Here is a 254731-nt window from a genome sequence, read left to right as displayed (position 1 = left end):
TTCCACTTCCTGTTTTGGTTTGTTCTGCAGTGACGTTACCTCCGCTTCTGAGTGCTATTCTTCTCACCTGTGCCTGCTTGGCAATCAGCAGGTTTTATCTAAGAGTTTCCACGCTGGTTCACTATCTTATGTTTATGTCTCACGTTGCTGTATTATTGTCTTCTATCTGGTACCTTATCCAATGACCGATCGGGTTTTCCGGTACCGGTCAAGTAGTGACAAGCACCGTGACAAGTTTGGCCTGCACAGGATCTGAATGATGCAACTTCCTGTGGGCCATGTGACTTGTGGAATGTTCCACATTTTCCTAAGGAATAATGTGTTAGGGCAACAGGACTAAGTGAAAACCCTGGGAAACAAGACTAAAGTGTGAATTTGGACTAAATTGCTTTTATTTTTATAGTATGACTATGATAAGGAGTAACACAAATGGGTAAAACATTTCTAAATTATTATAATATTTTAATTAAAACAATTTATATTACTAACTTATGGAACAATTTTCAGAGAAAATACCCCTTCTCAAATATTATGATGACAAAAGTGTATATCGAAGTTGAATTAATCAGGCACTTTTTTTTAGTTATAATATTTAAGGATGTCCTGATTGATGTCAAATATCGGTGTGATATCAGCAAAAAAACAAGCATCCGATTGCATGTAACATGTCCGATGTAATCTCCGACCCAAGCAGTAATTCAGAGTGTGCACTTGTGCAAAGCTGGACAACCAGTTATCATCTAAATGTCCTCCAATAAGCACACACGTTTGGTCTTTTCTTGTAATTTAGTCAAGTCGTTTACAAAAGGTAAACATGGTAGGCTGTAGGCTACTAGGAGCTAGCAGCTACACAACAGCTAAGCACGCAATAGCACACAAGGTGGACATAAATAATAAAGTCCTTAACTGAGCAAGATTGTAGTCCAAAACACAACATTTGTCAATATAGACGAGTAATAAATAATTATAGTTGCATATGAGGAAGTACCCAGTAACAAATGTGTCCGCATCATTCCATTTACTGCATCGTAAGCTTTTGCTCAAATGATGTCAGTTTACAATCGGTATATATTTGCATTACATAATTTTATTTTATTCATTTAAATCTGTGACATTATCTTTTTTTAGTCATGTAATTTTTATTGACATCCAGCATCAGACATTCCTATCCATTACATCATATTTACACACATCATACAGCTGTAAATTTCTCAAAAAAAAAAAAAAAGTGACATTATCAATAAAAATGCCTTCAAAAAGGGCCAACATTTAAAAACAAATTACATGTTTAATAATTTTTGCAAGGACTGAAGTTTATTGAAAAATATTGAGCGAAAAAAAGTAATTAAAAAGAAAAAATCAAAAATGATTTTACGCCCTTCAAAAACGGAAGATATTTTACGTCCTTCTTGGCTTTGAAGATAATTAAAATGTCCCCAGAGGGTTAAGACAGAAAAAATTATGTTTAATTTCGGCGCCTCAGCAAATCCTCGTCATTTAGAGAAGTCATTTGGCCGCTTTGTAATCATTTTTTGTGTGAAAGTGCTCGTGCTTGGCAACATACATTCCTTGGTTCCCCCGCCCATTAGTTGGCTCATTTCAGGTCCAAACCAAGGCCGAGCTGATAAGGACTCTTGGCAGCTCCAGGATTATCATGCTGGGTCAGACTGTACCCCGCTGATCTCCACCAAGGAATGCAAGCAAATCAACAAGTCGCTCCGTCACGCACCAGTCAGTCCATGCCTCACTTTTCTTTTCTTTTTTTTTTTTTCTTTTTACATGTGTTTGACTTCTCCTCACCTAACATTATTTTCTATCTGTGCACTGTTTTCTATGTAAAAGCAACTCTGTGCATCTGTTGACATTCAGTGACAGGATATGCTCTGTTTTGGCTATCAAGATTAATGGATCTGGGAACGGAGTTTGGTATTTTGATACTCAGCTGCCCCCAGAGAGGAGGGGGTCAAATGTTGCACACTCGTATTTGGTGCAGAGATACAGCTGTGAATGGAATCAGTGAAACAAAAAGAGAAGAAAACGACATCAGGGATGTGCTCTCTCTGGGTTACCAAGTTTAAACATATTTAAAAAATGTAGAGAGGACAGGGAAAGTGAAACATATCTGTTTTTTTAACTAATAATGTCTTGTTTTTCATACACTGTCTGGGTTTAAATACAATTAAACAAACATTGGTGACTTAGTCTCTATGCTTTTTGCAAAATAAGACACCATAACCAATCAAAGTTGTAGCATACAGTAATAAATAATAATAATAACCGATCAAATTCAATGAGAGCCTTAGAGTCCAAGTTTCCGAGGTGTCACTGAATGCACCATACTGCTATCTAAGTCTAGTGCAGGGTTCTTTAACAGGGGGTCCGTAACCCTCAGAGGGTTTACAGAGCAACTAAACTTTAAAAAAAAGTTAAAGTACCAATGATAGTCACACACACGCTAGGTGTGGTGAAATTACTCTCTGCATTTGACCCATCCCCTTGTTCACCCCCTGGGAGGTGAGGGGAGCAGTGAGCAGCAGCGGTGGCTGCGCTCGGTAATCATTTTGGTGATTTAACCCCCAATTCCAACCCTTGATGCTGAGCTAAATGAGGGTCGTGAAATTGTTGGTTAATGAGACTATATTCCACATGCAGTATTTCCACAAATGTAATTGTCTTTAAACAAACTTTTATCCAACACACTGCAGTGGCGTTTAAAAGTAGCAGTGGTATGGCCGCACTACTCTTTGTACCTTGCAGGTTCAAAAATTAAATCAAGAATAAATAATTACATTGTTATATTCGTGTTGGCATTTAAGATAGCTAGCAATTAGCTCTCTATTTGCCTGCTAGGGATTAGCGGCACAAGCTGCCAGCTAGCAATTAGCTTTCAAGTTGTCATCTAGCAATAAGCGCACCGGCTGCCTGCTAACGATTACCTGCGCAAGCTGCTACCAAGCATTTAGCACCCGAGTTGTCAGTTAGCAATTAGTGCAAGAGTTGTCAGATAGCAATTAGCGCATCAGTTGTCAGGCAGCATTTTACGCACCAGTTGTCTGCTTACGATTAATGCACCAGTTCTCAGCTAGCCATTATCACACCTGTTGTCGGCTAGCAATTAACGCACGAGTTGTCAAGTAGCGTTTAGCCCACCAGTTTTCAGCTAGCGATTAACGTGCTGGCTATCAGCTAGCTATTAGCAGGTTATGTGTCAGATAGCAATTTGCGGTCTAGTTGCCATGCAGCTAGCTATTACGGCGCTATACCGTATCCTGATGAGAGTGCGGAAATATGACCACATCACCCCAATTCTCAAATCCCTTCACTGGCTTCCTGTTCCACTCAGGATTGAATTCAAAGTCTCCCTGCTAACCCACCAGTGCCTCCATGGAAATGCCCCCCTCTACCTCAAAGAACTACTCACCCCCAAATCCTCCACACGACACCTCCGCTCCGGACAGGCTAACCTCCTCCAACCTCCGAGGACAAAGCTACGAACAATGGGAGACCGGGCTTTCTGCTCCGCCGCTCCCAGTCTGTGGAACGCTCTCCCTGACCACCTGAGGGCACCACAGACTGTGGATGCTTTTAAAAAAGGCTTGAAAGCCCTTCTTTTTAAAAAAGCCTTTTTTTTTTTTTTTTAAGATATGTGCATACTAGCTATAGCTATTTGGCTGTTCTAGTTTTTATTTTTATTTATTTCTTTATTATCTTTTTAAAAAATTATTTATTTTAATTTTAATTTTATTTATTTTTTTAATACACTGTAGCACTTTGAGATTGTTTACTCAATATAAAGTGCTTTTTTACAAATAAAATCTATTATTATTATTATTAAAATATTTTAGTATTGCACAATAACAAGGTACATTTAGGACCAGGTACATTTAAATACAATTTTATTCGGGACGTATAAGTAGGGGTCCCTATTCGATCGCTCCATCAGTTTGGGGGTCCTTGGCCTGGAAAATGTTGCAGACCTGTGTTCTAGCCCAACAATCAAGGATACCATGGGGCTTACCGGCTGCCCGTAGTAGTTTTGTAGAGAGTCCCGTCTTGGACCGTCACCTTGATGGTAGAGATGGACATTGTTCACGCTCAGAGAGCTACAACCGCTGCTTGAGGTCCGTCACTTGAAATGTACCCGCAGTCTTCCTTGAAGATGAGGTCCACCTTGTATTCCCTGTGGATGTAAAGGCAGGAGGGCTGACCAAGCAGTTTGTTAGAAGATATGTCAGGGCGACGTGTTGTGCTGTCTCGTATGCGTGTGATTGTATCATTTGATGTAAACAAAGCACACACAGAGCCCTTGTCCATGTGTTCTTAGATACAACAAGTGCCAGCAGTTTGACAAATAAGGTGAGAAACATTAGTCACAGTTGTCTAGCTAATTGTGTGTGAATTCAAAGGGATACTAAATGTTGATTTATCCAATTTAATTATCATTTATATGTATTTTGCATTGTTTTCTGCATGTAAAACTAAAATCATCTTCTATAAAATGTTTTGTGTTAATATTTTTGCTTCTTATGGTCCTTCCGGGTACTCCGGCTTCCTCCCACCACCAAAGACATGCACCTGGAGATAGGTTGATTGGCAACACTAAATTGGCCCTAGTGTGTGAATGTTAGTGTGAATGTTGTCTGTCTATCTGTGTTGGCCCTGCGATGAGGTGGTGACTTGTCCAGGGTGTACTCCGCCTTCCGCCCGAATGCAGCTGAGATAGGCTCCAGCTCCCCCTGTGACCTCAAAAGGGTCAAGCGGTAGAAAAGGAAGGATGGATGGATGGATGGGAAAAATAGCTTCAGTTTCCATACGATGTGGTGTTCAACAGACCCTTTGGAACGCGTTAATAATAAAAAAACAAAGTACTACTGTCCATCTGTGTTTTTTGGATCCCTGAAAGCCCATTGAGAATAACAATGTGTGTAGTTCCCCTCCTCCCTTTTTATATTTAAGTAACTTTACAGGGAGGAAAATTGAAGAATTTCTCAACGCACGCCCATGTGGAACACAAAACTGCATCCAGGTCTTCCGTTAATATCAAGAACATAGTTATATGGAGACATTACAGTACAAATAGATCCTGATTTACTAAAGGTTAGCGTGTACTAAAACACTTGCAAACTTAATAGCACACGCAAAGCAGATCTGCTGAGCGTGCACAAAGTGAATTGAACGACGCAGTTCCACACACGGCTGTGTGGGAGGAGTGATTGCGCTGCAAAGACACGTGTGTGTCAACATATTTGAACTGTTAGAAATAAAAAATATGAGACATATCGTCTAATCAGCAACATGCACATTGAATATTCTACTTGAAGAAAATGCTGTAATGTTGGACGAGTTAACAAAGTTCAATTTTAATTACATTGTTAGCCTTGTACTCACTCATACATGTCAATGAAAGGCATATTTGGTCAACAGCCATACAAGTCACAGTAAGGGTGGCCATATAAACAACTCCAACACTGTCACAAACATGCGCCACACTGTGAACCCACACCAAACAAGAATGACAAACACATTTTGGGAGAACATCCACACTGCAAAACCACATAAACACAACAGAAGAAATACCCAGAACCCCCTGCAGCCCCAACTCCTCCGGGACGCCACAATACATACATTTTGAATGTTTTTGTGTGTTTTTTTTCTCTACAAAACTTGGTTATAGGATTTCAGCATAAGTAGTTTTTGAAAATTTTGAGCACATTTAAAATGACCGCGATAATAATGGTAACGGTGAACATTTTGGTGACAATAACCGTAATATGTAGGGCTGTGAATCTTTGGGTGTCCCACGATTCGATTCAATATCGATTCTTGGGGTCACGATTCGATTCAAAATCGATTTTTTTTCAATTCAACACGATTCTCGATTAAAAAACGATTTTTTCCCGATTCAAAACGAATCTCTATTCAATCAATACATAGGATTTCAGCAGGATCTACCCCAGTCTGCTGACATGCAAGCAGAGTAGTAGATTTTTGTAAAAAGCTTTTATAATTGTAAATGACAATGTTTTATCAACTGATTGCAATAATGTAAATTTGTTTTAACTATTAAATGAACCAAAAATATGACTTATTTTATCTTTGTGAAAATATTGGACAGTTTGTTGTCAAGCTTATGAGATGCGATGCAAGTGTAAGCCACTGTGACACTATTGTTCTTTCTTTTTTCTTTTTATAAATGTCTAATGATAATGTCAATGAGGGATTTTTAATCACTGTTATGTTGAAATTGTAACTAATATTGATACTGTTGTTGATAATATTCATTTTTGTTTCACTACTTTTGGTTTGTTCTGTGTCGTGTTTGTGTCTCCTCTCAATTGCTCTGTTTATTGCAGTTCTGAGTGTTGCTGGGTCGGGTTTGGTTTTGGAATTGGATTGCGTTGTTATGGTATTGCTGTGTATTGTTTTGTTGGATTGATTAATTAAAAAAATAAAAAAAAATAAATAAAAAATAAAAAATAAAAATAAATAAAAAATCGATTTAAAAAAAAAAGAGAATCGATTCTGAATCGCACAACGTGAGAATTGCGATTCGAATTCGAATCGATTTTTGCCCACACCCCTAGTAATAAGAAATGTTTATACCGTGACATTCCTATCTAAAGGTCGCCAACCCGCCGACCGTGATTTACCAGTCAATCTTTGGGACCCTACCGGTCGAATGCGAAAATATTAGGGAAGAAAAAAAATATTAATATGACATCAGTGTGTGACAACCCCACCCGGAAAATGACCAACAGACCCACAATCAGGCAAGCATTGTAACACCTGAACACGCCCGCACGCCTCACCTCTCTTTCGTTAGCCTCTCATTCCGCGCCCACGACAACTTTCATGCACTTTCTATGAGGCATAACTGCTTTGGTTGTTGATATGGAAAAATACAACATTACGTACACGCAGTCTGCTACCATAAGCCTGTTTTGTTTGTCCGCCTTCTGGAACCGGAAGTGACGTCACCAAATGTAGTACTGTTATATTTGACGTGACCTGTGTACCTTTCCATACTGATAGGTCTACTTTAACTATTTAGCTCCCCATTTAGCTCACATGTCGTATGTCTAAGTTGGTGTGTCGAAGCACATTAACGTGAATTGTGGTTCTCAACAAGTCATGGATACACAACCTGATCCCCCACAGGTGGACATCACTTGTCTCTCTGCACTCTCGCTGTGGAAAAAAGAATAATGTCCCACCTGCCAGAGGAAAGAAATTCCTCAACGCTCACAACCGCTCCTTGAAATTCCCACGTCATTAAAAAGTAGGAATTGGGAAGAGTCTGCGAAAATGTTTTGGTCCAGGTTTGTCCATCTTGTTGACTTTGACACAGCACCTGCATTTGTGATGGATGTTGTCAAGGCCGGAATCAGGAGTGTATGGCGGGAAAAGCCTTGAGGAAGCACACATGGCGTTAAAAAGACGCTGAGGAATAGACTTAATACTCAGCCAAGGAGGTCCCAGCTTGTCTTGTGGGGCAGATCCTGTATTTTACTGACGTGAGGCGACTGGAAACTTCATTTTCTGCTGGGCTTCTTTCCAGAACCTTCATCTAATCACAGTCAGAAGGTTGCACGGTGTGAACAATTGGATTAAAATAGGAAAAGGGACAATTCTATAGAAATTAAAGTTGAATGTGTAGCAGTATTAATGTCCTTTGCTAAAAACTCTACTTCCATCCAGATATTGATCGTTTCTATGGAGCTTACCGGTATTGCATCGTCCTCTTAAAGGCCTACTGAAACCCACTACTACCGACCACGCAGTCTGATGGTTTATATATCAATGATGAAATCTTAACATTGCAACAAATGCCAATACGGCCGGGTTAGATTAGTAAAGTGCAAATTTAAATTTCCCGCTAAACTTCCAGTTGAAAACGTCTATGTATGATGACGTATGCGCGTGACGTCAATCGTTAAACGGAAGTATTCGGACACCATTGAATCCAATACAAAAAGCTCTGTTTTCATCTCAAAATTCCACAGTATTCTGGACATCTGTGTTGGTGAATCTTTTGCAGACTGCAAAGAAGAAAGTTGTAGGTGGGATCGGTGTATTAGCGGCTGGCTGCAGCAACACAACCAGCTTTGACTTGGATAGCAGACGCACTATCTGACGCTAGCCGCCGACCGCACGGATGATCGGGTGAAGTCCTTCGTCGCTCCGTCGATCGCTGGAACGCAGGTGAGCACGGGTGTTATGAGCAGATGAGAGGTGGCTGGCGTAGGTGGATAGCTAATGTTTTTAGCATAGCTCTGTGAGGTCCCGTTGCTAAGTTAGCTTCAATGGCGTCGTTAGCAACAGCATTGTTAAGCTTCGCCAGGCTGGAAAGCATTAACCGTGTATTTACAGGTCCATGGTTTAATAGTATTGTTGATTTTCTGTCTATCCTTCCAGTCAGAGGTTTATTTCTTTTGTTTCTATCTGCAGTTAAGCCCGATGCTATCACGTTAGCTCCGTAGCTAAAGTGCTTCGCCGATGTATTGTCGTGGAGATAAAAGTCACTGTGAATGTCCATTTCGCGTTCTCGACTCTCATTTTCAAGAGGATATAGTATCCGAGGTGGTTTAAAATACAAATCCGTGATCCACAATAGAAAAAGAAGAGAATGTAAAATCCAATGAGCCAGCTTGTACCTAAGTTACGGTCACTGCATCTAGTCCTTCACTCTCACGTTCCTCATCCATGAGTCTTTCATCCTGGCTCAAATTAATGGGGTAATCGTCGCTTTCTCGGTCCGAATCGCTCTCGCTGCTGGTGTAAACAATGGGGAAATGTGAGGAGCTTTTCAACCTGTGACGTCACGCTACTTCCGGTACAGACAAGGCTTTTTTTTATCAGCGACCAAAAGTTGCGAACTTAACGTCGATGTGCTCTACTAAATACTTTCAGCAAAAATATGGCAATATCGCAAAATGATCAAGTATGACACATAGAATGGATCTGCTATCCCCGTTCAAATAAAAAAAAATAATTTCAGTAGGCCTTTAAATAGTAAATGGGTTATACTTGTATAGCGCTTTTCTACCTTCAAGGTACTCAAAACGCTTTGACACTATTTCCACATTCACACACTGATGGCGGGAGCTGCCATGCAAGGCCCTAACCACGACCCATCAGGAGCAAGGGTGAAGTGTCTTGCTCAAGGACACAACGGACGTGACGAGGTTGGTAGAAGGTGGGGATCGAACCAGGAACCCTCAGGTTGCTGGCACAGCCACTCTCCCAACCCCGCCACGCCCTCCCCTTGATAATGTAAGACTGTGAGAAGAGTCACGATAATTAGGTGAATTATATTTATATAGCACTTTTCTCTAGAGACTCAACACGCTTTACAAAGTGAAACCCATTATCTACGTTACATTCAAACCAGTGTGGCTTGCATTGGGAGCAAGGCGGGTAAAGTGTCTTGCCCAAGGACACAACGGAAGTGACTCGGTCGGCGGAAGCGGGGATCAAACTTGAAACCCTCAAGTTGCTGACACGGTTGCTCTACCAACGAAGCCACGACGCCCCAGACAGTGCGATGTGTTGGGCCGTAAAGCCGCCTCGTGCATGCAGCAGTTGATGTACACCAAGTCATGTGAGCACGCCGCTGCGGTCTGTGCGTTTCTCAAATAAGGTGAGAATTATTCAAGACAGAAGTCAAGCCCATTGCTGTGTAAATTATTCAATGAAAGACAGAAGTGATTTTAAATGTATTGTATCCATTTGAATCAATTCTTTTATATGATATTTACAATGTTTTTTGCGTGTAAAACTATATTTTCTATAAAGTGTTTGCATTTGTTGCATGTTTGTATTGGCATTGTTGCTTATGAGAAACTATATATAAACATATACAGTACAGGCCAAAAGTTTGTACACACCTTCTCCTCATTCGATGAGTTTTCTTTATTTTCATGACTATTTACATTGTAGATTGTCATTGAAGGCATCACAACTATGAATGAACACATGTGGAGTTATGTACTTAACAAAACAATTTAAAAATAACTGAAAACATGTTTTATATTCTGGTTTCTTCAAAATAGCCACCCTTTGGTCTGATTATTGTTTTGCACACTCTTGGCATTCTCTCAATGAGCTTCAAGAGGTAGTCACCTGAAATGGTTTTCACTTCACAGGTGCTTGAAGCTCTTCAAGAGAATGCCAAGAGTGTGCAAAGCAGTAATCAGAGCAAAGGGTGGCTATTTTGAAGAAACTACAATATAAAATATGTTTTCAGTTTTTTCACCTTTTTTTGTTAAGTGCATAACTCCACATGTGTTCATTCATAGTTTTGATGCCTTCAGTGACAATCTACAATGTAAATAGTCATGAAAATAAAGAAAACGCATTGAAATGATAATGTGTGTCCAAACTTTTGGCCTGTACTGTATATATATATATATATATATATATATATATATATATATATATATATATATATATATATATATATATATATATATATATATATATATATACACACATTTATGTATATATCTATTAATAAATAAAAACATTAATCCAAATATTGACCACTGATATCAAGAGTAGTATCAGTGTCAGATATAGCTGTACATTAGTGCGACAAGAGCCGTGGGCAAGATCAAGCAATTACATTGGCATGTAATTTGGGTACCTCAATTTAAGAGTGGCCCCAACTTAAGAGTGTTTTGAAATAAGAGCTGTCTCTCCAGTAATTGTCTTGCTTTAGATTGTATTTTAAAAAATTGCATTACAAGCATCTCCCGTCATTAGTTAGTTTAGCAAATGTCACAGTGAACGCCAAAAGGTCCGCCCAAAACATCTGGTCTTACTCGCTAGCATTAGCTTATAGCTAGAGGTCAACATCCATTGTTTTCCAACCATGGGAAGGAAGAAAGTGAGTGTGAAGGAGAATAGGAAGTGGATGATATTTATCGAATGAAATCATTAAAAAAATGACTGGGCAAAACAATTTGGGCGTATCACTGCTAGTGTGCACCATTCTAAAGCAGAATAAGTCCTACGCCAGCCCAGAATATTAAAATAATATCTAAACGGCGGATATTTATCCATGAAAATATGGAAAAGCTGTTGATGGTGTGACTGATGGAGAAGCAGCTGAAAGGAGATACCATAAAAGTTATCTACCCAGGGTAAATACTCAACTTTATTATTACATTACTTTATTAAACTAATTTAGTTGTTAGTAGTACATTTATTGTATTGTTTATTGCTAAATTTCTTATCCAAAATGTTTTAAAAGGCATTGTTGTTTTGAGTTAAGAGCTCCATTACGGAACCAATTAAGCTTGTAAGTTGAGTTAGTACTGTAATTGTTACACTTTTTAAACCAATAAAAACGTTCAACTGGGATTTTATCAAGGTCTATGAAGCGTAATTTAAACAGATTTTTGAAAAACTTCATGAGCCTTGCAGGTGCTAAAAAAAACCCAGTATAGAACTCAAAAGTGGCTTATTTTTTTAATTATTATTATTACTGTTGAGAGGCATAGATTACAGTGCAAACCATTCTTTGGCAAACATACAATACAAATGTCATGATAGGTACTAACTAGTGGAGCCCCGTTGATCACTCGTAAAAGGGACAGTGTTGGTAAGGCATGTTCAGTCTTGCATTCTATTGACACTTTTTAAGAGGGGGAAAAAGGGCAGGTTACTGTAAAACAAACAAACAAAAAGAAACACTCCAAAAAAAACACATTTATCCCAGGTAACAGAAACCTCCCAGAGCTTTTAAACTTAAACTAGCACACATCAGAGGACGTGTTTGTGGTACAAGCAGAGAGAGCAAGCAAATACACAACTGTAAACACAGTTTCATGTAAAAACCCGTCCTGAATGGAACATTCCAGACAGTATTATATTGCTTTAATGACAGATGCTTGCTTTGGACGTCACCGCTTACAGAACACAATGAGGAAGAACGCTAAAAGTGTGTGCATGTTGTGTATGCTCCATACAAGAAGTATCCATCTCATTGCATGCGCAACGTGTTTTGATTGTCACTAAATCCCTTCCCACCTCGCATATGGCTTCCATTACGTGGAATGAGGGTCAGAGGGTTAAAGAAGCCTTGCCCTGCGCAGCGTGCTCGGCTTAATGACGTAACTTTCAACAAAGTTTGGCAAAGAAAACACTAGCGGGGCAATTCTCTACTAAAAAAGGGGGCAATGCGCCCTTTTGAAGTGAACATGATCACACGGTTCATGGCAATTGAACGCATAGACTTTGTGATCCAGCGCTGCAGGCCCAGCAGTAAATCAATGCAGTCCTTCAGTTATGAGTAGTGCGGACTTAAAAACTAAATACTACAGCGGTCGTCCACTGCAGTGGACATGTATAACAGGGCTATTTTTTTTCTGATTAAAGAAATAAACCACAAACAAATGTCTACTGCAGAGGACGTTGGCTCTTACTGGGGACAAAGTTCACAACATGACGACCATCAGAAATCAGTAGACATTTTTCTTTCATTGGAATTTTCCATAGGGCTTCACATTGTTTGTATTAAAAATGCATTGTTATAAAGCACCTTAGAATAAAAGACCTAACTATTTATAAAAAGTCATTGACATTGAATAAAGTGATCTCAATAGTGATAAAAATGGATATATGTTGCTTTTTCATATACAAGACAATACTTTGAAGGTATTAAGTGATTAATTCATTTTAAGGGTAAAATAGCACCGTTTTTTTGTTTGTTTTTTTGGCATATCTAACCTGAGAAACGTTTGTGAACAAACAAAAATGGCTGCCTCCTCTCAATCGACTTCCCTTTCCTGCAGGTTGATGGCGACAGACCAAAAGGGGGTCGGGCAGCCTAAATTGTTGCAAAGGCCTCAGGGAGCGTTCATCCGTCCTCCAGATCAGAGAAGAATCCTTTTAGTCCTGGAGGAGGCAACAAAAACAAAGAAGAACAGAACCATCTCCCCCTGTTCAAAAATGGAAAAAAAATGAGGCTATTGTGTGTTTCCAGGCTACTGGTGGGCTTCGTGAGTCTCCTCCTCTCGGTGGCTGTCTGACTGTTTCAGACACAAGCGTGTGATAGTGGGCAGGTCCTGAGGCTCATTAATGGCTGCGGTCTGCTTTTGGCCCCTTGGCTGCGTTCAGGCACACGGGGCAGCAGGCGCCTTTTAGCCTGACAGGCTGTTTGCACTGGGCTGGCAGACAAGACTCCACAAAGCAGGTGACCCTGGCGTCCTGGGAGGACAAAGAAAGGACATTCCTTATTAGATTAGACCGGATGAAAGAGTCCCTGTGGTCACCACAAAGATTTCTTGCAGAACAATAACCAGTATGAAAAAACTGATGTATCAAAGTAGTGATTACCTAGGAGTGTCCCGATCAGATATCAGAAAAAAACAATTATTATCGGATGATATCGACTTGCACCTAAACTTTTCGACACAAGCAGTCTTGTAGCATGTTTACTTTACAGCCAGTTAACATCTGCATGTCCTCTAATAAACACACAAAGTTGGTTTTATCTTGTATTTTAGTCATGTCATTAACAAAAGGTAAACATGTTGGGTTATAGGCTACGAGGAGCTAGCAGCTACACAACTTCTAAGCACACAATAGCACACAAGCTAGACATATGTGATAAGTGTCCTTAGTTTAACAATATTGCAGTCTAAAACACACAAACAAGTAGCAAATAATTATAGCGTATTTGTAAGTATCCAGTATCCAGTCTGCATCATTCAATTTACTGCATGATGAGCTTTATTTAAAGGATTATTGTGACGACTCGGTGTCGCCAACAATATCTATCTACATCACTATCTATCCATCCATCCATTTTCTTCCGCTTATCCGGAGTCGGGTCGGGAAGCAGCCTAAGTAGAGAAGCGCAGACTTCCTTCTCCTCAGCCACTTCATCCACCTCTTCCCAGGGAATCTGGAGGCGTTCCCAGGCCAGTTGGGAGACATAGTCCCTCCAACGTCTCCTGGGTCTTCCCTGTTGCCTCCTACCGGCCAGACGTGCCTTAAACACTTCCCCAAAGAGCATCCTGACTAGATGCCCTAACCACCTTATCTGGCTCTTCTCGATGTGGAGGAACCGCAACTTTACTGTGAGCTCCTCCCGAATGACAGAGCTTCTCACCCTATCTCTAAGGGAGAGCCCCACCAACTGACGGATGAAACTAATTTTTACGATGTCCTGCCTTCTCCAAAAAACCTCAGCCAGTGGTATGGTGAAGACACCACGTGCCCTCTATGTCCGAGTCCAGCAACACTGAAGCACATCCTGGTGGGCTGCAACACCAGCCTCACCAGAGGCCGTTACACCTGGCGGCACAACCAGGTGCTAAAGTGTCTTGCACGACGGACAAGTGTCAATGCCCTTCCTCCTCCGTCGTCCCGTTGGCAAGCAACAACATTTGTCCGGGAGGGCGAGGGTCAAGCCAACCTCACCCCCACAAGACCAGACACTGGACAGCTAGGCGGGGCACTGGACCGGAAACTGCTGGCAGATCTGGGCCAGAGACTCTGCTTCCCAGTTGAGATTGCGTCCACCAACGTGTGGCCAGATCTTGTTCTGTGGGCAGCTTCGCTCAGGCTCGTGTGCATCATAGAGCTCACGGTGCCCTGGGAGAGTGCAATGGAGGAGGCCTACGAGCGCAAGAAGTTGAGGTACACTGAGCTTGCAGCCGATGCGCAACAACAAGGCTGGAAAGCAAGGGTACGCCCAGTGGAAGTAGGTTGCAGAGGGTTCGTGACCACCTCAACATCCAGGCTCCTCAGGGAAATGGGAGTGCGAGGGAAGGCCCACCGACAGGCAGTGAAAGACCTCTCCAAAGCCGCTGAAAAGGGGAGTCAATGGCTGTGGGTCAAGCGAAGGGACTCCACCTGGGCTTTCAAGTGAGTTGATGGCATCTAGGGAGTGATCCTGGGACGCTGGGACTCACTACTGAACCCTCTGGAGGTGTCGTGGGCCTATCAGCTAAACACTGAGGAAGGGGGGCGCCCACTTGATAACCCAGAGGATGCCTTCACTCACTTGACCATCCCTCAGAGTCGCATAGGTGTCTCAAGTATGCATTAAGGGATTGTAACATCTAGTCCTACACAACAGATTTGCGGCTTGTACCCGTGATCTTGTCCTTTCGGTCATAACCCCAAAGCTCATGTCCATAGATGAGGATGGGAACATAGATCCATCCATGCATCCATCCATTTTGTACCGCTTATCCCTATTGGGGTCGCGGGGAATGCTGCAGCCTATCTCAGCTGCATTCGGGCGGAAAGCGGGGTACACCCTGGCCAATTCGCCACCTCATCGCATGGCCAACACAAATAGACAGACAGTCCAAACTCAGATTCAGGAGGAGTATTGTGGTTTTCGCCCAGGTTTTTAACAGACAACATTCACATTCACACACTAGGGCCAATTTAGTGTCGCCAATCAACCTATCCCCGGGTGCATGTGAGGTGGGAGGAAGCCGGAGTACCCGGAGGGAACCCATGCAGTCACGAACATGCAAACTCTACACAGGAAGATCCCGAGCCCAGGATCGAACCCAGGACACGCACTAACCCTTGTTACTCCATGCTGCCCTGGAACGTAGATCGACCGGTAAATTCAGCGTTTTTTAAATTCCGGCCAAGCTCCTTCTTCACCACGACGGATCAATACAGGCTCCGCATCACTGCAGATGCCACACTGACCCGCTGGTTGATCTCCCGATCCACTCTTCCCTCACTCGTGAACAAGACTGCGAGGTACTTGAGCTTCTTCACTTTCGGCAAGATCTACTCCCCAACTCGGAAATGACATTCCACCCTTTTCCGGGCGAGAACCATGGACTAGGACGTAAAGGTGCTGATTTTCATCCCAGTTGCTTGACACTCGAACCGATCCAGTGAGAGCTGAATATCTAGGCCAGATGAGGCCATCAGGACCACATCATCTGCAAAAAGCAGAGACCCAATCCTGCAGCCACCAAACCGGATCCCCTCAACACCCTGACTGCGCCTAGAAATTCTGTCCATAAAAGTTATGAACAGAACTGGTGATAATAGAAAGCCCTGGCGGAGTCAAACCCTCACTGGAAACGGGTCTGATTTACTGCTGGCAATGCGTACCAAGCTCTGACACTGATCATACAGGGAGTGGACCGCCACTATAAGGCGGTCAGGTACCTCATACTCTCTGAGCACTTCCCACATGAATTCCCGAGGGACACTTCTCCAAGCCCACAAAGCATATGTAGACTGGTTGGGCAAACTCCCATGCACCCTTGAGGACCCGAGAGTATAGAGCGGGTCCACAGTTCTTTGATCAGGACGAAAACCACAATACTCCTCCTGAATCCGAGGTTGGACTATAGCCTCCTCTCCAGAAGGCTAAGGAGTGTGATCCCACAATAGTTGGAGCACACCCTCCGGTTCTCTTTCTTAAAGAGAGATTTGCCAATCCAGAGGCACCGCCCCAAATGTTCACGCAATGCTGCAGAGTCTCATCAACCAAGACAGCTCCATAGCATCTAGAGCCTTAAGGAACTCCGGGCGGGTCTCATCCACCCCCAGGGGCCCTGCTACAGAGGAGCTTTTTAACTATCTCAGCCCCAAAAATGAGAGTGCCCACCACAGATTCCCCAGGCACTGCTTCCTCATAGGAAGATGTGTAGGTGGAGGATTGAGGAGGTCTTTGAAGTGTTACCTCCACTGAGCCACAACACGCCTAGTCGAGGTCAGCAGCACACATCCACACCATACACGGTGTGGATAGTGCACTGCCTCCCCCTCCTGGGGTGGCGGATGGTGGCCCAGAATCGCTTCGAAACCATCCAGAAGTTGTTTTCCATGCATTCCCCAAACTCCTCTTATGTCCGAGTTTTTGCCCCTGCGACGGCCAAAACGGCACGCTGCTTGACCCGTCAGTACCTTTCCGCTGCTGCCAGAGTCCCATGAGCCGGAACTTCTCCACCTCACGCACCAGCTCATTATATATACATCCATCCATTTTCTACCGCTTGTCCCTTTTGGGGTCGCGGGGGGTGCTGGAGTCTAGCTCAGCTGCATTCGGCGGAAGGCGGGGTACACCCTGGACAAGTCGCCACCTCGCAGGGCCAACACAGATAGACAGACAACATTCACACTCACATTCACACACTAGGGCCAATTTATATATACAGATATATATAAATAGGTAGATATAATAATATATATATATACTGTATAACTATATATATGTATTAGGGCTGCAACTAACGATTAATATTAACCACACTTAAGATTTAATATTCGCCGGTGCATTGTTTGTAAACTATTATCACAGAAATCTTGCAAGATTAGAGCGGCCATATTTCGTAGTAGATCTAAAAGCAACCAATTAATGACTTTCCAACCGGGCATACTATATATAGATCGATCCAGCGGCTCGCCAAACGATGTATTTATATCTCTAAAGTTAAAATCGGTTATCGGTTTGTACCGATAATTTTTTACACTCCTAGTATATATATTTTCTATCTAAAAGTTAATATTTAAAAAAAGCATGTTACATTACTCGGTAAAGAATCTGGGTATTATCTTCGACCCAACTCTCTCGTTTGAGTCACACATTAAGAGTGTTACTAAAGCGGCCTTCTTTCATCTCCGTAATATCGCTAAAATTCGTTCCATTTTGTCCACTAGCGACGCTGAGATCATTATTCATGCGTTTGTTACGTCTCGTCTCGATTACTGTAACGTATTATTTTCGGGTCTCCCTATGTCTAGCATTAAAAGATTACAGTTGGTACAAAATGCGGCTGCTAGACTTTTGACAAGAACAAGAAAGTTTGATCATATTACGCCTATACTGGCTCACCTGCACTGGCTTCCTGTGCACTTAAGATGTGACTTTAAGGTTGTACTACTTACATATAAAATACTACACGGTCTAGCTCCAGCCTATCTTGCCGATTGTATTGTACCATATGTCCCGGCAAGAAATCTGTGTTCAAAGAACTCCGGCTTATTAGTGATTCCCAGAGCCCAAAAAAAGTCTGCGGGCTATAGAGCGTTTTCTATTCGGGCTCCAGTACTATGGAATGCCCTCCCGGTAACAGTTAGAGATGCTACCTCAGTAGAAGCATTTAAGTCCCATCTTAAAACTCATTTGTATACTCTAGCCTTTAAATAGACCCCCTTTTTAGACCAGTTGATCTGCCGTTTCTTTTCTTTTCTCCTCTGCCACCCTCTCCCTTGTGGAGGGGGGGACACAGGTCCGGTGGCCATGGATGAAGTGCTGGCTGTCCAGAGTCGGGACCCGGGGTGGACCGCTTGCCTGTGCATCGGTTGGGGACATCTCTGCGCTGCTGACCCGTCTCCGCTCGGGATGGTTCCTGCTGGCCCCACTATGGACTGGACTCTCACTATTATGTTGGATCCACTGTGGACTGGACTTTCGCTGATATGTTGGATCCACTATGGACTGGATCTTCACAATATTATGTCAGACCAACTCGACATCCATTGCTTTCGGTCTCCCCTAGAGGGGGGGGTTACCCACATATGCGGTCCTCTCCAAGGTTTCTCATAGTCATTCACATGACGTCCCACTGGGGTGAGTTTTTCCTTGCCCTTATGTGGGCTCTGTACCGAGGATGTCGTTGTGGCTTGTGCAGCCCTTTGAGACACTTGTGATTTAGGGCTATATAAATAAACATTGATTGATTGATTGATTGACATGTTAAAAATTTGCTGTTTTGGGGGTCCTAGCACCAATTAAATCGATTTTAATAATTAGCTTCATTGTTAGCCACCTCAGACTTACAATGTATTACATAGGAATTGTGAAGTTCCCCTTTCAGGCATTTCTACCTTCTTAAAATATTGTCTCAGGCTAATCAAAGGATAATCTCCTCTTTTCCCACTAATCTTGTAACGACACTGAATCAATGGCCACTCTAGCTTTAATGAACAATAATACTTTATTATGATAGTATTTTATCTTTAATGCCGATAGCGATAGTCAAGAAAAAGGGAGCCTAAATGTGCGGTTCCCGTTTATTTTCCTCTAAGCGTTTTATAATCATTTTCACTTTTATGTCACACTGCTGCATGGGAGAAATACTGAAACGCAGCTAAAACGCGACATTACTGAAATAATAATTTTTTAAAAATTGGGTGGGGAATATAAAAAACAAATGTCAAATTCACGAAGAATGTCATGAGCTGCCTACAGTACTTATACAGCAACCTGCAGACGAAAGAATCAATTTCAGTTAACATAAAGCGTCAAATACACAGCTTGTGTCACTAAGGAATCAAAGTCCATCCAACAGAATGTCCATCTTGTTGCCCATTGAGGTCTGCACCGTACTAAGAGACATTCTAGTTCTATGTGATCATAAAAGTATAATCACAACAACATATGTTCAACCTACCTTGCATTCACATTGTGTGCATGGATCCTCTTTCCACTGCTCTCCAACTGTGCGCACACGCTCATTACTGTCAGTGCAGCCAGTCTTGCTCAGACGGGCTTCCAGTCGTTTAATCTGGAGAATGCGACAGACAGAGAATTATTGTACAAATCTCAACTCCATCTTGTGTTCTCCTCACTGTAATGTGACACTGTAAATACAGTGGAACGTACTAAATCTGACTGATGGCGACATAAGCTGTTGTCGAGCGACGTTGCTTTGTAGACACCATTAAAAGGCAGATTTTCATTGTCATTTCACCAATATTACCATATTTTCTATTCTTATCTAACAGCTGCTGCTGTAATTGACTTCTATATATTAACTAAAATGACAATTAAGCTTTCGTAAATGCACTAATCTTTCTTCCGGTGTCTAGCAATGCAGAAAAAGGGAGTAAGATCCAGGTTAGTACTGACATGCTTTTATTTTGAAGTTTATTTTGCAGTGAACACAAGGTCACTGTGTGGACTTTTTAATTGCTGCGTGTGTGTGACTAGTTGTTATGCTGCTTTGTGGCAATGAGGAAGTTAATACAGTGAACCCTTGTTCATAACAGTTAATTGGTTATGGTTTGGTTCTGGTGTTTGTTTATTTCAAACATGCATACAATTACAATATGGGACATAACATATTTCAAGTTTCTCATTATAGCATGTCCGAAAAGCAATATGAAGAAGCAGAGTTTATTTAATCCTACCTCTTTTCGTATCACACGAAATATGATATTATTATATAGTTATATTAGTATTTAATCCATTACATAATTTAATTCCACATACTGACATGCTATAAAGGTCTTAAAGGGAAACTGCACCTCTTTCGGAATTTTGCCTGTCGTTCACAATCATTATGAAAGACATGATGACGGATGGATATTTTTTTTATGCATTCTAACTTGTAAATAAACCTAAATAAAAGTATGCTCACAGCGCAGCCAATGGGAGTTCCTCTATTTCACCCATAAAATCCATTCAAAAACCGCCAACAATACTCCATTTACATTTCCTGACCAAGTATTAGTGATATTGTTATTATAAGCGCTAACGCAGACAAACTATTTATAGCGGCGTGATCACTTCCCTGTGTCCCTATGTTTACATCATCGAGTGGTCTGCTGCTTCCTCACTCCCCTGCTCCCTGTAAGTTTATTCTAGATCAGGGGTCACCAACCTTTTTGAAAGCAAGAGCTACTTCTTGGGTAGTGATTAATGCGAAGGGCTACCAGTTTGATACACACTTAAATAAATTGCCAGAAATAGCCAATTTGCTCAATTTACCTTTAACTCTATGTTATTATTAATAATTAATGATATTTACACTTAATTGAACGGTTTAAAAGAGGAGAAAACACGAAAAAAATGACAATTACATTTTGAAACATAGTTTATCTTCAATTTCGACTCTTTAAAATTCAAAATTCAACCGAAAAAAAGAAGACACAAACTTAAAAAAAGAATTTATGGAACATCATTAGTAATTTTTCCTGATTAAGATAATTTTAGAATTTTGATTAAATAGGTTAAAATCCAATCTGCACTTTGTTAGAATATATAACAAATTGGACCAAGCTATATTTCTAACAAAGACAAATCATTATTTCTTCTAGATTTTCCAGAACAAAAATTTTAAAAGAAATTCAAAAGACTTTGAAATAAGATTTAATTTGATTCTACAGATTTTCTAGATTTGCCAGAATATTTTTTTTGAATTTTAATCATAATAAGTTTGAAGAAATATTTCACAAATATTCTTTGTCGAAAAAACAGAAGCTAAAATGAAGAATTAAATTAAAATGTATTTATTATTCTTTACAATAAAAACAATACATTTACTTGAACATTGATTTAAATTGTCAGGAAAGAAGAGGAAGGAATTTAAAAGGTAAAAAGGTATATGTGTTTAAAAATCCTAAAATCATTTTTAAGGTTGTATTTTTTCTCTAAAATTGTCTTTCTGAAAGTTATAAGAAGCAAAGTAAAAAAATGAATGAATTTATTTAAACAAGTGAAGACCAAGTCTTTAAAATATTTTCTTGGATTTTCAAATTCTATTTGAGTTTTGTCTCTCTTAGAATTAAAAATGTCGGGCAAAGCGAGACCAGCTTGCTAGTAAATAAATACAATTTAAAAAATAGAGGCAGCTCACTGGTAAGTGCTGCTATTTGAGCTATTTGTAGAACAGGCCGGCGGGCTACTCATCTGGTCCATACGGGCTACCTTGTGCCCGCGGGCACCCCGTTGGTGACCCCTGTTCTAGATCATAAATCATGCATCTCACCTGGACAGAAGACGTCTGAGTAGGTATTATGGGCAAGTTGGTACACTTTGACAGCCATTTAGGACCCGACACTGGCAAAGATGACATGGAAGAGGCTTGGTGCCCCCCCCCCATGTTGAGTCTATTATTACACCCCAACATATGATTTCTTTTACTCTTTCATTGTCGATTCTGTTTATTTGGATTAGTGTTTGACCTTCTCTTCTACTGTTACCGAAAAGCAATATTTTAGTTTTACTGAGATTCAAAGATAATCTGATTTTGTCAAACCATCTCTTTAATTTGTTAATTTCTTCTGTTATTATTTGTATTAGCTTCTGTGTGTTCTCTCCTAAACAAAACAGTAGTGTCATCTGCAAATAGTACTAACTTTTAGTACTTTGTAACTTTACAGATGTAATTTATATAGAGATTGAACATTTTTGGGCCCCAGTATTGATACCTGGGGTACTCCACAAGATATATTTAGCTCTGCAGACGTATTTTCATCAAGCTTCACGTATTGCCTTCTGTTAAGGAAGACCTGGTTCCAGGTTTTTAATAATTTCATAGCTAGAGCATTAAAAAAACTTCAAAATATGTTTTTTAAACATTATGAGAGATCTGTAGACATGAAACAACACTCAAATAATCACCTCTACACTCGTTAAGGCGGGACTGAATGCTTCCTGAAGCTGAGCCAATCAGTTGACACGATACTAAGCAGCGTGCTTTGATTGGTTTGGTCTCCTCTCGTAGTCAATACTACTGTATTTTTAGTTCATTAAGCCATTTTTATGCATGAAAATGCTTAATTTGGGGCACAAATAAATCAATAATAACCTGTGATAGTGAAGCCATGAACTGTTCTACATTTATGTTGACATATTCGGAACCATTTTCATGCACAGTATTGACCCCTGTGGATATCAAATTTTCTACTTAATCGGACACTTTTTAATAATAATTAGTGCTGTCAAATTATTAATATACTTTTTTCTTCAGATTAAACATTTACATTTAGAATAATCATGATTAATTACATGTTTGAATGTGGATTCATCATGATTTATCACAGGTTATTACTCGCTTTTCATAATTTAAAAAAAGACCCCGTTATTTTCACACAAATGCTAATAGTATTTTCTAAAGTTCAATCAGGGTTTTATCTTTAAGTGAAATTTGACAGCGATCACACCAGTCGGAGTTTCTTTACTCATCTTTGCACTGACATTCAGGTAAAGGAGCAAGTGCGCTCAGAATAAAGTGCATGAATAATCTGCGTTTATACTTGACATGGGGTGCTGATATTTTTTGTTATTAATCACGTGCGTTTACCTTTATTTTTGACAGCCCTTGTAATAAAAAAATTAATGGTAGAACAGGACTTGATGAGTTATTCGATATAAGCGGGACAGTACTGACACTGATTGGTGCCATGCCGCATATCAAGATGTAATTGAATCAGCTGTTCTCCTTGTACCAAAGGTTAAACTCATTTGTGTTATTGTAGTATTATGGCATAGTCATGAAAGTATTTCTGTATTCTGACATTTATGTGGTTTGATGCATTTTGCATACTTCTCACAGCGTATTTCAGGCGCAAAGCAGCGGAAAGTAACTAAAACTTTGAAAACATTTCAAACACAGGGCAAAATGACAGAGTGACTGGGATTGATGTAGGGTGCTTGGTTTCCGAACTTTAAAGCTTGACTTCTAACTACAGTGAGCACCTAGCATACAGCATGTGAATGAATACAGACACTTGCCTGTTTTCGTAAACTTGTGATCGTCTTCTGCATGTCAAAGACAAAGTCCTGGAAGTCATTGATTGAAGGTTCAGTGCTTTTCTTGGAAGTCACAGTAACATTGAGAAGGCTTTCTTTGGCTTCTTCCACAGGGCTGCAAAATGTGCAAACAATACCAAACTGAGCTGATGATTAGTAAAATAGCATTTTGTAATACTTTGCCCCGCTGGGTTACCTGTTTTCTTTGCTGCTGTCAATGGCTTTGCTGTCTTTATAGCTGTGCTCTGCTGACCTGCGCCCCCTAAAGTGGTATGACAATGCGTTGAACTGACCCTTCGTTCTGCAATCTGGTGGTGTCAAAAACAACAAAACAATCACAGTTATGTAAGGAACGTTTTATATATTTTGACCTACAGGTGGTCCTCATTTTAAGGACTTCCATGTTTCGTGGTCCTGAAAGCACCCTGTAAATTAATACATATAGCGCCTGATTTACTAAAGATTTGCATGTACTAAAATGCATGCAAACCTGATAAAACACGCAAAGTTGATCTACTATATATGTTCAAAGTGGATTGCGTCCTATCCCAAACTGACAGTTCCACACACGGCTGCAGGATCAGTGCTCATGCTGCACAGACAGACGAGAATCCTCCGTCCTATATACGTGTGTCAATATTTTGGACGGTCAGAAATTTCAACGGATGCGTTTTGGTGTCTTGTAAATGACTTTTGTTTTTTTCATATACAATAAATTAATTAAAGTATTTCTAAAATGAAATCAAAACTTATTTAAGTATGCATCTTTCTGCATCTTGAGCTGAGTAAGTGCAGCCTCATCAAATGAGAGCACATTCTGTGGTTAAAAAAAATAAAATAAAAGTGGTTTCAAGGTAGTTCACTGCAGGTCTAAAATGCCCATAAAAAGTCGTAACGTCTTCTGCATGTTTGCTAACATAGCAACACGCCGCAGGTCAGAACCATGATAACATGAATGTGCAGTAAAAGAAAGTGTCTTTGTTGAGATGCCCCTTATAGTACACACAAAATGTGAAGGTTAATACACCATAATGTAGAAAAAGCTCTTTAACCAAAATTTTACATTTATTGCTAAAAATATAAATTAGTGTTATCCATGGATTTTTTTGAATAAACTATTTATTGAAAAACATCTACTAAGATGTAAAATTATTTGTTATTTACTTGCATTCCGAAAGACAAAAATGTGTTTTAGTGGTTGAAAAGTACACGTGATTAATTTTTACCTTTTAGAGAATATATATATGTATAAATTCAGTTTAAAATCATTATTTCAACATTTTTAGTATCAAACCCATATGTGAAAGTTTTTTTGGTGTTTTTTTTCTATTTCCAGGACAGGTGGCGGTCAAACAAACAACCTGTACAAGTTCCAACATGACTTGCAACTAGTGGCTTTGCTATTATTTTCTTTTTAGAGATGTACAGTATATATATACAGAGGGGAAGGAAAGTATTACCACTTACATTTTTTTCACTCTTTGTTTCATTGCAGCCATTTGCTAAAATCAAAGAAGTTGATTTTATTTTTTATTAAAGGTACACTCAGAATACTTGACAGAAAAAACAAATATAGAAATATTTGCAAATCTATTAAAAACAAAAACTCAAAAATCTCATGTACACAAGAATTCAGACCCTTTCCTCAATAATTTGGTGATGCACCTTTGGCAGCAATTACAGCCTCAAGTCTTTTTGAATGCGATGCCACAAGCTTGACACACCTATCTTTGGGCAGTTTTGCCTATTCCTCTTTGCAGCACCTCTCAAGCTCCATCAGATTGGATGGGAATCCTTGGTTTTTATCCAGGATGTCTCTGTATATTGCTGCATTTATTTTTCCCTCTATACTGATTAATCTCCCAGTTCAAGCTGCTGAAAACCATCTCCACAGCATGATGCTGCCACCATTATGCTTCACTGTAGGGATGGTATTGGTCTGGTGATGAGCGGTGCTTTGTTTCCTCCAAACATGATGCCTGGCATTCACGCCAAAGAGTTCAATCTTTGTCTCATCAGACAGAGAATTTTGTTTGTCATGAACTGAGAATCTTTCAGGTGCATTTTGGCAAGCTTTTTAACGAAGAAATGGCTTCAGTCTGGCCACTATCTAATACAGGCCTGATTGGTGGATTGCTGCAGAGATGGTTGTCCTTCGTGAAGGTTCTCCTCTCTCCACAGAGGAATGATGTAGCTTTGACAGATTGACCATCGGCTTCTTGGTCACCTCCCTGGCTAGACTAAGATGAATGCAGCATTGTACAGAGACATCCTGGATGAAAACCAACGCTTCCCATCTAACCTGATGGGGCTTGAGGGGTGCTGCAAAGAGGAATGGGTGAAACTGCCCAAAGATAGGTGTGCCAAGCTTGTGCTGTCATATTCAAAACAACTTAAGGCTGTAATTGCTGCCAAAAGTACATCAACAAAGTATTGAGCAAAGGGTCTGAATACTTGTGTACATGTGAGTTTTGTTATTTATTGTAATTTTTATTACATTTGAATACATTTTTTCCTGTCAATATGGCATACTGAGTGTACATTATGGGAAATAAAATACACAATAAACAAAGAATGAAAAATTTAAAGGGGTCTGAATACTTTCCCTACTTACTGTAACTGGAACAAATAAGTGCAGACAGTGTACTGTAATTTAAATATGGCTCTACATGAATAAATGTTACTTTTATTTGAAACAAGTGTGATTTGCTACCTTCGCAGCAGTCTTGCCACATGCGCAGGTCAATTTGTGGGACCTCATTGCAGCTGCCATAGCCATGTGGCACCTCAGCCACCCTGAAGACATCGTGCTGGACTCGTGTGATGTTATCTCCGTTGTCGCACATCAACCGCGACAAAGAGGCCTGCTTTAACTGAGTTAGCTGGGCAGGAGTAAACACACCCGGGTTTTCATACCAGAATCTGTACAAAAATAAGGAACATAAAGGGGAACTGTTAGACATAGAAATTCTAACTTAAACACGGTTTTCACCCAGCAGTACAGTTTGAGCTCCCATATGCATCTCATAGCGTACCACCTATTTCTTTTATATTTTTAAAAACAATATTCTGTGTACCTGTCTCCATTTCGTAGGCGCTTGAACTGAGATGCCAGCAGACACATGAGGGTAGGTCCTAGTCTACTGCCAGGGACCAGGTCTTCAGCCATCAGGGCAGGGAACAGGTCGACGTTCAGCGGCGTGCCATACAACCTACCACATGTAGGGGAACATGTTAAACCTGCACATTTCGGGGGTTCCATTAAAAGTCTATAAGGTCTGAAAAAATCACCTTTGCAATTTTTCTCTGACGTTGGGATTCTTAATCTCGTTTCTCAAATCCTCAAAGGTTTGAGCCAATGACAGGTTACAGAAGGTCCTGTAATCATTATATGGCGGTATGCCGTGATCTCTTCCTCGCTGTATGTTCATAGCTGCCAGGTCCAACGCTACAGCGTGGGCCATAGAAAACAATCTCTCGGTCAGCTCTGTATTGAGTAGCTGCGAGGAGACTCGCATTTTACCCGCCACACCAAAGAGCCCGCGGAGCAGTGGGTCAATGCCACCCTCGTTCACGATGCGAAAGGGGGAGAAGAAGGCCCGGTGGAGGGAGATGTGACCCTGGGGGATGGGCTGGAAGTCCCCATCCAACCTGTAGAGTATCGGGTTAATGAGGGTGTGCCCGAAGCGGAACGCCGCAGTGGCGAAAGAATTGAGGATGCCCGCGTTAATATTGGGGTCATAACCTGTGTACGGCCCAATCATCTTCATGCCTGCCTCACCAAGGATCTAAAAGACAGAAATTGGTATCATTAACTGTGCTATTGGTATCAGATACTGCATTCTTGTTTTAACTTCAACTGGGTTAAGCTTAACAACAGCATAAGAAAGGAAGCGTTACCTTTGGCAACCAGTGACTATATGTGATGTGTTGCATTTGCGCTCCCACTATCTTTCTGGCCTCATGGTAAATGGTGTCTCCGTCCCAGTGGGGGTTTAGCCTCAGGAGCTCTGTGGCTATGCGGTTGTGTTCCCTGAACCACACGGTGTGCATGGCGGTCAGACCCAGCTGCTCGTTGGCACGGTGGTCTCCAGCCAAGAAGCACGGAATTGGACTCTCGTTCTCATCCCTCATACACTCGGTGGGTGGTCCAGTGGCAAAAGGGAGTAGTGGCTTCCCTGTGCGCTGGATAATCCCTTGTCGGAGTAAACCCCTTTGACTGGCCAGATCTCGGATCTCCTCAGATTCATGGCGTGAATTACCGTATACGTTTGAGGCGTCGATGTAAGAAGTGAGCTGGTTAATTTGCTCTCTTGGATACACGCTGTTCATGAGGAGGGATGTCATTCCGCTGCCGCACACTGGGCTGGAGCGCACAAAAAACATGCAGCGAGCTCTGCTTTGTAGCTGCCGTGGATCGTTGGGAGGGAACTGGATGGGAAAGCAGGGCGGGTCATTGGTGCACACCTGAGTGCACAGCTGGCCATCTGAGAACCGCGACTGGCTGAGGGCCGCCACAGTGGAGTCCAGGTCATGGTCCAGAAACTGACCCCACTGCATTAGCATGTGGGTGTACTGGTCATCTGGTGTGATGGTCTCTGTTCCAATCATGGTGGTGGACACCAGCCTCGGCAGTGGCAGCCTGTAGCCATTGTGTGCCTGCTCAGTGGCGCCCCTTGGCAGATTAAAACCGTTATCGTAGACAGATTTCAGCAGTCGCTCGAAATGGGTGAGTGAGGCGCCCCACATGGGGTGCTGAAGGTTGTTGCAAGTGCCGTCATGAGTGCGGTACTTCTGGTGGAAGCAAATGTCAGAGCAGTTGTTGAAACGGCGGTGGGCTGTGCAGCCCGACAGATTGGCGATCACGTCAAGAAAGTGTGGGGATACCAAGTCGTTGTATCGAAACTCTGTGGCAACAGAAAAAAACACACAAGGAGATCGAATGACCATTATGTCAATTATTGAAAAATCGTTCCCTTTATAAAGTCTCTGTATGTGTATTAAGTGGTTTTCATAAAAACACAAAATGTTGTTTGTATTATTATCTATGTCAGTGTTTACATGATGTCATTGTCTACTTTGTATAATTGGTAATAATAATTTTTCATGTAATTGTAATCAACGCTGTTGAAGAAAGGAATAACATTGTGGGAGACAATGTGGGGTGAGCAGATAGGTGTTTAGCAGGTAAGCATAAGGCAGGACTCTCCCCGAATTATAATAAACACCTCCCAGTCCCCTACAACTCAACTACTAGTAACATCCCTATGAGCCCGTTGACATTCTAGAAACATAAGCGGCAGCTCAGCTCGCTCGCAGTCCTTAAGGTGAAGGCTAATTAGCTTTTAGCGTAACGTTAGTTCACTGTGCGGTGTGTGTGTGTGTGCGTGTCTGTCTGAGAAAAAGACAAGCATTATTGACCTACAGTTAACAACTAAGTTATTTCCCTTTACCTTTTTCTGTGTTGATTGAGCTGTGTTGAAGCAGTAAAAAACGACATTATGTTAAATGAAGAGTTTCCTAAAGCTGTCTATGATAGTTGATATAATGTAACTGCATCATAAAGCCTACATGAACTCCATGATGTTCAGGGATGAATAGTCTCTCCTATTGCTATTGCCCGCCTTTTTAAAAATTTTTTTTTTTTTTTTGTCCTGTCCAGCTTCTCAGGCAAATCATATAGTTGATGTAGATGCCCATATAGGCTGTTCAGATTTACTTTACAAAAGAGAAGTGTAGGATACTTCTCTTGTTGCCTTATTTGTATTTGACCACTACTGTTTTCTGTTTATTTGTTACTGACTGTGACAGGACACCTCTGCCTCTGTTTCACTTTATGTTGCTGGTAAATAATATGGTTGTAGTAGTAGGCTAAAGTTAAATTATTTAGTATGCACTAATTAAAGGGGCAGAGCTTTAAGAGACATTTTAGCTTTTATATTTTATAAGATATATTTTTTGTAAGAACCACAATTAATAAATATATTTCAGTGAATAACTTTTTGTTCAAATCTGTATATAAATATGTATATAAAGTGTTGTAATTATATTGTAAAATGGATGGATGGACGTTTAAAACAAAACTGTTATTATTAATTAGTAAGTATACATTTTTTGAGCCTATTTAGAGAAAATCATATCATTGTAGTAAATTATGCAAATTACTCGATGATGTCATGGTGACCACGCCCATAGCCACGCCCCCACCGCCCCAGGTATCTTGTCAGTTTATGGGAAACACTGAATCTCCATGTTTATTTCAGTTTTAGTTGTTGCTTGCTTTGCATACCAATCTGCGAGTTTGTTACCCACAACTCCTACATGAGCAGGTACACAGAAACATGTTACCACACTCCAGCTTTATTAATTCTAAAGATTTTTGGAACTATTTCAAAAAAATAAATCCTGTCTTGTTTCTCTGAAGCTATATTTTTTTATGGTCGCGCCTGCTGACGCGTGCATGTTTGTTTCTGTACGGAAAAAACAAGAGCGATGGAAAATATTGTTTAATGATGAAAAAAGTATAATTACTGCAGTTTCTTCAGTTATCAGACTCACCAGTGCCGTTGGTGTCGACCATGAGACCCTGGTTGACGTGGTTCTGGATGAGAAGCAAAGTCTGCTCGAAGATCTCGCCAGCTCGAGCCTGCTCTACCGTATATGGGTCCCGTGGATAGCGAAAAAGAGCAAGCAGCTCTCCTGGGGTACGGGGCTGACTAGAGGGAAAGACATGGGAGAGGATGGAGACAGGAGTCAATGGGAAATAAGAGTGTGGCTAAGCATGACATTACTGTATATATTTGTTGAGCAATGTAGCACACAAAATGCATCTTTTTAATAAGCATGTATTGATATAAATAATCATTCTGTTCTCCTTATCAAGCTCTCAAAATTTAACTTCTCTCAAAGTGCTGTAAGCTGTATTGAATCGTATCTGTATGAGCCAACACAATCTGTATCAGTTAACTGCAGATCTGACTCTCTTAGACTAACCTCCGGAGTCCCTCAGGGGTCAATATTAGGCCCCCTTTTATTTAGCCTCTATATCAGTGGCCCGGTACCGGTCCGTGGATGGAATGTCCAATGTTACAACTTGGTTGCAGGAGTGTTGTATGCAGCTAAACCTTTCGAAAATTGTAAGCATGTATGTAACTGAAACAAAAAAAGTATCATCTGACCCCGACATACATATTAAAGGAGAAAGAATACAAATTGTCAGCCAATATAAATATATTGGGTTAATAACAGATTCAGAGCTTTCCTTTAAAGCACATATTGGCAAATTGTGTAAAATAATCAAGTTTAGTCTCGCAAATTTTCGTGCAATTCGAAATGAAATGTCAACTGAAGCTGCAAAATTGTATTTGCATTCGATGATTTTCGGCCAGGCTCCAGCACCCCGCAATCCCGAAAGGGACGAGCGGTAGAAAATGGATGAATGGATGGATTTTCAGCCACTTCAACTATTGCCTTACCAGCTGGTCTCAGGCTGGTCAGAGTTAAAAATAAAACATTGGAAATCTTGTACAAACAAGCAATTAAAGTTATGGATAAAAAATCTAGGCACTATCATCACTGTGCCATTCTAAAAAAATACAGTATTTTAAACTGGGACAGCCTTCACACATTTGCAGACTTAAAATTTACCTATAAAGTACTGCATGAATTGGCTCCAGATCCCCTGGCAGAGTTCATCAGCCAAAGAAACAGCCGTGAGCGTGTCACTCGAGGCTCTGTCAGAGGTGACTGTTATATTCCTCTGCGCAGGAGCACTTTCAGTAAGTCGGCCTGGTCAGTAAGGAGCGCAAATGTGTGGAACTCAGTACCTGAGGAGGTTAAACTGGTCACAACTTACAAGGCCTTCACAAATTTTTTTAAAATGTGGCTTATCAATGCCTACAGCTGCCAGCACTAAAAGAGAGCCTGTTTTGATGCTAAGATAAATGTTATGTTGTGATGTTGTATTTTATTTTTTATCATATTGTATATGTATTGTGTGCTTTTATTTTTTCTCTCTCTCTTTCTTTTCTATTTCTTTTAAATTGTAATTTTACTGCCTTTTTTACATCATGGCCAGGGGACAACAGATGAAAACTAGCCTTCTGGCTAATTCTGGCTTTTTTAACCATGTGTAGTCATGTGTTTTATGAAATTGCATTGTCCCTTTTGAAATAAACTAATCTAATCTAATATAAAATGAGTGGAATCCAAATCCAACATAACCTCCTTTGACAAGTCAGTTGGGTATGAAACACATGTTTAACAGTCTTGTGAATGTTATAATGTTTATCAGATGCACGGTGATGGATGCAGCAATAACTGTACAGCATATAATTTATCTGGTGATGTTCATAAAACAGGGCTGTGCAGTTGGGAGAGGCTTACTTAAAACAATAAAATGGTTGCAGGTTTCTGCCAGGAAGCAGGTGAGGTCATGATGAGAAAAATAATCCCTTAGCGCTAAGGGCTGAGGGTGCTGAGGACACACGGTCGTTTCTGTCATTATGTCGCCAATATAATGTTTAGTTTGCAGAAACATTTACATCATGACTTTCCACAGCCTGTGTAATATATTTAATGTAAGTGGGATTGTTTAGACAATAAAATACAAATAAATCATACAGAGAAGAGTGCAGTGTCCCTTTCACGCCATTAATGGGTTGGGGTGTACGTGAGCTAGTAGGTACGTATCGCTGCCATCTTTCTACAACAAAGCACATCTACAGTAGGTGGAAACCTAGTGCAAAACAATATCACAAATGAACTGACACAGTTTTACAACTAAAAGAGAATAGAGGACTTTTACAAATAAAGTAAAAAATGCCAGTGCCTCACCAGGTATGAACCTGTCACTGGTTTCTGCCTCTATCAAAACGCCAATCGAGTTTCTGCTTTTCTAAGCACGCTAACATCATTTAGTTTGCATGGCCGACTAAACAAATGTATGGATGTTCTTCATAATTGATGATGATGAATTTCTGTTTGAAATCAGACATTTATCTTTGACAGGCTTTTCGAAAACAGGACAGAAAAATAAGACATGCAAAATAAAAATATAACAAGCAGAGAAGGCCACTGGTTTTCCTCAATTGTTTTCTTGTGACATTATGTTTTTCATTTAAAAGAGCCAGCAGCCTGTTCAACAACTGGAAATCCCCTTGTGTCGTTTTAGCTTAGTGTTTTGTGCTCAATGTGCTTTTCTGTTCCTTGTGTTTACGTGTTTGTCCTTTGCATGGCGTGTGTATGTGTAGGCCGAGTGCAGCACCATATGTGCATGCCAAGATCAACACAACTGCTTACCAAATCTTTCAACAGGATGGAAACACTTATGAACTCCATTGAACCTGCCAACAGTGACGAAGATGGCTTCTTCTTTATCATCCCCACAGTAGATAATGTCGGCCAGATAAGTAAAGCGGTAACCTTGATTGTGATTAAACTGACTGAATCTGTTTGAATTTTGGAAGAAGAGACTATACGCTAAAATGTTACTCTAATTATGACTCAAAATAAGGACATGCAACTCATCTTTAAAATCTATTTTTTAACACGTGACCAGTTAAGAGGAAATACAAAAAATATATATATATTATTATTTATAGGTAAAATATTTTTTTTCCCAAATTACAGCTTTTCTGACCATAAATGTCGCAATTATAATAATACATGTCTCCATTTAAAGTATCATACTGAGGTGTTTCTAATATTCAAACCTTCAATAATCAGTATATAACCAGGATACACAGCAGTTTTAAGCCAAGCAGGCCAACAGGCCACCACCACAATAAAAATAAACATAAATAGCTTTTAAGGCAGGGGTCCCCAAACTTTTTGACTCGGGGACCGCATTGGGTTAAAAAAAATTGCCCGGGGGCCGGGCTGTATATATATATATATATATATATATATATATATATATATATATATATATATATATATATATATATATATATATATATATATATATATTTATATTTATATATATATATATATACATACATATATACATTGTCTTTATATTCCAGCGAGTTAATCCGTTTTGTCATTTAACATCAATTAACGTTGATGTTCATCGACATTTAACATTGTCACGTTATCGATGGGAAAATTTATTTTTAGACAATATGATTTGCCTGAGCGGCTAGGAGACACCGAGAGTAACAAGCGGTATACAATGGATTAGAAAGGAAAGATAAAATAAAATAAATACAAATAAAAATTTAAAAAAATAAATACAATTTTTTAAAATTAAAACACTTTTTTTTTTAACTTAGGACTTCCCGTGGGCCGGATTTTGGATGCTGGGCCGTAGTTTGGGGACCCCTGTTTTAAGGTGTCAATTTGTAAAAGTACATTTTCAGATACAGGCTTTGTACACAGAGTCTTATGAGATGCAGGTGTACTTAAAGTTCTGTCGAGAGAAGCGCACTACATGAGTCTCTCCCATCTTACCCATCAAACAGACGTCTCCTTGTAGACTCGATGGCGCTGTCTACATTACGGATGGCCTGCTCTATGGATGTGCTCACAAAGGTGTCGCCTTCTCTGCTCACTGCTGGAACTGTTGTTGCAAGACAGAAAGAGGCAGTGGAGAGAGGACAAAGCATGATTGGTGTTAATGTGTGCTAGAAACTCACATATTGCAAGCAAATTGACAATCAGAAAAATAAAAAACCCCACAAACAATTAGTGGAGCATCAGGGCCAACAAGGCCTTCTCTATTGGTTTAAACAATCAGAAGCACAGACCTAAATTTACAAATTAAATTATATTATTTGTTACATTAAATTGTATTATTCTATTCCCAACATAAAGAGGTTTAATATGTATTATTATTGAATTAGGTTCTTCTAGTCAGGCAAGAAAAACTAAAAAGGTTTATTATCTTCACTTTGTCGTAAGTTTCTTGTCTGCCTTCTTATGTTTCCGTAGCTGTTTTTATCATATGAGCCCTTGCGGTCCCTGAGGTCCTGCAGCACTGGCCTCCTGACCATTCTCAAAGTCTGGACATACACCCACGGGGAGGCATCGTTCCAGTATTACACCGTCCAATTGTAGAATAGTCTGCTAGAGGGCCTAAGGGCTGCAGAGAATGTTGGAAATGTTAAAAACAAGTTGAATAACTACCTTTTTAACTTGGCGTTTAAATGATATTTTACTTTTTGAATTTGTTTTTGAATTTTTTATTATTTTATCTTTTGTATTCAACATTTATCTGGTGTTTACTAGCTTTAAATCAATACGCATCAATTTAATTACCTTTTTAAATTAACATTTATTTACTATTTCCATCCATCCATCCATCCATTTTCTACCGCTTAATCCCTTCGGGGTCGCGGGGGGCGCGCTGGAGCCTATCTCAGCTACAATCGGGCGGAAGGCGGGGTACACCCTGGACAAGTCACCACCTCATCGCAGGGCCAACACAGATAGACAGACAACATTCACACTCACATTCACACACTAGGGCCAATTTAGTGTTGCCAATCAACCTATTCCCAGGTGCATGTCTTTGGAGGTGGGAGGAAGCCGGTGTACCCGGAGGGAACCCACGCAGTCATGGGGAGAACATGCAAACTCCACACAGAAAGATCCCGAGGCCGGGATTGAACTCACAACTACTCAGGACCTTCGTATTGTGAGGCAGACGCACTAACCCCTCTTCCACCGTGCTGCCCTTAATTAGCAATTTTTAAAATGTTATCATTTTATTTTAATTAATTGGAATCATCCTCGTATTTTAATTGTACTATATTTCAGTTGTAGAGTGATATTTCCAGCGTTTCCCTATCGGGAGCCCTAATCTTGCCTTCCTTCATACTTGATACAAATGAGCCATTTGGAATTTGAGTTGCTTGTGACGTATTTTGCCTTACTTACTTCAGCAGATATATATGGTATATAATATAATTGATAAAAATCAGGACCCTGTTTACTCGAAGAGCTTTGCATGAGTCCACCATTTTAGTCCTGCATTGTAGTCACTAAGTTCCTTCGTTTTTCCTCTACGCTCTTGTTGTGGGGCAGACTGGCTCGTACATGCATATGCATCCTCAGCTGTTGCCATTTGTAATACAAAGTAGCGTATAGTTGTAAATTATATCTGTCAGTAGACTCGATATATAAGTGCTTAAAACTACAACATGGCTGACGGGCTGGAGATGCAGTCAAAGGGGGCTTTGGTTGTAGTAGGGCTTCGAACTGACACGGTCAGAAAGTGGCCTGAAGATGGTATGTAAAACATAATATATGCAAAATTTTTACCAAAAAACAAAATAACATGTTATGTAGACTATAAGGACGTGTTTTAAATAGAGAAACAAAGTTATATGAACCCTTTAAAGAGCACTGCAAACTATACTGCTGGCAATTGGTAGATTTGGTCTGTAAATACATCTCCTGTGAGTATGATGTATTTTATTTCTTTTTGTCATGTTATTAAATAAATATTGATTCTGTCACATTTAGACACATTTTAATTTCACAGGCAGCTCCCTGAAACTTTATTTGAAAGTAAAATGTGTTAACTAAAAGGAAAATTAATTTAAGATGTACAGTTCAGCCGGAAAGTATTCACAGTGCTTCACTTTTTCCACATTTTGTTGTTACAGCCTTTTTCCAAGATGTAATACATTCATTTTTGTCCTCAAGATTCTACAGACAATACAGCATAATGAGAAAATGGATGGATGGATGGACAATGGGAAATTACATTTTTTTAAACTGCAAATTTATTAAATTTGCCACTACCATGCTTCTCTGTAGGGATGGTATTGGCCTGGTGATGAGAGGTGCCTGGTTTCCTTCAAACATGATGTTGGGCATTCACGCCAAGGAGTTCAATATTTGTTCCATCAGGCCAGAGAATTTTGTTTCTCATTGTCTGAGAGTATTTCAGGTGTATTTTGGCACACACACAAATGTGGAAAACGTGAAGCGCTGTCAATACTTTCTGGATGCACTGTATACATTAAAACTCGCACCAGACAAGCCACCATTTCTTCAGTCACAGACAGAAAGTAACTTTGTATGTGTAACTACTAGTCATTTGAATCTGTAATGTCTCATATACTTTAATTATATATTTATTATTTAAAAGTTAAAATATTTTTAAATTATTGCAAGAAAAGTGTGTTCTTAAATCTGGCAGCTTAACATACCGTATTTCCTTGAATTGGCGCCGGGAATATAGTATTCGCCTGCCTAGAATTACAGCCGGGTCAAACTCGTTTCGCAAAATAATTAGCGCATGCTTGGCACTTCCGCCGGGTCAAATATGAGTCATTAAATGACTCCCGCCTCCAGGTGGTAGAGGGCGCTAGTGATCCTTCTTGCGACTACCAGTACTGCAGGAGACAGGTACTGCAGAAGAAGACAACAAGCAGCAAGCATGCAGCAATTGTTTGCTTGCACTTTTAACATGGAGGATTACATATCTAAAATAAAACCGTTTTCTAAACTGGACTTTCAATCGAAGCAGGAGGTAATAATTAAAGGAATATCTCCAGAGACTTTTAAAATTGAAGAAAGATGAGAAAGACTGCCTTTGATCAGAAGCAGCTGCACATGGACCCATCTACAAGTAAAGGTAAGATCATAATAACGTTTTTTTTATTAAATGTGTTTTTAATGATAAGGTATGCGCCGGAGTGAGAAGAGGTTTTAAAATAATTAGAGCATGCTTGCTCATTCCGCATGGTTTTGGTAACCGCAGGAGTGAGAAGAGGTTTTAAATTAATTAACGCCCCTGCGGCTATTCAAGGAAATACGGTAGTCGAACAACGGCGGAGTACATTGAAAATGTGTATGTGCATCAGCAGATGGTCGAGACGTCCTTGCAGAAAGGGAAGAGCTGACAGCAATCTAACATAATTGATTCAGTGTGTGACTAAAAAATTGTCTGACTAGGACATCTTACTCTGTGGACACGATATTACCATGCAAGTAATAAGTACATCTGACAAAAATAACTTCAGTTATAATTACAGTTAAATAAACATATTTAAATGTACAACCCTTGTGTCTACTTTATGACATGATATAAAAAAGTATTACCTGTGACTGTTAGCACCATGCTAGCAACCTGATAGCCAATGGGATTGCGGGCCAGGCACTCGTAGCGGCCCCCATCAGCGGTGCCCACATCCTTCACTTCTAAAAAACCCTCAGGGCTGATGTGGAATTTACCACTCTCTGTCACCTGCACACCATCCTGGGAGGACGAGAGAGTGGAGGTCATCACCTTGTGTGGTAGGGAGCTATGCATGGATACGACCCCTTTGATAATTTCATAAACTTCTCAGAATAAAAGAATACATTATTTTTGGGACAGGAGCTGGTATAAACACAACATTTAAAAAACCTGTTCCAAATTAAAAACAATGATTGGTATATCATGTTGATCATGGGATCATATGCAACATACAGAGAAATAAGGTAAGAGATTACATAGAATAATAAAGTATGATAAAAAATGTATGTATAATACAAACCCTCCTGGAAATGTATTACACAGTTTGATGGCACAGGGAACAAAACACTTTCTCAGTCTGTTGGTTTTGCTCCTGGGTAGGAGCAGCCTGTCACTGAACAGACTTCTCTGCACACTGATGACTACCATGGCCAGCAGTTTGTTCATAATTCTTCTTTCTGCTTCCGTCAGCCGGGAGTACAGCTCCTTGCCAATCACAGAACCAGCCTTACTTACTAACCCGTCCCGCATGAAGGAGTCCTTGAAAGTGTCCCCCTCAGCATACTACGTTTGTACATTGTCAAATATTACACTTGCAACCACTGACTAGTAGAACATCTGCAGGAATTTCCTTAAAGGATCACATCCTCCTCCTCAGGTATGGTAGGTATCACGTTCTGATGGAATTTGACTTCACCTACTTCAGCCATATTGTTCTAGATCAATTTTCAGAATCATCAAAGCATTTGTTTTGACTGTGTCTCTTTTGACAGCTACTTTTGCCATCTTGTTCCCAATTATTAAAATGTTTAGATGTAAAGTAAAAAAAAAAAAAAAGACAAGCAAACGTCTATAACACCAACAAAGGTGTTTGACGATGGCTACTACTATAAATAATTACAGACCAAAAATAACCATGCCTCAGGCCCTGTCCCCGCTTGCACAACCTCATGACCCCTTAATGGCAGCATGTTCATAAAACGGGACTTTTAGCATCTCACCTTGTTCCAGGTGAGGACAGGTTGTGGCTGGCCCTGAGCGCTGCAGGGAATCTGGACGTCCTGGCCAGACTCCACCGTCACGTCCCTTGGAGCATTTGTGAAAACAGGCGTTACTGAATGAGTTAAAACATACACACACATGCGCATGTGTTAATGATTATAGGCCAGTACAGTACAGGTATAGTGCATTTTGCAATCAATCATTGCAGACAAGAGAAAGTATAAAGTCCTGCTTATGCTCACAAAACAATTACATTTTCTGCACTTTCATAGAGGGCAGAAAAACATTCAACACTAACGGTCTGAGTTTAAATATGTATAAGTGTTAACAGGATGACACAACACCTAACATACTGATGAAGATGTGTAGCATAGCCCAGTGTGGCCTTGGTGGAGGTCCACGCTTTAGATTTCCTGAGAATTGGTACAGTACCACAATTTTTGTGTGGTCCTTTTCCCTGAAAAGGGCATCCACAAATAGTTTTATGGGATTATTTACAGAATAAAAAAAACTGGATTTACAGATAATTTCAGAAATGAATGGCCTTGTACGTCAATAGAAACAATACATTGTGGTGAAAATCTGTATATGTGTGTTTGCACAGAAAATTAACTTGATCATTTTGCCCATCTCAGTATGTAGTATTGCCATGTTTGTGTCTCTCGCTATTAAACAGGCTGCAAAAGTGTTCACTCTGTGCATCAGTCTTGGTAGTCAGAGAGGCCTTTGGCATACATTGGCAGCCACCTTTACATCAGTCCACTTTAGGGCATCTGTGGCTACAAATGTAGCATACAACACCCAGTGTTTTGTCTGTCTGTCTTTATTAATGTGTTATTGTGATTACTTTAGTTAATTGATTTAAAAGATTTGTAAAGTATTGTATCAGGACTGGAAATTGGAAGCCAAAAATGTTCTTCGGTACAAACCTACTGTATATAGAACATTTTGTTCTAAATTCCATAATTAAGTGCCCAAATTTGCACCAAATGTACCACTTTATTCCTCAAAAATTTGACATTTTGCCACAAATAACACACAAATACAAGCAACTTGTAACACTTTTTCCTTGGTTGACATTGAAACAATTGTAGGGGCTACCTGTATGTACAAAAGTATTTTAATATTCATTTTCAAACTACTGAAGGTTTGAGCAAAACAGCTATTTTTCATCTGTGTACTGAGAGATGAATATAACATATGCTCGTTACTCATTGACTTAACACACGTTACACATGCGCGCACACATGGTCAACCATAGTACATAGCAGTGGAACACAATGACTCACGGTTTTGTACTGTCTGAGAGCTGAGATGACACTCTAAAAGCTGTTTAGTGAAAGACTGACTATTTCCCCCCACTCACCGCTTTTAAATCCCTCCAGAGTTCTCATGCTGCAGCTGAGAACCACCTGGCCCTTGGAAAATTCTGCTATTCTTTCACATAACGATTCAGATCTTAAATAACAGCTGTTTATAAATCTAAACTGGACTTTGCTAAAACCCACAGTTCACAACAGTTCTAACCCCCACAGAACGCATGCTAAACTATAAGTGTCCACTTCCCTCTATGTTACTGAACGTTACTTTGCAAATACTGTACTATATGTAAACAGACACATCAAGTTTATTCTAGCATTCACTTGGAAAGCCTTGAATTGTAATGCACTGCACATGTTGGTACTAAGCATACCCCAGTCATCACACACTGTCACCATGATTGTGGCCTTGTGTAAAATTTTTACAGTGGAGCCATTACACAACATATACTTTGAACCATGTTAACAGCCATTGCTACATGGAAAAATGTGAGAGTCATCTCATTATTATAGACTACCATGCTTTCTGTTTAATATGACGCCTGTAATTTCAGCACACACACAAACACAAGCGTGTGCACGCACACACGCACAAACAACTATCAGTATTCAAGAAACCTTCAACACACAACACAGAATAAATAAAACCAGAGTGACGCACCTATAATGATACTTATTTCAGCATGTGCACACATAAGTTAATTAACTGTTAATGGAGGGAATGTCTTTTTTGATAATTGAATAGTGAAGCGGTCAACGTCAGTGTTTCTCCTAGATTGCCGTAATACCTGTTGCGGTAGGGGCGTGGCTATGGAGGAGCGTGGTGGGGGCCTGGTCAATATAACGTCATCATATTCTATATGATGCATATTTTTTCCTTAAAAAGGCAAAACAATTAATAGTAAATATACTTAAAACAAATTTGTTATTAATTATAGCATTAACATATATTTTTACTTACATAATATTGTTTTGCTCTATTTTTTCAATTGTACTTTGTTAAGATTTTTTTTCGAGAGATTTCTCCAACCCTTTTAGTCACTCTTTCTTTACTAAAAGAGACTCTTTACTTCTGTCGCTCCATGTCTGCGACGAAAAGGGAGCTGCAGAGACCCGTCACACTTGCTTAGCGGTGCTGGGAACCTTCCTTTCTTTAAAAGCCGCCATTGCCATCTTAAATTTTGAAGATCGCTGTCTGCGGGTATATTTCGGATACATAAAAATATGTCCACAGCACGAACATGCTGCCTCTGCTCCAGACAACTCGTGCGTCATCACAACATCTGGTTTAGGCAGTGCTGTTTCGGTAATCAAAGTAAATTTTTGGTGTATCACTACTTAATAGTGCACAAATAATACACTATATAAATCTATTCATATTGTAACTACCCGATTGTGTTAATGTGTATGTTAGTGTGTTATGATGTTCATTTTTCCCATGGTCTTGAACACACAGAGTTGGCGGAGAATAAAGAAGTGTTGTGTGTCAGCGACTGAAACATGAAGACAGACGTGTGTGCATGGAGGAAATACTTGTTGGAATTTGGCCCAACGTAGTCATAAGATTGACATTAAAAGCTAAAAAGAGCGTCTCACCTTGTGTGTCTTCTTTGAACGCTACAATAAATGATAGTACTTTAGTTGTCACATAAAAACCCTCATCTTTGAGGATTAGCCGTTGATATTTTGCTGTGGCACACCGCCACGATCAAATACAAACCCTCGAAGTGGTTTGAAAAATAGCCATTAGAAAAAATATAATTATGGAAATATATTTATGGAATCACTCAATTTTTTAAAAATAATGTGGAACCATCCTGTAAATGTTCATTTCCAGAGCTAGCACCTGCATCAGATTAAATGTATTCATTAGTCTGCAGTTAAAAAGGAGCGTTTACACTTTGTTGAGCTGTTGCAACAGAAAGATTGACATAAATCATGGCTCCGACACGAGATATGTCAATTGAAACAAAGGAGAGGATGTGTGGTAATCTGAAATTTCCTTGTTCATTTCTATTGTCTGCACCATGTTCACTCTCTCTCTCATCCACAGTATGGAGTGCAGCTGACGCAAGGCAGCAGCACACACCTGAGCTTGATTAGCAGCAGCCTATTTTAACTGGCTGCTGACGGCCGGTGAGCGCCGGAACTTTGCCATTGCTACCAAACGGTTGGTCGTGCAAGAGGACTCACTAAGTCGCGAACCTTTCACCTCAGGTTGGCCCGTATAATCCTAGCCTTGTCTAGCGTTTTATTTTGGTACCTTGTTTTATCACTTCTCTCATGAAGTATATTTTTCCTAGCCTTGTCTAGCGCTTTTAGTTTTGTGTTTTTTTCTCTCAGTAGTTTGTTACATGGTGTGTTGTGTTTTCCACCATCGCCATTGTTTTTTGCTACCTTGTGCTTCCGCCAAATAAAGAGGAAGAACAATTGTAAACCCAAACTCGTCTCTGCATCCTTGGGATCCACATCACCACACCCTAACAGAAAGTTCCGGCCAAACGATGGAACCCGCAGAGACAGACTCCTGGAAGAGAGCATTGCAAGGCCAGGCTCAAAGGATCAACCAGCAGGGGGACCAGCTTGACCACCTGAGCCGAGGTCTACAGGGGATGTCGGAGCGCCAAGACGCCATGTTGGAGCGAATCAACATGCTGTTAGCCACCGTCGTACCCACCTCGACCACCGTGCCTGACCAGGCATCCACCCAGCCTACACAACCCGCTAGTACTAGTAATATACGGCTTTCCCGACCCGAACGTTTTTCCGGGGAAAAGGAAGACGTAAGACAATTCCTGACGCAGTGTGAACTCCATTTTGAGCTAAACGCGTCCGCTTTCACCTCTGAGCGGGCTAAAGTAGCGTTTGTGATCTCTCACCTGTCTGGCCGCGCTGGCACCTGGGCGACTGCCGAATGGAACCGTCAGACCACCTCCAGCTCCACATACGCGAACTTTTCCAAGTCCTTGAAGCAAATATTCCAACGACGACTCCCAGGTAGAGAGGCAGCGAGATCCCTTTTCCGGCTGCAACAGGGTTCACGACGGGTCGCGGATTACGCGATCGAGTTCCGCACCATGGCGGCCGACTGTGACTGGGGTCCCTCGGCGTTGTTGGACGCCTTCTTCCTGGGTCTCGCGGACGAAATTCGTCATATGATGATCCCGCTGTCACTCCCGACGAACCTGGATGATCTAATTGAGCTGGCGGTGCAAATCGACTTCCGCCTACTAGAGGAGAGGAGGGATCGACCCGCCATCTGCAAGACGGAGCAACTCGTCCCCGAAGACACCTCTCCTTCATGGCAGATAGACGAGCCAATGCAACTGGGAGGCCGTCGACTCACCACCGCCGAGAGGGAACGCCGTTTTCGCCTCCAACTCTGCCTATACTGTGGAGGCGCTGATCACCTCATCTCCCGCTGCAAGGAACTGCCGCGCCCCGCCGCACGGCCACGAGCGCGCCCTCACTCGCCAGAGGACACGTCCACCAGAGGTCGCCGTTCTCCTTCGTTGGCCGCAGGCAGAATGCAGCTAAAAGGTACTCTTTCTTGGCCTAACCAACAAATAGACATTTGCGCTCTCATTGACTCGGGAGCAGATGATAACTTTTTGGATTTTGAGTTCATGAGACTCCATAAGATTCCTGTTGTAAAACTGTATGTACCCAAGAGGGTGTATTCTCTAGATGGGCGCCTATTAGCCAGCATAACCCACCAGACACTCCCACTCAACCTGCGCTTGTCTGGAAATCATTGTGAGAAAATAATTTTTTTGATTGTGCCATCACGGTCCGCGCCCATCATTCTTGGGTTAACCTGGTTACAGAAGCATAACCCGAGCATAGACTGGCCTCGTTCGGCCATTATTAATTGGAGTGTTACCTGCCACCTACATTGTCTCCGTTCCGCAGCGGGATCTCACACACCGCCACCTACCACCGTTGTAGAGAACATAGACTTGACAAACGTGCCCACAAACTACCATGACTTAAGAGCGGTGTTTAGCAAAGATAGAGCACTCACTCTCACTTCCCCCCCACCGACCCTACGATTGCGGTATCGATTTGCTAGCCGGAGCGGCTTTACCATCGACCCGTTTGTACAAGGTGTCGAACACCGAACTCAAAGCACTAGAGGAATACATAAACACTTCAATAGCTGCGGGCCTCATTCGCCCCTCGACCGCACCAGTAGCCGCCGGATTTTTTTTTGTCGAAAAGAAGGACAAGTCCCTACGGCCTTGTATAGACTACCGTGCTCTTAATCTGATTACTGTCAAGAATAAGTATCCTCTTCCTCTCCTTGATTCTGCATTTACTCCCTTACAGTCCGCAAGGTTTTTTACTAAACTCGATCTACGTAACGCGTACCATCTAGTTCGCATCCGAGAGGGGGATGAATGGAAGACCGCATTCAACACTCCTCTCGGACATTTTGAGTATCTTGTCATGCCGTTTGGACTTACAAATGCACCTGGCGTTTTTCAGGGCTTCATTAATGATATTTTTCGGGACATGACAGGGCGGTTTCTCTTCGTTTACCTGGACGACATTTTAATTTATTCTTCGACATTTGACGAACATGTGCAGCAGGTTCGGTTAGTCCTTCAACGTTTGCTCGAAAATAAACTGTTCGTCAAGGCAGAAAAATGCGAGTTTCACTCATCTTCCATACCCTTCTTAGGATTTATCATTGAGGAGGGTAGACTCAGACCGGACCCTGCTAAGGTCAAAGCAGTAGTAGACTGGCCCACTCCGGTGTCCAAGAAGCACCTCCAGAGATTCTTGGGCTTCTCTAATTTTTATCGGCGATTTATTCGCAATTTTAGTCGCGTCGCTGAGCCACTTACGAGGCTAACTTCTACTAAGGTTCTGTTTGAATGGACACCCGATGCTAATTCCGCGTTCCTAAGGCTAAAAAGATTGTTTACTTCGGCTCCTGTGCTTTGTTACCCTGACCGTTCTCTCCAATTTTTTGTTGAAGTGGACGCTTCTGATTCAGGTGTAGGGGCCGTACTCTCCCAGCAATCTACCAGCGACCAGAAGTTGCACCCCTGTGCTTTCTTCTCTCGTCGCCTATCCCCTGCCGAGAAGAATTATGACATTGGCAACAGGGAGCTTCTGGCGGTCATCTTGGCCCTTCAGGAGTGGAGACACTGGCTGGAAGGGGCGGAGCTACCATTCATCGTCTACACGGACCACAAGAACCTGTCCTACTTAAGGACCGCACAGAGACTGAACCCTCGCCAGGCCAGGTGGGCACTATTTCTGACCCGTTTTAACTTTATCATCACTTTCCGACCTGGTTCTCAGAATGGGAAGCCCGATGCCCTGTCCCGTGTCTACTCTTCGTCCTTGGAAGATTCCTCACCTGAACCTATTGTTCCCCATACCCACTTCATTGGGGGACTCCAGTGGGACATCGAGCGGCAGGTCTTGGAGGCCCTGAAGTCGGACACATCTCCGCGGGGCTGCCCACCAGGTCGGCTGTTTGTGGTTCCTCGGCTCCGTTCCAGCGTTCTGGATTGGGCACATGGGTCGAAGATCGCTTGCCATCCAGGCATTCGTCGCACCAGTTTTATCCTCTCCCAGCGTTTTTGGTGGCCATCCATTCTGGCAGATACGAAGGCGTTTGTGGCAGCATGTCGGGTCTGCTCCCGGAACAAGGCATCCCACCAGGCCCCAGCAGGACTGCTACACCCATTACCCATCCCCTCCCGCCCGTGGTCACACATAGCTGTGGATTTTGTCACAGGACTGCCCCCCTCTGAGGGAAGCGACACCATTTTGACCATTGTGGACCGGTTCTCGAAGATGGCCCATTTCGTAGCCCTCCCCAAGCTGCCGTCTGCTCTTGAAACAGCCCAATTATTAGTGCTCCACGCTTTCCGGCTGCACGGCATCCCCACTGATGTTGTATCCGACAGAGGGCCACAGTTCTCCTCGGCCGTCTGGAGAGCATTCTGCAAGTCTCTGGGGGCCTCCCCTAGCCTATCCTCCGGCTACCACCCTCAGAGCAATGGACAGACCGAGCGGACCAACCAAGACCTGGAGGCGGCCATCCGGTGCACTTGTCATCAGCAACCCGCAACCTGGTCTGAAAATCTCCCATGGATAGAATACGCTCACAACTCTCTCATTAGCTCCGCCACCGGTCTGTCTCCATTTCACGTCGCCTATGGTTTCCAACCCCCAGTTTTTCCTTCTACCCAACCCAATGCCGACGTACCATCCGTAACGGCACACCTGCGTCGGGCTCACCAGGCTTGGCGCAACACCAGGGCTGCGTTAAAAAGAACATCGGCCAGGAACCAGGTCTTAGCCAACCGACATCGCACACCAGCCCCACACTACCAGTTGGGACAGAAGGTCTGGTTATCGTCTCGGGACCTACCATTGGCCACCGACTCTAGGAAACTGGCTCCCAGGTTCATTGGACCATTCCCCATTGTCAAGATAATCAACCGTGTTGCAGTCAAACTCCGTCTCCCAAGATCTCTTAAATGCCATCCTGTTTTTCACGTGTCCCGCATTAAGCCTGTCTCATCCAGCCCGCTCAGTCCTCCTGAGGTACCGCCTCCTCCACCCAGGCTGGTTGAAGGTCACCCAGCGTTTACAGTAAACACCATCTTGGATGTAAGAAGAAGGGGCAGGGTATTCCAATACCTGGTGGACTGGGAGGGGTACGGCCCGGAGGAGCGGTCATGGATTTCTAGATCGCTTATTATTGACAAAGACTTGATCAAGGAATTTTACGTTCGATTCCCAGACAAGCCAGGTAGGCCGCCAGGAGGCGTCCGTTGAGGGGGGGGTACTGTGGTAATCTGAAATTTCCTTGTTCATTTCTATTGTCTGCACCATGTTCACTCTCTCTCTCATCCACAGTATGGAGTGCAGCTGACGCAAGGCAGCAGCACACACCTGAGCTTGATTAGCAGCAGCCTATTTTAACTGGCTGCTGACGGCCGGTGAGCGCCGGAACTTTGCCATTGCTACCAAACGGTTGGTCGTGCAAGAGGACTCACTAAGTCGCGAACCTTTCACCTCAGGTTGGCCCGTATAATCCTAGCCTTGTCTAGCGTTTTATTTTGGTACCTTGTTTTATCACTTCTCTCATGAAGTATATTTTTCCTAGCCTTGTCTAGCGCTTTTAGTTTTGTGTTTTTTTCTCTCAGTAGTTTGTTACATGGTGTGTTGTGTTTTCCACCATCGCCATTGTTTTTTGCTACCTTGTGCTTCCGCCAAATAAAGAGGAAGAACAATTGTAAACCCAAACTCGTCTCTGCATCCTTGGGATCCACATCACCACACCCTAACAGGATGATCAAACTTCCTCAAAAAGGTAAATCATCACGCAATGTTGCAAAAGATGTTGTTTGTTCACAGTCTGCTGAATCTAAAATCTGGACGAAGTACAAACAACAAAAAATAGATTTAAGATTGTTCCCCTATTTAAAAAAAAAAACACTGAATACAAATGACAGAGATAATTCAAAACAAGCTTATTTGATCAAAAACTCGTAGATTGAAATGACACTGCATACACTGTATCTTATTCAAATTGTAATTTGTATAATGTTCTTTTTAGACCAGATATAAATTGTAGCTTTTATACAATCATTTTCAAAGAACTAAATTAAGAGCTTCCTCTGGGAAGTGATACTTCTGTATTGATTAAATACTTATGTTAACAAAAATGTAGCATTGCACATTGCATGCAAATAAATAATAAGTCCCCAACAATGAGATCAATAGTGCAAACTTAAAATTTCTGTATTGAATAACATACTTCTGCAAATAAAAATATAGTAGTATACATTGTATCCATATAAATAATCACATAAACATTGATAACTCAATTTTCTTTGTGCAGAGCGACTGCTTTAGTGATTGCTCTGTGCATTGTGCTTCTTTCTCATCATACATGGTATCATCACACATACCTTGGGTAAACAATTCCACCATAGTGAGATGCTTTTTAACTCTGTTGCATTTCCCGCAGTCAGCTTGAGGCTTCGGTTTCACATGCTGTAATACGCTTAGTGTGCTGCTGTCTTTTTTAAATAAACTTTGCCGTGTGCAGTCATTTATTCCATGCCTGTGGCCGCAAAACCAAAGTACTGACAACACTTTTCTTTTCTTTGTAACAATTGTCTTGCTCCTGTTAGTATTAGCATAAACTATGTTTTGCTAATGCCACTAAGGAAGTAAGAGGACGGCGGAAGCTATGGTAGCTCCTGAAGGGCAAAAAGCACGCCGGAGTAAGAGGAGAAAAAAAATAAAAATAAAAATAAAACATTTCCAATCGTCTGCAACAAAAAGCTTCAATATATCGATAACATCGATATCGCTCAGGCCTATAGTAGACCAAGGAAAACAGTAACGCATCAAAACAGAAAACATAGAGCAATATGTCTCAAAAACAGAAAACACACAGCAAAACGAATGAAGAACATATAGGCGGAAACTGTGAGAAACTGGCTTAAGAAAATGGGATTTAAATACAGGAAAGTTAATGAAAGCTGTCATTAACATCTAAACAGAAAAAACAAGTTTACAATGGGCTAAGAAATAGCAACCGTGGACTACGGATGACTGGGTGAAAGTCATATTCAGCGATGAAGTATGAATCTGCATTGGGTAAGGTGATAATTCTGGAATTTTGTATGGTGCCGTTCCAGTGGGACTGCCTGAAGAAAACATGGACATTTCCACTGTCATTGATTATATGGGCTTGCATGTCAGGTAATGACAATGGGGAGATGGTTGTCATGTTACATCTTCAATAATTGACACTTTGGACACTTTTCTAATTCCATCAACCGAAAGGATGTTTGGGGATGATGACACCATTTTTCAAGACTATAAAGCATTTTGCCATGAAGTAAAAACTGTAAAAAAGTTTCCTTGAAGAAAGGTACATAAGGTCAATGTCATGGCCTGCAAATAGTCCGGATCTCAATTCAATTGAAAATCTGTGGTGGAAATTAAAGAAAATAGTCAATGGCAAGACTCCAACCTGCAAAGCTGATCTGACAGCAGCAATCCGAGAAAGATGGAGCAAGATTGAAGAAGAGTACTGTTTGTTACTTGTTTAGTCTATTCGTCAGAGACTGCAAGCTTTTATAAAAGCCAGAAGTGGTGCGACAAAGTACTAGTGGTGTGTTGTAGTGTTTTTATGTTTTTCATCATTCTACCTCCAGAAATGAGTGATTCCATATTTGTTTCACTCTGCTTTATCTAACAATGAAACTGTTACTACCAAAAATATGTTTTTTGATTTATTTTAATGTTCCTTGAAGCCAGAAAGTTGCCATTTGAAATGACTATACTTTTGTGTGTTATGTGTCATCCAAAATTAAACAACTGAAAGAACACCCTCCAAGTTTGTGGATTCCATCATTTGTTTCAGGGGTTGTACTATGGCTACTAGAGGCAAAGCCTTCTACTAACATTTTTTTCAAAGCTTCATCCAGTCACTCACCTCTCTGTTGGATGCTGAGCTGCACGGCGGCACGCACAGTCCCTACTGGGCTGACCGCCTGACACTCGTACTGACCCTCGTCGTGGGCCGCCACCCGAGTGATACGCAGAGTACCAGTTGATAGGACAGAGTGTCGGCGGTCCAGCGGTAACGGGCTACCCCCACGAGTCCAGGCGATGACCGGCTGGGGGTAACCTGTTGCCTCGCATGGGAAGTCCACAGTATGTCCTTCAAGGACTGACTCATCCTGTGGTGTGACTGTAAACTGGGGTATTGCTGGGGGTCAATGAGAAATTAACAATGTTATTGCTTATAAAAGACATAAAGGACAAAATGATGCGAAACATGTTTGGCGAGACACTGCTGACCTACCTTGGACGATAATATAAGCTGTGGCATGGATGGTGTCAACATTATTGGAGGCAAAACAGGTGTACTGTCCCCCGTCTGTTTGAATTACATTTTGAAGGTAAAGCCCACCAGAGGGGGTGATATTGATGCGAGCATCGTTTGGAAGTGGCGTCCGGTCTCCTTTGGTCCAGGAGATCCGGGGTTGCGGTTGGCCTGTAGCGCTGCACTCCAAAGTCACACTTTCACCCACCAGCACCTCCGTGTTCTGTGGCTGGATCACAAAACTTGGCCGTACTGAACAAGCAGGGGGAGAAGAGTAGATAACAGTTAATAGTGTTCAAAAACATGTCGTAAATCGCAGCTGATCCAGTACACTAGTTGAAATGTTAGCTGAGATCAACTCAAGATTAGGTGACTTAATGCCAGTCCAGAAAGACCTACGGCCAGCAACCCTTGTGTACAATACAATGCTGTTGTAACACTATTACTTTTTACTTGGACATTTGCTTTGAACTGTAACAAATTGCCCAAAGCTTGTTGGTTTTGCAAGAAGGGTGAATGGGCACAAACGTCTGGCAAGTGAATGATCAATTATCCATCCATCCATTTTCTTCCGCTTATCCGAGGTAGGGTCGCGGGGGCAGCAGCCTAAACAGAGAAGCCCAGACTTCCCTCTCCCCAGCCACTTCGTCCAGCTCCTCCCGGGGGATCCCGAGGCGTTCCCAGGCCAGCCGGGAGACATAGTCTTCCCAACGTGTCCTGGGTCTTCCCCTTGGCCTCCTGCCGGTCGGACATGCCCCAAACACCTCCCTAGAGAGGCGTTCGGGTGGCATCATGACCAGATGCCCGAACCACCTCATCTGGCTCCTCTCGATGTGGAGGAGCAGCGGCTTTACTTTGACTTCCCCCCGGATGATAGAGCTTCTCACCCTATCTCTAAGAGAGAGACCCGCCACCCAACGGAGGAAACTCATTTCTGCCGCTTGTACCGGTGATCTTGTCCTTTCGGTCATAACCCAAAGCTCATGACAATAGGTGAGGATGGGAACGTAGATCGACCGGTAAATTGAGAGCTTTGCCTTCCGGCTCAGCTCCTTCTTCACCAGAACGGATCGATACAGCGTCCGCATAACTGAAGACGCCGCACCGATCCGCCTGTCGATCTCATGATCCACTCTTCCCCCACTCGTGAGCAAGACTCTTAGGTACTTGAACTCCTCCACTTGGGGCAAGAGCTCCTCCCCAACTTGGAGATGGCACTCCACCCTTTTCTGGGCGAGAACCATGGACTCGGACTTGGAGGTGCTGATTCTCATCCCAGTCGCTTTACACTCGGCTGCGTACCGATTCAGTGAGAGCAGAAGATCTTGGCCAGTTGAAGCCATCAGGACCACATCACTGCAAAAAGCAGAGACCTAATCCTGCAGCCACCAAACCGGATCCTAGAAATTCTGTCCATAAAAGTTATGAACAGAATCGGTGACAAAGGGCAGCCTTGGCGGAGTCCAACCCTCACTGGAAACGGGTCCGACTTACTGCTGGAAATGCGGACCAAGCTCTGACACTGATCATACATGGAGTGGACGAATTATCAATTAATTTTTATGTAATAGAATATTATTGTTAAAGCAGCACTAAGTAACTTTTCAACTTTCATAAAATATTTTCATAACTTTTGGGATGATACATGGACTTTACAACTAGTTGAATGACACCTCTGTCATGGCCTGGTCTGTATCGCTTTTACTGGCACTTAGCGACATTGAGGAGAGTGGCAGGAACCCTGCCACACAAAAAACTACAAATGTGCTGGCTTGCTTTAAGGTATAAGTCACTTCCCGTTTCCTCATTCGTTAAAAAGACGGAAGTCGATGCGAACGCCTACATGCCGCGACAAAACAAGAAGAAGAAGAATGCCTACGTGCAGTCACTGCTATTATGGCCGAAGCTCCAAAACAATCAAAAGAAACAAAACGTTTTGTCTGAGGAGACTGAAAAAGAAAAACGGATCTTACCCAAATAAAAAAGGACAGTCAGGATTAACAATACCACAGATTTCACTCGCTGGCGTCAGGTCAAAGATGAGGAATTTCAGACCGTTGCTGCCTTGGCTTTGTTCCTGCTCAACTAGTAAGTGACTTTCGATGCTGAAATCAAAATGATTATGCTAATGTTAGCGATCGGAAATTTGTGTAGTAACAATAAATAGCCACCAGCGTGATAGTTTCACTACTACTTCCTTCGGAAAAAATCTCCTGCCGGTCTTTTGTTGCTTTGGACCTGCATCCGCCCGACACAATCTCTTTATTGATCCACAAGGGAAATTGTTTGGTATCTTGGTAGTAGCATCATGTTTGTAGCGCAATCCAAGATCATTTCTTGATTGTGTCTGTTATTTAACATCAGCATAGCCAAAGACATGCACCTGGGGATAGATTGATTGGCAACACTAAATTGGCCCTAGTGTGTGAATGTGAGTGTGAATGTTGTCTGTCTATCTCTGTTGGCCCTGCGATGAGGTGGCGACTTGTCCAGGGTGTACCCCGCCTTCCGCCCGATTGTAGCTGAGATAGGCTCCAGCGCCCCCCGCGACCCCGAAGGGAATAAGCGGTAGAAAATGGATGGATAGCCATTAAGATATGTAATATTTGTGCCAATATTACAGTGGACATAATTTCAGTATGACACTATATGCACTAGTTATCATGGGAAATGTGGTCTTCTTCTGGCAAAACACTACCACTTTGGTCCACTGGCGCCGCCAAAATCAACCAAAACTGAAAGCTCTTAAGTGGGGCTTTAATAGGGTTGTTGTAAAAAAAGATTCACATCCAAATCACGATTACTATTTGGTTTGATTCTAAATTGGATTATAATTTTCAAAAATCAAAGAAAACATTTTTAAAAATATGTTTTTTAAGGCCATCTCCAGCTTACTCGCTGCACGTACACATCATTCATTAAAAGCAAATAGGAACTTTTGTAACCTGTAACAAAAAGGTTTTATTACCATTTTTATTCCAAATAATGATAATAATGCACATTGAATTTTGCGTTTTCACTCCATTGGAAATTTGTATTTTGGGCTTAAATTAATCATTTTCAAAAGCGGAAATGGCCAAATAAACTAAAAATATCAATACTATAGTATTATTGCCCACTCGATGAGACCAAACCAATGAGAGTGCACTATTCAGTATATAGGCAAAAAAATAGCTCAGCCTTACTATTTTGGATTAAATGAGTATAACGTTTTTTATGTCTTAGATATCAAAATACTTGATTTGTAATTGATAATTCTAACTTTGCAGGAATTAATTTACCACGATCAGGCACGGAATCAGTTAACAGCCATATACGAGGGTTTACTGTATTGTGAGAATCGTGTTGAACTGAGAATCGATTCTTAATCGAATTGTCACCCCAAGAATTGGAATCAATTTGAATCGTAAGGGATTCACATCCCTAAATTGTTTAAGGAGTAAGATGTTCTGGAATGCCAGAGTAAGGAGTTGCCATAATGTGGATGTATCTCATCTTCCCATAGCTGTCGCCATGTTCTGACTCAGACCACAAACTAGGTTGGACTGAATTAACAGCGCTTCTGCCGGTTGGAGACAAGTAGAGCATTTCATTTTGCCTCAATTGCTTTAAGACACATTATCAGTTTATTAACCAAATTCCTTAAAATTACTGATAAATTAGAGCTGGAACAATGATTTTGATTAAAAAAAGCTTTAATTAATCATTTAATGAGTGTAATCAATACAAATTTATAAAATCTGGACAGCATGGAGTACCCGAAACCTTAAATACGGGGACATTTTTTCTCACAGCAACCGCAATATAGTGCACATGAGCGCGGTGGTGTGTCGGTACGGTGATCTGTGTGGCAGCATACAGCGGTTAGTTTTTCTTTTTTTAAATTAATGCACACATGTTAAAACAGCAATTTCAATGTTGATAATGTGCATTTATTAAAACAAAAGAAGGAAATTAGTTGCAAGCCGAAAATGTTTATTTTAACAATTTTATCTAAAATATGCTTTGAAGCTTTAAAGTGTGTGTTATCTAATTACTCGATTAATTGAACGACCTAATTAACAGATAGAACAACTCGATTACTGAAATAATCAATAGCTGCAGCCCTATGTTAAATCTTTTTTTTTCTTCCTTTTAGCACAAGAAAAATACTTTATTATCATACTTTGACCACACAAAAACATTTAGCAATACAACATTAGCCACTCAACAAACTCTGGAAATCCTGAAAATATGCACGAAGATCATCTAATTACGTTTTATCTTTCGTGCCACTGTGTCGATTACAAACACAACTTCTAATCTGTAACACAGATTGCAGTCCATGTCCATATTTGGCCAGTGATTACATTTGTGTCCAAGCAAAAATGTACACAGCAAAGAGCCTGGTGTTTACAATCACCACAGGAAAGGAAACACACAACTTCTGCTCTTAACAAGGGGTCGTCTACCCTGGAGACGAACTTTAGGTCATTATGAGACAACCATGGCGAAAAAATAGTAGCGAAAAAAAAGTAGAATGACTGATAAATGAGTGTGTGTGGACATCAGTCAAAACCTCTAAAAAGAAAGCGGCAGGCGAGACACACTTTTATTTTTCCCATGCTCCACTCAATTTGTGGGTCAGTGGGATATGCAAGTTATTTGACCTGCTGAACTTCGAAGGTGTGCTACCATGGTTCTTGCTCGTCACAAGCGATTACGTCACCATGTGTGTTGCAATTGCAGAACATAACTTTTCTGAGTTAATTTTTCCCACACAAAAGTAATGTGGTAGAGACTTAAAACCAGGGGAGACAGGGCCTTCTCTGTGGTTGGCCCTAAACTCTGGAACACTCTGCCCCTCCATGTTCAAACTGCTCCCACTGTGGAGTGTCTCGTCTTAAGAACCACTTTTATTATTTGGCTTTTAACACTACGTGAGTTGTGTGATCTTCAGTCCTGTGTTTTTTTTGTTTGTTTTTTTTTAAAATAAATTTTGATTTCTATTTACTGTTTTAATTGGTTTTACCCTATAAAATCGTTTTTAATAATAATTATTTTTATATTGGTTTTATATTTATTTATTTTTGTTTTTATTCAGTCATTGGTGGAGCATAATCTTGTTTTTAATATTGTTTTTAACATGGCTGTGCAGCACTTTGGAAACAATCTTGTTGTTTAAATGTGCTATATAAATAAAGTGGATTGGATTGGATTGATTGGTACAATTGTGTAATTAATTTATACATGGATTTTATTTTAAAAAATGAATGAAAAAAAATATATACGGTAAAAACTTTTTTATTATAGTCAAGTTCTTGGGGTGTACTTGTACTTTGTTAGTTACGATTGGCCCCCGGTTGCCAAATTTAGACCTTAACAGCTTGACACTTGGGCTTACAAAATAATCTCATATAGTTTATCCAGTTCTATTTTACGCTGTTTTGATCCTGCACTTTAAATTGAGTGCATATTATGCTTTAATACTATATCACTTACTGGTATGTTTTCAATATGTAGCAAATTTTATTTGCACTACTTAGTGTTTTGGTAGGTGGTGTAGGTGCCTTATTGGTTGTGCAAATGCATTTTTATTTCTGAATTAATCCAATGTTATTATCATTACAATCATCATATGTAAAAGCAGATATTTGGTATTTAATTTATTAAGATGTACTTGGCTGAACATTTTTGTTGTGTTGATTTAAAAAATCCCTTTAAGCATTTTCCATTTGATTGCTGCTGGCAAACCAGGTGAAGTAAATGTGGTTTGTTTGGCTAAAATAAGTGTATATAGTGTGTATCGAGTGGGAACGTGTGTTTCATGTTAGACAATTTGTTGATCGTGTATATGGAACAAGGTACATTGTTTGGAATATTTTATGCAGGATTGCTTGAGACAGTTGAAGGAATAATGTAACTTTTGTCTTTTTGTTGAATACATTGACAGCACTGCAACTGACAACTTGGTCTTTATTGGAACACTCGTCAGCCGCAAACTCTTCTTACACTGAACAAAAATATAAACGCAACACTTTGGTTTTTGCTCCCATTTTTCATGAGTGGAACTCAAAGATCTAAAACGTTTACTATATACACAAAATACCGATTCCTCTCAAATATTGTTTGCAAATCTGTGTTAGTGAGCATTTCTTGGAACGGTATAGCTCGGTTGGTAGAGCGGCCGTGCCAGCAACTTGAGGGTTGCAGGTTCGATCCCCGCTTCCGCCATCATAGTCACTGCCATTGTGTCCTTGGGCAAGACACTTTACCCACCTGCTCCCAGTGCCACCCACACTGGTTTAAATGTAACTTAGATATTGGGTTTCACAATGTAAAGCGCTTTGAGTCACTTGAGAAAAAGCGCTATATAAATGTAATTCACTTCACTTGACTTCTTCTTTGCCAAAATAATCCATCCCATCTCACAGGAGTAGCATATCAAGATGCTAATTAAACAGCATGATTATTGCACAGTTGTGCCTTAGGATGCCCACAATAAAAGGTCACACTGAAATGAGCAGTTTTATCACACAGCACAATGCCACAGATGTTGCAAGTTTTGAGGGACCCGGCAGTTGACATGCTGACTGCAGGAATGTCCACATTCGCAGACCACATCTAACCACACCAGCCCGGGACCTCCACATCCAGCAGGTGCACCTCCATGACCGTCTGAGACCAACTGCTGCAACAATTGGTTTGCATAACCAAATAATTTCTGCACAATCTGTGAGAAACCGTCTCAGGGAAGCTCATCTGCATGCTCGTCCTCCACATCCGGGTCTCGACCTCACTGCAGTTCGTCGTCGTAATCGACTTGATTGGGCCAATGCTCACATTCGATGGCGTCTTGCATGTTGGAGATGTGTTCTCTTCACGGATAAATCCCGGTTTTCACTGTTCAGGGCAGATGGCAGACAGCGTGTGTGACGTAAACGTTGTGAATCGAGCGGCCCATGGTGGTGGTGGGGTTATGGTATGGGCAGGCATATGTTATGGACAACGAATGCAAATGCATTTTATTAATGGCATTTTCAATGCACAGAGACACCATGACGAGATCCTGAGGTCCATTGTTGCGCTATTCACCGAGACCATGACCTCATGTTGCAGCAGGACAATGCACTGCCCCATGTTGCAAGGATATGTACACAATTCCTGGAAGCTGAAAACATCCCATTGCTAGCATACTCACCGGACATGTCACCCATTGAGCATGTTTGGGATGCTGTGGATCGGTGTATACAACAGCGTGTTCCAGTTCCTGCAAATATCCAGCAACTTCGCACAGCCATAGAAGAGGAGTGGACCAACATTCCACAGGCCACAATCGACAACCAGATCAACTCTATGCGAAGCAGATGTGTTGCACTGTGTGAGGCAAATGGTGGTCACACCAGATACTGACTGCTTTTCTGACACCCCCCACACCCACAATAAAGCAAAACTTCACATTTCAGAATGGCCTTTTATTGTGGGCAGCCTTAGGCACACCTGTGCAATATTCATGCTGTTTAATCAGCATCTTGATATGCCACACCTATGAGGTGGGATTAATTATCTTGGCAAAGAAGAAGTGCTCACTACCACAGATTTAGACAGATTTGTGAACAATATTTAAGAGGAATAGGAATTTTTTGTATATAGTAAAAGTTTTAAATCTTTGAGTTCAACTCATGAAAAAAGGGAGCAAAAATGAAAGTGTTGCGTTTATATTTTTGTTCAGTATACAAAAAAGTAGATGTTTTTATCGGAAAAACCCCGCAGGTGGCAATTTACATTTTATACCTGTGCTTCCACTTTCTGGCTTAAAATTGTTCAGCAAAACCAACAGCTTTCCACTAATAAAGTCAGTTTGAATGCCAACTGTCATTGACTCTATAAGAAAAGACACCATCTTCGGCTCAATGAGAACTCAAGTGCTATTACAAACACAAAATGTAACCTTGATCCAAATAAAACTGTGACCTGTGCACACAAAAACAAAACGGGCGGATGTTTTGACCATTAAACTAGTCAAGTTTTCACGGTTTACTATAAATAGTTGACTTGGCCTTGGCTGCAAATTACAATTCCCAACTGCGTTAAGAAACATTAGTGATTCATGAGATTAGAAGATTAAAAGCAGTCACTTACATGGGGCTCCAAAATAGCGCAGTGTGACCTGCGAGGTCTTCACCTCCCCTGCCACATTTTTGGCCATGCACTGGTAGACTCCCTGGTCGGTTTCTCTTGTGTTCTGAATCATTAGCGTGCCGTCCTCAAGCAGATTCAGACGACTGTCATCTCGCATGTTAAGTGCATTGCTGACAAGATGGTACAAAGATAAATAGACAATTATGCATAAGTAAATTGCACTGGTTGTTGTGTGTCACATAGTAACACTTTTTGTAAGCGGTATCATTGAAGACATCACCTTAATATTTTCACAAGCTGATATGAAATACTTACTTGTTCCTGAGCCAGATGATCTGCGGTTTCGGGTTGCCCTCAGCTCTGCAGGTAAAGTAGACCGTGTTTCCTGATGTAACATCCACATCCTGGGGCTCTGAGGTGATCCTGGGTACTTCTGCAACAATTTTAGAAAGGAAGGCAATTATGCAGTGGTATGAATGCTTGTCAATATCGTACTTTCTTATAACTTTGCCCTTATCACTCTGCCCCAGCCTTGGGTTTTTACCATATTTCAGAGATAATAATACCATCACTGAACATTAAACAGTTTGAAAAACAACTTTTTCACATTGTCACTCTTTGTGTTTGGATTTCCAACAATTGTAAGTGGACCTCTTTATTGAATAATGCCCCTTTTAATAAATGTGCACTCTTAATCACACAATTCCACCAATACATACAACTGTCACAAATAATGACTGTGAGTGTTCTAATGGTTAGTTCAGGAGTCAAATTCCTCAATGACATTTTGCCCCCAACCATAGACACAGCTGGTGTTGTATGAAGTGTGAAGCAGCTGGGTGCTTGACTACAAAGAGAGGCTGCACCTGCGCGTGTATGTTTGTGTGCATGAGTAGGCAAAGATGACTTAAAATAGCAGTCTTCTGCAGGGAGAAAGCCTAATTGGGATTTACTGTATATAGTCTGCTTATTGTTTGTATGCATGTCTACATGTTTGTGTCAAGATATCTGAATATTTTACTTTGATGCATGTTTCACCAACCTCATATTAGTTATCATCTTACAATGACCTCACTGACACGTCATTAAGCACACCTGCACAATACAATGAGCTCCAGGAGCTGTACCAAACATCCTGCCTTTTAACAATCACAGACTTCAAACAATGTGTTTATAATTGTGGTTGTAGTGGTGATGTTTTCCTGTACTGCATTACACTGATAGTCCAATAATAAGATGTGAAAAACTGAATCTCTCGTTCTGAATGTGCAAGTAGAAATTCAATGGCATTCCTAGAATAGCATGCGCATTTGTAGTATTTGTCTCCATACCGCAGCTGAGCTCCTCAGCGGTGAGGGTGGCCACTGATCTTCCCTGCAGGCGTGTTGGGTAGTCGCACGTGGCGGCAGCTTGGGCATTTCCTGACTCTGCATACTGCTTCAGCAAGTCCGCCAGCCACAGCAACTCACAGTCACAGTTCAATGCATTGGAATCCAGTCGCCTTAATACACAACGTGCGTGAGGAAGATATGATACAAGCATCATTGAAAAGCCCCCTGATAATTTATTAACTACTACAACACACGTTTAATCCAGACCAAACAGCAGGAATTTCCACTTGGCCTCACGTTAAAGCAACTGATTGGACACATAGGTTGTAGGTTTCCTCCTACAACTGCAATTTTAGGTCACCATTAAAGGCAAAATAGCGATTAATTCTTCACTGAACAGCAAAAATGTTGAAACACCACTAAAATCCAACTTAAACACTATTGAAACTGGAACTACATGGAACTAAAAACATAAGCAGCGTTAAAGAAGCTAAACAAATGATAGGCTGAACATGAAACAAACATTGATCATTGTAATATCTACAGTTGTGCTCATAGGTTTACATACCCTGGGAGAATTTATGATTTCTTGGCCATTCTTCAGAGAATATGAATGATAACACAAAAACCTTTCTTCCACTCATGCTTACTGGTTGTGTGAAGCTATTTATTGACAAACAACTGTGTTTACTCTTTTTAAATCAAAATGAAAAAAGAAAGTGCCCAAATGACCCTGATCAAAAGTTTACATACCCCAGTGACTTTGATCTGATAACATGCACAAAAGTTGAAACGAACAGGTTTGAATGGCTAATAAAGGTTCCAATCCTCACCTGTGACCTGTTTGTTTGTAATTAATGTGTGTGTATAAAAGGTCAGTGAGTTTCTGGGCTTCTGACAGACCATTGCATCTTTCATCCAGTGCTGCACAGATGTTTCTGGATTCTGAGTCATGGGGAAGGCAAAATAATTATCAAAGGATCTGCGAAAAAAGGTAATTGAACTGCATAAAACAGGAAAGGGGTATACAAAGATATCCAAGGAATTGAGAATGCCAATCAGCAGTGTTCAAACGCTGATTAAGAAGTAGAAAATGAGGGATTCAGGTAGACCAGCAAAGATTTCAGCCATAACTGCCAGGAAAATTGTTCGAGATGCAAAGAAAAATCCACAAATAACTTCAGCTGAAATACAGGACTCTCTGAAAAATTGTGGTGTGGCTGTTTCAAGATGCACAATAAGGAGGCACTTGAAGAAAAATGGGCTGCATGGTCGAGTGGCCAAAAAGTTCAATTTTGGTCTCATTACTCCAAATTACTTTGTTCCAGAAGTTTTGAGGCTTGTCTCTGTGCTGTTTGGCGTAATGTAAGCGGGATACTTTGTGACATTTGCGCAGAAATGGCTTTCTTCTGGTGACTCTTCTCTGAAGAATGGCCAAAAAATCATAAATTCTCCCAGGGTATGTAAACTTATGAGCACGACCGTATAAAGCAGCACTGACACAGCATGATGCAGCCAAGCAGGTCTACTAATGTTGAAGTCCACAATATCTGGACAATTTGTGGCTGCCTTGGTAGTATCAACCAAACCATCATTAAAATCCAGTATAGCATGAAGATGGTTTTGAAGGTGTTATTTTCTGTGTAACTTTAATGTCTCAAGCAGGGCTATTCAACAAGGCTTAGGGGGGACACGTTTCCAGAAAGGTAAGGATTGGGGGGAACCAGATGTTTCCGTTCACTATTAGTCTTAATTTGTTTATTCTGGAGAAACAGCGTCTTCTACAGTAGACATTTGATTTTGGTCCTTAAAAACAGCAATCAAAGATCACCTCTATGACAGCACTCTAGTGTTTTTAAGAATCTACTGCAAAAATGTGAGTCACTCACAAGTTTTCTGAACTGAACTTGCAAACCTCCATTTGAATGATGAAAAGAGAGGACCTATATAACTAAAGAAGTTTAACAAATGACTACTGACTGCATCTGAATAAGCAAGCTCCAGCAACACCTGTGGAACTACCAAAAAGTTGAAGACTGAAGTAGTATCTTGAGGAACCCCTCAGTTACAGTATGTAAATCACAAGTTTGGACCCCAGTGTTCTATGTTTGCTAGCAAGATTAAAATGACAATGCAAGAATCTGCCAATGTGTTTACAACAGTCCAAGTTCCTCTATCCAACAGGAGAACCCATATAACCCATTTCGCATTTACATTTCAAGGAAGCTCAGGCATCTTTCATACATTTTTTTCAAATCTTTCTTCTAAGACCCTATCCAACAGATGAATAAAAAGAGTGTGTTGGCCTTGTGAAAGAAATCATGATGTTGGGAGGCTACACGGTACTTAACTGATTAACAGGTCCATCTTTGTACAAGGTGAAATGAATGTAAGGTGGAAAGTATGTTTTAGGGCTTTTCCACTTACAGTCGTTTCATGGCCTGCAGATTAGTGAAGGTTCCTGGGACAAGCTGGGTGATTCTGTTGTTGTGCAAAAACCTGAAGGAGAAACACACGCAAATATTGTTGTTGCATCATACCCGGATACAAAAAAAACCTGACTCTTACTCGTTATCTTTGAAGTTATTAATAAAATATTCCAACACATGAGAACAGACTGTGCAACTTAGAACTCTTTGTCGAAGTATTTGTTTGTTTTGCAGGCAAAAATCAGATCATAAAGAGGGTCAATAAAAGAGGAATTCAATTTGATTTAGAATATCTGGTTAAGCATTTTAAAGGCACCGGTAATTGCGATAACACAAATTAGAGTATGCCCAGTTGTCAGGCACTTCATGATGTTAGTTTTTATATACTGGTACTTCACCAATGACGTGTCCAAACAGCACCAGAAGGTGTATTTCAAAATCCATGTTACTGGACATGCAACATATTAGAAACATCTTAATCATAAAGGACACTATCTGGTTTATGATGTATTGAGAATGTGATTCATGTAAATTGTGCACTTCTACCTCATGAAGATGTTTGTGAATGCATATTTAAGGGGATTTGTCAAAGTCTTGATTTTTCTTAGAACTGAATAAAATATGTTAAATGCTCACATTAAATATGCATATTTATCGCTGCGATGGAACCTACTTGGCTATTGGCAAATGTTCCCCTGCATGTAATCATTAAAGAGGGAAGACTGTCCTTACAATTTTCTTGGCCTTGTGATGATGGAGGCCAGGATGTGTTGTCAGTCCTCGACCTAATCCAGCACTCTCATACTGTAATCTCTTCCTCTTTGACTACTCTCTTTTTTTTCCCAGGCTGATTGTCCCATAATAATATTTTTGGAAGTGGAAAAAAAATGGCTAAGAATACCTCCCAATATTTCCTGATAGCCATTGAACAAATAAACTACTTGAGTGAAAAAACACTTACATTATTCCATGGTTCTGACAAGACAAGTGAAACTCGAGGGGACTAAATGTATGCCAGGTTTCAATTTCTTAAATCTTTTCTTCTCTTATTTAATTAATGTTTGTTTTTGCTAGCTTGAAGAAGAGATAAACCACAGTCGGGACTTCACGGCGGGCTTGCAGAGAGGCACCTGGCTGCACTAATTTATTGTTGCATTCTGTATACCATTCCCGAGTCATTTGTCCATATTTCCAGATCAAATTTAATAATTTGTGTATTGTCATACATTTCTAGTAGGCTACATATGAAAATATTGATACTTGAATGCATGCCGCATTTAATTTACAATTTTACATAATTGGCGACCCTGAGAGGGACAAGCGGTAGAAAATGGATGGATGGCAATGACAAATGACACTGTCAAATAGTAAAACAAAAACATGACAAGCAAAAGAATAACCAATGGGTTAGGTTACTTTATTAGTACCCAAAGGTAAACTTCTTTTGCAGCCAGCTATATCAGACGAGACAAGACAAAGACACTAGATTTTTTTGCCAGTCAGTCTTTTGGAAAAAAAAAATAATTAAAAAAAAAAATAGTCTCTTCTGACCCCCCGCTAAAAATAACAACACATGTTGGCAACACCGATCCCTCCTGCTACGTCTGCTTAATCTCTGGAAGACCAGGTATGTGTGAAGTGTGTTAAGAAGCAGAGTCATGATGCTATCTACTGTACAGCTTTGTAACGACAAGCTACATTTACAGACAGTCCCGTTATAATGTGTTAAGGTACTAGGGCAAACATGTAGCACCAAATTTAATTGTGGTGGGCAGAAGTGCAAAAATGGGGTACACAAACAAAACTACAAATATACGATTATAAACAACTATAATGTATACCAACAAATATAACCTAATTCTTTAATAAACTGTAGCATGTTTACATTTTTATTTGCACAAACACAGAAAGAGAAAAAAGAAAAATATACAATGTCAAGTAAAAATATGGACAGTTTAAAAAGACCCTAAGGTCTTGTAAAGACACTTCCCCCAAAACATCACAATATACACAGCAGCAAAAAAAATAAAATAAGACACGTCACATGCAATACATATCATATACAGCAAACAAACATTCTTATCATAAATCACTTCAGAATAACATGCCCTTCAATTTTTTTTTTCAAAGAATAAAATGTAGTTGTAGACTGAAGAGCTGGTGGCAGGTTATTCCAAAGAGTGGGTCCTCTGTATTTTAGCATATATTTCTTAGTTGACGTTCTACATAATGGTAGATAAAAGCCATGACAGTGACTTGTTGAGCAAGTATGTATATCAGAAGATGTAAAAAAATATGGAAAACTGTTGCTAAATGAACAAACACATGTACATACTTGTACATAAAAATGAATATATAAATGTTCACATTAAATATTGTCAAAATACAGTCTTTTTCGAAAAGCGGAGCAGATGAAGACAGTCTTTTGGAAAAATTAATTATTCTCAAAAATGTATTTTGGATTAATAAGGTTTTATAAAAGGTATGAATGACAAGTAGCACCCCAAATACTATTGCAATACATTATATTTGGATATATTCAAATATAATATAATGTCAATGTGTCACGGCTGGTTACACCAGGCTGTGTCTTTATGTTGGGTTTTGTTAGTGTTCTCCGGTGTTTTGTGTTAGTTCCTGTCATGTGCTTTCATTTTGGCGGCTTTTCCGATTTTGTTGGTGTTTTCCCATGGCTGCTTCACTTTTGTCCCAGAGCGTTTCCCCTCACCTGTTTTCTGTTTGCAGTCAAGGACTATTTAAGTTGATCCTTTTTCTATCTTTGTTGTGGGGACATTGTTGATTTGATCTTTTCTCTATTCGCTGGTGACCATAGACAATCCTTTTGGATACGAAGCGCAAGTACACTTGTACTGTGTGGACGCCGTCAGCTCCACATGCTTAAAATCACAACAACCTCCAGGGGCCTCCCATAACAAACCGCGTGTCAACGCTTGACACATTGTTAACACACAAGAACGATCAATAGAACAACAAAATGTATTCAAAATACCTATGGATTTCTTCATCTTGCTTCAAACAAGTAACATAAAAGAACCGTCACGATTAATCAATGAAGTTATGTATTGATACATTTGTGAACTGTAAAAACATGAGCATCGAGAATGGACAAATTAAATAGTCAGAAAATGCTTTAAATTGGAGTTTAAATTACATATTACCCAGCTTTGTACCTACAACTACAGTAGTTTCATTTTCAAACTCCCTCAAAATAAAAGGCATACATGTTTTTTGGATAAAAACAAAAATCATAACTTGGAGATGCACATCTTTCATTGGACATCAGCAATTCATTGACATCGATGTTATGTTTTAATTGCGATCATGTAATTGAATGTGAATCTTTATGACGATTGTGAGTGTTGCTATGCAATAATGTTATTATTATGTTATTATTGTGCACTTAATCCAAAATTCATGATCATGATGCGAGCAAGCAAAAGTTGGTAGTGGTGCAATTTACGTGCTGAAATGTTAACTGTGGGATACACTACATATTTTCCAGACATTAGGGCTTGATTGAAAAAAATAGAAGAACTTACAGTCGTTCAAGCTTTGGCAGATGACTGAATGATTCTGGTTCCAGTGCGTCAATGTTATTAAAGTGGAGGTACCTGAAAAACAAACACATGAAAGACAAACTAGTACAATATGTAGTACAATACTACAGTCCCTAACAGGATAATTGACAAATTCAAAGACAGTCAGTTGCTCCACTCAACTTTTTGAAAGCTATGTTTAATGAAAGGAAGAATGGAGAGCATCATTTCTTTTTTAGATGAAATGCAGTCCATAGTGCAGAAAAGATAAGCTATTGAAATGCAAAACAATGCTCAAGAACTGCAAAAAACATACAAACAATCCCCTGGATATCTGAAACAAGGAATATTTTCATACATAAATACGATTTTTGAAAATATAATAATGATGTTAAAAATAAAAATAACTTTCAGCTTAATTAAAAAAGGCAAGCGAGACATAGCAGCAGTTGAAGAAAAAGAGAAGAGCTTATGTAAGTAATGCAAAATCACAAAAAATGGCTAATTTATTTACAGAGGTCTTAAACAGGGGTTCCGTGAACCCGAGCGGGTCTGTGACCCTTAAAGGGTCGCAGAGCTACTGCAGGGGGGCTGTGAAATGTTTGGTTGATTAGACTTAAAAAAAAACACACACACACACGCACGCACGCACGCACGCACGCACGCACACATGCACACACAAATATTTATATGTATATAATATATATACAGTCATGATCAAAGGTTTACATACACCTGTAAATAACATAATGTCATGGCTGTCTTGAGTTTCCAATCATTTCTACAACTCTTATTTTTTTGTGATAGAGTGATTGGAGCACATACTTGTAGGTCACAAAAAACATTCATGAAGTTTGGTTCTTGCATGAATTTATTATGGGTCTACTGAAAATGTGACCAATTCTGCTGGGTCAAAAGTATACATACAGCAATGTTAATATTTGGTTACATGTCCCTTGGCAAGTTTCACTGCAATAAGGCGCTTTTGGTAGCCATCCACAAGCTTCTGGCAAGCTTCTGGTTGAATTTTTGACCACTCCTCTGGACAAAATTGGTGCAGTTCAGCCATTCTAAAACATTAATTGTAGCCTGATTTAGCCATTCCTTTACCACTTTTGACGTGTGTTTGGGATCATTGTCCTGTTGGAACACCCAACTGCGCCTGAGACCAAACCTTCGGGCTGATGATTTTAGGTTGTCATGAAGAATTTGGAGGTAATCCTCCTTTTTCAATGTCCCATTTACTCTCTGTAAAGCACCAGTTCCATTGGCAGCAAAACAGGCCCAGAGCATAATACTACCACCACCATGCTTGTCGGTAGGCTTGGTGTTCTTGGGATTAAAGGCCTCACCTTTTCTCCTCCAAATATATTGCTGGGTATCGTGGCCAAACAGCTACATTTTTGTTTCATCTGACCACAGAACTTTCCTCCAGAAGGTCTTACCTTTATACTTGTCATGGGCGCAGTTGGGTGTTCCAACAGGACAATGACCCCAAACACACGTCAAAAGTGGTAAAGGAATGGCTAAATCAGGCTAGAAGGTTTTACAATGGCCTCCCCAAAGTCCTGACTTAAACCCCATTGAGAACAAGTGGACAATGCTGAAGAAACAAGTCCATGTCAGAAAACCAACAAATTTAGCTGAACTGCACCAATTTTGCCAAGAGGAGTGGTCAAAAATTCAACCAGAAGCTTGTGGATGGCTACCAAAAGCGCCTTATTACAGTGAAACTTGCCAAGGGACATGTAACCAAGTATTAACATTGCTGTATGTATACTTTTGACCCAGCAGATTTGGTCACATTTTCAGTAGACCCATAATAAATTCATAAAAGAACCAAACTTCATGAATGTTTTTTGTGACAAACAAGTATGTGCGCCAATAACTCTATCACAAAAAAATAAGAGTTGTAGAAATTATTGGAAACTCAAGACAGCCATGACATTATGTTCTTTTTAAGTGTATGTAAACTTTTGACCACAACTGTATATACTGTATAAGTATTTTTATACACACATACAGTATATGCATGTATACTAACATATACAGTATATATTTATACATATCACGTCCGGAAAATTGTGCTGCCACTCGCTGCAGCGCCAAAGCTAAGTGCTATCTTTCTATCTGTGTGCTTCTAATTGTTTTACAGCTTTCTTTATTCTTTCTCCAACATATTTAATAGTCTTATCAAACTTAAAAAGCACCCACTCTCTGTTTCACTGCCTCTCTTTTAGCTAGCTAACTGCTAAGCTAGCAAAGTTTAGCTAGTCTCGGTCCGAAGCCGCTGCGCTCCAAAGGCATCTGTTCCTTCACGCCGCTGCTACTTTTTGCCTATTGCTCCAAAGACAACAAGAACTCGATTCAATGAAATAAACAACGTGAGTATAGCTACCTGTTCTTCGTGCACCATTCTCAGGGATAGGTTGGCCCTTCTCGAGGGCCATGTCCACCAGTTAGAGCAAAGTCAATCAATCAATCAATGTTTATTTATATAGCCCTAAATCACAAGTGTCTCAAAAGGCTGTAAGTAATTTCGTAACTTTAGACGTTTACTAGCTTTAGCTGTAGCGACCTGACTATCCCAGTTTTCAGCATCCCTAAATGGTAAATGGGTCGTACTTGTATAGCGCTTTTCTACCTTTTTTAAGGAACTCAAAGCGCTTTGACACTATTTTCCACATTCACCCATTCACACACACACATTCACACACTGATGTTAAACGACCTACAAGCCACAGTGAACCGGTTGAGACACACAATAGATTTAGCCCTTTAGCTAGTCCTACACCCCAGTCTACCGGACACCACACCTTAGTCATAGGGGACTCCATCACCGGAAACATACAGTTTAGTAAACCAGCCATCTATTCCCGGGGCCAGCGCACCTGACATTGAAGCTAGTCTTAGGGAACTAACTCCCAACAGGCCTAGTAAACTCGTACGACAGGCTAATCGCACCACAAGCTACGCGAACATAGTTGTACACATGGGCTACAATGACACTAGGTTGAGACAGTCAGAGATTACAAAACGGAACATAGCTAGGATTTGTAATCTCGCCAGAAATATGTTTCGGCATCGAGCATTTGTCTCTGGCCCCCTGCGAGAGGCAATGATGAGAGGTATAGCAGATTAGTCTCGCTTTACAAGTGGCTGTCTAGTTTTTGTAGAGATCAGAGACTAACGTTTATTGATAATTGGCCATCTTTCTCAGGCAAACTGGCATTGCTGGGGAGGGACAGCCTTCACCCTAATCGGGAAGGCGCCATTACTTTCCTAGGAACATAGATTATTATTTGGGTCACACTTGACTAACTACACTAGAGCAAGGACACAGGCAACTACAGTGCCTGTTAGCCAGGGTGAGGAGTCAGTTAAGCTAGAACTAACCAGCGCCAGGCTGCAAAATTCCTGCACAAATAGCATTTATCTCAGAATGAAACATAACTCACATAATATTTTTTTCTGTAGTGTGCCAGAGGTGGACATGCATTCTACTGAGGAAGCAAATTATGACGCGTTAAATCTATCGCAGCATCAAGCAAATAATCTCAAGATCTCATCATATCAATTCCTAGATGTGACCAAAATGATTTAGGGCGCACTACGCAAAATAGACGTAACATTTTTAAATATCAGTACTACGGATAACATTAACAAAAATTCCTCAAAACAGCTCACTACCTATAATATGGGCTTTTTAAACAGCAGATCATTGTCTCCCAAAGCGCTATTAGTTAATAAGGTCGTTAGAGACAACAATCTTAACGTCATTGGTCTTATTGAAACTTGGCTAAAATCAGATTCAATTTTTCCGCTTAACGAGGGATCTACTTCTAACTTTACGAGTGCACATACAGTGCAAAAAAGCGGTTATTCATCCTGAGCTTAAAAGACCTAATTTGACCTCATGGTAAACTACCACCCAGTGTCTCACCATTCATTTATCTTGAAAATCCTCGAAAAAACTGTTCCACAGCAGCTAAATGAACACTTGGCATCCAACAATTTCTGTAAACCCTTTCATTCCAGTGTAAGGGCAAATCACTCTACTGAGACCACCCTCGTAAAATTGACTAATGATCTATTGCTAACTATGGATGCTGATGCGTCATCAGTGTTGTTGCTACTTGATCTCAGCGCTGCGTTCGATAACGCTGATCATAACAATCTATTAGCACGTATCAAAACACGTATTGGCATGTTAGACTTAGCCTTTTCTTGGTTTAACTCCTATCTTACTGACAGGATGCAGTGTGTCTCCCATAACAACGTGACCTTGGAGTATGTTAAGGTAACATGCGGAGTTCCACAGGGTTCGGTTCTTGGCCCTGCACTCTTTAAAATCTATATGGTGCCGCTAGGTGACATCATACGCAAATATGGTGTTAACTTTTACTGTTATGCTGATGACACCCAACTCTACATGCCCCTAAAGCTGACCAACACGCCGGATTGTAGTCACATGGAGGCGTGTCTAAATGAAATCAAACAATGGATGTCGAACAACTTTTTGCATCTTAACGCTAAGAAATGTTGATTAACGTTCCTGCTAGACACCGGCACTTATTAAATAATAACACCTTAATATTTGACAACAAAACAATTACACAAAGCAACTTGGTAAATAATCTCGGTATTATCTTCGACCCAACTCTCTCATTTGAGTCACACATTAACAGTGTTACTAAAACAGCCTTCTTTCAAGTTTTGATAGTTTTCAGCTAGCAATTAACGCACCAGTTGTCAGTCAGCTATTGGTGCACCAGTTGCCAGCTAGCCATTAACATGCCAGTTGTCAGCTCGCGATAATCGCGCCACTTGTCAGCTCGCGATTAGTGCACTAGTTGTCAGCTAGCGATTAACGGCACACGCTGCCAGTTAACAATTAGCGCTCTAGTATTCAGCTAGCGATTAATGCGGCAGTTGTCAGCCAGCAATTAGCGCGCAAGTTGTCAGCTAGCGATTCACGCTGCAAGCTGCCAGCTAGTAATAAACACTCTAGTATTCAGCTAGCAATTAGCATGAGGTTGGTCTCAGTAGAGTGATTTGCCCTTAAACTGGAATGAAAGGGTTTACAGAAATTGTCAGCTCGCGATTTGCACGCCAGTTGTCAGGTAGCAATTAGCGGACTAGTTGCTGGATGGCAATTAATGGTGCTATACCATATTATTTGAATATCTTAGTATTGCAAAATTACAAGATACTGTCAGGACCACATTATTTTAAAACATAATTGTATATAGGATACATACGTATGGGTCCCCGCTTTATCTCTACATCATTGGCCTGTAAAATGTTAAAGACCCTGTTCTAATACATTTGGGGAGAACATGAGCTATGATGTTGTATAAACTGCCTTACATATCCAGTATTATGACGTTAGGGTGTTGCCTAAAATATGTTTTAAAAGAGAAAAAACACACCTCATTCGCCAGCAGTAAATTAATTTCAGTAAATCCCACTGTTAGGATATACACCCACAAATTTAATTGCATCAGAAATGGCTTTACTTCAGTAAAGCTTTTGCAAGGATCAGTTTAAGTGTGTGGTCTACTTTGCACTCCCTTTTCTGGCCAATATTTTGCCCACATTTGGGATGTGCGGTCATGCTTTTCTCAGATGAAATGAATGCTGGTGGGTCATGTAGGAATGTGAGCACATGTGCCTCATTCCACTCAAATAAGTATGGGAAGTAAAGCTTTGGCATGTGTTTCCTTGTGGGATGTCGTTTTTGAGAGTATGCAATCGTACTCAGAACGTGTCACCCTGCCTATAAAACCTTACATTATTACGGTGAAATTCAAAACATCTGTTGGGCACGGTGCCTGCTGTTGGAATTAGGATTTAGTGAAAAGGGCGTTTGTTCTCTGCTAATGCAGTTAAGTGAAGTCACAGATGACAGCGAGCCCAAGGAAGTTGTGGGTATAAACCACATTGATGCCATGTTATGGTTAAATAAAAATATCATTACAATCATAAGTCCAAGTAAGGATTTTTTGTTGCAAACATTGAACTTGTCTCTTGATTGACAGACACATTTTATGACACAGAATTAAAAAAAATCCTTTTAACATGGTAAAGTATTCTCAGAATGAGCAATCCCCATCATGAAGGAATTGACAATAAAAAGTGCATCAAGTCTTTCTGAAGTTTCAGTAGCAACACTAATGCTTCAGCTCGGGACTATGATGGCATTATTGGCGCTAGCACGAACATCATGCTACAAGCTGCGCGTGAGGATTGCGGGGGTTGCTGCTGCATATCTGTCGTCCAAGCTAAAAGACATGCGAGTCATGCAGAAAGGGTCAAAGGGCGTCAGCGCGTCATACAAGGGTGGGTGTGCACACACGGCATGCATGGTGGAGCAGGGAGGGTGAATAGCGGTGCAAATGGGGAGGAATAAATACTGTATATATGCTCATAAAGAACATAGTGCTATCATGATACCTGTGGAAGGCCTGCATAATCATGTCATGGAATTACTTATGAAAATGTAGACCTTTACATTCTTCATGACTGCTTGGCAGCAGCTGTTTTGGAGAGGTAGTGGGCGGGGGACGAAGAGACAGTAGGCGGGAGGAGCAGCAGCAGGGAGGACAATGGAAAAGGTGTCGAAAAAGTTGGTCACTTACAGTTGCTCAAGAGAGACAAGCCCCTTAAATGCTTGTCTGTCAATTGATTGGATTTCATTCTTGTACAAATAGCTGAAAGGAGAGATAACCAGTAACATTAGTAACACACTCACACATCTGCCTGGCAGTTAAGACAATGGGGCAGTTCAAATAAAATAAGAGTCTGCAAGTGAGGTCGGCCTTAGTGCAGAATTGTAAACGAGGCTGGCATAGGCTGTTTTCAATTTGCACATCTGTACTTGGAACAGGGTTGCTAATGTGCTTCTTTTGCTGTTTGTTCTCTCTTTAGCTGCAGACCACATAACAATGAAACATACCACAATTGTAGAGAGCTGTGGAAAACTTGACTGTATTTGTTTGTGTTCACAATACAGCTGTGAAACCATCACAACACTCACTGCCAATTAGCAGTTACATAACTCTATAGGACAAGGAACCCTACAGTATTTGGTAACAAACCTCAGTTAAAAATATGCAACTTGAATTACTGTCAGAGGGTATTGTTTGTGTGTTTTGATTTTGTTGTAAAAAACTTAAAACTAAATAAACACTTACCTGGGATTTAATTGAATACAATGCAATATTTGTCTGTTTCTATGAATGTACTCTTTCATCCAGGTCATAGTAATCTCAGGGCATTCAATCGATCGCAACTGGACTGTTTGGTTTGTCTTAGAAAACGTTTTGCCTCTCATCCGAAAACGGTTGTCTGTATGTCATTGAGCCAGGAAGAAGATCCCTCAATTGACTGGATTAATAATCATATCCAATCGACATCCGTTGCAACGGATCACCTGGAATGGGGGTCCCTACATCTGAGGTCCCCTCTTTTTCCTCAATTGGGGTCTTTTGAGTTTTTCCTTACCCGAATGGGGGTTTTGATCAGGTGATGTCTTTGTGATTTTGTAAAGCCCTTTGAGACATTGGGCGGTATAGCTCGGTTGGTAGAGTGGCCGTGCCAGCAACTTGAGGGTTCCAGGTTCGATCCCTGCTTCTGCCAGCCTAGTCACTGTTGTTGTGTCCTCGGGCAAGACACTTTACCCACCTGCTCCCAGTGCCACCCACACTGGTTCAAAATTGTAACTTAGATATTGGGTTACACAATATAAAGCGCTTTGAGTCACTAGAGAAAAGCGCGATATAAATATAATTCACCTCACTTCACATTTGTGATTAAGGGCTTTATAAATACATTTGGATTTATTTACTTTTTTTAAACATTGATGTAATGTATAAAAATGTCTACTAATATTTAATTTTGAACATTTCTAAATTTTTTTTAAAAAAGGCACTGAAGTAAAAAAAACTCTTTCCTGATGGTTAATTTTCAAGCATTTCAATGCCTGTAAAAGACAGATTAAGGAATTTGGCTTTGCTCCGTGACAAAAACCCCTCCTGACGCATACATGTTCCCTATCCTTTTTACATGCCAAAAGAAATATGATACAAGAAAAACAATTTCTTACAGCTGTCTGTACTCTTATGTCCTGTTTTTATTTTTGCACGTTCCACAATAGTACCCGCGACGACAGATACGGATCTTCCCGCTGCACTAGGACGCAGCGCATGGAAAAACAAACACCCTTTAATCATTGCATTCTTTCTTCATTGCTATAGCATATCCGTGCTATCAGGTTTAAGCAAGGAGTGGAACAAATGGGGGAGAAATAAATATTTTAAGGGATAGGCATGTTGAGATAAATCCTAACTAAAGTGAATTAAACATAATGGTTTAGGTCAGTTTAAAAGTCAGGAAATTACGGTGAAACTTTCAAAGTTGAAAACAATCTGTTCCAAGGCAGCATTAGAACATATGTTGTATTTGGCAATATACCCTGTTAAGTAACTAAAATGCAGCGAGGCTAGTTAAGAATCAGCACTTGTGTGCTTCTCTGAACTAAAGCTTGAGCTGACGTCCCATGAGGTTTGCTGATGTCTTGTGTGACGTCACGCATAATGAGTTTTTGAGGTGATCGGTTGCAGATTCATTGCACTTGCAGAACATGGACTTAACTGTTGAGGCTCCTGCCAGTTACGCCTTTAGGAATCGTTAAGGGGAGAAAATATGGAGTTGCTTCCTGCCTTTGCAGCTGTAACTGTGTCCACTCATGTGGATTTTTTTAACAAGATTTTAAGAGTGTGTTTGTCGGAGATACTAGTAAATAATTGTCATTGAGATCATCATGACATTCAGTCATGCCGAAGTTAAAGCATCACTAAGTAACTTTTCAACCTTCATAAAATATTTTCATAACTTTTGGGATGATACATCGGCTTACAACTAGTTGAATGACACCTCTGTCATGGCCTGAGGGGGTCTGTATTGCTCTCACTGGCACTTAGGAACTTTGAGGAGGGTAGCAGGAACACTGCCACACAAAAAACTACAAATGTGGGGAATTTGCTTTACAGATAAGTAAGCCCATTTCTTTATAGTGTCTGCTATTTAACATCAACATAGCCATTAGACATGTAATATTTGTAATCCGTGCCAATTTGACCTTAAAATGGATGAAATAAAACAAAAAAATATTACAGTAGACATCATGTCAGTTTGATGCTATATGCGCTACTCCTCAATGGAAATGTGGTCTTCCTTCTGGTAAAACATTACTGCTTTGGTCCACTGGCGCAGCCAAAAACAACCAAAGCTGAAAGTTCTGAAGTGGGGCTTTAAAATATCTAAGTTAGACAAACTTGAAAACTGCCCAACATGTCAATGTATTCTAAAAGAGAGATCAGATCAGAGTTCAGTTAAAAACTTTTAAAAACTACACTGGCATATAGGTGATCTATGACCATCTTTTCTGTACAGGACCTTAAAAACAGCAAGTAAAACTCCTAAGGAATTACAGATCCTTGCATTGACAATTTTGGCTGTTTTTTTACCACAATTTGTAACTCAGACCTAAATCAAATGTCCACTACAGAGAATGCTGGTTCTTAGGAATGCAGTATATAAGAATAATAGCAAAGGGGGAAGTGTGGCCTTCCAGTCTTTTGCTTTGTGGAAATTCAGCCCCCAGAACATTTTATTTTTTTAGTTGAACAGCTCTGCCTTAATGTACTGTATGTGTTTTCATCTACTTTATATTTGAAATCTTTAGAAAACATGTACACACAGAAAATGCAGGAGGTACAATTACTATCAGTTGATTTTGATGAACAAAGAACATTTGTTTCTATGATTGCAGTATATAGTACACTACATGTTTAAAAGACTAAGTATTTTCAGAATGCTATGTAACCTCAATTTGACCTGTTTAGTGCAGTGACCACTGAGGCGCTGGGGTTATCTTTTAGATTAGGTTTGGTGCACATGAAAGCTGAGAGGGAGACTGTATTCAAAGGGAAGAACAAAGATGGTGCTGGAGGTGCAACCATACAGATAGGATACACTTTACACTAATCACAAAGGTCAGAACAATGGTGCAGGGTTTAGATAAACTGTACTTTCAAGGGAGACCTGTTCTGTCATTAAAGCAGTTCATGAAATGCCAAAACATTTAATTAAAGTGTGAATCGCGACGATATACTGTACGGCAGGAGGGAACATGTACTCACATGTTGAAGGGCCACTGGCCTGAAAAGAGAGGGAGGAAAAAAATACTTCCTTCAAACCCTCAACATGCTTAAAGGCCTACTGAAATGAATTTTTTTTATTTAAACGGGGATAGCAGATCTATTCTATGTGTCATACTTGATCATTTCGCGATATTGCCATATTTTTCCTGAAAGGATTTAGTATAGAACAACGACGATAAAGATTGCAACTTTTGGTATCTGATAAAAAAAAGGCTTGCACCTACCGGAAGTAGCGTGACGTAGTCAGTTGAACATATACGCAAAGTTCCCTATTGTTTACAATGATGGCCGCATGAAGTGAGAGAGATTCGGACCGAGAAAGCGACAATTTCCCCATTAATTTGAGCGAGGATGAAAGATTTGTGGATGAGTAAAGTGCAAGTGAAGGACTAGTGGGGAGTTGAAGCTATTCAGATAGGGAAGATGCTGTGAGAGCCGGGGGTGACCTGATATTCAGCTGGGAATGACTACAACAGTAAATAAACACAAGACATATATATACTCTATTAGCCACAACACAACCAGGCTTATATTTAATATGCCACAAATTAATCCTGCATAAAAACACCTGCGTGTTTGTTATGCTAGCTCCTAGCTCCTCTGCTAGCTCCTAGCTCCATAGAACACGCCAATACAATTCAAACACCTGATCAACACACACAATCACTCAGCCCAAAAGACCGTTCACCTAACCCAAGGTTCATAAAGCTTATATATTTTTTAAAAGTTACGTACGTGACGCGCACATACGGTCAAGTTATCGAATGTTTAGCAGCCAAGGCTGCATACTCACGGTACCTGATATTCAGCTGGGAATGACTACAACAGTAAATAAACACAAGACATATATATACTCTATTAGCCACAACACAACCAGGCTTATATTTAATATGCCACAAATTAATCCTGCATAATAACACCTGCGTGTTTGTTATGCTAGCTCCTAGCTCCTCTGCTAGCTCCTAGCTCCATAGAACACGCCAATACAATTCAAACACCCGATCAACACACACAATCACTCAGCCCAAAAGACCGTTCACCTAACCCAAGGTTCATAAAGCTTATATATTTTTAAAAAGTTACGTACGTGACGCGCACGTACGGTACGGTACGTGTTATGCTAGCTCCTAGCTCCTCTGCTAGCTCCTAGCTCCATAGAACACGCCAATACAATTCAAACACATGATCAACACACACAATCACTCAGCCCAAAAGACCGTTCACCTAACCCAAGGTTCATAAAGCTTATATATTTTAAAAAAGTTACGTACATACGCAAAAAAAAGCCAAAGCTGCATACTCACAGTAGCACGTCTGCGTCTTTGTCATCCAAATCAAAGTAATCCTGGTAAGAGTCTGTGTTGTCCCAGTTCTCTACAGGCGTCTGTGTATCCAAATCAAAAGTCCTCCTGGTTAGAGTCTCTGTTATCCGAGTTCTTCCATCTTGACTGCATCTTTCGGGAATGTAAACAAAGAAGCGCCGGCTGTGTACTGTTGTGGCTGACTACGTTCGAAAAATACGTCCATTTCGCACCGACAACTTTCTTCTTTGCTTGCTCGGCTTCCTTCTCCATAATGCAATGAACATGATTGAAACAGATTCACGAACACAGATGTCCAGAATACTGTGGAATTATGAAATGAAAACAGAGCTTTTTCGTATCGGCTTCAATGTGGAAGGCATACCCGTGTTCGCCGGGCTACGTCACACGCATACGTCACACGCAGAGGCGTTTCGAACCGGAAGTTTAGCGGCAAATTTAAAATGTCACTTTATAAGTTAACCCGGCCGTATTGGCATGTGTTATAATGTTAAGATTTCATCATTGATATATAAACTATCAGACTGCGTGGTCGGTAGTAGTGGGTTTCAGTAGGCCTTTAAGTCTGCTTATCTAATTTATTAGATACAGGGTGAAGTTATTTCTAAACTTGCAGTTCAAAAGTTATTGTTGTGATTGTTTTAACAACAGTCGAGACGCCAAGTGCATCTTCTGTCTTAAAATCTGAGAAATATGGTACTTAACCGACATACAAATACTATACGATACAAAGTGGTAGCATGTTACTCCATGTTTCCCATACATTACGCTGCAAATACATTTCTTGATTTTTCTTTTTTTTTTTAGATTTAGCGTTACAGGAATGTGGCTGTCAGGTTCCACATAACATTGATCGCGTTATTTGTTTTGTAAATTATATTTTGAAGTTTTACGCAACAGGCTTCCTTGGCTAAGCAGGACACAGTACAGAGCAGCAGACTGGCAAAGTAGTATGACGTTAGCAGTCAATATTTGTTTCTACAAAGTTTTTCAACTGTATCCTTGTATGTAAAAATGCATTTGCTGTTTTATGTAAATTTTGATCGTTCACATCTAATTTGTTAAACGTTTGTACAAGTTTGTGATGCTAATTTTTAATAATAGTTATCCTGTCAATTGGATTTTTAATTGTATGTTAGCAATAAGCTAGCGGCATAAGTTATAGCCTTTGTCCTGTATGATTTAATTGTTATTCCTCAGTTTATATCAAGTTGTATTATTGATTTAACATTATTTTTACATGTATATGCACTTCACAAGTAATAGTATATACATATATTATTTGTTTTCCTTTGTGGGCTTAGTTTTACTTATTTCTTTTTTTATTCTGGAGTCTCAGGAAACAACCTCAAGTTGGTAGTTTTTTAAAAGGACTGTTTACCTTAAGGCTGCAGCTAACGATTATTTTTTTATCGATTAATCTATAGATTATTTTTTTCGATTAATCGGTTAATCTATAGATTTTTTTTCCCGATTAATCTATAGATTATTTTTCCTTTTACCGATTTTTTTATTTATTTAAAATGAAGATGAAAAAATAAATGTAGGCCCGTTTTTTCAAAAGGCATGGCTTTTATTTACAAAAAAAAAGAAGTATGGCCACTCAGTCAACATTGACAACATCATGACAAAATATTCTGTAACAATGTAAACATTTAATACTTTTAACATTTAACAAAATTAAAAGTATCTTATTTGCTTTTTAATGTGCAAATATAAAAGTAAACATCCAGTGCAAATCTTAATATTCTGCAATAGTATAAGCATTTCAAAAGTAAAAATATTGCTTATTTTGCTTTAAAATGTGCAAAAATAAAGATAAACATCCAATACAAAAAAGTGCAAAACGAAATATTCTGTAACAACAGTGTAAACATTTCAACAAAAGTGAAAGTATTGCTTATTTGCTAAAATGTGCAAAAATAAAGATAAACATCCAATACAAAAAAGTGCCAATCTAAATATTCTGGAGCACTGTAAACATTAAGTATTGCTTTTAAAATGTGCAAAATAAACATTCAGTCCAACACAGTACACAATAACCAATTATACTCATTCCAGTGAGTGACTAACAGTTGTAATGAAGAAAGGTTAGCATGTGTACATGCTCTGGTTCTTTTCTTGTTTATAATATTCCCAGCAGCTGAAAATAGGCGCTCAGAAGGGGTCGATGTGGCTGGAACTGAGAGGTAATTAGCCTTCACCTCAAGCCAGGACTGCGAGTGAGCTGAGCTGCAGTTTAAGTTTCTAGAAGGTCAACGGGCTCATAGTGATGTTACTAGTAGTTGACTGGGAGGTGTTTATTATCATTTGGGGAGAGTCCGCTGCCTGATGCTCACCTGCTAAACACCTATCTGCTCGACGCTGAAGCGCTGACTACATGCGCTCTGAATACGCACTGCTGATTGGCTGGTAACGTTTTGAATACGCACTGCTGATTGGCTGATAACGCTTTGTGTGTACCAATCAGATGGTTGTGTGGGTGGGACAATGCTGCGTGCTGAGACAGAAGCAGAAGGAGCAAAGCAGCTTGTTAAGACTTTAGCTTTAGCTTAGAAACTCGTTCGGTACACCCCCGTACCGAACCGAAAGCCCCGTACCGAAACGGTTCAATACAAAACACGTACCGTTACACCCCTAGCAGATACAAATGACACATTCATGTTTTTGTGTAATGATGACAACGTATGCTCACGCGGACGATTGACTAGTTGATGGTTTTCTTTTCAAATGTTCGTTCATAGCCGTTGTGCTGCTATGATAGGCCATTTCCGCTCGACACAGCGTGCATACAACAACATTATTAGGCCGTGTATTGAAATACTCCCACACTTTTGACGACTTTTGGCGTGATTTTTTCCCCCTCGCTCGCACCGTCTGCTTTGCGGTCCGCCATGACGGTAGTGTGACGTAAATATGCGACGCGTCGACGCACAAAAACGGCGTCGACGTATTTACGTAACCGATGACGTCGACTACATCGACGCGTCGTTTCAGCCTTAGTTTACCTAACTGCTAAACTAAATTGTGAGGTGTGGCTAGGAGGCCATTTGCGGGCGGCAGCTTGTTTTAATTCATTGGCCCCTGTTGCATTGTAGATGAACAATAAACTAAATGGAAAAACAAACAAACACGGAAAATAGAGCAAAAATGAATAGTGTGACAAGATGTGTTGATACTGTAAATAATAACACATATTTGTCTTTAACTGTATGTATAACATTTGTGTATCCTTTTTAAACAAATACATGCATCATAGACAATTATGCAAATTGAATAATGGCATAATCAAACAGCCCTGCCCCAGCCTCCATGATTAGATTGCAGTTTTGTGGGAAACACTATTACTAGTCAAAAACTAAATAACACAAAGCTCTAAATACGATGTATCGCACAGCAAACTAATTAAGTTGAATTGTTAACTTTCTGACTGTTTAAATCAAAACTGGACAGAAGTGAGTCGATCATTGCAAAACCAGAAGGTGATAACAAAAGTGAGCTGACACAAATGCCTCATTCACGTCATGTGCAGTGTTTCTGACAAAGATGAGTCTTTTTAAATTATTTTATGGACAAAGGAATGCAACTGTCATCCATTTTCCGCTCCAATTGAAAGTTTGACATGTTATTTTAGGCTAACCACCCAACACACATCCCATGACCTGCAAAGAAAAGACAGAAGTGATATAAGGCCAACTTACAGATATTTGAGGTTTTCCAAATCTTCAAATGTCCCCCTGGGAATCCTTCGTATATGATTGTTGTTAAGGAGGCTGCAAGAAAAAAAAAGTTACTTTGAGGTTCCTCAAATGTAAGTTTGTACATTATGCAAGAAGTAGAAGATAATCAATGTTTGTAAGACGGTGAGTATGTGCTTCTCTGGATACTAAAACTGTGTTTTTTCAATGATGAATTTAGTCTTTGAATTTCAACATGAGTAACATGTACATATGGATGGGTACCGAACCCGATATGTTTGTGGCTCTCACCGAATCCTGCCGGTCTTACTGGGTACCAATTCACGTAAAATGGTGCCATGTTTCGGTACCTCGTGCGTGATGCAGGGATGTGTGATATGGCTGAAAACTGTATTACGATAAGTTGTTTTAATTTGTTGATATCAATTATTAGGGGTGTGTAACGATTGATCAATATATCAAAAGATCAATTTATATTCCTAAATTTTAAGTATATCGATGTGTGCTTGGCAAGTTTGCCTCCTGTATGATAGATATCGACCCAAGATCGTTTCAAAGAGTAACCGATAAATTTTATCGATACTAGTAAAAAGAAAAAAATGTGTTTTAAGAATGACAGACTTTGTATGATGTTTAACACTTTTAATAATACATGTTTTAAACGCTTACTCTATTTCCCCATCTGTGACGCCATCAAAACAAAAATGGCGGATAACTACGGTGGTCCAGAAAGATCATAACAATTGCAAATGCCACAAGACTATCATAAATTACAACACAAAAACATTCAGCAACAGCACGGTTGCAAAAGCCACAACAACAACAAACCACTCAACACAATAATATAAAGCCACAACAGAACTTTAAGCCACAAAAGACGCAACCGACACAACGGAAGTGTCAGCGAAGGAAGTTAAGGCGACGCACTGACTTCCGGAACACGACACCTTGCAACTAGCAGCCAAGTAGAAGTAATTTAATCAGAAACAAATACATACTAGGGATGGATCAAGGAGGCTATGGAATTTAGGAAACAAGGGCCCAATACCATCAACAGGGATGAGGGGGCATGCATGCTTCCGCACACCTGGGACGCTGTCCTTAATCGGCGACACCAGTGAGGAGAACAAGCAAGTAAATCTACTGTTAAAAATGTTGGTTACTGTGCTTTTATTGAAAATTGCTTAAATGTTGAAATTGTGAGCAGAAAATGTTTCCTCTTGTTTATTCAACCTAAAGTGTTGATTGCACTTTTTTAAAATACAATGTTAATTGTTGTTTTCTTGCTTGTTTGTATCTATAGTTCATTTATACCTAGTTCCCTTACAAAAATAACAAGGATATAAGAAACTTCACCTGCAGTGTCCAGTATCCAGTATTTATTTGACAGTCATACTGGTTGATTTTATTTGATAAAAAGTTACTGAATTGAACACAATTAATCACTGAGTGGTTTCAGATCGTATCGTTCTAAAAAAATTAGATCATCCATGAATCGTATTGGCAACCACAAATATCGAATTGAATCGTTGTCAAAACAAATTGTTACACCCCTCATAATTATTGAGATTTTTTATGACCTATGGAAAATACGGACTGTGAGAAAAATACATTCATTAAATGTTAACAGTTTCATTTATAATGTAACCTTCCTCTGAATGTAATCCCTTCAACTATCAAGGCAGAAAGGAAAGGAAACGTCAACACAACCATTGAAAACAGTCAACCAATCAAAGTAAACAAAATTCTAAAATCACAACAAACCCTTAACAATAACGTATTTAAATAAAGCTGCAAAAATAAGGAATATGATAGAAATGCTTTAACAAAGTGTAATAAAATAGTGCAAAGTGTCTCATTGCTCACCGTTTACTTAAGGTTTTTTTTTGCTAAGTTACCACACCACGAGTGCCTTTGTTCATTCGTTTAACCATGCTTCATTCATTCCGGTTTCTTATGACCCCAAAATATAAATATGCATATATTGAACGTTTTATCAAACGCATTTTTTATTCATATTAATCACGTGTCTTGTGCGATATATATTGATATCGTTTTATTAGTTGCTGTTTGCACTTCAGCATTCTGCGCTCACCGCCGCAGCACTGAGAGCTGACTCAATCAAATTACCTCTCGGCAATGTTGCAATTTTCATATCGTTTTATCGGCCAAGCCCTCGCGTGACGTCGCGCCCGGTTGCTCTTTGCACTTTGGCATTTTGCGATCACTCTCGCGGCACTGAGAGAAGACATTACCTTTCGGCAATGTTGCAATTTTCAATGCCCACAAAGCAACTAAAAAAAAACTCTAACGTAAGTCAAATAAGGCTCCACTCTCCCAAAAATGCGCTATCTTGGTGATAATATACATTTGCCTTGTGCGTAGTAAGTACAATACTTACAGTAGTAACACTTTTTAGGGTTAACAAAAAACAAAACAATACACTACTGGCATCTAACATCTTTGACTCGCAACTGTAATTGCAACTTAATGTTACACCTACAAAAGATACTCCAAAATGTAATAATGAATCAAGATATAACAACTGGACAGCAGTTATCATGATCAGCTCATTTTTAAATGTGGCAATAAAAATATTTTATTATTAACAACAATGAATATTTATTAACACACAAAAAAAAAGAAAAAATATACCGCAGAGTATCAGTACCAGGTACCGTAGTAATTGGTACCGTATTGATTCAAATGTGAATAGTATGCCCAACCTTACATGTAAGAATGAGCATCGTTTGGATTTGGACGATTACGGTTGCGACTCCGCTTCCTTGTTTTGATTCCAGTTCCCAATGATTCTCGATTCCGATTCTTTTAAGAAGCAGTTGCAAAAACGTACTATTTTCACGGGGCCATTTTCAACGAGCAAATACATATCAATCCTTTAAACTTGAATATACATTTTATGAAGTTTCTTTCCATAGGAGTACAATTCACAAAAAAGAGGCAACGTGGGTCCCCTTCCAAATGGACTTACCACCCGTAGGAGGTAAGTAGAGTGCTCTGTGAGTTGGGCTGAAGTCAAAGGCAGGGCCCTTGGCGGTTCGATCCTCGATTACAGAAGCTAGCTCATGGGACGTGGAACGTCAACTCGCTGGGGAAGAATACGCCTGAGCTGGTGCGCGAGGTAGAGAAGTTCCGGCTGGATCTAGTCTGTCACACTTCGACGCACAGCAAGGTCTCTGGAACTCGTCTTCTTGACAGGTGCTGGACTTTCTTCCACTCTGGCGTTGCCAGCAGTGAGAGGTAACAGGCAAGGGTGGCTATACTCGTTACCCCACGGCTCAGAGCCTGTACGTTGGAGTTCAACCAGGCGGACGAGAGGGTCGCTTCCCTCCGCCTCCGGGTTGGGGGACCGGTTCTAACTGTTGTTTGTGCTTACGCACCAAACAGCAGTTCAGAGTCTCCGCCCTTTTTGGAGTCCCTAGAGGGAGTACTGGAAATTTCTCCCTCAGGTAATTCCCTTGTTCTACTGGGGGACTTCAAAGCTCACGTTTGCATTGACAGTGAGACCTGGAGAGGCATGATTGGAAAAAACGGCCGTCCTGATCTGAACCAGTGTGGTGTTTTGTTATTGGACTTTTGTGCTCGTCACAGATTGTCCATAACAAACACCATGTTCAAACACAAGGATGTCCATATGTGCACTTGGCACCAGGACCCCCTAGGCCGCAGTTCAATGATCGACTTTGTGGTTGTATCATCGGATATGCGGTCTCATGTTTTGGACACTTAGGTGAAGAGAGGGGCAGAGCTTTCAACCAATCACTACCTGGTGTTGAGTCAGCTCCGAAGGTGGGGAAGGTTGCCGGACAGGCCTGGCAGACACGCCTAGTGAGGGTCTGCTGGGAACGTCTGGCAGAGTCTCATGTCAGAGAGTTTCAGTTCCCACCTATGGAAGAACTTTGAACATGTCACGAGGGAGGCTCTGGACATTGAGTCCCAGACGACCATGTTCCGTGCCTCTATTGTTGAGTCAGCCTATCGAAGCCTGGTCAGTGTCTGCCGTGGAGGTAATCTGAGTGCTCAGAGAGTATGGGGTATCGGACCGTCTGATTGTGGCAGTCCACTCCCTGTATGATCAGTGTTAGAGCTTGGTCCGCATTACCGGCAGTAAGTCGGACCCATTTGCAGTGAGGTTTGGACTCCGTCAGTGCTGCACTTTGTCATCGATTCTGTTTACAGCTTTTATGGACAGAATTTGGAGGTGCAGTCAGGGCGTTGAGGAGATCCAGTTTGGTGGCTGCAGGATTAGGTCTCTGCTTTTTGCGGATAATGTGGGCCTGCTGGCTTCATTCGGCCAGGATCTTCAGCTCTCACTGGATTGGTTCACAGCTGAGTGTGAAGCGACTGGGATGATAATCCGCACTTCCAAGTCTGAGTGAATGGTTCTCGCTCGGAAAAGGGTGGAGTGCCATCTCCGGGTTGGGAAGGAGATCTTTCCCAAAGTGGAGGAGTTCAAGTACCTCAGGGTCTTGTTCACGAGTGAGGGAAGAGTGGATCGTGAGATCGACAGGCAGATCGGTGTGGCGTCTGCAGTGATGCGGGTCCTGCTTCGGTCCTCGTGGTGAAAAAGGAGCTAAGCCGGAAGGCAAAGCTCTCAATTTACTGGTTGATCTACGCCCCTAACCTTACCTATAGTCATGAGCATTTGGTTATAACTGAAAAGACAAGATCGCGGGTACAAGCGGCAGAAAGTAGTTTCCTTCGTCCAGTGGCGGGGCTCTCCCTTAGAGATAGGGTGAGAAGCTCTGTCATTCAGGAGGAGCTCAGAGTAAAGCCGCTGCTCCTCCACATCGAAAGGGGCCAGATGAAGTGTTTCGGGCATTTGGTCAGAATGGCCCCCTAATGCCTCCCTGGTAGGAGACCTCTTGGAAGACCCAGGACATGGTGAAGAGCTGGCCTGGGAACGCATCAGGATCTCCCGGAAAGAGCTGGACAAAGTAGCTGGGGAGAGGAAAGTCTGGGCTTGTCTGCTTAGACTGCTGCCCACGCGACCCAACTTCGGATAAGCGGAAGAAGATGGAAGGATGGAAATCACATGTACATAGGTATTCACTGCCTTTGCTCACTACTTTACTGATGCTTCTTTGGCAGTAATTACAGTCTCAAGTTTTTTTGAATACAATACCACAAACTTGGCACACCTAACTTTTGGCAATTTTTCTTTGCAGCACCTCTCAAGCTCCATCAAGTGTCGTTGCGCAGCCATTTTCAGATCTCTCCAGAGATGTTCAATCAGATTCGAGTCTGGGCTCTGGCTAGGCCACTCAAAGACATTTACATAGTTGTCTTGAAGCCATTACTTTAATAACTTGGCTGTGTGCTTAGGGCCATTGTCCTGCTGAAAGATGAAACGTTGCCCCAGTTTGAGTTCAAGAGCACTCTGCAACCGGTTTTTATACAGGACAACTTTGTACATTGCTGCCCTCATCTTTCCGTCAATTATGACTAGTCAACCAGTTCCTGCCACTGAAAAGCATCCACCCCCACCATGCTTCACTGCAGGGATGGTATTGGCCTGGTGATGAGCGGTGCCTGGGTTCCTGTGAATACTAATGTACTTGTGATTTCTTAGTTTTTTATTTTTAATAAATTTGCAAAAATCGCAAAATAACACATTGTCATCATGTGGTTTTGTTTGTAGAATTTAGAGAAGGACAAAAATTAATTTATTCACTTTTGCAACACAGCTGTAACATAAAATGTGGGAATACTTTCTGGATGCACTGTATTAACTATATTATTTGTATTTATGGTGAGAGGCGAAGTAACACTACCAGTCAGTCAGCCAAAGTGAAAGGCAAAACTGAATAAATAACAATAACAGACAATTAACTCAAGTCCTCATCAAACAAAACCCAGATTGTGACGTCAATTTGAAAAAGAAAAAACGTTTTTCATTTCAAGTCTGACAGAAAGCAGTCTTTCCTGCAATCAGGTGTAAAGGGTATCTAGGAATGTACTGTACTCACCCTTCACACCTAAAGTCAGAAATGTTTAGTTAAATGAGAACTCTGTTCCACGTTCCAGTTCTGTACACTTCCACTCCTTTGGCAGGGCATGATTGGTCATGCACAAAATAGCCAAGTCACAGAATGACTTTAACAAGATCACTCTTCTTAATTACAACCGCCAATATGAATGAATAAACAAACTCTAAATAGTACACAAGTTGAATACAGCACTGTTTAAGTGATAATAGCGTAAGTAAACAGGTCAAACACAAATGTTCAGTGTAGGGCAGGACAGCAGGGGAAAGGAAAGCAAATCTTGCCCATGTCTGACACGGTAAGAAAGACCGATAATGAGTGAACTATGTGATGTACATTCTCATGTCAATATTCAAACTATTCAAAACTTACAACTGCTGTGTTATGCATGCCCTTAAACTGCAAAGAGACAATTAGCTAACTATTTAATGATTAATGGTCTTCTGTATCACTGGGAAAATAAATTCCTCCACATTTACCGAGCTCACCTAACTACATGTGTGAAAGTACAACACAGCAAACATGTTGGTGTGATTTTGTGCGTAAAACAAACAACTTTGAGTGAAGGGTATTCTATCCAGAATGAGCATATTTTTAAATGACTACTTGTAGAAAGCCATTTAGGTTGAATGTTTTTTGTATACATGAAAAATCAGAAGTGTGCATGCAAAACTAAACTTACAGTGTGTTGAGGTTCTTCAACCGGCTAAAAGATCCAGATTGTAAATCCTTGATTTTGTTGAATCTCAGATCCCTGCAATGCAAAAGGAAGTATAAATTATATTCCAGGAAAGTGACACTGAAAAAGAAAGAATATTAAGTACAAATGTCATGTCATGTAATGATCATGGAGGATAATAGACCACATGACTCATCTCACAAAAATGCTCTTGTCAAGCTTCTAATCACGAAGGAAACATTTATATAGCATTTGCCTCAAAGATAATAACCACAGGGCTTGCCATAGGAATTGCAGCATCCCTCTCAATGAACCCCTAATTTAAAAAGGATGTGGAATGACGACAGAGTTCCTGCAAAACATTTCAGTTCATCAGTCGAATTACCCTGGATTTCCACGAAACGCAGAACGACTGCTGAACGACACCGCCACCAAACGTCTCTGCCATCTGCCAATCCCCACCGCCAATCTGATGTGGACTGTTGTGGCTCTGCCGTGCACCAAAATAAGGCGGACTTCCACTACATCTCACGAATCTGCGCATAATCACGCGATAAGGGGAGTTGTAGTAAAGCGAACCACAAACAGTTTATTCTGTCCTTCCAAAAGAGCAGAAGCAAATAAACCCGGTCCTGCTATTCGAGATACCCAGTGGCTGCTGAACGGCAACACCGCGGAACGTCTTTGAGTTTTGCTGTCCATCAACTCCCACAGGCAGGCGTCTGTGACGGCACTCACTTGACTCGTGAAAAAAAAAGACAGTTTATTTTAGTATTTGTAGCAAGCAACAACGCAGAAGTGGGCTCTGTACCGAGGATGTCGTTGTGGCTTGTACAGCCCTTTGAGACACTTGTGATTTAGGGCTATATAAATAAACATTGATTGATTGATTGATTGAAGTAAATAAATAAATAAATGATAAATGGGTTATACTTGTATAGCGCTTTTCTACCTTCAAGGTACTCAAAGCGCTTTGACAGTATTTCCACATTCACCCATTCACACACACATTCACACACTGATGGCGGGAGCTGCCATGCAAGGCGCTAACCAGCAGCCATCAGGAGCAAGGGTGAAGTGTCTTGCCCAAGGACACAACGGACGTGACTAGGATGGTAGAAGGTGGGGATTCAACCCCAGTAACCAGCAACCCTCCGATTGCTGGCCAGGCCACTCTACCAACTTCGCCACGCCGTCCCCGAGTAACATCCCTGGCGAGCTTTACACACGCACGCACGCACGCACGCACGCACGCACGCACGCACGCACGCACGCACGCACGCACGCCTGATGGATGGCAGTTCTTAGGGAGTTCCAGCAGGTACTGCTAGATAGACCCCACATACCACGAGTAGTACCACAGTTTGAGAATCCCTGGTCTATGACACCGCCCTGAAGTAGGTGACAAAACAAGCATTTGCATCAAGAGTATGACGGGAGAACATATTGCACCTTCTATTCAAATCTTTGTGACCTTAGAAAACAAAACACGGGGTCACTGCCAAATTGCAATTGTGATAAGGATGTTCTCCATTGAAATGTAATCAAACACACTCCACGCTCCATTTGTGCGGAAGGCGGGGTATATCCTGGACAAGTCACCACCTCATCACAGGGCCAACACAGATAGACAGACAACATTCACACTCACATTCACATACTAAGGCCAATTTAGTTTTTAAAAGGTGGGTGAAAGCCGGAGTACCCGGAGGAAACCCACACAGTCACAGGGAGAACATGCAAACTCCACACAGAAAGACCCCGAGCCCAGGGAGGCAAATGCAATCTGTTTGCTATATTTATCCAGCAGCCTATTTCAATGTACACACAACAGGGACAGCACAATAAACAACTTTCAAAGGTTTTGCTCTCTAGTATTTCTGAGTATGGGCCCAATAACAAAATCCACTGGCTTCATAGCCAGTCAAATCTGCATAGGTCACTCTCTGTACTAGCCCCTACACATATGGATCCAATCAAAGTGAGAGAAACTTTTTCATGTGCTGACTTATTTCATTTAGAGTTAGTTTGGACATTTCATCAGCTATAGGAATAGTGTTATTTCTCGTGAGTGTATTTAAAAAGTTGAACATCCATGTGCTGAGAACCATAACCACTTTTAGACCACAACCATTTCGGCAGATTATAGCACTTAGAAAATGTGAAACTGTCAAATGTGTTGTAAATGGAGGCAAGGGTCCTCGGTGGAAAAGCGTAGGAATCACAGAGGTGTGAAAAGGACCACCACCCTTGGGAAAACAAGGCAACAGGATGAAGAGTGCACTTTCCCGGGCATGCTGAGGCATTGACTGTCCCGCCTACGGACCTCTAAGAAGGCATGCAGAGAACTACATGCTAGTTCAAGCAGCACCAATCTAATGCAGTCTTGAACACATAAGCACCATTTTTACTGAGGGTTAGAGTTCCTTAATAAAATAAAGCACCGGGATTATCTGCATGGTAAACAGCAGATTTAAACCAGCCTACAATGAATAATTATATTGTTGTTTATAGAATTGGTGGAAAGTAAATTTTCACATCAATGAAAAAAAATCCATTAGCAGGAAGGATGACCGTTTTGTCAATCAATACGCTAAATGATTAGGATTATGGGAGTTGATCATTAATGAACTTTAGTGATCACATACACAATGGACAGTGACATTTCTGTATGCATGTAATCCAACCTCTTGAAGATAGTACACATCTACCTTGGTCTGTGAAGCATCCCATTGTAGGCAACACTGGGGCTTTTCAAAAGTTCAACTGGACCTCCTTCTTACGAGAAGATCAGAAACCAGAAACCAATGATAATGGTTTATTACAATACCACCAAAGAAAGAAACAACAGCTTGGACAGAGTGATAGGAACCTACAATAATAGCAAAAAAGATATGTGCATTGTCGATAGTTTCATGTTCATTTCATACTAACTACACACACTATGACACTAAGAACACCACAGTCATCAATCAACAATTCTTCTTCCCTTACATGAGAGCGAAGCCTGGCAATAATTGCATATTGCCTGTTCTGCCCTCACTATACGTGTTGAGGTTATACAGCTTGGCAGACAGCTAACAAACAATCCAAGACGTCTAATAAAGTTCCAAAGCAGATTAATCCATTTAGGCTCTTTATTGTTGTTTATCTTGCTTTGTCTTTTCCTGTCTTTACTTTTGTCTTGCACTAGAATGTTATTTTGTATTTTTTTAAACTGAAATACACACAATGACAAATGTATAAGCTATGTGATTCAATTAACATACTGAAATGTAATACACAATATGTAAATATTAACTTCACACAAATATACAGTACTATCATCAAACAAATACTTCTGAGTGTTGAAACTATTTCGATTGTAGAAATACACGACTGGCAGCCATTTTAAGTCCTCAAAACATCCATTGAAACAGTGCACAAAAATCGTTTTTCAATAGACATCTTACTATCAAATTGAAACACTTTCCACCTTAATATTGAGTTATATAAACAAGTTAAACAGTTTACTTACAGACTTATTTTTTCCAAGGCTTGTAGGAGCTAACACAAGTTGTCTACTTCTCAATTGTCTCATGAACTGAATTGACTCGCCAACCCGGAAGTGCCCAAACTAATGACGCGTAGTATTTTCATATCGCCACAAGGTGTCAGTAAGAGTCTACAGTCAAATGGGCATAACATTGCGTCCCACAGGGCATTTCCTGTGGGAAGGGATTCGTTCTCAGGGATTCGAATAAAGAACCAACTCTTTTTCTTTACTATAGTGGTCTCGATAACGGGTACTGGTTCTCAAAAAGGGATTCGAGTCCGAAGACTCGGTTCTTTTCTTATCGAACAACCGGGAAAACCGGTTTCGAGCATCATCCCTATGTACACTGTATGACAGTAATAATTAAATCGCACAAACAGAGTCAAAAATCTAAGTACAAAAAGTACAAACAAATGTTATTCATCCATCCATCCATTTTCTACCGTTTGTCCCTTTCAGGCAAATTATTTATTTGTATTTACTGCAATTGTACAGAAATTGGATTAAACTTCTTGCCAATAAAATGTCCAACTTTGTAAAGGGGCTGTTTGGAACCTTTACGCGGCTTCCTAGCGGGCGCAAACGTTTTGTAAGGATTATATCCCACCCTCTAAACACATTTAACTACCCTATCCTAAACTATGCTCAACGTAACTGCTCTGCTGGTTCCAGCCAAGCAGTGTACTGTATTTCACCTGAAAAGTTTCACAATATCAACAATCAATTTCACTCTTTTTACTCTATTGTGCCCATCCCTATTTAATATCAAATATTATTTTCCTGCTTAATACCTTACTATTTAGATAAATAACAGTTAATAAACATTTAAAAAAATAAGTTGTGATGTACAACACATGGATTTGTTTTAAATCCAGCCACACGTAAAATCAATTCCGACTCACTGATTGAATGTGTGTTAATGGAAGTGGTTTTCAAAAATGCGTCAGCGAGGATAAGCTCTAGCTTTCAGTATACAGGGGTTTTTTGTTTTCCTGTTAAAACCCCATACAATAAAATCACAAGATGTGGGTAAAAAGTCTGCATGTGTCCCTTGAGGGTCAATAAAATAAGTGCGGTCAGGAATATCCTCATGTTTAAAAAAACAACAACAAAAAAACAGACAAACAATCAGACAATAATAAAACTAAAATAGAGATGTGTGTTGACAAGCCATGGGAACTTTATGTTCTTCTTTGTGCAGGAAACAGACTGAAACTGCATCGCCTCTGCAGGCTGCAGACAAGTAGTGCACTCCATTTTGCCTTATTTGGTTAAAGACAAACAATCCATTGTTATGCTGATTTGTATTTTTCTCGACAAGTGATATAGGTGACACAGGGTTGCATATCAAATAAAGATTCCTTACTAAAAAACAGCTGAGTATTAGAATTCTGAAACTGTTATCTGGAAGAGAAAAAATACTACCGTATTTTTCCGACTATAAGTCGCAGTTTTTTTCATAGTTTGGCCGGGGGTGCGACTTATACTCAGGAGCGCCTTATGTGTAAAAATTATTAACACATTACCGTAAAATATCAAGTAATATTATTTAGCTCATTCACGTAAGAGACTAGACGTATAAGATTTTATCGGATTTAGCGATTAGGAGTGACAGATTGTTTGGTAAACGTATAGCATGTTCTATATGTTATAGTTATTTGAATGACTCTTACCATAATATGTTACGTTAACATACCAGGCACGTTCTCAGTTGGTTATTTATGCGTCATATAACATAAACTTATTCAGCCTGTTGTTCACTATTCTTTATTTATTTTAAATTGCCTTTCAAATGTCTATTCTTGGTGTTGGGTTTTATCAAATAAATTTCCCCCAAAAATGCGACATATACTCCAGTGTGACTTATATATGTTTTTTTCCTTCTTTATTATGCATTTTCGTTTTTGTGCGACTTATACTCCGGAGCGACTTATACTCCGAAAAATACGGTACATGCGTGTTGTTGTTTGAAAGAAAAAGACTGACTGAGCAGGAGATATGACTTCTTCTTACATGTGGTGTCAATGAAATGTGAGCGCATGTCTGTAAAAATGTTGTTTATGATCTTGAGGGAGTTGACATGAACTTTGATGATTGCAATGACTGTGTTTCCATGCAGAAAAGGCTGAATCAAGTCAAGTTGAGCGTTGTCTGCAGCTGTAGGGAGTGTTTGATGCATCAGCTCTTTGTGAGGGGGAGGGATGGAGAAATTAATTCGGCAGGAGTTATTAGTTAATAACATAGTTGGTGCAATGATGTTAGAACACATGTTAATGAGTGCATGCATGCTTGCAGGGAGTGATACATGTAATCTGAACATGTTGGCATGCTAAATAACATAACATATTCATCACTTTATAGGAAAAGCTTTCGGGCTTGCCAACAGCTGGACGCTGGACCATAAAATGATTAGTTTGCAAAGGACAACTGGTTTTATTACACATCATCCGTTTTTCTGATACAAAAGACATGGGAAAGGGGGCTAATACAGTAAATCTCCACTAATACCTTGGTTTAGGTTAGCAAAACGCAGCAAATATTGGGGATACATATAAAAATCCTTAAAAATACATATTTTTGATATTACTATCACATATAATGATATGAAATTTTCTTATTACGGTTATTGTGACCAAAATTATCATAGTTATCAATATTATTGCGGTGTTGTTGAATGTGCTCAAACAACAGTGAAGCCCAAGTTATTTTTTTTAATAACTACAATATTTAGACACACTGTCAGAAAACCACTATTTTGCATATTTTGTGTTTCTTATGCTTCACTGATAGTGTTTGAGTCTTGATATTATCTGTTTTAATGGCTATTTAATGGTATTTTATTTGTTTTAATAAAAACTTGTATTGTTTTAAATATCTGTAGATAAATACCGATATTTAATAATACAAATAATTATTGCAATATTATTTATTATTTCTGGCGGGCATTGTTGCTTTCTATTCTGTTCAGCGATCCTGAAACGCACCGTAAAAACCCCTGCATCTTGTACTCCTGAGTATAGAGTGGTCACTCTGTTTTAAGAGAGCACAGCCTGTAAGTTCAATGTGCACAATTGAATAGCTTAGTTTCTCAGACAGCAATGTGTTTATTAGGGGTGTGGGGAAAAAATCGATTCGAATTTGAATCGCGATTCTCACGTTGTGCGATTCAGAATCGATTCTCATTTTTAAAAAATCGATTTTCATTTTTTATTAATTTATTTATTTTTTAATTTTTCTTTTTTTAAATTAATCAATCCAACAAAACAATACACAGCAATACCAAAGCAATGCAATCCAATTCCAAAACCAAACCCGAACCAGCAACACAGAACTGCAATAAACAGAGCATTTGAGAGGAGACACAAACACGACACAGAACAAACCAAAAGTAGTGAAACAAAAATGTATATTATCAACAACAGTATCAATATTAGTTACAATTTCAACATAGCAGTGATTAAAAACCCCTCATTGGCATTATCATTAGACATTTATTTAAAAAAAAAACGAAAAAAAAACAACAACAATAGTGTCGCAATGGCTTACACTTGCATCGCATCTCATAAGCTTGACAACACACTGTGTCCAATATTTTCACAACGATAAAATAAGTCATATTTTTGGTTCATTTAATAGTTAAAACAAATTTACATTATTTAATCAATTGATAAAACATTGTACTTTACAATTATAAAAGCTTTTTACAAAAATCTACTACCCTGCTTGCATGTCAGCAGACTGGGGTAGATCCTGTTGAAATCCTATGTATTGAATGAATAGAGAATCGTTTTGAATCGGGAAAATATAGTTTTTGAATCGAGAATCGCGTTGAATCGAAAAAAATAGATTTTGAATCGAATCGTGACCCCAAGAATCGATATTGAATCGAATCGTGGGACACCCAAAGATTCGCAGCCCTAGTGTTTATATACATTTAAATTAAGGTATGTTGTTTTTAATGGGGACATTTAAGCTAGCAAGCTTCCGGCAGTCAGTTCATGAGTTTATCAAAGTGCTGTTATACATCACGTTTTTTCAATAATTTTAAATGGTAATACTAACAGTCGAGAGTTTTACCGCGGTTATCATTATTACCGTTTATCATTATATCCCTAGTCCCATCATACATATTTTATCACATCTCTGATGGCGCTCCCTCTAGTGATGGTGGAAAGCAGCAGCGAGAAACACTTTTGGCCTTTGGGTCGTGTCGTTCTTTTGGCTTATGTTACAGTGTGGACGTATTAAAAGAAAACTACAAAATGGAGATGCCTGTCCTAGCTTTTATTTTCTATTGGTTGGTTCCTGCTTGGGTTCCCACTCCCGTCTGCTCCGGGTAAATGTTTAATCTTGTAATGAGAACATCCATAGACATGTTTAATCTTGTACTGTCCCAATCACAAGATTATTAGCAAAATGGACTCCCATCCCACAGGAATCCTCTGACCCATGGCATTCCTGAAAAATTTTAGCCTCTACAGACCTGGGCAATTATTTTGACTCAGGGGCCACATTGAGAGAAAAACATGTGTCTGAGGGCCGCTGTGTATGTGTAATAATGAAAAATAAATAAATGTGTGTATGTATACATATATACTGTACATATAAATGTATGTATTAGGGTTGTACGGTATACCGGTATTAGTATAGTACCGCGATACTAATGAATCATATTCGGTACTATACCGCCTCTAAGTACCGGTCCCCCACCCGTCGTGGTCGTCACGTCGTGTCATGCAGACGAGCGTCTTCGGCACGCAGCGCACACACACACAGTACTTACAAGCAGACACAGTTTATAGACAGAAAAGGGAGAACGGACAAATTTTGGCTTAAAGGTGAATATATAACCCTGAAACGCCCTCAGGAAGAGGTGCGGTAAGACAGCTTGCGGCTAATGTCTGTCCGCAGTGTTGTAACTACTTCTAAATAATTTATCCTTGTCTCCATGGAGACAAATCAAGTATATTTATTTCAAGTATCATCCCTGTAAGACGAGCAATAGCTAAACATGCTTCACTACACGGCGCAGCACACCAGGGTTATGAAAATGATGTGTTAATAATGGTCTATAGTTGACAGAGTCAAGAAAACCCTTCATTATGTCCGATTATTAACCATTAAGACGATCATCTTAACTTTGAACACACTGCACACAAGTGAATACCTACTCAGCGGCCTAGTGGTTAGAGTGTCCGCCCTGAGATCGGTAGGTTGTGAGTTAAAACCCCGGCCGAGTCATACCAAAGACTGTAAAAATGGGACCCATTACCTCCCTGCTTGGCACTCAGCATCAAAGTTTGGAATTGGGGGTTAAATCACCAAAAATGATTCCCGGGCGCGGCCACCACTGCTGCCCACTGCTCCCCTGACCTCCCAGGGGGTGATCAAGGGTGATGGGTCAAATGCAGAGAATCATTTCACTACACCTAGTGTGTGTGTGACAATCATTGGTACTTTAACTTTAACTGAATGAAATGCATACTTAGTCAACAGCCATATATGTCACACTAAGGGTGGCCGTATGAACAACGCCGACCAACACTGTCATAAACATACGCGATTGTGGCCAAACAGCACAATTTTTGTTTCATCTGACATCACATGGACAAAGATAAGACCTTCTGGAAGAAAGTTCTGTGGTCAGATGAAACAAAAATTGAGCTGTTTGGCCACAATACCCAGCAATATGTTTGGAGGAGATAAGGTAATGCCTTTAATCCCAGGAACACCAATTCCTACCGTCAAGCATGGTGGTGGTAGTATTATGCTCTGGGCCTGTTTTGCTGCCAATGGAACTGGTGCTTTACAGAGAGTAAATGGGACAATGAAATGGAGGTTTACCTCCAAATTCTTCAGGACAACCTAAAATCATCAGCCCGGAGGTTGGGTCTTGGGCGCAGTTGGGTGTTCCAACAGGACAATGACCCCAAACACACATCAAAAGTGGTAAAAGAATGGCTAAATCAGGCTAGAATTAAGGTTTTAGAATGACCTTCCCAAATTCCTGACTTTAACATGGGGACAATGCTGAAGAAATATTGTGAAACCATACTAGAAAACAATGACAAACACATTTCGGGAGAATATTTGCACCGCAACACAACAGAACAAATACCCAGAATTCCCTGCAGTACCAACTCTTCCGGGACTCTCCACTATTTCATTTGGTACAGGGTGTAATTATAAGTGTGACCAAAAAATGGCAGTCAAACATAAGAGATAAGTCTCAAGTAAACAACACCAACATTTTAAATGTTCCATTGAAAATATAGAACATTACACTCAGCGCTCAAAAATCTATCAAAATGTTTTAGTAGTAAATGCTTTAGTGCCATTTGTAATATAAAGTAGTGTAAAGTTCTTACTTATATCTGTCAGTAAACTCGCCATGAAAGTGCTAAAACATACCAGCGGAGTGAGTTTACATTATTCACCCAAGGAACTTTAGTCATTAGAGTTCCGGTCAGACGGTTTTTCACGGGACACATTTCCGGTGTGGTTGATCCGGATGAGGAGATGCTGCTCCGTTGTTGATAGAAGTAAAGTCTGAATGTCATTAAAACAGCTAGCTCCATCTTTTGACACTTCTTCCACTTGCTCGCTACACCGGTACAACAAAGATGACGGGGAGAAGACGCTGCCGAAGGTGAGCCACGTAAAAAAGACCGCCCACAAAACGGCCCATCCGGAAGCGACTGTCAGTGATGTTTTCAAAACGGTTACAAAAAAATGGGACCCCAAAAACTTACTGTGGGACCCCATTTTGAAGATTCCTAGCGCCAACACTGTGTATGTATGTGTATATATATATATATATATATATATATATATATATATAGCATACTGCATTTGACCCATCCCCTTTTTCCACCCCCTGGGAGGTGAGGGGAGCAGTGAGCAACAGTGAGCAACAGCTGTGGCCGCGCTCGGGAATCACTTTGGTGATTTAACGGCCAATTCCAACCATTGATGCTGAGTGGCAAGCAGGGAGGTAATGGGTCCCGTCCTCTCCCGGCTTCCGCCTGCTTTAACGTCTCACTCCTCCTTCGTGCCGACTTCTATAAGCAGCACTTTATTTAGTTTCAAAAGTATAAGGTTGTAAATCCTTAACACACATGTTGCCAGAAGTCCGACGTGTGCTGCTATGGAAATAGAAATCCACGAGCGGACAAAAATCAGGCCCGGAAATGATTCAAATGATCAAAATACGGTAAGTATTACATATTACACACATTACATATTGTTATGAACGTGTCTGTTACTACATTATATATAGACTTGCAGTGTGTATATAAGATGTTGCTGGAAGGTTTTGAGTTTTGAAGTAGTTCTAGAGGGCTATGAAAGTTACAACAGTGACTCCCGTTCTTTCAGGCGTTTTTTTATCATCTTTAAAATCATTTTATAAAACGACATGTGTGTTCTTGTCGCCCATAGGCAAAATTTAAAAAAAAGAGCAGTTCCCCTTTAAGGACAAACTTAATTGTGTTATTAAACATTCCATTTGTGGCTGGTCAGTGACCGCACATTAGCAGAGGATGTGTGACAGTTTCATTATTTATCGACCAAAGCTATGCACTCTGTTATGTCTATGGGAAAGTGAAAAAAAATGTGTTTAGTTTATTTCATTCCGATCACCATAAAAGTCCAGATTATATTGTTGGGTTTCCGGTTATTTACAACAAACCACCTATATTAAAACTCAGTGCAGTGATTACAAACCAATGTGCAAGTTCCTGTGGGAAATTATATAATTTTGCTTAATTGGGGCGGCATGGCGTGGTGGGTAGAGCCGCCGTGCCAGGAATTTGAGGGTTGCAGGTTCGCTCCCTGCCTCTTGCCATCCTATTCACTGCCGTTGTGTCTTTGGGCAGAAAACTTCACCCTTGCCCCCAGTGCCGGTCACACTGGTGAATGAATGATGGGTGGTGGTCGGAGGGGCCCCGCAGGTGCAAACTGGCAGCCACGCTTCCGTCAGCCTACCCCAGGGCAGCTGTGGCTACAAATGTAGCTTACCACCACCAGGTGTGAATGTGGAGAGAATGAATGATGTGCTCTCACTTCTCTGTGAAGCACTTTGAGTGTCTAGAAAAGCGCTATATAAATCTAATCTATTATTATTATTAAAATGATGATGATCATTAATCACGATTATTCATTAAGGGCCCTATTGTCCCAGGTGCTTAAGTCAAGAAAGATGGATTTTGGCTGCGCAACATTCTCCCCCTTGACTTAAGTCTGTAACTGCGCGCCTTCATCCAAGATGCGTGCTTTGGGTGGAGCAACCTTTAAATGTGGGCGTTCCCTGTCAAACCTAAATTTCCGCGTATTCTACCATCGACATAAGTACTTTTGTTCTTACACGCCTCTGAGGCTGGAATAAGTCTTACGTCTCAAGAAGGTGAAACATAATATTGCACTTGAAGTGTTGAGGACAAGCTATAAGTCTCCATTTCAATAAGTCTATTAAACTTTATTTATAAAGCACTTTTCAAACATAAAAGAAATTCAACAAAAAGTGCTTTACAAACCTAAAAACAATACCCTGATGACCCAGACCCCCCCATTATCACATACGCACGCACGGACACAAATACCAAACATACAAATACCAAACACAAACACACACACGCACTCGTACACGTACATGTACACACACACACACACACACACACATATGCAACCATATAAACAAATTAATATATGGCTGAGTACAGAGGAGACATGTGAGTAAACACTATCACAGGTAGGGTTGGGTATCGTTTGAATTCGAACGATTCTGATTCCGATTCTTTGTTTCGATTCCGATTCCTGACGATTCTCGATTCCGATTCTTTTAAGAGGCAGGGTCAAAAAAAAGTTTAGGATATTTTAAATGAGCTAGCTAACCTACAGTCTTTCTGAATTAAATAGTCTGACATTCTCCATCAATTTTAATTCTATTAACTTTTTATGAACTTTACTATAAATTCCTCACAGGGCTGTTTTTAACTAGAATATAAATATTAAATCTATGAACTTGAATATAAATATTATAAATTATGAATACATTTTCCCAGGGGTACACTTTCCTCAAGAGAGCTTTATTTTTGAAAACCTCATGAAAACACATTTACACACACAAGTGTATGATGCTGCAGGTACTTAAACATGTTACCGTGCTCCCACTGATGGGCTAACCTGGTGCAGAAAAGCAAATAAACAATAAGAAACAACTTGCAAAACCCAGTCCAGATTAGCAGCAGGTACAGTATAAAATCAGAGACAGTTCTTGTTTAGGAAAATGACCATATCCGCCTTCCCAGGCAGGATGCGTGAGCGTTCTGGACAGATAGTGTCTCCTGCTGTGGAAAATACACGTTTGCTGGGTGTGGAAGAAGCTTGAACGCATAATTAGGAGAAAGCTAGATATGACAGCAAAGGATAAGTCTTTTGTTGGTTCCACCGGACCACCACCATGCAGCAGGGTCGTCAGACATAAGTATCGGTGGAACGTCCTGGTACATCTGCAGCTCTCTCTCCACTCGTTTCTTGATGGACATGGAGCTCTGTTATTTCGCGGTTATTTCAATTTTTTTTGTAAAGTGAAGCCACACTTTCGACCGCCGACGCCCGCTATCCATGCTTGAGCTTGACTGACTTGCTCCGCTATGCTAACACTTCCGGGAGTGGGCGCTTCTTCGTTGGTGTTCAGCGGCTTCTTCTTCCGGTTCGGCGGACATATTTTTTTCCGGTCTGCGGACTGGTATCGAAAATAGGAATCGAAATTTAAACTTTTGAACGATTCCGGGAGAATCGGAAAGTTAGTCCCGGTTCCAATCGATACTCGATTCCCAACCCTAATCACAGGAACCATCTGCACCAGGAAGTCATCAGATCATGGCCAGCAGGACGCTGACACAATGCGCCACCACTGTATGGCCGATAACCCCCTGAAGCAGATGACTCCAAGTAAGACATATGAAGGTAAAAAAAATAATAATAATATTAATAACAAATAAATAAATAGAATTTGAAAAACTACATCTAATATTTTTTGAAACTCTTCACTGGGTATCAACCGATTATCGGCACCAATATGTAGCATTTTGATGTAAATCGGTATAGGTCTTTTTATTTTTGTTGTTTTAAAAACTACAACAGAATTACATCAGCAGATACAATATATCCACATATCAAACTAGTAATTAGTATTTAAGACAAATAAATAATTAGTGAAGACTGTAAAGTAGATACTAATAACCACTGCTCAAGCATCAGCCTATTTGCCCTGCGTTAGAAGACATACCTTTTTGCTGGAGTATTTTTGTAAATTAATTTAAAAAGGGGTAGTGCACTTTTTGGGGGGAATTTTGTTTTTGGAATCATGGAATGTTCCATGATTCAAATAAAAACAAACGTGACAGAGCAGTAAAAGAAGGATGGATGGATGAATCGATAGAGATGGATGTATGTTAGGACAACAAAAAAGATATTGCTGCCAAAAATCCAAACTTGTGTAAATTGACAAATAAAAGACTTATTATATAAGTAAAGAGGAGAAGGCAGCAGCTCACACATTATAATACTTTCTGTAACATCCAGAAAGTAATGATGTTAGCCATCCGGAAAATTATCTCAACTATAAACTACATGAAGGTGCCCGGAATTGTTTTTATTTAAATGTTTGCAATATTTCAGGGTTCCTCACAATGACACCTTACAATGTATTAAATCCGAAAAATTGCTATATAAAAATTTATAAAATAGAGTAGATGGTGAGTTATTGTGATTTAGAGAAATCTCATATTTTTACCAATTTTACCAGGAGATTTTACCTATTTTGAAACACATATCTTGATGCTCCTCTGACCTGCAGCATTAGACACAGGTAATAAAGATGTTTGTGAAATCTGATGTTTTTGGTGCTAAATTAACCACAACATTAGCGCCACATAAAACATTATACTGCTCGTGGTCCAACGTTTTCTAAATTTTTTTAAAAAACAACTTAAAGTTTACTATCCATGTTTAACAAACTTCTACTGCAAATGAATATTAGCTCTAAAAATTGGTTATCGGCCTACTTAGTTACTAGTATTCAGTATCCATAACAACGTTTTCAAGGACATAAGCAGGCGTTTGCAGACACTGAATGCCTCACAAAGCCTGACTGTAGCGAATTTCTAACAATGGAACTTCACTTTCCCTCCATGACTCAGAGTTACTCAGTCAGACCCAAGACTGATTTAAGTCAGTAAATGGACTGAGGGACATTCAGACGAATTGCATACTCGGCTATTCAAAATGAGTTTGGGCCAATTTAACACCTAAAGTTGTTTGGTTGGAGTGAGCGCACTAATCCGCGCTCATGTTTGGCACACTTACTCTCCTGGAAGACCTGGCACAATTCACTAGGCAAACGCGCAATGTGGCTTAGTCATAGAATATCGATATTGTGATGACTCTTCAAGTCGTTAATGATGACCACCACCTTTCTTTATAGAAAGAAAATGCAGTAATACAACAGAGCACAGTAAATGTGACAAGAAGCCCAAGCATATGGGACACTGTATGTTCTGTGCGGACACAGGACAGAGGGGGAGAGAAGAGCTTGCAGTGTGTCAACAACTACCACTGAACTGATTCATTGGTTTTTTGTAAACCCAAAAAACCACAACGAGGTCCATGAAACACTGCTTTTGTCTTAACAGAAACTTCTTTATTGCTCTACATACACACAAATGTGTCATTTAAACTGTAAAACAATTTTAATGTATAACAAATGAGTATTTATTACGGGTAACGGTAAGCTCTCACAACATGGTAAAAAAAACATTTCACCGTAAATTATCATTTGTGCGTAAATCATTAAAATGCACAGAAAAAGAGCAAAATATCTAGTTAAGTCATTTGGTATCATCTGATAAATATATCTTGTTACTGTTCATCATGACAAAAATAACAAGACATTGTTGGAGATCCCAGCTGTTTATATCTGTGCGTACAGTGTATGTAGTAAAATTTACAAACAAAACAATTAGGCCAAAATAATCAATTTAGTTCTCAAAGACAATCTGTGAGAGCTATAGAGAAGTAAATGCATGGCCTTTATTAGGATTTCATATACTGATCTCAAAATCTGAAAACAATCCAAATGTAGTTTGTGTTATGAACATAATATATATATGTCGTAGATGCAGCAGAAACGTGACTATTATTCCAGTTAATTAGTGGGATACAGTTCTGCTCTGGTAAACTAATACAAATCTCAAAAATAGTCAACATACACTACCGTTCAAAAGTTTGGGGTCACATTGAAATGTCCTTATTTTTGAAGGAAAAGCACTGTACTTTTCAATGAAGATAACTTTAAACAAGTCTTAACTTTAAAGAAATACACTCTATACATTGCTAATGTGGTAAATGACTATTCTAGCTGCAAATGTCTGGTTTTTGGTGCAATATCTACATAGGTGTATAGAGGCCCATTTCCAGCAACTATCACTCCAGTGTTCTAATGGTACAATGTGTTTTCTCATTGGCTCAGAAGGGTAAGTGATGATTAGAAAACCCTTGTGCAATCATGTTCACACATCTGAAAACAGTTTAGCTCGTTACAGAAGCTACAAAACTGACCTTCCTTTAAGGCTGCAGCTAACGATTATTTTTCTATCGATTAATCTATAGATTATTTTTTTCGATTAATCGGTTAATCTATAGATTATTTTTTCGATTAATCTATAGATTATTTTTCCTTTTACCGATTATTGTTTTATTCAAAATGAAGATGAAAAAATAAATGTAGGCCAGTTTTTTCAAAAGGCATGGCTTTTATTTACAAAAAAAAAGAAGTATGGCCACTCAGTCAACATTGACAACAACATGACTAAATATTCTGTAACAATGTAAACATTTAAAACTTTTAACCCTTAACAAAATTAAAAGTAGCTTATTTGCTTTTTAATGTGCAAATATAAAAGTCAACATCCAGTGCAAATCTTAATATTCTGCAATAGTATAAGCATTTCAAAAGTAAAAGTATTGCTTATTTTGCTTTAAAATGTGCAAAAATAAAGATAAACATCCAATACAAAAAAGTGTAAAACGAAATATTCTGTAACAACAGTGTAAACATTTCAACAAAAGTGAAAGTATTGCTTATTTGCTAAAATGTGCAAAAATAAAGATAAACATCCAATACAAAAAAGTGCCAATCTAAATATTCTGGAGCACTGTAAACATTAAGTATTGCTTTTAAAATGTGCAAAATAAACATCCAGTCCAACACAGTACACAATAACCAATTCTACTCATTCCAGTGAGTGACTAACAGTTGTAATGAAGAAAGGTTAGCATGTCTTCATGCTCTGGTTCTTTTCTCGTTTACAATATTCCCAGCAGCTGAAAATAGGCGCTCAGAAGGGGTCGATGTGGCTGGAACTGAGAGGTAATTAACCTTCACCTCAAGCCAGGACTGCGAGTGAGCTGAGCTGCAGTTTAAGTTTCTAGAAGGTCAACGGGCTCATAGTGATGTTACTAGTAGTTGACTGGGAGGTGTTTATTATCATTTGGGGAGAGTCCGCTGCCTGATGCTCACCTGCTAAACACCTATCTGCTCGACGCTAAAGCGCTGACTACATGCGCTCTGAATACACACTGCTGATTGGCTGGTAACGCTCTGAATACGCACTGCTGATTGGCTGATAATGCTTCGTGTGTACCAATCAGATGGTTGTGTGGGTGGGACAATGCTGCGTACTGAGACAGAGGCAGAAGGAGCGAAGCAGCTTGTTAAGACTTTAGCAGTTAAAGTTTGCTTTAGCTTAGAAACTCGTTCGGTACACCCCCGTACCGAACCTAAAGCCCCGTACCGAAACGTTCAATACAAAACACGTACCGTTACACCCCTAGCAGATACAAATGACACATTCATGTTTTTGTGTAATGATGACAACGTATGCTAACGCGGACGATTGACTAGTTGATGGTTTTCTTTTCAAATGTTCGTTCACAGCCGTTGTGCTGCTATGATAGGCCATTTCCGCTCGACACAGTGTGCATACAACAACATTATTAGGCTGTGTATTGAAATACTTCCACACTTTTGACGACTTTTGGCGTGATTTTTCCCCCTCGCTCGCACCGCTTGCATCGTCTGCTTTGATCGTCTGCTTTGCGCTTCGCCATGACGGTAGTGTGACGTAAATATGCGACGCGTCGACGCACAAAAACGGCGTCGACGTATTTACGTAACCGATTACGTCGACTACGTCGACGCGTCGTTTCAGCCTTACCTTCCTTTGAGCAGATTGAGTTTCTGGAGCATCACATTTGTTGGGTCAATTAAACGCTCAAAATGGCCAGAAAAAGAGAACGTTCATCTGAAACTCGACAGTCTATTCTTGTTCTTAGAAATGAAGGCTATTCCACAAAATTGTTTGGGTGACCCCAGACTTTTGAACGTAGTGTAAATTCAGATGAACTCAGCATGCACGAATGCATAACATACACTATGGCCATTTCACCTGTAGCCCAGCAAAAGCATTACTCAATATGATTTTAGAAGGAGATATCCTTGAGAAATCATGCAGATACGTTATTAAAGCGAGGGATCATAATTTACGATCATGCCAAGACGCCATAGAGAAAATAGCTGAAAAATACATGGCTGCCAGAAAATAAATGTTTGGGGGAAACATCGATGTTTCTTGGCCCAAGTGTCTTGTAGAAAATATTTTGGCATGAAGCCTGAGTGTGGTAATACTTCCGAGCCAACATATTTCACATCAGACTGAAATACACAAGTATCAAAATATTGTTTGACACCTCCTTAATGAATGAACTACCCGGTACTCAAAATTACCTATGATCATTTTGATGGGACACTTTTCAAATCAATACAACCACGCAATCTACAAACCGCTACTATTTATCGAACTACAAAGTAACTAACATCCCATGTATTACATTTGCCAGGAGTTTCTGCAATCACTGTCTGTTAGTTAACTACATAACTCTAGACGTTACGACGTATTTTGATAAAACTTTTAGGAAACGTCCACAATTGGATAAGGACATTATTGATTACATTTTGTGCCTGATCCAGATCATTTTTACTATGTTACTAGGGGTGTGCATCTCTACCTTAAATGGCAATCCGATATGAATCTCGATACATTGGTTTACGATACAATTCACTAACAATACTTTTTAAACATTATGATTCGATGTGATACAATTTGATGCCATTCGATGCAGATGTAAGCATTGCAGGTGAAAAGAAAATTAAATGCATCATGTCAGAATTATGTCATGTGTTTATTTTTCAAATAGACAAAAACAGGTGGTTCCTGTATTATTAGCAAAAAGTAGAACTATCAACTTCATGGTATTGCAATCCATGAACTTAAAGAAAAAAAGATGTGTGAGTTAAAAAATGAAAAGTATGATTAGAACTGTAAATTCATTTTCTTCTGTTGATTCTTAGTTTAGTTGTATTTGTATTTGTTATACTTCCATCCATCTATTTTCTACCGCTTGTCCGTCTAGGGGTTGCGGGGAGGTGCTGGAGTTTATTCCAGCTGCACTCGGTCGAAAGGCAGGGTACACCCCGGACAAGTCGCTACCTCATCGCAGGGCCAACACAGATAGACAGACAACATTCACACTCAAATTCAAAGACTAGGGACAATTTAGTGTTTGTTATTTTTAATTTGTTAGAGTATCAAATCTAATAAAAAGATAGAAGGGTTGTGATATTCACAAACGACCCAAATCTATTTACTGGCTTATTAACATCAAAGATAGGTTTGTTTTTATTTGAAGCATGACAATGATGGTACATTTACATCTCAACCAAAGCAGAAACAGAGGCAGCTTTGCACAGACTGGTGTGGGTCTCTGCCTTGCTCTGACGAGAATGGCATGGGCGGCGTGGCGAAGTTGGTAGAGTGGCCGTGCCAGCAATCGGAGGGTTGCTGGTTACTGGGGTTCAATCCCCACCTTCTACCATCCTAGTCACGTCCATTGTGTCCTTGGGCAAGACACTTCACCCTTGCTCCTGATGGCTGCTGGTTAGCGCCTTGCATGGCAGCTCCCTCCATCAGTGTGTGAATGTGTGTGTGAATGGGTGAATGTGGAAATACTGTCAAAGCGCTTTGAGTACCTTGAAGGTAGAAAAGTGCTATACAAGTATAACCCATTTATCATTTATTTATTTATTGTGATTGCATTTAAAAGTACAAATAAATGTGTTTTTAGTACAAGCTGTCTAAGAGTAGACTTTCAGTAGACAGGGTACAGCCTGTGAGGCTCACAGCAGCGCCGCTTGTACGTTGAAGACAGTGTTACATGTTTCCATATCTCCAAACAGCCCCCAAAAAGTTGATAGATTTATCGCTAGTTGCTTTTGAGAAAAAGTCAGTAAGAGGAGTTGGAAAGAGTCTAGACTTAGCGAGAAAGTTGCCAAGTTGACAACACTGCTCTGAAGTGTGTGTGTGAAAAATAAAGATACAAGGACCCCGCCTTACTTTGCTTCTGATTGGTTTACATTGTGTGGTGCCTTCCGTGGATGGCTAGATTTAGGCACAATGGTTAATGGATTGGTCTGTTATTGGTTCTTTCGGTAAGTCAATCAGAATTACTCGAACTACAGCAGGCCGCGAGGAAACAAGTTGTTTATAATGAAAAAATAAATATAAACGTAAGTAATGTCAAGTGTGACGTGTGGCGGGAGAAAGTGTAAAAATTGCATGACTCTCAAGCTCGGCAGCTCTGAGTTAGGTCTTTAGCACAATGAACAGTGAAGTAGATGATGTGTTACCTTGCAGTGTTGTGGCTAAGTTGGAGCTGATAGTATTTCAAATGAGTGTCCTCTTGTCTTGCCAGTTGGTAGCTCTGCTAGCTTTAGCATCCTTAGCTCCCTCATCGCTGGCTTGAGTGTCTCGATGCCGCCACAACAGGTGAGTGCTCAGATTAGTCATGCTGCCGCTACTTTATCGCAGCTTTCCAAACTACTTTCCAACTGACCATTCTTTTTTTTTTTTAAACCCAAATGTTTACTACACTTTAGATTTAATATTAGGGGTGCATTGTTTGTAAACTCTTTCGGTGCTGTCTGCTATGTTGCTCTGTCGTTGTCAGTCGTAAACGCGAACGGTACTCTCGTATTATTTCATCACAGAAGTGTCGCAAGATTAGAGCGGCCATATTTTATATCAGATCTACAATCAACTGATTCATGACTTTCCAACCGGACATCGACCGATACATACTATATATAGATCAATCCATAGGCTCAACAAACAATGTATTCATATCTCTTAAGTTAAAATCTGTTATCGGTTTGTACTGATTGTTTTTTACACTCCTATATGTTACATTAAAATTTACTGTGCAAGCCTCTATTTCTGTGAGACCGACAAGAGGGTTCACTCCGTTTCTTTCATTTAGCTATAGATAGCTCAAGTTATGTGCAAACTTTCAGGAAATGTACGAAATGGGATAAGGAACAAGTGATTAAATTTTGGGGCTGATGCAGATAATTTCTACTATGTTACCTTACCTTTTTGATACAAGGCTCTACTTCTGTGTCTGTTTCACCCACCGAGACAAAGAGAGTGAATGATTGGCAAGAAGCTTTGCTCAGTTTATTTAATTCCACTACAGATAGCTCATAGTGTTATGTGCACCTTTTGATTAAACTTTTAGGAAATGTCAGAAATAGGACAAACAACATATAATAACATTTTGGGGCTGATTTGGAGAAGGCCTGGGCCAATATACTATAAGTCAATAAACCAGGCGATAAATGAAAATGAAGTCGTTAAGTTTGCCAGCCTCAATAATCGTCATTTGCATGCATTGTTACAGGTTACAAGAGCGGTCCCTCTTTATAGCAGCTGCGGGCATTTGTACAGCAAGTAGTGGACAGACAGACAGAGAGAGAGACAGAGAGAGAGAGAGACAGAGACAGAGAGAGACAGAGAGAGAGAGAGAGAGAGAGAGAGAGAGAGAGAGAGAGAGAGAGAGAGAGAGAGAGAGAGAGAGAGAGAGAGAGAGAGAGATCAGAAGGCATAGGAAGAAGTATCTGCATTTGATTGTTTACGTTTGATTATTAGCATTTGATTATTAGCAATCCGGGGAGGGTGTTAGTTAAGGGTTGTAGCTGCCTGGAGGTGAACTTTTATTGCGGTTTTGAAGGAGGATAGAGATGCCCTTTCTTTTATACCTGTTGGGAGCGCATTCCACATTGATGTGGCATAGAAAGAGAATGAGTTAAGACCTTTGTTAGTTTGGAATCTGGGTTTAACGTGGTTAGTGGAGCTCCCCCTGGTGTTGTGGTTATGGCGGTCATTTACGTTAAGGAAGTAGTTTGACATGTACTTCGGTATCAGGGAGGTGTAGTGGATTTTATAGACTAGGCTCAGTGCAAGTTGTTTAACCCTGTCCTCCACCTTGAGCCAGCCCACTTTGGAGAAGTGGGTAGGAGTGAGGTGGGATCTGGGGTGGAGGTCTAGAAGTAACCTGACTAGCTTGTTCTGAGATGTTTGGAGTTTAGATTTGAGGGTTTTGGAGGTGCATGCGTAATCGAAAAAGGGTTGAACGATAGTTCCCGCCAGAATCCTCATGGTGCTTTTGTTGACCAGAGAGGAGATTCTGTAGAGAAATCTCGTTCGTTGGTTAACCTTTCTGATTACCTGGGTTCATTTAATCACAGGAAAGATTAGCCTCTAGAATGGAACCTAGGTAGGTGACCTCATCTTTCCTGGTGATAACAATGTCACCCACTTTTATAGTGAAGTCATTGACTTTCTTAAGGTTGATGTGGGACCCAAACAGGATGGATCACCAAAATTCACATTTATTAAAAAAGCATTCTAAAACGTTTACTAATTGAAATGGAAGAAGATTAACATATTTAAACACACAAAGAAAAACAATATAGCTCTTATGAAGCCAGAACAAAATGTTATGTTTCCTCTGCCAAGAAAGTATATTGTATGGCTATTTATTTTAGTTATTACAAAAAAATAAAACTTGGTTAATAGATTTTAGCGTGTGCATAATAACTTACTAATAATTACTTACTTAATGAGCACCTTAAACAATACCACAAAAATAATAATCATGATCATTATGGTCACAACAACTTTATTTAGCCATTGTATTTATTATTTTGGTCGTGTTTATTTGAGCGTACCCCGCCCCCTCCTTAACAAAGGCAGAACCTATTTTATTGCTGTTGGTTGTGATTTTTATTTAAGTGCAACATTTTTCTTACAAAGTATATTTTATTTTTATTAAATGTTTACTTTATTTAACTTGGTATTTAAAAGTTTACATTTTCAATTACAATGTTAAAATATATGAGAAATACAAGTTCATCGCATTTGAAAGAGTATACTTGCATTATTACTATGTATTATCATTACATCAGTGGTTATTTTGGTCTCAAGAAAATAATGGCAATAATATTGTTCATCCGCAATAATTTGTAGGTTAATACATTGAGAAATACAAGTTCATCGCATTTGAAAGGGTATACTTGCATTATTATTATGTATTATCATTACATCAGTGGTTAATTTGTTCTCAAAAAAATAATGGCAATCATATCGTTTATCGGCAGTAATTTGGAGGTCAATACATTGTCGAGCAAAATTTGGCCCATGCTTAATCTAGAGAGGGAGGTAAGGCCTGGCAGAGGTATGCGCTCTCCGAGTGCTTTTCTATTTCATACATTCGTTAATTCAGTCTAGCATTTAATCATTATCATTTATAATTTGCCTATTGAGGGCATTTGCCATACTGAATACAAAAAGAAAATGGCGGCGCATGGCTATGGCTATGCTGCGGCTCGCTAATGCTCTTGGGAGTGTAGAGCGATTTGGCAAAAAACACCCGTCATTTCTGTCAATTTCATGGCTGGCTCAAAGCGTGAACACTCTGTGATCATATACGACCGACAGACAATTCTGGATGTGGATGGATCGGGTCGTTATAGACTGAAAGATGCATGTACGGTGGACCTCCTCGCTAGCATGGGAATACTTCGCGGACTACATCGAGCGGCCTTTGTAGCAGCGGAGTCAAGTGCTAGCGGTGACCGCCAATGGAGACGACGTAAGCGGTGCGAGCGGAAGCAGAACGGGGTTGCCGAGCGGGGCTAACAACAAAGAGAAAAGCTAACCAAAGAAGCGTGGAGTCTCCGGGTAAGAAGCCATTTAAACTAGAACTAGCCGGCGTCAGGCTGGATAATCCCTGCACACATAGCAATTCTCTTAGAATAAAACACAACTCACATAATGTTTTTCTTTTGTGACCGTGTCAGAGGCAGACATACATTGTACTGAGGTAGCTAACTACGATGCGTTCAGTTTATTGCAACATCAAGCAAACAATCTGAATATCCCCGTCGTATCAATTCCTAGATATGGTCGAAACTATTTAAAGTGCAATACGCATAATAAACGCAACATTATTAATATTGCTACTTCGGATAATTTCAACAAGCAATCCTCAAAACAGCCCACTACCTATAATATGGGCTTTTTAAACATAAGATCATATCTTCCAAAACGTTATTAGTTAATGAAGTCATTAGAGACAACAAACTTGACGTCGTTGGTCTCGCCGAGACCTGGCTCAAACCAGACAATTTTTTTGCGCTAAATGAGGCATCTCCTCCTAACTATACCAATACACATGTTGCCCGACCTCTTAAAAGGGGACGGGGTGTCGCACTAATATACAATGAAAACTATAATCTTACACCTAACCTAAATAATAAATATAACTCGTTTGAGGTGCTCACTTTGAGGTTTGTCACACCGCTGCCTCTTCACCTGGCTGTTATCTACCGCCCCCCTGGGCCCTATTCGGACTTCATCAGTGAATTCTCAGAGTTTGTTGCTGATCTAGTGACGCACGCCGACAATATAATCATAATGGGGGACTTTAATATCCATATGAATACCCCATCGGACCCTCCATGCGTGGCGCTCCAGACTATAATTGATAGCTGTGGTCTTACACAAATAATAAATGAACCCACGCATCGCAACGGTAATACGATAGATCTGGTGCTTGTCAGGGGTGTCACCACCTCTAAAGTTACGATACTCCCGTACACTAAAGTAATGTCCGATCATTACCTTATAAAATTCGAAGTTCTGACTCATTGTCAACAAACTAATAACCCACATATGCGGTCCCACTGGGGTGAGTTTTCCTTGCCCGTATGTGGGCTCTGTACCGAGGATGCCGTTGTGGCTTGTACAGCCCTTTGAGACACTTGTGATTTAGGGCTATATAAATAAACATTGATTGATTGATTGAAAAAGAAGAAAAAACTCAATTGAGCTAGCTTAAAAAAACAATAAACAATTATAGTGTAATATCAGCCACATGTTCCAGCCTGTGAAGGAGTTTGCATTGTTGTACACTGTACACATACTATCTGCCCTGCTTTCTGAGTCATAGAAAGATACTCAAACATTTACCCTGCAGAGGGTCAGCTGCGCGTTGACTAATATATGTGTGGGGTGATGTTTTGACCTGATGGCAGACAGGTGAGAGAAGGTGCCGAGTGGCTACGACTTCAAAGCTCACAAGCATGAAAGAAATGACAGCAAGCACTTATCTGGGATCAGCGGTGTAACAGATTTAGACATCCTGCAAGAACACCAAAACAATCATCTCATTGCTGTGGCAAAGGACAGTGGGGGGAAGGGTGTTGGGGTGTGCCTGGGCTGGATGATAGGTTCACTTCAAGGCTGTTGTGGGCTGACCCCAGATGTTAGACGACAAAGCCGTTTTCTGCACAGTGGCTGCTGTGGTTCAAGGAGACTAAGACGCCTCTTTGTCCTCCTATTTCCCCTATTCCCGGACTAAATGTAACTAATAATAGGTCATTGCATTGACAAGTGGATCGCAGAGCCAATAGCACACAAAGGCACCAATATATCTAAGAGTTTTGCTTGATTGGCAACTGCAAAAAGGGATCTATTGAACAGGGTGGAAAGTATAGGAGTCAGGAACAGGTGTCAGTGTAAGTTCTAATCTACACTATTGCACCGTATTATTGAACTTCAAGGTGAATATTTGTACTTTACCAAAGGCAAAAAAGCTGGGTCAGTTCCTAAGCAGTATACAAAATGATACAGCAAGGCCATATAAATAATGTTTGAAGGGGAAACTGCACTTTTTTTGGAATTTTGCCTATCGTTCACAAGCCTGATGAGAGACAAGAAGACAAAACATTTTTTTTTTTTTGCAATCTAACTTGTGATAATCGGCTTGTTCTAGGTATCAAGCAATGCAGCTAATGGGAGCAATACATTCTGCCTGTACATTAGCTGCATCTTGCAAGTGTTTTTTATCATCTTTATAATCCACTCTGTCCCCCAAAATATGTGTGTTCTTGTCTCTCATAACGATTGTGAATGATAGACAAAATTCCCAAAAAAAGTGCAGTTCCCCTTTAAGCATATCATACCAATGACATATTATTGGACCCTGTAAGGACATACTTTGTATCCGATAGAGAAAACGTAGTACACGACTCCTTTATTTCACTGAAGGTACAATTTAAACCAGTGGTTCTCAAACTTTTTTCACCAAGTAACAACTCAGAAAAAACTTAGCTCTCCAAGCACCACTATATTGACCAACTTTAAAATACATTAGCATAGTTGGCATAAATATTCATTAAAGACAAGGCAGAGGTTTTATCTAACAAGAATATTTAATATTTTGGCCACTTTAACATTACACACAGTTTGAACAATAACACTGTGTTTGAATATTTCATAAAGTGATTACTTGGCGTACCACTAGATGGAACAGAGTACCACTAGTGGTACACGTACCACAGTTTGAGAATCAATGATCCAAACTAATGTTCTTCAAAGGAGTATAAAATTCAGAAAGGGGAGAAATGTTGATCAACGTTGGCTGCCTGCCAGGTCCAAACCGCTTGACCACTACGACCATCGTCAAGTATAAAGATCAAAAGTTATGGCAAGTAGAAAAATCTTTATTTAATCTATTTTACTTCAAAATATACATTGAGGCTAACACACACAGACATAGAAAAGTTATCAACATCATTTTCATTTATTGTTCTATTAATTGACTACCTGTCCAGACCTACCGACAGTTAGTATTACCGTTTTAAATTAAAATGATCGAAAAACTGTGACTGATAACTGCACTTTGATCAACTCATGGACTGACTGGCGCCAGCTACAGTAGCTAGTTTAAATGCTCACATGAAAGCAAGCGACATTACCGTCTTTCCCCGTTAAGAAACAACAAACCCCAATCTAAACTTGTATACACACATTACTGAAACTGAGATAATCAGTTGTGCACATTGAACCTACTACTCAGGAGTATTATCCAAGTTTCACAGACTGAAATCGAAACTAAAAACGGCAAAATGCATACCCGAAGAGCCGCGAAACATACAAGTGTATTCTAGAGTTAAAATGTGTGTACGTTGACAGCTCTGTTGGTCGCTTTCCAGAGGGGGAAGGGCACTAAAGTGATGATTAGGGCTGTCAAAGAGATAATAACGAGTTAACGAACATTTACTTCCTGTGGATGCACGATTAATGTGTGCACGTCCTGTGTGATCCTCGGCCCGTCCCGTAGCGTAGGAAAATACAGGATGTCCTGGTTGATAGTCCTTAATTACAGAGTGTTTAGCAGGCTGAATGCCTAGAAATATCACACTTTATTACAAAATAGAGAAGGTTAAGACAGTGTTATAAAGCAATAAGAATACCATTAACTTGTATAACACGTACTGTACAGAATATCAGAAGTATCTATTTAGGTAGAAATATCACAGGAATTATTAACAAACATATTTGGCAATCAAAGCATGATCGTAACAATCTACATGTTGTGTTATTAATGCGTAAAGCTGGTGTGTAAACATGGAAGTGTAGCTCCACCCCGCTGAATTCAAGCACTGCAGCAGCTGGGGATACACATTTTGCCAGGGAATTTATTGTCAGGAAAAGTGTTTAAGGCCGTTTTGTGTTGAGCTCTTTAACTCTCATGTGACCGATGCTAACTGTTTTGTCATTTCAATAATATTTAGCTGTATCTTAGCCATACATTTGCTGTGTTTCTCAATTATGGCAGATTTTTTTCTTAGCAGATTTTATTCTTGTTAAATTTGAAAATGGTGTACATTGGCAGTTATTCCACAATACCCTGAAGTCACGCAGGACAAGTCATTCTAAGGGCATGAAAATATTTTGGATTCATTTTTCTTTTTTGCCTAGACCTTTTAACCACTTCAACCCTAAATGAAAATACCAAACATGTAATGTATGATTTTATTTTAACCCTTTGAAGGCCTTTTGATCAAAAAATTATTTAAGTTTTCAATTAGCATACATTTGCCAAACGTTTAGTTACTTTATTAATTTGAACCTGTGACATTAACTGATCAACAGGATTTTAAATTGGTAGATTTGAAAAAAAAAAAAACACTGTAGTTTTTAGGGCTGATGTTTGAGAAATTTGACCCCAAAAAAGTAAAACAAAAAAAAAAAAATCCAAAATGTGTTTATGCCCTTCAAAAACTTAAGGATTTGTATGTCCTGTTTGGTTTTGAAGATAATCAAACGCCAATGTGAAAAAATGTCAATAGCATTAAACACTTTGAATATTCGTCAAATGTACACTTATAAAGACAAAAAACTACTACCTGCAATTAATCAAGATTAATTACGACTTAACCACAGACAAAATGTGATAAATTGTGTTTAAAATATTTTGAAAGCCCTATTAGGGATCAGGGTTTTATGCTGCCAATTCCGATACACTCATCTATAAGTGAGCTACACTTATTTCTTGGTGTTGTTTCAAACTAGTTTAGCAGTTAGCTTAGCTATTAGAATGCTGATGGTGTGTAACATGTTTTGCCTAGTCCTTTCAGTGATAATGTAACTTAAAGGGAAACTTTAAATTTTGCCCATTATTTACAATCCTTATGCAAAACAAGCGCACATTTTCTTTTTTCATGCACTCTATCTAGTAAATGTGAGCAAGAGTCCGCTTACAATGGAGTCAATGGGTTTTGTGGTCGGAATAGACGCAATGATGTAATGACTTTATGACTCCCATAGACTCCATTGTAAGCAGACTTTTCTTCTATGTTTATTTACGAGTTAAAATGCATTAAAAATAGAAAGACATGTGTTTTTGACTCTCATAAGGATTGTGACTTATAAGCAAAATGTCCCTATCGTTCACAATAATTATGAGAGACAAGAACACACATGTCTTTTTAGGGGGGATTTTAAAAATCATAAAAAATGCTTGGAAGATGCGGCTAACGGGAGTCACCGTTGTAGCCTTCAAAGCCCTCTGAAACAACTTCAAAACCCTCCATCAACGTTTGATATACATGCTGCAAGTAAATACTGTATATAATGTAATAACATACACGTTCATAACAATATGTAATATGTACAATATTTACCGTATTTTGGTCATTTTAAGCAATACAAATGCAGAGAATGATTTCGCCACACCACGTGTGTGTGTGACAATCATTGGTACTTTAACTTAATTTATTTCCGTTTCCATAGCAGCGAACTTCCGTCTTCCAGCAACAAATGTGTGTTCCAACTTCCGGAAAGAAAGACCAGTGTGTTGTAAACATGGCAGACTTTTTAATAGACAGCAAATATGGCAATTTTTTTGGACAAATGAGGATTCACAACCTTATCTTTTTGAAACTTATTATGCAGAGGATAAACTACTATTGTTATAGAGGCGAGCACGAACAGAGGCTGAAATGTTGGAGCAGACAGAAGTCGAGAAAGTAGGGTCGGCGTGACTTGGTCAAGCTGTGATTGTGGAACTTAGAGCCAAACTATGCCGAAATAATTGGATTGCTTACCCAAATCAACTGGAAACATCCCCGGCGGCCAGCGCTGGACCAAACGGACATATGTCCATCGAGTGAGTCACTATATTATTGTTAATGATACATGCAGCACATCACCATACAACTACATTAACCTGTTGAGCTAGCTGTGTACAAATAAAACATTAAATAATACTTTGCAGATACTGTAACATGATTATTCATGTTTTTGGTCAGTATAGATTGGTGTACTATCACACTGTGTTGTGTATTACAAACTCAAAAGCCATTCAACTTTTGACTTAGTAGATAGCTTACCTTTTGCCGTAGCTATTTTATGGCTAATGCAGTAGTAAGGCGATGTATTACTACGCTAGCAGTAACAGTTCCTCAGTGTTCACTCTTGCAATAACAATGTCGCAACAGCATGGTTATTATACAGGTTTAAGATTAATTTCAAAGTGATTTAGAGGCAGAATGGACTGTTTCCGTTAGCTGCATTGCTAGCCACCGAGAGCGAGCCAATTATTACAAGTTAAAATGTATTAAAAAAAAAAGAAGAAAAAAATGTTGTTTTCTTGTCTCTTATAAGGATTGTGAAAAATAGGCAAACTTCCAAAAAAATGCAGTTCCCCTTTAAACCCTAGTGATGATGCATTTAGACTTAGACTTAGGCTATGTCTACACTAAGCCGGATAACCCTTTAAACGGATAATTATTTAGCCTAAGCCCCGTTTCAGCCACACTAAACCATGGTTTAAGGTCCCCCTCGTCGGACAAATTTTTACACGGGTAAGTGCGCCGTGTATTTCTTGAATCTCCGACTCTTAGCTTTGTATGGACTCATTGATCGTTTACAAACTGAGTTTCGGAGAGGAAGTGACGTCAGAAAGAACCCGCCACAGCCAGCTTCATAATAAAGCGGTTTTGTAACTCGGAGCTAACCACTGGAAATATGAAGGCGAGTCATCCAGACATGCCGTGTTTCTCCTTCTGTCTGTACAGACGCTTGTGGAAATCACACATGGATAACTTAAGAGAAAGCGATTGCAGCTATTTAGAATCACAGCTGACCCGGACATTCGAAAGTTCTCTTGCCGTCGAGAAGTGTTGTATCTGAAATAGCTGCAATTGCTTTCTCTTAAGATATTCATGTGTGATTTCCACAAGCGTCTGTACAGACAAAGTGCATGCGTACTAGGTTGCGTTGCGCGGACGGAGGGGGTTGGGGGTCTTAAACGGTGGCATTGTTGTAAACGGGGCCTTAGACTTAGACAAACTTTAATGATCCACAAGGGAAATGTTCCACACAGTAGCTCAGTTACAAAGGATGGAAAGTGCAAGGATGGAAATAATAATGCAGGTATAAAGTAGACTAAAAATGTACCGTAGTAGCGATATAAAATATAACATATATGCATAGGCGCCGATCCCGTGGGTGACAATGCAGAGCACCCACGTGGGATTGATGGCAACTTTCAATCTTTAAAATAATTCTTGAAAAATCAATCTTGTTGTAGTTAATTTTGTGGCGAGTTTGGTCCGTTTTACAAAATAATAAAGCCACAAATCATATGGGATATTAACTTTTTTTTTAATACACTCACATCGAGCACCCACTGGCAGAAATGTAGATCGGCGCCAATGCATATATGTAATAGTTACATATTATATATACAGTATATGATATACTGTATTTCCTTGAATTGCCGCCGGGAATATAGTATGCGCATGCCTAGAATTACTGCCGGATCAAACTCGTTTCGCAAAATAATTAGCGCATGCTTGGCATTACCGCCGGCTCAGGATCAACGCCGGGTCAAACTCGTTTCGCAAAATATTATTTTTATTAGCGCATGTCTAGAATTTTCGCCGGGTCAAACTCGTTTCGCAAAATAATTAGCATATGCCTAGAACTTCTGCCGGGTCAAACTCGTCACGTCACGAGTGACACTTCCCCTGTCATCATTTTCAAAATGGAGGAGGCTGATTTCAATCATTTGAAATCGCATAAAGGGAAGAAGATTAAGAGCTATTCAGTAGGATTTAAGGTCCAAGCTATTGAATATGCTAAAAAGAACAGTAAGCAGCTATGTTTTATTAATATACCGTAGCTGCGTGTGTCAAATATGAGTCATTAAATGACTCCCACCTCCTGGTGGTAGAGGGCGCTAGTGATCCTTCTTGCGACTACCGGTACTGCAGAAGACCGGTGCTGCAGAAGAAGACAACAAGCAGCAAGAGTGACAGCGATTGTTTGCTTGCACTTTTAACATGGAGGATTACATATCTAAAATAAAACCGTTTTCTAAACTGGACTTTCAATCGAAGCAGGAGGTAATAATTAAAGGAACATCTCCATCGAGACAGAGAGACTTTTAAAACTGAAGAAAGGAAGACTTCTATAAACAAGGTATCGATGATTTTGATCAGAAGCAGCTGCGCATGGACTCATTTATAAGTAAAGGTAAGACCATAATAATGTTTTTTTTATTAAATGTGCTTTTCATGATGGTATCCTTACATCACTCAAATTTATAAGCGCAGGCCTAAATTTACCCCACGCCTTTTGGTAAGCGCCGGAGTGAGAAGAGGTTTTAAAATAATTTGCGCATGCTTGCCTATCCCGCATGCCTTTGGTAAGCGCAGGAGTGAGAAGAGGTTTTAAATTAATTAGCACCCCGGCGGCTATTCAAGGAAATACGGTATACTGATATATTATATTATATTTTTATATAATATATACAATATATAACAATTACCATGTACAATATTACAGTATATGTAACAGCTGCAGCATAAAATAGAGAGTGGATCCAGCAGAAAATATACATTATAAACAAAGAGAGGTAGCTAACAATTGGATTTTCCTAATGTTTTCTGGATCTATTGCAAAGATGGAGCGGTCAATTGCGATCAACGGGTCGGCAACCCCCAATATTAAACATTCATGAGACATTTACAAGTGTCTGCTACTTCTTGTCATCATCAGGGAGATAATGTCAAGCACAGAGGACAACAAAAAGCAACAGGTAAGCAGAAACAATGCGTTCAATGCACAATCCTCCAGTTGTATTTAAAGTGGTCTCCCTAGGCTTGAGTCTTGATGCAGGGACCCACTAAGGACGTGACGCTTGCACACCCAGCAGCTGTGTGACCCTAAAAGACCATCCTGACCTCTCGGGCCAACTGCTAAGCTAGGCAGGTGTTGCTGGAAACTTCCTGGCACATGTTGTAAAAGAGCCCACAAAAAGCTCTTTGTTTGCTTTTCAGTGTGATTTAGTGGCCGAGAGGGTCAAAGGATAAACACTAAGGAGCTATACGAGTTGACCAAAGAGTGGAAATGTGGAACAAAAAGTTCCCAAAACTTCCCGTTAGAGTGAAAAGAACCACAAAGAGGAGGCGACTTACAGAATGGTGGTCTGAGGAGAGATAGCCGGTACCGTTTCCAGGTTCAGATGCATACATCGCACGGTGGTTCGGAAACACAAACACCGACTCGGACAAGAGAGAGCCGAATGTGGTCCGCTGGCGAGCAAAAGGCAAGCCGAGACGAGGAGGAGACGAGGGGAGAGGAGCTGGGCAGCCCGCAGCGCCATTGCTAGCAGTGAGGCGAGCAGCGGGCACGAGCGCGGCGAGCAACAGCACAGCCAGCCAGCGAGCCGCGCTCGCGCCGACGCGTGCACGCGCGAGGTCTCGTCGATCGCTGGGGGTTTTTTTTAGTTAAAAAACCACTCTGGTATGTAGGAGGGACGAGACCTCACATCCTGTTTTTTGTTTTTGTTTTTTTAATAAAAACTTCACAAATTAAATAGAATAATAAAAAAAAAAAAAAAACCGATCAAGTTCGAGTTTGCAGGGAAATGTATTCTTTTTTCTGGTTGGTCACTTGTTGCTAGGCAGATCTGACTAGCTCAATTATGACATCCCCTTTTGTTCAATTAAAAAAGTTATTCTGTTGTCAATTCTCAATTAGAACATATTTGAAGCGTTGATCTATTTCCATCCATCCATCCATTTTCTACGACTTGTCCAGGGTGTACACCACCTTCCGCCCGATTGCAGCTGAGATAGGCTCCAGCACCCCCCGCGATCCCGAAAGGGATAAGCGGTAGAAATGGATGGATGGCATCCATTTTCTACCGCTTGTACATATTCCGTACAATTGACCACTAAATGGTAACACCCCAATAAGTTTTTCCAACGTGTTTAAGTCGGGGTCCATGTTAATCAATTCATGGTAAAGAGATCAATGTCAGAAGTGGGATTTGAACCCACGCCTCCAACCAGAGACCAGAATTCCCAAGCAGGGAAGGTGTGACCTTGAGTCTGGCGCCTTACACCAGTGGTGTCCAAAGTGCGGCCCGAGGGCCATTTGTGGCCCCGAGCTAATTTGTTAACGGCCCCCGGCACATTCAGAAAATACTATAATCAAAAATAAAAACATAAAAATGTGTAATAAAAGAGTAAACAGTTGAAATGTAACAAGTAAAAAGTTGCAATGTTGACACTAATAACACAAAGCTGCCATGCGGACTGTTATTGACCTATTGAAGGCTCCAATTACTTCACATGAACAATTCCACTTTGAAAATTTTGGGGGGGAAATATTGCATATTTTGTGCGACAAAAAGTTTTCTTTCACAAAAAGGGCATCAAACAAACAAAAAAATATGAAAAAAATAATAAAATCTTACAATCAACAGATCTACAGACTTAAGCGTTAAAAGTAAAAAATATAAATATAAATTTGGCTTATTTTTACTCTTTTTCTTTTTTTATTGTTATGAATTATTGACCTATTTAAGGCTCCAATTACTTCACATCAAATATTCCACTTTGAAATGTTTTGGGGGAAAATGTTGCATAGTTTGTGTGTTTGCCATATAAATAAGGGTTTTGACATAAAAGGGCTTAAACATAAGAACAACATTTTTAAAAACTTTATAACGACAGACAGACCAGAGGATGATCTCGAGATTTAAGCGTTGAATAGAAATAAAATAAAATTAAAAAAATATTACTTATTTCTTACATTTTTATGACTGAAACCCTCCCGGGTACCGGGGACCAAACTTGAGAAAAGCCACAAAGGTTAAAAAAAAAACCTATATATTGTATTGGTTTTAAAAAAGGAAAAAATATCAAAATGGCCCCCACATGCTTTGATTTTTTTAGTCTGCGGCCCTCAGTAGAAAAAGTTTGGACACCCCTGCCTTAGACCTTTCGGGGTTGCAGGGGGTGCTGGAGCCTATCCCAGCTGCACTCGGGCTGAAGGCGGGGTACACCATGGACAAGTCGCCACCTCATCACAGGGCCAACACAGATAGACAGACAACATTCACACTCACATTCACACACTAGGGCCAATTTAGTGTTTCAGTAGTTTAAACGTTTGAGGACATTTCAAATATCAAATAAATAATGATTAAAATCCTTAAAAAAATCCGCCTAGGGATCCCCCGGGAAGAGCTGGATGAAGTGGCTGGGGAGAGGAAAGTCTGGCCTTCCCTGCTTAGGCTTCTGCCCCCGCGACCCGACCTCAGATAAGCGGAAGAAGATGGATGGATGGATGGATGGATGGATCCTTAAGTTTTTTTAAGGGTGTAGAAACATTATTTTTCAAAATACATCAGTCCTAAAAATGTAATGCTGTTTTTAATCCTTTAGAAGGCCTTTTGGTCAAATAATGTTTAAATTAGTCAAATAATGCAAATTTCTGCTAATTAAAAACTGTGACATCATTTCATCAGAGTGCGTTCAAAGGGTTAAAATAAATTTTTAAAAAAACATGACATATTTGGTATTTTAGTTTTAGGGCTGAAGCTGTTTGGGGTATGTGAGCAAACAAAAGTAAAAAAAAAAAAAAAAAATATCCAACATGTTTTCTTTAAAAAATAAAGGACTTGTATGTCCTATTTGGCTGTGGGGTATTGTTGAATAACTGCCAATGCATCGCACACCTGTGAAAGAATCGGATATTGACGTTTTAAAATTTGATATGAAAAAAGCTCTCAGTAAAAAGTTATGTATAATGAAGTAAGTTACTGTAGGTAACAACATAAATAATGACCAAAAATACAGCAAAAATGTACTGAAAGGACAAAAAAGACTCCTGAGGGTTAATTCAAAAAGTGAAACTATTATATTATATATATTCAGAGAGCAAAATGTTTTTAAGAATGTATTTCCTTTTTTTTTTTTAATTCAATGAGTATATAGAAATTAAAAAAAATAAAAATAAGTATCTCATGAAAATTGTAAAAAGTCCAATACTGTAAACAACAGTTTTTAGTTATTTTTCTCAAATCAGAAAATGAACTGCATTGTAGTCTGAACTGAACTCCTAAAATCACATAACTTTTGCACAGTACAGTATTCTGATTTATTGAGACACAGATTATTTAGTAGTCTTTCTACTGATTAACTTTCTAAAAGGTGAAGGCTATCATATGCAACTAGCGAGGAGAGATCGCAAAGCCCAACGACCCAAACACTTCAAAACTGGTGTTGGAGTAAATAAAACAAGCTATCATTGAGCCTAGAATGGCCTATGACAACGCTCCGACCTCAACCTCAGGGAAAAGAGTTCAGAAACATTTGTGTAATAAATTGTATAATCATTCAAAAAAATATGATTGAATTAAAAAAATCAGCATATTTTGTCTTTTTATAATTATATATATATATATATTGTTAAATATAAAAAAAAGGAAGAAACTAATTAAAAATCCTAAATAAGTATCCCCCTTGTACGTCAATTCATGAAGATCTTTCTTGCAAGTGACATTAAAAAAATCACAAAAAAAACACATTTGTATTTCTCAACATACTTGTTTTGCTTTTTCATGTTTTTTCTCCTAACTTTTATGTCTCCTCTTATTGTGCATAATGTCTGCTTTGTGATGACATTTACATTGTTTATTTGTCCACCCTGTTTTCCCGACGCCTTTTATTGGAAGCAACAGTACTGCTCTGATCTCAATAAAGAGCAGGAAACATCTGTGAACGTATGCTGCTGCCAAACCCTGTTGTATTCATTGCAACACAAATAAACATGTTTACTGTACTTCCCTTTGTTACTCATGTACTTCCCTTTGTTACTCATGCAGGCATCAGTGTTACTGTACAATGTCTAATATCCTGCTCTTTGTAGCATGCATTTCAGTAAAACAAATATTTGAATGTACATGTCCTTTGCAAACTACATCATTAATCAGAATCAGAATCAGAATCAGAATAGTTTTATTGCCATTGTTTGAGAACGAGTTCCCAAACTAGGAATTTTTCTTGGTGCAGTCGTGCAACATAAAACACATATAACACATATTTGGTAATAAAAAGAGCTGTAACTGAGCTATCAGTTACAGCAGTTAAAGCATTGTTGTCATTGAAATACTGTGCATACTTTACTGCATTGCACCCTTAATTGGTATTACCAGTACAATATATTTAGAGCTTGTCTGTCAATGGAAATGTTGTAAGTTTGATTCTTATATAGTCTCATCCTTGATCAAAAGATACTGCACTGGTTGGTCCTGATGCTGCGTCACCAGTGTATCATCTGAAAGTTTATAATTAATCACCGATATCAATATTTTCAGACATAATGATGTATCAATAACAAACTAAAGAAGACAATTCTACTAAGCTATTGGGTATTGCAATCCTCATTTGCATAACATCCTGTGTACTGTTAAATGATAGTTGCTGAGATATAATAGAAAGAAAACTATAACCACCTTGAGTTTGCTGACATCTGCTGGTAAACCTGTTTGTGAACAAAATCATCAAATTTCTCCAGGAATTGTGCTGAGTAATCTAATGAAGACCAAATCTGAATAAATCCTGATTATTACATCACATCATATCATCAAAACCACCTAAATATAATCCATTTGGGCTGTGAAGTTGTTGTTTTTTCCAAGGCTGACATTTGACTGGATGCTTGATAGGTGTGATGCTGTAATCACCATTTCCATAGTCAACATGAGAGCAGAATAATATTCTGAATCCTTGCAGATAATACATTTAAAAGTGATGACTCATGACAATCAGTGAAAATGCAAAAGCTCATGGTGGCATTCTCTGGTGCAGGGGTTCTTAACCTTTTTGACCTCGGGGCCCAACTTTTCCAATACATTTTCCGCTCAAATGATAACAGTGAGTATTTAATCGTATTCAATAAATATATCTAACCTACTTACAGTTTAAAACCTTATGAAATTCTATGAAAGCATGTGTTGATCACAAAGATGATTATTTATCTGACACACAAACCCTAGACCAGGGGTGGGCCAAACCTTCACCATACAAAGAGCCATTGAGCCCATTTCTATGGAAGTAGTATTCTCTCACATCAACTTATGTATATCTATATGATATTAATACATATGCATATATTAATAAATATACAAATACAAATACAAATGTTATATACAAATAAATAAGTAACTTTTATAAGTAAACAAATATTTTTAAATATATTTTGGACATTTGAAAATATATACAAATGAAATTTATAAATATAAAAATGGGACATACAAATAAAATAAGAATTTGTATAAATAAACGTGTATTTATAATTTTATTTTTGAGATTGTAATATAAATATGCTTGATTTTGTATTTGTATTGAATTTGCATATGTGGATCGCCTTTTTGCTTTTGTGTTGATGAGACATTCCTACCACAAACCAGATGCACAAATAAATGTGACCTACACACTCCCCTGAACAACCAGCAGACGGCACTGCAGCCAGAGCGGTCTGGGTCACAGAGCATTATATGCATTATATGCAAAATGGCCAGAGTTCTCTGCACAAAAACAATCCACGTCTTTAGAGAGAGAACGCACAACGGGCCTGAGCTAGCTAACGTTAGGGTTGTATTAGCTAATGCTAATTTATCCAGTTAATCTGAAAGACAGTGCTAGCTGCTTTTTTTTTACTGTATTGTAGTAGAATTTCTGACCTTTGAACTATATTTCATGTCTGTCAAAAATGTACGCTCATTTGATTTCTCTTCTATTCTGTGCCATTGAATGGACCGGGTGAGGGACAAAGTTGAATATGAAGTCGTGCCAACCTGTCTACAGAATGTTTTGATTGTCTAAGTATGATTAAGGGATTCAAGGATGTTGCAAAACAAACATGTCGAAAACCACAAAACCGTGACGCACAAGGAAAACAGACTGACGCACGAAGAAACAGATAAAAATGGCCAGGAGACCAGGACTCGAGAGAGATTGCTTTTTTGTGTGTCCTCCAGAGGTCGTCTGTTTGTTTGCAGGGACAAAACAATCCAACTTATGCACTTTTGACTATGAGTAAATAAACTTGTTGTACTAAATTCACTTTTGTTGCTGTTTAAGCTTTGGACAATCCACTACAGAATCAATGCCGTTTAATGACCTTGTCTCGATGTAGATACTGATCTCTTATCAGTGCAATGTGTGTCAGTCAAATAATCCCAAAAGTCATGTCGTAATATGACCCTCCCTAGTGTGCCTCTGATTGGCTCGCCAGTGTCTGACCACGTCTGTGACCCAGACCGCTTTTGCTGCAGTGCCCACTGCTGGTTGTAGGTCACATTTATTTGTGCATTTGGTTTGTGGTAGGAATGTCTCATCGACACTAAAGCGAAAAAGCGATTCACATAGGCAAATTCAATACAAATACAAATACAAAATCAAGCATATTTATATTCAAATCTCAAAAATATATTTACAAATACACGTTTATTAATACAAATTATTGATTTATTTGTATATCACATTAGTATTTGTATTTTTATATTTATTAATATATGCATTTGTATTAATATCATATTGATATATATATATATAAGTTGATGTGAGACAATTCTACTTCCATACATTTCCCACCAAATAAATGTCACAGAGAGCCGCAAACTCTGTTTGATCCCTACATTGACAATAACGCCATTTAGAGTTTCACTACACTTATGAAATAGCATTTATGAAATCAAACACTAGACAGAAAACGACTCACCAAGTTTATTTGCCCTGATCAGCTTTCCTCAGCGGTTCCAAAACTGCTATTTTTCGGACATCTCCAGCTGGTATTTTTTCGCAAATGCTGTGTGTTTGTTCTGGAAATGTTTTCAACATTTGATTTTGTTGTTGTTTGCTATTTTCTCCCCACATATTAAGCACACACTCGAACCAACCTCGTCAACAGTGAAGGCAAATGAATCTGTACATGAAGCATTAAATGTTGTATTTTCCATCAATTGCTAGCTAACCGGATGTTGACACACACACACACACACACACACACACACACACACACACACTCACACACACACACACACACACACACACACACACACACACACACACACACACACACACACACACACACACACACACACACACACACACACACACACACACACACACACACACACACACACACACACGGCAGGGGGCATTTGGGGCCTCATTAACTCTTCCTACAACAAGTGGACCTCCTACGTGTATGCGTAGTATGTCACAAAAGTAAGTACAGTACTCTTACATTTGAGTATATCTTGTTGCTATAGAAAGTACACTTTGATGTACTTAAGAGTAGTCAGTGTACAGCAGTATAGATGTATAGATGGACATACAATCAATATTGTGTGAATATATGACAACACAAGTGAGTCGAAAGATAATTGTGTTAGTCTTCAGTTAAGGATGCGGCTAGTAATGCCATGGTCTAGGGATGCACGAGTGCTGCTGACACTGGATAGAGCTGTGGTTCATTTAGTGAAGGATGACTTTCAACATTTGCTTGGCAACAAAAGATGACACATAGGGGGTGTGACATACATTTCGATCAACAAAATATTAAATTACGTTTTATTTTTAAATTACAAGATCACAGAACTCTCCAAAATAACAACTGTAACATTAAAATAAACTAACTAAATAAAATAGAATCAATTACAATTAAATAGCCATTATTTAGTGGACATTTTGGTAACACTTTAGTATGGGGAACATATTCACTATTAATTAGCTGCTTATTAAAGTAACAAAAACTTAATTTAGAGTTATTTGGACAATAGGGGAACATATAAGGGTTGGGGTTAGGGTTACTAATAAGCAATAATTCTGAGGTTATTGAGGGAAGACTCTTAGTTAATGGCTTACTGGTTGTATAATAAGGCCATGCAGAATAAGGCATTAATAAGTACTTAATAATGACCAATTAGGAGCCAATATGTTACTAATTAGCATGTTAATAAGCAACTAATTAATGGTGAATGTGTTCCCCATACTAAAGTGTTACCGAAATTTTGTGTCAAACCTGCAGGTCAGAGGCGTCAAAGAGCCGCGGGTTGCAGATCCCTGCCCTAGGCTTACTGTAGGTCAGGCTGATTAGGAAAATACATTATAACCAAATATATGGCATAAAAAGGGACTCATAAATAACCAACGGAAAATGAATTCACATGCAATTATGTTGTGCTGAAATAAGTAAACTAAATTATTAATGAATATGTTTCTCAACTAAACTGTCAATACAATTGCAAATAAAAATACAGCTTCTGCCTATGACTTTAGCTCCAGACATCTTCGGTTGCCATTACTGCCATATGTGATATAAAAGTGTATTACAACTGAGTACCGCTGCGGACCACAGCTAAAAAGCAGGGGGCATTCACGGCCCCAAAATGGGCCGTGGCCTTATAGAAGGTGGGATAAAGATTCATATTCGTGCTGGGTGCTAAATTGCTGATCAGGTCAGTATATAGTATGTATGTCAGATGGGTGCGTGGATGCACATGAAACGGGTTACACCGAAACCAAAGCAGGGTCTCGCACTGGACGCCCTTTAAGGCGTTGCGCCAAAAAAGAACAACAACAACATGCCGCAATTTACAGGCCTCTGGCAACACATTTCTTCTTTATTCAGAGATAAGATGTGTCAACATCCAGCATGACAAAAAATTGTACAAAGTTCACAATTTATAAATGAAAATATCACCGCAACTTGTGATCTCACACATTTATAGCAAAATTAAAATGTCAACAAATCCATGCTGTGTCGTACAAAAATAAATCAAACTTCAGTTCCACAGAGAGCACGATAGTTTGTACAAAATCCAGTCTTTGTGAACCTTTCCAAATGAAACGGTGTAAATAAACTTGGATGATCTCCACAATATTTTCCTCAAAATGAAAAATTGTAACCATCTTTTTTTTGTGTTCACTTTTTCAGATGTCCTTATGTCAGAAGAGCAGTTTGTGCTTTACTAATCCCCCTTTTTCCCCCACTTGGACTGATAATGAGGATGAATCCAAAAAACTTGTACTAGCTATTTACTCTACTGAAGCGTCACTATATTGGCAAAGAAGCTGCAGACACGATGCTGTGGGAAAATGCAGTCATGGATGATGTCACCCGGAAGAGGATGACAAAGTTCATTCGATGAGATTCAGCTGCATTCGCTCCGGACAAGGCAAATTCTGCTGACTGGATTGTGTCACCACCCCAAAAAGGTCTTGTTTTGATTTTTTTCTTTCAAACCTTGAATTGATTGACTATACTTTATTCCTTTGTACAGTGATTAGATATAAAGTGCTGCTGGGGGACAACTTCATCATCCTAAACATAGCAAAAATGAACAATGCTTTTACACTCGCGTACAGTACGACTGCTATGATTATAGTCATCCTCTTCCCTGTTCTTCCTTTTTCCCCCCGTGGTACTAAATCCACACAGTGGCTCCAAACTGTTAGTTACTCCAATTCTGTGCCAAAGAGGTCACCTGGAAAATTGCACGCCGCCGTTTGTAAGGATAATATCTTCAAGGACAAGTGCAAATAGTGGACTGGCACATAAGTGGGGACAGTGACCCTGTAAGTCCCGCTGTCTATAAATACTCTTTACAAAAGCCTCCTTTTCGTCCCTCGGGTTACTGCTTTTTAGTTCTGTAAGAACATCAAAACATGGAAACGAAGGTGTCCCTGTGCAAAATCTTACAGAAAAAAAATGTCTTTCCTTTCACTTCCAGAACTCAATCAGGTTTCCTCTGCTTTTTAAAAACATTTCGTATTAAAAGATTTGTATAAAAATCAATATTTTACATTTTGTATTAAAAAGATTAGTTTTGCCTCGCTTTGCTTATAAACGAGAAATTGCATACATTTTTTTCCTTCCCCTTACAGATTGTATCTCGTAACTACAATAAAAAAAAAAGCTTTTCATATTGCTGCGATATTCCAGCAAACAGGTCAGATTTGATATGCAAGGAAGGCTCTGTCATTGTCTTTACACAACGTTTGTGTTGGAGTGAATATATATATATATATATATGTATATATATATATATATATATATATATATATATATATATATATATATATATATATATATATATATATATATATATATATACACACATATATATATATATATATATATATATATATATATATATATATATATATATATATATATATATATATATATATATATATATACACACACACATATATATATATATATATATATATATATATATATATATATATATATATATATATATATATATATATATATATATATATATATATATACACACTACCGTTCAAAAGTTTGGGGTCACATTGAAATGTCCTTATTTTTGAAGGAAAAGCACTGTACTTTTCAATTAAGATAACTTTAAACAAGTCTTAACTTTACAGAAATAGACTCTATACATTGCTAATGTGGTAAATGACTATTTTAGCTGCAAATGTCTGGTTTTTGGTGCAATATCTACATAGGTGTATAGAGGCCCATTTCCAGCAACTATCACTCCAGTGTTCTAATGGTACAATGTGTTTGCTCATTGGCTCAGAAGGCTAATTGATGATTAGAAAACCCTTGTGCAATCATGTTCACACATCTGAAAACAGTTTAGCTCGTTACAGAAGCTACAAAACTGACCTTCCTTTGAGCAGATTGAGTTTCTGGAGCATCACATTTGTGGGGTCAATTAAACGCTCAAAATGGCCAGAAAAAGAGAACTTTCATCTGAAACTCGACAGTCTATTCTTGTTCTTAGAAATGAAGGCTATCCAAACTTTTGAACGGTAGTGTATATATATATATATATATATATATATATATATATATATATATATATATATATATATATATATATATATATACACACACATATATACATTTATATATATATATATATATATATATATATATATATATATATATATATATATATATATATATATATATATATACACACATATATACATTTATATATACATATATACATATACATACATATATATATATATATATATATATATATATATATATATATATATATATATATATATATATATATATATATATATATATATATATATATATATAATTCAGGTCATTGTCGTCTCAAGCCATCACAACTGGACTGGTCAAGACTGTAGTCTCAGCTGTCCTATATAGTCTGGAGAGGACGAGAGCTGCCCTATCCAGTTTCCCCTCTTGCCTGAGCAGGATTGTTTATTATTAGCTCTATCTTGATTCACCTTTTATTCGATTCCCCTCTCATCAGGCTCCATCAAATATTGCTCACAGAACTCTGGTCTGAGCTGTCCTGTCTTGTCTTTGGGCACGTCCTAGTCTTTAAACATAAATGGATGAACCGTACTATAGTCTTAACTGTCCCATCTTGTCTTTGGGTTGATCTGATGAAGTTTTTACGGTTGAAAGTGGAAACTAGATAGGACAGCTCTAGTCTGAGCTGTTCAATCTCCCTTGCTCTCTTATTTGTTTACCCTCTCATCTGAGCAGGCTTCACCAGTTTATATCCAAAGAACAGTCACATTTAATATTTGAGCATAGTTTAATTAAACCTGCTCAGCTGTAGTCTGAGCTGTCCTAAGTAGCATTTAAACATAAATGGATGAAGCCTGCTCAGCTGCCCTATCTAGTCTTTAAGCATGAACTGATGAAGCATGTCTGGATGAGAGGGGAAACTAGATAGGACAGCAGAGACTAGAGCTGTACTACAGGTTTCCTCTCATTAGAGCAGGCTTCATCAGTTCATGCCCATGTAACTCTAGTCTGAGCTCTCCTATCTAGTCTGCGAGCATGAACTGATCTAAGCTGTTTTATCTAGTCTGGAGGAGAGTAGAGCTGCCCTATCTAGTCACCTTTCTCATTCATTTTCCATTTCATCCGAGCATGCTTCATCAGTTCATGCCTAAAGAACACTAGTCAGAGCTGTCTTATCTAGTCTTCAAGCATAAGTGGATGAATCTTGCTCAGCTCTAGCAGCCCTATCTAGTCCTTGGGCATGAACTGAGGAAGCCTGCCAGGACGAGAGGGGAAACTAGATAGGATAGCTCTAGTATGAGCTGTCCTATCTAGTCTTTTAGCATGAATTGATTGAATCTGCTTGGCTGTAGTCTGAGCTGTCCAGTCTAGCCTTTTGGCATGAACAGAATCAGCCTGCTTGGATAAAGTTAAAGTACCACTGATAGTCACACGCACACTAGGTGTGGTGAAGTTAACCTCTGCATTTGACCCATCCGGGGATGGATGAGGGGAGCAGTGAGCAGCAGCGGTGGCCGCGCCCGGGAATCATTTGGGTGATTTAACCCCCAATTCCAACCCTTGATGCTGAGTGCCAATCAGGGAGGTAATGGGTCCCATTTTTACAGTCTTTGGTATGACTCGGCCGGGGTTTGAACGCACAACCTTCCGATCTCAGGGCAGACACTCTAACCACAAGGCCACTGGTTAAGAGAGGAAACTAGATAGGAAAGCTGTAGTTCAGGACCCATCTAGTCTTTGAGCATGAATTGATTATACCTGCTAGGCTTTAGTCTGAGCTGTCCAAGTTAATCTTTGAGCATGGACCCCGAAAACGTGCTCAGCTTTAGTCTGAGTTGTCTTTCTAGCCTGGAGAAGAGTAGAGCGACCATATCTAGTCACCCCTCTTATTCATTTTCCCTCCCAGGCTTCGTCAGTTAGTCAAAATAATTGTATTCGGAGCTGTCCTCTAGTCTTTAAGCATAATAAGATATAGTATGAGCTGTCCTGTCTAGTCTTTGAGCATGAATTATGAATTGATTAAAACTTGCTTGATTGTGGTCTAAGCTGTCCTGTCTAGTCTTTGGGCATGAACTGGTGAAGTCTGCTTGGATGAGAGGGGAAATTGATAAGAGAGGACAGCAACTATAGCTGTCCTATCTAGTCTTTAAACATGACCTGATGAGTCCTGCTCTGATGACAGGCCAAACCTATTTCAAGACAACCTGAACAGTCCAGTTGTGCATTCAATAGCCTGAGAATGAGTTTGATATTTTTTGATGAGGTGCATGCCACCTTACATGCGCCGCACTGATTTGTTCCCATGGGAATTAATTTGCTCTCCTAAATAACGGGATTTCCACCATCGGGTTTCCGTGTAATGATGTTTACAATATAACTGCTCATACATACATTCATCCATACGTCCGGTCAGTTTCCTCTCCAAACTCATCTTCAGCACCAATGAAAAATTCCCCCATTTCAGCTACACATTTTTTTGTAGATTAAAAAGAAAACACAAACATTTTTCAAGCATTGTCAAAAAATAAAGTAATTTGCAAGCCAGTTCTTGCCCTTGAACTCTACAAGCAATACATAGAAGAAAACAAAGAAAATTTAAAACCACCCGTTGAGGTGAAACATTGTTATAGTTCCTCTTCTCATGTTTTTGTGTCCGTGTCGAGCTCAGCTTTTTGTTTTTGTCATCTAAAATGCTTTGTGGTCGAGCAATAAAAAGAACGCATGTTCAGTTAGAATCAGCTTACTGTTCAGTAATATACACTAAAATGTGCATATGTGAGCAGCTAGAAACATTACATGGCGCAATGTCAGCTCATATGAAAACGTACAAAATGTCCTCAAAAACTATTTTGCTGCTTTACACTTGTATGTCCTTCCTTGAAGCAAGACCCCAAAAAGAAAAGGCGTTGTCTCAATGTCTCTCTCTAAGCATAATACCTCTGGGTTTCTTAAAGAATTCCGAATATATAACACTGTACATTATATGTAACTGCTCTGCATCAAGGAGATGAAACCTTCACTTGTGGACTCTGAGACGCCGCCCACACTTTGCATGGATAAACAGGAAGCTCCTTTGTCCAAAATAGTTACACTTGGATCCCTTGGACCGCCTGCTTGATGTTGTCCAACAAGGCTTTGTTTTCTGGACTGTGGTATTGGTCCTGGACATTGTACATGTCCGTTAGAGAGGTCACATAGGCATCAAAGTTCTGTTCGATTGGCTCCTGGGATATCCAAAAACACAACATGACACAATTAGAGGGAAAGATGCAAACAGACAAGTACATTTAACAACACATCTTTAATTGTTACATCATTAAAACTGTCTGTAGTTACAGTGGGCACTACTAGCGGTGTCCCAACCCGATATTGGGGAATTCGGATAATGGTTCGATATCAGCAAAAAAAGTATGGAATGATATTGCCTTGCATCTAAAATCTCCTATACAACAGTGTTAATTTTGACAGGAGTTTTTAATGTAGTCTTAGACATAATCATTTGATGACAATGTATAATTTTAAGTCATTTAAATTGATTCCATAGTTTTAGTCAACAACATTTTTTTTTTTTTTTTAATCTTTTTATTTTTTTGTATCTTTTTTCATTTTTTTGTATCTTTTAAAAAAAATCTTGGTACCAATGTTTTTATGTTTTTTTATGTGTCATCTATGAATTTGCACTTAATGGGTTTGCTTGCAATTTCGTTGTACAATTCACAATGACAATAAAGATATTCTATTCTATTCTACACAACATTTAAGTTACAGTAAAATTGGTCGACTAGAATATAAAGTATAAAAGGTATGGCCTCTTTCAAGCTTATTTGAAAGCACTTTTATTTAGACTACCTGCAGATAAGTAGAATTATCTTATGGTCAGGAATCATGTAGTTAGTCGTTTTTTGCTCCAAAGGTCAATGCCAATAAATATACTTCAGGCACTTTTTCTATTTTTTTCAATGCTACGTCTCTGCCAAAGCAGGTATCTCTATTTTATGCTGCAGCTGTCACATGTACTGTAATATTGTACATGGTAATTATTATATATTGTATATCTGATATAAATGTATATATATAGACATCTATCCATCCATCCATCCATCCATCTTCTTCCGCTTATCCGAGGTCGGGTCGTGGGGGCAGCAGCCTAAGCAGGGAAGCCCAGACATTCCTCTCCCCAGCCACTTCGTCCAGCTCTTCCCGGGGGATCCAGAGGCGTTCCCAGGCCAGCCGGGAGACATAGTCTTCCCAACGTGTCCTGGGTCTTCCCCGTGGCCTACTACCGGTTGGACGTGCCCTAAACACCTCCCTAGGGAGGCGTTCGGGTGGCATCCTGACCAGATGCCCGAACCACCTCATCTGGCTCCTCTCGATGTGGAGAAGCAGCGGCTTTACTTTGAGCTCCCCCCGGATGGCAGAGCTTCTCACCCTATCTCTAAGGGAGAGCCCCGGCACCCGGCGGAGGAAACTCATTTCGGCCGCTTGTATCTGTGATCTTGTCCTTTCGGTCATAACCCAAAGCTCATGACCATAGGTGAGGATGGGAACGTAGATCGACCGGTAAATTGAGAGCTTTGCCTTCCGGCTCAGCTCCTTCTTCACCACAACGGTTCTATACAGCGTCCGCATTACTGAATACGCCGCACCAATCCGCCTGTTGATCTCACGATCCACTCTTCCCTCACTCGTGAACAAGACTCCGAGGTACTTGAACTCCTCCACTTGGGGCAGGGTCTCCTCCCCAAACCGGAGATGGCACTCCACCCTTTTCCGGGCGAGAACCATGGACTCGGACTTGGAGGTGCTGATTCTCATCCCAGTCGCTTCACACTCGGCTGCGAACCGATCCAGTGAGAGCTGAGGATCCTGGCCAGATGAAGCCATCAGGACCACATCATCTGCAAAAAGCAGAGACCTAATCCTGCAGCCACCAAACCGGATCCCCTCAATGCCTTGACTGCGCCTAGAAATTCTGTCCATAAAAGTTATGAACAGAATCGGTGACAAAGGGCAGCCTTGGCGTAGTCCAACCCTCACTGGAAACGGGTCCGACTTACTGCCGGCAATGCGAACCAAGCTCTGACACTGATCGTACAGGGAGCGGACCACCACAATCAGACAGTCCGATAACCCATACTCTCTGAGCACTCCCCACAGAACTTCCCGAGGGACACGGTCCAAAATGCCTTCTCCATGTCCACAAAGCACATGTAGACTGGTTGGGAGAACTCCCATGCACCCTCAAGGACCCTGCCGAGAGTATAGAGCTGGTCCACAGTTCCACGACCAGGACGAAAACCACACTGTTCCTCCTGAATCCGAGGTTCGATTATCCGGCGTAGCCTCCTCTCCAGTACACCTGAATAAACCTTACCGGGAAGGCTGAGGAGTGTGATCCCCCGGTCTCCTTCTTAAAGAGAGGAACCACCATCCAGGTCTGCCAATCCAGAGGTACCGCCCCCGATGTCCACGAGATGCTGCAGAGTCTTGTCAACCAAGACATCCCCATAGCATCCAGAGCCTTAAGGAACTCCGGGCGGCTCTCGTCCAACACCTGGGGCCTTGCCACCGAGGAGCTTTTTAACTACCTCAGCAACCTCAGCCCCAGAAATAGGAGAGCCAACCACAGATTCCCCAGGCACTGCTTCCTCATAGGAAGATGTGTTGGTGGGATTGAGGAGGTCTTCGAAGTATTCCCTCCACCGATCCACAACATCTGCAGTCGAGGTCAGCAAAACACCATCCGCACCATACACTGTGTTGACAGTGCACTGCTTCCCCTTCCTGAGGCGGCGGATGGTGGTCCAGAATCACTTCAAAGCCGTTTGGAAGTCGTTTTCCATGGCTTCCCTGAACTCCTCCCATGTCCGAGTTTTTGCCTCTGCGACCGCTGAAGCCGCACACCGCTTGGCCTGTCGGGACCTGTCCGCTGCCTCCGGAGTCCTATGAGCCAAAAGAACCAGATAGGACTCTTTCTTCAGCTTGACGGCATCCCTCACCACCGGTGTCCACCAACGTGTTCTAGGATTACCGGCACGACAGGCACCAACTACCTTGTGGGCACAGCTACAATCAGCCGCCTCGACAATAGAGGTGTGGAACATGGTCCACTCGGACTCAATGTCCAGCACCTCCCTCGTGACATGTTCAAAGTTCTTCCGGAGGCGGGAATTGAAACTCTCTCTGACAGGAGACTCTGCCAGACATTCCCAGCAGACCCTCACAATGTGTTTGGGCCTGCCAGGTCTGTCCGGCATCCTCCCCCACCATCGCAGCCAACTCACCACCAGGTGGTGATCGGTAGAAAGCTCCGCCACTCTCTTCACCCGAGTGTCCAAAACATGAGGCTGCAAATCCGATGACACAACTACAAAGTCGATCATGGAACTGCGGCCTAGGGTGTCCTGGTGCCAAGTGCACATATGGACACCCTTATGTTTGAACATGGTGTTTGTTATGGACAATCTGTGACGAGCACAAAAGTCCAATAACAAAACACCACTCGGGTTCAGATCCGGGCGGCCATTCATGATCACGCCTCTCCAGGTTTCACTGTCGTTGCCAACATGAGCGTTGAAGTCCCCCAGTAGGACAAGGGAATCACCCAGGGGAGCACTTTCCAGTACTCCCTCGAGTGTAAAAGGGTGGGTACTCTGAACTGCTGTTTGGTGCGTAAGCACAAACAACAGTCAGGACCCGTCCCCCCACCCGAAGGCGGAGGGAGGCTACCCTCTCGTCCACTGAATTGAACTCCAACCTGCAGGCTTGGAGCCGGGGGACAACAAGAATTGCTACCCCAGCTCGTCGCCTCTCACTGCGTGCAATGCCAGTGTGGAAGAGAGTCCAGCCCCTCGCGAGAGAACTGGTTCCAGAGCTCTTGCTGTGTGTCGAAGTGAGTCCGACTATATCCAGCCGGAACTTTTTGACCTCGCGCACTAGCTCAGGCTCCTTCCCCCCCAGCGAGGTGACTTTCCACGTCCCAAGAGCTAGCTTATGTAGCCGAGGATCAGACCGCCAAGTGCCCTGCCTTCGGCTGCCGCCCAGCTCACATTGCACCCGACCTCTTCGGCCCCTCCCATGAGTGGTGAGCTCATTGGAGGGGTGACCCACGTTGCCTCTTCGGACTGTGCCCGGCAGGGACCCAGAGGGGGGGCCCAGGTGACCCGCTTCCGGGCGAGGGAAATCTGAGTCTTTGTTGTTGCATTCCCATAGAAGTCTTCGAGCTGCTCTTTGTCTGATCCCTTACCTAGGACCTGTTTGTCTTGAGAGACCCTACCAGGTGGCATGAAATCCCCCGGACAACATAGCTCCTAGGATCATTGGGACACGCAAACTCCTCTACCACGGTAAGGTGGCAGCTCAGAGAGGAGTTGATATAGACATAATATAATATAATATATCAGTATATATAATATACTGTACATATATTATGTAAATATTACATATATATGTTATATTTTATATCGCTATATTTAGTCTATGTATACCTGCATTGTCCTTTCCATCCTTAAACTTTCCATCATTGTAACTGAGCTACTGTGTGGAACAAATTCCCTTGTGGATCATTAAAGTTTGTCTAAGTCTAAGTCTATCTGTGTGTGCTGTGAAACGGCGTTACGATGTATGCATCCATCGGGAATTTGTTTAGGAGCACAGGAGAACCGGAAGCAGCAAATACACACATAGGGTGAAACAATTTTTATCCATCCATCCATTTTCTACCACCCTGGTTCATTCATTTCTTTAATTATTGATATGATTATTTCATGACTTGATGAATTATTTCATTACTTGATTAATTATTGCTATTTATTGTTTCCTAATCTAACTATGAAATTAATTAATAACATATTCATATCATTATTTAAAGATTAATGTATTTATTTATTATTGGCCCCGTTGGTACTCCATAGACAAGGTCCAAATGGGACAAAATGAAAAACATTTTTTTTTTTTAAATAAATACTTAAGTGTTATTAATTAATGAAGTCAATACATTTTTCATGAAATAATTAAATCAATAATTAATTAAATGATTATGTGATCTGTAGTAGTTGTTCCGTTTTTCCGTGTTGAAAAAGACTTGATGCCGTAATTGCTGCCAAAGTTGCATCACCAAAGTATTGAGCAGAGGATAAGAATACTTACCGGTATGTACAAAAGTACATGTGATTTTTATATTTTTCATATATATTCAACATTTAAATACACATTTTCACATTGTCATTAAGGGCTAGTGTAGAATTTTTTGGATGCACTGTACGTAATAAGTGTCCTTAATTGAACCATAATACCAAACTGAACCAAAATATTGTCTAAAACACAACATCTTTCAATATAAACAAGTGTGACATAATTACAGTTGAATATTACTTACAAATACAAAGTCTCCAAGTCAGATGTGTATTAGAAAAAATAGGTGTCGCCAAAAAACAAACTACCACTCCACTTGAAATTTAGTGACAGCATAAGTCTGTCATATAAAAGTGTTTAAGTGTACAAAATATAAAAAGTATTTACAATAATTCATGCTGATATCATAACACATTCATATCGGTATTGGTCAATACACAATACATCAACCTTGAATGTGCCAGTATAGTCTTCTGTTGAGCCCTACAAAATGTTTATACTACAAGTATTGTACTTATTAGACACTTGCTGTTTGATTGTAACATACATCTTAGTTCTAGTCTTCATCATTACCAAATTTGGAGGTGTTGAAATTGCCATGTAAAATCAATAATGCTAATTAATAGCATGTATATGGCAAATCCAGTGTAAATTGGCATCAAACACGCACATTTTGGAAAAGTACATTTGAGTGTTTTCTATCAGGCATACTTGCTTTGTTGGCATGAAAAAATTGCAACATTACGTCGAGGCAGTTTGGCTGAGTCCTCCCTGATTGCTGCTTGAGTGCTTGTTTACATGATAAATGTTTGAGCCGGCCGAGTCTGCAACTGGACATGATGGCACAAGCAACAAAGGTATTTAATTACGGCACCGTTTGCTTTCAAGTGAATTGATACCTGGTAGTACCGACGAAATTCGGTCGATGTCGATAACAGCAGCGAATTCGCTACCCATCTCTATTTCTTGATGCATTCAAACACCATATCATATTTCAGTGCTCAGACTTTTCTGTATGAATTTTATAGATGGAAAGTTCTGTTAAAAATAAAATAATTAAGGCTTACTTGCTGGTGGAGCTGTAAGCAGCTGTTAGTCCTAAGAAGAGGCTCTTTGTGTGCCAGTGGTTTCTGTAGAAAGAACAAACAAATATTTCCATAAGTCTAAACAAGTGCCATTTATACTTTACAAAGGTAAATATTGTACTAATGCATAAAGTGTTTAGAAGTTTTAGTCTGTCACTCACATTCACAATTATTTTCACAACTTTGTGTAAAAAATAATGGACTGTTCTGTTAATATTCCTCACCCTTGTTTATTGAACAAGCATAAACAAACCCAATATAGGTCCAGATATGCCCAGCAGTTAAATGCATATCAGATATAAAAAATACCCAGATCCTAGCTTTGTGGTATTGGTGACAAAGTAAATAGTAGTATAGTAAGAGTATCATGCAAACTAATGTACAGGATAACTACAATGAATACATTTGCTGAGCAGCTAGAATGTTTTCCCTGTTTTGTGCTTGGTTCTTGTGCTCTGACACACATTTTTAAAAAAGTGCAGTTTCTGTTGAGCTCAAAGTTTCTTTTAGTCCAATAACTTGTTGTGATATCACCCAATGATCATTTTAAATTGTAACACCTGCTAAAATGAAGTTATAGACTAAATTGTAACCTGTAATACAGTGTCAGAGAATCATAATAATATGGTCATTAACTCAAACACAGATATTTTGCAAACATTATATAGTTGACCCTTCCCACAAAGCACTTTAAATTTGCGGATCTTTTTCCCTGTGTGTCCAAACTTTTGGCCTGTGCTGTATATATATATATATATATATATATATATATATATATATATATATATATATATATATATATATATATATATATATATATATATATATATATATATATATATATATATATATATATATATATATATATACAGCACAGGCCAAAAGTTAAGTATATATATATATATATATATATAGCACAGGCCAAAAGTTTGGACACACCTTATCTTCATTCAATGCTTTTTCTTTATTTTCATGACTATTCACATTTTAGATTGTCACAGAAGGCATCAAAACTATGAATGAACACATGTGGAGTTATGCACTTAACAAAAAAGGTGATATAACTGAAAACTTTGTATTCTATTTTTTTTCCAAAATAGCCACCCTTTGCTTTGATACTGCTTTGCACACTCTTGGCATTCTCTCGATGAGCTTCAAGCACACCTGTGAAGTGAACAACATTTCAGGTGACTACCTCTTGAAGCTCATCGAGAGAATGCCAAGAGTGTGTGAAAAAAATAATCAGAGCAAAGGGTGGCTATTTTGAAGAAACCAGAATATAAAACATGTTTTCAGTTATTTAACTTTTTTTGTTAAGTACATAACTTCACATGTGTTCATTTATAGTTTTGAAGCCTTCAGTGACAATCAACAATGTAAATAGTCATGAAAATAAAGAAAACACATTGAAAGAGAAGGTGTGTCCAAACTTTTGGCCTTTACTGTATATATATATATATATATATATATGTGTGTATATATATATATATGTATATACATATACATATATACTGTATATACATATACATATATATATATATATATATATATACTGTATATATATATATATATACACAGTATATATATACATACACTGTATATATAAATATATACTGTATGCATATATACAGAATATACATATATATATGTACAGTATATATACATATATATACACACACACACATATATATATATATATATATATATATATATATATATATATATATATATATATATATATATATATATATATATATATATAAATACAGTAGTGCATTCAAGTAAAACATTTTTTTTTAAATGTTCTTGGATGACATTCTGACAATAAAATTGCATTTATGTCCAAATATTGGGGTCTTTTTTTATTCAATTTAAATTATGCATGCGATTAATAACCTAAGATAACTCATGATTGATACAAATTAAAAAGTGTGATTAATTCAATTAAAAAATGTCATCGTTTGCCAGCCCTACTTATTTTATGCTAACATGATGCTTTTTTCAGTTCTCATGGTGGCCTCTCCTGACTGCACGTCACAGTTAAGTATACCCATGTAGTAGATTAGAACGTTGATGGACAATATATAATAATAAGCACAATAAAAGGGAGGACTAAAATATGATATATACGATACATATGAGATAATGTATGTTTTTCTCTCAGCATTCGCACAATCATGCCTCACATCTGTGCCACAGTCCATGTGTGCGTAAACACGCAATGACTATGAACTGCTACTGTCTAGCTTGCTGCTCCTTGGGGCCCTTACCATATGGGGGAGCTGGGCATTAGCTAAACTGTTAACCAGTGACTGGCTGAGGTTGGCCAGCTCATGCAGGAGAGAGTCATTTTGCTGTTCAATCACCTTGTTTTCCTCCTCCATGGACTTCAAGTTGGACTCCATGGTTGTGATCTGAGGGGTTAGAATGTTCAGAGATGACTTTGGCATTATAAGGATGTACATCACGGCCAGTCGACGTGTTACCTGCGTTCTGAGTTTGATCATGTCCGCTTCCACTTGTGAATTGGATTCACTTAAATCTTTGATTTCTTCATCCAGCTGTTTGAGCTCCTCTTCATGATCCAAGCCTGCAAGTCACAAGTCACAAGTAAGCCTAGTGCATCGCTAAGATTAGATTTATTAGCGATCATTAAAATGACATAATAAAACGCTGCAGCCATGAATTATGAAGGACATTGTGAGTCTGTGAAATATTTGACACAGATCATTTTAGGCAATTAAAAAGAAGAAAGAATCTCACAGACAACTTTGCTCTTATGATCTTTGATATATGGACTTCTACAGTTCACCAAAAACTTAATGAAGTTAATCGGTCCTTAAAATGTTAGTTGATTTACACAAACGTTTCCATCGTCCATGTTGTGTACGTAAGTGCAGCTGGAAATTACCGTTGCTGCCGCGCTGCTGCTTTATTGTGAGCATGTCCACTCCAGAGAGCCTCGCTTTCCTCATGGCGGAAGTGGCACGCGGACAGCCTGACAGACTGGAAGAAGCAGTTAGAAATGCCTTAGAAATAGGGTTTAAAAGGAAAAAAAATGTGTGGAACATTATGGAAAATGTGTGTTTTATAGTTTTACTATTTTGGATGGTTATTTGTATTGTTTCCTAAGGATGATATTGCCACGGACGATACACAAAAATAACTGTATATTTTCATAAAAAGTCGTAATGGATTCAACCAAGCTTATCATATCCTGGTCTTTCCTTCTAAAAATGGGTCATCTTGTATGTTAAGGCAGGTTTTTACATAAAAAAAAAAAAAAAAAAAAAAAAGAGTACTTCATATTAGTCAAAAACCACATTTATGGTTGTATGGCTAATTATTGGGTGAAATACGGTGCGCTACGCTTGTTTTAGTAAAATGATGTGTGCTGCCTTCTGTATCATTAAAGTAATTGTATATTTTAATATATTTGGATAACATTTTTAATATATTTATTAAAATTATAATAATAATTGATTTTAATATATTTTTTTCTGTATAGTTGATCTAGTTGTAGATTTTGTTAAATTTTAATAATAATTGTAATGTATTTAATAATATTTTAATATTAATCTCATCGTACATTTTAATATATTTCAATAATCATTTTGATACATTTAATCATATTTTGATAATAATTTGTATATCTTACTTTTAGTATCATTCAATATCTTAATAATCATTAAGTAAAGCTGTATGTTTTGTCATATTTTACCAATATTGTTATTATTTGTTCATTTATTTACAGTACAGGCCAAAAGTTTGGACACACCTTCTCATTCAATGTGTTTTCTTTATTTTCATGACTATTTACATTGTAGATTGACACTGAAGGCATCAAAACTATGAATGTGCAATTATGTACATAACAAAAAAGGTGAAATAATTGAAAACATGTTTTATATTCTAGTTTCTTCAAAATAGCCACCCTTTGCTCTGATTACTGTTTTGCACACTCTTGGCATTCTCTTTATGAGCTTCAAAGGGTTTTCCCTTCACTGATGTCATAGTTTTGATGCCTTCAGTGACAATCTACAAAGTAAATAGTCATGAAAATTAAGAAAACGCATTGAACTGAGAAGATGTGTCCAAACGTTTGGCCTGTACTGTATATTATTTATTTTAATACTCAATCTCGCTTAAATGTTAATGTATTTTGACAAAAATGTTATTATTTAATAATATCTAATACTCATTAATCTAGCTGTACATTTTTACCACACTGAATTAGCAATATATATATTTATTCTTGCGATGGATGTTTTTAGTCATGTATTGCATAATAATGAGATGTTAATTATGCTATTTATAGTACAGTTCTTGTCTTCGATTAGTTTGTATCCCACAATATGCTCCGCCAGTCCGCATACATCAGCAAAATAATCTACATAAAGACAAATTAAAAGTATCCGCCGGTACCTCCGGTGTGTCAGAAAGCTGCCGCTGACGTGACCCGAGCCGTCGCAGCCCGGCGTGGGACATGACATCCCCTCCGTCTTGCCGGACTTCCATGTGAACTGGATGCCGTTTAGGTAGCCATCTTTTTGTCTCTTTGCTGCTATTGGGCATCCCGATGCACTTCTGTGTGACGCGTACTTCCCTGTCACGTGACCTTGGCCATCACAACCAGGAACAGGACACCTGAATTAGGAGTCAAACATGGGAAGACATATGCTTAATATTTTTATTTGAATTCACATTTATTGATTTATTAGCTGGCACTAGTAAAAACACTGTCTGGTTTGCACATGCATGCTCAGGAGAAATATAATCTTAGAGAACATTTTAATTTAAAACATTTGTACGCACGTACAACACTTAAGACATTCAGTATATCAGTATGTGGAATTAAATTATGGAATGGATTAAGCAAAGAAATCAAACAATGTACTAATATGATTCACTTTAAGAAACTCTTCCAACCTAAAGTGTTTACAAAGTACAAAGAAGAAGAACCATGATAAACATTCTGATTTTATCCATTCATTTTCTAGATAATCTTACTTATCTCACCATATGAAATATAACTTACTTCACTAATTATTATTTATTTATTTTTTATTGTTATTACTTATGGAGTATATTGGGAATAAATTGAGAACAGGAAGTGAACAAAAGTGTTAGCAACTGCTATGTAAAGGTAAAGGGGTACAGGATTAAATAAGCTCTGCTTCTTCCTACTCCTTTTCGAACATGTTGAATAGAGAAACTGGAAATTGTGATGTATCATGTTGTATGCATGCATGTTCCAAATAAACACAAACTCAACTCAACTCAACTCAGATAGGCTGTGACCAGTTCAAGTCAGTTTAGTTAGAATTTTTAATAACTAGCAACATTTAACACCTTGGAGTGTTCAGTTTGATTATCAGCGATTTATAAAATCAAACACTAGTAGTATGAGACACCGAAGTGTGGACACAAAAAGCCAATGTTTGCATGTTTGTGATGCTTAATTTCTCTCATATAGTACATTGCACTTTGTTATCTTAACAAAGATGTTATACAATCACCCACTGACATTTTGCACAGAAAGCAGCTAAAGCCAAAAGAAATGAGGCACAGATTAATGCCCAACACACATATAATAGATTATGGTGATGATAATTTCAGGCTACAAGAAGCATAATTTGTGTCTTTAAATGCAAACAAATTGGTCTAAGATCAACTTAAAGAGCTTCGAAGATGTATATAGACAATTTGTCTGCAATTTGAAGTTTAGTGTGGTATTGTATTTTTAATTACCTTTACTTTAATGAAAAGTGAGTCATTTGACTCTTGATACCGCGGGATGATTGATTTCATCTTATAAAGCAGCGGATCTATGCAAGTGTAGACTACATTAGCTAGTGGATCATTTTGAAGCAAATCATTGTGACAGCAAATTATTATGCTCAACTCTTGACACGGTATTTTTAATTAAAGACTGCAGATTTTGGCAGGGTCTGCTCTGTTTTTTTCCAACAGGGAATTTAAAGTAATGAAAGTATGCCTGTACTTTTTTTTTTTTTTTTTTTTAAATCGTCATCCCTTTCTTATGAAGGTGTAGTCTCATAACACATATAGGAAGAAACTGCTCTTTTTTCTTTTAAAAGAAGAAGTGATTTCAGTTTTGTGAAAAACACTTCAAATGTGAATGCTTTGCTCAGATATTTTACAAGTGCTTCAATAACTACTTGTCTGCTTCAATCATAGAACTATGTAGAAAAAGAGAGTCTGAATATCGTCCCGTTGGACATTTAATGCATTAATACAAAACATGAAAAAAAACAATGATTCTCTTCATTTTAGTGGCATGTGTAAATTCATTGCACTGATTATGCAATGTGTTGCATGTTAAAGTCCATCCATCCATCTATTTTCTACCGCTTGTCCCTTTCGGGGTCGCGGGGGGTCCCTGGAGCCTATCTCAGTCATACAGTATATCTGTGTTATCTGTGGGGGGGAAGAGATTCTCTATTAATATATTTTCAGCGCTCATTTGGCGCCCTCCACAGGCGGGTTATGGCACCCTCAATACTACTCACATGAAATGGATTTAACCAAAACAAGTTCGATTGGCAACACTAAATTGGCCCTAGTGTGTGAATGTGAGTGTGAATGTTGTCTGTCTGTCTGTGTTGGCCATGTGATGAGCTGGCGACTTGTCCAGGGTGTACCCCGCCTTCCGCTCGATTGCAGCTGAGATAGGCTCCAGCAGCCCCCGCCACCCCAAAATGGACAAGCGGTAGCAAATGGATGGATGAAGTTCTATAAATCTCAAACATAATGCGGCGAACTAGAGTTGTACACGAAAGGCAACTTTGCAGATAGCAGCTTATTACTTTGGCACCCAGATAGCACAAAAGCACAGGCGCATAGGGCTGGGTAACAATTTCAATACTTTTGTATGTACGGAGCGAATTATATCGCTACTACGGGGTATCCGTAGTATTTCAACGACTTTGTTGCAAGTGACGCCACGACCGCTTGCAGACTCAACACTGGCCCAAGCACTTGGCAGGCAAATAGGCGTAGAAAATGGTCAAAAGTCCACTTCTCAATATGCGCCAGCTTGATGCTAATTTACATCGGATATGCCACAGACTTGCCACTGATTAGAATTAGCGATTTGACATGGCCATTCCAGCACCTCTAAATTTGGTTATGAAAACTGCAACTCAGATGCATGTTACAATCAAACAGCTGGTGTGTAATAAGTACAATAGTAAGGGCCTGCTCTACTAAAAGTTGTTTTAAGTGAGCAATTAAGGAGTGCAATCCGTGTAGCAGAGGTGAGGACTCGAGTCACATGACTTGGACTCAAGACAGACTCGTGTCATGAATTTGATGACTTTAGACTCGCCTTGACAAAATGTAAAGAGACTTGCAACTAGACTTATGACTTGTGACTTTACTTGGACTTGAGCCTTTTGACTTGACATGACTTGCTACTTTCCCCAAAACCCAACAATTAAAAAGTTATTCAGGAGCGCTCCGTATCTTTCATTTTGTACGTGTCTGTCTATCAGCGTGTGTGCTGCCTTCAGCGTGTGTGCTCTCAGTACAACAGCCATTCAAATTGGATCTACGTTGCTTTCATCCCACAGCATTCATCCAATCAAATTGCAGGACAACCAACGAAGAAGAGTTGTCAAAACGCGCCAGTGAGAATAATTATGCCAAAGTTGGTTTCGTTCGCGTCTAAAAACTACGACTTGGTTAACAAAAAACAAATTGCAGTATGCTAAACATGCAGTTCGAATATTACAGACGGAGACGCAACAACTTCCAACTTCGTTCGACATTTGAAGATGCACAAAGAAGGGTAAGTTTTGAATGTAAGCTAACGTTTATTGGCTTAGTAACGTAACTTTTATTTGCTGTGTAGTTAAATCAGTGAGGCTGTGAACTCACTGCTAATGCTATAACCATAGACATCTTATAAGGAGACGCAGCATGGAGTGCTACTGCCTACTGAGGCTGATGAGACGCGGGGCCGCCATCTTGGAGTAGTGATCCGCTCCACTTAGTGCAATTCATTTGTCAGGAGCAATGAACTGTCAACACATTTAATTCATTTTACCTCACTGAATACCACTGATTTTCACACACTTTTTTGTCATACGTGTAGCTATGATAAAGGACACATGTTTTGGCGTGTTTTATTATTCATAGTTTGCTTAACAGTAATAGAATATTCTTATATGCTATAAGTGACCAGACGTCCCAGATCAAAACTGGGAATATAATCCCAGAGAAGGGGGGAAAAAAACGGTCAGCTATATTTAAGTTGAAGAAACAGTATGATTAGGTTATATATACGCATGCGTATATCCTACATAAAAAATGTATGAATACATTAGATATCTATATATCTTAGGGACCTATAGACTGTATATCTGTTGCTGCAGCAGCAGAGAGTTTATTCTGTCTTGACACTTTGTATTGATATTTTGTATTACATTCTTCCCTTAAATGATAATGTGTACAGTGATTGTTTTATATGTATTTTTTATGTGTGTCGCTTTGGATAAAAGCGTCTGCCAAATACTTAAACATAAACATATATAAACACCTGAAAGTCTTTATATCAGTTAAAACCACCAATCTGTTTCACTGGATTCAGAATAAAACCAAATTCTGTCTTACTAACAATTATGTTAGTATTTGAATATTGTTACTTGAAGACTTACTCCTGGTTACAATTATACTGTTAAGAAAGTATTGTCTTATATTTTGCCTAAAATGAGAATGCATCATAATCAGTGGCGGCTGGTGAATTTTGTTTTAGGTGGGGCTGAAAGTTTGTAAACCAAACCCCTGTAGGGGCGTCATCCTCCCCCAGAAGATTTCTTTGTGATTTTCACATACAAATATTGAAGATCTTTGCTCCTTCTCAACTCTGTGGTAATATTATTTTCACAAAATACAACCAATAGTACGTTAATGTTAAATCTTAGTTGTGAAAAGTAATCCCCCGATTAATATTTTCAACAGTCCGCTCATTTGAGCAGGAAAACGCAGAACACCAGCCCGTCATCTTTGTTTTCTGCCTGTCAACTGTCAGTTTAGGCTGCTCGCCGGCTCCTCATCACCACTTCAAGATGGCGGCCAAATTGCTCGGGTCACAGCAGCCAATGCTGCTTCTACTTATAAGATGTCTATGGTTATAACGTCATTGCAAACACGGCAATCTGTTGCATCCACTGCAGTTCGCTACCTTATTCATACTTTTTGTCAAGTGATTTTTTTTAAGCAGAATTGCATGAGTTACCTACACTTAACGTTACATTAGTCCATGTATCACACACTGTAACGTAACGTTAGACGGCGGTCAGCAGCACCGCATATTTTAGCCACCTACAAAAAGACAAACATAGTCAAATAAAGGTCAGTTAAAATGTATACTATATTAAGAATATGTGTACATATTGCATAGGGCCTTGACATCTAAAAAGTACAACTCTGTTCATTGTTATGTTCATGTATTTGTTATGTTTTTCATGTGTACGCACACATCAACACACATACAGTATGAGATGAGATCAATGAGATAAGGTAAGAACAGGATAGAAACTGCTGTGGAACTAGTTACAATGCAATATGCCATGGAAATACAATGTTAACACTTTTGTGCAAATAAGTACAGTTGCACTTGTTATTTCAAATGTGTTTATTCTGTAAAGGAATGAGTTAAATGTTTAAAATGACTGGTTAATAGTACTATTATGAAGTGCAATGTCAGCACTATTTTTTCCCCTGCAATTTCAAATGCACTTGTTTTAATAAATAAATACAGCGTTTAAAAAACATACACAATCTGTGTAAATATATTAGTCTGTGGTTAAAAGGACTTGAAAGGACTCGAAACTCAAAAAACTTGAGACTTTGCAGTCTTGACTTTGGACTTGACTCGGGACTTGCCTGTCTTGACTCGGGACTTGAGGGCAAAGACTTGAGACTTACTTGTCACTTGCAAAACAATGACTTGGTCCCACCTCTGCCATGTAGTGTGTATGTCTTCATGAATATGTAAAATATATGCTTATTATCAGAACACCCACAACAGTGGCAGAAGATGCAAACACAAATATTCAGCACGCCCAAAGTCATTTATCAAGACTAAAATTGGTACTGTTGAGTAACGGTATGGATTCCCTGGTACCAGTATCGTTCACACTGGAAAGGTACCCATCTCTACATGAGCACACCTCCTTGTGGTTAGAGTGTCCGCCCTGAGATCGGTAGGTCGTGAGTTCAAACCCCGGCCGAGTCATACCAAAGACTATAAAAATGGGACCCATTACCTCCCTTCTTGGCACTTAGCATCAAGGGTTAGAATTGGGGGTTAAATCACCAAAATGATCCCTGAGCGCAGCCACCGCTGCTGCTCACTGCTCCCCTCCCCTCCCAGGGGGTGGAACAAGGGGATGGGTCAAATGCAGAGGTTGATTTCACCACACCTAGTGTGTGTGTGACTATCAGTGGTACCTTAACTTTAACTTTAACTTAACACGCTACTATGTTATTTTCACTATGGACAAATAACCAAAACGGGTGAATTGTGAGTCAATATGATACAGTGGACTGCTAGTTGAGTTGTGGGTAGGGAAGCCAAAGATAAAATTATGGAGATACAGTATGTCATCACTTTATGTATATCATACTATGGAGCGGATGTTATAAAATAAGCCAACGACATAATGAATGTGAATTAAGTGGTGGTAAAGTACATTTCAATGTCAGCTAATCATAGTGGCAGTAACACTTGTACAGTAATACATCACCCCTAGAATCCACCAGAACATTTACTTTGAGAACGGCCCAAGTGTGTTGTTTGTGTTCTGCGCCACCACAAAAATCAATTTAGCTGCAGGAGGAGCTCCGAGAGCCCACCGAGGGATTTAGGTAACGTTCCAATCAATCTCTCCCTGCCTCTCATGCTTGCCACTCACTCTCTTCCCTCCTTGTGGCTCTGCAGGAGATCACCAGAGACTGCAGAATCGCAGCTGCAACTTAATGTCTTCTCAAGTTGGCTTTATCTTTGCATCCATGAGCGCACATCCAAGACCAATCGACTGTTTTTTTTCTCCTTTGTAATGGGAAAAGTCAAATGCGTATTTTAAGAGGGTCCTTTGCTCACCTGATTGGCTCTTGGTCCTCCTTGTTCTCTTTACTGTGGATGATCTTTATTCCGCTTTTCCTGGCACGCGGACAACCTGAGAGACTGCACATCAATTGTTACAGGTGTTACAAAGATCAAGAAGTAGGCCACATTTGGATCTACTGTATATTTCGATAAAAGTGGACCAAGTAGTTGATATATATTTTGTGATGCAAACTGTACCTTCTGTGAGAGGCGTAGTTGCCAGTGATATGTCCCGAACCATCGCACCCTGGTGTCGGGCACCTGGGGCAGAAAACACAACAAGGGCTCAGGGTCTAGTATCTTCATGAGAATAGACCCAAAAGGTAAAAACAACAAGGCATTCGGATTGTGATTGTACATATATATTCAAAATATTTCTTTATTTCTTATATATTAAATGTGATTACAGTTTCATAAATCAGAGTACAAAGTAATATGTGAATATTTTGTTTACAGTTTAAAATATGTACTACCAAAGTAATTGATAACATTTCTGTGTTCACTAGTATTTTATAGTAATTAATTATTTTCAACACAAGAATTTTGTCTTAATATACAGTATATATATATATATTTTTTTAAAGTCTTCTTACAAAAAAATAATAATCTAAATGGTTTTAGTATTCTTATATTTTTGGTATGCAGACACCCCTAATAGCAGTAGTAATTATCTAATATAATGGTCAAATATTACTACAGCATATTAAAAAAGGTAAAAATTAATCTGAAGCAAAAAAAAAAATCAGTAAAACATACAAACACAAGTCATCTTCAAGCCTTACTTGAGCTCTTGCGCGTTGTTGGCCAGCATACTCCGAATACTTTTATCAGCTAATGGACAACCTGAGAGGCTGAAAAATATACCCCAACATTAGCAAAAAAACAATAACAATTATACAGTAAGAATCTCCAACAATTGTAGCATAAGTCACACAAACTGAAAAAAATTTGAAAATGCAAAAAGGGACAAGCGGTAGAAAATGGATGGATGGATGGATTTGCAAGGGAAGCTGACTCCAAACTAAATCTAGCTTGTGTTACTGTATCGTACTTGTACTCATGTGAATGCACCCAATTCATATCTAAAATACTGTAGTAAGTTGACATATGGTATACAGTAGATGCCTACTATTCGCAATAGCGCAAATAACAACGTTAAGGGTACCCCCTTTTTGATACTCAAACCCTTATGACTCTCACATTTATCAAACACATTTTAAATTCAGCAACCATTTGTGCGTAACTGTGCCAGTTTGCACTTACATTCCAAATGTGCTAAATATAGACACAAAACAGTGGTGCAAAACAGTTTCGGGCTTGATAAATCACATTGAGAGTGCTACATGATTATACATGCATGTCCCCCAAGTATTGTGGGCGTCCTAATAATAAGCATATAGTCTGCATATACATACATGAAGACTCTAATCTGCTCATCTAAGAGAGACAATCGCATGCGCACAAGCTTGGTCGATCAGCTTTTTGTGCGCTATCAGGTTTAGCAGATCAGGCCTATACAGTATCGTATTTACAAATCATGCAGTTACACGACAGTATGTCTTGTCAAAGCATATAACAGCTAGAAAATGTTGAGTGAATTGACTTCATAGAAAATGCATGGATGGATATCTGTTTTCCCCCAGCAGTGTAGCGCCATCAAAATAATTTCTATTCACGATAGCGCCATCAAAATAATTTCTATTCAAGATACCATAAAAAACCTGACTTCATTACAATTAAAAGCAGAGAAAATCGGGGTCTCCATAGCTGAACAGGCAGGGATCTACTATGGTATGTTAGTGGTGGGAATGTTCAGGCGCCTTACATTTTGATTACAATTCAGAGGCTACGATTCAATTATATATCTGTTTATTGCTGCATTTTTAATTCTTATATTGTATAATAATATCATTATATATTCACCGTAAGCACCCAACTCAAAGAAGTGTGTAAAATCTACCCAATCATATCTATTGCTCACATTGCTGTCATATTATTTTCTCTAGTCAAATACACTTATCCTATTGTCGTTTCACTACGTCACATTCAAGCCATCTTAGCGGTTAGCGTGGGTTCTCATCTCCTCCTCCTGCTGTGTTTTTCTTTGTGTGTGTCAGTGGTAGTTCCACGTTTCAGAACCGTCTAAATTACTTGATTTAACATATTTAAATAATCTAAATTTGGATGTTTGTCCGTCGATTCTAAATAATCTATGTCCCAATCGTGATGCATCTGGAAATGAATAATTTCTCTCACCTCCGTCACCGTGGTATGTTATGACTACTTTATTAAAAAAAATATGGCTGACAAGATGAAAGATCAAGAGTACTTTCCAGAATGCAAAACAGCCAATCTGCTTAAATCTTCTTCTTCTACGTGATAAATAGCTATTGCGAGCTGCAACTAGCCCTTTAATCTTTAATTGCTACACCTTCTAAATAGTTGGGCTATTATTATTGTTAATTGTTATCATATTACCATATATTATAGCATTATTAAAATAAGAGCGAGACTAACGTTTGACAGCATAGTCAAGGTAAACTGAAAACAATTATTAGAAGTCGACTTGTAGGATCCACCAGGGAAAAACAAAGTCACACCTTCGATGTGAGGCGAAATTGCTTGTTAAGTGGCAAAAGGAGAAATACACAGATTTATGAGCCCAAAAGGAAGGAGAAAGAACATGTAAATATCACAGAAAGAGGGGTTGATTGAGGCCATGTCTACACTAAGTTGTTTAACCGCTTATACGAATAATTATTTAGCCTAAGACCCGTTTTAGCTACATTAAACCAGGTCTTCGGACAAATTTTTACACGGGTAAGTGCGCCGTGTATTTCTTGAATCTCCGGCACTTAGCTTTGTATGGACTCGTTGATCGTTTACAAAGTGAGTTCGGAGAGGAAGTGACGCCAGAAAGACCGCGGCCACACCTGGAAGTGACGTCAGAAAGAACGCGCCACATCCAGCTTCATAATAAAGCGGTTTCGTAACTCGGAGGTAAACACTGGAAATATGGAGGCGAGTCATCCAGACATGTCATGGTTCTCATTCTTCTACGTGTACTTGTGGAAATCACACATGAATACCTTTTTGGGATACTACACTTCTCAGACGGCAAGAGAACTTTCGAATGTCAGCTGTGATTCTACTTAGCGAAAAACTTCGTCCATTTGTCGAAGGAGAGACAACGAGAATGCGAGCTCCCGTGGATGTGATACAAAAGGTAGCGTGTGCTTTGTATTACCTGGCCGTCGAGGAAAACGGTGAATTAATTTGGACTGGCAAAGCAGACTGTATCAGTTATTGTCCACCATGTATGTCGCGGACTCGACATCTAGGTCCAGAGTATATAAAGTCACCAAAAAGGAATGGACAATGAAGGTGAAGGCAAAAGAGTGAGGAGTGTCCTGACCAGATATCTACATCCCTAGTTTGATTGATGTAAAATGTTCTTTATCACATTGTTCACGTGTCTAATAAAGATTGGATACATTTTTGATGTCTCAGGTGTGATTCACTACAATAGGGCCCCACAGCACACTGGATTCCAGTTAATTGAAATACCACAACACTGGATATTGTTCAGATAAGTTAAATTTAAGAACTTGCACACAAAGCAACACTGGAGATGACTATGACGTGCGCATTTTCCACGCATGCGTACTAGGTCGTGTTGCGCTGGCGGACGGAGAGGGGCGGGGGTCTTAAACGGTGGCATTGTTGTGTGTGGACACTAATAAGGTTAGGTGTCATTTACCCTGGATGATCTTATCCGGTTTAGTGTAAACGGGGTCTGAGATGTTGTTTGATTTTCATTGTTTCCAGTTTAGCTTCACTGTCTGCGATTCATTTTGTGGTTGGGACGCTGGTTCCTGAGCTCATTTATAATTTGGATTCGGATGATGTCCGAATCCACTCATTTGTGGATTGCAGAATATAAAGCTAAATAAAACAGCATGGATGTAGAAGTGAATGGTGCTCTGCAAGTAAGGAAGGTGTGAATGGACCATAGATGAGGGGGGAGCGATGTGAATGGGAGTTTACATGGCAAAGACATGTGGTCGTAGGCGGGCTCTTACGTGATCAGGTCCTTCTTAGTCTCTTTGCACTGAGCAAATTTAGGCTTGGGACTGGGTATGTTAACATCTGTGGTATAGGAGCGGTCTTCTAGCAGGTCTTGGAAGGGGTCCAGGTCATCCTGCCGAAGACAAGTGCAGGGAAGGAATGGGAAGAGCAAGAGAAATTTAGTAATGATAGATATGAGTATTAACTTTAACTACACCCTTAGTCTTTCCTTTTTATATGCAGCATGGTAGCCATTTCTGCTGTGTAATTTACCGTACATTATTCATGTAGAATTGATGGGTGCACCGATGGGCAGAGCCTTTCTGATTGTGAGCCTAAACATTTCTAACACAATTACCTTATACAATCCTGTATAGGCTTTTTATCATACAGTACAATGTAATCAAGAACCTGACTTCAGACCTCTCTGGCAACTCTCAAACTACCAGTTCCTATCTGTATATTCTGGTCTGCAGTGGTAAAACCTGCCACCCTCTCCAGCCTATGGGCCCACAGCCAAGTCCATACATCCATCCATCTTCTTCACTGCTTCTCCTGTTCACAGACTGAACCTGCTGATCCCAACTGGCTTAAGGTGAGAAGCAGTATACACCCTGCACTGATCACCAGTCAATCAAAGCTCTGACACTTATGGACAAACAACTATTTACACTCACACCGATGGGCAATTTAAAGTTTGTGTAATTGTAAAATACATGATTTTGGACTGTGGGGAGAAAACAGAGTATGAGCACTCAAAATGGTTGTCTCTGTCCACAACCACTAGGAGGGGCATATGATCATGACCTTGGCTTTCGTAAAGATTTTAGGATTTCTTTCTTTCATTTAAATCCGTCAGTTATAAATAACGACGTAATAAAAGTTAAATTAAAATCAAAGTCCGATGATGTGGTTGTTTGAATCACATTGGGAATGTGTAACACAACCAACACTCCCTTCCACAAATGCAAAGTGGTAAACAGACGTCATAACGTCTTCAAATCTCACTTTTACACATTCACACACAGCAACATTAGGGAACCAGGATGAGGGAATAGAAGAAAGGTAAGCAAATAATAAATGTATTTGTGGCAGCACCCAACAATGTTATGTTCAGTTTCACTTTTGCATTTCACAGCACATACTGCATTCGAAGACCCTAGATTAAAGTTGAAAACAGAGGCCTCATTTGTTTTTAAAGACAGGGTAGGCTTATCACTCAATAGAAGCACTAATAATGATTTTAAAAATATGTATTAATTCAGCTTCTCCAGCTCCCCCGTGACTCAGAGAGAGAGAAGCGGTAGAAAAAAATGGATGGATGTATGATTATTATTATTATCCATTTATGAAACACAAATTAGCTCATTTCTACCTTACATTAATAAGTAAAGGGCAACTTGACATATTTATAATCATATTTAAATGAATAATGATAGGCTGTATGAATAAAACCCATATTCTGGCAACTTTTCTATTGTCTATCTGCATTTTTGTTGACACTACTTTGTCAAACAAAGCAGAACTTTTGTATGCAAAACACCCAAAAAACACCAAACAATTTAGGGGTTTAAGTATATTTTACATTTACCTCCCCAGTCCCACAAAAAAAGCCTAAAGATGCCACTGGTTCGAACTCTTGACGAACAAATTTATTTTTCTTTTTTGTCCTGTCCAGCTACTTAGACAAATCATATAGTTGATGTACAAACGTAGATGCCCATATCGGCGGTACACATTTTCTTTACAAAAGAGAAGTGTGGGATACTTCTCTTGTTGCCTTATTTGTATTTGACTTTATTAAATGGATTTATATTATTATTTGGTGCAGCCGGGCCGGAGCAGGAGGGGATAGAAAGAGAAAAAAAGGAAGACAGAGGGGGAAATTGCAGAGACAAGAGGGGGATAAGACAGAGAGACAATTACAGTAGCAAACACAACAATAACAACAACAACAACAACAACAACAGAACAACATCAGCAAGTAGAGTGTCCGCCCTGAGATCGGTAGGTCGTAAGTTCAAACCCCGGCTGAGTCATACCAAAGACTATAAACATGGGATCCATTACCTCCCTGCTTGGCACTCAGCATCAAGGGTTGGAATTGGGGGTTAAACCACCAAAAATGATTCCCGGGCGCGGCCACTGCTATTGCTCACTGCTCCCCTCACCTCCCAGGGGGTGATCAAGGGTGATGAGTCAAATGCAGAGAATAATTTCGCCACACCTAGTGTGTGTGTGTGACAATCATGGGTACTTTAACTTTTTAAAAAGGATATGTACAAATATGATGGTAAAAGTGATAGCAAGTGAAATGAATAATAATACAGAAATGAAAATGAACATTATTACACTACAAATGAGCAATACAAATACCAATAGAAATAGCACTATTGATAATGAATAATAACAATAATTAGCTCTATTATCAACAATACAATTGTTCAAACGCAAAAATACATATATGTAATGATAATTTGAAATACACAAAAAAGCAGATAAATGGAGGGGAAGAAAGAGAAGCCAACTATATTAACCTTGTAGATTGTTATAGTAACAAATTAACAATAGGTTAAGCAAACACATTATTGATGAAACCAAGACATAAACATGCAAAGATTGTGAAGTTTCTGACCATGGAGAGCGACACCTACTGTGCTTCCAGGTTATCACACCCGATACGAAGCATGTGTATACATGCAAGGGGGAACTGGTTTACAATCACATAATTTAGGTATGTTAATACCATTTAAAAAATTTGAAACCATATTAAAGTTTTTTTCCATAGAAATTTGGAAAACATTACCAGATGCATGCAAAAACCGTATTGTTTTTACATGTGAGTTGGTGGCTATGGAATACTTATATGTTCATAATTGTCATCCACATCCTCAATGTATTTTATACACGGGCAAACACATGATACATGTGTAATTACTTATTCTGCTCATCAATGCAGATATACAGTATATTGTTGAGGGAGTTGTCTGCCTTGTCATTGTAATGCTCCATTCTACCGCTAGATGGCAATACCGTGTCGTGTCAGCCTGCTTTAAAGTGCATACATGAGACTGTGTTTTGTCTGCAGTGTGTGCAAGCAGGGCAGTTGATGCAATTCCCTCTCCTTTCTCCCATGCCCGCAGTGTAAGTACAGTATTGCTTATGAAGAGACAGGTTCAGAAATGGCCCCAAATTGCTGCCCACCTACTACAAGCTGGGTCATGCAGCTCCTCCAATCAAAAGGAGGGGAAGTACAGAGAATGACACATGCACACATGTAGGCCCGCTAAGCAAAAAAAGTAGGCTAACTTGGGATCTCACACACACACACACACACACGCACACACACACACACACACACACACACACACACACACACACACACACACACACACACACACACACACACACACACACACACACACACACACACACACACACACACACACACACACACACACACTCACACACGCACGCCCGTTCTTGTATTTGTAACCTTCTTGAGACCTCTGAAAAATGCCTACCTCTAGTATTATAATAAAAGTCGTAATCTTACTCAACGCGAGTCAACATTTTACAAGAAAAACTGAACATTCGTGCAATATTATGATAAAAGTTGGAATTTTACTCAATGACAGTCGCAATTTTACAAGAAAAGCTTAAAATGTTGGCAATTTTATGAAAAGAGTCGTAATTTTACTTGACAAGAGGTCACAATTTTATAAGAAAACTTTAAAATGTTGGCAATACTATGATAATAATCGGAATTTTACTTGGCAAAATTATGACAAAAGTAAGAATTTTACTCAAAAAATGTCACTATTTTACAAGAGCAACAAAAACATTGGCAATATTGTGATAAAGGTCAGAATTTGATATGACAAATGTCACCATTTTGCATTAAAAAGTAATAACTTTACATTAAAAAGTAGTAATTTTACGAGAAAATATTGCAATGTTACAAAAACAGAAAGAATATGAGAAATTGGGCCCAATTTTATTTAAAAAAAAGTAGACGCATTGTGAGAAAAAGACTGCTTTTAGTTAATTATTTTATTTATTTTTGTTTGCAATTGGTTTTTAATCTTCATTATTTACTTCAAGTTATTACAGTATGTCTGTATATAATTTTTTTATATATTTATTTTTTTCCAATTTTGGCCAAAGGGGGCGCTTTTCAATTTCTTACACACACTCGTTATTTCATATGTTGACCAGAGGGGGAGCACTTTTAAAAGCGACACACAGTCAATTTGAAAAATCCCTCCTTTTTGGGACCACCCTAATTTTGATAGATTTCACCACCAGGGGTGCAAATGAGACATTCTCATTTGCAATGATTTACCGTATTGGGACCATAATTTCGGTTCCTAACTTGTTCACCGGTCCTCATATGAAGGTACTTTTCCATGTTGATGTCTCAAGAAGGGTAGAAATACAAGAACACACACACACACACACACACACACACACACACACACACACACACACACACACACACACACACACACACACACACACACACACACACACACACACACACACACACACACACACACACACACACACACACACACAGAGTTTCTTGTCCCCTCCACTCACACACACACACATACTACACACTGGGGTGTCTGTGCACATCGACAGATGCACCCAGCAGTCGTGCATTGATTTCCAGCAGCTCTTTGATGAGATGAGCTATTCCGACTCTTTCCCAAGGTGCTACTTTGCATAATTCATCTCAGAGAAGAGCAAAATATAAAAAATATATATATAAAAAAAAAAAAAGCAGCAGTGTGATGTGGGTAACATAACACTAACTGAGCATATACTGTAATGCTGACATCAATTAACTTTCAGATCCATTAGGAGATCTCAGAAAGTCCCAACTATGACTTGTTGAGTGGTTTTCTAATTTAACAGCAAGCCAGACAGCAGGCAAGAAACCCGGAAGACAATCAGACATCGATGCAAATGTTTGAGGAGGAGACACAATGTGCAATGAGAGGGGGATGGAGCTCAAACACAGACAGCCTTGAGTGAAGCATGCCAACTGCACTGTCTGGAAAAACAACAACAACAAAAAAAAACACCTCCATATCATCTAAATCACGCTGGAAAGTCTTTGGAAGAATGTGTCATATAGCTTCTCATTATTGTTGCTATTTGTGTTCATCGCCATCTTGTTAAGGAAATAATAAATACTTGAGCTCTGCTTCTTCTTACTTATTTTTGTGAAGTGTGGTGCAACATGAGCTGTTACCGTTAACATGATCAAATTAAATAGGCGACATTAGTGGAACACCTTGCAATTATAAATCCAGCACTCGCAGCTCCTTGAGAAGAGCGGAACATGCTTTTGTCTAGGAGTCTGCCAAAGTCTCCCCGCAGTCACTTTTTTTGTGTGCAAAAGAGTATGTAGGAGGTTCTGATTACTCGCTAAATTGGCAACACTGAGTGTTCTTATTCTCTGGCAGACCCGGTGAGTTACGCGTTTATGATGAATGGCTGAGGGATGAGAATCTTACAAGAACTCATGATTTCATTCCGAATCTCGAGTTGACGATTTGATTCAGAAACAATTCACGATTCAACACAATCCTCAATATATCATTTGGAATAAAAAATATAAAATTAACTTTTCGCAACGGGTTACAGGTTACAAAAGCTTCTTTTTTTTCTTCCGTAAAATCTGTTTGTTTTGTTTGCACACATACTGCAAATTGAAAAACGGTACAACATATGGTAAATTTCTGGCAAATTTCTGCTGTTGTTATCCATCAAAATCTATTGTAATTTTTACAGGGTACACTTTGACAGATAACTTGCTTTGAAATCATCAGTCAAGCAGCCAAAGGAGACACCGCATTAGTCTCTTCACCAAAGTAAATGCTGTATATCTTTAATACATTACTTCCGAAAAATACCGCAGTTTGTACTGCGTTCTATTGTATTATACTTCAAACAGTACTTCTTATTTAAAAGTCAGTTTTTCTTTTTAAAAGGCTTGTTACGTCTTCCATTGAAATTAATTTAACTTGTGCGTGGTCCTTGAGAACACAACCATTTCAAGAAGTAACATGTCTTTTAAGAAGAAAAAACTAATTTTTAGATTTAATTTTTTTAATAAAAACTATACCATAGAATATACTACATACCACTACAGAAGTTGTATGACATAATTAAATATTAATTAAAAAAGGAAAAAGCAAAACTTAAAATTCTAAATAATTTCAACAAAGATAATAAAGATGTTAGATACAATTATATAGTAAAGGATTTTAATATTTTTTTGTAAAAATCGGCCCTACCTTGGCTAAACGAATACCAACAATTAAAGTTGATAACAAAACTGGAGAAACGAAGTAAATCTGTACAGCAAATATGGGCATCTGCATCAACAATATGATTTGCCTGAGTAGCTGGACAGGACAAAAAGAAAACAAAAAAAACTGGAGATACTATAATAGATAATATAAACAGAATTTTTCTTGATAAAGTAGACAAGATTGAAATATTAAAAACTGTGAAGCAGTGTCCAAATATGACCTCAAACGATTATGTAGACATGAATATGACATTTATAAAGAGCATCATAGTTATCAAACCATTTGTAATTTATCATTCCCAAAAGGGATATTTCCAGATCATATAAAAATTGCTAAAGTAATACCACTTTACAAAGATGGAAACAAACACCAGTACTCGAATTACAGACCAATATCACTGCTGCCACATTTCTCAAAGATCTTAGAGAATTTTTTTTCTCTCTGGTAAAATAAATGTATCAATATATATATATAACATTTTAAGTAATAGTCAATATGGGGTTTGTCCCAATCACTCAACAACAACAGCAATAATTAATTTGGTAGAATGCATTTCATCTGCAATAGATATAAAACAATATTTAGTAAGTATTTTCGTAGATCTTCAAAACGCTCGATCATAAGTTATTATTGGACAAACTGTACAAATATGGAATAAGAGGAGAGGGTCATGAGTGGGTCAAAAGTTACCTGAAGGACAGAAAGCAGTTTGTGGAAGTTAACAGTTGGAAGTCTGCCTTACATAATGTTAGTTGAGTACCACAAAGACCAGTCCTTGAACCAATACCGTTCCTCATGTACGTCAATGATATTACCATGGTTTCCAAACTGTTTAAGTGTATTTTTTTTCCCGGATGACACAACCTTGTTTATTCAGAACCAAATATTACAGATGTGTTAGAGGTGGTTGAAAATGAATTAATCAAGATTAAAAGATGGTTTGATGTAAATAGATTATTATCCTTAAATACTAGTAAATCGAAATGTATGATTTCTTGCAACATGAGGAAAAAGTGTGGATGGCTCATTATATGTCGAAGGAGTTGAGATTTAAAGAACACAAGAGATCAAGTTTTTGGGTCTATGATTGATGGACATTTGTCATAGAAATCACATATAAATGATACTAAGACTAAAGTATTTAAAACTATTGCTATTTTACAGAAAGTGAAGGAATTGCTAAATCAAAAAGCATTGTATATTTTGTATAACTCGCTGATTGATCCATATCTAACATACTGTATTGAAGTGTGGGGTAGGGCCTGTAAAACATATTTAAATCCAATCTTCCTTCTGCAGAAAATAGCTTTAAGAATCATTACTGGAAATGCATACAGGGAACCCACAAAGCCAATGTTCAAACAGTTAAAGGTATTACATTTTCATGAAATGTTGGAGTATAATATCCTAAACATGCAACAAATCTACCAAACAATATTTAAAACAGATTTGTAAAAAGAGAAGTAATTATTAATCTGAAAGGAACTGAGATCTTTAATAAATCTACATTTAGAACATTGATCATGGAAATAAGTATTTCAATCAGAGTTGTTAGTTTATGGAACATCGTGATGGTGGAATAAAACAATTTAAATCTTAAAAAAAAGTAAAAATCACGATAATGGAAAGATTTTTGTAAAATTAAAAAAATATGGCTTAGTAGTCAATTGCTGTATTTGTAAGAAAAGGGGGAAACTAATATACGTTTTTTAATTTATTTTTGCTCATTTTCATTCATAATTTATTTAAATGACGTGTTGATTGTTTTCTTTTTCTTTTTCTTTGTTTGTTTGATTTTTATGAATGAAATAAATAAATACAACCGAAGTGAACTGAATTGAATCATGTACAACATTTGAGAGTGGACTTCTACTGGCCTTCCAGGTGCTTCTCTGGCAAACACCATCAGCAGCTTCTCCATATTTTCATGGATACATGTCTGACGCTTAGGTATCTTTCAACATCCTTGACTGCTGTTGGACTCATTCTGCTTCAGTATGATGCAGACTAGCAGTGATACGCTCCAATTGCTTTGCCAAGTGAGCTAGCGACACGGTTGGTCATGTTTTTAAAGATTATTTTCTTTAATTAGATTAATATCATTAGCTTCTTCTTCTTGGCACTGTCATTTACACTCACCAGTCGTAAGACCAGATGTTTTGGTCGGATCTCAGTGGCCTTGTGGTTAGAGTGTCCGCCCTGAGATCGGTAGGTCGTGAGTTCAAACCCCGGCCGAGTCATACGGAAGACTATAAAAATGGGACCCATTACCTCCCTGCTTGGCACTCAGCATCAAGGGTTAGAATTGGGGGTTAAATCACCAAAATGATTCCCGGGCGTGGCCACCGCTGCTGCTCACTGCTCCCCTCACCTCCCAGGGGGTGATCAAGGTTGATGGGTCAAATGCAGAGGATAATATCACCGCACCTAGTGTGTGTGTGTGACAATCATTGGTACTTTAACTTATCTGTTCGCTGTGGCATTTGCTACACCAACCAATAGCGGGGATGTTTGTAACTCACATTTGTGCTTGTAACTTAAAGCATAACAATTAGTTGAGGGACAGCTCTTATCTGAAAACATTCTTAAGTTGAAGTACCACCCAGCACAATCATTTGCACAGTAATAAATAACTTTTTCTGTATTTTTTTCATTTACCTCTTTGTCGTCATCATCTATGTGTTTGATCTTGGTGTAGTCAACTGGCAGGTCCCAGCAGTCGGCAGCGTCCCCCATGCTGTAGCAGCGGGAGCCCAGCAGAGCCGCTTGCCTCTGGGGGGACATGGGCTCCAGAGGGGTGAGCACAGAGTCCCCCGCGCCGCTGCACAGACGCTTGCTCATACTCAGGTCCAATGTACCGTTCTCGTCAACATCCAGGCCGGGACTCTGGATGCGATGGTGATGGTGAAAGTGAGGTTGAAATGCAATTGTGTGTTGAGTTTAGGGTTTTCAGTGGGAAGATGATCGGAGGTAACACATGTAGGGATGTAAGGAAAGGGAGAAAAGAGAAAGAGAGAGAGAGATACTGGAATTAAATAACAGCCAAACATTTTGTATTCATAGCTGTACTAAATAATGACTGAACTGAAAAAAATATATACCGTATTTTTCGGACTATAAGTCGCAGTTTTTTTCATAGTTTGGCCGGGGGTGCGACTTATACTCAGGAGCGACTTATGTGTGAAATTATTAACACATTACCGTAAAATATCAAATAATATTATTTAGCTCGTTCACGTAAGAGACTAGACGTATAAGATTTCATGGGATTTAGCCATTAGGAGTGACAGATTGTTTGGTAAACGTATAGCATGTTCTATATGTTATAGTTATTTGAATGACTCTTACCATAATATGTTACGTTAACATACCAGGCACGTTCTCAGTTGGTTATTTATGCCTCATATAACGTACACTTATTCAGCCTGTTGTTCACTATTCTTTATTTATTTTAAATTGTCTTTCAAATGTCTATTCTTGGTGTTGGGTTTTATCAAATAAATGTCCCCAAAAAATGCGACTTATACTCCAGTGCGACTTATATATGTTTTCTTTCCTTCTTTATTATGCATTTTCGGCAGGTGCGACTTATACTCCGGTGCGGCTTATACTCCAAAAAATACGGTATATGGAAAAGCAGCTCTACTCAAACATTCTGTCCAGAATAATTGTAATAATAAAGTACTGTAGCTCCTGTACTGTATGTCCAAGTGTTCAAGGACGCGTCTCCTTTCTCACTGTCTCCCTCTTTCTTTGCAGCCTGCTGTCGAGTGTTCAGCAGCATGAATGCGCGACTGTGCATGCATGCTGCATGTCTGTGACTCTAATGTATATGGGCACTGGGGGATGGGGGTTGTGGGTCAGGGGTTGCATTTGAGAGCTGTGATGAGCAGCAATGGCTGGAACTGGACGGGCGCAAACCCCAAAATAGAAACAAAACCACGTTGTGTAGCAACACACAGTGGACCACATTGCTGGAAGTTGTGTTACTAGTCTCACCTTTCCATCTATAGACTGGTATACACAGAAGCAAAGTTATTATTTGTGCAGAAAAAAAAATGTGTGCAGGTAGTTAAAACTACAGTTGTACCTCAACTTAAGAGTGTTTTGACATAAAAGCTGTCTGTCGCTTTAAGTTACAAGCAAAAATGTGAGTTACAAGCATCCCCGCCATTAGATGGCATAGCAAATGTCACAGTGAACCCCGTAAGATACGCCCCAAACTTCAGGGGCCGTACTTATCAAGCTTCTTAGAGTGCCATTTTACACTTAAGTCCTGAGAATTTGCGAAATTTAGTCCTACTCTCAAACTTAAGAATAAAAGCTTTTTATCAACGTTCTTAAGTCTAAGAATCACTCCTACTCTCCACGATATTTAAGAGACCTTCAGAGGTGTCTTAAGTGGTTAGGAGTTGCCAGCAGGGGATGGCACTGAGGCGAGAGAGACGTGCGCGAACGTTCAGGGAACGGAACAATGTTTTGTTTTGTTTTTGATGACGAGCAGCTGATCAAACGGTATCGTTTAGACAGAGCGGATATTATTTTTGTCACAGATTTAATACTTTTCCATTCCTTGTTGATTTCTGCATGTGTCTGCAGTGGGCTAGTATATATAGAGCCACCCACACCAGTTTCAAATTAGTTGCCTAATTAATGAATTGGAAAGAAATTTTATGACAGTAGCGTATGTGTGTGGCCGTGAGGTGAGTGACGTCAGTGAGTGTGTGGGCGATAGAAGAGAGGGAGCGGTAGCGTGAGTGCCGGCGGGGACTAGTTTGTTTCGTATTATTTTGCAGTTTATTGTCAAAATATACACTCCCATTGTCCACTTAAATATTTCCAAGATATTTCTTTATTCTTAGACAACGGATTCCCTTCCGTGATTGGTCATTTCTATGGACACAGAAATGACGTCACCTAAAATTCCGTTTACGGCACATAGTAATGTCGTAATTCAGCTCTGAGTGTGACACTTAAGATTCAGTCCTACACTTCGCTGAAAGTGTGAGTAAGACACTTGATAACTAACTTTTAAGTGCAGCTTTCAGCGAAGAATTTCTATACTCTTAAGTCAACTCTTAGCAGACTTCTTAGGAGTAATTCTAAGAAGCTTGATAAGTACGGCCCCTGGTCTTACCTGCGAGCATTTGCTTGTAGCTAGAGATAGACATAACTTTATTTTTCCAACCAGGGGAAGGAAGAAAGTGAGTGTGAAGGATAGCGCTGGGAAGAAGAAGTGGATGATGGTCATTGGATGTAATGAAATAAATAATCAAAAACGTGACGGCTTTGGAAAGAGTTCGCAGCGTATCACTGCTAGTCTGCACCATACTGAAGCCCAATGAGTCTAACGCGAGCCAACGACGTTGAAAAATACCTAAGCGTCGGACATTTATCCATGAAAATATGGAGAAGCTGCTGATGGTGTTTGCCGGAGAAGCAGCTTGAAGGAGAAACAGTAGAAGTCCACTCTCAAAGGTAAATATTACAATAATCATAAAACTATTTTCTGTTTTGGGACCAAGCACCAATTAAATTGATTTGTAATTTATTTCAATGGTAGATGTTGATTTGAGATTGTGTTTTGAGTTAAGAGCTCTGTCACAGAACCATTTAACTCATAAATTAAGGTACTACAGTAAAAGGATGTCAAAAATAACCGGGAACTTCATTATTAATCTGCAAAATGTTAACCCATTCGCAGTGCAGAATGGCTTGTATTGGATCATATTTTGCAGTTTACGTTGTGGCTGTGAAAGTGTCCATTCAATGCCCTTCATGCACTGTACTGTACATACAAAGATTATGTTTTGGGACATCTGTGTGTCCTTGCTACGATTAATTAAGTTGTGATTTCTATTTCTCTTCTCTTCTTATCCTTCACCTCTTCTTATCCTTCACCTATTCCCCCTTTCACACGTAATAATGCTGATACTAGCTGACAGTGTCCTCTGCATGGGTCGCAAGGCCAAAACCTCTGCGACGCACTATGGCCATCTTTGGATGGATTACAACAGAGGCAGCAAGCCTGTGTGCTCTCACCACACAAATGATCTTTGTAAATATAACTTCAGTGCATACTTGAGCACAACTGGCATGACCAAAACTATCATTATCAACACTTTTGCATGCTCTACCTTTTATTTGACTGTTTGCTTTGAACTCCAGTCTTGTCACTGTGTGCAGCAGCAGACTGACCAATGAGGTTTTTTTTGGATGATAACTTTATGTTGAAGAGGTCAAAAGTTAAATTGCTCGACTTCCTGCAACTTTTTTGACTGCTGAGAGAAATCCACTAACACAATGGTAACAATGACAATTACTGACCTCATTGGAGGAGTAGGACCACATTATCAATTTGTTGCAAATAGAATATCATTGTTTAATATATTGATTCATGTTTCCACTTATCTCATTCATGTTTCCTCCAAAATTCCAACATGTAAGCAGCTTAAATATTTATTTTTTGTGTACTGGTCATGTATCCGTATAATAAAAAATCCAATACCATTTCCTGTTAAATATTAAAGTACAATTCAAATAAAAACATGCTCATGATAAGAACAGTTATAAACATATAAAATCATTTAATGCAGCAGACAGCGTATTTGTTTTGAATATTTAAATGTTGTCATGTGGGCCATTCCATCTAATGGCTGCTATTGGTATTACCAGGAAATAAAATGTATAGTGGCACAATGAAATTAACTGTAAAAAATGTCATTATTAAGTAAAGTGTCTAGCACATTGATCTGATTAGATTGCATAAATAATAAATTAAATTTATTAAACTTAACTAATTCATTTATTAATTACCTAAAACTACCTTGAACACTAGGAAAACAGCATTACCATTACCATTACCTCCCTGCTTGGCACTCAGCATCAAAGGTTGGAATTGGGGGTTAAATCACCAAAAAAAAAAAGATTCCCGGGCGCAGCCACTTCTGCTGCCCACTGCTACCCTCACCTCCCAGGGGGTGAACAAGGGGATGGGTCAAATGCAAAGGACAAATTTCACCACACGTAGTGTGTGTGTGACAATCAGTGGTACTTTAACTTTAACTTTAATTTTAATCCTTTAGAAACGCTATCTATATATTTTTTTAAATATGTGTTTTACTCCTTATACAAACTATACTCTACAATCTAAAAAAATATATAATTAAAGTTAAAATTCCCTGAACTGTCACTCAGCTCTTTTACACTAGCACATTTACAACAATCCACAAGTCACATGGTCCACAGGAAGTTGCGTCATTCAGACCTTCTATGGGTCATATGAAAGCCAAAAGTAAGTTTACAAAAAATTTTTTCTGTTAATCTAAGAAACCTTTAAACTATGACAACACAGTCCTGTTACCCAAATTACTATGTTTTGCATTGTGTTGTATTTTATGCGTGGTGGTCAAGCTAGCTCTGTTCTCAATGGGTACTTGGTGCCGTTTAGCCTTTTTCGAAGAGAAATGCCCTATGCTTGCGTTGTTTTCGAACCGTTTCAACCGCGAAAAGGATAAACGTTTCTTCAGAGTTCCTCGAGAGATGACCAAATAGAGTGGAAGGGTGCAAGATTTTACGAAACGACGAGAAAATCATGCATCTCACACTACAGTCCAATGGGAGCTGAGTCGAAGAATGCATGAGTTTGCAGTGATCACACTGTTAAAGGTTTGTTTGATATACTTTTAATGTTTATTATTTACCAAGTCAGTATTATCTTGATATTATTTGTATTTTTCAAGACACATTTTGGCAACAAATGTTTTGAAACGCACCAACTCAGCAAGTCTAAATAAAAGACATCAAATGTGAGCAAAACCTAAGAGCGTGAAGCTTTTACCAAAGGCAGCAATCATAAACGAAGTGTTCAGGACATACACAATGTTGACATCTATAGTTATATTTTGATAAAGACGGTGAAAAACACGCTACTCGTAAACGGAGCGTGCCACAGCAAGTACAGGCAACAAACATGGCAGTAGGTACGGAATTAAATCAATTAAATTGATGCATATTTATCCGGTAGAGTCTTGATACCAATTTCCTTGACCGAGCCACACACAAATAAATTGTAGACCTCCATGCTTGTCCAAGTTTCCATTTATTTTGTCATGTAGAATGACGTCTGGAGCACATGTAAGCACATTAGTTTTGTCGTGTACAATGACGTCTGGAGCACATGACAGTTCGATATGTTTGGAAACTCCACGGACAAATATATATATTTTTTTATAAAGTAAGGGGTCTATTCCATTGCTTATTTGGATTTTTTGCTCAGATCTGCTTTTTGCAGGAATATATAGGCCCCTTGTGTATTGTTCAACAGCCATCTTAGCCTGGTTGACCACCACTGGTTTTCACTTCGGGGAAGAAATCACTTGTCAGAATACAAGCAATACAGTGGAACCTCGATTTACAAACTTTTCCATTTATGAACCGCAGACCAAATAGACATTACGCTTTGTCTCAGTGTATGACTTGTATCATCCACCCATTGTGTGCCTGTATCTCAGCCATTTTGTGCCCGGCAGCACATCCATTGTAGGCAGGCTGATCAATTTTCTCATCATTTTTGTGCTTTTTCATATTTTTTGTGTGTGCCTTTTTACAGCATTTTTGTAGTTTTGCTGGCTCAATATAAATTCAAAGAAAGCAATGGCCAAGCGACGTGTAATTTGAAACATTCAGGAACTATCCACAGCGTTGTCGACACTGCCTCTCCCTCCTCCTCCTCCTCATATCCGCTGCGCGCAAAGATTAACCAACAAGGAAAAGTGGATTTTGTTTGCATTCCTAAGCTTTGTAGCGAGCCGGCTGTTAAAGTTAAGGAGTTTTGTGATATCAAACTGTGAGTGCACCACTGCGTTAATGACAGTGTGTGTGCGTGTCGGTAGGCAGCTGAAAATGAGGACAATTCAGCTAGATGTTGTTGTTTTGGCTTTGTTATTAAATAGCACGTTGATCCATCACCCTCTTGTAATGTTTGTCACTGTATAGTGCTTCGTATTCTGTATAGATTGTTCGTAAAATATGGACATTTGTCGATGCTACAACCCATTATTCATGTTTATATTGTTTCTTACGGATACATTGGCTTCATTATATAAACTTTTCTATTTACAAAACCTGGTCAAAAACCAATTGAGAGGTTCGTCTGTATTTCATGTAAAGTATTTTTGATGTTTCTCAGCTAAACCCAACTCCTGTTACGGGTTGGCAACTTTTGTACAAAAATAAGCCTAAAAAGGTTCAATAAATAATTAAAATGTATTATCAGACATAAATGTAAGCTTATTTTAGGAATGTTACAGCAAGCAAATGACGCAGATTGGATGGAATGGCCCATGTGATACATCACTGAAATTCAAATACATCTTTTTAAATGAAGGCAATGCATCGCTGCTGTAAATCAGCTGAGCGATAAAGAACAAGGACTAAAACGACAAGGAAGCAAGAATAGATTAGTGTATGTGTGAAAGTGCCTTGATGCTCAGAGAGGAGAATGTTTGCCAGGAGCAGAGGTGCTGAGATGAAAGAGGATGAGGAGTAGAGAGGGGGGTGAAAAAGCCCTGTGAAGTCTCCTGTCTTCCCTTCCTGCCCCGGAAGCATTGTGCCTGTCTCGCCCTAACGTAGGGCAGACAATGAAATGATTTAGGAAGTCCTGACTGCTTCAGGCGTTTGTTCCTGCCAACTTTATTCTGTTCTACTTTTCTTTGGAAGTACGTCACTTCCCTCTTCTCCTTCTTTGCACTGCATCCTGCTCTCACTCCCTCGATTCTGCACTGTGCAGGAACCGCCGACATAAGAAAAAAAAGAAGAAAAACCCCTCCATCGCTCACTTTCTTTGTTATAAATTCCATCACAGACTATGCCATCAACATTAGCATCAAGCCAGCATGAGTCTGCTGCTGTTCGCTCACTCCTCTCCTTTTTTGCGCCTCCATTTTCCCGTTTAGCATCTTGGTGAAGATCAGTGTGCCGTGAGATACAGTCTGGTGTGCCGTGGTAGATTATCTAATTTCACCTATTTGGGTTAAAAATATTTTTTGCAAACAAGTAATTTTAGTCTGCAAATTATGTGTTGTTGTTAAGTGTCTAGAGCTCGGCAGAGTGACCATGTAATACCCTTCCATATCAGTAGGTGGCAGCAGGTAGCTAATTGCTTTGTAAATGTCGGAAACAGCGGGAGGCAGCGTGCAGGTAAGAAGGTGTCTAATGCTTAAACCAAAAAAAAAAAAAAGGCGAGTGCCCCTAAGAAAAGGCATTGAAGCTTAGGGAAGGCTATGCAGAACGAAACTAAAACTGAACTGGCTACAAAGTAAACAAAAACAGAACGCTGGACGACAGCAAAGACTTACGGTGGAGCAAAGACGGCGTCCACAAAGTACATCCGAACATGTCATGACAATCAACAATGTCCGCACAAAGAAAGATAAAAACAACTGAAATATTCTTGATTGTTAAAACAAAGTAGATGCGGGAAATATCGCTCAAAGGAAGACATGAAACTGCAACAGGAAAATACCAAAAAAAGAGAAAAAGCCACCAAAAATAGGAGCGCAAGACAAGAACTAAAACACTACACACAGGAAAACAGAAAAAACTCAAAACAAGTCACGGCGTGATGTGACAGGTGGTGACAGCACACCTACTTTGAGACAATAGTATATATCTGTATCATGAATCAATTTAAGTGGACCCCGATTTAAACAAGTTGAAAAACGTATTCGGGTGTTACCATTTAGTGGTCAATTGTACGGAATATGTACTTCACTGTGCAACCGACTAATAAAAGTCTCAATCAGTCAATCAATCAATCAATCAATCAATCAATCAATCAATCAATCAATCAATCAATCAATCAGCTATATTGATGCATGGTTGGTTATGGTTTAAATTCATATCCAACAATTGCGACAACGACTTTTTACTGTCAACTGAGTTTCGTTTTTTAATGATTTATGCTGGTGGTGTGCCTCCGGATTTTTTCCAGCGCAAAAAATGTGCTTTGGCTCAAAAAAAGGTTGAAAAACACTGGTGTAGATAATACAGGAACAGCGTCACCTTATCTCCTCAGAAATGACACACTGGGCTCATGCCGTGTCAAGCGATGCTCGGTCCTGCTCCTATCTGATTCCTGCAGACTAGAAAAAAAACTGCCCTGCTGAGCCCCGAGTGTAAGACACAGCATTGGATCTTTGATGGAAAGTGTGTGTGTGTGTGTGTGTGTGTGTGTCTATCTGGACTGTATAAGTAAAGTCTCCCTATCTTTGTCAGGTTTCTCAGCCAGTACTTGTCTAATGACAGAAACATAGAGATTATCTATTGCTGGACACGACTGTGATTACTACATGAAGCTGGAGCAAATCCTCATATCAGGAGACATTTTTGACGTCCCTTCAGAATCTCATCTGATTTCTTGTATTAGTCCACAGTAGTATGACAACATGCAGGTGGTAATGACTCAACCCAGGGAGTGTAGTTTAGAGCAGTGTTTTTGAACCACTGTGCCGCGGCACACTAGTGTGCCGTGAGATACAGTCTGGTGTGCTGTGGGAGATTATGTAATTTCACCTAATTGAGTTAAAACTATTTTTTGCAAACCAGTAATAATAGTCTGCAAATGTGCCGTTGTTGAGTGTCTGTGCCGTGTAGAGCTCGGCAGAGTAACCATGTAATACTCTTCCATATCAGTAGGTGGCAGCAGGTAGCTAATTGCTTTGTAGATGTCGGGAACCTGGTTTGTCGTGGTCACAATATGCGGGAGGCAGCGTGCAGGTAAAAAGGTATCTAACACTTAAACCAAAAATAAACAAAAGGCGAGTGCCCCTAAGAAAATGCATTGAAGCTTAGGGAAGGCTATGCAAAACGAAACTAAAACTGAACTGGCTGCAAAGTAAACAAAAATAGAATGCTGGACGACAGCAAAGAGTTACAGGGTGTGGAGCAGACGGCGTCCACAAAGTACATCCGTACATGACATGACGATCAACAATGTTCCCATAAAGAAGGATAGCGTCCGCACAATTTAAATAGTCTTAATTTGCGAAAACAAAGCCGGTGCGGGGAACAGCGCTTAAGGAAGACATGAAACTGCTACAGAAAAAATACCAACAAAAGAGGAAAAGCTACCAAAATAGAAGCGCAAGACAAGAACTAAAACACTACACACAGGAAAACACCAAATAAACCTAAATAAGTCACGGTGTGATGTGACAGGTGGTGACAGTACACCTACTTTGAGACAAGAGCTATATTGATGCATGCTTGGTTATGGTTTGAATTCATATCAAACACTTGCGAGAACAACTTTTTATCGTCAATATTGGCTACCGAGTTTCATTTTTTTATGTGTTCTGCTGGTGGTGTGCCTCAGAATTTTTCCAATTAAAAAAAATGTGCCTTGGCTCAGAAAAGGTTGAAAAACACTGGATTAGAGCACGTGACCAATCAATCAATCAATCAATGTTTATTTACATAGCCCTAAATCACAAGTGTCTCAAAGGGCTGCACAAGCCACAACGACACCCTCGGTACAGAGCCCACACACGGGCAAGGAAAACTCACCCCAGTGGGACGTCAATGTGAATGACTATGAGAAACCTTGGAGAGGACCGCATATGTGGGTATGACAACAGGAGTCGGAAGTCCGCCTACATCATACACTTTTTAATTGTTTTACCGGAACTACATCTACGTTATATCCGGTAGCCATCTTTGTAGTGACGTCAAACTTCGCATGACCCCCTCAAGGGAGGGCAGTTGCACCGATGGATGGCGCCGTCTTGCCAATATTAATGCATACGGTGCTTACGGAACGTATTCACAGAGCTTTACTTTTTCCACATTTTGTTAAGTTACAACCTCGTTTCAAAATGTGATAAATTAGTTGTTGTCCTCAAAATTCTACAGCCCATAATAACAATGTGAAAATGTTTTTTTTTTTTTTTTTTTAATTTTGAAAAATAAAACATTTTAAAAATCACATGTAAGTATTCATATCCTTTGCTCTATACATTGTTGATGCACCTTTGCCAGCAATTACAGCCTCAAGACTTTTTGAATACAATGCCACAAACTTGGCACACCTATCTTAGGGCAGTTTCGCCCATTCCTCTTTGCAGCACCTCTCAAGCTCCAAGTGTTGGTTTTCATTCAAGACGTCTCTGTACATTGCTGCATTCATATTTCCCTCTATCCTGACTAGTCTCTCGGTTCCTGCTGCTGAAAAACATCCCCACAGCATGATGATGCCACCACCATGCTTCACTGTAGGGATGGTATTGGCTTGGTAATGAACGGTGCCCTCCAAACATGACGCTTGGCATTCACGCCAAATAGTTCGATCTTTGTCTCATTGATTGATTGATTGAGACTTTTATTAGTAGGTTGCACAGTGAAGTACATATTCCGTACAATTGACCACTAAATGGTAACACCCGAATAAGTTTTTCAACTTGTTTAAGTCGGGGTCCAGACCAAAGAATTGGGTTTCTCATGGTCTGAGAGTCTTACAGGTGCATTTTGGCAAACTTTTTACTGAGAAATGGTTTCTGTCTGGTAACTCTACCTACAGGCCTGATTGGTGGATTGCTGCAGAGATGGTTGTCCTTCTGGAAGGTTCTCCTCTCTCCACAGAGGAATGATGTAGCTCTGACAGAGTGACCATTGGCTTCTTGGTCATCTCCCTGACTAGACTAAGATGAATGCAGCAATGTACCGAGACATCCTGGATGACAACCAACACTTCCCACCCAACCTGATGCAAAACGGCTCTAAGATAGGTCTGGTGGCGTGGCTCTCTCTTAGAGATAGGGTAAGAAGCTCTGTCAATTGGGAGGAGCTCATAGTAAAGCCGCTGCTCCTCCACATCGAGGGGGGCCAGATGAGGTAGTTCCGTGGTCAGAACCACGCTTCTTTGGAGAAGTGTTCAGGGGAAGACCCAGGACCCGTTGTCTCCCAACTGGCCTGTTAATGCCTCCAGGTCCCCCGGGAAGAGCAGGACAAAGTGGCTGATGAAAGGGAAGTCTGGGTTTCTCTGCTTAGGCTGCTGCAACCGCGACCCAACTTCAGATAAGTGGAAGAAGATGGATGGATGGATGGATGGATGAATGGACCAAAAAATCATGATATGACCTTTTTATCCTACATTTTTAGTTTAGGGGACAATTATACTGTAAGTAGTTTGTGCCCCGTCATGGAACATTCTCATATTGTTTTGCCTCCTACCTGCGAGCACAGATCCTGGGGCTTGCCTCCCATTCCGTGGGGCATCTCTCGACAGCGCGTGGACAAGTTGAGGATGGCTGTGGCGGCCATGTGTGCGGCTTCCATGTCGTGACTGTAGTCAAAGCTGCTCTTGCTGCAGGTGCTACTGGCACTGCTGCCTCCACCTCCTCCCATACCCCCTCCCCCAACTCCACAACTCAGGCTGCTGCTGCTACTGCTGGGAGCGTAGGTGCTGGTGGTGCTGCTGGCCGAGCTGGAGTTCTTGCAGTAACGCTTGGCTGCAGGACACATTGCACGAAAAACATCAATTAATTATATTTCACATATACCATTGTAAAAGGATTGAGAAATATGTCGCTTGAATACAAAAAGTTGGTACCTGGAATTATTTGTCTTATTTTAGCTGTACAAGTGTACAATACAATATACAGAATGTGCTTATGGAGGTTAATTTGTGTCTTAATGAAATGTAACTGACTTTTTTGCATTTAATTTTTGTGAACTGAATTATTTTTACATCAAATTATGCTGATAATTGTAATTTGTGAGCAAAAAGCATCTGTTTGAAAATTCAGTTTGTTAAAATCTACTATGAATTAATGATAAAACATTTAGAGAATGTGTACGTCACTTGTTTACTTCTCAGCAAAAATACAACGAAACAAAAAAAAAGTCCCATAAAATGTTGCTTTTCAGCAGAACTTTGTTGGAAAAAGCTTGCTCCCGCATCTCTCTCCGTCACATACATTCTGCCTGCTCTATAATCAGACCCCGCCCACCAAATATTGTCTCCTTGGATCAGCTTGGACACAGTTCCTATAATTACATCACTAAAAAGCACTGACTTTCTCACTTCAGAAATCGATAAAAAACGATAAGACTCACTCTGTTGTATTTTAAAAAAAGATTTGAGAAACTTTCTGCCGGGTGTTTTGTGTGCAAATTATATATATAGTTTTTGCCAATCAATTTTTATTTTATTTTATTCAAATTGTTATTAACAATTATTATTGGTATTATTATTATTATCATTGATACCATTGTTTTTATAATTTGTTGTTTTTATTATTTTTGGTATTGTATTTGTATGTCTTCTCAATTGCTTTCTAAATTTATATTAATAGTATTGTAATGCCGGGATTGTGTTGGAATTGGGGTTGTTCTATTTCCATTTATTACAAAACCCAAAACCAGTGAAGTTGGGTAAATTGTAACTAAAAACAGAATACAATGATTTGCAAATCCTTTTCAACCTATATTAAATTGAATAGACTGCAAAGAAAAGATAGTTAACGTTTGAACTGGAAAACTTTGTTATATTTTGCAAATATCAGCTCATTTGGAATTTGATGCCTGCAACATGTTTCAAAAAAGCTGGCACACCTGGCAAAAAAGACTGAGAAAGTTGAGGAATGCTCATAAAACACTTATTTGGAACATCCCACAGGTGAACAGGCTAATTGGGAACAGGTGGGTGCCATGATTGGGTATAAAAGCAGTTTCCATGAAATGCTCAGTCATTCACAAACAAGGATGGGGCGAGGGTCACCACTTTGTGAACAAATGCGTGAGCAAATTGTCCAACAGTTTAAGAAAAACATTTCTCAACGAGCTATTGCAAGGAATTTAGGGATTTCACCATCTATGGTCCGTAGTATCATCAAAAGGTTCAGAGAATCTGGAGAAATTACTGCACGTAAGCGATGATATTACAGACCTACAATCCCTGAGGCGGTACTGCATCAAAAAGCGACATTAGTGTGTAAAGGATATCACCACATGGGCTCAGGAACACTTCAGAAACCCACTGTCAGTAACTACAGTTTGTCGCTACATCTGTAAGTGCAAGTTAAAACTCTACTATGCAAAGCCATTTATCAACAACACCCAGAAATGCCGCCGGCTTTGCTGGGCCCCAGCTCTTCTAAGATGGACTGATGCAAAGTGTAAAAATATTCTGTGGTCTGACGAGTCCACATTTCAAATAGTTTTTGGAAACTGTGGACGTTGTGTCGAGACGCCGAGATGAGCGGTCGCACCCTCTTTCGCTCCCGATCGGGAATCCAAACAACTGCTCGGATTATCCCACACTTCCTCCTTTTTCTACTGTGGATTACGGATTTATATTTTAAACCTCCTCGGATACTCTACCCTCTTGAAAATGAGAGTCGAGAACGCGAAATGGACATACACAGTGACTTTTATCTCCACGACAATATATCGGCGAAGCACCTTGGCTTCGGAGCTAACGTGTTAGCATCGTGCTTGTCTGCACATCGAGGCAGAAGAAACATGCCCCTGACTGGAAGGATAGACAGAAAGTCAATAATACTACTATTACTTCTACTATCAGGAGACACTGAACTCAACCCTGGACCTGCAACAACACGGTTAATGTTGTCCCGACTGGCGAAGACTAGCAATGCTACTGCTAGCGTCGCCATCGAAGCTAACTCGGCTACCGGCTCGTCTCAGCTCAAGCTCACCTGTGCTCCTGCGGTCGGCGGCTCGGCGGAGGACTTCGCCCCGTTCATCGACACGGTCGGAGGCTCGGCGGCGGCGGTGGAGGACGACCCAGTCATCAGAGAAGGCAGCGACTCAGCGGCGGTGAACGACGCGGCGGCTGCGGTGGACGGCGACCCAGACATCGGTGATTGCGGGGAACTGCACGAGATGGCGGGGGTCCACGCGACCTCTCCCCGGTCCCGGACGGCCGAGGACGCGCCATACACAGGATTTAGAGGCGCCTTTACACAAACATTTTCGTTATTCTCTTTCTCTTTGTCTTCAAAAAAGCCCGCCAAAAGGAAACCCAACCCATCCCCCAGCAACCCTACCTGGCCTCCTCCTCCCTCTCCCTCCCCTCCCCCTTTCTCTCCCTCCCCCTTCACCTGGAGGACGATCAATATGCTTCTCTCTCCTCTCTCTCCTTGCTCTTCAACTGCAACAGCAATAATAACCAACAATTTTTCTGGTCAGTACCACAACACAGCGGACTCTGATGCTCTTTTTGGTTCCAGTGGACTACACATCATCCACCTTAATGTGAACAGCCTCTCTGGAGCCAAACTCGACCAAATCAGAGAAATGTTCCTCAACACGAAGGTAAAAATCTTGTGTTTCTCTGAAACCAAATTTGATCAAAGTATTTCTGATTCAGAGATAGAAATACAAAATTTTTCGGTTATCAGAAAGGATAGGAATAAACACGGTGGGGGCGTTTGTATGTATATTCACCAAGATATTAAATACATAACTCGCACTGATCTTAACCACAATAACCTGGAATCTGTGTGGGCGGAAATCAAATTTAAAAATGCTAAGCCGGTACTAATAGGGACTGTTTATAGACCCCCTAATCAGAGTGATTTCTATGGGGCTTTGGAAGAATGCTTGGCGGGGACAGACAACATGGAGAAAATTATAACTGGGGATCTGAACACAGATATTCAACGCAAAGATGCGCCTGTCTTCAGATCCTTCAGCAAGTTTTGTAATCTCCACGGTCTTTCCCAGCTAATAGCGCTACCCACAAGGGTGTGTGATTCCACCCAATCAACCATAGATCTCATTCTCACTTCAGACCGGCCTAAAATAAAAAATAGTGGGGTCATGATCTGTGGTCTTAGCGACCACTATCTAACCTTCTGCACCCGTAAAATAGCTAAACCTAAAGCCAATGGCCACATAACAGCCCAATCCAGATCACTCAAAAAATACTCCAATGACAATTTCAATTTAAAATTAGATGAGTGGGACTGGTCCCCTGTGCTCGCGAGCAACCTGGTCGATGTCGCTTGGGATCGCTTCAAAACGGCGTTCCTAAAGATACTAAATGACATGGCTCCCGTGAAAACAGTCAGGATCAAAGCCCGCTCGGAACCATGGATGAATCCGGACCTATTAGCTGCCATAAAAGACAGAGACAGGAAATACTCTGAATACCAAAAATGTAAAACAGAAGTAGATAAACAACCCAATAATATCAACCTCAAATTACTCCTTTCAACTCTCAAAAAGCAATGCAATAAATTAAGAAATAAGTCAACCAACCTGACTAAATCCTTAAAAAAAAATTACATTAACGACAAAATAGAGGAAAACACGAATAAGCCACGTGAGCTCTGGAAAATTCTCAACAACCAGCTTCCTGGTTGCAGCCAGAAACTTAAAACAAGACTCACCAACATCAGCATCAAGGAGGGTGACTCCCTCATTACAGACAAAATGGAGGTAGCTAGCAGACTTAACGCCTTTTTCACCAGCATAGCTGCAACTCTTGTCAACAAGCTGTCCCACCACTCTGGTCGCTTTGGTGTAGAACACATTAAAGCCTTCTACAGAAAGCTAGGAGTATCCAACAATGATTTCAAATTAGAAATGGTCACAGCTGATGAGGTGTTTAAAAAATTGAGTGCGCTCCACCCTAACAAGGCCACCGGTCTTGATAATATTCCCTCCAGATTCCTCAGGGACTCTGCCTCCATCATTGCCCCGATCATCACGCACATAATAAACCTATCAATTACACAAGGCCAAGTACCAAAAGATTTTAAGATAGCAAGAGTAACTCCCCTCTTTAAAAAAGGAAGCAAATTGGAACCTGGCAACTACCGACCTGTTTCTATTCTCAGCTCCATTTCGAAAGTAATGGAGAAAATAGTTTATGAACAGGTCGATAGTTACCTTGCCACTAATAAACTCATGTACAAATTCCAATCCGGCTTCAGAACTAACCACTCCACTGACACATGCCTTCTCTATCTGACCGACCACATCAAACATGAGGTGGACGCGGGCAAATACTGCGGCATGGTCATGCTGGACCTTCAGAAGGCCTTTGACACCGTTAACCACGCTATACTGTTGGATAAGCTCAGAGCAATCGGATTTAACAAAACCTCTTGGAGCTGGATGCAGTCTTACTTGGAGGGGAGGGAGCAGGTGGTAGAGGTGAACGGCACCGTGTCCCCCCCCCTCTCGGTGAACTGTGGAGTCCCCCAAGGCAGTATATTGGGACCTTTACTGTTCCTAATATACATAAACGACATGTCATCGGCATGTGACTGTGAATTGTTTTTGTTTGCGGATGACTCTGCCCTGCTGGTATCCGGCAAGGACAAGTCACAGGTGGAGAAAATCCTCAGTGCTGAGCTCTGTAGAATTTGCACCTGGCTCGCTGACAACAAGCTATCCATCCACTTGGGTAAAACAGAATCCATCCTGTTTGGGTCCCACATCAAACTTAAGAGAGTCAATCACTTCACCATAAAAGTAGGTGACAGTGTCATCACCAGGAAAGATGAGGTCACCTACCTAGGTTCCATTCTAGAGGCTAACCTTTCCTGTGATAAAATGGCAACCAAGGTAATCAAAAAGGTTAACCAACGAACGAGATTTCTCTACAGAATTTCCTCTCTGGTCAACAAAAGCACCTTGAGGATTCTGGCGGGAACTCTCGTTCAACCCTTTTTCGATTACGCATGCACCTCCTGGTACCCTAGCACCTCCAAAACCCTCAAATCTAAACTCCAAACATCTCAGAACAAGCTAGTCAGGTTACTTCTAGACCTCCACCCCAGATCCCACCTCACTCCTACCCACTTCTCTAAAGTGGGCTGGCTCAAGGTGGAGGACAGAGTTAAACAACTTGCACTGAGCCTAGTCTATAAAATCCGCTACACCTCCCTGATACCGAAGTACATGTCAAACTACTTCCTTAACGTAAATGACCGCCATAACCACAACACCAGGGGGTGCTCCACTAACCACGTTAAACCCAGATTCCGAACTAACAAAGGTCTTAACTCATTCTCTTTCTATGCCACATCAATGTGGAATGCGCTCCCAACAGGTATAAAAGAAAGGGCATCTATATCCTCCTTCAAAACCGCTATAAAAGTTCACCTCCAGGCAGCTACAACCCTAAACTAACACCCTCCCCGGATTGCTAATAATCAAATGTAAACAATCAAATGCAGATTCTTTTTCTTATGCCTTCTGCTCTCTCTCTCTCTCTCTCTCTCTCTCTCTCTCTCTCTCTCTCTCTCTCTCTCTCTCTCTCTCTCTCTCTCTCTCTCTCTCTCTCTCTCTCTCTCTATGTCCACTACTTGATGTCCATACCCCACCCCCCCCACCCCACCCCCCCTCCACACTCCTGATTGTAAATAATGTAAATAATTCAATGTGATTATCTTGTGTGATGACTGTATTATGATGATAGTATATATGATAGTATATATCTGTATCATGAATCAATTTAAGTGGACCCCGACTTAAACAAGTTGAAAAACTTATTCGGGTGTTACCATTTAGTGGTCAATTGTACGGAATATGTACTTCACTGTGCAACCTACTAATAAAAGTCTCAATCAATCAATCAATCAATCCTCCGGCACAAAAAGGAAAAAAAAAACATTCAGATTGTTAGAGGCGCAAAGTTGAAAAGCCAGCATCTGTGATGGTATGGGGGTGTATTAGTGCCCAAGACATAGGTAACTCACACATCTGTGAGGGCACCATTAATGCTGAAAGGTACATACAGGTTTTGGAGCAACATATGTTACCATCCAAGCAACGTTACCATGGACGCCCCTGCTTATTTCAGCGAGACAATGCCAAGCCACTTGTTACAACAGCGTGGCTTCATAGTAAAAGAGTGCGGGTACTAGACTGGCCTGCCTGTAGTCCAGACCTGTCTCCCATTGAAAATATGAAGCGTAAAATACGACAACGTAGACCCCGGACTATTGAACAACTTAAGCTATACTTCAGGCAAGAATGGGAAATAATTCCACTTGAAAAGCTTAAAAAATGTGTCTTCTCAGTTCCCAAACGTTTACTGAGTTTTGTTAAAAGGAAAGGCCATGTAACACAGTGGTAAAAATGCCCCTGTGCCAACTGTTTTGCAATAATTTGCTGCCATTAAATTGTAAGTTAATGATTATTTGCAAAAAAAAAACAAAACCTTGTTTGTCAGTTTGAACATTAAATATCTTGTCTTCAATTGAATATAAGTTGAAAAGGATTTGTAAATCATTGTATTCTGTTTTTATTTATGATTTACACAACGTGCCAACTTCACTGTTTTGTAGATTGATTAACATTCTGTGATTTTTGTAAACGCAATTAAAAAAATGAATTTCCCTGTAATGAGTTGGCCACTTGTCCAGGGTGTACCCCGCCCGCCGCAGCTGAGATAGGCTCCAACACCCCCGAAAAGGACAAGTGGTAGAAAATGGATGGATGGATGGATTTCCAAAAGACAGCAGCACGGTGCTCCTCTCTGAGCTGCCACCTTACCGTGGTAGAGGAGTTTGCGTGTCCCAATGATCCTAGGAGCTATGTTGTCCGGAGGCTTTATGCCCCCTGGTAGGGTCTCCCAAGACAAACTGGTCCTAGGTGAGGGATCAGACAAAGAGCAGCTCGAAGACCTCAATGAAAAATAAAACCTATGGACCCAGATTTCCCTCGCCCGGACGCGGGTCACCGGGGCCCCCCTCTGGAGCCAGGCCCGGAGGTGGGGCACGGTGGTGAGCGCCTGGTGGCCGGGCCTGTCCCCATGGGGCCCGGCCGGGCACAGCCCGAAGAGGCAATGTGGGTTCCCCCTCCAATGGGCTCACCACCCATAACAGGGGTCATAGAGGTCGGGTGCGATGTGAGCTGGGCGGCAGCCGAAGGCAGGGCACTTGGCGGTCCGATCCTCGGCTACAGAAGCTAGCTCTTGGGACGTGGAACGTCACCTCGCTGGGGGGGAAGGAGCCTGAGCTAGTGCGCGAGGTGGAGAAGTTCCGAATAGACATAGTCGGACTCACTTCGACGCACAGCAAGGGCTCTGGAACCAGTTCTCTCGAGAGGGGCTGGATTCTCTTCTACTCTGGCGTTGCCGGCAGTGAGAGGCGACGGGCTGGGGTGGCAATTCTTGTTGCCCCCCGGCTCAGAGCCTGCATGTTGGAGTTCAACCCGGTGGACGAGAGGGTAGCTTCCCTCCGCCTTCGGGTGGGGGACGGGTCCTGACTGTGGTTTGCGCTTACGCGCCAAACCGCAGCTCAGAGTACCCACCCTTTTTGGATTCACTCGAGGGAGTACTTGAGAGTGCTCCCCCGGGTGATTCCCTCGTTCTACTGGGGGACTTCAATGCTCATGTTGGCAGCGACAGTGAAACCTGGAGAGGCGTGATTCGGAAGAATGGTTGCCCGGATCTGAACCCGAGCGGTGTTTTGTTATTGGACTTTTGTGCCCGTCACAGATTGTCCATAACGAACACCATGTTCAAACATAAGGGTGTCCATATGTGCACTTGGCACCAGGACACCCTAGGCCGCAGTTCCATGATCGACTTTGTAGTTGTGTCGTCGGATTTGTGGCCTCATGTTTTGGACACGCGGATGAAGAGAGGGGCGGAGCTTTCTACCGATCACCACCTGGTGGTGAGTTGGCTGCGATGGTGGGGGAGGATGCCGGACAGACCTGGCAGGCCCAAACGCTTTGTGAGGGTTTGCTGGGAACGTCTGGCAGAGTCTCCTGTCAGAGAGAGTTTCAATTCCCACCTCCGGAAGAACTTTGAACATGTCACGAGGGAGGTGCTGGACATTGAGTCCGAATAGACCATGTTCCGCACCTCTATTGTCGAGGCGGCTGATTGGAGCTGTGGCCGCGAGGTAGTTGGTGCCTGTCGTGGCGGTAATCCCAGAACCCGTTGGTGGACACCGCCGGTGAGGGATGCCGTCAAGCTGAAGAAGGAGTCCTATCGGGTTCTTTTGGCTCATAGGACTCCTGAGGCAGCGGACAGGTACCGACAGGCCAAGCGGTGTGCGGCTTCGGCGGTCGCGGAGGCAAAAACTCGGACATGGGAGGAGTTCGGGGAAGCCATGGAAAACGACTTCCGGACGGCTTCGAAGCGATTCTGGATCACCATCCGCCGCCTCAGGAAGGGGAAGCAGTGCGCTATCAACACTGTGTATGGTGAGGATGGTGTTCTGCTGACCTCGACTGCGGATGTTGTGGATCGGTGGAGGGAATACTTCGAAGACCTCCTCAATCCCACCAACACGTCTTCCTATGAGGAAGTAGTGCCTGGGGAATCTGTGGTGGGCTCTCCTATTTCTGGGGCTGAGGTTGCTGAGGTAGTTAAAAAGCTCCTCGGTGGCAAGGCCCCGGGGGTGGATGAGATCTGCCCAGAGTTCCTTAAGGCTCTGGATGCTGTGGGGCTGTCTTGGTTGACAAGACTCTGCAGCATCGCGTGGACATCTGGGGCGGTACCTCTGGATTGGCAGACCGGGGTGGTGGTTCCTCTCTTTAAGAAGGGGAACCGGAGGGTGTGTTCTAACTATCGTGGGATCACACTCCTCAGCCTTCCCGGTAAGGTCTATTCAGGTGTGCTGGAGAGGAGGCTACGCCGGATAGTCGAACCTCGGATTCAGGAGGAACAGTGTGGTTTTCGTCCTGGTCGTGGAACTGTGGACCAGCTCTATACTCTCGGCAGGGTCCTTGAGGGTGCATGGCAGTTTGCCCAACCAGTCTACATGTGTTTTGTGGACTTGGAGAAGGCATTCGACCGTGTCCCTCGGGAAGTCCTGTGGGGAGGGCTCAGAGAGTATGGGGTATCGGACTGTCTGATTGTGGCGGTCCGCTCCCTGTATGATCAGTGCCAGAGTTTGGTCCGCATTGCCGGCAGTAAGTCGGACACGTTTCCAGTGAGAGTTGGACTCCGCCAAGGCTGCCCTTTGTCACCGATTCTGTTCATAACTTTTATGGACATAATTTCTAGGCGCAGTCAAGGCGTTGAGGGGATCTGGTTTGGTGGCTGCAGGATTAGGTCTCTGCTTTTTGCAGATGATGTGGTCCTGATGGCTTCATCTGGCCAGGATCTTCAGCTCTCGCTGGATCGGTTCGCAGCTGAGTGTGAAGCGACTGGGATGAGAATCAGCACCTCCAAGTCCGAATCCATGGTTCTCGCCCGGAAAAGGGTGGAGTGCCATCTCCGGGTTGCGGAGGAGACCCTGCCCCAAGTGGAGGAGTTCAAGTACCTCGGAGTCTTGTTCACGAGTGAGGGAAGAGTGGATCGTGAGATCAACAGGCGGATCGGTGCGGCGTCTTCAGTAATGCGGACGCTGTATCGATCCGTTGTGGTGAAGAAGGAGCTGAGCCGGAAGGCAAAGCTCTCAATTTACCGGTCGATCTACGTTCCCATCCTCACCTATGGTCATGAGCTTTGGGTTATGACCGAAAGGACAAGATCACGGGTACAAGCGGCCGAAATGAGTTTCCCCCGCCGGGTGGCTGGGCTCTCCCTTAGAGATAGGGTGAGAAGCTCTGCCATCCGGGGGGAGCTCAAAGTAAAGCCGCTGCTCCTCCACATCGAGAGGAGCCAGATGAGGTGGTTCGGGCATCTGGTCAGGATGCCACCCGAACGCCTCCCTAGGGAGGTGTTTAGGGCACGTCCGACCGGTAGGAGGCCACGAGGAAGACCCAGGACACGTTGGGAAGACTATGTCTCCCGGCTGGCCTGGGAACGCCTCGGGATCCCCCGGGAGGAGCTGGACGAAGTGGCTGGGGAGAGGGAAGTCTGGGCTTCCCTGCTTAAGCTGCTGCCCCCGCGACCCGACCTCGGATAAGCGGAAGAAGATGGATGGATGGATGGATGGATGGCAGCACGGTGGTACAGGGGTTAGTGTGTGTGCCTCACAATACGAAGGTCCTGGGTTCGCTCTGTGTCTTTCTGAGTGGAGTTTGCATGTTCTCCCTGTGACTGCATGGGTTCCCTCCGTGTACTCCGGCTTCCTCCCACCTCCAAAGACATGCACCTGGGGATAGGTTGATTGGCAACACTAAATTGGCACTAGTGTGTGAATGTGAGTGTGAATGTTGTCTGTCTATCTGTGTTGGCGCTGCGATGAGGTGGCGACTTGTCCAGGGTGTACCCCGCCTTCTGCCCAAATGCAGCTGGGATAGGCTCCAGCACCCCCGCACCCCCGCAACCCCAAAAGGGACAAGCGGTAGAAAATGGATGGATGGATTTCCAAAAGACATATTTTTTGCCAGCACTGTGCGTTTAAGTTGTAGCCAATATGTATTCGGTTTTAAAAAAAGTTTTATTATAATTTATATCTCAAATGTTTTACGAGACCCTTGTTCTGTCAAGAATTTATTCTGAATCGAATTGTCAACCCAAGAATCAAAATCCAATCGTGAGGTGTCAAAAGATTCCCACTTTTAATAATTATGTATATTTTATAAAAAAATGATAATTATTAAGGGAAATTGCACTTTTTTTTGGAATTGTGCCTTATCAATCCTTATGTGGGACAAGCACACATATGTTTTTCTTTTTTATGCATTCTGACTAGTAAATAAATGGTAGCAAAAGTCAGTCACAGTAGAGGTAATGGGATTTGCTCTATTCCGCTTATAAAGCACTCTAAAAACCCCAAAAAATCTCTATCACCGTTTTATAAACACACTTTAAGTTTATACTGTATGCAATGTAGTAAGTGGCACATTCATAATAGCATGCATTATTTGTGTATTTTAGTCATTTTAAGCATTTTAAAAATGTTCGCTATTTCCTACAACAACAACAACAACAACAACTACTAATAATCGAGGCAGACTTTGTTATGAGGGGCCGTTAGGGACATTATTCAGAATTACCTCTTACATACACTACTGAAATGCTCTCACGTAAACAACTAACATCTTTTTCTTTTATACACACTACTGAAACACTCTAATAAACACTACTGAAATGCTCTTACATACACTACTGAAACACTCTTATAAACACTACTGAAACACTCTTATATACACTACTGAAATGCTCTTACATACACTACTGAAATGCTCTTATAAACACTACTGAAACACTCTTATAAACACTACTGAAACACATTTATAAACACTACTGAAACACTCTTATAAACACTACTGAAATGCTCTTACATATACTACTGAAATGCTCTCATAAACACTACTGAAACACTCTTATAAACACTACTGAAACACTCTTATAAACACTACTGAAACACTCTTATAAACACTACTGAAACATTCTTATAAACACTACTGAAACACTCTTATAAACACTACTGAAACACTCTTATAAACACTACTGAAACATTCTTACATACACTACTGAAACACTCTTATAAACACTACTGAAATGTTTTTCTCTCACGCACGCACACACACCTGGAATTATTTTTCACTAGTATGTATAAACGGGTTTCACCGATGTGTGTGTGCTTTTTACACGTGCGTGTGAGGGACAACAATTGCAGTAGTATGTGTGCAAAGATTTCAGTTATGTGTATGAGCGCATCTTACCAGTGTGTATACGAGCATTTGACCACTATGTGTAAGAGCATCTTACTAGTGTGTGTGAGCGATGTTGCATTCCGGTTCCGGTATAATCCCCGCCCCTTTTCAGACAAGTTTTTTTTTTTTTTTTTTTAAAGCCAAGTTGTGGACAAAATGTCTGCCGACAAGTAGCTTAACCGAGGCGGGAGCTCCACTTCATAATTTGAGGGCTTCAGCGGAGAATATAAGAACACTTTCAATGCAACAAGGGTCGGGCTGCCGCCGTGGGTCTCCCCTGCAGGACGCGACACCTGAGCGGCCACACAGCGGTGCCTTTCTCCTCCCGACAGCCAAGCAGTCTGGAGCACTCGTTCCATTGCGAGTTTGCACCGCACACATGCAACGTTTCAGTTCATGGACAAAAGGAGGAAAAGGTAATTAGACATTATTTATTTCTAAATGATTGTTGAATCACACGAAATGTAAGACAACATGGCATTGTAGTCAGCTACAATGGTAACATGTCGAAATGTGAGTCACGTCGTGTTACGTCAGTAGCTAATCCTATACTAATGATAATGCATTGCATTTATTTAGCGCTTATCATCGACTAGATAAGGGGTCCCCAAACTACGGCCCGCGAGCCGGTTACGGCCCGCCAAAGTCCAACATCCGGCCCGCTGAAAACAATTTTTTTTTGTATTATTATTTTCAATCTGTCTTTTTTAATTCATTTTTTGGTGTCCCCTAGCCGCTCAGGCAAATCATATTGTCTACAAATGCATTTCCCTGTATGACTTATATTGTCTTAACTGTTTTCATGTGATCTGATTGTTACATTCTTATTTCAGAGTCACCACACAGCTGCATGACCATTTCAACAAAGACGGAATAAACAACCTCTGGATTCATGGAACTTCTCTGCAAACAAATATATTAATTGGAATATTCAATAAATTTCACAAACATATTAAATATCCTTTTTTTTTTTTTGCTCAAAAAAGGTTCCCTATGCCTTATTATTTATATACTTTTCAATGCTTCTTGTAGTCAGACAATAGATATTGTTTGTCTAAAATTATAGTTTAAGTTAATGTGTTAATATTTACACCTAGCCCCTAACCTAAATACAATAATCATAAGACAAAAAAATTGTGTATCACAAGCGTTTGGGACAAGTTTGGGGAGATTTTGACAGTGTGTGTGGTGGTGGGGGCTGGATGACATTACTAGTCAGAACATAAAATAACTTAAAAACCTCAACCGTAGAAACATAAATGTTCACAGCACCAACGTATTGCAGTGTTATTTTGATATTTGCAATAATAAAGTGGGCAACTTCATACAGGTCTGTATAACAGGTTCCTTATTTATTTATTTTTTACAAAATGTTTAAACAAAATGTTAATTCGCAGAATACACTGCACAGGTGAAGAAAACATTTTAACAAACCTTATAATTCCCATGTTGTCCACTGAATAAAGTGCAGAATAGAAGTGAAAATGTCTATTCCATAGTTGCTATCATTTTCAAGTGGGTTCACTTGTTGAAAAATGTTCATTGTAGTCTCATTAATGTTTACATCTATGTCTGGAATTACACACCGACAAGTATTGAAAGTATATGAATAATGAGACATAAGGAACCATTCTGAGCCAAAAAAGGTTGTTTTCAACACACTGTTGAAAATAAAATTCACAATGTTTCTATGTGAAATTTATTGAATATTCCAATTAATATATTTGTGTGCAAGAAGCATTGGAAAGTATATAAATAATAAGGCATAGGGAACCTTTTTTGAGAAAAAAAAAATATATTTAATATGTTTATGTGAAATTTATTGAATATTCCAATTAATATATTTGTGTGCAGAGAAGTTCCATGAATCCAGAGGTTGTTTATTCCGTCTTTGTTGAAATGGTCATGCAGCTGTGTGGTGACTCTGAAATAAGAATGTAACAATCAGATCACATGAAAACAGTTAAGACAATATAAGTCATACAGGGAAATGCATTTGTAGACAATATGATTTGCCTGAGCGGCTGGGGGACACCAAAAAATGAATTAAAAAAGACAGATTGAAAATAATAATCAGAAAAAAAAGTTTTTCCAGCGGGCCGGATGTTGGGGACCCCTTATCTAGTCGATAGAAAAGCGCTAAATAAATGCAATCCATTATCATTAGTATATGATTAGCTACTGACGTAACACGACTTGACTCACATTTCGACATGTTACCATTGTAGCTCACTACAATGCCATGTTGTCTTACATTTCGTGTGATTCAACAATCATTTAGAAATAAATAATGTCTAATTACCTTATCCTCCTTTTGCCCCGATGTCCATGAACTGAAACGTTGCATGTGTGCGGTGCAAACTCGCAATGGAACGAGTGCTCCAGACTGCTTGGCTGTCGGGAGGAGAAAGGCACCGCTGTGTGGCCGCTCAGGTGCCGCGTCCTGCAGGGGAGACCCACGGCGGCAGTCCGACCCTTGTTGCATTGAAAGTGTTCTTATATTCTCCGCTGAAGCCCTCAAATTATGAAGTGGAGCTCCCGCCTCGGTTAAGCTACTTGTCGGCAGACATTTTGTCCACAACTTGGCTTTAAAAAAAATAAAAATAAACTTGTCTGAAAAGGGGCGGGGATTATACCGGAACCGGAATGCGACATCGCTCACACACACTAGTAAGATGCTCTTACACATAGTGGTCAAATGCTCGTATACACACTGGTAAGATGCGCTCATACACATAACTGAAATCTTTGCACACATACTACTGAAATTGTTGTCCCTCACACGCACGTGTAAAAAGCACACACACACACACAGGTGAAATCCCTTTATACATACTAGTGAAAAATAATTCCAGGTGTGTGTGCGTGCGTGAGAGAAAAACATTTCAGTAGTGTTTATAAGAGTGTTTCAGTAGTGTATGTAAGAATGTTTCAGTAGTGTTTATAAGAGTGTTTCAGTAGTGTTTATAAGAGCGCTTCAGTAGTGTATGTAAGAGTGTTTCAGTAGTGTTTATAAGAGTGTTTCAGTAGTGTTTATAAGAGTGTTTCAGTAGTGTTTATAAGAGTGTTTCAGTAGTGTTTATAAGAGCGTTTCCGTAGTGTTTATAAAAGCGTTTCAGTAGTGTTTATAATAGTGTTTCAGTAGTATTTATAAGAGTGTTTCAGTAGTGTTTATAAGAGTGTTTCAGTAGTGTTTATAAGAGCGTTTCAGTAGTGTATATAAGAGTGTTTCAGTAGTGTTTATAAGAGTGTTTCAGTAGTGTTTATAAGAGCATTTCAGTAGTGTATGTAAGAGCATTTCAGTAGTGTTTATAAGAGTGTTTCAGTAGTGTTTATAAGAGTGTTTCAGTAGTGTTTATAAGAGCGTTTCAGTAGTGTTTATAAGAGCATTTCAGTAGTGTATGTAAGAGCATTTCAGTAGTTTATGTAAGAGTGTTTCAGTAGTGTTTATAAGAGTGTTTCAGTTGTGTTTATAAGAGTGTTTCAGTAGTGTTTATAAGAGTGTTTCAGTAGTGTTTATAAGAGCGTTTCTGTAGTGTTTATAAAAGCGTTTCAGTAGTGTTTATAAGAGTGTTTCAGTAGTGTTTATAAGAGTGTTTCAGTAGTGTATATAAGAGTGTTTCAGTAGTGTTTATAAGAGTGTTTCAGTAGTGTTTATAAGAGCTTTTCAGTAGTGTATGTAAGAGCATTTCAGTAGTGTTTATAAGAGTGTTTCAGTAGTGTTTATAAGAGCGTTTCAGTAGTGTTTATAAGAGCATTTCAGTAGTGTATGTAAGAGCATTTCAGTAGTGTATGTAAGAGTGTTTCAGTAGTGTTTATAAGAGTGTTTCAGTAGCGTATGTAAGAGCATTTCAGTAGTGTATGTAAGAGCGTTTCAGTAGTTTTTATAAGAGTGTTTCAGTAGTGTTTATAAGAGTGTTTCAGTAGTGTTTATAAGAGTGTTTCAGTAGTGTTTATAAGAGCGTTTCAGTAGTGTTTATAAGAGCATTTCAGTAGTGTATGTAAGAGCATTTCAGTAGTGTTTATAAGAGTGTTTCAGTAGTGTTTATAAGAGTGTTTCAGTAGTGTATGTAAGAGCATTTCAGTAGTGTATGTAAGAGCATTTCAGTAGTGTTTATAAGAGTGTTTTAGTAGTGTTTATAAAAGTGTTTCAGTAGCGTATGTAAGAGCATTTCAGTAGTGTTTATAAGAGTGTTTCAGTAGTGTGTATAAAATAAAAAGATTTCAGTTGTTTACGTGAGAGCATTTCAGTAGTGTATGTAAGAGGTAATTCTCAATAATGTCCCTAACGGCCCCTCATACTTTGTGAGAGCCAACGACTACTACTTCGAGACAAATGATGATCCAGAAGCAAACATTTTTGAGCCTGAATATACGGAGAATGAGCTACACATTTTAGAAGCTGAGTGATAAGCAGATTCAGCAAGTATCACTATTGCTAAGTGCTAAGCAAGAAATACAAACTACGTACATAGTAAAACAATCACTTACTGTACAATGACTGCGCTCATTGGGATACCGACTGATAGGATGTTTATATTTTTCCGTTTAGATGAAGAATGAATCAAAATCCTCACACAGGCAAAAACAAAAGGTGAGTACAAACTAGTTCCTTTCATGTATTTTGCACGATATTCAGGTCTAAGTTGACTGTCAAAGCTGACCAACTTCTTAGTTTATGGCCACAATCTTCTACTATACAAGCGAGAGGCATGATTTAAAATCTAGAATTAACGTTTACTAACTCAGCAGCTCAGTATGTCAATAGCTGCATAAGCTAGTTACCTTTCTTATCACGGCGCCGCTAAAAGTAGTTCCTCCGGGTTAGCGCTTACAATAATGATATCGCAAATACTTGGTTAATATGCAGGTGATGACATGTAAATGGAGTATTGTTGGTGATGTTGGGATATTTTCTTAGAGGGTTTTATGCAATAGATTACTTCCATTAGCCACCTGGAACTTATCATTATTTACAAATTAGAATGCAATAAAAAATACATATATGTTGGCTACATAGAGATTGTGAATGATAGGCACAATTTTAAAAAACTGCAGTTCCCCTTTAACAATATAACATGTTTGATGCATGGCAATCAGATGAGATGCCTTTTTTTATTATTAATGTGCATTATGGTATTAAATTCAAGTGTAATCATGATTTATTTCCCTGACAGATCATTTTAAATGATTCAGAATGAAAGTACATAAATCAAAAGTCTGCAATAACTTTGCGATGCTAACATTAATGTGGATACTTGAGTGAAAAAAAAATGTTATTTAAAAGCATACATTAACGCTTAATGCACAAATTCAGCTCGACATAAGTAGAAAATGCACTGCTTTGAGTTGTTAAAAATGTATTTCATATAAAACAAGAATGCCAACCTCCCTCAAGCTTGTTTGGATTGTCTTTCTAAATATTGTGCTTAAGAGGAAACGTGTATTAGCGACTGTTGGATCAAGAATAAAACAGCCTGATTACCAGGTTGTCATCCAAATGGAGCAGACACAAGTGATATCTGAGCACAGACAAGAGGACAGTAACGTGGTAACTGTACAGCAGCTTGTTAGTGTCCTTTGAAGAAAACAACCTTGCCACATTATGGTTGTCTCTTAGCTTTCCATCTTTTGATCAAAAAACTTTCATTTCTGTTCTCTGGTGAAGTCGCACCAATTTCAACAATTCAAGATTTTATTTTGCATGGAAAACTCTACTTTTGACCAATGTGTTAGCAAGCAGGCTGGGGATGGGTACCTTTCATATTTGAATGGTTGGGGTACCAACTCTCAGTAACTGGGATTTGATACCGATACTCAATGGTACCAATTTTCGGTACTTTTATGTGTGTTCATGTGCCATCTATCCATCCATCTTCTTCTGCTTATCTGGGGTCGGGTCGTGGGGGCAGCAGTCTAAGCAGAGAAGCCCAGACTTCCCTCTCCTCAGCCACTTTGTACAGCTCCTCCTGGGGGATCCAGAGGCCTTCCCAGGCCAGCTGGGAGACGTCATTACCCCTTTTTTGTCCTGGGTCTTCCGCGTAGCCTCCTACCGGTCGGACATGCCTTAAACACCTGTTTAGGGGCATCCTGACCAGATGCCCGAACCACCATATCTGGCTCCTCTCGATGTGGATGAGCAGCAACTTTATTCTGAGCTCCTCCTGAATGACAGAGCTTCTCACCATATCTTTAAGGGAGAGCCCCACCACCCGGCAGAGGAAACTAATTTCGACCGCTTGTACCCCTGATCTGATAGAGGAGTTTGAGTGTCCCAATGATCCTAGGAGCTATGTCGTCCCGGGGCTTATATGCCCCCTGGTAGGGTCTCCCAACGTAAACTAGGCCTAGGTGGGGGACTAGACACATAGAAGTTTGAAGATCTTTATGAAAAAACTAAATCTAGGACTAAGATTTCCCTCACCCAGACGGGGGTCAGCGGGGACCCCCTCTAGAGCCAGGCCTGGAGGTGGGTCACGATTTGCGGGCCTGTCCCTATGGGGGACAGGCCCGCAGCTAGAAGAGAAAACGTGGGTCCCCCCCTCCAATGGACCCACCTCTCATAGTAGGGGGCATAGAAGTTAGGTGATATGTGGGCTGGGCGGCAGCCGAAGACAGGGCCCTTGGCGATCCTCTTGGGACGTGGAATGTCATCTCGCTGGGGGTGAAGGAGCCTGAGCTGGTGCGTGAAGTGGAGAAGTACCGACTGGATCTTGTTGGACTCACTTTGACGCAAAGCAAGGGCTCTGGAACCAGTCCTCTTGAGAGGGGCTGAACTCTCTTCCACTCTGGCGTTGCACGCAGTGACAGCCGATGGGCAGGGTTAGCAATACTTGTTGCCCCGTGCCTCAGAGCCTGTATGTTGGAGTTTAACCCGGTGGACGAGGGGGTAGCTTCCCTCCGCCTCCGGGTGGTGGGACAGGTGCTGACTGTTGTTTGTGCTTATGCATCAAACAGCATTTGTTCATGGGTCAATTAATTTCCATTGGTTTAATAATAACATCTATTTTTGTATTTTAACATTTAATAGTGAGCTTACTATGATATCTGGGCTGTGTAGTTGTAGTTTTCTTACATTTCTGAATCTCACTGCAAGTTGTAGACGTTGCGTGCAGTCGCAGTTCCAAGACATTAGATGACAGTAGTAGAAAGGTAACAATGTGTTGCCTAGTCAGGAAATAGTCTTTGCCATGAAGCTAAATATGACAGTCTAGTCTAATTTTGATACCTAAAAAGTGTTTAAACTGTAAGTATTGTACTTATTACACACCAGTTGTTGAATTTTAACGCGCATCTTACCGTATTTTCTGGACTATAAGCTTTTTCCCAAGCTTTGAACCTTGCAGTGTATGCAAAGGTGCGGCTAATCAATTGATTTTTCTTCGCTTACGGCTAAATTATGGATTGGATTAAGCAAATAAATCAAACAATCGACTTTAATAAACTGTTCAAAAACTCAAAGTGTTTACAAAGTACAAGGAAGAAGAATCCTGATAGACATCTTGAACCTTATTAAAATCGGGGAAAATCGTATTCATCTCATACAGGATGAATAAAGACATTGATTTATTTTCTGTTTTGTTAGCCGTTTAATTGCTGTGTTACAGGCACCGCTTGGAAACAATTAAGGTATGTAAATTAACATTTACAAAATCTTTCTATGTAAACATCCCATTTCACAACCTACTGGTATATATCTGCGGTTTATAATCAAGTGCAGCTAATATATAAAATAAACATTTTTTCTTTTTATATGTAGTTGGCAGTCCAATTTATAGTCTGGAAAATACAATAGTTGCAGTTTTCACTACCAAATTTGGAGGTGTTGAAATCGCCATGTAAAATTGCTAATGCCAATCAGTCGGACTGTGAATTTCTGGACACCACATGATTCGATTCGATTCGATTCGATTCTTGGGGGTAAATATTTGATTCAGAATCGATTCTCTGTTTAAAACGATTCTCGATTCAAAATCTATACTTTTTTTAATAACATTGGATGCCAGTCCAATGATTAACTACATTCCTCCATAAAATAGATAGCTCGGAAAAAGTTTTATATTACTTAAAAGAAAACTGGTTTTGTTTAATAAAATGCTTCCTAAACATTTAATAAAGTCAAATACAAATAAGGCAACAAGAGAAGTATCCAACATGTCTCTTTTGTTAAGTAAATCTGTTATGATATATATATTTTTTTGAATCAATTAAGAATCGTTACAAATAAGAATCGCGATTAATCTCAAAATCTATTTTTTGACATCGATCTAGCGCATTTAGGAAAAGTGGACCCTCACTTATGTTCCAGTGTTTTCTATTTGTTGGCAAATAGAAAACTGAGAGCTGCTTGAAGGATTGTTTCTCCCGTCAAGCGTATGAGCCGATGCCTTCTTAGTCTGCAACCGGACGTGACAACGTCACCACAACAAAAGGTATTGAACTATAGTACCATTTAATTTTTACGCATCGAATTTGGTACCCCAGCAGGCATTAAGCTATAGAGATGTGAACGTACCGTACACACTTGGTTATAGGTTTCAAGTTCCATACGCAAGGCTCACATGTTATTTGTTTTTATTTGCGCCCATTTCAATTGAATTCACCCTGGCACTGTTGCGATCAGTAAACCCTGTTCGTGTTCCATTGCAGGTTGAGTGGGCGGGATGGCGATAGCTGCATCAGCTACAGAAATATGGTGATGCGATAGCAAGCAACATAGTGTACACTCGTCAATTAATTGAATTTGCTGACAATATCAATAAATCTGGAAACAAAGTAAAAGCTAATAATTAAAGTGTTTACACAATACTGACCGACTGGGACACACTTTGAGTTTGGTTTGGTCGTTGCTATTCTGCTTAAGTCCTGTTGTGCCAAAATAATCTGTTGCCAAAACAAGAATAATTTTTTGCTGTGTGTGATCTTGTTATACGTATGTTCATAAGAACCCTTTTCAAAAAAACAACATTCATGTGTTAATATTAGAGGTTAGCAATGTGCTAATAAAAAGTATGAAAGAAAAAGTACAGGTAAAAAATACGTAATTTTTTAATACGCTGTTTATTCACTTTTTAAAAGCTTAAAAGGAAAAGGGTTTTGGGATATTTAGTGACTCTGCTTCAACTGTCTGGCGGCATAGTCTTTAAACCGGTTTAACTTGTACAGTACAAAAAACACAATGGAGTGGGTTTAAAGGCCTACTGAAACCCACTACTACCGACCACGCAGTCTGATAGTTTATATATCAATGATGAAATCTTAACATTATAACACATGCCAATACGGCCGGGTTAACTTATAAAGTGACATTTTAAATTTGCCGCTAAACTTCCGGTTCGAAACGCCTCTGAGGATGACGTATGCGCGTGACGTAACCCGGGGAACACGGGTATGCCTTCCACATTGAAGCCAATACGAAAAAGCTCTGTTTTCATTTCATAATTCCACAGTATTCTGGACATCTGTGTTCGTGAATCTGTTGCAATCATGTTTATTGCATTATGGAGAAAGAAGCTGAGCAAGCAAAGAAGAAAGTTGTCGGTGCGAAATGGACGTATTTTTCGAACGTAGTCAGCAACAACAGTACACAGCCGGCGCTTCTTTGTTTACATTCCCGAAAGATGCAGTCAAGATGGAAGAACTCGGATAACAGAGACTCTAACCAGGAGGACTTTTGACTTCGATACACAGACGCCTGTAGAGAACTGGGACAACACAGACTCTTACCAGGATTACTTTGATTGGATGACAAAGACGCAGACGTGCTACTGTGAGTATGCAGCTTTGGCTTCTAAACATTTGATCGCTTGACCGTATGTGCGCAACTTTTTTTTGCGTATGTACGTAACTTTTTTAAAATATATAAGCTTTAGGAACCTTGGGTTAGGTGAACGGTCTTTTTGGGCTGAGTGATTGTGTGTGTTGATCAGGTGTTTGAATTGTATTGACGTGTTCTATGGAGCTAGGAGCTAGCATAGGAGCTAGGAGTTAGCATAACAAAGACGTAGGTGTTTTTATGCAGGATTAATTTGTGTCATATTAAATATAAGCCTGGTTGTGTTGTGGCTAATAGAGTAAATATATGTCTTGTGTTTATTTACTGTTTTAGTCATCCCCAGCTGAATACCAGGTACCGTGAGTATGCAGCCTTGGCTGCTAAACATTTGATAGCTTGACCGTACATGCGCGTCACGTACGTAACTTTTTAAAAATATATGAGCTTTATGAACCTTGGGTTAGGTGAACGGTCTTTTGGGCTGAGTGATTGTGTGTGTTGATCAGGTGTTTGAATTGTATTGGCGTGTTCTATGGAGCTAGGAGCTAGCATAGGAGCTAGGAGCTAGCATAACAAACACGCAGGTGTTTTTATGCAGGATTAATTTGTGGCATATTAAATATAAGCCTGGTTGTGTTGTGGCTAATAGAGTATATATATGTCTTGTGTTTATTTACTGTTGTAGTCATTCCCAGCTGAATATCAGGTACCGTGAGTATGCAGCCTTGGCTGCTAAACATTTGATAGCTTGACCGTATGTGCGCGTCACGTACGTAACTTTTTAAAAATATATAAGCTTTATGAACCTTAGGTTAGGTGAACGGTCTTTTGGGCTGAGTGATTGTGTGTGTTGATCAGGTGTTTGAATTGTATTGGCGTGTTCTATGGAGCTAGGAGCTAGCAGAGGAGCTAGGAGCTAGCATAACAAACACGTAGGTGTTTTTATGCAGGATTAATTTGTGGCATATTAAATATAAGCCTGGTTGTGTTGTGGCTAATAGAGTATATATATGTCTTGTGTTTATTTACTGTTGTAGTCATTCCCAGCTGAATATCAGGTCACCCCCGGCTTTCACAGCATCTTCCCTATCTGAATAGCTTCAACTCTCCACTAGTCCTTCACTTGCACGTTACTCATCCACAAATCTTTCATCCTCGCTCAAATTAATGGGGAAATTGTCGCTTTCTCGGTCCGAATCTCTCTCACTTCATGCGGCCATCATTGTAAACAATAGGGAACTTTGCGTATATGTTCAACTGACTACGTCACGCTACTTCCGGTAGGGGCAAGCCTTTTTTTTTATCAGATACCAAAAGTTGCAATCTTTATCGTCGTTGTTCTATACTAAATCCTTTCAGCAAAAATATGGCAATATCGCGAAATGATCAAGTATGACACATAGAATAGATCTGCTATCCCCGTTTAAATAAAAAAAATTCATTTCAGTAGGCCTTTAAGTAAACTTGACAAAACTCTTGTCACAATGGAAGGACGCTGAAGGGAGGGATCGCTTGAATCACATAATTTGGAAAAACACCAAAATTGGACCCTGATTTAAATTGTAGTACCAGGTGGAAATTACACAATAAGGAGATTGTTTACAGAAACATGATATTACTATTTTTGGAATTTTGACCACTAGCCACAATCTTTATGTGCATTTTTCCCTTTTCCGTGCGTTGTAAATAGTGAGAAACTCCCAGTAAGAAGTGGCTAACATCACGGGTAATTGAGATTCATCTATTCCGCCTATAAAGCTCTCAAAAACACAGAAAAAAACGCTACATTTACATGTTGTGACCTTCATATGAACCAAGCTATCGCTTGAATTCTGACACGTGACTTCTTCTCGGAAGTGGAAAAAATTGGTGGTCAACCAAGCTAAGATGGCTGTTGTACAGTAAGCAGCGCACGGACTATCTGAGTACAAAAGAGGCTTAAATCGTCCTGCAAAAAGCAGACATGACCAAAAAATCGCAGCGGAATAGATCCCTATACTTTATCAAAAAAGATTTGTTGAGTGATATCAAGGATTGTACGTCGGTCGCGTTCCCAGACATATCGAACTATTGTGCTCCAGACGTCATTCTACATGACAAAACCGATAGAAAGTTGGAAAAGCATGGAGGTCTACAACTTCTTTGTGTCTGGCTGGGTCAAAGAAATTGGTATCAAGACTCTCCTGGATAAATATTTTTAAAGTTAAAAAGTAGGGATGTCCGATAATGGCTTTTTGCCGATATCCGATATTCTGATATTGTTCAACTCTTTAATTACCGATACCGATATCAACCGATACCGATATATACAGTCGTGTAATTAACACATTATTATGCATAATTTGGACAACCAGGTATGGTGAAGATAAGGTCCTTTTTAAAAAAATTAATAAAATAAAATAAGATAAATAAATTAAAAACATTTTCTTGAATAAAAAAGAAAGTAAAACAATATAAAAACAGTTACATAGAAACTAATAATTAATGAAAATGAGTAAAATTAACTGTTAAAGGTTAGTACTATTAGCGGACCAGCAGCACGCACAATTATGTGTGCTTACGGACTGTATCCCTTGCAGACTGTATTGATATATATTGATATATAATGTAGGAACCAGAATATTAATAACAGAAAGAAACAACCCTTTTGTGTGAATGAGTGTGAATGAGTGTAAATGAGGGAGGGAGGTTTTTTGGGTTGGTGTACTAATTGTAAGTGTATCTTGTGTTTTTTATGTTGATTTAATAAAAAAAAACAAAAAAACGATACCGATAATAAAAAAAAACGATACCGATTATTTCCGAAATTACATTTTAAAGCATTTATCGGACATCTCTATTAAAAAGTTAAAGTACCAATGATTGTCACACACACACTAGGTGTGGCGAAATTATTCTCTGCATTTGACCCATAACCCTTGATCACCCCCGGGTATGTGAGGGGAGCAGTGAGCAGCAGCAGTGGCCGCGCCCGGGAATGTTTTTTTTTTTTTTGCTTGGGTAAGGTTGCAATTAATGATTTAACTTTGCGTTTACTGCTATGTTTGTTGCTGTTGCACGCACCGTTTACGTGTAGCGTCTTTTCCCCCCGTCTTTATCAAAATATAACTACAGATGTCAACATTGTGTATGTGCTGAAAGCTTCATTTATGATTGCTGCCTTTGGTAAAAGCCTAACTCTTTTAGGTTTTACTGACATTTGCTTTTTTTTATTTAGTAATTTTGATAATACAAATAATTATTATTATTACTAATACTTACATGGGGAAAGTGATCACTGCAAACTCATGCATTCTTCAAGTGTGAGCTGCATGCTTTTCTCGTCGTTTCATAAAATCTTGCAGTCTTTCATCCTTTTTGTATACCTCTCGAGGAACTCTGAAGAAACGTTTATTCTTTTTGCGATTTGAACGATTCGTACAGTCGAAAACAAAACAAGCATAGGGCATTTTTTCTTCGAGGAAGGCTAAATGGCGCTGCATACCCATTGAGAACAGAGCTAGATTGACCACCAAGCATATTTAACGGGAGGGACGTGAGCTGGACCTTAAATCAGTAAAATGCAAGCAATAGCAACATTTTAATGTAGCAGCTAATATTAACTATATTTCTGGCGTCTTGACACCTTACTAAAACTGCTTCTCCAACCACTAGCGAGCAGCCAGCTACTAAGTCGCTTGAGCTGCTAGTAACGTTGGTTAAAATAAAGAAGAAGGAGTTCGAGCTGCTTCCCTATTGCTTTTGATACTAGATCTTAATCACGACTCTCACCTGTGTAATAGAAGGTTGTGGCACCAAGACAAGAAGTTGGTCAACTTTGAAAATCTACACGCTACCAACTTGATAATATATGGCTCTCAACAAATTATAGCAGCTCACAGAGCACATAAGTGCTGAAAGATACAACAATCAAATCAGTCGACATGCCAGCGAGAAAGGACATTGTAAATCACTGTTTTATGTTCCTGTTTGAAACTTGTAGCAAAAATGCAACATGATAACGTTCCAAAGCGCTCAAAAAGTCTGACATCAGTGGTAGCAACGTGTTCTGAATGTTGTTCTGTTGATGGAAAGAAGTCACAGTGATAATGTTATCACAAATGTGCCTGTTATTGTTATATTGCTGGGTATTGTGGCCAAACAGCTTAATTTTTGTTTCATCTGACATCACATGGACAAATATAAGACCTTCTGGAGGAAAGTTCTGTGGTTAGATAAAACAAAAATTAAACTGTTTGGCCACAATACCCAGCAATATGTTTGGAAGAGAAAAGGTGAGGCCTTTAATCCCAGGAACACCATCCTACCATCAAGCATGCTGGTGGTGGTGGCCTGTTTCGCTGCCAATGGAACTGGTGCTTTACAGAGAGTAAATGGGACAATGAAAAAGGAGGATTACCTCCAAATTCTTCAGGACAACCTTAAATCATTAGCCCGGAGGTTGGGTCTTGGACGCAGTTGGGTGTTCCAACAGGACAATGACTCCGAACACATGTCAAAAGTGGTAAAGGAATGGCTAAATCAGGCTAGACTTAAGGTTTTAGAATGGCCTTCCCAAAGTCCTGACTTAAACGTGTGGACAATGCTGAAGAAACAAGTCCATGTCAGAAAACCAACACATTTAGCTGAACTGGACCAATTTTGTCAAGAGGAGTGGTCAAAAATTCAACCAGAAGCTTGTGGATGGCTACCAAATGCACCTTATGGCAGTGAAACTTGCCAAAGGACATGTAACCAAATATTAACATTGCTGTATGTATACTTTTGACCCAGCAGATTTGGTCACATTTTCAGTAGACCCATAATGAATTCATAAAAGAACCAAACTTCATGAATGTTTTTTGTGACCAACAAGTATGTGCTCCAATCACTCTGTCACAAAAAAATAAGAGTTGTAGAAATTATTGGAAACTCAAGACAGCCATGACAATATGTTCTTTACAAGTGTATGTAAACTTTTGACCACGACTGTAGTTCCATCACTAGTTTAATAGATACAGAAACATTTGCATATAATGTTACCGTCAAATCCTTTAGGGGAGGAATCCCTTTGCCCGTGAACTTTGGGTGCGATAGCCCGTTTTCCGTACACATGGTGGTTGTTGGTGTTCTCGAAGGCGCTGTAGTCGAAGCTGGTCTTGGAGTACTTCTCCAGCTCCTTGGCCAGGTTGGATCGAGGCGTGCTGGTGGAGACATTGTTCTTGTGACCATACTGAGGATAGTCCAGTTGTTTGACAAAGCACATAGGCCTGGAAAATAAATGACGAGGGGGTGGAAGTTGGACCAAGCCACTGAACATTGCCCGAGGGAGGGGAATGAAATTTGGCTTAAAGCGGGCAGACTTGAAGGAAAGCGCAAACTGTTGGCAATAGTCCAAGGCTGAAATATGGAGGCGGATGCTGGAAAATTGAGTGCCTTTTCGGGGACAGGATATTCTATTTTTCTTATCTCGCTTTAAAACAAAGCCGTGATAATGTTTCATCATTTGATATCCTTATATATGTAGCCTCAAACCATAACAAGGAATAGATGAAGTGTACCTTCTTATCCTGTTTATGTTGAGTCAGATTTAAATATGAAATGTGCGATTAACTGTGACATCGCAGTATTTTCATTATTTACTTCAAACACACACACACAAAAAATCGGTGCCGCAATGTGATAAATGTGACTGTGATTGTGTTACGATGATAAAGACATTTGTCTTCAATAGCAGGAGACAAATGCGGTCTCTTGCAAGTATCCACTAGAGAACATTTACATAAAACATAAAAGACTTCAACAGCTCTAAGAAATGCGATGGAGGGAAAAGAACAAAACATTCAGACATGTAAATTTAACTAACATGAGGCATCCCTCATATTATAGTAGGTCCATCTCAGAACATGCCTCAAACTATTAATCTAATGGCCACTTTTATCCAACGTCTGCCACTGATGTTGACAAAGTTTTAGTGTGCTTGTGTTGTTTGAAGACCACCTGATGAGGAGTGGGTGAAAAGAGAGTCTGCGCTACCTCAAGACCCGGTCAGAAGCCTGGTTGGGTTTAGAGCCGTCACAGCCTTGGTGTTTCTCCTGGGCTTTGGCCAGCTTCTCTGCTGCGGCAATGGGACATCCTGACAGACTGAAATACCATAAAACAAGTGGCGTCAGTGGGAAAGTACAACAACCTGGATTTGAGTGTGACAATTTGAATAAGTGATGTGTTGAGCTGAAACACAATGCTTGTTACAGTAGTGCAGACATCTGGCTGTCATCCAATCAGTCTGCTGTACAAAATCCTGAAATATTATTTAGTGTGCAAGTGTAAAAGATGGTATTCTTCAAGTCTACTTGTTAACCATCACAACTTGACTCTTCAGATTACAGGCTTCATTAGTTCATGCTCAAAGACTAGATAGAGCAGCTACAGTCAGACTACAACTGATCAGAACAGGCTATACCTGTCCTATCTAGTCTTTGAACTTTAGTTTGATCGACTCTGCTCTCATTTGATTTTGTCAGTTAAAGTCAGACTAGAGCTCAAATCCTAGGGGACACCTCTCGTCAGGATAGGGCTGACTAGATCAGACTAGAAGTAGAAGTCCAAGACTAGGTTGGGCAGCGTTGATCTAGTCAGCTCTAGTTCACTAGAACTCAAAGACTAGTTAAGGCAGTTCTAGTTTGAGTTAGTCAGAATAGAGCTCAAAGACTATATCGGACAGCTTTAGCTGACTAGATCAGACTAGAACTCTAAAGTAAATAGGACGGCACTTGAAATGATAGAGCTGACTAGATCACACTGAAGATCCAAGATGGCGGCGCTTCACGGCGGCAGCTTCTTGCGAGCGCTCCTGGAAGTGTAGACCAATTTGGCAAAAATACCCGTCAATTCAGTCAATTTCATGGCTGGCTCACAGCGTGTTCACTCCGTGATCACTTACGACCGACTTACGATTCTGGATGTGGAGAGATCGGGCCATTTTGGGCTGAAAGATGCGTGTACGGTGGACCTACTCGCTAGCTTGGGAATTCTTCGCTAGCTACATCCAGCAGTGGCCTTCGAAGCAGCGGCGTCCACTACCAGCGGAGACTGTCAACGAAAGAGACGTAAGCGGTGCGCTCGGAAGCAGAAGCGGGGGTGTCGGGTGGGGCTAACAACAACGCTAAAGGCGTTGTTGTTAGCGGGGCTAACGAAAAAGCTAAATGCTAATCCACAAAGAAGCGCTAATAAGGAGTCTGTTAAGCTAGAACTAGCCAGCGCCAGGCTGGATAATCCCTGCACACATAGCAATTCTCTTAGAATAATATACAACTCACATAATGTTTTTTCTGCGTCAGAGGTGGACATGCATTTTACTGAGGTGGCAAACAATCTAAAAATTCCTGTCATATCAATTCCTAGATATGGTCGAAATTATTTAAAGTGCACTACGCATAATAAACGTAACATTATTAATATTGCTACTACGGATACTTTCAAGAAAAACTCCTCAAAACAGCCCACTACCTATAATATGGGCTTTTTAAACATAAGGTCATTGTCTTCCAAAACGTTATTAGTTAATGAAGTCATTAGAGACAACAATCTTGATGTCGTTGGTCTAGCCGAGACCTGGCTCAAACCAGACAAATTTTTTGCGCTGGGTGAGGCGTCTCCTCCTGGCTATACGGGAACGCATATTGCCCGTCCCATTAAAAGGGGTGGGGGTGTTGCACTAATATACAACAAAAACTTTAGCCTTACCTCGGACCTAAATAATAAATATAACTCGTTTGAGGTGCTTACTGTGAGGTTTGTCACACCGCTGCCTCTGCACCTGGCTGTCATCTACCGCCCCCCAGGGCCCTATTCGGACTTTATCAATGAATTTTCAGAGTTCGTTGCTGATCTAGTGACGCACGCCGACAATATAATCATAATGGGAGACTTTAACATCCATATGAATACCCCATCGGACCCTCCATGCGTGGCGCTCCAGACTATAATTGATAGCTGTGGTCTTACACAAATAATAAATGAACCCACGCATCGCAACGGTAATACGATAGATCTAGTGCTTGTCAGGGGTGTCACCACCTCCAAAGTTACGATACTTCCGTACACTAAAGTAATGTCCGATCAATACCTTATAAAATTCGAAGTTCTGACTCATTGTCAACAAACTAATAGTAATAATAATAACTACTATAGCAGCCGCAACATTAATGCTGCCACAACGACGACTCTTACTGACCTACTGCCTTCGGTAATGGCACCATTCCCAAATTATGTGGGCTCTATTGATAACCTCACTAACAACTTTAACGACGCCCTGCGCGACACCATTGATAGTGTAGCACCGCTAAAGCTAAAAAGGGCCCCTAAAAGGCGTACCCCATGGTTTACAGAAGAAACTAAAGCCCAGAAATGATCATGTAGAAAGCTGGAACGCAAATGGCGTGCGACTAAACTTGAGGTTTTCCATCAAGCATGGAGTGATAGTTTAATAACTTATAAACGCATGCTTACCTCAGCTAAAGCTAAATATTACTCAAATCTCATCCACCTCAACAAAAAGGATCCTAAATTTTTGTTTAGTACAGTAGCATCGCTAACCCAACAAGGGACTCCTCCCAGTAGCTCCACCCACTCAGCAGATGACTTTATGAATTTCTTTAATAAGAAAATTGAAGTCATTAGAAAAGAGATTAAAGACAATGCATCTCAGCTACAACTGGGTTCTATTAACACGGATACGACTGTGTATACGACGGACACTGCCCTCCAAAATAGTTTCTCCCTCTTTGATGAAATAACATTGGAGGAATTGTTAAAATGTGTAAATGGGACAAAACAAACAACATGTTTACTTGACCCAATTCCTGGGAAACTTATCAGGGAGCTTTTTGTTTTATTAGGTCCATCAGTGTTAAATATTATAAACTTATCACTTTCCTCTGGTACTGTTCCCCTAGCATTCAAAAAAGCGGTTATTCATCCTCTACTCAAAAGACCTAACCTCGATCCTGACCTCATGGTGAACTACCGGCCCCTAGAGGGGGGGAGTTACCCACATATGCGGTCCTCTCCAAGGTTTCTCATAGTCATTCACATTGACGTCCCACTGGGGTGAGTTTTCCTTGCCCGTATGTGGGCTCTGTACCGAGGATGTCGTTGTGGCTTGTACAGCCCTTTGAGACACTTGTGATTTAGGGCTATATAAATAAACATTGATTGATTGATTGATTGAAGGTCAAAGACTAGATAGGGCACCTCTCATCTGACTAGAGCTAACAAGATAAGACCAAAGTTGTCCTATCTAGTATTGAATTCTGGTGTATACTAGTCAGCTTTAGCTTAACTTAAGTTCTCCTATCTAGAGCAAATAAGACAAGACTGAGGTCAATGACTAGATAGGACAACACTAGTATGACTAAAGATGACAAGATCAGACTAGAGCTATCTTATCTTGTCTTTGACCTCAAGTCTGATCTATTCAGCTCTAGCTTCAGATCAGACTACATAAAATCAGACTACATTTAGTCAGCTCTAGCCTAACTAGAGATGTTCTATATTTGAGTTTTAGTCGGATCTAGTCAGCTTCACTGTAATCTAGTCAAACTAGAACTGTCCTATTTTGTCTTTGAACTCTAGTCTGAGCTAATCAGACTATAGGTGTCTAGTGTTTGAGCTCTAGTCTGATCTAGTCAGACTAGAGGTGTTTCAGACAAGAGGACAAAGACTAGATAGGACACCTCTAGTCTGACTAGATCAAACCAGAGCTGAATAGATGAGGCTAGAGGTCAAAGACTAGCTAGGTCAGTAGTCCGAACTGGTCAGCTCTAGTCAGACTAGAGCTGTCCTATCTAAGTTTATAAGCACATGAACCAATGAATTCTGTTCGGATGAGAGGCGAAACGTCTTCTTCATAAAAGCTGAAAAGTTTAGTTGCAATCTATTCAATGCCCTGAGAATATGAATGAAAACATTCACAAGCTTGTTACGCATGTCTCAAATAAACAAAAAAACCCAAACCATACCATAATAATCAGTACAAAATCTCAAGTTCTTGGGTGACAGACTCACAATAATTGCCATCGCATATACTCCCCTATGATGATACATGCATTGTACATGCATTTAGCAACATATTTTCCCCTGCCCATATAATATAGGGACACACATATTAGGACACGTGGCCATCCCACCAAGTCAGTCACAATTTTGCACTTTCATTCACAAAAAAATAGTTTGCAATTTGTCTTGCAAGGATTTTGATCCATTCAGTCAGGTGAACTTTTGTGAGGTCTAAGGTTGCATGCAATCCCTGTTCACGGGTTGAGGTAAGAGCTGTCAAGTTCTTTCCTACTAAGGCCCCGTTTACACTAAGCCGGATAAGGTTATCCAGGGCAAATCTCACCTAACCTTATCCGTGTCCACACACAACAATGCCACCGTTTAAGACCCCCGTCCGCCGGCGCAACGCCACTTATTACGCATGCGCGTAAAATGCACACGTCATAGTCACCTCCAGTGTTGCTTTGTGATCAAGTTCTTAAATTTAACTTATCTGAACAATATCCAGTGTTGTGGTATTTCAATTAACTAGAATCCAGTGTGCTGAGGGGCCCTACTGTAGTGAATCACACCTGAGACATCATAAATTAATCAAATCTTTATTAGACACGTAAACAATGTGATAAAGAACATTTTACATGAATTAAACTAGGGATCTAGATATCTGGTCAGGACACTCCTCACTCTTTTGCCTTCACCTTCATTGTTCATTTCTTTTTGGTGACTTTATATACTCTGGACCTAGACGGCGAGTCCGCGACATACATGGCGGACAATAACTGATACGGTCTGCTTTGATGGTCTAAATGCATTCGCCGTTTTCCGTAGTTAGTTTTCCCTCGACGGCCAGGTAATACAAAGCACACGCTACCTTTTTTATCACATCCACGGGAGCTCGCATTCTCGTTGACTATCCTTCGACAAATGGAAAGTTCTCTTGCCGTCTAAGAAGTGTTGTATCCGAAATATCTGCAATCGCTTTCTTTTAAGGTATTCATGTGTGATTTCCACAAGCGTCTGTACATGTAGAAGAATGAGAAACATGGCATGTCTGGATGACTCGCCTTCATATTTCCAGTGGTTAGCTCCGAGTTATGAAACCGCTTTGTTATGAAGCTGGCTGTGGCGCGTTCTTTCTGACGTCACTTCCTGTGTGGGCGCGGCCTTTCTGGCGTCACTTCCTCTCCGAACTCACTTTGTAAACGATCAATGAGTCCATACAAAGCTAAGTGCTGGAGAGTCAATAATTACACGGCTGACTTACCCGTGTAAAAATTTGTCCGAGGGGGGGGACCTTAAACCATGGTTTAGTGTGGCTGAAACGGGGCTTAGGCTAAATAATTATTCGATTAAGGGGTTAAACGGCTTAGTGTAGACATGGCCTAAGGAACAGTCACATTGAAACAGAAAATGTCCTGTTGGACCCATGATTGAATACTTTAAAAAAGCACACCTCTAAAGTGGACACACACTAAAATAGAGCTGGGATAACATCACCTGACAACTAACTGACCAAACGTGACAAGGGTCCGTGCTGATCCTTAACCTCAATTTTCCTCTGTGCTAGTTTGTCCAACGTGTCAGGCCTCACAAAAATGCTCTTTGACAGTGTCCCGAAGCCAGTGTGTTCACAGGAACCTGTCTTTGCAGCGAACGTGTATCATAAAGTGAAAGTTTACGACACGTGTGCCTATTTTCCGCCCGAGCCGTGTCACCGAGCACAGCGTGGGGGCTCTGTGGTCCTCGCAGGTCTGCACCTTCGCTGTCAACCCGGCTGAGTGGCAGAAAGGTGCTAATAGCTGCTGCTATGCTTAAACTCCCCGAGCATCTGCTGTGGGTGACACTCCTCTTTCACTCTAACCTCGCCCCGTCTGACAGCACGGCTATTTTGGTTTCCCCCTTCAAACTTGCACCTGATAGATATTCCCCCCCCCAACCAGGGGCTGATGAATGATTTACAGTGTAGCATGTGTGAGCTGATGCATTCTAATCCGTCTCATTTAAAATATGGCATCGTAAACTAGCAGAACAACTTGAACAAGAACACTCAGGAAGCAAATACTTTTGCCAAGGCGTAAATATATGTCAGCTGCACAATCAATCGGTGGACATTTGGCTACATTATCTTAAATTTCTTCTGGATCCAAGACCATAGCACAACAAACAAACAAGCTTATCTATTTCTCTGTCGTCAAGAAATGTAATAGTTTTCAAGTGGAATAAGGGATGGGTACCGAATTCTGTAATTTTATAGGCACCGGCCGAATTCCGTCGGTACTACTGGGTATTTATTCACGTTAAATCAAATGGTGCCATATTTCGATGCCTTTGTTGCACATGACGTCATGTGCAGTTGCCGACTCGGCTCAAACACTTGGCGGGCAAACAAGCACTCAGGCAACACTCAGACGGGACTCAGTCGGGCTGTCTCTAGGTCAGGGGTTGGGAACCTTTTTGGCTAAGAGAGCCATTAAAAGCCAAATATTTTAAAATGTATTTCCGTGAGAGCCATATAATATTTTTTAACACTGAATATAACTAAATGCGTGCATTTTTAGGTAAGACCAACATGTTTAGAGTATAATAAGTCTCTTATTCTTTTTAATACCATTGTTATTCTGAAGCTAACCAATAATAAATAAAATACTGCTTACCATTAATGCAACTTCTTGAACAGGTGCGGTCGAAAACGGATGGATGGATTAAAACTAGAGATGTCTGATAAATGCTTTAAAATGTAATATCGGACATTATCGGTATCGTTTTTTTTATCGGTACCGTTTTTTTAATTATCGTATCGGTTTTTTATTTTTTCAAATTTTTATTAAATCAACATAACCAACACAAAATACACTTACAATTAGTGCACCAACCCAAAAAACCTCCCTTCCCCATTTGCACTCATTCACACTCATTCACACAAAAAGGTTGTTTCTTTCTGTTATTAATATTCTGGTTACTACATAATATATCAATATATATCAATACAGTCTGCAAGGGATACAGTCCGTAAGCACACATGATTGTGCGTGCTGCTGGTCCACTAATAGTACTAACCTTTAACAGTTAATTTTACAAATTTTCATTGATTACTAGTTGCTAGGTAACTGTTTTTATATTGTTTTACTTTCTTTTTTATTCAAGAAAATGTTTTAAATGTGTTTATCTTATTTTATTATTTTTTTATAAAAAGGACCTTATCTTTACCATACCTGGTCGTCCAAATTAGGCATAATAATGTGTTAATTCCACAACTGTATATATCGGTATCGGTAATTAATAGTTGGACAATATCAGAATATCGGATATCGGCAAAAAAAGCCATTATCGGACATCCCTAATTAAAATGCATGAAAATGTTTTATATTTTCAACGTTATTTTTAAAACTGTGATTACCAGAGGAATTATTCATTACTTATCGTGTTAAGCGATGTCAGCTGAGATTTATCTGAGAGCCAGATGCAGTCATCAGAAGAGCCACATCTGGCTCGAGAGCCAAAGGTTCCCTACCCCTGCTCTAGGTGATACTGGAATTTTGCCAACAAAGCAAGTATGCCTGATAGAAAACACTCAAACATAAAGTAAGGCGTTACTTTTTAAAAAGGGCTACCTCTATGCTAATATACTTTGTTTTTGCCAGAGACATGCTACTGATTAGCATTAGTGATTTCACATGGTGATTTCAACACCTCCAAATTTTGTAGTGAAAACTACAACTAAGATGCATGAACAAAGAGCTGGCGAGTTGTGTGGCTTTCCTACTAAAAATGTCCGTACGATCAAATCCAGAAAAACGGTGTATGGAAGAAATAAAATCAGATATATTAAATGTTTGTACGCACAAATCCAAGCACATTTTTACCTTTCTATCGCTATCCACTTTAACTCAACCCCAGACGTGTAAATACGCAAGGAATATTGAAAGCCATGTGACTGAGAACGGTACGTGCTGCCCAATTAGGACTCAGTAAAAGGCGCTTCTTTATCCTGCTCCGGAAAACAGCATGCAGGCTAAACAAATAAAATAAATAAATAAATAGTCGGGCATCAGGAACAAAGTGAAGAAGAAGATGGATGTACATCACTAAAACAGATGAGCGTTTGAAAAGATACTCGTTGCAACCGCCGCACCTTCCTCTCCCACACAAACACAGACGACCATCCCCGATATGATACTAAGGATGAGTGAGTCTATAGCTGGGATGTTTCTGACATCATGTCCCGCCCAGTGAATACTGGTGGTGGTCAACCTAGCTCTGTACTCAATGGGTACTAGGCGCCATTTAGCCTTTCACAAAAAAAAAAGCCCTATACTTGTGTTGATTTTGGCTGTACGAATCGGGGAAAGAATAAAAATGTCTGCAGAGTTCCTCGAGAGATAATCAAAAAGGGCGGAAGAGTGCAAGATATTATAAAACGACGACGATAAAAGCGTCTCACACTCCAGTCCAATGGAGCAGAGTCGAAGAATTCGTGAGTTTGCATTGATTACTTCGTTAAAGGTTTGTTTGATATACTTTTAACGTTTATCATTTCCCATTTAAGTATTATCTTGATATTATTCGTATTTCTTAAACACATTTTTGCTATGAAAGTTTCAAAAAGCGCCAACTCGGCGAGTCTAAATAAAAGAAAGCAAATGTGAGTAAAACCTAAAAGAGTTAAGCTTTTACCAAAGGCAACAATCGTAAATGAAGCTTTTAGCACGTAAAACACTGTTGACATATGTAGTTATATTTTGATAAAGACAGATAAAATCCCGCCTACTTGTTATTGCTGTGTACAACAACAGCAACAAACTTGGCTTCTTAAGACGCAAAGTTAAATTATGAAAGGCAACCTTACCCGAGCAAAAACTATGCATATTTATCCGGTAGAGTCTTGATATCCATTTCCTTGACACAGCCACACACAAAGAAGATGTAGACCTCCATGCTTTTCTAAGTCTCCATCTGTTTTGTCGTGTAGAATGGCGTCTGGAGCACAATAGTTCAATTAGTTTGGGAATGCGACCGACGTTTAACCCTTGATATCACTCGACAAATATATTTTTGATAACGTATAGGGATCTATTCCATTGAATAGTTGGGAATATGTGTGTGAATGGGTGAATGTGGAAATACTGTCAAAGCGCTTTGAGTACCTTGAAAGTAGAAAAGCGCTATAAAAGTATAACCCATTTATCATTTTCCACGTCAACGTCAGTTTTTATCTCAATTTTGCTGTGAAAAAGGACGTAGTGCATGTTTTTGTGCGTACACAAGCTTGATACGTGAGAGCATGGGTGTGTCCTAAGTTAAACACTTACAGTATTAACACTTTGTAGGGTGCTACATAAGACTAGATTCAGCCTAAGTGCAAAGACTACTTCATGACTAGGCCACACACCGTAGTCTATACACAACTGCCATCTGACGTCTTGCTATTGCAACTGCTTACAAACGAGACTCAGAAGTGTAACAAAACAAGATATAACAACTGGACAGCATTGTTATCTTTTTTAACTCACTGCTAAATGTTAAATTAAAAAAATGATGTTATTATTAAACAAATTCACATTTATTTACACATGAACACACAAAAGTATCATCTGGTATCGGTAACAATTCCCTGGTGCCACAAATTGGCACAATATATATTCAAATGTGAAAGGTACCCATCCCTAAGTGGAATAATATATTTAGTTGTTACTATTCGGTCTTTGTGAGATCCCCGTTATGTGTTATTGTTACTTCTCGCCTATATATCTCTTGGTAACCTAATTGGGTTTTTTGGAATTTTTTTGTATTTTGTTACCAAAATTTAAATTAATTCAAACTTTTTTAGCTTGGAATCATTGCTGCTTGATTTATTGCTTCCTTCTACGATCTACGAACAACTCTGACTCTTTATCCTGCCTATCTAAAGGAACGTAGTTGGTATACAGTAGTACCGCAACTTAAGAGTGTTTTGAGATAGGAACTGTCTCTTGGCTAATTGTTATGCTTTATGTTGCGGACACAAATTTGTGTTTCAACCTTCCCTGCTATTAGTTGGCATATCAAATGCCACAAAGAACTCCACATGATCCGCCCAAAACACCTGGTCTTACTCGCTGGCATTAGCTATAGTTAGGGATCGACATACATTTGTTTTCTCATGATTGGAACGACGAAAGTGAGCATATGCCAGCCAAGTACATTCAAATAATATTTAACCGGTGGACATTTATCCATGAAAATATGGAAAAGCTGCTGATGGTGGGTTTGAAAGAGAAGCAGCTGGAAGGAGTTACTAAAGATATTAACACTTATTCGGGCAGTTGTTTACTACATGATATCATATTGTTTTTTGTACAATAATTCTGGGTAACACTTTAGTATGGGGAACATACTCACCATTAATTAGTTGCTTATTATCATGCAAATTAGTAACATATTGGCTCTTAATTAGTCATTATTAAGTACTTATTAATGCCTTATTCTGCATGGCCTTATTATACAACCAGTAAGCCATTAACTAAGAGTGTTCCTTCAATAACCTCAGAATTATTGCTTATTAGTAACCCTAACCCCAACCCTAACCTTAACCTAGAACCCTTATATGTTCCCCTAGTGGCCAAATAACTCTAAATTAAGTCTGTGTTACTTTAATAAGCAACTCATTAATGGTGAATATGTTCCCCATACTTAAGTGTTACCTAATTCTGACCTAAAAGTTTGATTTTCTTTTTTAAAAAGCACATTACATGTTACAATTGTACTGTTTTGGGGACCAAGCACCAATGGTGGAATAGATTTTAATGAATTTCAATGAGCGACGTGGATTTGAGATATAGTGTTTTGAGTTCAGAACCAACCAAGCTTGTTAGTTGAGGTACTACTGTGATTGTATTCCATCATCACTGTGTACATTTTGAATACTGACTATGCTGCACACAAAAACAAATATTAAGAGACAAACTGAGACCAATGAAAAACAATGGTCAAGCCATTATAAGAACAGTAATCAACGCACCAAAACAAGGCAAAAAGGAAGGCAAAATGATGAGAAGGGGGACAAAAATGGAGGAGGGCAAAAAATAAAAATATCAAAAATTAATCTTCTATCCATATGAACTGAAAAAGGTCCCACAGTAAAAAAAAAAAAAGACATAGACCAAGCCTGTTTCATGTGTCCAGGCTGTCACTTACCTTCTGTGGGAGTTTCTGTTGCTATTGACATGGCCGCGTCCGGTGCAGCCAGGCGTGGGACACTTAAGAACGTTCTCATACATAGCCACAACTTCATAGCGACAGGAGACAGGAGTGAGAGACACGGAAGGTTAGGAGCCCCTCGCAAACCACGCGTGAGTTCTATTAGTGTGTAAGCTTGGCATTATAAACATCATTAAGAAATGAGCCTGCGTGAACCTAAATGACCTCGTCTTCATTTTAATGAACGCCTGTTTGAAAAGGGCAGGCGAGGTTTCCCGCCATATTGCTTCCACTTATCCGAGCCTTTCGAATTAATATTCATGCAATGGGCACGGTCATGAATTAAAAAGGAGCCATTTAGGTTCAACAGGACACAGAAATGGAAGGGGGTGGGGGGGGGGGGGGTTGGGGCCATGCGGAAAGCAGACAATCATGCAAAACACACATGCTGAAATCAACAGAAGATGCTGACACTCCTTGATAGAGTGCGCTTTCTTATCACATTGACACCGTAGTCTTCGATACCATTTACCATTAAAACACATAACTATCTCACATCCCTGTGGCAAGCAGACAATTAGATTAATGATCTATAGATGTCTGAGAGGCGCTGGGACGCAGGCGAGGGTCGTCTCGACACCGCGGCACGTAGGGCCAAACCCCATCGGCATCAGCTTCATCATTATCACCCCCTTAAACTTTCACCTCTCATCATCCTCTTTTCTTTACATACTAATTGGTGTTCGGTGCAGGTAATTGGAAAAAAGCCTGCCACCTCAACCTGCCACTAGCCAATACATTATGCATATCCAAGTTTAGCCCTGCCCTCTACAGCGAGGCAGGAAATTGAAGCAAAAAAAAAAAGAACATATCACAAAGGATGCACACTGAGGAAAGAAATACATGGTGTGTTGTACACTACACCAGAAAACATTACCGTTTACAGTGACAAAAAGAAAAAAAAAGGCTGCAATGAGCAAACAGCGGCGGGAATGAATGCGTTCGAGACATAAATTAATTGTCATTTTTCACATTTCCCAAGGAGCTGTCTGGCTGCACGGTGTGATTTCCCAATTAAATGAAACCACTGCATTAATAAAACATAATCTATCCGGCGCTGCAACGGCGCCAACAGTGAGAGAGTTGAATATGTCCTGCAGGCGATCACTCTTTACCTTTAAACTAGTCAAAACAAGGAGTCTGTCGGTATGAGGCTATTGGACATGTATTGACAGGACTTCAGGGATTGGCTGACGAGGCAAAGACTCCCTAATGATTCCTGTCAGGTCACCTTTTAAATGTCTCCAGACTGAAGTGAGTGTGTCAGATTACTCACTGGCCAATGGGAGTTGTATTGGTGCTTGAGAATTTACACAGACACCTTTAATGTGGATTATATATGAATACAAACGGTATGTAACAATATTTAAATGGAAATTGGCAAAATTGCAAGTTTCTATAACAGGGGACAGCTCTGTGTAAAACCTTTTAAACACATTTCGGCCAACTAGAAATCAATAATTATAAATACAATATTTTATCCAGTTTACAGCATAAAACACCTGCTTATGACCTATTTCCAACATTATGAGAGCCCTCCGGACATTAAATAACATCCTTTACACTCGTTTAATCCAATACAGTAATGCCGCCTGAGGCCGAGCCAATCAGTGGCCAAGATATTAAACAGTGTCCTCTGATTGGGTCGCTCTCCTATAGTAGCCAATTCCACTGTAATATTGATATTTTTAGTATATTTAGCATTTTTTATGCTTGAAAACGCTTAATTTAGGCCAAACATTTTGTAAAAAAAACCTCAAATAATATCCAGGATGTGGTGAAACCACAATATTTGAAAGCGATTGTATAAAATATTCAAGTACTACACATAATTTCCAAACATATATAACATACTGTATAACCATAGGAAATACATGTGTTGTTTATGGCAAACAATATCTAATTAATTCCAATGGACATTTCCAAAATAACCAATGCTTAAATCATAGTGAGAAATTTAAAGCACCTAATGAAGCCCATAGGCAATAACCGCTGATTCTAATGTGTATTTGTCTTTTGTGTTCCCAATGTATTGGTAGACCTGGGCAATATGGCTGAAAACTGTATCACAATATGCGTTTTTTATATTGATCGATATTGATAATTATTCATATTTTTTAGGACTTATTTAAGCCTGCGAATAAATACAGTAATACAATTTCCAACTTACCAAGGGTGCTATTTATCAGTGGAGAATGTGTCTGGTAGCCGGGTGGTGAAATACTGTCAGTACATTTGAAGGTAGTTGCACTTTCGAGACACTAGATGGCATTAGTGTAAAGCTATTGAACGCGACACAGAGTAGTTTGGGAAGCTACTCATTAAAGTGACACATTGGAAGTGTCAGAATGTTGCCGCACTGTCTGCATTAAAACCAACAAACAAAACTAAAGACTATTTTCTGTTATTGAGTTGATATTTCAAGATATCAATTTCTCTTCTCACTCCATGCAAAGAATCCACAGCTAAACAGGAAGACGGCGCAACCAAACATGGTAGCTGATACTATTACTTGATTAGCTGTTAGCATGTCACACCCATTGCTCAGTGACACTTCCCGTTTCCTGTTGAGACTGGGTTCCCAGAGCGCGAGTGACTTCATGCAACAAATCTTGATACATCAATTCTTGTTTCTTCCAACCAAAAATTATAAATATATATTGAATGTTTTATCAAACACATTTTATATTGATATTGATTATGGGTCTATTGTAATATATATTGATATAGTTTTATTGCCCCAGCCTAATTTTTGGTATGTGTATTTTGCTTTAGCCTCCTCAAATAAATGGGCTATTTATTTGTCCAGAGTGTGTAACTGACAAAGGAACTAACGTCATTTCAGACAATGAGCTGCTATTTCCCCCCCATACTTTGAACCCTGCACTTTACACAATGCTGCGGAAAATTTATGGAATTTTCCAGGTTCATGAGATTCACATGTCGCCGATAAAATTAGCCTAGTTACATCAGACAAATTAAATTGCCGTGTCACACGAGACCAGGGCTGTTATGGCGGCCAAATCTGGCCTGTAAATGACACCATACCGGCCTCCGAGTTCAGTTCAAAACATGGGTGACTAACATTTGTGCAGAACATTCCTAGAAACATTAGTGTTCCTGTTGTATAGATCCTTGCATTAGCATTTTATCCTTGCTAGTAAACATAGAATACTGGGGTCCAAACTTGTGATTTACAGAATTGAGGCGTTCCTCAAGACACTCCTTTAGGTCCTCTTCTTTTTGGCAGTTACATTTTTTTGTAATGTGCTTCATGTAACTAAGGTGCTGCTGTAGCTTGCTTTCTTCAGATGTAGTCAGTAGTCGTTTGTTCAACTTCTTTAGTTATGCTAGTAGTGATCCTTAAGGTTGCATTTTAGGTTCCCTCTTTTTCATTATTTGGGCTATTCAACTGGTGGCCCGCGAGTTCAGTTCCAAAAACTAGTGATTGACTTACATTTTGCAGCAGATTCTTAAAAACACTGGAGTGCTGTCATAGAAATGATCTTTGACTAGCTTTTTTGGAGAAGGTCCTTAAAAACAGAAAACGCGCTCCTGTAACTCTGACGAAATAAATAAACAACAATCAAAGGTCAACTGTAGAGGACACTGGTTTTCCGGAATATACAACATAGGACTAATAGTTCAAGGGAGAGGTTTGGCCCCCGGATCCTTAGCTTTTAGGAAATGTGGCCCCCGAAACAACTTAGTTGAATATCTTTGCGGGAGACCAATGGAATTGTTCACATTAAATCCAACACACTCACACAATCATTCACTCAGCCATTTAGTACATTATGCACTCGCCCTCATCATTGACAAGTAACAACGAAAATCACACGAAACAGTCCCAAAGCTGAAGAAGATTGACCCGGTCATAGAAAAAGAAAACGGAGGAGAAATCCACCACCAAAAATAGGACCTGAAAGATGTGCAGGAGGAGGAGAAGAAAAAAGACAGCGCTCAATGGCTACTCCGGTAGGCTTTTGTATGTTGTGTTACAGGCAATGTCTTTTGTTAAGTCTGTGAACAAACACAAGCGTCTATGTAAAGTTTTAATGTTTCAATGTTTACACCGGGCAACATGGTGAACAGGGGTTATTACGTGTGCCTCACAATACGAAGGTCCTAGGTTCAATCCTGTGCTCGGGTAGGAATTGGGGGTTGAATCACCAAAATGATTCCTGGGCACGGCCACCGCTGCTGCTCACTGCTCCCCTCACCTCTCAGGGGGTGAACAAGGGGATGAGTCAAATGCAGAGGTTAATTTCACCACACTTAGTGTGTGTGTGACTATCATTGGTACTTTAACTTTTTAACTTTAACTTTCTGTGTGGAGTTTGCATGTTCTCCCCGTGACTGCGTGGGTTCCTCCGGGTACTCCGGCTTCCTCCCACCTCCAAAGACATGCACCTGGGGATAGGCTGATTGGCAACACTAAATTGGCCCTGGTGTGTGAATGTGAGTGTGAATGTTGTCTGTCAATCTGTGTTGGCCCTGTGATGAGGTGGCAACTTGTCCAGGGTATACCCCAACTTCCGCCCGTGTGCAGGTTGGGATAGGCTCCGGCACCCCCTGCCACCCCATAAGGGACAAGCGGTAGAAAATGGATGGATGGATGGATGTTTACACCTGCAGCTTGCAGACTTGTGCTGCCAATATATGTACAAATAACATGTGTACAGGTGGGTGCAGCTTATATTTAGGTGTATTCTATAGTCCGAAAATGTTGTTAAATCAGGAACAAATGTCCACTGCAGAGAACGCTGGTTCTCAGGAGGACATAAAAGCAAACTATAATTAGCTCTTATTGGAACGAACACATCTTTGATGGTGTTCAATAAAGCCAAAGACCATGATCAATTATTTTATACAAATTCTTGCATTGGATCTCATTAGAAGTGTACTTAATGATGTGGCCAGAAAGCTATTAGGTGTTATCAAAAAAAAACAACAAGGAAACACTTTCAGTGACAATCGCCTTATTCATTCCAAATACTACTGGTGCCTCATCATCACACCAAAGCTCAAGTGTTCTAAATTGTGTGTTTTGTGAGTACTTTTGTGTGAGTTAAAGCGCCGCCCCGCAGAACAAGTGTCATCTGTAACGCCGCCGGTCTTTACAAGCCTTTCTGTGACGGTAACTAATTTCTTTGCCATTATTAAAGCCCTCCTTTATTTTGATTGCACTCGCTGCCACGACAGCTCATATCTTGATTTTCATGGGGGATATTAATACAAATGCATTAACGGGTTTTTATTGAGAAGTTTGAGCAAGGTGAGTGAGGCTAAATAGCCTGGGTGAACTCCCACTATTCATTCAAGGCTAATGTTTATGGCCACTTCACTTGATCTGCAATTGTGAGATATGATACAAGGCTTTCCAGTCACTGGAACCTAATTGAGCAGGCGACACAAATAAAAGAACGGCGCCGTGGCATGAGTGACTGCAGGCGAAGGGGCTCGGTGTTATCAAGGTCTGTACTCAAGAATGAAATGTTGTGACTTTATTGATGTAAACCAAGAAATAAACAATAGCAATCAAATAAATGCAGACCTCTGCTATAAATCCTGATAGTCGTAGATTCCTTTGTGTGTTCCTAGCTGATGTACTTTAAACCAAGACCAGAAAAATTTAATATTCTTAATTGATTGTGGGTTTTTATGATCCAAACCATCACCAAGTGTTAACAATAGGGGTGTAACGGTACACAAAAATTTCAGTTCGGTACGTACCTCGGTTTAGAGGTCACGGTTCGGTTCATTTTCGGTACAGTAAGAAAACAACAAAATATACATTTTTGGGTTATTTATTTACCAAATTTGCAAAATCTTCCACCAAAAATATTTTTGTTAGTGGAATATTTGATGTGAAGTAATCTGAACCTTGGATAGGTCAATAATTCATAATAACACTGATTTTGATTCAATATTATGTTTTGAGCAATGACAGTTAGAAAGAGAAAAAAAACAGCTTTGTTCTATTGGTCAACATTGCAACTTTTTCTAAATTACATTTAACCTTTAAACTTTTTTATTTCACTTTTGTTATGTTTTTGCTTATTTTAATAGTATTTTTAGAATGTGCCGTGGGCCTTTAAAACATTAGCTGTGGGCCGCAAATGGCCTCCGGGGCACACTTTTGACACCCCTGCTATAGATAATAAAAAAGTAAATCTGATAAACCGGTGAAAAGAGGACGTATGGTCAGTCTATCGTAGCCCGTTAGCTGCTAGCATGCCGTGTGTTGTGCCTTGGTGTGCATTGTTTACACAACGTGCGTTACGCTACTTAATATGTCCGTGTGGAAACTCGTTCGGTACACCTCCGAACCGAACCGGAACCCCCGTACCAAAACAGTTCAATACAAATACACGTACCGTTACACCCCTAGTTAACAATAGACTAAAATAAGGTTTTCAGACACATTTTTTTTAACCAAAAATATATCTTTCTTTTAGCAAGATCAAACATACTCTGTTTTTTTTTTTTATTGAGTATGGTTGCAAACAAACCCACCATACAGCCAAATCACGTATCGCGTACAGTAATAGTCCAATCAAAGTCAACCAGAGCCTTAGAGTCAGTGTTTGCAGAGTGTCATTGAACTCACCACACTGCTATGTAAGTCTATCCAAAAAAAAATAAAAAGTTATTTTGCGCTTATTGGTTGAAAGCAAAGCTGTTTAGCACATGGGTTTGGTTGCATCAGTTACCCACAGCCGTTGCCCACGTGTTCTTGGATATGACACGGGTGCCAGCACTTTAATGGATAAGGTGGGAAATACATGAATTCGAGAAATAAATTACGGCAAAGTACGTAGGTGGCGTTTGTAGGGCTCCTCCCTATCTTAACCCTCCCTCGCCGCTTCATTGTCAGCAGTCTTAAATAAAGGTCAAATAAAAGTGAAGTATATCCATTTCATTCTTCATTTATACGCATTTTGCAATGTTTTATGTGTGTTTTAAACTGAAAATATTGTCTATAAGAATATATTTTTGTGTATCTGGAACAGATGGCTAACATACATTGTTTCCTATGGGAATTTCTTTTTGGTTTTAATACAATTTTGTCTTTACACTGTGGAATTTATTGACGCATTACTGGAGAAAACCGAGGTACCACTTAAGGCTGCAGCTATCGATTATTTTAATAAAATGGTAAATACTTGTACAGCGCTTTTCTACCTTCAAAGTATTCAAAGCACCTTGACAGTATTTCCCCATTTACCCATTCACACACTGATAGCAGGAGCTGCCATGCAAGGCCTTAACCACGACCCATCAGGAGCAGGGTTGAGTGTCTTGCTCAAGGACACAACGGCGGAAGCTGGGGGAATTGAACCAGGAACCCTCAAGTTGCTGGCACGGCCACTCGACCGACCAAGCCACGCCATCCCCTAATATTTGAGTAACTTATTGATCAACTTGTTAGATTCATGGGGTAATGGAATAAACCACACTTTATAGCCTCAATGCGTCATCACTGTAGCATCTCTATAAATTACAAAAAACATAAGAAAAGGAAAACAATACTAAACTGTGTAGCCAAAAACCAGGTAATGTGTAATAAATAAATAACCAAACTAACCAAAAAGACTGCCTGATAAAGTATGATAAATTGAGTGACAATGTATTCAACAATTTAACACACACACATTTGAAAAGGTGTACATTGTACAAACGTTTGTAATATTGGTGTTTGATTTTTGGACAAACAACTTTTAGCATTAACATACAAACTGTAGCTGCTATCATGTCCTCACATGCCTACCTGTGTTTGAATAAAACATTCGTCAAACGCATGAGATGAAGTTTCTGCTTGTTTGCTGCTCTTAAATATGCAGGATGCTTTATGCTAATGTGCCGCAATATAGATGTAATGTTATTGCAAAATGGCAACTGCGTTTTAGAGCGCAAACATTTCATCATGATGTCTGTCTTTTCCACTTTTAAATGAAGGTGAAGTTTTTGACAGCTTATCTTGTCTTCTTTGGGCTGTTTGCTCTCTTTCTTCCTCTTCTTTAGCCAACTCTCGGCACTCCGCTGTGGCCCCCACACACGGGCCACATCACCCGAGGTGTGAGCTACATTATCGTAAGTGCACCGCTCTCATGTGCGCCGTATTGGAGAAGTCTTGCGGAAAACATTGAATTTATAAATGTTTATTTAATAAAATCAATAAACAAAACCACAAAGCAAGAAAATACGAATCAAAGTTTTCAAACCGTCCTACCACTGTACTACAGTATAGATCAAATACATCCAGAAAGTGTGACAATACAAAATGTGGGAATTGAAACTTGCTAAAAGCTGACCGTGCTTCTCTTGTCATTTCTAGTCGTGTATGTGGCAGTAATATGGACTATAACGTGGTGGCAATTACCCCAGACGGTAATAACTCCATCTGCAGGATCCAGGCATGTGATTTGAACTTAATGAACAAGACTGAAAACAAGCCGGGGGTTTGGGGGCCGCAGGTCCACAACGGTGCCCTGGTGGGGGAGCAAGGGGGGGAAACCACCCTCGAAGCTCCTGTTTTTTCAGCAATTCAACATGCAAAAATGAGCAAAAAAAGCTCCATTTAAAGATGTTTTAGTGTTTATATAATTGAAAAATGATCAACAGAGTTGACATAAATACATACCCCATTCATCCAAATGAATCACTATGTCTGTTTCAGTCACTATGATATTTAGTCACAACAGTAATTACAACTTGTGTTCACATCCACAGGAACCACATGGGTTAGCCTACTCTATACAGTATTTACAACCTTACTAGTGTTCACTTCACAGCCACAGATGGTTCATCTAGTTATTTACATTATTTACACATTACTTTGGTTCATTCACACATTAGTTTGGCATTTTTGCTTTGATGTTTTTTTTGACATGAGCCTTCCTGGCAAATTTCTCAGCAGCTTGCGTTTTCCTTTTTGTTTCTGCTTTAGTGAATTCTGCCTTGGATTGTAGAGCCAATTTCCATCTCTTTGACTCCTTCTCCACTTCTAACTGCTCCAAATGCAAAAATCATGCAAAAATTATAAAATGTACAAACAATGTTTATTCTATTAGCTAACTTACTTTATCTGAATAGCCATGTGTGATTTATAGCATGAAATAACAAATATATTGCAGTCATGTTGTTCAAAATGATTAAACTATTCAATGTCAAAATATAAAGAGTGGAAATAATGAACAAGCTACTGTCTTGTTCTAAAACATCCATGCAAATGAAATGTAGCATTTAGACGGGCTATACTGTAGCAAAAGTCATCACATGTCTGCCACAATCATGTGTGTTCTTCCATGTCGAGAGCAGTTCTGATTGGGCTTACATGGTAAACAACTAAAATGAATGTTTTGGGCATTGTTTTATCCAGACGCATACATTTGTCCAAATGTGGCCAAGTAGACGCATTGTGGGTTTCCTGGACGTCGTCTACATCGGTCAAAGAAAAATCTAGGGAAGAGAATCCCCCTGCCATCTTCCACCAATTTATTTTTAATATATAAATCGCCCGCTAGAAGATTCCCTCTTCTCTTCTACAACTCCTTTGTCGTCATTTGGGATGTCTGTTGTGATTTCCCTTCCTGGTTCCATGACCCGCCCTATCTTGCATCTGATTGGCCTGTCTGTAAAGTTTTGCCCTAATATTAACAAATCGTGACTCATCATAGTAAACCAACCAACCAATCATGGATGTTCTTATATGTAAACCATCCATCCATCCACTTTCTACTGCTTGTCCCTTTTGGGGTCGCAGGGGGTGCTGGAGCCTATCCCAGCTGCATTCGGGCGGAAGGCGGGGTACACCCTGGACAAGTCGCCACCTCGTCACAGGGCCAACACAGATAGACAGACAACATTCACATTCACATTCACACACTTGGGTCAATTTTTTTAGTGTACCAACCAATCATTATTGATTTTTCCCGTATATGTTGTCCCCTGCCCCTGGGGTGGTACTAGTCCATTCCTCTCTTTCTCTTCTCCCTCTCTCTTCTTTTGTAGCATGTAGCTTAGCTAACCGCTACATGGGTCTAAAAATAGCTAAGCTACGAAAATCACTACTTGTTTAAAAAGTAGCGAAGCTACTGCCAAGCTGCTGGGAAATGTAGTTAAGCTACGTAGCTTCGATTTTTAAGTTAGGTCAGGGGTGTCCAAACTTTTTCCACTGAGGGCCGCACACTGAAAAATCAAAGCAAGCGGGGGCCATTTTTATATTTTTTTATTTTAAAAACCAATACAATATATGTATAAAAAATATACATTCAGGCCTCCACTCAGGCTTGATCCCAGGGATCCCAAAGGGTTTTGGTAAAAAAAATATTAAAAATGTGTCATTATTCAGTATTGTTATTTTTATTATTATTCAAGTTTTAAATCCCTAGATCAACATTAGGTCTATCTGTCAATATAATGTTTTTAAAGATTTAAGTTGTATGCTCTTTTTGTCAAAGAAAACTCTGTTTTTTTTATGTAAAAAACACAAAATATGCATTGTTTTCACCCAATAAAATTTTAAGTGGAATATTTCAGATTATATAATAATTGGAGCCTTAAAAAGGTCAATAACTCATAACACCATTGATTTTAATTAGGGTCCGCACAGGACCTTTTCAAAAGGAATCCCAAAGGGAGTCCTTTTGCAATGGGACGAAAGGACCCTATTGAAATTGTAAGGTTTTATTATTATTATTATTCTTTATTATTATTATTCTTCCGCTCCGTTGCGCACTACTTTCACCCCCTTACCATGCTTCAAAACTCACCAAATTTTTTACACACATCCAATCTCGGGTACAGCACACTTTAATACAAAAACCTAACCCCAAAAAACAAAATTAAGCTCTAGCGCCCCCTAGGAAAACAAAAAAACAAACTGCCTGTAACTCCCACTAGGAAGGTCGTAGAGACATGAAACAAAAACGTGTATGTAGGTCTCCTTTAGACCTACAACTCATAATGACACATTCTCGGGCGAAAATCAACAGGGAGTTGGCAATTTCCCATTTTATACAAAAATGTACTAAAAACACTGCTTTTTACGTCTTTGACCTCTAATTTGACCCCCTTAAAATACTTCAAAACTCACCAAACTTCTCACACACATCGGGACTGGTGGAAACTGCGATCTAAAAAAAAAACCAAACCCCACAACTCAAAATTGTGCTCTACATAATTTTTGGAAAAAACTGACAAAAAACTGCTCCTCAGAGGAAAACTCTGACAAAACTGCTTATAACTTCCGGTAGGAACGTCGTAGAGACATGAAAAAAATACCTCTATGTAGGTCTCATTTAGACCTACATTTCATACATTGACACCCTTCAGCAAAAATCAACAGGAAGTTTGTTATCTCCATTTCAAAACAACATTTTTGTACCAAACGGTCACCAAACATCAAACATTATCTCCTCTGAGCGCGTTTGTCGTTTCGGCTTCAAACTGCTACAGGAGAGAGATTGAACCCTTCTGATTAAAAGTTCACGACGGCGTTTTATTTAGTGCTACCGTTTTGATTTTACGAGCCTTCAAAGACCCGCAGCACTGATGCTGCTACGGTGCCAAAAATGACAACGAAACTGCGATTAGACCTTCTTTGGCCTCAATACACACAATAGCCTATAATGACAATGTGAACTCAGACACAACTTCCTCTAACTCCCAGTACCAATATCGTAGAGACACGAAACAAAAACCTCTATGTAGGTCTCACTCAGGACTACCACTGGACAAAAGTATTGGACACCTAGGACTAGCACCTGCCAGAAGGCGGACCCGACCAATGCTGCTTGCAGCTTTAATTAGGGTCCGCACAGGACCTTTTCAAAAGGAATCCCAAAGGGAGTCCTTTTGCAATGGGACGAAAGGACCCTATTGAATTTGTAAGGTTTTATTATTATTATTCTTTATTAGGGTCCGCACAGGACCTTTTCAAAAGGAATCCCAAAGGGAGTCCTTTTGCAATGGGACGAAAGGACCCTATTGAATTTGTAAGGTTTTATTATTATTATTCTTTATTATTATTATTATTATTCCGCAGCTTTGCGCACTACTTCGCCCCCCTTAACATGCTTCAAAACTCACCAAATTTTTTACACACATCCAAAAAGTGTGCCAGCAGACTTTAATATAAAAACCTAACCCCAAAACACAAAATTGAGCTCTAGCGCCCCCTAGGAAAAAAAAAAAACAGACTGCCTGTAACTCCCACTAGGAAGGTCGTAGAGACATGAAACAAAAACCTGTATGTAGGTCTGCTCTAGACCTACAACTCATAATGACACATTCTCGGGCGAAAATCAACAGGAAATTGGCAATTTACCATTTTTGACAAAAATGTCCTAAAAACACTGTTTTTTACATCTTTGACCTCTAATTTGACCCCCTTAAAATACTTCAAAACTCACCAAACTTCTCACACACATCGGGACTGGTAGAAATTGCGCTCTCAAAAAATAACCGAACCCGAAACTCAAAATTGTGCTCTACAGCAATTTTTTTATAAAACTGACAAAAAACTGCTCCTCAGAGGAAAACTCTGACAAAACTGCTTGTAACTTCCGGTAGGAACGTTGTAGAGACATGAAAAAAATACCTCTACGTAGGTCTCATTTAGACCTACATTTCATACATTGACACCCTTCAGCAAAAATCAACAGGAAGTTTGTTATCTCCATTTCAAAACAACATTTTTGTACCAAACGGTCACCAAACATCAAACGTTATCTCCTCTGAGCGCGTTTGTCGTTTCCGCTTCAAACTGCTACAGGAGAGAGATTGAACCCTTCTGATTACAAGATGCGTACGGATTTTTATTTAGTGTTACCGTTTTGATTTTACGAGCCTTCAAAGACCCGCAGCACTGATGCTGCTACGGTGCCAAAAATGACAACGAAACTGCGATTAGACCTTCTTTGGCCTCAATACACACAATAGCCTATAATGACAATGTGAACTCAGACACAACTTCCTCTAACTCCCAGTACCAATATGGTAGAGACACGAAACAAAAACCTCTATGTAGGTCTCACTCAGGACTACCACTGGACAAAAGTATTGGACACCTAGGACTAGCACCTGCCAGAAGGCGGACCCGACCAATGCTGCTTGCAGCTTTAATTAGGGTCCGCACAGGACCTTTTCAAAAGGAATCCCAAAGGGAGTCCTTTTGCAATGGGACGAAAGGACCCTATTGAAATTGTAAGGTTTTATTATTAGGGTCCGCCCTGTACCCTGTACAAAGGACTCCCTCAGGGAGTCCTTTGTACTGGTTACAAAGGAACCTATTGTTTTTGTAAGGTTTTATTATTATTATTCTTTCTTCCGCACCGTCGCGCACTACTTAGCCCCCCTTAACATGCTTCAAAACTCACCAAATTTGACATACACATTAAACCCCGGGTACAGCACACTTTAGTGGTAAAAAAAATACCAAAAATCAACATTGCTCTCTAGCGCCCCCTAGGAAGAAAAATGCCTCTAACTCCCACTAGGAAGGTCGTAGAGACATGAAACAAAAACCTGTATGTAGGTCTCAGTTAGACCTACAATTCATAATTTCACTTCTTCGGGCGAAAACCAACAGGAAGTTGGCAATTTCCACTTCAAGACAAAAAATGACTAAAAACACTCATTTTTGATTTTTGCCCTCTAATTTGACCCCCTTAAAATACTTCAAAACTCACCAAACTTCTCACACACATTGGGACTGGTGGAAACTGTGATCTAAAAAAAAAACCGAATCCCAAAACTCAAAATTGTGCTCTACATAATTTTTTGAAAAAAAAGAGAAAAAACTGCTCCTCAGAGGAAAACTCTGACAAAACTGCTTGTAACTTCCGGTAGGAACGTCGTAGAGACATGAAAAAAATACCTCTACGTAGGTCTCATTTAGACCTACATTTCATACATTGACACCCTTCAGCAAAAATCAACAGGAAGTTTGTTATCTCCATTTCAAAACTACATTTTTGTACCAAACGGTCACCAAACATCAAACATTATCTCCTCTGAGCCCGTTTGTCGTTTCGGCTTCAAACTGCTACAGGAGAGAGATTGAACCCTTCTGATTAAAAGATGCGTACGGATTTTTATTTAGTGCTACCGTTTTGATTTTACGAGCCTTCAAAGACCCGCAGCACTGATGCTGCTACGGTGCCAAAAATGACAACGAAACTGCGATTAGACCTTCTTTGGCCTCAATACACACAATAGCCTATAATGACAATGTGAACTCAGACACAACTTCCTCTAACTCCCAGTACCAATATCGTAGAGACACGAAACAAAAACCTCTATGTAGGTCTCACTCAGGACTACCACTGGACAAAAGTATTGGACACCTAGGACTAGCACCTGCCAGAAGGCGGACCCGACCAATGCTGCTTGCAGCTTTAATTATTATTATTCTTTATTATTATTCCGCAGCTTTGCGCACTACTACGCCCCCCTTAACATGCTTCAAAACTCACCAAATTTGACATACACATTAAACCCCGGGTACAGCACACTTTAGTGGTAAAAAAAAATACCAAAAATCAACATTGCTCTCTAGCGCCCCCTAGGAAGAAAAATGCCTCTAACTCCCACTAGGAAGGTCGTAGAGACATGAAACAAAAACCTGTATGTAGGTCTCAGTTAGACCTACAATTCATAATTTCACTTCTTCGGGCGAAAACCAACAGGAAGTTGGCAATTTCCCCTTCAAGACAAAAAATGACTAAAAACACTCATTTTTGATTTTTGACCTCTAATTTGACCCCCTTAAAATACTTCAAAACTCACCAAAATTCGCACACACATCGGGACTGGTGGAAACTGTGATCTAAAAAAAAACCAAATCCCAAAACTCAAAATTGTGCTCTACATAATTTTTGGAAAAAAAAGAGAAAAAACTGCTCCTCAGAGGAAAAATCGGACAAAACTGCTTGTAACTTCCGGTAGGAACGTCGTAGAGACATGAAAAAAATACCTCTACGTAGGTCTCATTTAGACCTACATTTCATACATTGACACCCTTCAGCAAAAATCAACAGGAAGTTTGTTATCTCCATTTCAAAACAACATTTTTGTACCAAACGGTCACCAAACATCAAACGTTATCTCCTCTGAGCGCGTTTGTCGTTTCCGCTTCAAACTGCTACAGGAGAGAGATTGAACCCTTCTGATTACAAGATGCGTACGGATTTTTATTTAGTGCTACCGTTTTGATTTTACGAGCCTTCAAAGACCCGCAGCACTGATGCTGCTACGGTGCCAAAAATGACAACGAAACTGCGATTAGACCTTCTTTGGCCTCAATACACACAATAGCCTATACTGACAATGTGAACTCAGACACAACTTCCTCTAACTCCCAGTACCAATATCGTAGAGACACGAAACAAAAACCTCTATGTAGGTCTCACTCAGGACTACCTCTGGACAAAAGTATTGGACACCTAGGACTAGCACCTGCCAGAAGGCGGACCCGACCAATGCTGCTTGCAGCTTTAATTAGGGTCCGCACAGGACCTTTTCAAAAGGAATCCCAAAGGGAGTCCTTTTGCAATGGGACGAAAGGACCCTATTGAATTTGTAAGGTTTTATTAGGGTCCGCACAGGACCTTTTCAAAAGGAATCCCAAAGGGAGTCCTTTTGCAATGGGACGAAAGGACCCTATTGAAATTGTAAGGTTTTATTATTAGGGTCCGCACAGGACCTTTTCAAAAGGAATCCCAAAGGGAGTCCTTTTGCAATGGGACGAAAGGACCCTATTGAATTTGTAATGTTTTATTATTCTTTATTATTAGGGTCCGCACAGGACCTTTTCAAAAGGAATCCCAAAGGGAGTCCTTTTGCAATGGGACGAAAGGACCCTATTGAAATTGTAAGGTTTTATTATTATTATTCTTTATTATTATTCCGCAGCTTTGCGCACTACTAAGCCCCCCTTAACATGCTTCAAAACTCACCAAATTTGACATACACATTAAACCCCGGGTACAGCACACTTTAGTGGTAAAAAAAAATACCAAAAATCAACATTGCTCTCTAGCGCCCCCTAAGAAGAAAAATGCCTCTAACTCCCACTAGGAAGGTCGTAGAGACATGAAACAAAAACCTGTATGTAGGTCTCAGTTAGACCTACAATTCATAATTTCACTTCTTCGGGCGAAAACCAACAGGAAGTTGGCAATTTCCCCTTCAAGACAAAAAATGACTAAAAACACTCATTTTTGATTTTTGACCTCTAATTTGACCCCCTTAAAATACTTCAAAACTCACCAAACTTCTCACACACATCGGGCCTGGTGGAAACTGTGATCTAAAAAAAAAACCGAATCCCAAAACTCAAAATTGTGCTCTACATAATTTTTTGAAAAAAAGAGAAAAAACTGCTCCTCAGAGGAAAAATTGGACAAAACTGCTTGTAACTTCCGGTAGGAACGTCGTAGAGACATGAAAAAAATACCTCTACGTAGGTCTCATTTAGACCTACATTTCATACATTGACACCCTTCAGCAAAAATCAACAGGAAGTTTGTTATCTCCATTTCAAAACAACATTTTTGTACCAAACGGTCACCAAACATCAAACATTATCTCCTCTGAGCCCGTTTGTCGTTTCGGCTTCAAACTGCTACAGGAGAGAGATTGAACCCTTCTGATTAAAAGATGCGTACGGATTTTTATTTAGTGCTACCGTTTTGATTTTACGAGCCTTCAAAGACCCGCAGCACTGATGCTGCTACGGTGCCAAAAATGACAACGAAACTGCGATTAGACCTTCTTTGGCCTCAATACACACAATAGCCTATAATGACAATGTGAAATCAGACACAACTTCCTCTAACTCCCAGTACCAATATCGTAGAGACACGAAACAAAAACCTCTATGTAGGTCTCACTCAGGACTACCACTGGACAAAAGTATTGGACACCTAGGACTAGCACCTGCCAGAAGGCGGACCCGACCAATGCTGCTTGCAGCTTTAATTAGGGTCCGCCCTGTACCCTGTACAAAGGACTCCCTCAGGGAGTCCTTTGTACTGGTTACAAAGGAACCTATTGTATTTGTAATGTTTTATTATTAGGGTCCGCACAGGACCTTTTCAAAAGGAATCCCAAAGGGAGTCCTTTTGCAATGGGACGAAAGGACCCTATTGAAATTGTAAGGTTTTATTATTAGGGTCCGCACAGGACCTTTTCAAAAGGAATCCCAAAGGGAGTCCTTTTGCAATGGGACGAAAGGACCCTATTGAAATTGTAAGGTTTTATTAGGGTCCGCACAGGACCTTTTCAAAAGGAATCCCAAAGGGAGTCCTTTTGCAATGGGACGAAAGGACCCTATTGAAATTGTAATGTTTATTATTATTATTATTATACCGGCCGCCTCTTCGAACAGCAATTTGACCCACTTAACATGCTCCAAAACTCACCAAATTTGACACACAAGTCAGAACCTGCGAAAATTGCTTGTTAATAACAAAACCAAACCCCAAAAATAAAAATTGCGCTCTAGCGCCCCCTAGGAAAAAAAAAAAACAAACTGCCTGTAACTCCCACTAGGAAGGTCGTAGAGACATGAAACAAAAACCTGTATGTAGGTCTGCTAAAGACCTACAACTCATAATTTTACATTGTCGGGCGAAAACCAACAGGAAGTTGGCAATTTCCCCTTCAAGACAAAAATGTACTAAAAACACTGTTTTTTACGTCTTTGACCTCTAATTTGACCCCCTTAAAATACTTCAAAACTCACCAAACTTCTCACACACATCGGGACTGGTAGAAATTGCGATCTCAAAAAATAACCGAACCCCGAAAATCAAAATTGTGCCCTTGAGCAATTTTTACATAAAACTGAGAAAAAAATGCTTTTTAGAGGAAAACTCAGACAAAACTGCTTATAACTTCCGGTAGGAACGTCGTAGAGACATGAAACAAATACCTCTATGTAGGTCTTGTCTAGACCTACATTTCATAGATTGACATCCTTCAGCGAAAATCAACAGGAAGTTTGTAATCTCCATTTCAAAACAACATTTTTGTACCAAACGGTCACCAAACATCAAACATTATCTCCTCTGAGCGCGTTTGTCGTTTCGGCTTCAAACTGCTACAGGAGAGAGATTGAACCCTTCTGATGAAAAGTTGACCAAAGAGTGGTGATTAGTGCTACCGTTTAGATTTTACGCGCCTTCAAAGACCCGCAGCACTGATGCTGCTACGGTGTCAAAAATGACAACGAAACTGCGATTAGACCTTCTTTGGCCTCAATACACACAATAGCCTATAATGACAATGTGAACTCAGACACAACTTCCTCTAACTCCCAGTACCAATATCGTAGAGACACGAAACAAAAACCTCTATGTAGGTCTCACTCAGGACTACCACTGGACAAAAGTATTGGACACCTAGGACTAGCACCTGCCAGAAGGCGGACCCGACCAATGCTGCTTGCAGCTTTAATTAGGGTCCGCACAGGACCTTTTCAAAAGGAATCCCAAAGGGAGTCCTTTTGCAATGGGACGAAAGGACCCTATTGAAATTGTAATGTTTTATTATTCTTTATTATTATTATTATTATTATTATACCGCAGCTTTGCGCACTACTTCGCCCCCCTTAACATGCTTCAAAACTCACCAAATTTTTTACACACATCCAAAAAGTGTGCCAGCAGACTTTAATATAAAAACCTAACCCCAAAACACAAAATTGAGCTCTAGCGCCCCCTAGGAAAAAAAAAAACAAACTGCCTGTAACTCCCACTAGGAAGGTCGTAGAGACATGAAACAAAAACCTGTATGTAGGTCTGCTCTAGACCTACAACTCATAATGACACATTCTCGGGCGAAAATCAACAGGAAATTGGCAATTTACCATTTTTGACAAAAATGTCCCTAAAAACACTGTTTTTTACATCTTTGACCTCTAATTTGACCCCCTTAAAATACTTCAAAACTCACCAAACTTCTCACACACATCGGGACTGGTAGAAATTGCGCTCTCAAAAAATAACCGAACCCCGAAACTCAAAATTGTGCTCTACAGCAATTTTTTTATAAAACTGACAAAAAACTGCTCCTCAGAGGAAAACTCTGACAAAACTGCTTGTAACTTCCGGTAGGAACATCGTAGAGACATGAAAAAAATACCTCTACGTAGGTCTCATTTAGACCTACATTTCATACATTGACACCCTTCAGCAAAAATCAACAGGAAGTTTGTTATCTCCATTTCAAAACAACATTTTTGTACCAAACGGTCACCAAACATCAAACATTATCTCCTCTGAGCGCGTTTGTCGTTTCGGCTTCAAACTGCTACAGGAGAGAGATTGAACCCTTCTGATTAAAAGTTGACGACGGCGTTTTATTTAGTGCTACCGTTTTGATTTTACGAGCCTTCAAAGACCCGCAGCACTGATGCTGCTACGGTGCCAAAAATGACAACGAAACTGCGATTAGACCTTCTTTGGCCTCAATACACACAATAGCCTATAATGACAATGTGAACTCAGACACAACTTCCTCTAACTCCCAGTACCAATATCGTAGAGACACGCAACAAAAACCTCTATGTAGGTCTCACTCAGGACTACCACTGGACAAAAGTATTGGACACCTAGGACTAGCACCTGCCAGAAGGCGGACCCGACCAATGCTGCTTGCAGCTTTAATTATTATTATTCTTTGTTTCTTCTTCCGCAGCTTTGCGCACTACTACGCCCCCCTTAACATGCCTCAAAACTCACCAAATTTTTTACACACATCCAAAAAGTGTGCCAGCAGACTTTAGTCAAAAAACCAAACCCAAAAAAATACACTTGCTCTCTAGCGCCCCCTAGGTAGAAAACTGCCTATAACTCCCACTAGGAAGGTCGTAGAGACATGAAACCAAAACCTGTATGTAGGTCTCAGTTAGACCTACAATTCATAATTTCACTTCTTCGGGCGAAAACCAACAGGAAGTTGGCAATTTCCCCTTCAAGACAAAAAATGACTAAAAACACTCATTTTTGATTTTTGACCTCTAATTTGACCCCCTTAAAATACTTCAAAACTCACCAAACTTCTCACACACATTGGGACTGGTGGAAACTGCGATCTAAAAAAAAAACCGAATCCCAAAACTCAAAATTGTGCTCTACATAATTTTTGAAAAAAAAAGAGAAAAAACTGCTCCTCAGAGGAAAACTCTGACAAAACTGCTTGTAACTTCCGGTAGGAACGTCGTAGAGACATGAAACAAATACCTCTATGTAGGTCTTGTCTAGACCTACATTTCATACATTGACACCCTTCAGCAAAAATCTACAGGAAGTTTGTTATCTCCATTTCAAAACAACATTTTTGTACCAAACAGTCACCAAACATCAAACATTATCTCCTCTGAGCGCGTTTGTCGTTTCGGCTTCAAACTGCTACAGGAGAGAGATTGAACCCTTCTGATTACAAGTTCACGAAAGAGTGGTGATTAGTGCTACCGTTTTGATTTTACGAGCCTTCAAAGACCCGCAGCACTGATGCTGCTACGGTGCCAAAAATGACAACGAAACTGCAATTAGACCTTCTTTGGCCTCAATACACACAATAGCCTATAATGACAATGTGAACTCAGACACAACTTCCTCTAACTCCCAGTACCAATATCTTAGAGACACGAAACAAAAACCTCTATGTAGGTCTCACTCAGGACTACCACTGCACAAAAGTATTGGACACCTAGGACTAGCACCTGCCAAAATGCGGACCCGACCAATGCTGCTTGCAGCTTTAATTAGGGTCCGCACAGGACCTTTTCAAAAGGAATCCCAAAGGGAGTCCTTTTGCAATGGGACGAAAGGACCCTATTGAAATTGTAAGGTTTTATTAGGGTCCGCACAGGACCTTTTCAAAAGGAATCCCAAAGGGAGTCCTTTTGCAATGGGACGAAAGGACCCTATTGAAATTGTAATGTTTTATTATTCTTTATTATTATTATTATTATTCTTCCGCAGCTTTGCGCACTACTTCGCCCCCCTTAACATACTTCAAAACTCACCAAATTTTTTACACACATCCAAAAAGTGTGCCAGCAGACTTTAATATAAAAACCTAACCCCAAAACACAAAATTGAGCTCTAGCGCCCCCTAGGAAAAAAAAAAAACAGACTGCCTGTAACTCCCACTAGGAACGTCGTAGAGACATGAAACAAAAACCTGTATGTAGGTCTGCTAAAGACCTACAACTCATAATGACACATTCTCGGGCGAAAATCAACAGGAAATTGGCAATTTACCTTTTTTGACAAAAATGTACTAAAAACACTGTTTTTTACATCTTTGACCTCTAATTTGACCCCCTTAAAATACTTCAAAACTCACCAAACTTCGCACACACATTGGGACTGGTAGAAATTACGATCTCAAAAAAAAACCGAACCCCGAAACTCAAAATTGTGCTCTAGAGCAATTTTTTTATAAAACTGACAAAAAACTGCTCCTCAGAGGAAAACTCTGACAAAACTGCTTGTAACTTCCGGTAGGAACGTCGTAGAGACATGAAAAAAATACCTCTACGTAGGTCTCATTTAGACCTACATTTCATACATTGACACCCTTCAGCAAAAATCAACAGGAAGTTTGTTATCTCCATTTCAAAACAACATTTTTGTACCAAACGGTCACCAAACATCAAACATTATCTCCTCTGAGCGCGTTTGTCGTTTCGGCTTCAAACTGCTACAGGAGAGAGATTGAACCCTTCTGATTAAAAGTTGACGACGGCGTTTTATTTAGTGCTACCGTTTTGATTTTACGAGCCTTCAAAGACCCGCAGCACTGATGCTGCTACGGTGCCAAAAATGACAACGAAACTGCGATTAGACCTTCTTTGGCCTCAATACACACAATAGCCTATAATGACAATGTGAACTCAGACACAACTTCCTCTAACTCCCAGTACCAATATCGTAGAGACACGAAACCAATACCTCTATGTAGGTCTCACTCAGGACTACCACTGGACAAAAGTATTGGACACCTAGGACTAGCACCTGCCAGAAGGCGGACCCGACCAATGCTGCTTGCAGCTTTAATTATTATTATTATTCTTTTTTCTTCCGCAGCTTTGCGCACTACTACGCCCCCCTTAACATGCTTCAAAACTCACCAAATTTTTTACACACATCCAAAAAGTGTGCCAGCAGACTTTAGTCAAAAAACCAAACCCAAAAAAATACACTTGCTCTCTAGCGCCCCCTAGGAAGAAAACTGCCTCTAACTCCCACTAGGAAGGTCGTACAGACATGAAACCAAAACCTGTATGTAGGTCTCAGTTAGACCTACAATTCATAATTTCACTTCTTCGGGCGAAAACCAACAGGAAGTTGGCAATTTCCCCTTCAAGACAAAAAATGACTAAAAACACTCATTTTTGATTTTTGACCTCTAATTTGACCCCCTTAAAATACTTCAAAACTCACCAAACTTCTCACACACATTGGGACTGGTGGAAACTGTGATCTAAAAAAAAAACCGAATCCCAAAACTCTAAATTGTGCTCTACATAATTTTTGGAAAAAAAAGAGATACAACTGCTCCTCAGAGGAAAAATCTGACAAAACTGCTTGTAACTTCCGGTAGGAACGTCGTAGAGACATGAAAAAAATACCTCTATGTAGGTGTTGCCTAGACCTACATTTCATAGATTGACATCCTTCAGCAAAAATCAACAGGAAGTTTGCTATTCCTCCTTCAAAACAACATTTTTGTACAAAACGGTCACCAAACATCAAACATTATCTCCTCTGAGCGCGTTTGTCGTTTCGGCTTCAAACTGCTACAGGAGAGACATTGAACCCTTCTGATTAAAAGTTGACGAACGAGTGGTGATTAGTGCTACCGTTTTGATTTTACGAGCCTTCAAAGACCCGCAGCACTAAAGTTGCTACGGTGCCAAAAATGACAACGAAAATGCAATTAGACCTTCTTTGGCCTCAATACACACAATACCCTATAATGACAATGTGAACTCAGACACAACTTCCTCTAACTCCCAGTACGAATATCGTAGAGACACGAAACAAAAACCTCTATGTAGGTCTCACTCAGGACTACCACTGGACTAAAGTATTGGACACCTAGGACTAGCACCTGCCAGAAGGCGGACCCGACCAATGCTGCTTGCAGCTTTAATTATTATTATTATTATTATTCCGCAGCTTTGCGCACTACTACGCCCCCCTTAACATGCTTCAAAACTCACCAAATTTTTTCCACACATTGGAAAAAGAGTCCAGACCACATAATCAAAAAACCTAACCCAAAAAAATCACAATTGCGCTCTAGCGCCCCCTAGGAAGACAACCTACGATAACTCCCACTAGGAAGGTCGTAGAGACATGAAACAAAAACCAGTATGTAGGTCTCACTTAGACCTACAAGTCATAATTTCACATCTTCGGGCAAAAACCAACAGGAAATTGGCAATTTCCCATTTTAGACCAAAATTTACTAAAAACACTCCTTTTTACGTCTTTGACCTCTAATTTGACCCACTTAAAATACTTCAAAACTCACCAAACTTCTCACACACATTGGGACAGTTGGGATTTAAGATCTAAAAAAATAACCGAACCCCAAAACTCAAAATTGTGCTCTACATAATTTTTGGAAAAAACAGACAAAAAACTGCTCCTCAGAGGAAAACTCTGACAAAACTGCTTGTAACTTCCGGTAGGAACGTCGTAGAGACATGAAAAAAATACCTCTATGTAGGTCTTGCCTAGACCTACATTTCATAGATTGACATTCTTCAGCAAAAATCAACAGGAAGTTTGTTATTCCTCCTTCAAAACAACATTTTTGTACAAAACGGTCACCAAACATCAAACATTATCTCCTCTGAGCGCGTTTGTCGTTTCGGCTTCAAACTGCTACAGGAGAGACATTGAACCCTTCTGATTAAAAGTTGACGAAAGAGTGGTGATTAGTGCTACCGTTTTGATTTTACGAGCCTTCAAAGACCCGCAGCACTAAAGTTGCTACGGTGCCAAAAATGACAACGAAACTGCGATTAGACCTTCTTTGGCCTCAATACACACAATACCCTATAATGACAATGTGAACTCAGACACAACTTCCTCTAACTCCCAGTACCAATATCGTAGAGACACGAAACAAAAACCTCTATGTAGGTCTCACTCAGGACTACCACTGGACAAAAGTATTGGACACCTAGGACTAGCACCTGCCAAAAAGCGGACCCGACCAATGCTGCTTGCAGCTTTAATTAGGGTCCGCATGTACCCTGTAAAAAGGACTCCCCCAGGGAGTCCTTTGTACTGGTTACAAAGGAACCTATTGTTATTGTAATGTTTATTATTATTAGGGTCCGCCCTGTACCCTGTACAAAGGACTCCCCCAGGGAGTCCTTTGTACTGGTTACAAAGGAACCTATTGTATTTGTAATGTTTTATTATTCTTTATTATTATTATTCCGCAGCTTTGCGCACTACTTCGCCCCCCTTAACATGCTTCAAAACTCACCAAATTTTTTACACACATCCAAAAAGTGTGCCAGCAGACTTTAGTCAAAAAACCAAACCCCAAAAAATACACTTGCTCTCTAGCGCCCCCTAAGTAGAAAACTGCCTATAACTCCCACTAGGAAGGTCGTAGAGACATGAAACCAAAACCTGTATGTAGGTCTCAGTTAGACCTACAATTCATAATTTCACTTCTTCGGGCGAAAACCAACAGGAAGTTGGCAATTTCCCCTTCAAGACAAAAAATGACTAAAAACACTCATTTTTGATTTTTGACCTCTAATTTGACCCCCTTAAAATACTTCAAAACTCACCAAACTTCTCACACACATTGGGACTGGTGGAAACTGTGATCTAAAAAAAAAACCGAATCCCAAAACTCAAAATTGTGCTCTACATAATTTTTGGAAAAAAAAGAGAAAAAACTGCTCCTCAGAGGAAAACTCTGACAAAACTGCTTGTAACTTCCGGTAGGAACGTCGTAGAGACATGAAAAAAATACCTCTATGTAGGTCTTGTCTAGACCTACATTTCATAGATTGACATCCTTCAGCGAAAATCAACAGGAAGTTTGTAATCTCCATTTCAAAACAACATTTTTGTACCAAACGGTCACCAAACATCAAACATTATCTCCTCTGAGCGCGTTTGTCGTTTCGGCTTCAAACTGCTACAGGAGAGAGATTGAACCCTTCTGATTAAAAGTTGACGAAAGTGTGGTGATTAGTGCTACCGTTTTGATTTTACGCGCCTTCAAAGACCCGCAGCACTGATGCTGCTACGGTGCCAAAAATGACAACGAAACTGCAATTAGACCTTCTTTGGCCTCAATACACACAATAGCCTATAATGACAATGTGAACTCAGACACAACTTCCTCTAACTCCCAGTAACAATATCGTAGAGACACGAAACAAAAACCTCTATGTAGGTCTCACTCAGGACTACCACTGGACTAAAGTATTGGACACCTAGGACTAGCACCTGCCAGAAGGCGGACCCGACCAATGCTGCTTGCAGCTTTAATTATTATTATTATTATTATTCCGCAGCTTTGCGCACTACTTAGACCCCCTTAACATACTTCAAAACTCACCAAATTTTTTACACACATCCAAAAAGTGTGCCAGCAGACTTTAATATAAAAACCTAACCCCAAAACACAAAATTGAGCTCTAGCGCCCCCTAGGAAAAAAAAAAAACAGACTGCCTCTAACTCCCACTAGGAAGGTCGTAGAGACATGAAACAAAAACCTGTATGTAGGTCTGCTCTAGACCTACAACTCATAATGACACATTCTCGGGCGAAAATCAACAGGAAATTGGCAATTTACCTTTTTTGACAAAAATGTACTAAAAACACTGTTTTTTACATCTTTGACCTCTAATTTGACCCCCTTAAAATACTTCAAAACTCACCAAACTTCGCACACACATTGGGACTGGTAGAAATTGCGATCTCAAAAAAAAACCGAACCCCGAAACTCAAAATTGTGCTCTACAGCAATTTTTTAATAAAACAGAGAAAAAAATGCTTTTTAGAGGAAAACTCAGACAAAACTGCTTATAACTTCCGGTAGGAACGTCGTAGAGACATGAAACAAATACCTCTACGTAGGTCTCATTTAGACCTACATTTCATACATTGACACCCTTCAGCAAAAATCAACAGGAAGTTTGTTATCTCCATTTCAAAACAACATTTTTGTACCAAACGGTCACCAAACATCAAACGTTATCTCCTCTGAGCGCGTTTGTCGTTTCCGCTTCAAACTGCTACAGGAGAGAGATTGAACCCTTCTGATTAAAAGTTGACGACGGATAATGATTAAGTGCTACCGTTTTGATTTTACGAGCCTTCAAAGACCCGCAGCACTGATGCTGCTACGGTGCCAAAAATGACAACGAAACTGCGATTAGACCTTCTTTGGCCTCAATACACACAATAGCCTATAATGACAATGTGAACTCAGACACAACTTCCTCTAACTCCCAGTACCAATATCGTAGAGACACGAAACAAAAACCTCTATGTAGGTCTCACTCAGGACTACCACTGGACAAAAGTATTGGACACCTAGGACTAGCACCTGCCAGAAGGCGGACCCGACCAATGCTGCTTGCAGCTTTAATTATTATTATTATTCTTCCGCAGCTTTGCGCACTACTTTGCCCCCCTTAACATACTTCAAAACTCACCAAATTTTTTACACACATCCAAAAAGTGTGCCAGCAGACTTTAGTCAAAAAACCAAACCCAAAAAAATACACTTGCTCTCTAGCGCCCCCTAGGTAGAAAACTGCCTATAACTCCCACTAGGAAGGTCGTAGAGACATGAAACCAAAACCTGTATGTAGGTCTCAGTTAGACCTACAATTCATAATTTCACTTCTTCGGGCGAAAACCAACAGGAAGTTGGCAATTTCCCCTTCAAGACAAAAAATGACTAAAAACACTCATTTTTGATTTTAGACCTCTAATTTGACCCCCTTAAAATACTTCAAAACTCACCAAACTTCTCACACACATTGGGACTGGTGGAAACTGTGATCTATAAAAAAAACCGAATCCCAAAACTCAAAATTGTGCTCTACATAATTTTTGAAAAAAAAAGACAAAAAACTTCTCCTCAGAGGAAAACTCTGACAAAACTGCTTGTAACTTCCGGTAGGAACGTCGTAGAGACATGAAACAAATACCTCTATGTAGGTCTTGTCTAGACCTACATTTCATAGATTGACATCCTTCAGCGAAAATCAACAGGAAGTTTGTTATCTCCATTTCAAAACAACATTTTTGTACCAAACGGTCACCAAACATCAAACATTATCTCCTCTGAGCGCGTTTGTCGTTTCGGCTTCAAACTGCTACAGGAGAGAGATTGAACCCTTCTGATTAAAAGTTCATGAAAGAGTGGTGATTAGTGCTACCGTTTTGATTTTACGCGCCTTCAAAGACCCGCAGCACTGATGCTGCTACGGTGCCAAAAATGACAACGAAACTGCGATTAGACCTTCTTTGGCCTCAATACACACAATAGCCTATAATGACAATGTGAACTCAGACACAACTTCCTCTAACTCCCAGTACCAATATCGTAGAGACACGAAACAAAAACCTCTATGTAGGTCTCACTCAGGACTACCACTGGACAAAAGTATTGGACACCTAGGACTAGCACCTGCCAGAAGGCGGACCCGACCAATGCTGCTTGCAGCTTTAATTAGGGTCCGCACAGGACCTTTTCAAAAGGAATCCCAAAGGGAGTCCTTTTGCAATGGGACGAAAGGACCCTATTGAAATTGTAAGGTTTTATTATTATTATTATTATTATTTTTCCGCAGCTTTGCGCACTACTACGCCCCCCTTAACATGCTTCAAAACTCACCAAATTTTTTCCACACATACAAAAAGTGGGCCAAAACAACTTAGTCTAAAAACCAAAGCCCAAAAATCAACATTGCTCTCTAGCGCCCCCTAGGAAGAAAACCGCCTCTAACTCCCACTAGGAAGGTCGTAGAGACATGAAACAAAAACCTGTATGTAGGTCTCAGTTAGGCCTACAATTCATAATTTCACTTCTTCGGGCGAAAACCAACAGGAAGTTGGCAATTTCCCCTTCAAGACAAAAAATGACGAAAATCACTCATTTTTGATTTTTGACCTCTAATTTGACCCCCTTAAAATACTTCAAAACTCACCAAACTTCTCACACACATCGGGACTGGTGGAAACTGTGATCTAAAAAAAAAACCAAATCCCAAAACTCAAAATTGTGCTCTACATAATTTTTGGAAAAAAAAGAGAAAAAACTGCTCCTCAGAGGACACATCGGACAAAACTGCTTGTAACTTCCGGTAGGAACGTCGTAGAGACATGAAAAAAATACCTCTATGTAGGTCTCATTTAGACCTACATTTCATACATTGACACCCTTCAGCAAAAATCAACAGGAAGTTTGTTATCTCCATTTCAAAACAACATTTTTGTACCAAACGGTCACCAAACATCAAACATTATCTCCTCTGAGCGCGTTTGTCGTTTCGGCTTCAAACTGCTACAGGAGAGAGATTGAACCCTTCTGATTAAAAGTTCACGACGGCGTTTTAATAAGTGCTACCGTTTTGATTTTACGCGCCTTCAAAGACCCGCAGCACTGATGCTGCTACGGTGCCAAAAATGACAACGAAACTGCGATTAGACCTTCTTTGGCCTCAATACACACAATACCCTATAATGATGACAATGTGAACTCAGACACAACTTCCTCTAACTCCCAGTACGAATGTCGTACAAACATGCAACTAAAACCTCTATGTAGGTCTCACTCAGGACTACCACTGGACAAAAGTATTGGACACCTAGGACTAGCACCTGCCAGAAGGCGGACCCGACCAATGCTGCTTGCAGCTTTAATTATTATTATTATTCTTCCGCAGCTTTGCGCACTACTACGCCCCCCTTAACATGCTTCAAAACTCACCAAATTTTTTACACACATCCAAAAAGTGTGCCAGCAGACTTTAGTCAAAAAACCAAACCCAAAAAAATACACTTGCTCTCTAGCGCCCCCTAGGTAGAAAACTGCCTATAACTCCCACTAGGAAGGTCGTAGAGACATGAAACCAAAACCTGTATGTAGGTCTCAGTTAGACCTACAATTCATAATTTCACTTCTTCGGGCGAAAACCAACAGGAAGTTGGCAATTTCCCCTTCAAGACAAAAAATGACTAAAAACACTCTTTTTTGATTTTTGACCTCTAATTTGACCCCCTTAAAATACTTCAAAACTCACCAAAATTCGCACACACATCGGGACTGGTGGAAACTGTGATCTAAAAAAAAAACCAAATCCCAAAACTCAAAATTGTGCTCTACATAATTTTTGGAAAAAAAAGAGAAAAAACTGCTCCTCAGAGGAAAAATCTGACAAAACTGCTTGTAACTTCCGGTAGGAACGTCGTAGAGACATGAAAATAATACCTCTACGTAGGTCTCATTTAGACCTACATTTCATACATTGACACCCTTCAGCAAAAATCAACAGGAAGTTTGTTATCTCCATTTCAAAACAACATTTTTGTACCAAACGGTCACCAAACATCAAACATTATCTCCTCTGAGCGCGTTTGTCGTTTCGGCTTCAAAATGCTACAGGAGAGAGATTGAACCCTTCTGATTACAAGATGCGTACGGATTTTTATTTAGTGTTACCGTTTTGATTTTACGAGCCTTCAAAGACCCGCAGCACTGATGCTGCTACGGTGCCAAAAATGACAACGAAACTGCGATTAGACCTTCTTTGGCCTCAATACACACAATAGCCTATAATGACAATGTGAACTCAGACACAACTTCCTCTAACTCCCAGTACCAATATGGTAGAGACACGAAACAAAAACCTCTATGTAGGTCTCACTCAGGACTACCACTGGACAAAAGTATTGGACACCTAGGACTAGCACCTGCCAGAAGGCGGACCCGACCAATGCTGCTTGCAGCTTTAATTAGGGTCCGCACAGGACCTTTTCAAAAGGAATCCCAAAGGGAGTCCTTTTGCAATGGGACGAAAGGACCCTATTGAAATTGTAATGTTTATTATTATTATTATTAGGGTCCGCACAGGACCTTTTCAAAAGGAATCCCAAAGGGAGTCCTTTTGCAATGGGACGAAAGGACCCTATTGAAATTGTAAGGTTTTATTATTAGGGTCCGCACAGGACCTTTTCAAAAGGAATCCCAAAGGGAGTCCTTTTGCAATGGGACGAAAGGACCCTATTGAAATTGTAAGGTTTTATTATTATTATTATTCTTTATTATTATTATTCTTCCGCTCCGTTGCGCACTACTTTCACCCCCTTACCATGCTTCAAAACTCACCAAATTTTTTACACACATCCAATCTCGGGTACAGCACACTTTAATACAAAAACCTAACCCCAAAAAACAAAATTAAGCTCTAGCGCCCCCTAGGAAAACAAAAAAACAAACTGCCTGTAACTCCCACTAGGAAGGTCGTAGAGACATGAAACAAAAACGTGTATGTAGGTCTCCTTTAGACCTACAACTCATAATGACACATTCTCGGGCGAAAATCAACAGGGAGTTGGCAATTTCCCATTTTATACAAAAATGTACTAAAAACACTGCTTTTTACGTCTTTGACCTCTAATTTGACCCCCTTAAAATACTTCAAAACTCACCAAACTTCTCACACACATCGGGACTGGTGGAAACTGCGATCTAAAAAAAAAACCAAACCCCACAACTCAAAATTGTGCTCTACATAATTTTTGGAAAAAACTGACAAAAAACTGCTCCTCAGAGGAAAACTCTGACAAAACTGCTTATAACTTCCGGTAGGAACGTCGTAGAGACATGAAAAAAATACCTCTATGTAGGTCTCATTTAGACCTACATTTCATACATTGACACCCTTCAGCAAAAATCAACAGGAAGTTTGTTATCTCCATTTCAAAACAACATTTTTGTACCAAACGGTCACCAAACATCAAACATTATCTCCTCTGAGCGCGTTTGTCGTTTCGGCTTCAAACTGCTACAGGAGAGAGATTGAACCCTTCTGATTAAAAGTTCACGACGGCGTTTTATTTAGTGCTACCGTTTTGATTTTACGAGCCTTCAAAGACCCGCAGCACTGATGCTGCTACGGTGCCAAAAATGACAACGAAACTGCGATTAGACCTTCTTTGGCCTCAATACACACAATAGCCTATAATGACAATGTGAACTCAGACACAACTTCCTCTAACTCCCAGTACCAATATCGTAGAGACACGAAACAAAAACCTCTATGTAGGTCTCACTCAGGACTACCACTGGACAAAAGTATTGGACACCTAGGACTAGCACCTGCCAGAAGGCGGACCCGACCAATGCTGCTTGCAGCTTTAATTAGGGTCCGCACAGGACCTTTTCAAAAGGAATCCCAAAGGGAGTCCTTTTGCAATGGGACGAAAGGACCCTATTGAATTTGTAAGGTTTTATTATTATTATTCTTTATTAGGGTCCGCACAGGACCTTTTCAAAAGGAATCCCAAAGGGAGTCCTTTTGCAATGGGACGAAAGGACCCTATTGAATTTGTAAGGTTTTATTATTATTATTCTTTATTATTATTATTATTATTCCGCAGCTTTGCGCACTACTTCGCCCCCCTTAACATGCTTCAAAACTCACCAAATTTTTTACACACATCCAAAAAGTGTGCCAGCAGACTTTAATATAAAAACCTAACCCCAAAACACAAAATTGAGCTCTAGCGCCCCCTAGGAAAAAAAAAAAACAGACTGCCTGTAACTCCCACTAGGAAGGTCGTAGAGACATGAAACAAAAACCTGTATGTAGGTCTGCTCTAGACCTACAACTCATAATGACACATTCTCGGGCGAAAATCAACAGGAAATTGGCAATTTACCATTTTTGACAAAAATGTCCTAAAAACACTGTTTTTTACATCTTTGACCTCTAATTTGACCCCCTTAAAATACTTCAAAACTCACCAAACTTCTCACACACATCGGGACTGGTAGAAATTGCGCTCTCAAAAAATAACCGAACCCCGAAACTCAAAATTGTGCTCTACAGCAATTTTTTTATAAAACTGACAAAAAACTGCTCCTCAGAGGAAAACTCTGACAAAACTGCTTGTAACTTCCGGTAGGAACGTTGTAGAGACATGAAAAAAATACCTCTACGTAGGTCTCATTTAGACCTACATTTCATACATTGACACCCTTCAGCAAAAATCAACAGGAAGTTTGTTATCTCCATTTCAAAACAACATTTTTGTACCAAACGGTCACCAAACATCAAACGTTATCTCCTCTGAGCGCGTTTGTCGTTTCCGCTTCAAACTGCTACAGGAGAGAGATTGAACCCTTCTGATTACAAGATGCGTACGGATTTTTATTTAGTGTTACCGTTTTGATTTTACGAGCCTTCAAAGACCCGCAGCACTGATGCTGCTACGGTGCCAAAAATGACAACGAAACTGCGATTAGACCTTCTTTGGCCTCAATACACACAATAGCCTATAATGACAATGTGAACTCAGACACAACTTCCTCTAACTCCCAGTACCAATATGGTAGAGACACGAAACAAAAACCTCTATGTAGGTCTCACTCAGGACTACCACTGGACAAAAGTATTGGACACCTAGGACTAGCACCTGCCAGAAGGCGGACCCGACCAATGCTGCTTGCAGCTTTAATTATTATTATTCTTTATTATTATTCCGCAGCTTTGCGCACTACTACGCCCCCCTTAACATGCTTCAAAACTCACCAAATTTGACATACACATTAAACCCCGGGTACAGCACACTTTAGTGGTAAAAAAAAATACCAAAAATCAACATTGCTCTCTAGCGCCCCCTAGGAAGAAAAATGCCTCTAACTCCCACTAGGAAGGTCGTAGAGACATGAAACAAAAACCTGTATGTAGGTCTCAGTTAGACCTACAATTCATAATTTCACTTCTTCGGGCGAAAACCAACAGGAAGTTGGCAATTTCCCCTTCAAGACAAAAAATGACTAAAAACACTCATTTTTGATTTTTGACCTCTAATTTGACCCCCTTAAAATACTTCAAAACTCACCAAACTTCTCACACACATTGGGACTGGTGGAAACTGTGATCCAAAAAAAAAACCGAATCCCAAAACTCAAAATTGTGCTCTACATAATTTTTTGAAAAAAAAGAGAAAAAACTGCTCCTCAGAGGAAAAATCGGACAAAACTGCTTGTAACTTCCGGTAGGAACGTCGTAGAGACATGAAAAAAATACCTCTACGTAGGTCTCATTTAGACCTACATTTCATACATTGACACCCTTCAGCAAAAATCAACAGGAAGTTTGTTATCTCCATTTCAAAACAACATTTTTGTACCAAACGGTCACCAAACATCAAACATTATCTCCTCTGAGCGCGTTTGTCGTTTCGGCTTCAAACTGCTACAGGAGAGAGTTTGAACCCTTCTGATTACACCGTCCGAACGGATTTTTATTTAGTGCTACCGTTTTGATTTTACGAGCCTTCAAAGACCCGCAGCACTGATGCTGCTACGGTGCCAAAAATGACAACGAAACTGCGATTAGACCTTCTTTGGCCTCAATACACACAATAGCCTATAATGACAATGTGAACTCAGACACAACTTCCTCTAACTCCCAGTACCAATATCGTAGAGACACGAAACAAAAACCTCTATGTAGGTCTCACTCAGGACTACCACTGGACAAAAGTATTGGACACCTAGGACTAGCACCTGCCAGAAGGCGGACCCGACCAATGCTGCTTGCAGCTTTAATTATTATTATTTTTCCGCAGCTTTGCGCACTACTTAGCCCCCTTAACATGCTTCAAAACTCACCAAATTTTTTACACACATCCAAAAAGTGTGCCAGCAGACTTTAGTCAAAAAACCAAACCCAAAAAAATACACTTGCTCTCTAGCGCCCCTAGGTAGAAAACTGCCTATAACTCCCACTAGGAAGGTCGTAGAGACATGAAACCAAAACCTGTATGTAGGTCTCAGTTAGACCTACAATTCATAATTTCACTTCTTCGGGCGAAAACCTACAGGAAGTTGGCAATTTCCCCTTCAAGACAAAAAATGACTAAAAACACTCATTTTTGATTTTTGACCTCTAATTTGACCCCCTTAAAATACTTCAAAACTCACCAAACTTCTCACACACATTGGGACTGGTGGAAACTGTCATCTAAAAAAAAAACCGAATCCCAAAACTCAAAATTGTGCTCTACATAATTTTTGAAAAAAAAAGAGAAAAAACTGCTCCTCAGAGGAAAACTCTGACAAAACTGCTTGTAACTTCGGTAGGAACGTCGTAGAGACATGAAAAAAATACCTCTGCGTAGGTCTCATTTAGACCTACATTTCATAGATTGACATCCTTCAGCGAAAATCAACAGGAAGTTTGTAATCTCCATTTCAAAACAACATTTTTGTACCAAACGGTCACCAAACATCAAACATTATCTCCTCTGAGCGCGTTTGTCGTTTCCGCTTCAAACTGCTACAGGAGAGAGATTGAACCCTTCTGATTAAAATATGCGAACGGATTTTTATTTAGTGCTACCGTTTTGATTTTACGAGCCTTCAAAGACCCGCAGCACTGATGCTGCTACGGTGCCAAAAATGACAACGAAACTGCGATTAGACCTTCTTTGGCCTCAATACACACAATAGCCTATAATGACAATGTGAACTCAGACACAACTTCCTCTAACTCCCAGTACGAATATCGTAGAGACACGAAACAAAAACCTCTATGTAGGTCTCACTCAGGACTACCACTGGACTAAAATATTGGACACCTAGGACTAGCACCGGCCAAAAGGCGGACCCGACCAATGCTGCTTGCAGCTTTAATTATTATTATTCTTTCTTCCGCTCCGTTGCGCACTACTTTGCCCCCCTTAACATAATTCAAAACTCACCAAATTTTTTGCACACATCCAAAAAGTGTGCCAGATGAAGTTATTCAATAATCACACCCAAAAAATCAACATTGCTCTCTAGCGCCCCCTAAGTAGAAAAATGCCTCTAACTCCCACTAGGAAGGTCGTAGAGACATGAAACAAAAACCTGTATGTAGGTCTCACTTAGACCTACAATTCATAATTTTACTTCTTCGGGCGAAAAACAACAGGAAGTTGGCAATTTCCCCTTCAAGACAAAAAATGACTAAAAACACTCATTTTTGATTTTTGAGCTGTAATTTGACCCCCTTAAAATACTTCAAAACTCACCAAACTTCTCACACACATCGGGACTGGTGGAAACTGTGATCTAAAAAAAAAACCGAATCCCAAAACTCAAAATTGTGCTCTACATAATTTTTGGAAAAAAAAGACAAAAAACTGCTCCTCAGAGGAAAACTCTGACAAAACTGCTTGTAACTTCCGGTAGGAACGTCGTAGAGACATGAAAAAAATACCTCTACGTAGGTCTCATTTAGACCTACATTTCATACATTGACACCCTTCAGCAAAAATCAACAGGAAGTTTGTTATCTCCATTTCAAAACAACATTTTTGTACCAAACGGTCACCAAACATCAAACGTTATCTCCTCTGAGCGCGTTTGTCGTTTCCGCTTCAAACTGCTACAGGAGAGAGATTGAACCCTTCTGATTAAAAGATGCGTACGGATAGTGATTAAGTGCTACCGTTTTGATTTTACGAGCCTTCAAAGACCCGCAGCACTGATGCTGCTACGGTGCCAAAAATGACAACGAAACTGCGATTAGACCTCTTTGGCCTCAATACACACAATAGCCTATAATGACAATGTGAACTCAGACACAACTTCCTCTAACTCCAGTACCAATATCGTAGAGACACGAAACAAAAACCTCTATGTAGGTCTCACTCAGGACTACCACTGGACAAAAGTATTGGACACCTAGGACTAGCACCTGCCAGAAGGCGGACCCGACCAATGCTGCTTGCAGCTTTAATTCATTATTATTTTTTGAGCGATGACACTTAAAAACAAATCACACAAAAATGATTGGGGAACCAAAAGGAACCTACTCATTAAAGTGTTAAAAAATAAATTATACATTTTTTTTACTGTTTACTTTTAACACAATAATCTCGAGATCAACTTCAGATCTATCCGTCAATTATACATTGTATTGTTGTTGAAGTTTTTTTGTTTGTTCGTTTTAGACCCTTCTTTAAAAAAAACAAAAAAACAGCTACCGTAATTTCCGGACTATAAGCCGCTACTTTTTCCCCTCGTTCTGGTCCCTGCGGCTTATACAACGGTGCGCTTATTTACGGCCTGTTCTTCTCCGACACCGACGAAGAGGATTTCGGTGGTTTTAGTACGCAGGAGGAAGACGATGACACAATGATTAAAGACTGATTTTTCAGATACCGGTAGGCTGGTTATTTTGATAACATACAGGCGAGCACTTTGTATTACTTTGCACCGTTGTATTATTTGTACTCTGCACGAATGCTGTTCGCCATGTCAAAGATGTGAAAGTTTGAATGATTGAAAGATTTATTGTTAATAAATGGGACGCTTTGCGTTCCAAACAGTCATCTCTGTCCCGACAATCCCCTCCGTGGTAGCAGGAACCCCTATATACTACGGTAATTACACATCAAAACCTGCGGCTTATAGTCGGGTGCGGCTTATATATGGAGCAATCTGTATTTTCCCCTAAATTTAGCTGGTGCGGCTTATAGTCAGGTGCGGCTTATAGTCCGGAAATTACGGTAAATTGTTTATATGGCAAACACAAAATATGCAACATTTTCCCCAAAAAATATCTCAAAGTGCAATATTTAATGTGACGTAATTGGAGCCTTGGATAGGTCAATAATTCATAATAACATTGTTTTTGATTCATTATTATTTTTTAAAGAAAGAAACAGCCTGCATGGCAGCTTTGTGTTATTAGAGTGAACATTGCAACATTTTCTTGTTACATTTCACCTGTTTGGTCTTTCATACCACTTTTTATGTTTTTAATTTTTCTAATCGTATTTTAAAATGGGCCGTGGGGCCGTTAAAAAATGACCTACGGGCCGCAATGGTGCCGGGCCGCACTTTGGACATCCTGAGTTAGGTAACATTTTTTGACGGAAAACCGTAGTTTTTACCACTGCAGCCGCAAACCGGAATGGATTATCAAAAACCGTACTCCTTACGGGAAAACCGTAGTTGTTGGCAGGTATGGCAAAGAGACGGATCAAGATTTTAACACACATTGTAGGCTGGAAAAAACGAAAAAAACAGAAAATAATTTTTAAATATTTTTAAAGAGATAAAATAGACGGATTTGGAGGATCATTGCCATAGTTGGCCCGATGCAAGCGGACTTTACTGTATATGCGCTAAGTCAGATCTTCTTTTACCCATGGGCCACCACTTTACAGCGTTTCATGGAAAGTTATCCCTTTGGTCATACTGTACATGCTGTGACAAACAAGCAATTATTTCAAAAGGAATGCATGGGATCACTGTCAAGTAAGCGAAACAAAGGAGTCTTACGCCATGACACGCCACCTCTCCACATCCTTGCTGTTCCCACATCAAGTTCTCATTTCATACCTCATCACCACGGCACACTAAGCAGGCAATCAGCGAGAAAACTATGGCCTCATGCAAAAGGTCACCAGAGAAGTGCAGCTGCAGGCTATCGCCGAAACATCAAACACAGTCCAGCAAACACACAGACGCACGGAACGAGCTCGGCAGTGATCACAGGGAGACATGCAGGGCGTCATGAAAGGTGGAGGCCACAGGTTGAGCAAATAATGTCGGTACTGGTGTGACAACCAACGGCTTACTTTCAGGTGGCACTCTGTCCTTGTGCGGACAGCCCGACAGGCTCCGATGGTGAGGGTACAAGCCTGTCACGTGACCCGTGCCGTCGCAGCCCGGTGTCGGACAGCGACTCTCCTTCTTGTCTGCTCGGGAAGCATCTGTGGGAAAGGAGAGTTTGGTTGCTTGGTGATTAAAGTAATTTGTATGGAGGTTAATGTGTGGCTTTATTACAAAAGCTATTTTTTTTTAACACTGAATTAATGTTAATTATTAATTAACTTAACTTAATTAATAATTAATTATACTTAATGTCTGCGATGAGGTGGCGACTTGTCCAGGGTGTACCCCGCCTTCCGCCCGATTGTAGCTGAGATAGGCTCCAGCACCCCCCGCGACCCCGAAGGGAATAAGCGGTAGAAAATGGATGGATATACTTAATGTAAATTTTTTAAAATTTTTTACATCAAAGTATGCTGACGATTCCATTGTGTTGCAAATTTTTGTGTATAAAAAATCAGTGTAAAAAAAAAAAAATCAGTGTATAAAAATTTAGCGTAAAAAAATACAGTGTATAAAAATTCAGTGTAAAAAAATTCAGTTCTGAAAAATACAGTGTCGAAAAATTTAGATGCTTCAAAAACCAATACTCACTTCCGGTAAAATGAGGCTGAAGCTATCTATGCTGTCTCAGAACCAGCCAATGAGATGTCAAGTTTTAAAGCACTTGACATTGTTCTTGCAAAACAGCATAACGAAAGAAGTTAACTGGGCTACCTGAGCATAATACAACATAATAAACATTTCAATGCGGCCCTCTGGATGTTTACACACTATAGAAGTAATTCTAATGGTTAAAATCTGTCTTTGGAGGTGGGATAGGTTGATTGGCAACACTAAATTGGCCCTAGTGTGTGAATGTGAGTGTGAATGTTGTCTGTCTATCTGTGTTGGCCCTGCGATGAGCTGGCGACTTGTCCATGGTGTACCCCAACTTCCGCCTGAATGCAGCTGAGATATGCTCCAGCACCCCCCGCGACCCCAAAAGGGACAAGCGGTTGAAAATGGATGGATGGATGGGTTAAAATCTGCACTTTTGACTGACACACAAGTTACTACGTGTCATGATATGGAAGACACAGGCTATATATATATATATATATATATATATATATATATATATATATATATATATATAGATGTTTGGATACATTCATGGAGGGAGGAATACATGTTTGAGCGAAAGGTTGTTGTTCACAAGACAAAGTTTGGTCATTAATAGATTAACCGAACACTACGGTAACCATAGGAAGCGCTGCTTCATGCAGACGAAGGACGGGGCAGAGTGGGCGGGGCAGCGACAAGCCTGAGACCTCCATGTAATATCACTGTTCTGCAGAACTTTGTTGTAGATGTTCTGCAGAAAAGTCATATTATATCAAATAAGAGGATGTTTTTTTTTCTCCTTTTGCCTTTATTTTTTGCCATGTTTGTTACATCTGTTCATTACCATGAATTGATTTACTTGGACCCCGACTTAAACAAGTTGAAAAACTTATTCGGGTGTTACCATTTAGTGGTCAATTGTACAGAATATGTACTATACTGTGCAATCTACTAATACCAGTTTAAATCAATCAATGTGTTTCTTCTTGCTCGATTATAAAATATTTCGATCAAAAAGGTGGTCTGGGAAGTAGAGGAGCAACGTTCATATATTCTTAATATTCAGTGTTTTATTGTTCATAGTTCATATTGTAAATTCCACATTCCATTGTTACATGTTGGTGAC

General features: G+C 39.9%; 3 protein-coding genes across 4 annotated transcripts in view; all 3 read right to left on the bottom strand.

Moving 5' to 3' along the window:
• Positions 1–11459: 11459 nt before the first annotated feature.
• LOC133646108 (peroxidasin-like) lies at positions 11460–120284 on the bottom strand. 2 transcript variants are annotated; one of them, XM_062041128.1, is made up of 23 exons: positions 120062–120284; positions 87240–87311; positions 80553–80624; positions 71945–72016; positions 65307–65378; positions 61745–61816; positions 59318–59487; positions 58302–58419; positions 57987–58156; positions 49845–50117; positions 49473–49748; positions 38669–38781; positions 37532–37688; positions 33929–34037; positions 30035–30192; positions 27377–28383; positions 26768–27264; positions 26554–26688; positions 26190–26398; positions 23673–23784; positions 23459–23591; positions 19392–19505; positions 11460–13212 (listed from the first exon to the last, which is right to left on the bottom strand). In XM_062041128.1, the coding sequence occupies exons 1-23, from the start codon at positions 120247–120249 to the stop codon at positions 13081–13083; spliced, it is 4431 nt and encodes a 1476-aa protein (XP_061897112.1). In that variant the 5' UTR covers positions 120250–120284; the 3' UTR covers positions 11460–13080. The 2 variants fall into 2 exon arrangements, with proteins under 2 accessions (XP_061897112.1, XP_061897113.1); XM_062041129.1 differs by lacking the exon at positions 71945–72016.
• A 10870-nt stretch (positions 120285–131154) lies between these two features.
• On the bottom strand, positions 131155–215102 carry LOC133646109 (myelin transcription factor 1-like protein). Its single transcript, XM_062041130.1, has 15 exons — positions 215013–215102; positions 203817–203924; positions 202824–202984; positions 175712–175989; positions 164141–164368; positions 155168–155286; positions 151868–151936; positions 151284–151346; positions 151080–151163; positions 144374–144595; positions 142860–142954; positions 142435–142538; positions 142219–142362; positions 139931–139993; positions 131155–133954 (listed from the first exon to the last, which is right to left on the bottom strand). Exons 1-15 carry the CDS (start codon positions 215093–215095, stop codon positions 133817–133819), a joined length of 1959 nt encoding a protein of 652 aa, XP_061897114.1. The 5' UTR covers positions 215096–215102; the 3' UTR covers positions 131155–133816.
• Positions 215103–252876: 37774 nt separating this feature from the next.
• Positions 252877–254731, bottom strand: part of LOC133644618 (serine/threonine-protein kinase D3-like) — an 80962-nt gene continuing 79107 nt past the window's right edge. Inside the window, exon 5 of the mRNA XM_062039273.1 lies at positions 252877–253100. Coding sequence (XP_061895257.1) covers positions 252877–253100 — 224 coding nt within the window. The remainder of the gene's footprint in view (positions 253101–254731) is intronic.

The sequence above is a fragment of the Entelurus aequoreus genome, linkage group LG03 (assembly GCF_033978785.1).
Source record: "Entelurus aequoreus isolate RoL-2023_Sb linkage group LG03, RoL_Eaeq_v1.1, whole genome shotgun sequence".
NCBI lineage: Eukaryota > Metazoa > Chordata > Actinopteri > Syngnathiformes > Syngnathidae > Entelurus > Entelurus aequoreus.
Note: the sequence above shows the minus strand (reverse complement) of the source record. Positions and strands in the feature narration are given on the sequence as shown.

What these genes read in the sequence shown, in the direction of transcription:
- LOC133646108 (XM_062041128.1), bottom strand. Translation starts at nt 120,249, where the DNA reads ATGGCGCTGCGGGCTGCCCAGCTCCTCTCCCCTCGTCTCCTCCTCGTC. An exon ending in GCGCTATTTTGGAGCCCCAT is followed by an intron (nt 50,118 to 57,986) that starts GTAAGTGACTGC and finishes CTGCTTGTTCAG; the next exon opens with TACGGCCAAGTTTTGTGATC. An exon ending in AGCTTATATTATCGTCCAAG is followed by an intron (nt 49,749 to 49,844) that starts GTAGGTCAGCAG and finishes ATTGACCCCCAG; the next exon opens with CAATACCCCAGTTTACAGTC.
- LOC133646109 (XM_062041130.1), bottom strand. Translation starts at nt 215,095, where the DNA reads ATGTATGAGAACGTTCTTAAGTGTCCCACGCCTGGCTGCACCGGACGC. An exon ending in GCTTCTGACCGGGTCTTGAG is followed by an intron (nt 202,985 to 203,816) that starts GTAGCGCAGACT and finishes TGTCTCCACCAG; the next exon opens with CACGCCTCGATCCAACCTGG. An exon ending in CCCAGGATCTGTGCTCGCAG is followed by an intron (nt 164,369 to 175,711) that starts GTAGGAGGCAAA and finishes CATCGCATCCAG; the next exon opens with AGTCCCGGCCTGGATGTTGA.